Source organism: Netta rufina (assembly GCF_964035555.1).
Source record: "Netta rufina genome assembly, chromosome: 12".
In the NCBI taxonomy this organism is placed as follows: domain Eukaryota; kingdom Metazoa; phylum Chordata; class Aves; order Anseriformes; family Anatidae; genus Netta; species Netta rufina.
The window spans coordinates 13677099-13885519 of NC_140135.1; the positions used below are offsets into that span (position 1 = coordinate 13677099).

The window sequence follows — 208421 nt, forward strand, 5'->3', positions numbered from 1 at the left end:
CCACCTGTGGGTCCTCCACGTGGAAATTCAGAGTGGGACGTGCAGGGCTTGAGGGAAATGGCTCTGTGATATCCTTCCTGTTATTCTCATACATTTTTACAGAATACATTTTTCTGCATTTTTAAAAATTCCGTGTATGGATGCTTTTATTCACAACTCATTACTCCCAATAAGCACCTTTTTTTTTTTTTTTTTATATACGTAAATAAACAATGCAGCCCCATTAATTCTGCACAGCATCACATTCAGCTCTACAATTTTTAATTACAGGTGAAATACCAGCTTTTGCAGCCTTCCCACCTCCTCTCTCCACTTCCCGGAGAGGATGAACTGCTTTCAGCCCCACTCCAGACCCCCTCTTCCCTCTAACCCCATAAGCTCCCCAACAAGAAAAGATCCTGGGGCCAGCGCCATCAGCCTGAGCTGCAGAGCAGCAGAAAGGAGCTGCACAACCCCCTGCTTGAGGCATGACAAGTGATTTACAGCATTGCTGCTTGTTTCTGGCCAGACCATAGCCGCGTGTATGCCATGAGCCCATCCTGCTCCCCATCTCCAGGGAGGATGGGGGATTTTGCCAAGCAAGTGGTGCCCTGGCACTGACGCCTGTGCTGGGCAGACGGGTGCTCTGGCTGCAGCCCTGGCCCCCACAGAGCCCAAATCCAGCTGCACTCCCTCTCCCTCCCTCCTCCTGTGCAGCTCTCTGTGCGGTGCACCAGGTGGTTTCCACCACGGGGAGGTCACCGTTGCCTGTGAATCCCCCGTGTGAACAATTTTGAAATAAAACACCCTTTTCCAACTCCTCCCATTGATCTCTCCAGGGGAGAATAGATGCTTGTAAAGAGAGATCAGAGAAATTTGTTTTGTCGGTTCTCTCTTTCATCTGTACATATTCAGAAACAAAAGGAGCTGCCACTGGAGAGAGGGAGATGGTGGGTTAGATGGCGGGGAGAAAGAGCCACGTTGGAGGAGCTGCTCACTGCATTCACCTTCCCACACAAGGAATTAGCCCACCTTGATCTGGTGGGGAGGATTTGTTTAAAACACAAATACGGAAGACTTTTTTTTCTACTGAATCAAAATAAACACATGCCCATAAAATACCTCTAAGGATGACAACAAATGGGGCAATGCCAGCAGCAAAAGCACTGCCCAGAAGCAGTCGCAGCACAACTTATCCTCCCAGAGCGACTACATCCACAGTGCTGGGAACAGGGAAAAGGGGGAGTTCCTGACATTGGCCTTCAACCAAAAGCAGCAGAAATTATTACAAGTGTGGCAGGTCTCAGGAAAACACAGAAAGGCCGTAGCAATTCCTGCTGCCACAACCAGCATTGCACAACCCTGCACCAGCAAAAGTCGCATTGATTTGTGTTTGTGCAGGAGGACAGCTATTGAGGAGCTTTGGGCTCCGCAGGGCTCCAGACTCGTCCCAGTGTTGCTGGTTTCATTTTAAAAGGAGTCAAAAGGTGACACATGAACGCCAGGTCTGCAAAATCGTTACCAGAGGGACACACCGGGTCTGCTCCAAGCAGGGGGAACTTTCCCAGGGGTCCAGCTGCTCAGAGGTGCTGGGGTCCCTCCCAGCTGTGGTTCCTCTCCCAGCCACTTAACTGCTTTCTGCACCGTTTCGCTGATGCTGCTGAGGGTGCTGCAACCATTCAGATAGCCCCATTCATTAGTAATTAGGCAGGCGTTGTCTGGCATCTAGATTAATCCCGCTTTTAATTATTTTGAAACTGTGCGAGATTTCCCAGGCATTAAAGATTATGCCCGCGCTTGCTGATTCCGCAGCAATTATTCTAATGTAATGATGTCTATTAAGACGCTTCCCAGCTCGCCGTGCCCGGAGGGGAAATTCCCAATTTCTCCCGGCGGATCACGCACCTCCGGGCCACCGGCAGCCCCCTGCCCGCTTTCCGCGGAGCTGTGGCTGGGTCACACCGAGGGAGCAGCCCCCGGGGAGAAGCAGAGGCCGAGCAGCATCGGTATGGAGGGCTCCGGGGCTCCGGGGCTCGGCCCCCTCCAGCCCGCCCGGTACCGCCCGGCCCCGGCTCCGGCACCTCTCGGCTCCCTCTGGCGGCCGCCGAGCCGCAGCTTCGGCTGGGTGGCTTTTGAGAAGGTTTAAGGTCACGAAAATGGCCCTCCCGGGGCACGAGGAATTCTTTGACCTGAAAGAAAAGGGGTAAGGTCGGCTCCTGGATCAAGCTCGTTCCGGATTTTCTTCAAATTTTAAGGGAGATGTTTGAAAGAAAAACATCATCTCGAAGATGATAACAGAAATGGGACTTGAGAACCTCAAAATAGCTGTTCTGAAATCCCACCTTTTGTTTGGCCTAAACACCCCTTGAACTCATCCTTCCTTACTCTAGCTCTCATCATTCTCTAACTTCATTTACAAGAAAATTCACTGTTCACTGACAAAAGGGACATTGTGCCACCAGACATTGAATTTCTGCTGTGGGGCTCCTCATCAAGGTCAGGTAGCTGAGAACCCTTCAGCAGAACAAGGGCTCAAATGAATGCATCCTTCGAGGAGTCATTCACAGCCCTCCATCCATGAACATCCAGTAGAAAATACAGTTTGTGCAGTTTATAGTTTATACCGAGGTTTATGCCAACAACTTCTTGCAAACATCCTTGCAAGCGAAAACCTTATTTGCAGTCATACAAAGGCAAATACAAGTTCAGAGAGCTGAGAATACCAAAAAGCTGTTTTCATATTCTGAAAATGAACACAGCCCTCGCTCTAAATGTTTTGATTGCTTTGCATATATATTGTTTCAGTATTTCATTGCTCCCAACACAAAAAATGATATAACCTCACCTGGCTGGCCTAATGCGTCCTTTTAGAGCTGAACTGCTTGACAAAGCTTCTGGGTAGAGACCACAGGTAATTTCACTGAGAGATCCTCTTGAAGCTTCGAGCCAAATTTGATTTTGGGTCTAAACTCGTCACTCAAGTCTCTGGGGATAGCAGAACAGTGACATTAGCATTATGGCAACACAGTCGACTCTGAACTCAAGAAATGGATTAAATGAAATTACACTCTTCCCTGATGAGGCTGGTGGAATGGGGAGATTGCTTTAGGAAATCCAGAATTGAATTTCATAGGTAAGAGTTCAGATGTTTTGCTGTTTGCTCACGAGGGTGCCGTGCATGCCGCTCCTCCTGGCCACAGTGGAGCCACAGGTAGCGGTGTGCTGGGATGCCCAGCATGGCTCGGGAGGGCCGGATTCAGCCACAGGGGACAAATGTCCCCCTGTCCCCTTGAGGGCTGCACTCACAGGCTGTGGGTCCCAGCTCGCGGGTTGGTAGGGAACATCTCCCTTAGCGCCTCAGCACTCTTGATGGCAAAGGCATACAAGAAAACATGGAGCATGTCCTGTCTCTCATTACTGCAATTTTAAAATCATGTTGAGCCATTTTTGGATATTAACTCTGGGCAAGCCTTACCTGACATCTGGGACAGCCGATGTCTCGAAGGGGCACTAAAAGCAGAGGGACCACACTGCCAAAGGTCCCCCCCACCAGGGTCTGGCAACAACCAAAGCTTCCCCAGCTCCACTCAACTATTTTGGAGACAGGGCTGTTTTTTGTAAGTCAAAGATTTAAATCCATCACCTGCTTGGAAAACATTTTGCAGCATTCTGGGTCCACAGCTGAAGGTGTGCATTGGTTTGACAGGTTCACTCAATTACCTGATGTTTCTGGCTGAAATCTGAGAGGAGATGTATCGGTTTTTCTTCTCATCTCCTTGGTGATTTTCATGAGCTGAAACATCAATTGCATTGCATCCATTAGGCCTCATTCATGTCTCTGATCATTTTCGATGTTGTGAAATTTTTATAAGTTACATGAAATAGAAATTGAGTAAGTTCACTATTACTCAAAGATGACAGTGCAATCGAATATATTACGCTATACTAAAACATATAATTATGTTATACAAATAGGTTGCAAAGTTCATTGACAAAAATCAGCTGAGCGATTCCCTTCCAACAACCCCTATGCACTAGACACCATCTAGGTAACTTTTAGTAAATACAAAATATTTGCCCCAAATATAGCACCTTGCAAGACCACTGTAGCTATCAACTTCCCAATCTGTGGGAGGGCAAACTGAACAAAGCAGCAAAACTGCAGATCAGTTTTGTTACAGAAGTCAGGATGGCTTTTAACATTACAGATTCCTTTTAACATTACAGATCAGTGTTATCCCATCTCCATCTCCCAAGCAGTCCCCGGTTTCACGCCAGCTGCCCCTGCACTGATGCTGGGGCTCAGAAAGCAACCCCCAAACCACTTGCATTTATGCCAGACTTCACTGTTTGGTGTTTTTTTCATTGCAGGGAAGCACCTTTTGTGACCTCCACACCATTAGCAGCTCCACTGGCAGCACTTCCAGCATACAAATAAAGCCGTGTCAGTCAAATGCACGTGCGCTGGCAGATCCCTCCACATCCCCATCTAAAACACCAAGGCTTCACAAAACCTTGCAGAGAAAACGTTCCACAGGTGCTCACAACAGGAAGGGCACCTCCATTCACACAGGGAATTGGATTAAGCCAAGGCAAAGGCTTCTCCGGACACCTTTGGGTCTACCAGCCCCAGTGTGAGCCCTGCTGATCTGAGGGCACATTTTATAATCACCAAGAAAGGCCTCCATCCCAATCATAAAAAAGCCTATTTTCTAGTTGATTTTGGTCATTCTGCTCCTTTTAATCTCATCTGCTTTTGCATATATTTTAATTATTATTATTTTTGTGCTTGAAAATACCTCAGGAAGCAATAAAGCAGGGTGCACTGGAAGCTGCAAGGCAGCATCTCCTGGTGCCAGCTCTGGTGCAAAAATGGTGGGTATCATACAGAAGAAAAGAATAATCATATGTATACAAACACACATACATGTGCACACCCAGGAACAATCCCTTAATGATGCAGACCATTGACAATAATATTTAAAATCAGCAGAAACCACCACTGAGAAAAGCTGAGAAAAGCAGTTAAAACCTGTGCACTAACTACTGAACAACAGAAAGTCCAAAGTGGCTTTGCTCTTGAAGGCTGTAGTTTAAATACACTTCAGAAAAGCCATAATTTTAAATTCCTATATTTGCCTGCCAACAGCTATTTCATTTGTGTCAAAATTACTATCCATTCTGAACTGCACAACTCCCAATGCATCTTCAGATAAAGAAATAATCACATGAAAATCAGAAGTCTGTAGTTAAATTTTATTTATCAGTTCTATTGTTAAATTACACAATCAAAGTCAGTGGATCGGCTTGTAAATCTACACAATAAGACAGCATCTACAGTGGAAATCAGTAGAATTTGATATGATTATGACAAAACGGTATCCTTATATTCGTACATCCCCTATATACAATAAACAGTATACACAAAGAAAATGCAACTAGTCTCTGTAAACCATGCACACCACAGCATAAAAACAAAATGCACCTTCTGCAACAGGCCCTCCAGCTCGCTCACGGTTAAGTCCTGTTTCCAGCAGTGCCTTTCAGTTTTAAGAGCGCATTATTTTCCCCCATAAAAAAACAAAATACAACAGAGACATCATATTGGCAACTGCAGTTCTCATTAAAAAGAAAAAAAAAAAAAAAAAAAAAAAAGCTGTACATGACATTATTCTCTTTTCTGAGTTGCTAACGCAGGGTATTGGTTTGCAGCCGTGCTTTTCCTTTGCCCCAGGCAGGATTGCTGCCCACCCAGGTCGCAATACAACATCAGCTGTAACACAGCCTTCGGCTAACTTAGGCACGGAGCCTTGAGATGTTTTCAAAGCCTCCTTCTGCATTTCATGCCCCCTGCCCTCTTTGTGTATATAATATTACAGGCAAAAGGAAGTAGTGCAAGTGAGCCTTGTAAGCATCGTGTATACCGGGACGAAGAGTGCTGTTTCCAGGTGCCTCCGTCACCCAGCGCCGAGCGGGAGAGCCAAGCAGACACGCGCGCACCAAACGCGACTGAGCACGCGGACAGAGATCGCCCTTCAGTGCAAAGCTCAACAGCGCTGCAGGCTACGTACAAAATTTCTGAACTTGCTGAATTTATAACCAAAGCCTTACAGAGCTTTTTTTTTTTCTTCTTTTTTCTTTTCTTTATTTTTTTCTTTTTTTTTCTTTTTTTTTTTTTTTTGCATAGAGATTATAGGAGCCCCTCACCTACAGCCCCATCTCCTCTCCCTGTTGGTCTTGGTGAGCCTGGTCCTGCTGGGGCTGATGGGGCGACAGCTCCAGCTCCAGCAGTGCCTGCGTCCTGTTTCACCATGCAACTTTCTCATACTGTGTAACTATGGCTATGGTAATACTTGTTTCCATCAGTTTTAGTCATTGCTAGTCTGTCATCACTAAGAAGGGCTCAAGAGCGTAAAAAAACAGCCCTATTTTCATATTGTGTAGCAAAGATTTACTGGAAGTAAATCCTAATTCAAGTGTAAATCTACTTCTTCAATTGAGCAATTCTCTTTATAATATTGCTGGGATTAGAGATTTTTATGACTTTTTAAAGACACTATACAAATATCCGCAACACAATTTCATCTAGTTTATATCACCAATTATTAAGGAATAATAAGTTCAGCATTATGTATTCTAATGGGTAAGAAAGACCTAAAATTAGATACTGTCACAAGATTATAATTGGTAAAAGGCTTTATGAAACATGAAGATGTGCTGTAACTTCTCCAGAATGGTTAAAATCATATTGACCTGAAAATTTCTGGAAATAATGTCTTTAACGTAACATTGGCATTGAGTTCAGAAATGTTTTTTTTTTTCTTTTTTTTTTTTTTTTTTAGTATGAGTTAGATCAAGCTTAAAACTCTAAACAGCAGTAGGTAGAAAAAGTTTAAAATTTTAAATATTTATATAACTAGAGAAATTACTTCTATTCCTTTTAAAAGCCAATATTATACATAAAACTAGTCAATATTCTTTCTAGACCTTTACTGTTCCCTTCATTGTCCATTCATTAACTTGGTAAATATCATAAGCAGTTGGTGGCCTTTGAAAACACATAAATAAAATTAAGATAAAATCAAAAGGAAAAGGTTTTGCTCATATACTGTATTGCGAGAGTATGTTAAATGCTCATTATTAGGAAATGAGTTTGCTTCCCAGATAGGTTTCAGCAGAGCATCATAAACATTTTCCAGCATCCCATTTTGTATTCATAACTAATTTAAGGATTTTTTTTTTTAAATAAATGTCCAAACAACCATTTCCGATGAGCTTACTTAGCTCCTGTATTTCATAAATAATCCAACAAACCTAAAAAGGACAATTTAATTACGCACTAGGATTAAGTGTTCCACGTACAGTACAACATTTACTGCAAAGGCAACTGCAAAGGCAACATTTTAACCTCTTTTTGCTTCAAATATTTAAGAAGCTTAATTTGTCTGGACTACTCTGTCGGCTCCGATTTGGGTGTTGAGTTGGGTTCTGCTTTGCTTTCAGTGTCCAGCCAGTCTCCTGAGAAGCTCCCCCCACTACCGCCGCCACCGCTCCACGTTCCCTATGTAGTCAGTGCTGGAGCTGTTTTCGCCCTGCTCTTTCAGGTGCGCCTGCTTTGCCCTCAGGATCTTGCGCTGCTCCTGGCGTTTCCGCCGTGCTTCCTGGTGCTCCTTCTGCCGCATGTACTGGTACCGCTGCAAAAAAAGGTCTTTTGCATAATCGTACAATTCCATGTCTAAAAAATTGAGGGCCTCGATGCGCTGCTGAGTCTGCTCGTCTATCTCCACGCTGGAGGCCCTTGTGCTATTGTACTGCGTGAACGGCGAGATGAAGTTCATGTTAAAAGTTTTCTCAAAGAGATACTGAGTCTTCCTTTGAAATTCAGTAAGGCCGAAGAAGGCCATGCGCTTCAGGTTCTCCTTGGCACTGTCTAGCAGAACCTTGTTTCTCTGCTCCTCTGGCATGACCGACAGGTTGTAGCATCCCACCAGGCTGAGATCAGACAGCATGCGGACCTGGCGGTTGTTGGCAAGGTTGTAGGGGCAATCCATGAACTCCTGGAGGGAGCAGCCCGACCAGTCGTCCCCTGTGTAGCAGCTGGGCAGCTCCTCGGTGGTCGGGGATCGCCCATCGCAGACATGCAGGGACGCTTTCCACGTGGCTCCTCGCTGGACGTGGCGCCATTCGCTCAAGTATCGGGAGACAGGGTCACGCAGGATGGTGATATAGTAGAAATTCCTGCAAAGGGGAGAGAGAGGCAGAGCATTTAGTCTCCTGCGTCTTGAGCACACGGCATATCAACACTCAAAATCAATAGAAACTTGGAGATGCACTTAAGATGCTTTCAGAAATCCTGCTGCAGAGTGCTCCTCTGTGTGCTCACCTCTCCGAGGTGAAGGATAACTGAACAAAGACCCTGTGGGGGAACAGAAACAGTGATATCTGCACACGGATTGCTCTGCTTGACGGGTTTGCCTCTACACAGGCTGAAGGGAACCCCGAACTTCCATCTGTGGTGGGCTGCCCACGTAGTAACATGCTCACGCTGGGCACTAAGAGATGCCCTCCCATGACCCACAATGGCATTATCAAAACATCTCCTGTGGTGGAAGCCCGAGCCCAAGCAAGCACTGGTAACTCTGGCTTTTCCATGGCCACATCACTTAAATCCCCCATCCAGAGGAGCAGCACAGGCTGCTCCCCAGTCACGTGGGAGCTTCATTTGAGAGCAAAGCGTTGTTTTGTGCACAACCAAGCTGGGGTGACAACTTTCTGTTGCCTGCAAAGCGCTGCTTATACGGCTTGTCATGGTGAGCAGCTGTGGGTCTGAGCTGCACAGGCCCTACAACAGTGCTATGCCTGCAAGGAGAACATTTCCTGTGAGACATTTCCTTTCCAGATAAATGGGATGTCCCCAGAAGACCCAACCTCCTTGAACTGAAACAAAGATCACAGAAAAGCCCAGGCAAACACCATTTTATCCTCCTGCTTTCACCTGATACAAAGATGAGAGAGGACAGAGAAGTAAATAACAGGAAATTAAACGGTGCATTACAGTGCTTTGTAACAAAAGATATTCCGAGGGAAGCGGAGGCTTTTGTTCGGAGCAGCAGGATGGTGGCACACACGGGGAGGCTGCATGCACGGCTGTGACATGACAGCACGTGCCAGGGCAGCACCAGAAGCGCTATGGGCTGGGCATGGGGAATATCCCTGCCCAGTGCCCAGAGATAGCAGGATGCCCTGCCACACAGTACTGTCAGGGTAAGAGCAATCTGCTTCAGTAAACTGAACTGAAGCAGCTCAATAAGCAAATTGTCCTGCCAGGGAAGCTCACTCCTCCAGGATGAGGACACAGAGCAGTGTGTGCCCAGCAGCCCCAAGCCCCCAGGCTGGGACTGCCGTGTTCTGGGTGCTGCGTGAGGAGGAGATGGGATATTTCTTTGCTCTCCAGGAGACATCGTGGCTGGCCACCCGCAACCAAGCCTTTGTTCCCCATCGTTTCCTTCAGCAGAAAAGCCACTAGATGTCAATGTTTTACAGAAAATTGTCTCTGGGTGAACTCAAAAATGAATCACAGCCTCTGAAAGCACCCAGTAGCACTGGGGACAGGAAACAGAGAGTCACCATTCCCCTTCTCTTTTAGAGCATCCAAGCTTATAAATGATTAAATAAATGGAAAGTACAATAAACTTGCAAAACCAAATACAGCCAAGGAGCCTGATAAAGCATCAGTGGCCGACACAACGGCACCTCATGTCTGGAGAGCCAGGACGCCACGATCAGCACTGCCACGTGTTTGCAGGCTCACCCTGGCACTGCTGCAGCCACCCCGGGCTCTGAGGGCTTCGAACGCAAAAGCAAACATGTTTGGTGAGCGAAGGCCCCTGCCACAGTCCAGAGGAAGGTAACTTTTCCCGAAGTCTCATTGCAAAGCGTGGGCACAAAGAACATCTCCAAGGCAAACCCAAGCCCCTTCTTTAACAGCTGCCAGAACTCCTCGCAGTTGGATCCAGTTTACTACCGCCCTGCACTAAAATAATGACCTGATCCCTCAAGCAATAGCAAGTTAGTACCACAGTTGTGGCATGCCTATATATAACATATAGTAAGAAGCCTTGAATGACCAAAGAGGCTGAAGCAAAGCCCTGCTTACCCTCTGTACCAACTGGGCTAGCTATGTCCATAACTTTCGCACCATCAGCGGTTCGAGGAGGCTGGGAGCAGAGCAGGATGCAAGAGCGGGGTGCTGCTTGCTGAGGGATGCGGCCAGCAAACCCACAAGCTCTAAGGTCATCACAGCAATCGATGGGGAGTTAATGCAAGAAGGAAAACAAATGCTGAGCCAAGATCAATGCAGTGAGCATTTTATCATAGCTCAAATTCTTCAGCCTCTCTCCTTTCGTGCTCTTTGGTCATAGGCAGTGACAAAGTGCCTCTCTTTGCTGCTACTGTAAAAACAAAAGAATGAATAAAATGTGCATGTTGGTGGAAGAAACTGTGTTGTAATGGATCACCATCACCCCAGGTGGCCAATTGCCTCATCCAGCCAAGTATCTCCATCAGGACCTGTCACAGCAAGTTGAAGGAGACCAGGTGAAGGAGGCTGAACAAAGCCGTTTGCTCAGCTCTGCAGTGAGGATGGACGTGGCCGGGTTCCCTCCAGCACCTTGTGCTCAAGAAACCAGGCTGTGGGCAGACTTATGGGATGCCCACATCACCTGCTCTGAAGCACAGTACCCTACAAACAGGCCCAGCACTGTACTTCTTCGTTATGCCATGTCATACTTTGCTTTGTCAGCTGCTGGGCCCATCTCAGCTGCCTTGTGCATTTCTCCCCTTCCTCGGTCTCCTTGTCAAAATTCTTTTGGAAAAGGCACCATTCCTTCTGGGAACACCAGCTTTTGGGTTAGCCCCAAGCCACACTGATCAAAGTTCGAAATCATGGCAGCTCCAGAAAAGCAGCCACGCTGCTGTGCGTTTATCTAAACTGAGCTTCAAAAAGTCACAAACGCTTTAATGCACCATCGAGTAAGAGCTGTGCCAGAGACAGATTCGGCCATCAGTGCTCAGAACATCCTTCTGCTGCAATTGGGAGGCAGATTCAAAGCTTTGCAATTATTTTTAGCTCTGTACGTAACAGCTTGTTCCCTCTGCTATCTTAACAAGGGGGTGTTGAGCTCCTGCCCATTCCTTGAAGCTTGTGCTTCAGAGCCCGAGACAACATGTTTGCAGGTAGAGCTCAGACTTCACTGTGAATCATCCCTCCAGCTTAAAGAACTGCCCTCTTCAGAAATACAGGTTTCCTAATAAAGTTTAGTTGGGTGTCTATGAAGAAGAGAACAAAGGTTGCTCGCAGGCAACTTAGAAAGTAGGTTGACCCTGGGGCCACCAGGAATCTGTGATGGTACGACAGTCACTTGTTCCTGCTAGCTCCCTGCACGCAGCTATTTCCTGAGGACCGCGAGCACTGAGCAGTCTCACGATGCCGAGTTTGCTCCCTGTGCTAAATCAACTGCTCTGCTTATCACATCATTGCAAGGTTAAAGCGAGAGCATTTTGGGGAGCAATGAACTATTTGCACACGATCCATTTCTGCAGAGGAGCTCAGAAAAGGTCAGAGTCTCTCTTCAGATAAATGCCCAGCTAATGGCTCACACACCCTCCACCAGGGCGAGAAAGCTGCGCCGGGAAGGTGGTGATCTAGAAGATCCCACACCACACCCCTCTTCTGCCTGGGCTCTGATTCAGCTTTATATGCAGCCCTGGCATGGAGGGCCTCTTTACCTGCCCTAAGAGAGCAAAAAGCAAACCAGCTCCCAAAACAGCCCTGGTGCTGCCTAGAAATAGGAAATTCTTGGTGCTTTGGTACTTCTATCATGTGTGGGAAGATTTTTGCTAAAAGTGACCGAGCAGAGCACACAGTCAGTGTGCAAACCTGCTTTCAGCTGTCCAGTGCCTCAGCCCACAGCAGCCCCCTCTCCTTCCTGCACAGACCTCAGAGAAAATAAGAAGCAAACTGAAACCTCAAAGACCTCCGGTGAATCTCTCTGAGGGGTTTATTGAGATGGAGCCATCTGCTCTCTTTGAAAGATAATTCTGTGGTCATATAGTGCATCTGTGCCATGCCATTCCCCACATTCCCCACCTCTGCCTAGCACAGGGGCTGAATGAGAATCCTTTATTTTTATTTTTTTTCAACCTAATGATTTTTTTAAAAAGCATCCTCGTAGCAAGCTTCTAAAAGCAACATTAAAGAAAAAAAAAAAAGGCAAACTGAAGTCAAATTGAGGAGGTGTGAACCCCCAGGGGATGACAGCACTGAATAAAGTCAGAGACTTCAGAGCACATAGGGAGTTTGCAGCTCCCTCTCTCCTGCTTTGCCACCCCATCATGGTAAAACTACCGACAGCTGAGCAACCTAGGGTCTGAATACAGCACCCACCTAGGGGCTTTACCTATTGCACCTGCTCCCAGGGAAGGGCACCTTAACCCCGATGAAAAGGCTTCAAACCACTGCTCTGGGGTCCAAGAGAACAGTAATTCCACAAGGACTACAACTAGGGGGGGTTGGCTCCACCCAGATGAGCCCCTTTAGGTCCTGCTGGTGCTCAGGCAGAGGATTATCGATCTCCATCAGAGGACAGAGGCTGTTTAATTGCTCTTTGAGGCAGAGGAAGACTGGAGGTCGGGTGCTGGCAGCTGCCATGCCTTCAGCCTGGAAACCTGAGCCTGGCTTGATGGAGCCGTGAGCTAAGAAGCATGAGATGGAAGCTGAAAGCTAACCACCTACTCAACATTACATCCATTAGTGTACGGATAAGCAGGGGAGGGACCGAGTGACCTTCTCCCATTTCCCCTAAGAGAGGAGGCTGTAGCAAGAGGGGCTCCCAAAGGCTACAGAGGGGAAGAAACCGACAGCCCTTGCACGGGGAGCACTGCAGCCCTGACATCCCACTCAGACTGTGCCCGGGGGAAAGGTAAACCAGGACAACAGAGCTTTGGTGCACGGCTGAGGAAGCAGAGCTGTGATTAGCAGGGGGAAATGCTGGGGCAGTCCCAGTCTCCCAGCAAAACTAAGGCTACCCTTTAAACTTGCTCAAGCACATCAGTTTGCATCTAGGTCAAGCTCATCCAGGTGGCAAGCCCGGCTAAGATGGTTTGGACATGCAGATGAGCTCATACAATAAATGGGAGGCAGTTTTGCAAAAGTGTTTCCAATGCTTTGGTTGAAGAACGGGGAGAAGGGGAAATTTGGGAATGTTTCCTGTTCTAGGAGATTTATTTTTTTTTCACGGTAGGTCAGCTTACAGACTTTGTGGTATATTAACAGGGCAGTGAGAAACCCAGTTACACCACAGGTGAGGACAGACTTTTTGAAAGGAAAGTTTCCTTTGAACGGAAAAGGGCAGGGGCAGAGGGGAAGATGAGATTTGTATCATGTCCAACAGAAAAGCAAATAAAATGAAATCAAACCCTGCAGCAGGGATTCTGCATATGAAACTGAGGATTAAGTACTGAGCTACTGAAAAAAGAAAAATAATCATATGGTTGGTGACTCGGCACCAGAAACAATGTGCAATCAACCAGATTTGACTAATGGTACAAGGACGACCAACATCCTCACCACCCTCCCCATAAAACAAACTAATTTATAAGAGTATTCTTTTAATCTTTAAAAGCTGAGCTTTTTTTTTTTCTTTTTTCTTTTTGAGACAGCAACTTTTCCTCTTCTGTAGTTATCTGATGAAACGAAGATGATCCTATACATGGGTCCAGATCCTTTCTTTCCCCCACCACCACGCCAAAGCCCCGCCGCAGCAGGCTCCATGCTCTTCCCTCATCCTGCACCATGTGCAAAAGGTTTGTGCATTGCATAACCTCACAGCGTAGCTATGGAAGGTCAGAAACACCAGCGGTGCTAGTCTCACAGCACCACAGGTTAGAAATCCTCCACGTGCAGCTCCAAAGCTGCCAAACCCTGCAGTTGATGTATTTTAACTTTCAGTAGATGGGGCACGAGGCCAGTGTGGCATAGGTCTCCCTTGCCCATCCATCATCCCCACCACGTCTCCAGGAGAAGTCAAACTCAATTATATCAGGCCAGGTGCCCAGAGCGCCTGGCTCCCGGTAGGTGAGGTTAATTCCCATAAAGAGTGGCCCACTGAGAATTTGATTTGCTAATACTGCAAATTGTTCCTCAAAGAGAAATACCCCTGCTGCCTCGTTTGTTAGAGGCAGGCATCTGTTTGGAGATTGCTCAGAGAGAAGCAAAATGTTCATTTAATACTGTGACTCACTCTAATCCTTAACAAACTGTGTCACCTACAGACACAATTGAAAGGATGGGGTGAACATCCTGGTGACAGCCCTTCCTGCTCCGACCAAGCATGCTTGGGAAAACCCCTTCATTTGTAAAACCCCAAACGCGAGTACCACTTCCCGGCTGAAAGATGCCCACGCAGGACAGTTTGCAGAGGCTAGGCCAAAATATTTGGCAAGCTCTCACACACATCGCTGGGAATCAAAATGCTTGCATCTACTCCAGATTGGTCCCAGATGCTTCACATCAGTGATTTGGATGACAACAGAAGCAGCAGCTGAAAAGCATCACCCACCCACTTCCCACAGTGCTTCCCTGTGCTCCCAAGCCCAGCAGATGAGGGAAAGGGCCCTGCTGCTGACTGTGGCAGCACGGAGGGAGGCTGCTGTGCTCCCCGGGAGCTTCGGGAGGAAGCTCTCACGCCCAGCATCCCACGGTGGCAGCATGCATGGAGCAGGATCCTTGGAGCTGGTTTGCTGCCCTCGCTCTCTCTCTCCCCTCTCACCTCCCCACCCCAAATCCACTGCTCTGCCTGCTCCCCAGCAGCCTCGATGCAGTGGATGCGGAGCAGGCAGGCCAGGAGCAGGGCTGGTCCTATTGCTTTAGCTACGAAGTGAGACACCTTCATTCCGTCATTTCAAACCAAATGCCCAGATCTGCCTCGTCCGAAATTCAAAGTACAGCAAAATCGAGCTGTATAAATGACGCCCTACCAAAGAAGTACATCTTGAAGGTGCAATGCAAACTTTTTTTTTTCTCCACAAGCAGTTCCTACAGCAGTGGTTAACGCCACCACCTGTTGCAGTACCTGGCAGAGGTGCTGTCAGAACAGCAGCAGCATTCCCTTTTACAGCCCTTTATAAGGTCAAATATAAAAATTATAGGAAAGAGGAGAAGGAGGAGGAAAAAAAACCACTCTTCTCTGCAGCAGTCTGCAAAACTACACACGCACGGACTTATATTCCTTTACTCTGGTCTCAGTATGGCACAGGAGAATCATAACATGCATTAGCTCAGAACAAGGGCCTAGGAGGAAAGGAGATAAGTATTTCAGAACTGTGAATTAAAGCCTTTAGCAAATGTAAATTTACATTTCCTCTAAGTAATCATTATGTTTTCACTTCTATCAGCACCCAATGAATCACAGAGATGTTTTGTCTAGAAACACTAATGGTGGGGGTAGGAAGCCAGCAGCCTACCCACAGTAACTGCAGCAGGAGAAAAATGCCAGAGGAACCCATAAAAAGGAGCTGGATTTTGCAAGAGCGGCAATTATACCAGCCCATCATTGCCCATGAAATTATCAAATGGGAAAGATTTGCAAAAAAGCAGCACTTCAGGCACAGAGGAAGGCAGAATTTGAAGATTTTTTCAGTTCAAGGTACCTGTTCATATATGTGCAGAGCTGGTACCTGGAGCACAAGTATACTGAAAATAAGGTTTTAAAGAAATAAAAAATATGCAGCCTCACACACACACATGCTCCCAGCTACCCTCACACACAAACTAATTGTCCACAGCATTGCCTGCGCAGGGGAGAGCTGCCCTGCAGATTTGCCAGAGTGGTATTAATTTCATAATTGCCTGTATTATTAAGATCTCTGCAGGATACCCTTGCACACAACCAATTCAGCAAGAACAGTAGCCTTTTTCACTTTTTTTTTTTTTTTTTTTTTTTTTAGTGGTGGATAAAAAGAGAAGCAAGCTTCCATTTTTAGACTCAGCAAATAGAAGAGTGACTCAGCGGCTGGATCTGTCCCCAAACTCGCCGCCTCCACCCAGGAGCCTCGCACGGGAAAGGTGGCAGTGCCCAGACCCATCCACCCTGGATAGGCTGCAGGGAAAGGGGCTGAAGCGCCTGTTGGTAACCCCCATCTCCCACCACCACCTACCCAGAGCAGCAAAGCTTCCCACTACATTAATTTCATTACACGATAGAGGTGTCTGGATGGAAGGCAGCAGTGGTGCTGAGGCAGCCCGCTCTCACACTGTACTGGGACCCTGGAGCTGCACATAGGAGGTAAAACCCAAAGGAAAGAGAGGAGCTGGCAGAGGAGCCCCAGCTAAGAGCATGTCGTGCTTCCCCCCTTGCTAGGTGCTGAGCTGTAGTGATGCTGAATTTGTGGGGTGTGCCTCCAGCAGCATGCAAGGTCTTGGCTTTTTAAAGCGCCTTTCTCGCCCAAGTCAGTTATTCCTTAAAAAAAGGTTGCAGAGCACAATCCTGCCCTTAATACACGCTAGGAAAAAATACAGGTGTGGGTGATGTCTTTAGGAAAATTCACAAACTGAAATCCACATAGCATGAGGAACACCTTCCCACTTCCCGTGCAAGGAACCACACAGACACTGCAGCACCATCCGTGGCCCCAGGAGCTGTGTCACACAGCACCTCCCCGTTCTCTCTTATGGATTTATTAAAAAGCATAGCAGACCTCCCAAAATGAAAAGGGCGGCAGGCTAGGCTACGGTGAAAGAGCTGGTGAATAACCACAGGATGTTGCTATAAATCAGATATTTACTACAGTATTTACCCTATCTAAATGCTGTTGCAGGAATTGGTTTCAACTTGTAACTGATATTTCTGTGGCGTGGAAGATAGAGGTTTGCAAAGCCGACACTCCATAAGCAGCGGTTTACAGAGATGGAATAGTGGCAGTTTTTCATTTTCCAGAGTCCGCTCACCCTTCCAAAAATCTTAATGCCTCATTGATTCATAATACAGTACATAAAGATTTCATTTTTTCCTGCCCACAGTGATATATTATGGAGGCAATCTATTTTGCCACTGAAAAGTTTGCTTAGTAGAAAAATTTGGAGTTTTGACATTCAGGAAATTACAGTCATCTGTAAAGCACGATTGATATGCCAAGGCTAACATTTTCATTGCACTTATGGAGCCAGGATAACTATGCTAAGATATTTATCATATTCTAAAAAATTCCAGATTCTTGTTTATAAGAAGTATATATTTAGTATTAAAGAAGAAGGCTTCATCCTTATATTCACACACATTTTAGATATGCCTTAAATGCGCTAAGCCACATACTCTCTGACCAGATGAAAATACTTAAATAATTTAACTGAAACCAATACTTCAGAAAGTTTCTGCTTCGTGGTGACTTGTCAAGTGGCATGAAAAGCAGCACAAGGGATGGGGACTGCTGCTCGGAACCTGTCACCAACAGCCACACAAACAGGACATGTGAAACTAAAGATTAGTGAACCCATTTTACATGTAAACTCTGCTGTTAATATTGTCTAGGAACAAGATGGTGTAGAGGGCCCCAATCTCAGCTTGCCACATACATTTGTCTTTTTTGTGAACGTATGAATGCGTATTTAGAAGCTGTATCTATCCTATTTCCTCAGCACTCACTGCAATTTCCTAATCACTGCTTGAATCACAGTAACATGCCTCCCAACTGCTTCGTATATAAAAATATGTACTGCTCAATGGCCCAGCCTCAACACTTGAGAAATCTTGGAGCTTTCAAGATCATACACATTATCTTCAAGAACTTCATATATCCCACAATGGGGAATTAACTCCAGAGAGGTGTTTATAAAATCATTTGTTACTATATCAGATCTAAATCAATTCTCTTCAATAATACATAAAAGATCAAGGTTTGGCTCATGTGAGAAAACATAAGGCTGATGTTCATTCCTTCACAAGCCATTTGCAGATAATCTCTCATATGCCAGTTAATGTAGCTCATGATAGGTTACACAAGAATGCTTTTAAAATCAAAAGTGAACGTATATACTGTATAATAAAAGCACATTAATGCCACTTATATTTTGCTTGTCATAATTATTGGACACACAGAAATGCAAGGAAAAATCTTTCATGGTCTTTCTAAAATTTTGTCAAAGGAAGACATCTATTGAAAATGTATTTGAAATGTAATTAATGAACTGATACTAATATATTCTCATTCTTATTGCTGAAAGGGGCTGAGGAATGGACAACATATTTATAGCTGCAGCTTGCTACAATTTTAATTTCAGCTTTCATTGATTTCATTTAGCACCACAAGACTGTATAATGAAGAAATCTGTATCAATTGCAAATACCAAGTGTGCTCCTGCCCCACTAGGGCACTTCAGTAATATCACGTAATGAAAGGGGATTCTCATTTAATTGAATTGGAAATGAAACACATATTAGCTAAGAAAACTTAATCAGCGCAATAATATTAAAATGGGCCACTCAGACAAACTATTCTGATTAAGTCACTTGCAAACATTTCTGTAATCATCACTGAGACTTGTGGCGTTAATGATTTAAACTCACTTTTCTACTCTAGGGAACAAAACTGTAATTTCATGGTAGACAATTAGAATATTTTAAACCTTCTCTTACACATTACAATAGAGTCTCCTGGTAAAAGCACAGGACCCAATCCTGCAAGGCAATGTCCAGAGCCTCACCATCGAGGGAACCTGCGTGAATGCCAGCGTGTCATCAAACTGATTGATTTAAGCCAGGAGACAGCCCAGAAAGCACCTTGTGCTCACTTGCTGGTGAGCCCTCCTGAAGTACTCACGGCAGCTCCTTTGCTGACTTCATCTTTAATCTTGACTAGTTGCTGATAGCACACACCAATGCACCGTAAAGCTGTGAGCTTTAAGTATCTCCCAGCAGACCAGGATTTTAAAAATCTCACTCACCCATAGTTCACATAAATGGATTTAAAATGTTCACGGAATAGCAGAATGCATTTCTAATAAAACTTTGCCGATGTATTTGTTGTGCCAAAGCTCAGCTGGGAGACGTTTTTATTTCAGCTAAGCAATCAAGAATTTCCAGATATCACAAGAGGAGCAGAACATCCCGTTTCCGATGTCACAGAATCACACAGAATCACAGAATTTCTAGGTTGGAAGAGACCTCAAGGTCATCGAGTCCAACCTCCAACCTAACGCTAACAGCCCTCCACTAAACCATATCCCTAAGCTCTACATCTAAACGTCTTTTGAAGACTTCCAGGGATGGTGACTCCACCACTTCCCTGGGCAGCCTGTTCCAATGTCTAACAACCCTTTCAGTGAAGAAATTCTTCCTAACATCTAACCTAAAACTCCCCTGGCTCAACTTAAGCCCATTCCCCCTCGTCCTGTCTGCTCATTCCACCACATACATTTAGTAAAAGCATGTTTTACTTAGTCCGAATTAGTTACAACAATGCCCTTAGAGAGGCACTTTTGTGGAAAATGACACTTTTGCTTCTTACACAACCCTGAACCAATGCAGGGATATGGCCACCACGTTGTGTTGACAGGAGGACTGTCTACACAGTCCAAGCGCATGACATGCCTGGGAAGCAGAGCCTGAGCTGGCAATACCTAATCAAATGCTTTCCTGGTGGTCAGCGAAAGCACATTCAGCACAGATATCAGCTAAGACACATTGCGTTCTTATGGATTTCAGATGCCTCCTACATTGTTCATTAATCTCCAGCATTAAGATGTTCAAAATCCTATTTCAGGACAGCCAAAACCTAATTCTGGTTTTGCATCTTTTCAGTGCCATGGAGCAAACTTCAGCCAAATTGGCAGCTGCCCTGAGGTCAATGCAAAGAGGAGACACAGCAACCTGTGCCAGCTGAGGAGAGGAGCCCAGCTCCCTCCTGCATGAGCTGAAAGGGTGATGACTGGCATTGCTGGGCAAAAACCACTCGAATGCACAGCCCACAAACAACACTGCTTGCTCTGCCTCTCTCGCAGTGAGAACAACACAAAGATGGACCAAAACCTGACCTTTTCCTGAGCATCCTCTTGCTATGATTCTTAAGCCATGAGCCTGCTGTGCTCACTGTCCTCAGCTTCCCAGGCAGAGGGCTAACCAAATAGATGGTGCTTTGAGCCCTTGGCCAGACCAGCTGGAGAAGTCTTGCTTACGATAGTTGGCATATCCTTAGAAACACCCTAAAAACAAACTGATTGCAACTGAAGCCAAAGCAAACCTACCAGCCAGAACAAAGCCAGGAGAGGCACCACCAGCCCAGCCCCAGCACAACAGCCTAACACAAAATAAACATCTGGTCAAGAAGCATCCGTGTGTGGAAAAGGCTGCAAGTCACCCCGCTGGCATCTCTATCCAGGCTGCTCATGCTAAAGGAAAGCAGACAGATCTAGCTAGAGAACTATAGTTCCCCTCTTTGAGGACTTTCTAAACATCAAATGAGCCCAAGCACTGAATGAGTGCATTGAATCAGCACATACTGTACTTCATCCAATAAACCACAAAAATCCAGCGTTATTCAGTGAGGTTCACAGGTCCTTCCAAAAGAAGCTGCAATTCTTCCTATCCCTCCACCCTACTCTTCAAAATATGAAAAAATGAGAAAACACTCCTCTATAAGCAGCAGCAAATGGTTCAAAATGGCATAATTCTTATCCGTGAGCATCTTCTGAATGATTTTCAGAAGACACAGTTCTACTCCTGCATGGATTATATGCTGGCTAAAAATGTGTGTGACATTTTAATTATCAAGTACAAATGTTACTGCAAGCAAGCAATGAAACAGATGGTGTCCTGAATTTTACAGTACAGCCACATTTTCCAGTTCAAATTTACAGTTCACCAATCAGGGAGCTTCAAGTCCTGACTTTACTGCGTTTCCCCTCAGCATCTGAACCACTGCAACCAGCGATGCTGGGAGTGCAGTTTTGGGAGCAGAACCACGACACAAGTCAACTTCCTCCACGTGAACACACAATCTGTTTCCAACGAGGAACCAAAACGGACCACAAATCTATCCACCTCAAAAATACGGCATGCATGAAGTGGGAGAGTACTGTTGTCTTGGAAAAAGAATAAAGAGATGAAAGAACAATTGCCCTGCTCAAGGGAGCAAAGAAGGAGACCTTGCTACTTCCACCTCAGTGAAGGACTTCCTTTGTTTAACTCTGTGCTTCCTTCAGTGAACCCTGCCTGTATCAGCTACCGGAACCTAGAGCTCCTCCTCTTCCCCTCTGCTGTGTTCTGTGGTCCTCTTGAAGGGGAAGGGACACAAGTGGATGTGTGTCCCTGCAGGACCTGTCAACGCAGAGTCCCACAACACCACGGGATCAGAGAACAGCATGCATTTCTGTCACACATTTCTTTTCCTCTGTTGTTACCAAAACCTATCTATTTATACAAATGGAGAAACAGGAGCCGCAGGACAACATAAGTACAAGTGTCACGCAACATGGAGAAGGGAAAGGAAGGAGGACTTGGGGTCCCCTTCAGCTGATCACAGCTCCCTGGGCATGTTCAGCTCTGTCTGCATGTTATCTGTGATAGATTGCCACTGACCCTTGTCAGGTTGGTTCTGTCCTGTGGCTTTCACAGATCTTCTGTAACCCCTTACTGAAAACAACAAAGAGGGTGAGTGCTCCAGGGCTTAGAGCACCGTGGGAAACAACAGGAGCTCATAACCCAGCTCAAGCAATGCAGGAGGCAGCATGTGTCCAGTGACAGTGGGGAGGGAGCTGCAGCAGCTTCCTCAGAGTTCCAGTAAGAAATAGGATGAGTTTTTGGCTATCACTGTCCTCCTTGCAGCCAGGCTATTTCCCCTGTCAGGCTGAGGAACACGCACTGCCCTTGCTGAAGGCGCTCCTGTTTTAACAGGCTGTGGCAAAACTTAATCTCTGAGAGCTTTCCTGCTAGCCTGCTCCATTCATCTTCACTACTGCAAGCCTAAAACACAAAGGGGAGCCACTGCCTGGGTTTACAGCATCACTGCTGTAATTACCACGAGGAAACATTTTCTGGGAAGGTGTCCCAGAATATAATATGCTGAACATTTCCTCTCGCCACTCACAATACTGAGTAATAACCCCTTCTCTCAACATCAGCGCTCGGCTGCCTTCCAGCCACCTCTGGGAGGACGAGCACGCTCTCCTCGCAGTGCCCAGTCTCCAGGGATGGACACGGAGCAAAGCTGTTCCCACTGGCTGCTCACAGACGTAAAAGCAGAGCCATCCCTCACCTGACAGCTACTTCTTAAGAAGAGGGTGAACAATCCTCTTCCTTCTCTCACATTTCACCTTCTTGCAGACATTCCCTGTCAGGTGCAAGTACTTGTGCAAAGACAAGTGGCAAGGTGAGATACTGTATGGCCAAGGCACAGCCCCTTTGGGATCCCAAGCTCTTTCCATTTTGCTTAGAAATGCATCCAGGAACAGAATTTTGGAGGCGTGGGGGCTGACACCAACTCCACAGCCAGGCAGTCATCCTTGGTTCACCCTGCTAGCTGGAAAAGCATTTTCTGTGAGGGCTTTGCCTTTTGCATGCAGACATTCTTGCTGTCACTTAATCCAACAACATGCTGGCACCCAGAGCTACAGACGGCGAGGTCCGTGGTGCTCTTTCATGCCCACCCTGGGGACTTCTTCCTTAGAGGGAGGCAAACAGGGGGCTTGCAGAGCTGGAGGGAGCCAAGGGCAGAGTTTGCCTTGGAGCACAAGTGCTTTCACAAATGCTTCTCCCCTGAGTAACAGGGAAGCCCACCTGGGTCTTTGTTACCAGGGAGAGAAGCCAAAGCACCAGCTGGCATCACCGACACTGGGGTGCAGTCTGGTTTGCAGCAGATCTATGCTTTCTTGTTTGAACTCAGCAGACGGGCGCTCCAGAGGATGAAGAAGCGCATCACAACAGTGCAGGTTCTGCTCAGTCACGCCGGCAGCTGGATTGCCCAGATAAATAAACCTGAAAATCAACTGCTTCTGAGTGACAATGGCCTCTTCCTAGGTGTCCATTCCTGGAGGGGTTAATCTAAACCAATCTAATTTCTTCCTCAAATTGCACAAAATCCAATAAGCGCCAGGCAGCAGTGTCTTTTCCCATTTAGCAGATTAAGAAACTGTGTTCTACTGACTTTATCTGAACAATTCATTCCCACGAAATTACACTGGGTTTTGAACCTGAGGTTGATACACTCCATTATATCCGCAGGCTGAGCCATCCGCTGAGAGGCCAGATTAATGCACTGCCAAATGCCACCTGAGCAAGGTTCTCTGGTGAAGCGTCCAAGCAGGGACGTGGACACGAGCAGCAGGGTGCAAAAGGTCTCCCCCCTGCTCACGGCAGCTGCGATTTGTGCCAGGGCTCAGCAGCATCTTTAACTACATCTCAGCCCCACTGTCATTAAAACAGCAGCACCTGCATAACTCATTTCAACATACTGAGACTGGGCTTCTCTTCACATTATTTTAAACAAAATGACACTTTCTCTAGACACTTAAATGCGTCCCAGTCTCATCGCATCAACAGAGGAAGCATATTTTTTCTGTTTATGTGAAAGGTGATATTGGATGCATCACACATTGAATCGTTTGCTGGCTTCCTCTCTCAACATAAATAAGAGGAAAGAAAGTCAGAGAAGATTGATTTTAAAGATGTATACATATGCATGCCCATTCTCTAACCTAGAACATTATTAAATTCTTTCATATATTCATGTGAGGACTGCAAAAGATTGTGAAAGTAGAGATGTTATCATTCATACTTTCCCCAAGTAAGGATTAGGGAGCTTTTCTTCTAATAAAAGCTATACATTTGAATAATACACACCCATCCAAGCTCTGGTTAGTACCAGCCAACACACGCGGGGCACACAGCTCACATCCCAGTGCTGTGGCACAGACCTGCCTGCAGCCCAGGCGTTGGACCTGGCTGCCCAGAAGAGCAGGAGCAGGATGGAGCGGCTTTGCTGGTGCAGAGCAGGCACGGAGCACATGCTGAATGTCCGCCTGCAGTACAGGGTGCTACAGCAGCAGCCCAAAGAGTGCAAGACTGAGCAAGAGATCTCTTATGCTTGTCAAAGCGTTGACCTTTTCACAGCTATTAAATGCTTTTTAACTTGTGCAGCTTCCACAGGTCTGAGCATCCTCTGCACGTCCCATGTGCCCTATCCAACCACTTCCCAGCCCTAGCAGAGCTGAGCCCCAGCCAGGCCCTACCTAAGCTACATGACCCAAAGGCGTTGCAGAGATCTGCTGGATTGCAAGTGATGCTAAATTCATCTAAACAGCTTTATTTATGAGTGGTGTTACATCCCGCTTCCTGGGCAGACAGATCTGCCACTAGAATTGCCTTTTTCTGCCTGCAGAAACTGTAAGTCTGCATCAACATTACATGATTATTTTAAAGATGTTATTTAGATAGCTGCATGGTAATGTGTATGTACACCAACCCCAGCCTTGCAGAATTTGCATAGCAGAATTTTTATCACGCTTCTTAAAGATTAATAATTTAAAGCAAGTTGTAACTGTGCTAAGATTTAGTCTTACGTTTTCATCACTGCTTTATATTCTCATAAATATCCAACATTCCCAAGTATATAGGAACCTGAAATGGTATTCAAGAGGAAAAACTGCAACCAATATATCTTCCATTTATGGAATTGAATATAAGATCATATTCAAAGTGCTGCATTTACTGTCTGATTTTGAATACATAAAATATATAGCCATTACAAATTCACCTTTCATTGCAAAGCTTTGTTCTTGTAGTGACATAACTTATTGCCAGATTAGAGCCCTAAGTATAGCTAGACCGTTTTTCATCTTCTCCGTTCCCACAAACACGACTCGGAGAGACAGGTCATGCTCTCTATCAAAGTTGTGCTTACCACACAGCAATATTGCAACACGTCCCATTATAGTTATGTCTGCAGAGACTGTGAGCACAGACTTGGCTGCAGGCACCTCCTAATGGAATTACATAATTGGAGGCATGTCATCTAAATCTGAACAAATTGGATTCCCTTGTCATGCACTATTGAATCAAAACGGAAAGAACACTCCACGCTGTTATCTACGGTAAACCAAAGACGGCAAATCCGGCGTCACTAATATTTTGATAATGTGATGTTTATTAAAAATGGGGCGGGAGGAGGAGAAGAGAAAGGGTTCACGTAAGGCATGCCAGCATCGAGTTGCATGCAAAAATGAGCTCATCTAAGGTTGGTTTCAGACTGGGAATTACATTAATGGCTTATGACGCTTGATATGTTAGAAGAAGCAATGGCAGAACTATGCAAGATCTGTAGGAGCCAGGGGAATGGAAATGAGGACACTTCAGGCCCTTCCACCACCCGCTTTGGGAAAAGCAACAACCACCAAGCTGTTTTCTCAGCCCCTGCTCTACTGCTGTTCCCTCCCATACCTGGTAAACAGTGGTTTGGTGGCATTAACATTCACATCTGACAAACACATTCTCCAGCCCTTGTAATTCATAAGCATGCCCTGTTTTAGGTTTACAAGTATATCAACTTTAATTTGGAATTACTGAAGGAATCATAACTAGGGAACGATAACTGAGCTTACTGAACTGTGCATTCAGGGCAAATTTTCACTGAGCGCTCAGCTCGACCTCCAGCTCTGCACGTATGAAAGAACAGAGGCATTAATTACATTACCAGAATCACTAATCAGCTCACTGCATCTTTACATTTCATCAGCTAACTGCTGGTGCAAAATCAAAGGCTTTTTTTCCTTTAACTTGGCTCTCCAATCCTCACCCCAGTATTTCCATGCACACACACGCATTCATAAAGAAAAACACAACACAACAACGAATTCGGATGCCTTGCAGAATTCACAGTTCTCCCGGTTAATTACTGGAGGACTTGGGCTCCCCAGCTTGCACTGAGCCATCAAGGGCATCCCGAGGATGGAGATGGGGACCCGAGGCAGCAGCGTGCAATGAGAAGGGGAAGGCAGCATCACAACTCAGGCCCAAGGCACACAGGGGTCTGGGCGACCGGCCCGCAGTTCGGTGGTTTCTGACAGCAGGAGGGGTTATCTGCAATCCAACTCAAACAGGGCTAGCGCACTGCAGAAATTCAATTTTTAGGATTACGTCAGCACACTGCACTTTAACTACAAAGGTATCGGCTGCTTCTGCCCCCCACCTCCAGCAATACTGCATTTATGCAGTAGGTGTGCCAACACCTATTTATATTCGGTGTGAGGGAGAAACGCTGTCAACTCACCAAATTACCTCGCATTGCAAGAGCACACAGCACACAGCAGGGGGAGAAGTGTTAACTACCTACCTACCCTTTGCCTGCAGATCAACACTGAGAGGAGTCAGCTAAATATTTACTTTGCACTACCAGGGGCTGAAAATCTTCCCAGGAGCTGAAGGGCTCAGTGGCAACACCAGGCAGCCCAGCTCCTGCCAAGAATCCCTCTGGCAACAACGTGGGCAGAAGTATGCTGAGTCCTGGCTCTACAGTCCATTGCAGAAGTGACCCCTCAAAGCTGTAGCCCCCAAATTCTCTAAGCGGGTATAACTGCCAGCTATCGTAAAAAGCCATTAATCCATACAGACGAAGGAAGCACGAGAAGAACAAGTGCTGCTCCAAGTTCCCCAGCTCTCCGCCATTCAGCCACCAGGTTGCTCCAGCCCTGGCAGCGATGCTGTCTCATCCTGACTCCTTGGCTGCTTTAGCACCAAGCTCCTGGGATCACTCACAGCACACACCAGCGTGTCATGGAAAGTAATAAATGTCACAGGGCTCCCACAATGGGCAGAGAAGCATTAACAGGAGAGCTCATGCTCCCACTGGGACTGTCCCACGGCTGCTGAAAAATGGTCATGTCATCCTGCTTTGACGGCTCACACAGTCCAAAATACTGTACTAATATTTAGCGACACTTCTAGATCTAAAGCAGGGGAGAGGGGACAGGAAACATCACCAAGCAGCCTGGCATTTTGCTAGAGTTGGCAATACGTGGCACATCTTAAATCTACAGATTACTAAATTACATGGATGCTACATGATCCCTAAGCATCCTCAGGATTAACTCCAAGAAGTTTCAATATTTCCTACAGGAGCATTTGCTGTGCAGATTTGCCCACCCCAGTACTGGCCTGCAGGAACTACACCAAAATTCCCTGATTCCACAGCTCTGCACTCCCCTCACATCTTGGAAGTTGTTGCTAAATAAATTGCCAAGCATGTTTACCTGTTCCTGCCAGGCTAACAGTATCACAGTGGAGTCAACCGACCGCAGCGTAAACCCAACCAAACCGGATTACTGCCTGCAGCATCCCCAATTCTTTTATCAAGCCATCTTTCATTAATCTCCAGCTCCAGCCTCCTCTGCCACAAAGCTGCGACCTTCCTCCTGCGCCCATCTCCATGGAGACCAGCTCTCCAGCCCGATGGCACTGCTTCACTTCCATTGACCAGAGAGATCCCCTGCAGCGACTGTGGCACATGCAAAAGATCCGAAGGACAGCCTAAATTACACAATACATCCTTGTGTCTTCATGTCAAGCACCAGCCTGTTGCAAAACCTCAGCACATCTGGTTGCACAAACGACCTCGACCACGTTGCAAAGGCTGAGTCTTGCCGGGGCTGGATGCTGCTGTGCTCATGTCCTCGAGCCACACGACTTACGCCACCAGGCAACGTGTGCTCGACACCGTCATGGCACGCACAGGCTGCTGCTGTAGTTAACAAGCCAGGGACTGAACTGGGGAACCTCCAGGATGGGGAACAGCAGGACTGCATCTGCCATTGGAGAAGGGAGCTGAGGCTGCTGCAGGCTTTTTATCTGATCTGGCCTAGGCGGAGCCAGGGCAAACAGGTTACGAAGCTCATTCTTGCACTCAGCTTCCTTTATGTTAGCAATATCAGTTCATAATTAATATATTACAACTAATTAATATCACTAATTAATGAATCAAAGCAAGGGCAGGGAGATAGGAGAACATTATTTTTGATAGCTGTGAAATGCACTAACAGGAGCCAGTTGGGAAATGACTCCTCTCTATGGGGAGCTCTTGCTAGTTTGATTTTCAATCAGAAAAGCTCTAGTGAATATTTAAAGAATGAATTATTATAAGAATAGAATGAAGAAACGCTATCAAGCACTTTGCATTTCCACTCTAAGAATAATTTAGAATACTAGGAGGGGAGGGGGAACATTTCCAAACAATTATCTGCCAGAAATGTTTTAAACTGATTTTATTTTTTTTTTTTTTTGAACAACAGCTTTTAACATTAAGCAGGTCTAACAGACCAGGCCAGCTCGTAAGAGCCAGTAAACCTTCCTAAAAAATAGCCCTGCTGGAATTACCTGCCAAGAATGCAGAATTGATCCTAGGGCCTATTGATAAATAGGGCTTTTATACCCCAGCCTTGGGATGACCAAGCCACTCACAATGTCCATCGGCCTCATCACGGGTCACAGTGGGGCTGCCACCATGTTGCAGACCCTCAGCAAAGAGCCACAAATTGGTCCTGTTCCCCTCTTGTCATCCATCCTCCCCTGCCACCACGATCACAGGAGCCCAGGCTCTGTTCAGCACAATGGTCCGTGTGGCAGAGGGATGGGGAATGCTTCAATTATGCCTCAGTAAAATCTCTGCTTGGGAAGAGCCGTGCTGGAGCGGGGTCTGCACACTAGCACTTGGCTAGGGCGGGGAGAGAAACCCTGAGGAATTGCCCCAAGAGTCCTCACCCCTGGGGAGAGCTGCACCAGGGCTCTCAGGCTCCATCACGGCCAGGCTGGGTCCCCCTGCAGTGCTGCTGGGGGAAGCTGCTCACCCCCAGTGGTGGGACCCAGCTGGGTGAACGCTGGAGATAGGTAGGGTGGTGTTGGGGTTACACAGTAATAACAGCTGGTTAGGACAATAAATTAGCACCTAATTAACAGGAGCGTTGTCTGCAAAACACCGAGTTAATGGAATAGGGAAAAAAAAAAAAAAAAAAGGTGGCAAAAGGCTGCTGCTATGAAATGGAGATTGCTTTAGAAACTACTTTGTCAGGGACACACCTTGGAAGTTGTGGGTTTAAAAGCAGAAGGAAGAGAAGTGTTTTTGTGGAGGGAGACTTCCCCAGTCATTGCCCAAGGTCAGGATTTGTTTCCCAGGCAGGCAGCAGCCTGCAGCATCACTGTGTGATTAAGCACAGACTCCCCACACCAGGCAGACGAAGGGGCTGTAGCATCTTGGAAGCTGCACGTGAAAGGCTAAGGTAAGCATTTGGGATGCAGAAAATATATTCAGGACAAATATTTATTGGGTCAGTAGTTACTAGTGAGGAACAGAAGCTATAAAGTGGAGATAACAAGGAATAATGCTGCCACAATGGGAAACTGCACTAATGACTTAACAGCTCTTTGCACCTCTCTCTAAAAACCTCCTAAGGGAAATCTCTTATTCAGTGCTGAAGCAGCAGTGGTGTAAATCTGCTCGTCATTACATCTGACCCCGCTGCACTCCCTGCAGCTGCTCAACCTGCTACCTTACAGCCCCTGTGCTCACCAGACCTCGTTGCTGGCTGCTGCCTCCCGTTATGCCAGGTCCCAGCAGGGAGGGACAGGAGTCCCCTGGGCTCGGGGACTGGGCAGCGATACAGGACTGGCACAGGCAGCAAAGGTGACCTGCACCCTACCCAAAGCCCATCACTTGCCACAGGACCATGCACAGAAGGCAAACGCAGAGTAAGCACCTCTACCAGGCAGGAGAGACCAAAACCACAATTAAAAAAAAAAAAAAAAAAAAAAAAAGGCAGTTTAACTGTCTTTAATTAATATTCCAAACTACATGTAAGCCTTTAACACACAGCAGGATTGCAGTGAAAGATTTATGAGATTGGTTCACCTTTCTCGAGTGCTGCCTTGGGTCATCAGCACAAACTTATCAACCCATGTACCAGCGGAGAGCTAGAGTGAGAAGGGAAGGGTAACATCTGCAAGAATGTGATGTGACCTACTTTTACAGTAATTTGAATGCATATCTGAAAAAAAAAAAAAAAACTAAAATTTTAAGGGAGAATTATAAATCAAGGCATGACAGTAAACAAGTAATTTGTGAAGTTGTACTGTCTACTCAGTACAAACAAGAGATTCATCAAATAATAAAATACTACTTTAGAAGAAAACAAGCACAATTATTTTATAATTACGGCTGCTCTAGTCTTCTGAGGGCAAGAAACCTTCCTACCTCCATAGAATCATAATCAAGACTCATCAAAGTCCTGTAAAAGCAAATCAATATCTGCTCTTGGCAGGACGAGTTAATTAATACTGGAGTGTTCTCCTGAATGCCTCCCTGGCTGTCAGTCTGAACGGGGCGAGTACAGCTCTTTCTGAATGCTCTACACAAAAGCACACAGCACCACTGCAGCTGGGGGTGGCAAAGGTTGCCACGTCCCTGCATGCCCAGACACACAGGTACCCTGGCCCTGCATGGGCTGTGCTCCTCTCCGTAAAGGGCACGGGTGTCCAAGCATTCAGAATCAGTACAGAGCAATCAACGCCACGCTCATCTGGATCGTTATCTCCACCAAAAGCAAGGCTTGGGGGGAGATGACTCAGGCGGCGCTAGGCAGCTAATTTTCTGGTTTATCTACCACCACAGATGCTGGGAAATCAAAGCCACATCCATTTCACCATCACTGCACTAGCAGAGCTGATCGCTGGTTACGTCTGGTTATCTAACGTGCTGCCACATCACACATTAGACACAAAAGCTCATTGTTATCAGATAAATGACTCGCACTCTGCCCCTCGCCAGCGAAGGCTCAGTGGGTTAATACTCTGCGAGAGACTTTGGAGATGCCACTTCAAATATTGGCAATCAGAGCACAAGCTTTCATCATTCCAAGGTAGATCCACTGGAGCACCGTGCCATTTACTGGATGCCTGTTCAATTTTATTTTATTTTTTTTTCCTTCTTATGAGACCTTTAAAGCCGAGGTCTTGTCTGCCCTCTGTGATTAGCAAAAAATTTCACAGCCTTCCTGAAAGAGCAGGGGCTCATACAGCAGGAAAATTACAGCCAAGAACATGACAGCAGTTACATGCCCAGAGCAGGAAGAGTGAGACACACTCAGCAGATTGCTTTGAAGCAAAAGCTCAGTAAAACATTATTAAACTTATTTTTAGCCTCATTTCCCGAAGATACCAGCCTCTCATGAGCACGCTGTCTGTCCATCTCCCTCCTCACTCCCCCCCCTACCCCCCAGCCTCCTAATATTTTTTTAATCATTTGCCTTATCTGAGAATCCCTCGTTAAATTTGGATGGAGGATAAATGAGAGCCCAGAGGAGACACAGGGAAGCACCCAGCTGGCAGCAGGGAGCTGGAACCACTGGGGAGCAGCCAGCCCGCCAGCACAGCTGCCTCCCAGTTCACCTGCTGGCCCTTCCCCGCCGGCTAGAGGCAGGAGAGGGAGCCGGGACTGCTGCAGCAGAAAGGGAGGCGAACTGCAGAAATCCACAGGAAAACAGGGTTTTTCTTATTGCTTTGAAATTAAACACATGTACCCCATGGAGAGCCATCTCCAGCCTTATCTTCCATCCTTCCCCTTGTATATTACATTTCACATTCCCTACCCGATCTGCTATTCTTGGAAAACTCCAAGGTCTGAATCTGAGCTGTTCAGCAAAACACGACAGACTTGAAGTTACAGCTACCACCAAGATGCCAGCACCCCCTTGTCACCGGCAGAGCTGTAGGAAGGGTATCAGTGACCCGCACGAGCAGCATGCACTTTTTCAGTCTAAGGCAATTCCTTCTTGTCCCTGCACTATCTGCCCTTTGGCTGTAAACCTTATTGGAGCTGCGCAGTAATTTTTAGCATACAAAACTGGCAGATGCAGCTACTGCTCAACGGCATTGCTGAACAACAGCGTTTACTATGTCCCAAGAGCACCAGCGATGTTTTACAGAGATCCCACAAGGACTGTGCCCTTGCCAGCAGGAGCTGATGCATCTCCTCAAATCAGGCATAAAAATGGGACAAAGATGCAAAAAGACACATGACTAGGAAAAGCCAGCTCTGCAGAGCAACACTATTTATTTACTTGCATTGTTGCTTAATAGATTTCTTGGACCAAGCAATAGGAAACGCAGCTACACTCCAGCCTGGAACCTTCTTCAATGCTGTACCTTTTCTTTAAAGTGTGAATGTAAGTTTAACTTCTAAGTCACCTCCAGCTATTATTCCACCCTCAGAGCACGCAGAGCCTGTGCATGAATGGTAAGGGAGCAGCTGAGGCCAGGCACCGGGATTTACTGTAATTCCCACTGCCCGCTCCCAGGAAAGGAGATGCAGGTGCTCGCAGTTGGCTGGGAGGCAGAGTTTTTCTTTGCACAGTTAGCACAGACTGTCTTACTATGAGGATGGGGAGACACTTCAGGCAGCAGAGGGCTAAGTGGTAGTAATACCTGCTGCTGGAGCTCGGGTAAGCAGCTGAGCAAAGGGGCTGCTGCCCAGCCTGTCACCAACGGGTTCTGCCCTCCCGGGAAGGCAACTCACGCGGATGCTGTTCCCTGTAGCAGCAAACACCAGAGCAGGATCTCCTTTCAGTGCAACTGGCTGCTCCAGGAGGCTTCACCAACGCACTGCTTAGTGCTAAAACTCCCGGCTGGTGAGCGCCTGCCTGTCCAAGCTGGATATTGAAGGGAAGGCTCCTGGGGAAGTGGCTTTGCTTTTTATCCCCCGCCCATCCCCGACCTGCAGGCGAAGCGAGGGCCGCCAGCCACCACACGCACACCCCTGCAGCCTCTGCCCTTCACAGCGGGTTCACAACAGACGGGCCCCCTGCTACTTCTGGCTGAGGGACGCCACGGACATCACCACGCCATTTAGCATCTGTCAGGAACAGCGCTTCAAGCATTTCTTTGGCAGGTCTGGCTGAGAGGCTCTCATTATTCAAGAGAGAAAGCTAAGCAGCATGGCCACGAGCTTGGGTGCCGTCTGGTCACAAGCAGCCGAGCCCCCTGGCACAGAGCTGGCCGCCCAGGATCATTCCCTATCATGGGCTGGTTTCTGTGCTGAATTATCCTCTCGTGCTCCCCCGCCCAAAAAAAGCTATGATCACGCTGGTAGAAACGCTCTGCTGTTTTAATTAAGATGCAAGCGCTTGGTATACCGAGCCGCCTTGTTGTACACAAAGAACAGACTTTGCGTTCTTGCCACTTCAGGCAAAATATTTCTCTTCCCAGCAGTCAAGATGTTCCTCCGAGCACCTTATTTTCCCCCATACCCAGTGCTCCTACCGCTCTGCCAAATGCAGGCTCTGAGAATGGGAAATGCTGCAGACATTCATCTTCTGCAAGTCTCATCTTTCCTGTGGATTTGGCAATTATTGCAAACAACACAGGATGAGCTCAATAGTAGGTGAGTGAAAAATTGGATCTGACAGTACTAATTGAGCCTGAAGTCCCATTTACTGAAAATGATCTGGCATAATTAAAAATTCACAACTGGAGACCAGTTGTGGTGAACACTATACATTATGGTTTCTCTGAATTACTCCAGGAAACACACACTCTCCAGGCTTTGGACTTGCAGCCAAAACAGCTCGTGCCACATTGATGGAGTCATCTGAGAGCAGTAGCTCCAGATTTTGAGGGTGGGAGGAGATGTCCCCTGGCATCCAGCGCCCACCCCTGTCACAGCAGGGTGGTGGCTATGCCTGATTCACACCGAGCACTGGTTTCCAAATATTCCCTTATTTCTAAGATCTCTCCAGACGCAGTTTGTTGCCATCTCTACCTTGGGGATACTCTCTTCACTACCAGTTAAGGCTGCCATAGGACAGCTGCTGTTTTTCTATTTTATTTCAAGTCTGGGTCTAAAGCAAAGGGACAAACTCTCTTGCAAACACTGAAGGGAGCAGCTTTGCACACAGAAGCGCTCTCAAACCTTTGCCATGTGCCATGCCCACTGCTGACAAGCAACATCCCCAGTGCCCTAGCACAGATGCACATGCACCTCTGTGATCGCTTTCTCCTTATTAACGTAATTGGGATTTAATTCCAGCACATAATTTGCAAGCTTCCCTTAGCTTGTGACAACTTAGAGGGAATGCAATTGGAAACATCTTTGTTTCTGCTTTTAACAAGCCACCAAGATACCTCTGGTAAACAGAATATTTGAATAAACACATGCCAGCCTTCAGCAGGGCAGGATGTGGGAAGTGGTGCGTTAGTTGCGGCGTGTTCGTAGGGAAATAAAAGCCTCAATAAACAAAGCACATTCTGTTCAGCACACAAACATACCAATCACAGCTAAATAACAGGCCTTGGATCATTTATAATAACCCATAACTTTCCATTTATAAGTGTTTTTAAGAACAGCCCTCAACCAGGAGATTTAACTGAGCGGAGCACTGAAGGTACTAATCAAATGCTCTATCGCTATGTCTCACTCGATAGGTAGGATGCTCGCGGGAGAAAAGGAATAATTACTTAATCATTAGCATTTTTAAAAGCCAACATATCCACAGTGGTAACATCATTATATTTTTATCTAGACATGTACACTGATCCTCCCAGTCTATACCTAAGGCTGAAATGGAGATAGTACGCCACTCAGTCCTCCTTCACAGCAGGGTTTTGTTGTGTGGTCCCTCCTCCCCCAGCTCCCCTTTTCCCTGTCAGTTGCTCCGAACCAGCATGACAACCCAAACTTCCCAATAAATCATACAGGCAGCGACTCATTTAAACCCTTCACTTCAGAGAAACAGCAAGGTGTCATCTTCTCAGCGCGCCACAGCAATCGTTAGCAATGCAACGCTGCTTTTCCAAGGCATGTCACCTGCGCCACGCTCCTAAAATAGGCCATCTCAAAATAGGCCGTCAAGGCAGGAGAGCGAAGCGAGTTGCACACGCAGGCATTTCCAACAGGTTAACACAAAGCCTACTGCATGCCCAGGCTGGCAAAAAGACAGCGGTCTGGCCCTGGCTAATGCTGCAGGGCATCTGGACCTTCTCCATCCCTGCTGTGATGCTAATTTAAGCATCTAGGTGTGAGACGAGCGTTTATGCACCAATGTGCTCATCTGATGATGGCTGGAGCTTACCTAGGCTGGACCTGGGCAGCTTTCCATGTGCTGTGGTGGCAGATAGGGGCACTGAAGGGGGCTCCGCACTGTCACTGTGCTGGGGGACAGCAGAGCATCCCTGGGGCCAAAGGGGAACAACAATTGTGAGCCTTGCTGTCAATTAAATACCCTTTAACATTTCCTCTGGGTTGTTCTCACATCACCATCTAAGGGCACCCCAAGGCACAGAGGCAAGTCAAACTGAAGGGAGTGGGGCTCACACCCTCCAGAAGTCTGGGAAAGGGTTTAGGAAGCAGCAATCTGTTAAAAACATTGAACTTACAGGAATTCCACCCATTCCCTGGGCTCTGCAAAGTCAGATGAGCCAGAAGCAGTTTTGCCTTCCAAGTTTGCAAGAGCCTGACCTTAGCCCACCCTGAAACCACCTATGAGCAAGGCACGGGGAAGTCTAGAAGACTCAAAAATACAGAAATCTGGGGGAAAACAAAAAAGATACACCCAGCACACAGTGCTATTCCTTATGGGGCTTGAGACTATAGATTTTCATTACAATTGCTGCTGTCTTTATGGCACAACGTTCAGGACACTGGAAGAGACTTCTGCATGGTTTCTGCCATTATCACAAGACTGCCGCCTGTAAACTTCTGCAGTTTCTTGCCTGTATTCCTTCCCCTGGACCTTCCTCCCTCCCTTAAGTTTTATACAGAAAGCATTTGTTGCAAGCCTGCTTTCATGCTGTCTCTACAGATTGTAACTATAAAATGATCTCTAACCCTATTCACAAACAGTAGCACTTTGAATGCTTATAGATTTTAATTCAAAAAAAAAAAAAGTCCCACAGTAGAAAAAAAAGAAAAAATCTTCTCCTGACCTAGGTTACTACTGCCCTTAGCTAAGCTTTCACGTTGTCCTTTAAGGTATCTGCAGATGTTGATAGCAGAACATTCTCCCAGGATCATGCACAGCCCGTTCTCATAAATTGCTGGCAAGGATGCTTCTGAGTTTGCCCAGGAAGCCTCTTGCCTCAAACAAATCCATATTTATAGGCTCCAGATATATTTTTCAGATTGAGTATATTTATTACAATCAAGGCTAATAAAACAAGAAAATTTAGGTCTACATGCACATTGGGTTCAATGAAGAAAGCAAAATTTGCATAACTTTGAACCAGAATCTCCCACAGTAACAACTAATCTGCCAGTGATTATCTTTCTATTTGCTTATCACTGCCTGTATTGATAGGGAGATGAAAGAGGACAGCACTGCATTAGCAGAGGGAAAGTCATGCCAGAGTTCAAATAATCTGAAGCAAAGGCAGGTATCCAGGTGTTTGTTTTCAGCTAGGCTAGAAGTTATGCTATCTCATAAATACCTGGCCTTTCCCAAGCTGCTGGATCCCGGTGTGTTTTACAGCCTTGGAAGAATCTCCAGGGTGTCGGTTCAGCTGCCAAGTGATCAACTTTCTATCTATTAAACATCTGAAACGAGCTCAAATCTGGCGAGCTGCCACCTCACAAGCCCACAGAATAACAAGCTCATTGTAAGTCCTTTTAGCATGGATTAATTGGTGCACAGAGCCGGCAATGTGAAGAGGGCAAAAAAACAACCAAGCAGCTCCCCCTCAGAAAAGGCACAAAGCTCATCAAATTTCATTTGCTCCGGATACAAGACGAGTAAAGACTTCCGTACTACACAAGCAAGCACAATCTGTCGGTGAGTCTGGCATCAGACTTGCATCACCCTGCTTCTCTGCTGCTATTTTAACATTTCCTGCCATTCCAGTGGTTGTTTCGGAGAGGAAATAAATTTAAAAGCATCTGGAAACACTGCAGCTATCATCGAGGTAATTAAATGAAAGGAAAACAGCCCAAAGTGCATCCGTGAAGACAGGAAACCAGAAACCCCAAGTTTTGCTCCCAGGGGTGCTGGCGAAGCCATTGGGCTCTGAGTTCTCCATCTCACTCACATGGTGAGAAAGTGTTAGTGCCTTAATGCACCACAGAGATGCTGGGAAGACTGTTATTTAAGTATTTGTCAGTAGTCTGTTAAGAATACCACCTGTGCCGAGTCAAACCCAGGAGTTAACAGCTTTTCTGCAAATCACTGAATCCACCCTCCTTTTTCCCTCAAAATATGAAATGGAGTGGACAAATCCTCTCAATGCCACCCACCAGATCAGATTGCCCAGGGCCCATTCCCATCCAACCTGGCTTTGAACACCTCCAGGGATGGGGCATCCACAGCTTCTCTGGGCAACCTCTGCCAGTACCTCGTCACTCTCTGAGTGAAGAAATAAACTGTGTACAAACACATTGTAGATAAGAGCTCAGCTGCTCTCAGCAAAGCTCAAGCTTAAATCATATATTAGATGGTTCTTAAACAAAGACCATCAATTTGCAGGGCTTCAGAACAGCAACAATACTAAGGGGATTAAAACCTCAATATGATAACACACCACGCATGGCTTTGCTTCAAAGATTTGTTTTAACATCAACCAAAATCTATGTGCCTTCTGCCCCACCTCCCTCTTTGCATTTTCCTTCAGAGCACACCAGACAGACTTCCTCCAAAGAGCCACGGACCCCAGTTACCACTGCTGAGGCTCCTGAGCTTCTCTGTATGCCATCCACAAAGCCTTCTTCACAAGGAGACTGGTGATGATCCTGGGCTCACAAACAAACCCCCATAGGCAACTGATTTCGCTACAGCAGGTCTCTTATTTGCCTGTAATGGCACGAGAAGGACCATGGTTCATTTTTGGTTAAACCCATAATAAAACCTGAATGTCCCTTATTTACATCCAACCTGACTTGAATGCACACGCTACACTCTGCCCCTCTCCCCGCACCCTCTAAGAGGCACTTGCTATTTTTTGGCCTGGATTTGGTCGTGTGAAGAGACCGCATCTGTTCAGACAGGCAGGTGAGTGCTGCACCAGCCTGTGGTAAGGGGTTGGGTCCCCAAAGCAGAACCCACACTTCTCAGATGGGCAAAAGCCCCCGGTGAGCAAGTATGAGCACCGTACGATGTGTGTGATCCCGGAGAGCATCGGAGAGGCGAAGAGCATGATGAGGAACGGGATGAACATTCTGACATCCTGAGATGCATTTTTCCTGACAGTTCACTGGGCAAAGGACAGTCAAAGGATTGTGTTGTCTAATGAATCAATACTTTTTGGAGAGAATTTCATTAGCTGTGACACCTCTTCCCGATACAGGGGTAACTGGAAGTCATTCAAGTCACCAGACCCCATGATAGTATCTGCATACTGATGGAGTGCTAATTGTATTTGGAACATTAAAAGGTCATAAATCAAACCGGCTTCCCCCTGGGAACACAATAACTTGATTCATACACGAAGGACTTTTAAAATTTAAAGTCATGATCAAACAGGGAACTACATTTATTAACACTTCTTCCACTGTGTTTCAACCTCTCAGTCAAGCAGCTGAATTGTCCAAACGGGCTTAAAACTACAGTTAATCAATACCGAATGTGTTATTAAGCAGCATGCGGCCAAAAAACTGCCTGCTGTTTTGTGTCAGCCCATTCTTTTCCTGGAGAACAAATGATATGGTCAGTCCCTTTATTCCATGTAGATGCCTGTGAAAACTCAGCACTACACCTCAGCTGATTTTACACCTCTGCTTGTCTTACAGTTTCCATCCTGGTAACGCCTGAAAGCTGCAGCGAAGGTTGGCCTTGCTGTATACCCGGTAGGCCAAAGCAGCTCGTGCAGCTTCAGCACCTTGCTGAGGGACACAGAAGGAACTTCTGCTCTTCAGAGATTTTAAGACATTTCTTAGCATGCCAAGGATGGTGAAGGTAGACGAGAGCCTGCCTTGGAAAGGGGAATAGGACAGGAACAAACTCAGGTCTCCAGTGAGGCAGGTGAAGTTTTAAAAACAAAGAACAACCTGGGCATAAGGCAGCCTTTTAGCTTGCAAATGTCCTTACCCACATGCTTTGCAAAGACCCTCCTGCTGAAAAGCAAGTCCTGATAATTGGCTTCTGCACAGCACCAACTCTGCAGCTGCCTCCCTCCCTGGTAGGGTGTCTGCACCGTCAGCAAGCAGCACTTACCCAGGAATATTTGTAACAGCGATCAGAAAAAGATATACAAGCCTATTGCGCTCTGCATGCTCGGCTGCCCGATTAGGGCTGAATCAGCTGCCATACACTGTCTGTATCACAGATGAGTGCCCTTCCTCATCTCTTACAGCAATCTCTTCTTCACTATGCTGAGCAGCAAATACCGCCCTAAATACAGCCCCATAAAGGTCCCCTGGTCCTCTTCTTGGCTCACAAATCCAAAGGAAAATTCCCACACTCTTATGACAGCTTGTGCAATTCACCCTCCTGCAGGCAGCTAAGCAGGAGCAAATTAACTCTTCTGGGGTTACACGGAACATGGCTTTGCAAGCACAGCATGTCCAAGCCAGCTCAACCATCATCCTGCTTCAGAGCAGAGCACGAGAGCAGCCCTGGAGGCCAGGAGTGCTCCAAACGGTCCTGCAGAGCAGGAGCTTCTGCCCTGGACCTCTGGGCAGGATCCTTCCCTCCCATCCTACCACTATCACTGCTAGCAGCTCAAGTGTCATCATCCTGACTTATTCCTAGAAGATGAGGGGGAAGGAGAAAGGAATTAGCCTTTAGAGATGTCCTCTCATCCCCCCTTTTCCGCGCGGGAAAACTAGTCCACATAGGCTTTAAATTCCAAGCAACTTTTAGACATCTATCAGGTTGTGGAGATGAGCTCCCTCCTGCTGACCTGAGAATGCCTCAGGAGGGATCATGTTTTACAAGTGCTGCAGAGTGAACCTGCACGCAGACACTGTGACACCTGTGAAAACCAGCAAGCACAGAAGCAAAGATATCCATGTTCCTTCAGCTCAGCCTCATTCTGCAAGCAAGGGGAGGGCAAAGCAATAGATGCAGTCTGCTGGCACTTACAGCAAGTCGGGAAGAGGAGCTGTGACTGCAAAGGCAAATGCCCAGAGCTGCTGAGCCTAGTGAGTCCCTGAGCCTCATAAGGCTCTCCCTTTGCACACCTGGAGCATCCCTTTCAAATAAGAAATGTTGCAGCCACGACACAAGCAATAAAGTGTATAGAAAACCAACACTTCTGCCCTCATCCACAGAGGCCCCTGGTTGTCCACTAGGGACCGCATCCCTTGGGGAAGGTGGCAGTCAGTGCATGGGGACACCCCGTGGGGCACAGCACAGCCCACGAGCTGGTTTTACTTCCCCATGCCCTCAGATACATGTTCCAATCACAACGACAATTATATGAGAGGCTCTGATAAATACTTTCTGTCAGCTGTTTTATTCCAAATTCTGGGCAATTTCTCTTCCCTCTCTTTGCATGATTAATTAAATGAAACTCACACAATCGAAATGGCAGCGTAACAAACATTGTCTATAAAACGGTGCTTCTTGATGTCAGTCTGTGCTATGACAACCCCCCTACAAGAATATTGTTTGGGTAGTCCCAGGCTATCCCTCCAAATTTTAACAGCCAGGGTAGTCAGCGGAGCATGAAATTATTTTAACAATTTCTAAATGCGCAGGTGTTAATTTGAAAAGCATCATCAGACAGAGGGTGGAGAAGCTGCAGGTGCATTTACTCTGACGGCTCATTTCCAGCTTCGCACTGTTTTGGGAACTTCATCCTGCTGAAAAGGGCAGGAAGGAGCAGCCACAGTCTCTGGGCTGGGATATTCCTCCAAGCGTCCTGCATATGCTCTGGGTGCCTCTGCTGCTGCACATAAGCTAAAGCCAGGTGGGCTTGCACGAACACTGCTTCCTGCCAGGACACAGCTATTATCACACAGCACAAAAGAAATCGCTTCCAGCACGGGTCTCTCCAATTCTACGTATTGCATTTACTACTTGAAACACTGCCCACTTATTCCACTGCCTTATTCCTCCCTTTACCCCCAAGTCCTTTAAGATCAAAGCATCATCTGACATCGATAAGCTACGAGACTTTAAGCTCACATGATGCCTTCAGCATCTGTAGACTGATAACGTTAAAAAATAAATGGTTGGGGTTTTTTTGGGCAATCCATGGAGAGCCCTGCTGAGATGAGACAGTGGCTTATGAGGCTCATTACGATCATACTGCAGCAGTGACCTTCAGCATGCAGCAAAGGAAAGCAGGATTTAGTGTTCGTGTCAACAGCATAATGAAACAACTCAGGGGAAGGCCAGACTCAGCCACAACTTTCATCCTGCTAAAGAACTTGCAAAGCCATGGCAGCGAGAGGGAGTTTGCAGACAAAAATAAGAGGAAGCCTTCAGCCTTTTTATCCCAGGCTCCCGCATTACAGAAGAAGTCATAAATAAGGCAACAAAACATTTTGCCGGATAAAAAGCCATGAGAGGAAGCAATTCACAGCTTTTCATCTGGAGCTTTCCAGCTCCCTGTGGCGGGAGGCGTGTGCTGGCCAGCCCGGGCTGGCCTCTGGAGCTCAGTGGGAATCTGAGAGCAGCCAGTGTCCATGGCCCTGCATCCCCAGTGAGCTGCCACAAATAGGGTGGGCAGTCTTTGCCCAGCCACCCCCAGCCACAGCCCCTGCAGCTGCCCCGCAGTCACACTCCCAAGACACCAGCAGTTAATCTGGTTTCCTCTCTGCTCTCTTCCACCCGACACCGTACACAACTGTCTAAAAGCGCAGCGAGCCTTTTAGTTCCCTCTCATTAAACCGAAGAGATCATCAGTCCCCAGAAACGCGACGGCGAGCCATGCGCAGCCGTGCTCCCCTACAGACGAGGGACAGATCACAGCTTCAGTCTTGTTCCAAGCTCAGCAAACCTCAGCTCCCACGCCCTGACGACTTTTCATCTCGCTACGGAGTAAACACTGGGTGACAAGCCAAGAGGTATCTGACAGCCCTTCCCAGCCCTCCTGCGCCACGTGTGTGCAACCAGCTCTGCAGCACTGCCTGAAGTGCCAGACAATTTGTTTTCCATGTGATTTAGCCAGCTTGCAATTATAGATTTGATTGACTTGCTATAAATCCCCAAAGACGACCAGAACCACACAGTCACCCTCTTAGGCTTTGAATTAGTACCCAAATTAATCAATCCTAACACAGCAATTTCACTAATTTGATGAATTACAATCAACACTGCATTGTTGATTTACCCTGGCTTTGATACTTATTTGATAAGCATACTGCTTTGTTGTTATTTTAACACTGTAAACAGCACTGGGTGAGGGGGGAGGCCTTTCTCAGAAACATGTTAAAACATTTTGCAGAGACAACAATGTAATTTCCATTGATAAGCTGCACGTGATCTGTGAAGGAGCAGAGGAATGACTGCTCAAGAGAGGGATGTGGGGTCACCTCTCCTTATGTACCCCAAATAGGGACACGTGGAAGCACCCCTCAAGCAGACCTGGACCAGAGTTTTGGGTGATGGGAATGATGCTCCCATCATCCTACAGCTTCTCCAGCCAGGACAGGACAGGATGCAGCAGGACAATACAGAGCAGAGTGAGGACAGTCAAGGAACCGTCTGCTGAGAAATTATGGTATTTTCTTCATTTATTTACTCAGGTAGGTCCACTAATGACCAGATCATTCAGAGCTGAAAAGCAGAACAAGAAGAGATAGAAGACGACACCTTTTGCTCTCCTGTCAGTTTATGAATGAAAATAAGATGCAAGAAGGTGGAAACTGCTAGTTCATCTTGAAGGACTGGAAGACCAGGTATTGCTGAGTTTGACTGTAACTGTGACCAAAATATTGCCTTTCCCAGTCAATCCTGAACATAAAAGAGGCACATTTCAAAAAATTAGCCTCCACCTTTGAAATACTTCAGCCAATTAACACCAAATTCTAAAAAAAATGACTTTCTAGAATGGCAGTCTCAAACCAGATGTGACTTAAAACAGATTGGGAATAAAAAATAAAAACTAACAATTAGGTGTAAAGGCAACATCGGGAGCCCCAGTTAGCAAAAGGCACCAAACAACCAGACCAAACCTCCCATCGGGGAGATAACCAGCACATATAAAAGGGAACAAAAATAGAAAGATGAAACATTGATTATTTAAACCCTAGGTCCTGCTTGGCAATGCAAGTCACAAGTGCTATCAGGAATTTAACAACCACGTTCAATTTAAGAGCAGTTCATTGAGGTGGATGATTAATGCTTGTTTACTTGGGGGATGGCTGCACTGGGGAAATCAAGCTGCATCCCATCCCTCTGCTGCAGCTCTGAGGGAAGAGCTCCATGTGCTGGGGAGCAGGAGGTCCCTTTGCACATCAAGGCCTGATCCCTGCAACAGATTTAGTGGTCAGGAATGATCTTTGACCATCTGCCAAAGCAACAGCGGCAAAGCTACAACAGAACAATGACCCAAACAGTGCTTTTTAATTATACAGATGACACAGTTCAAGTTCTTAAGTAGTTTTAAACACTTGCCTTGGCTGTCTCTCCTTTTGTGTAATGAAAATCTGCCACTGAAATGGCAAATCATTTATTGGGGGAGGCTGGGGAGGGCTGCTATGTTTAAGCAGCTGGTGACAGCTATGTAGTCAACAGGCTTCACAGAGAATAGAGAGATGTACAAAAGAAGCCTAGTAGGCAAAGAAATATCTTTATTACCTCATCTATGGTCCTTTATAGATTACAAGAAACATTGGATTGTTAACATCTTTATCTTTACATATGTGGACATAAAACCTACCAGTGTTGTTTCAAAAAACTGCAGTACTGGCACATTGGTGAGGATGCCCACATGCTTGCCTTTGCTAGTTTTGCCTGGTGAACTTTTCTGGGAAGAGAGGAGCAGTCATCTGTGCCAGAAAAAGGCTCAGAAGAAACAGCTTTCAAAACCAGGAAAGCTGATGGAGAGGTTCCAGTTTTTCCTCTACACAAAATTTTTGTTGCACCTCATGTGTTAAGGAGCCCAAGCAACTGCTGGGTAGGTTTGAATGTACGTGTCTGGAGACTGCAGTTCCAACAAGCTGGATCGTGGGGCCTGATCCTGCATTTCACCAATCACAAAGACACATGGGCACCCTGCAGCTCTTTGCAAGCAAACACTGGTTTGATCCTTGTGTCCCCAAACACCACACTCATCTTTGCAGGAGGATGTTTTTTTTCTGTAGCAGACACAACAATCCAGTTTATGCTCCCTTTTGGTTTGATTAACGTGCTTTAATGCAATCCAATTAACAAAGTATTATGGTTTCCAACATTACAGCTTTTACATCCTTTTCTAACCAGGAAAAACCTATGAAACATGATACGACCATTAGAAAGATGCAGATAGCTTTCACTCCAAATGCTCTCTAGCACCTGATCCAGAACCAGATGGGGTCAGTGGAAAGACATTTGCTGACTCCAATGGGTCATGGATCAGGCACTAGAGAGTGAAATCTATAACTGCCCTTCCTCTGGGAAGTCACTGCACATTACTGCACTCAATGAATTGTGGAGGGAAAAAAAAATCACAGATAAGAACTGCAGTATTTACATGTGTAAATAAACAACTCTTGCTACAGCGCTGTCTCAGCTATAAAAACCTTTCCTGGGAATTGGAGGTGGGGGAGCAGGGACTGCAAATGACTTTGTGAGAATTACAATATGATGGATTAGCTGAGCATGAATAGGCCAAAGCTGTACAGAAACATTAGACACAGAGTACTTGAAAGCCAGCACAAAGTCTTTCCTGGATTAAGTCCTTCCACTGTTCTTCCTTTCAAAGTAAGTAAAAACAAGGTAAGATGAATTCCTTGTCAAGCCTGTGAAGAACAGACTCCAGCACAGAAATAAACACAAATTGAATTTACTTTGGTGGCTTTAGATAGGTCACATCGAGCCCAAACTAATGCCATATTGACCCAGTCTTACTTTAGACTACATAACAAAGCAGCAAACAACATTGCAGGCGCTGCGAATTCATTTCATTTAGTATTGTCTGGGCAGCAAAGTTAGTCTGTTACAGGCTGCATTCAATAGACACCTATCTATCAGCAGGAAGCAGGACCAATACTAAACATTAGACGCTTAGGCAATATCTGACAGAGGTGAATGCCTGCCCTATTCACCGCAACCTGCTTGGAAGAGTTCACACTCAGCCAGTGGCTGCTGGACAGCCACACAATCACATGTACTGACACAATCCGGAAGACTTGACTAGATGGCAGAGGTGAAAAGGCAGCATCCTGCCTTGTAGAAAGCCCCTGCTGCGTTACTCAGTACACATTTTGAAGCCACACGAAGCTGCCAAATTCAAGTAGTGCAGCCACCTAGAGAAAACCACATCCAGGCAGCCCCAGGTTTCCCAGTGCAGGATAAAAGCCTCCTGCACTGCATTTCCTGCAGACACCTGACAGGTTGCTGAGCTTTCGGACATCTCTGCAAACCTCAGTGGGAACCAACCGCAGCTGCAAGAGCTTTGCTGGGAACCCTTCCTCTCCTTCATGCCCTGGGAAGCTGTGGGATTCAGATCTTGATGTTTCATTTATTGATTTTTATACAAGGCAAAGAACATGCACAGAAAGATCTGTGAAAACAGAGCATTAAGTGGTGTCGAGATGGCATTGTAAGGAAGTTTTGAACAGCCTCTCATCCTCCCTGCCCTTGTACCAAAGGTGACCTTACAAAGATCACACAAAGAATCTCAGATTTTTTTTTCTCCACTCATACAGCACCATAAAATATTCATCACATTCCACATCTCCTTTAATGCAACCATGAACTGTTAATGTAAATATCACAAAAACATCAGAGCTGTCCTTTGATACCCAATGCAAAGTGGACACGCACCTTCTCTGCTCTTCAGCTGGATCAGGATGTTAGCCTTTCCTCTCTGCAATTAACAGCCACATAATGGAATGGAAACCAGTGTGAAAATCCTAACGAACCAAGAAGCACAGTTACCCCTACACCTATAATGTGCCCACATTCTCGTGTACTTCAGATTGATGGTTAAAAATTACTTTCTGCCAGCTGTAATTCCATCAGCCAGTCCCTTGGACCGTGGGTCACCCCACTCATTAATGCAGTCTCGGGTACCATCAAAGAGTCGCTCCCACGACTTGTTCACAACTGCAGTTGCTTTCAGTGGGAGCTGCAAGATACATCAAAGGGCAAAATAAATCAAGCCTGCTTGTGCAAATAAGGGAGAAGTAAGAGTAAGGATGCGTGTTACTAAGAAGTTTCCATCAGAACGCTTTTGAAGGAAAATTGTTTTTTTGACAAAACTATTTATCACAAAGGGTTCCTTTTCCTCAGGGAACTTCAGAGTATCGGGAAGGTAAACATTTGAGACAAAACAATCACAAAGCTTCCAGCCAAGAGGAGCAGTTATGCTGCACCATCTCACTGGGCAGCCCTAGAGCTGCCTTTTCCCTGCGTTTTCCTCTTTCTGGACAACTCTACCCAGTTTAATCTACATCTCTCACAACCCACAGTAGCAGATGAGCAACTGGGGACCCAGAGCACACTATGGGACAGCTGTTCTGGATCCGAACGCTGTCTGATCACAAAGGACACGCGGTGCAGTACCAACCATGCCCCTGACGCAGTGCAATGAGAATGCCAAGCCTCTCTGCAATTCTGTTATTTTCTCCTTGATAAAAGCTAGATTTCCAGCAGGAAAACCACAATCATTTCTTACCTGCCCTAGTTATTGCTATCCTGAGATGGTAGAGGTGCTCATTTCTCCACTTTGCTGAGCTGAAAACTCCCAGCTGAAAACAGGGAACACTCCAATAAGCAACTTCCATTTTGTTCTTATTCAATCTGCAACCCCTGCCACCCCTCCAGAAAGGGCATTTGTTTGGGGACCCAACCTTGCAGGAGAAAATGGCTCCTTGACAGGATAGAAAAAAGGATTAAAACATTCAGCCTTGTGAAAGAGCCCTGAGAATGCCTTCCCATTTCCCTCCAATCACTTCTGCCCAACCCCTTCCCCTCCTTGCAAGAGCACGTTACTTGTATTACCCCTTCCAAGCAGTTTTGTTGCAGCTCCAGTGATTTTTAAGTTCCCACTGAATAGAGAAACACTGATTATGGCCCATAATACCTGTTTCAACCCGCGTGCTGAGAGCAAGATCTGGTTTCAGAGGAAATGTGGTGCCAAGGTGCCAGAAAAGCACCCCACAGCCACACAGAAAACCTGCCTGGTGAATTAACTAAATGCCTTGCTGAGCTGGTTGCTTATCAGCATTGCAAATAAGTGCTGCCTTGCACAGCCTTGGCTCCAGGAATGGATGGCAGCCCCACTTGCACAGCTTTACACTTCATGCCTCTAAGCAAGCATTATTTATAGTCTCACACTCAACCTGCAATAAATGCGAATCAGATTAAAAACACGTTAATAGTTCATATTTATTAGCAGTGCATGGAAGATACTCATAAAAATAAGTAAATTATGTTGGTGCAAGCCTGCACATTCACTTCTTCAAATGAGATTTTAGGCTGATTGCATATTAAATCATTTGGCTCTTAGATTACACAGTCTCATCTTGTTCCAAGCAAGTTGTCTAACAGATTCTGTTCTGCCCTTTTAGCGAGCACACATTAGGGCCCCCATTTAGGAGCACCCTCAACCATGCACCTAAGGTCCCATGATTTACATGGCATGCATTTCAGTGCTTTCCTTAACAGCAACACTACTTTTGGTCTACAGCCTGCTGGATCTGTTTCAGAATTGCCACCAAAGGCTGGGAAGAACCTTCTCACCCAAGCACTGCTCCATAGCTACACATCATGCACACCTTCCTCTACCTCTTCACTGCATGAGCTTGACCGCAGGCTCCAGGGTCCTAACTGCTAAGAAGCAAAGCCAGCTAGGCTGCAAACAACACTCTTTAAGAGAAGTCAAGTCAGCAGACATTCAAAAATTTGAAAATTCCCATTACTGGCTAAGGATAGGCTCGCACAGACCCTAGTGTCTTACTGACAAGCAACATCGCCCAACTCAGGCTGTGTCCTCACAAAAAGTCACCGGAGAATGACATTTAAACAGCTCTCAAGATAGCCGCAACCTAATAAGCACAATCCCTCTGACTGCTCAGAGAGGTGCATTCCCCAGATCCCACCATTTCCAAGCCACACAAGTTTAAATGCAGAACTCATTTTGTACAGCACCAGTCTACTCCTTCACACGGGTGAATTTTCCAAAAGCAGGACCACATATGCAAAATTTCTCTCAGGGTACATTTAATCTCCCAGAACTTGTGAGCAGATGAACGTGCAAAGCCAGAAGGCGAAGGCAGGTCCCACCTCTCGGAAGGAACACTGCGGCAACGGGCAGTGACCCAAGGCACTACCTGTTCCCTAGGCTAAGCCTTCACTTCATGTGACAACAAGAGATACAACAATCCATTGTTTGGAAGCTGAAATGTAGCCCTGAGTACATACATTTACATACATTTCACAGCTTAGACAGAAGCTTGGGAAAAGACAAGACTATTGCAAACGATACACTGCAAACACAACAAATATAATCTGGTTACAACCAACTGCAGACCTTATGATACTGCTGGCTGTGGGGAAAAAGAAAGAGAGGCACTCTGAGAATTAATGTTCTTCCAGCCTACAGAGAAACAAATGAGTTTCTGGTGCTGAACAATTAGTACTCCTGTTAATTATGCGTGTGGGTTAGAAATAACACCAAGCTTTTGGGACTGCTTCCATTTCAATTGTTTTCTTTCTGCACTGGATAACAAAAATATATTCAGACAGCTAAATAAATCCTTCATAACACTGATGGGACTTCTTGTTCACAGCAAGCAGTTATGCAAATTGCTAATTATGAGGCAGAGATAATCATAATCTAGCACATTTATGCAACCGCATGTACAAGAGGGAAAGCTAAAGCAATAGTTGCCTTCTTGTCCTCGCTGCATTTTTTTTTTGAAGCCATGCTGATGGGCTGGCTCACTGCAAGACATCACAGCCCGATGCAGTGGGTAGTGCTGCAGCCCAGGAGCAGCCATGTGCTGGCATGCGAAAGGGCCACAAGATACCAGAAGCTTTAGCATAAAGATCACAGTCACAGGAACACAAAGGTCTACCTTTGGGTATGGAGCCCTAGGAAACAAACATGACTGTGTGTTAAAGCATCCCCACAGTTTTCAAATTGTCCTTTGAGAAGACACAGATGCACTCCAGTGTGTGCAGGTGCTCAACCAGGCTCTTACGACATGACATGGCCACCAGTCCAAGTCCCACCTGCCCCCCAGAAAACCTGAAATCCTGACCATGAGCTTTTGGGACAACAGTGCAAGAGACTGTAGGCAGTCCCAAAGGGTCCATTTTCTGGGATGAACTCCCTGGGGTGAAGGGATAAAAGGCTCAGAGCTTCCCTAAAACATGATTCTCCTAACACTAATGAAGCAGACAAACACAACCTGTGCTGCAATGCTTATCCCAAACTTCATTTAACAGAAAGTCTCAGCTTCCGAAATCTGTTGCTTCAGACTGAGGAAAGGAGACCGACGAAAATAAGTGAGGCAAAAAACAAACAAACAAGCAAACAAAAAACAAACACAAAACCATGACACTGCAACACAAACACAAATTCACTTGCTCTGAGCCAGCAGACACTTGCCTTGCTCCTTCTGTCCCGTTTCCCAGGCCAGTTATTCCAGCTCAGAAAAATCAACATTGTGTTACCCTTTTCACTTCAGGCTCCAAATCCAGAAGCTTCCACCACTTACTGCATAGAAATAGAAGTGTGAACACAAACTGCTGCTCCACTGGGAAAGTGCATGGCGATAGCCTCAAAAAAAATCCTTCAAGGCAATGGCCCAGAGGATGGTCAGCTCCTGCCCCAATCAGCTATTGCTTTGGCAAAGGCAAGGGAGATGCAGTGAGAACAACCCTGTGACTTCATGTAACCAAAACTCAGAGAGAAGCTCCTGATGGGCTCTGAACTGGAAATGATGGATGTGGCTTACTTGCGCTGTAATTAAATCTCCTTCCACAAAATAAGAACAGCAATCTGTGTCCTGACGAAAAACCTGCTGCATCATGGAAACAGAAAAGAACGATCAGGCGGACCTGGGAGGAACTGCCAAGGAATTCTCCGGCCTGTCAGTGAGATATTAAGTGTAGAGAAAAAGAAAAAAAAAAAAGCAGCTTCCCAAGGCTGGCTCTCTCTGCTAGATGAGCAACTAGCACCATGAGATGGGATCTGGGGTGCACACCCACCTTTGCTCAGCAGCAACCTGCCCATACACACGCACCTGGGTGACAAAAGCTGTGGGCTGCACAAGCAGCTGGACACTGCATCCAGCACCTCAAAGTGTCTCCTTTTACAGTTATCTGTAGTTACAGTTACAGTGGTGCTTGCAAACACTACCTCGTGCCTGCACGCACCAGACCCAGTCTTGGCTCGTTGCCTGTCACCCATCTGAGGTCATCCTGGCGCCCAGCTGACCATCTTGGTACCCAAGAGACAATCTCACTGACTTGCTCGGGGCATATGGCAATAGCAGGGAAGAGCTGTACCTAACCACAGACCGTGGCTAACTAACAGCAGCATCTTTACAAAAGTGAATACTGTGTAAGAGAGCAACTCAAGAATGGTATCCAAAGACAACCCAGGATCAAGCCTTCAAAAACTGAGAAAAGCCCCCAAGAATCCTAAAACTCTACAAAATCATCCACGGTCAGTTATTTGTATTTGACTTCTGCTCTCAGAGCACTTAAGGGTCTTGTCTTCACGCTGTCCTTACGAGCTACAGGATTAGAAACCTAGTTTGTTCCTGGCAGAAGAATGATGCAAGTAAAACCTTAATTCCTAGAGAGGAACCATCAAAAATACCTGCAACAGTTTCAAGACATGATAAAATCCCAAGTGCTAGAAATGTTTGGCAGGTTCCTGAATGCATTATGCTGTGTTTCTTTCTTTAACACGGCATGTTAAATTGAATTGTAGTCTGTCCAGTAAGCATTTTGCAGCATTGATATCTAATCCTCGGTGACAAAACCGAGTACAAAACAGGCCGATCAGTTGCAATTGCTGGCAATTTCCTCCCAAAAATATAATATAAAACCTAGGCTAGACAAAAGATACAGATCCAAGTAGTTTTAATAAAAATGGGCTTACCTGGGAGTAGGAATTTCCATAAGAAGAGTTGAGATAAAAAATGCAAAATGCCAAATATCCAGTCATTTCAAGCATTTCAGATCATCACAGGTGAAACGCATTAGGAGAGAAACAAAAAGATACTGATTAGCATAACAACTACACTGTCTGCAGCACATATTTTTAATCACTCTTAATTGCAGTCATAATTCCAGTAAGAATTGAGAGTTCTCATTCCAACTTTCTTTTACAGGACTTGTTTACACTTACGATTCGTTTCTATACTTCTCAGAAGGCTGGGCTCCATCTTGCAGTTCTTACTCAGACAAAGCTCCCACAACAGCCACAGAAATGAAGACAAGACGAGGAAAGCTTTGCCCAAAGGCCTGGGTACTCCAGCCAAGAAAAAAAAATTCCCCCCAAAATATCCATCCAGTAAGGGGGCAGCCATAATTTATGCCCTGTGGCAAGCAGAACTTCCAATTCAGAGTTTGCTCTGCTTCTAATAAGATTGCTATCTGCAGCTGGAAGGTACATTTCAAATTCATTTTTTTTCCTTGTGGAAATCAAAACAAAGCCATAAGAACCTCATTTCAGCACCAGTCTGTTTGCTGCCCATATAACTTTATGTGATCAAGCCTCACATAACTGTAATAAAAAGAACTCTGTAAACCATAGCTTTATAATACTAGAGCACACATTTAAACAGCTGAGGAGTTCCTCCAACCTGATGGAGCGTACTGCTTCCCATTATTCCTAGAGACAGCAAGTCTGAGATGGCTTCCACAGCTCCTCAGAGACCAGCACTTGTCCTCAGCGGCTGGATGGAGACCCGCAGGGCAGTTTGCTCTGACTGACCTGCCTCAGAATGGGAGCAGGTCCCATCTGAGCAGCGAGAGCCACCCACCTCTGCAGTGCAGCATTAGGAAGGAGCAGGCTGGGGGATGTTTTCCTTGGTACATAGAAGTTCTACTGGGAATTTGTTGGGATTTTGTTCATTTTTTTGGGGTCCCCCCACCAAAAAACAAAAAACAAAAAACAAAAAAAAAAAAAAAAAAAAAAATTAAGGAGAATATATGAACTGACATTTCAAGAGATAAAATATAGGACGAACAGGAAGCTCCTTAGAGTTGCTAACTCTATCATATTACGTGCTAGACAGCTCCTGGAATCACGTGAAATCAGAATCTGAACTGCCATTAAAAAAAAAATAACAATTTCTACTCCCTAATAACTAGAAAAGACTTGAAAACCTAAACGCTTGCTTGATCCCTAAACACTTGCTATAAGCAACTAAAGAAAACCCAAGTTTGGCTGTGATCCTGCAAAGCACTTAAGCACATGCTTAGCTTTGTGAAATCAATGGGACTTTGTAAGCTTCTAGAGGATTCCAAGCACATGAGAGATTTGTGGGATCAAATAAGAAAAAAAAAGATGGCCTTAAACCTTAACTTAATGGTACTTCAGATACTCTGATGCCTGGCTCATGATTTTTATTTTAAATGCTGAGGACTGAGCTTAATATGTTTGCACAAAAAACAAATATTTACTGGACAACCTTTAAAAGGTGACAGGTCTTTGTAGACATTCGGAAGGTGAGGGAATCTTAACAGGGCAGTTACTTGACCATCACAATTCTAGTTTTTCCAGGTGGGAGTCTGGAAAGACAGCAGCACCAAAAATAAATAAATAAATAAATAAACTCCCCAGTTCCCCATTGCCTCTGTGTTAATTACAACAACTATCAGTACTTTCAACATAAAAATCACTTCCATATATGTGCTACTTCAATCCCCCTAGGCTTAAAATGCGAAAAAAAACCCTACAGGATTGTTACTATACTTCACCCCAAACTGTTATAGTCTCAATTACAACATTGGAAAAAAAAAAAAAAATCGAAATAACGGCAGCTTTCCACATTTTGAAGCTTTAGAAAAGAAATAAATTAAGATTTCAGTCAAATGTCTACCAGGCACCAAATGGCCCAGGAAGTCTTCAATCAAGGTGTGCATTCTTACCAGCTAACACGAAGGAGCAACTATTAAGATCTCTGAATTAACTTAAACCACTTCCCCCCCACCAAATCCTACATTCATCACAGCTGACATGCTTCTGATGGGAATTCACTATTTTACCATCTCCCCAAGGGTCATATCAAGCAGACATTGACAACAGAAAATTCAATGACACAACACTTTCTTCTTCCATTACTTCTTGCTTTTAATGAGTCTGAACTATTCAGTCAGGGCCAATTGTCTGATGACAGCCAACTGCTTTTAAAGTCACCGTGGTCACAGGAGGTCAGCAAAGGGGAAAAGCAACACTCTTCTCCCACCCAAGATGCCCATCACACCATAATGCACTCTTCTTCCAAAGAGCTCAGAGACAAATGGAAGCTGATACAGTTTAAGGGGAAGAAAAAAAGAAAAAGAAAAAAACAGATTGCACAGAAGCTAAAGTACTTTCCGGCTGGTAATGAAGTAGACTAAACCTCTGCTATCCCCTTTTTGTAAACCTGACTATTTGCAGTCAAAAGCAGGATAGAGAAGACAGTTAAAAGCCATTAACAAACTACATTTTGAATTATTGCTTTATCATAAGCTATTAAACCATAAACATGCATTCTACTAATGCTCGTTTCTCATGTTTCCCCCCAAATGTTATTTTTACTGCTGGATTGCAATGATAAACACCAGCGACTCCGATATTCCTTCCACTTACTTTGAGAACGAAGATGCATTCCCCCAGCAATGTATTTACCAAGGCACCAATCACATTTTTTAAAATAAGTGGATTTGATGATGAGAACTGCTGAACAAATCTTCAGCAAATGGTGTTTATTGCCTATGCGAATGTTAACCATGCCACGCCAGCTGATATACAGGTCCTTAAAGCACTCGCTCCCTGTATTTATAGGTATAGCTCTCCGGCTCTGGACTGTGAATTAGCAGCTGAGCGAAGCCCTGCCATTTCCATGCTATCCCTGCACCTCCAGCGCTGCCGCAGCTCGGGGCCAGCACAATTTGCATTGCAGACTTGCATGCGCTCATCCAAGTGCGCTTTTGCTGTAAAATTCAGTCCTGCCTGAAGCTTTGTAAAGATTACAAAGTCTTACATGCTGAAGTTGGTTTTCCTAAAGTGCTTCCTGACTACTTTAGAAAGGGAGCTTCCTAAGCAGAAGAATTTACATGATTTCTGTTCTGATGGCAGGTGAAGCAGTCAGTGCATGATTTGTCCACGTGTGGTACGTTCGTGTGCCTGCACACAGCTTTTCTCCAAGAAGCAGAAACTACCTTGCATTTTCTTTGGGCCATCCGATTCAACTTTGAAGTTGGCCCTGCAAAGGGTTGGAAAGGGATGATCAGAGACCCCTTCCAGCCTAACCCAGCCCGACTCCATGCTGACCCAGATCTACCAGCAGGCAGCTCATGCCAGCATACAAAAGCCACAGCCTGGAAAGGCAGACACATAATCCTGTGCCTAGGAGCAGGACAGCATCATCCACAAGTCCTACCCAAAAGGCAGGCAGGCTTAAAAGTGCTCTGGTATTGTAGGAAGCATGCTGTTCCCATTTTGGAGACAGACAGAGTTTATTTTACCATTCACCCAACATGGAAACAGCTGAAACGGCTCTGAGCTCCTGCTGCCGCTTTTGCTGCGGGCATTGGACAGAGCCTGCACCTTCCTCATTTCCTTTGAAAAATCAGTTTCTCCAGAATCATAAAGTTTGCATGCTGCAAGGTAGGAAGAAAAAAATACTAAAAGAAAATCTGAATATTAAAAATTTTAGAGTTATTCACTGAATGCTGTCATCTAAATTAATTTTTAAAAGCCTGAATCCTTTTCAAACTGACTGTTTTTGTCTGACATGAGCCTGTGCTTGCAGCAATCAAAGAAAATGAAGAAATCTCACACACAGTAAATATAAAAAAAAGTCAAGGACAAAGCTACAAATTTCACCTTTGATGTGGATTTTGCAAGAATCCAGGAGATTTTTTTTATTTTTTTTAGTCAAGCTGATTAATGCTATTTTAATGTACAATAACTTGTGTTCAATAACCCTGGCCTTTCCTCTGAAAGGAGGAAAGCGTTTTACAGTTCAGTTTTTTACAATCAGTTTTGCAAAGGGCTACCACTAGATTGCATCCATAATTTTTTATGCTGACACTTCAGACAGCAGATGGCAAACTGCCAAGACTGAATTCAATGGCTTTCCTGAAATTGTAATGTTTTTTGGGCAGGGGAACACAAAATGTGACCACAAAAAGAAGAAATGCAAAAAAAGCAGAGAAACTTCATTTAGCCAAGGCTGCTGATGAGAATTACCCAAGTACATAACTCATACTTATTCCAGCAGTCTCCATCCCCTTTAAAGTCCTCCAACAGGACAAAAACCAAAATAACAGAAAGCCCTTCAGTCCTCCCTCAGTCATTGCCGATCCCAGCCTGAAATTATTTGCACTAATAAAAGCAGGATGGAAAGAATATTAAACACCTGGTGGCCGGCATTCACGGCGCATCTCCTGTACCATTTCTCTCCAGCAGGAGCTGAACCTGGAGGGGGTGAGACCTGTCCCAGGAGAACTGCTGCATAACGTGGCACAGGGTGGGCGGCTGTCAGGGGACAGCCCAAGGAGAGTTTGCAGGTGGTCACCGTGAATTCAAACATTGAAGCATCCAGCTGCTCGGGGATGCTCTGGCAAAGAGGAAGGAAGAGGCTCCAGGTGAAAATGGGTTGGATGTGGGGAGAGAGGAGAAGCTGCCTCAGTCGGCCGTAGGTTTTGCAAGTCATAAATTTCCCTGTTGCATCAGGAAAACCTCTCCTTCCCGTGATGTGCTCACAGGGTAGGCTCAGCCCCTGGGAAACCCCAAGTGTTTAGGTTTAAAGCACTAAGCCTGCAGGGACCATCTCTTTCAGCCACGTTCCCAGCAGGTGATGCTGGCTGCAGGCAGCCCAACCTGCTTTGCTCCACCAACATAAACCCTGTCTTTTGGGGAAGATGGAAAAAGACAAACTCCTCAGCAGCTTTCTGTGCTTCTGCTTCATTGGAAGCGGCTCACAGCACATCAGAAATGAAAATCAAGCTCAAAGCAGATAAGCTGAAGCTTCAAATCAATCTAAACATTTTTGGCTTTACCTAACATGTCTTTGCTTTTGCAAAGAGCAAAACAAAAAGCAAGGGTTTTATTAGGATAAATTCCTTCCATAGGAAGGGCTTCACTTTTAATTATACCATTTTAAGGTTACAAATTGTTTTCTGGCCCTTATTCATAATTAAATATAGATGTTCTCTGAGCTTAATGTCAGTTTAAATTCAAGGCCAGGGAGAGTAATTTGTTTGCATGTTCAATGAACAAACCATTTCTTGCAGGTTTCAAAGAACTATGCTCATGCATCATGTATAAAGGTTGCCTTTCTCCAAGCTAAAAGGTCAAGCAAAGCAGACCTGAAATTGCACTTGGTCCTCTAAGGAGGAAATGAGAGCCACTGACAAACATAAATTAAATCTTCCTACTTAAAACATAGTAGTTGCAAGTTTTCCAGGCCAGCTAACGCCCCACTTGCTAGCATGATCTCAAATATTCCTACCCTGGCACGTGTCAATGCGAGCTGCAGACAGCAGGCTAACAAGGTTCACGTGTTAGAGGCACATCTATCGGGGCAATTGTGCAAGGCCTTGGAATTACACTCCCCAGGGTCATTTAAAAATCGATGACAATGGTGATCCACAGTACAGAAGAGATTGTCAGACCAGATGTAAAAATGCCCGTAAAATAAAAATCCATGCTTCCCAACCTCTTTGCACCATAAATGTTTGCTAAATTACAGTGGATTGAAATCTGGAGCAGGGGACTTGTGACAAACAAGCTGATGAGGACAAATCTCAGCAGGGAGTTGGGGCTTCCCACCGAGCTCTGCTTGGGGCAGACGGCATCAGGATTTCTTAAATATATTTTTTAAAGTTGCTTCTGCTAGAACTGATGGAGTTGCAGTTAAGCCAGTTTGCCTCAAAACTTCAGAGGGAACCCTCCTGCTCCCTAGGGAACCTCCCTTCTCCAGCATGGGGCTGCCATCATCCACAGAGGCAGCCTTTCAAGTGGCAGGCTGGGCTGTCCCTCTCATCATGCCAAAAGGCACAAGAAATGCTTCTCCCATGAGTAACACAGAGTTACCAACCCCAGGTTTCACACATCCATTGTGCACACATCCTCTTCTAAAAGCATTGTTCAATCCGCTGAAAAGAGCACTGGAAGGACACCAAAATCACTTGCTTCTCAGTAATTGCTACTGCTTTTGCTTAACTTACAAAGTTAAGAGATTTTACCTGTTTTATTTCATTTCATTCATTCAATTATTTTTTTATTTAGTTTGGCAGATGTTCAAAACCTGGCTCATTTCCTGATGTATTTTGCATCACTCTTCAAAACGTGTTTTACCTATCAAATCCTCCACTGAGACAACGTAGGCACCTTGTCTGCACGGATACGTTTCCTGCACCTGGGTTACACTGCTCTCACTAGAAACAGCAGGGTGAAAGCACACCTTCCCAATCGCTGCAGTTTTGAGGCTTCCACAGGACTGATACAAAAAGCAGCAAAACTTTGTTGATCCCCTTAGAAATGAAGAGCACTGTACATTCACCCAGAGAAGCAGACGGGCTGTGCGAGCAGGCAGTTTTATTTCCACGTCACTGTCCCTCAAGATCAGCCCTCTTTGCTACCAACCCCTAACAAGCCTGGTCTGAAAAACAGCCTGAGTTGCAGCAAACCCCGACTTGCCTTTCACTCGCAGGGCTGCGATGCTCCTGCCATTACCTGCTGTATCCTGGCAGCTTCCTACGCTCGCCAGCCTGACAATGAGCATGCTATTTTTGCCCTTTACATAACACGGGATTCATAACTCTTTCTCCCTGTGCTCACAAGTTCACCCTTCCTTGCTACCCAGAAGATTTTGTGCCACCTCTGTGCATCTGCTGAATCACACTCTGCAAACACTGCCCTCCCCAGCTCCCTCCTCTTGCTGCCCTGGAGCCTTTGAATTTTATCTATTTCAAAGTGCTCGCAGAAAATCCTGAGGGGAAGTCAGGAGCACCCTGGCAGCCGCGATTTTGCATCAACATTTCTTCCAAACCTCAAATGAGATGGAAAAGGGAAAAGCTCACTGCATGTTGGCTGCAAATACTCTGTACCTGCTTGCTCGCTGCCTTCCTCCCTGTCTCATGCACCATGCACTCACTGCAGAAACGTCTGTAGCCTTGCTAACAAAACCTCCACTAGACGAAAGAGCTCTTTAACAGATTTTATTGTGTTCGTAGGAAGGTACCAGTGCTCTGATCACACCACGCTAGTCCCCTTTGTGGTAATTTGAAGAGAAGCTCAAAGCCCGCTGCTGGATGCTGGCACCCCCCAGCAGGGTATTACGGGTGATAGGACAGCGTGGTGCCCCACAGCCTCCCTGTTCCTCATGGACCTTGCACAGAGCTGAGCATGAGGAGAGCTCCTTGAGCCCCTCTGCGTGCTCAGGGTGAAGGGGGACACTTGCCCTGTGCAAAAACAGTTGTTTTCTCCTCAACCTATTCACCTTTATTTATTTAGGTATTTCCCAATAGGTTGCACAATAAATTATTTGCCATGTCATTAATTATGCATTATTGACTTAATAGATGGCAATTTATGTTGACGATGGCAATATCTCTCTGTGCTGAAGGTGCTAGGTGCTGACTAGTCACCGAGAGAGATGCTGTCATCTAGTCCAAACAAAATGCTTCACACACATTAAACACTGCAGGAGGTCAGACACTAACTTGGAGAAGACTTCAGGAACAGCAGAAGTGCCTAAAACATCCCAGCAAAATTCCTCATCACTGAGACATTTCAGAACCCGTTTCCTTGTAAGAGCAACAGGGTTTGCCACTACTGGATCATCTGGGGTTAAAAAGGAGAGAATGGAGAAAGGGAAGTGACAGTTGCACAGGAAGCACCATATTTTGCTATCAATAGTTAATCTACTGTGTCACATTTCTTAGAGAACTAAATGAAATGCAGCAAGTGCTGTGTAAAATTGGAGCTAGGGAGCAAAATGATTTTGTAGAGCAAATAACTATCTCATACTGGCTGTTTTATGCCCTATTGAACAACCAGCAGTTTATGAAAACAAAGTTTCATACATATCGAAGCAGGCTCCTCAGCAGAGGTTTCCTTCACGTGCAGCCACAACTCCACAGGTTTTCAGAGCCAGACTCCTTCAGCCACAGGCCCTTCATCTTCAGGAAGACTGCAGTGAAAACAAAACCTGCGCGAAGCACAGGCCTGCCCACGCTGTTGCCACTGCCCTGCAGCACAGCGGTGCTAACGAGATCAGAAGCGAAACCTCAGCCCAACAGGAACACCAGGAGAACTTCCCACCTCCAGCCCATCCATGACACGACACACCGAGGCCTTAAAATCCACACAGGAACAGCGTGATGACTACAAAGCCTGATGGTAATGGTGACATGTGGCTCTCTGTGCGTTATCAAGTGTTGGTTTCTACATTTGGCTCTCACGTTGTTACCCAGAGCTCTGAACACTGACCCATCTCTTTAGACCTTCCTTGTATAAGGCAACGTTACCCGTGGCCTCAGCATGGGGGACTTGACAGAGACACAAATAGGTAGCACATTCAGCTCCAGTAGAAACCTGTCACCTCCACGACTCACCTCAGCTGTAGCAGCAGAGCCAGTCTGCCTTTACTTACAAAATGAGGACTTTTTGCCAGATGCTATCAAAATTAGGCATTTTTAACATCTCAAGCAGAGACAATTCATTTTTTGAAGTTAAATCGTGGTGAATCTGAATTAACATCTACTAAAGTAGTCGGAACAAATGCTTAATAAAGCACTCTGACATTTCCTCCGTTCCCCTCTCTCACTCCTCACCTCCAAAAACCAGCAGCAGCAGCACAGCACACGGACTTTGTTACAAAACAACTTTCTGTGTGCATTTCCCAATGATAAGCAGAGCTTAAGAGAAACAAACAATTACTGTGAACCACTTTGGAAATGCTTCAGATAACCCACTGCCAAACCAGGGACTGAAGAATTACTCACTCTGAAAGCCATTTCACTGGAGGAAAACCACGACCTAAACGTCAGTGGGTCTGAGGAGAAGTGGTAACTACCAAAGTATCAAGGGCCCTAACAGCAACCCAATAAAATGCAGCTTTTATGAAGCTTCCTTGCAGTCTTCATCAGTTCCAGGCCCTGTGAGAAGCGGCAGATGGCCAATGGGAAGGGCCAGCTTTTTGCCATCGTGTGCTAATGCCAGCTGTATTTTATACTTCTCTGGACAAGACTGCAAAATCCCAGCCCGCTGCTCTGCAGGATGTAAGGCTGACATTAAGCATACCGTCCATTTCCAAGTCTCTCCTTGTCTAATAGAGCAAATGAATGAACCTCCTTGCATTTCTCTCCATCAGCATTATCAGAAAATCCCTGAGCCACCTGCCGCAGCCCAGCCTCAGCACGGGGCTGGCCATTTGGGCCCCATCCCCACGTCCGAAGATGCAACAAGCCCTGGTGCAGCTTGTGCTGCCGTGAAGCACCAGAAACACCAGGTCGAGAGACAGGCTGCACTCAGGAGCTGCAAAAAAGGCTTGAATACCTGTCCAAGGCTTTTGCAAACCACCTGCACTGGCTATCAGCACTGCTCTATTTTGAAGTGTGCCCTCCGAGGGTCTTTGCACTGCGGCGATAAGCAGCAAGCCCAGTACAGCCTCGTGTGCCAGGAGCTCCCAGCTCTGCTGGGCCCTAGGAGATCCTGGGAGCCTGCTCTGCCTGTGGGATGCACGTTGCTAGCACGTCTGGTGTGGAAGAGGGTGAGTGAAGGAGAAGGTTGCTGTCAGCAGCTGACTCTCCTGGGCTGACCCTTTGATGATAGCTTTTTGTTTTGTTTTGCTTAAATGATGTGATAAAAATCAGCAGTGAATTATGCGGCATCACTTGATAAGCCCAGCCCCAACTGCTCTTGAGAATCCCATTTTAAAGTTAAATTGGAGTTTGATCCTTTATCTCAAAGCTTTAATAAGCTAAGCCAGCCATCTGCTACATAGGCACCGCTCTCCTTGCCACAATTCACCCTCCAAGGGATGGGGATGCTGTCCCTCCCCTTCCCAAGCTTAGGAAAGACCCAGGAAGATCTTGTGACCACAATCCTGCCCTCCACAAAAGCACAGCACCAGCAAAACACATCCCATGGCCTCACAGTCTCGCCCTTCCCTGTGCTGCAGGCAGGTAAATCATCAGCTGGGTTTTTTTCCACACTTAGCTGGTAAGCAGCAGCCTTGCTGACAGCTCAACCACACTAGGCACCACAAAAAGGAGAAAAACAACCCTCAGCAGTGCTGCTATAGAGCACCTCCGCAAGCTGCTTGGCAGAGAAGAGCAACAGTTTTCCTCGGCCTTCACTCAGCTTCACTGGCTTTTCCAAGACATCTCTGCTGTGCTGAAGTCAGCAAGCCTCACATCTGATTCTTAGCTTCGCACAGTTCAGGTTGCTGGCCCTGGTGGTCTCCTCCTGACCCACTGCTGCTCTTCCAACCTGGGAGGGTGGTGGCTGCCTAATTGATCCCAAGGCAACTGGGCATCCTCTCCTGCATGGCATCATCAGCAAGAAAACAGCTGTAGCTATTAACAGGACAAGGATTTTGATGGATGAACTGTCACGACATTGCTTGCTGTAACATTTCATACTGCAACCAGCTCGTTTCTAGCCAAATGATGGAAGACCAAATCAGCAAAAGGTTTTTTTTTTGTTGTTTGTCCATCTGTTTTCCCCACTGCAGGCAGCATTTTTAAAATCTCCAGCCATGAATACTTGAACAGATAGGCTGAACTGACGCTTTGCTAAAGTGTTAACTACAGTTCAGGTTTCCAGACCTCTGGGGCTTACACTTTTTGGACATGATACCAAACATCCAGTGATTCAGGTGGGATAGTGTCCTGGTTTCAGTTAGAACAGAATTAATTTTCTTCCTAGTAGCTGGTGGAATGCTGTGTTTTGGCTTAGGATGAGAAGAGTGCTGATAACACCCCGATGTTTTAATTGTTGCAGAGCAGTGCTTATACCAAGCCAAGGACACCTCAGACTTTTGCTCTGTCCTGCCAACAGGCAGGCTGGGGGTGCAGTAAGAGCTGGGAGGGGACAGACCCAGGACAGGTGACCCAAACTAGCCAAAGGGGTATTCCATAGCATCTGACGTCATGCTAAACAATATATAGGGGTGGCTAGCCGGGGGGAGGGGGCCGGACTGCTCGGGGTTAAGCTGGGCATCGGTCAGCGGGTGGTGAGCAATTGCATTGTGCATCACTTGTTTGTACATATTATTAGTAGTAGTACTATTATCATCATTGTATTATTATTATTATTATTATTATTATTATTTTCCTGTCTTATTAAACTGTCTTTATCTCAACTCACGGGCTTCACTTTCCATTTCTCTCCCCCGTCCCAGAGAGGGAGGGGGGAGGGTGAGCGAACGGCTGCGTGGTGTTTAGCTGCCAGCCGGGTTAAACCACGACAGATAGTTGGGCCAGTAGGTAAGGTGATCGACACCAACACAACAGCAGAGCTACCTCCTGGTACCCTCAGCGGGGCGCAGCAGTGGGACACGGTGCACGGGGTTAAGCACGAGATCGGTGTGACTGCAAGACTCAGCAATGCAGCACAGGGGACACTGAGCTCAAATGTCATATTCTGAAAGCTGAGCAGACCACTGCTGCAGGATCGCTTTCCATTCGAGAGTCTGGAAAAAAGGACACCACGTAGCACAAACCCCAATGTGTGTGTTCGTGTGCAGAATGGGAACACTTGACCCTCCCTCGCCACAGAGCGACAGACTTAATGGAGCCACTACAGAGGGGAAAAACAGCAATCCATACCTCTAACAAAAGCCTTTCTGAAACACTAAAAGGCTGCGTGCTGCGAGCCGTGCCAGCCCGCTCGGCTACGGGTCCTGACTTCCTGTGCCTTGCTGGTGACGCAATCAAAATGGACAATTTAATTAATTAAATTAAAATGCATTAAGCAATCCAGCAGGAAGGCAGGGCTGTCTATTTCAGTTCTTCTGAAGTACCAATTATTACAGCAGGGGGAAAGAAAACAGCCATCATCATAGCCCCAGTGGCATTAAAAATAAAAAGCAGGGGAAAAACAAGCGAGAGCAGCAGTGAGGCGCGATGCACAGCAGCAGCCTGGAATGAGCCTGGACAAAGAACGGCCACTGCAGAGAAAGAAGTGTGGGGACAGGAGCAAGGCAAGCCAGGTTGCTCTGGGACAGCACCAATGTGGTGATGAGAAGGGCCTTACACATACCCAAGGGCCAAAACTGAGTCAGTTTCTCCTCAATTTGAAGCCAACAGATTGCTCTGACGTAACTGGGAACACAACCTGGCCTGGGGAAGGGATCAGTCTCCTCGCTAAGAAAATCCATCTCTATGCCAACAGCATTTTTAGGGAGGAAAATATCCTTGGAAATGCCACAGTATGAGATCCCCTGCATCCCAGTTGGAGTGCTTGAGCACCACCAGAGCCAACCCTTCTGTCTGGCCTGGTGACAGAAGTGAAAATAAAACACATCCTCGTCAACTGATGCTGCACATAGGAGGAGATTCACTGTCCCCAAAGTAAACAGCCTCCAAATTAAAGCCAATGCCTTGCACTAACTCTTTGTTCCTTCATGTAAGCAGACTTAGGTGCAGGTGCTGGGACAGACCAACAGCCAGTCTGGAGATGGATGAAACCCAACAGAAACCTGGAAGATCGTCTCTGAAGGAGAAATCCCTTCCCGAGCACATTGTGCAGTTCAGTGGAGCTCACTGACCTGCTCACAATAACCTTACATCCAAATAAACAACCCCGAAAGGAGGCTGGGTTGGAAGCTGGCCCCCAGCTTAGGCCACAGCATGTTGTGCAATTGGTCCATGTGGCACACATTGCTCCTTTCCCTTGTCCAAAGCTCCCTTTCCCAAGGCATAGGGCTGAGCAAAGGCCACCTCAATGCCACGTGCCCATGCAGGGTTTGAGCCAGTTGTCAGAGCCTGGCTGCAGTGGTCAGATCCAAGGAAGGCCCAATGCTGCACTGATGTTTGGCTATAGCCATCCTCAAATGAGAGCTGGAAGAATCACCAGGGTATAGCAGAAAAGATCTCCCACCAAAAGCATCTTCCAGTGGGATGCCTTCTGCAGCAGTCCTCCAAAGTCAATGCAATCCTTCGCTCTCCTTCCAGACCCCACAGGCTTCCCCTGTGCTCTAGAAGGGCTCAGCAGGGCCATGTTCAGGCAGAGGACTGCACTGCTTTTATTAAACTAACGCACAGCATCCGTTATTAGAACATTTATCTTCTGGTACAAGGTGTCTCATACGTATCTCCTCAAGAGCCACAGGCAAGAGATGCAGTCACGGGGACAGAACAGCTTGCTGATATTTTACTTTTGCAAATAAAACAAGAGAAGGGACTGCAGATGCAGGATGCCAAGCAGGTAACTGAAAGGACTGATTTGGATCTGCAGCTATGGGTTCCTGCAGATGCAGGAGAGAGGTTAAGACAGAAAAATGTTTCCATAAAATAACAGTTTATAATAGCCACCTACACCAGTCCTGCCCCATCCCCCATCTTTTTGCAAGAATAAACGGTTTCTCCATTATTTTCCTATTTCCCATCCTGCACAGAGCAAGTACCACCACCAAGATCAAAAAGTTATTGCAACAGATCTCAAAAATGATTCTTCCCCCATGTCCTGCAGACTTCTGAGGGAACCTGCAGAGCCATTATCAGTGCCGGCTCCCATCAATGAGCCTTTCATGTGCTAAAGCCTTGTATTGACACTCGCTTATTTATAGCAACTGCACTGCACCATTCATTTAAACACATCAGCATTTGTGAATAAAAGATAAAGTGGACTTTGAAGCATCAGCCTCAGAACACACCAGCCAAAAACGGGATACAAAGCTCTCTAAATGTAAAGCTGTAACGAGTTATTGGCCCCCAGCTCCCTGTGACCTGACCTATATCTGCAGAGGATGGATCTTCGTTCTCCAAGCCTTCCTGTACAGCAGCAAAGGGCTGCAAGGACTCCAGTATTTCTTGGCTTCAGCTAGTTCACCTTTAAATGACAACTGCTCTTAATTATTTCTTTTGATTTAGTATATTCCAGGTGTAAAACACCTGCCATAGAACTCCTCTGCCATCATGTTCAGTGTTGCCTGTCAACTTTTCCCTTATTATAATAATAGTTTTATTTAATTATCACCTCTCACCAAGGCTTACTAGCAGAAAAAAAATATATTCACTCAATGGGGAAAACAACTCTACTGCAGAGAGCAAACCAACCCAAGAGAGAAGGAAGAGTTCTAACACTTTTCAGTTGCAGCAAACATAGCTAAGTTACAAGAGTGCAAGAATAAACCAAAAATTTGAGAAAATCCAGGGACAATATGAAAGTAAGATTTAGAGACCACTGCCTAAAGTGCTGGTGCTTTTTGTTGCAGTTCGTGCATTGGTGAGGTCAATTTTTAACAAAGCAGAAAAGTGATGGAACTGGATGTCTGAGTCTACAACTGATGCCAAAGAAATCAGGATGCAGAGGCTGAACAATGGTCAGATGAGAGCATCCAAGAGTGTGGCCTTTTCAAAACCCCTCTGCAAACATGAGAACCTGCTCAGTGCTGAAATAGCCAAAGTCGGGGCTGGTCTCCTGCCAGCTTAGAGCAGCTGAACTTGGGTTAATTTGGATTTAAGCGAATGTAAAGGAAAAGAAAATCAAGCCTCTAGGGAATCAGCATTGACGTTCACATGACTGTATGAAACACCTCACAATATTTTATATTCCTATAGATTCAGCTTTTGGCATCTGAGCTTTCAGTTAAAAAACATTTAGGTCTTAGTCACTCTGGAAGTGAATAATAAGAAAATAGCCAAAACTCCAGTGTGACCCAAATGCAACCACAAAGTTCACAACCCAAGAAAAAAAAAGTCCAGAAGTTGCTGCTGCCTCAGTCCTGGGATTTTAATGTTTCAGTCAAACACAGTTCGTGGGCAGAAGTTGCTACGTGAGCTTGAGTCATGGTAGCTGCTTCATGGAGCACCACACACATCGTTAGTCATGCAAACTGTGATGCAACTTGAGCTTAAATGCTCACCAAACTCAAATCTCTTTGAGAATTGTCCAAGAACTTAATTAAGAGGCTGAATACCAGTTTGGCCAAGCCCATTAATAGATGATCATCAGGCACCTCTGCCATGCCCCTGAAGTCCCAGCACAGGGTAGATCTCAGCTCTGAACAGGGGGAAAACTCCCAAGCAGCCACCTACATTGTGGCAAACACTCCAGATCCAGATGTGCACAGGTTGGTATGTTTTATTTTGGTCGCATTTTTCTGGTCAACTTCTGCGTCACAACCAAAGGGTGGAGAAGCATATTGTATGGCAAAGAAACTCTTTTTTTTTTTTTGATAACTTTTTTCTTGTTATTTTGCTTCTGAAAAATAAGTAAATCAGAAGAGCAATCACGGGAAAAATAGAGGCAATGTGCATGAAACACGGGAGACATCTCTCATCTCCAGGGCACACAGCCCCCAGCCTCATGCTCTGTCTGGCTCTATCTCCAAATCTGGGACAGTATCACTGATGCACCATACAAGGAGCAGTTGATTAGGATAAATCTTTACACATAAATCAGCATAATGGCAATGTTTATAGCCACTGCTCAGCACCGCCAGCTGCTGCCTGAATCACATCAAGAGCCAGCATGGGTCAGGGAAGTGCTTCCTTCCACCGTCTCCTCTAACCCCTTTAAAATCTTCATATTCTTCTCTGTCACTGGCACCTTCCTTTAGGTGGATACCTGACCCATTTTAACAAATAACACATTCCTTCAATTAGTTAGTTAATTAGGAGGAAAGTATTTTTTGTTTTGATTTTTTTCCTGCAGCATCACAATATGTTTTTTTTTCCTGCAGCATCACAAAATGCTACGCTTTAGAAAGAAGGACATATTTGAAGCAGCTCATTACCTAGAGCACCTTCTTCAGCACAGATACCACTGGTAAACACTGGCTTTCACTGGAGAGGGCTTTCCAAAGGAGCAGAGCAGGTCTGAGTTAAGCTGCTTTGCTCTGAGCTGAGCAGCACTCTGGCAGCTAGCACGAGGGGCAGCAACATTGTGAGCTGCTCAGATGGTCTCACCTGGCACACAGAAATACAAACCTCACCTTTAAATGTTTTCTGAAAGTGAATTAACGGTCTGCAGGCAACAAACTCGTTTGCTCAACAGCAAGTGCACTATGCTGTGCTAATGCACAACTCTGGGTCTAAAGGAGTACCACAATCCTGCGGCCAAGCACAGCAGGCAACCACTGCTGAAATCAATATTGCTTATCAATGAAGGGGAAAATACATCCAAGCCTTTGAAGACATCTAAGCCTATTGTAATGAAGCTTCCTGCTCTAATCTAGCTTGTGCACACAACAGAAACAGTCAGGCTTCTGTTTGCAATTCCTGCATTTTAAATAATTCACAAAGAAATCAAGAGAGCTTATCGCAGTGCACCGGGAATCGCAGCAGACACGATTTCACTGCAGCATTCCTCCCTGGGATGCCTGTTGCTCTTGGTTCTTAGGTCCCACACTTAGCTGCCCTGCACAGATCCCAGGCTTTGGGGCTGACAGCTCACCTGCAGGCTCAGAAGTCCCGTAGCACAGTGCCTCCTCAGCCACCCAGGACACACCGATGGGTGGAAGGTCCCCACGTGCGGGTACATGTGCAGCAATGGGAGGGAATGTGACCCCCCCCCCCCCAGTTAGACACAGCCTAACTCCACAGCGAAAATGCATCTTCAGTGCAACATTTTCCCTTGTTCTCTTGCGATTTAGCATTTCCACTCAACCATGTCCAGCCAAGCTGTTGTTATTGGCCATAGCACTGCTGCCCTGAGGGCTGAATTAGTGCTTCTTCTCCAGCCAGCTCGCTCTTGCCTGAAGGGCTGCCAGAGAGGGGGTGGGAGAAGGCTCCCTCCAGCAGCCACCCTCCTGGCGTGGATGTGCAATACTCGTATAATTCACTTTGAAGTTCCCAGCCTCCGGGTAGGAAGAAGCAACCAACATACAGTTGCTCTTGCTCTGTAAACACCCAGTCAACAGACCGTGTTTCTCAGCACCGGCATCTTCCCTGCTAGGTTTGTGCACATCAGAATTGCTTTGCCCTCCTCAAAGAGAGGCTTTTTGGGAGGCGAGGAGGCCACAACCCTTTCCCTGATTAGGCACCTGCAGAGCCGGTGGCCCAGCATGTCACAGAGGGGGCTGTCTGAAGCTCTAGGAGGCCTGGCCCACATCTGCTGCAGCTTCTTTGCACCTTTACTTTTTGCTTTCCAATCACATGCGCTCACTGCCAGCAGCTGTCTTCATTCTCCTTCCAGTTTTACTTTGGAAAAAAAAAAAAAAAAAAAAAAGGAAAAAATGGGCTTGCCTTCCTGGTAAAAATAGGGAAGTCTGAGAGGTAACTTAGCCTAAAGGACCTACTATTTTCAATGGGCAAAGAATCAAGGAGAATTGTTCCCATCAGAGCATTTCACCTGGCCTAGAAGCAAATCTGGTTCCTTCATCTGCAGAACCCCAAGGACGTTCATCCTTTAAGCCCCACTGGCTGGGACAGGCCGGTGTCACAGGCACACAGCGCCAGCCCCACGGCCTCTCCTCCCAATCCTCCGATGGAGGGACAGCAAACCGCCAGAGCAAGCTGCTAGCACTCTGCAGCCCGTTTCCGTAAATCTCACGTGCTTTCCCCTCTCCTGAGAGCTGCAACACTTCTCGGCCCCAGCCTTTTAATCTGCTGTTTGCATTTAAGCCTTCTGCTAATTAAACAATCTGTTATAAAGTTGCTGCTGCAATGCCTTCCCCTCGTGTCCCCCTTGCCGAAGCAGGGCAGCACTATTAAGCAACGTGAGCAGCCTGGCAGTGCTGACAGCTTTGGGAATATGATGGCGTTGGTCCCTGAGAGAGCCCCCACAGCTCAAGGATTATGCTACACTTCAACTTGTTGTCCATCAAAACCCAGAAAGTGATCTCACCCAGTAGAAGAAAAATCAATAGCTTCCTCTTCCAGCACCAGGGGATGCATTTCATCTCCTCTCCCAGGGGCTTAATCAAGGGGCATGATCAAAGACAACGCATCGGGGATGGTTTTGCAGCAGCTATGGACACCTGGCACATCACAGTGGGCTTTATCCATGGGCTGCTTCTCTGGGTCAAAATTCACTCCTGCTAAGAGGCTGAGGTTTGACCATCAGAGCACTGGAAGTACCAACACAGGTGAAGCCATACGGGGTACTGCCAGAAGGACAACAGAGCTGAGCTGCAGGCAGCACCAGCACCAGCTTTGGTTCTCACTGAGCAGCACCCAGCAGCATTCCTCCCCTGGCAGGACAAAAAACCTTGCACAAACATAGCCACACGCCTGTCATGTCTGCGAGACCAAGTGCTAGGAGTGCTACAGCACCCAGGAGCACGAAGAAGGGAGGCTGGAGATGCAGAGTACTTCTTGGCAGGAAGAAAGCACTTGTAACCTATCACTGAACACCCTGCCGAGGCTAATTGCTGCATTAGACATCTGAACAAACAACACTAATCACCACATTAAACAACTACAATTAATGCTGTGCTGACAAGCTAAGTGCCACGCTGCACACAACGCCTTCATCCCCAGTGCCCCGCGCAGCAACCCCTGCTGCAGGTCAGCCCCAGGGTCCGAGCCAGCGTGGGGGCCGCTTCCCCTCTTACTGTCCGTCAGCTCCAGCACTTTTGGCCCGCTGCTGGTCCCACAGCCGCCTGCAGGGCTGGATCCTGCTTGACACCATGCAGGGCTGGAGGCAGCCCACCACAGCTCCTTAACTCCGCTGGGAGCGATGCAGCGCAGTCGAGCCTTCCACTGATGGGGAGCCAGGGAGAGCTGGGCTGGTTTCAGAGCCCGGGGCTTGGCAAAGAATTTCATTTCATTTATTAAAAACAACAACGACGAAAAGCCACAGCGTTTTTACAGTGAGGCCTGATTAAAAGCATAAATAAAACATTTTATGTCACATTGGATTTTCACACAAGGAATCAATAGAGTTTTGATTTAGTAATAATGAAGCGGTGAGCCCTGTTTATTACCTGTCAGGAGGGCAACAAAGAAGCACCAAAGGGTCTCACTCACTCTCAGCTCTTTTAAGCGGCCATTTCACACTGGTCGTATGCCTGCTACACCCTTGCATAACTGGGAGAACACCCCAAACCAGGCAAGCAGACATGTAACTCAAACTTTTTTCTCCTTTAACATTCACCCATGCCCTAGCTGGTTGGAGGTCCCTTTTATGTCATGGTTTCCACACGCACAGATTAGAAGGGAACAAAGATGCTCCACGTGCAGGACCTACAGTCAGGGACAGCAGGGACAGTCCAGCTGACCCCACCATAGCGTGCCCTGAGTCCCACAGCTACAACCTGGGTGCGCTGCCCTCTCCTGCACCTCCCCATCACCTGCAGAACCCATGTCTGGGGCTGGCACCGTGCTGCCAGCAAGAAGGGGCCAGAGACACGAGTCAGACAGGCCAGAGAGATGTTAACTTTTTCCCCCTTTTCTTCACTCTTTCCCCAAAATGTGCAAGTTATCCAATGAACCCAATGGAGAGACAAGGCAATAGCTTTCCAGGAACTGTTTATGGGGAGCCCAGGGTGCTGTAAGACCAGAGGACAAGGCATCACTGGACTCCTTGTCTCTGAGCATCCGTGTTCACCCTCACGCTGCTACTGCTGGATCGAGGCAGGAACATAGGAAAAATGAATGAAATCTGTGATGTGACCACAGAGCCAGGGCTGTGCAGAGAGAGGGGCCCAGGAGCTGGAGGGGTCTATGGCTGGCTGAGCAGCACACAGGGCCTGCAGCCACCACCAGGGGAGGCCTCACTGCTAATTACACACAAAACATAGCTCTGCTGGGCTCTGCACTGCTGCTCCGGCAGACATCACCGAGTGAGATTCAGGCACAGGGGAGCACGCACAGAGGCAGGCACCACTGCATTAGTGCGGAACAAGTCTGAGCACCGTGCATCCTCCACTCAGGTTTTGTTTTCAGTTCCCACAGGATTCTCGTCACTGGGAAGGGAAAACATGGAAGCACTTATTGCTGATTTGTTCATCCACATGTTTCCAAGTGAGGCTGATGAGGGTCGAACGTGAAGATGGAAGAATGGCACCAAGACCTTGCTTGGGGCTATTCCCACATCAGCCAAGGAAGAGGTGCCCAAAAGAGAAGAAAACACCCCAGACCTCTCCACAACTTCCAGAGTGATTTGCACATCAAGTCTGCTCACGTAGTCAGCATCAGGTACACGGGACTTCCAGTTAATTAGTTTCTAATGTTATTAATTACCTGTCTTGCAAGCATTCTACATCAGACGTACAACGTTTAATTTCATACATAAGAACCCAGAGCACTCAACTTCCAATATTAATCGGGAGGACTTTTTTTAATGCTTGTCTCATTTTCACAGCACAATACTGGTACTTACATAAGAAAAGCTCTGCTACACCCTATCATCTGGCACTCCGTTATCATCAAGAAGCACAAGAACCACATGCTGTTGCTTAATTAAGTCCCTGTAGCACAGGGGTATGTGGGGAGGTTGTTTTGTTTTTCGTTAAGAGAGAGACCCCGGGGGGTTCGGCTCCCTGCAGCACTGCTCCTGCGGTGCCCCGAGCCCCTCCACAAAGCACAGACCTCAGCACTCAACAGGCAGCTTCATCACCACCACCATCCCTTATTTCTCTTGGATGTTTGGAGTCAGGGTTGTACTCACAGCCTACCCTGATCAGGCTGCTTCATGGTTTATTTTGGGAGCCAGAATATTGCACATGGAGCGCAGTTCACAAAATGCTTTCATTCCCTCTTGTCAAGGGTCTGCGTGCTGCTTCCTTCATCGATCGCTCACCCAGAGCCTGAAGGGAAGCAAGAAACATAGCAAGGGTGTGGGGAAAACAACACCTTTCGGCATGCTTTGTAAGTAAAACAAAAGGGCGCATCTCTCTGCGGGTGCATATGGACACAGAAAATGCCCAGCTTTATTTGCACAGGTGATAATGCCCACGGCCCGAGTAACAGACACAGGCACTGCGTTGGGCTGGTCAGCAGCCCGTGCTGATGCTGAAAACGGAGGAGCCGTGTTCCTCACCCAGAGCAGTCCCGTGGACACCTGGGGGGCTCAGCCCTTGCCAGCACCAGCACTGCAGAGCACAAGAATGCAGCGCTTCCCTGTGCTGGATGCTAACGTCAGGCCAGCTGGGTTTCAGCATTGTTAACTTCAATGGAAAATCCCCGGGATACTCCAAGCCAAGGGCTCTCAGCTGTTTAGAACAGCTCTACAGCCGGGTGAAGAACGACAGAGTATTGGCACAACTCTGATTACAAGGTGCTGTAGAAACTATGTTTCCATGGCAACGCCATATTACAAGCTATTTGGATGTTCATTAGGGTTTTTTAATTCTTCTAAATCTGCTTGGTCCATAATTCTCATTTTTCCCAAGATCATCTATGTGATTTGGGCTACCTGTGCAGCAGACCCTTGCTTTGCAAGACAGCTCCACTTGCCTGCCCCATCAGGGAGGGAACCTTCACTCCAGGTGTGGCAGGGGCTGCAGTCCAAGATTTTGCTCTTTATCTCAGCTAAGGCAGTCAAGAAAATAATGGCATTCTGCAATGCTCTGAGAAACTCCAGTTGTGGCACATAGAACAATTCAGCCTTAAAACAGATTGAGAACAAAAGGCTAAGATCATTAACAAAAAAAAAAATAAAAAATAAAAAATAAAAAGACAGTAGAAAGGTTCACAAGTTTCAAATCAAGAGAAGAAAAATGCTTGCCAAATCACCACCACCATATTGCCAGAAGATAGAGCACTGCAATCTGCTAGAGCAGGGGTCCCACGAAGCAACAGGGCAAACACAGCGCTGCTTATGCAAGGTAAGCCTTTGTTTCAAGAAAAAAAAAATGCACACATTGTTATCAAAGTCCTGCCCCTTACACCACATCACCCCAGAGACACAGCTGTCTGAACAGGGGCTCCTCATGAACCCCAGATCCCCAGAGGAGCAGTCCTACCACATACACAGTGCCTTTCAGAGGCATAGGAGCTACTGAAAGTTTCAAAATTAAACCCAACACAGGTTTTAAGAGACAAAGAAGTCTTTGCAAAGGCACCCTAGGTAGCCAACAGCTCTTGATTTTAATGCTAGCAAATGCAAATTAGTTCATTTGCACAATTCAATACAAATAGGAACCGGGCACCCAAAGGTTTTTGTTTAAGCTGCAACATGAGGCAGGAAGTCAGCTGAATGTATGGTTTTAAGTAATGCTTTTTAATGCCTCCTGCACTTAAAAAATGGTGTTCCAAGTCCTGGACCAGCTTGCCTGAGCCTGCAGGGCATCTTCCTTCTGCCATCAGCAGTGAGTGCAAAGCGCCTACACCAGCCTCCCTCCCTCGCTCCACTCGAGGGGTAGGCCAACTGGGAGGACACTGAACAGGAACAGACACATCCTTCCCCAGCACAGCTGGGAAAGGGGCTGCACAACACTGAGTTCACCAGAAGAGCAACTAAGAATGAACTTGCTGCTCTCTGAGCCTCAAAGTCCCTTCTCCAGTCCCTCTTCTTTCACCTCCCCCTTGCAAAAAGGCCTGACAAGCAGCACCCTGGGGGTACTTTCACAGGCATCCCACTCCATCCTCAGCAGCCTTGGGTGATGGCAGCAATGAGGTTAGCTGGGAGCAGCTGTAGCCCTGATAGAGCAACGCTGCTTCTGCTCACACAGGCAAACCTCAACGGAGTTGAGAAGGCAAAAGGTACTGGATGCAAGCACTTCCTGACAGGTTTGGAGAGAGAAAATGTGAAAGCAAATCTGACATGTCGATAAGCTGGAGAGATCATCACCTGCCACTGGTATACCTGATCCGGAATGGTCCTGGGAGCCCTTCTGGTTTTGGATTACAGAAGAAAATAAAACACAGGTAGTGGAGAGGGGAGGGAGTTTTTGGAACAGGACCTGGGACTTCACCGTCTTGTATCATCTTCCTGTCTTGGGGCTGTCACTGAAAATCCATGCTGCAATCTAACACCCACCTTATTTCACAGTCAGAAGTAATGCTGGGCACACATGGGTGTAAAGAGTGAAGTCCGTAGAGGCAGGAAGGGCTGGAAGCGTGAGCGATGGGGTTGGCAGGGCATGGCCACGAGACAGCCACTGCACCAGAGCTCAGCTGCCAGCGCAGCCCTCACCCGTGGGAGCAGAGTGCAGCACAGGGCGGAAGAGAAGCCAGCCCTGTTCCCAAGAAGCTTTCTTGCTCCCACATCAGGACCCTGGGAACAGCCTCAGAGCTGAGTTTTGGAGCACATGATGCACCGGCGATGCTGAGTGCCAGGCCTCTGCAGGGCCGAGCTCCTCCAGAACAGCTTGCATTGACGTGCAGCCGTATCAACAAGAGAAAACACAATCTGACTGCTCAAAAACAACAAATATTAACAGGGAAATCAAATCCGCAGGTTTTTGTTTTTCTAATTTCCATACACAAGGACATCAGATACCCGCTTTTAAAATGGCAGGGGAAAAAATTAAAAAAAAAAAAAAAGTTTTAATATAAAAAATATAAAATAATTATAAAATAAAAAATAAATATAAAAATAAAATTAAAAAATGCTGCAGGGCACAGGGGAGGAGGTCTGCCATCTGTGGGGATCACCAGGATCCCTGAACTTGCCACAGAATCCAGTATTCTTAGGACCAAAGAACAGTTTTAGACCTTGGGTATAACTTGTCCTCCTTGGTTTAGGTTATGGTCTATCTGCGCTTTTTTTCTGAAAAGCCTGGAGCTGAAAGACTGTGGTCTGATCCCATTTAGCAATTTTTCCGTTTTCTGCTGGGTGAGCATGGGGACTGTCCCATTTACAACCTGAAAACATGTTATAAAACAACAGAAAGATTCAGATTAAACTATACAGGACTTTAGAAAACAATCACGATGTTATGCCAGAAACCCCACAGACAAGACTTAAGAACACTTCGCTGGTTTATTTAGGGTATACAAGACTTCATCCCCAGTGCTTGCTGGTTGCAGTAAGACCCATGGCCATATCAGCAGCACCATCTGCGACTCCATCTGAGCTTATAAGCTAAGCAATGCTGGGCATGGTACTTTCGGCCAGAGAAGCTATTCTCCGCTTCCCCTGTTGTGCAGTGCCAGTGACAACAAATTGTGGCTGTATATTCCGTCCCAGAAATGGCTCCACTGCCATAGCAGAGGTTACTTAAAGTTAAATCTAATGCAACATACACTTAAATATGCACGCACTTAAAAATAAAAATCAATATAGCACTTTAAGCACAAGTATTACTGAATCTAGAGGTCCATTACCTGCTCAAGGTATTGGTTTAAGAACAGCTATAAAAATGACCTCTGCAAACAAACTGTCCATTGCTAATAATCTTGCCAAATCCAGAAAAAATTACAGCACACCATAGTTTGATTTCCATAGTTAGAGGAATCACTGTGTGATGGGAGAGCTCACTAGATACCATAGAAATGTGTCACCACAGGAAAACATTTCTGCAGGAACGGAAAATGATGGAAAGATGTTTGCTTATTTTTAGCCTCTAGAGGTCACAGCCTCACAGTTAAACCCCTGAAGTCAGACAGGCAGTCTCTAGTTGTGCTCCAATGCATCATTTATAAGACATTGCAATCTTTTAAACAACCCAATTTAAGGTCTCAATTTTGGGGACATCAAAAGAAACTTTGTTTTGCCTTTACAGCTCTGTATCACCCACTGAGCTGAGCGCAGAAGGGCCGCTGTAATGCTTCAGCTTCAGCAAGTTGCATGGGTCCTATTCGCGACCCGCGGTGCTGAGATGACAGAAGTGGGTAGAACTGCCGAAGCATGAAATTGGTTTAAAATGATGAAGTGAAGATCTGTTTTCCTTTGAGATCGAATCACATATGAGAACACTGACAGCAGTCCATTTTGTTCCCCTGAAACCTGATCCACACCATTGTTTTTCCATCCTCCTCTTTCCTGTTTGGAAGCCAACAGGGACCTACGCTATACTATTACCTGCAAAGTTTTTCACTTGACCAAACGTCACCAGGCAGTTTGACAATAGGTTCTCGAATTGGCGAGGAAGAAACACCTCCCTCCGAGCTCCTCTGGATGGCAAGAGATGAAGCACAGTGACCTACGCTGCGTCGCTTTGGAGGTGTAACACAGGGCCACCCAACAGCAGCAGGACTGACCGGGTAGAGCAACGTTTCTGGCAGTGCTGACCCACAACTATAGACAACCTCATCCAACCACATCCAACAGCTTGTTCTGCCCAAGCCTGGCAACTGCTTGGAGACATCCTAACATAGCATTTGAACGTAGGAAGAAATGGCCAAAAGCTGCCCATGCTCCTGGGGAGGGAGGAGGATGCTCAGGAGGTGAGGGATGCTGGCCTCCGCTGGTGCTGGGTGCTTTATTCAGACTCTCGGGTACCAGGCTCACGGTGCCATCCCAGAAAGACTTTGAACATATACCGTAGGAACGTTCTCCAAGGCCTTAAAAGGGCCTTCCTCCAGAGACAAACAAGCCCTCGCTTTTCACACTGCTCCTTGTTTATAAATAGTTCAAACTCATTAATTACTAAAGAGCAGGTGATGCTTGGTGCAGTTCAATTACAGCTGCAGCATTTAGTGTATTACCACTCTTTAGCATGCCTCAGCCATGTATTATCTTGTAACTGGATAACAGGCATTCCCGTAGGGACTAAAACCTCAACTTCCAAGTAGGCAAACTGCTTTTTTTTTTTTTGGATTTAAAACAGAAGTTTCAATGTGAAAGCAGTGTTGCTGGTCTGCTTTCTGGACACAGAAAAAGCAGAAGCCCAGCCCAGATGTAAGCCAAACATACAAAACGAGGTCCCTATTTTGCAAATAATGCTGGTTGGGCAGCCAACCACAAACCCCTCTCTTTCCTTTCTGCCTCTCTGCACCAACCAAAAGCCATTGATACAGAAGCCAGCCTTCAAATAGCATATTAAAGGATCACTCTAAGCACTAGCAGCCACGTCCCGCTACATTCTAGTTTCTCTGGGACCTCAAACAAACTTTGGAAACTCAAGTCATAAAAAAAAACACAACAGCAGTAGCTGCATAAATTTAATTCTGCAGGCATAGCTGGATATAAGGCATCTTCATTTAAAGGGTACCTTTCCTGAAATCCTTCTGCCTGTCCTCATTCCTACAGCAGATTGAGCTCATTTGGGCAAGACAGTCCTGACAAACCTAGACAGCACCAGTTCTTGTGAGCAACAGCCAAAAAAACATCCTGAAGGAATAAAATAATATAAAAAATTCAGCCCCCTCCTTCCAGCCTACTCCAAACATTACGTTTTATTGCTTGGCTGTTAAAAAACAAACACCAAACACACAAGCATCTGTTAAGCACTTCTGTTTGACTTGTAAATGCACCACTGGCAAGGAGTGGTGTGCTCCCCTCTACTGCAGAGGGCAGCTTGGATTCCCCAGGCTGCCAGACAGCATGTCCTGTCCTCACCTCCACCAGCGACACTGGGGCCGCATGCTCGGCTCTCGCAGGAGGCCCACAGACACACATCGTTAATAAATCCTCATCCTGTAGCAAACTTCATCTGGAGCAAGAAGAGGTATCAGTTGCAATTAGCTGAAAACCATGTCCTTGCCACAATGAGACCACAGGCAAAAAAGGAAAAAAAAAAAAAAAACACCTCACAGCTTAACTCTACCTATGACACCCCACAGAAACCATGGGGGCGATGGCTTGAACTGGGGAAACTTAATACCAGAGGATAGATTCTGGATCCTTTAGGGCAGCTTAAGCAGGTAAAAACCAAGTGGCATCATTTTTAACAACACACCTGCACTTCAAGCTGCTTTAATGAAAGGTGGGTAAATTCAGGTAAGGCAAAACTGACAGGTTCATCCCCAGTTACAACGGCCTAGATCTCCAGGATTTAGCTCAGCATATCTAAATGCAGTCAGAGAAATGTTTCCTACTGAGATTGATTGCAGTTCAATATATGATTTGATTAGGTGCTCACTACAACTGCTCCAGAAGTTTGTCCATCTTCCCACACTAGAAGGGGAACCTGTTCTTCCTGGCTCTCAGCCTGGGGTCACATCTGCTGCTCGTTTCCATTATTCCAAGGTTTTCAGAAAGGGCTGGAGGAATAGGTATCACCAGTACCAATTCCCTCTTCTTTTCCAGCTTCCAATTTTTCAACCTCAAACAGGAATCCAAGCTAGAAAATATTCCCTCTGTACCTGTTAGCTAAGCTGACAAAGGTAATTAAAGCAATTGGCTTCCCGGTACAAAAGGAACAGAGCATACCCTGCCCCCACCATCTCCATAACCATGGAGATGCAAAACATCTCCATCATATTAGTATGGAGATACTAAGCAGAGCTGGGTCTGTATCTACCTAGAAGAAGTGCTGCTGGTACCCAACTACCAATTCAAAACACAACCTTTAACAACTATCATTTGCACCTGATGGTCCAGCCACTTTCTCATCCAGCTGACAGCCCACCCATTCAGTCCATATCTCCCCAGTTTCACTATGTGGACACCACAGAAGACTACAGTCCTGCAGTTATCAGGGTGGTAAAAATCCCCACCAAGAGCCCACATTGCAACTAGGAGTCTTCCTTGTACTGGAATAGGCTTTGTCATCCTCCTCCTCTTCATCCTCTGCCTACTGCGACATGCTCCTTGTTGGCCCAGATTCTGATCCTGCCCCATCAGCTCTCAGCAAGCATTTATGCTGGCATTTATGCTTTTAGAAACCATAGTGGAAACCGAAAATAACAGATGCATCTGCACATGACATTCACATTTATATGGTTTGAGTTGGTCTATAAATATATATACATCTATTTTCTCCCTGAATCAGTGTTTAACTGAAAAGTAGTACCCCATATCTCAACAACATGAAAAGGGCACAACAAAGTTGTGATTTATATCATTTTGAAAGATTACATTCAGTTCAAGCCTGGCAGCTTCAAACTGAGCTGGGCCGTTGTGGTGTTCTGGAGGGAGGCTGTTAGTGTGGTTTTGGTTGTTGTTTCTTCTAAACTATACATATACACATACACATTAAAACCCCTATTAATATCCACAAACAGAAATTAGTAATAACTATTATGGGTTTTCTTTTAAAGAAAAGAAATTATATACCCAACTGAAATAACCTTTAAAAACATGAATCATCTGTCTGCTGTCATTTTAAACCAGATTGATGTTATTTTTAAACACACAGGTGAATCAGTGTTCATACATTTACTTAAGAAGGTGGGATCTGGAAGAACGGCATCAGGACAGACTTCTGGGAAGATTGTAACTGCAGATTCATCAAAATGTGCCTCAAAACCAAAACATCGTTCTGCTAAAAATTCCTCAATTGTACTCTTCTGTTCACTTGGAAAGACGATGCTATTGTTAGGAAAATGCACTAATTAGAATTCCTGAGCTAGTTTCAGGCTGAGTTTCTCTTCAAAAACTGCCTCTAGCAAATGCTGAATCCATTGCTTTTGTTTAACTAGAACAAGGCTTATCATTTTTTCCCCTTTGGTATATTTTACAGCTCAGATTTTAGTAAGAATTCCAGTTTAGAAACGAAAGAGTTCTTGCCAAGAATACATTCCTGTAACATTGCAATTTGATGGTATATTTTACTATTTTTCCCCACTTGGATGTTTATTTGCAAGTGATTAACCATGCTGTATACGCACACAATGCAAGTTATCAGTTTTCACCTACTCTTTGTCTGCAAGGGCTTAGCTACTATGAGCCAACCTGCATATTTAATGTATTTTAAACCAGTTGTATTTGCTGCATTACTGCTGCGGAGTTTTGGACGACATCCAAGCGTACTAAGTTTAGCTCCAAAATTGGCTCTTTTAAAACAATTCCCTTGTTAAAGAGCTGACTGCAGAGCCTCCGGCCTCTGCTTGGCATCACAAGCACTCCAGCCCCAGCAGCGCTTGTGGCTGCCTGGAGGGGAGCTGGAGAGGTTTGGGGATGCTGCAGCAGCACAGGGACCAGCCGTGTCCCCACAGCACTCCTGCTGCCTGCATCCCAGCCAATTTGGAGGAGAAAAGCCCCGCTCCCTGCTCCCAGCCCTGCTGTTCTGATGAAAGAGCCAGCTCGGCAGTCTCAGCCACACTGACACAGTGATTTACTGTTGGGCAAAATCAAGTGAACCCAAATCCGCCTCCCTTGCGGCTGGAAAGCCATTTTAGTCACATAACAAATGGTAAAGGTGAAGAAGAGCTCCCTGAAAATACTCTCTTGTCCCTCCCCACACACCGGTACGGGTACTGGAACAAGTGTGCATGGCACACTGGCATCTGCCAGTTCAAGTGAGCAACATCCAAGGAATCCATCTGGGCTGGGATGCTGGGCCCCATCCCTCCAGAGCATCCCCAGGGCTCGGTGCAAACAATGAAAAAGCAGGTCAGCAGGCAGCCACCTGACAGCTCTAGTGGACCCTCATTTTCTGGAAAGCTGTAAGCCAGTCCTATCAAAAAGGCAAGTGTGACCAAACCTGACATTTCCCTTTGGTAGGCCTCTTTGATAGACCTCTATACATCACAGAGATGCTTCAGGAAACATGTCCGCACCACACAGACACCCTAGGATGCTCCATACGATTTAACTGCATTCAGAGGAACCTATAACTTATAAGACAGTATGCAGCTGCATTAAGAAAAATACAGATTTTTCTTGATGAGTGATACAGTAAATATTGCCTTTATTCAATACTTCTTTTAAAGCTTCTAATTTAAATCAGTAATGTTTGAAATATGCCCCTCCTACCCTTTTTCAAATGCAACTCTGGCAAAAATGGAAGAGCTTGACAAAGGCTTATTCTTAGGGTCTTCAAACAAAGATCCTAGCACCTTGGTACCACCCCAAAGCTGTAACATGATGCCAGATTAGATGGCCTCCAGGCCTTAGAACATGAGATGCAGTTCTTTGCACTCGGTGCAGCGCACCACACAGTTGCTTCCCTGGCTTCCGTATGAAAGCAGGTTTCTGTTGCTGACTGACTTAAACCAGCTTTTACAAACACATTTATAACTCCGTTTAACTTTTATACAGATCATCTTCTACCAGAAAAACTGAACATTATACTAATCCCAATTAGATTTGAGACCCAGAAGAGTCTATCTATCTCTTTATAATTATTATGAGAATGTATTCAATTTGCTACTTTCATCTAACAGCAATTACAACTGTTTACCAGTTCTAAAGCACATCCTTTAGGAAACCATGAGTCATATTTCATGCTAATCACTGTTTATTTGGTATTCTCTTCTGAAAATAAAGGGATCAGATCACAAACCCTTAAACAGAAATGATAAGAAAGAGAAAAATCAAATGAAGTGGTGCATTAGAAAGAGATAAAAAATTAAGATCTTCCACACGCTGAATAGTTTTACAAAGCACCCATTGTAAAAATCTATCCCTAGGACAAATGCTGACTGTAAATAAGAATGTTCAAGGCAGTTCTTTGAAGCCACTTAGAAAAAATTAGCAGCTGAGCAGTACTACAAAAAACCTCCCTTCAAGGAGATTTAAGCGAAGTTTTACAAGAGAAAAGACTCTAGCAAAAATAGATGAGATACCCACTAGCAGACCACTATGGAGCCTCCTGTATCTTTTTTGGGCTACAAGAACAGGCCTGCCTGCTTCTGCGTGGCACCCAAGTGGCAAAGTTTGGGGGCGATGGCTACTCAAACGCAGAACAGAAATCCCCTTCTGTTTCCCATGCCTTGGGGCATGGCAGGCTGATGCCACTGCCACACAGCCAGCATTTCTCCTGCTCTTCTTGCAGCCCCTCCATTAGCAGAGTTTCTGACAGCATGCTAAACGCCATAAACATACACGGCACTTCACCCTCCCTGCTAAGGAGTTTGCAGTTTAAATTTGCAGGCATGAAAATATCACAGAACTTAAGTCTAAAACAAACATATGTTACCACCAATGAGTGACACGAAGAGAGAGCCCCTAGAGGCTCTAAGTCTCAAGGAACAGGATGGTAGTCAACTCTAGCCTCCTACAGTTTATATCTGCAAATGAGAGAACCAGTGGTTTATCTTACTTTCTTGCCGTGTTGTTCCCCTGAGCAGCAGGGTATGGCAGCCCCCGAAACACAGGTCTATGCAGCACCCTGCACACATAGAACAGGACAGAGTCGAGCTGTGCCTATGTCCATTGGCTGATCTAAAACTAACAGGAAAGCAAATTCCAGCTTAATCCAATTATTTGTGCTAAATTAAAAACTCTCACTAATCCTTTATCAATGCCTGGTTATTTTACCAAGGAGAGAAGCCTGGGGCTTCTGCAACCGATAGGAAGCTGCAGGAGGTAAGGCGAGCAGGTGAGCCCTATCAGCCCACCACACAGACCCCTAAGCCTGCAAACCCGTGAGAAACCTCAGGCTTGATCCCAGCCCTGGTGTCCAAGCCAGGTGGAGGGGTGTGGAACCGCAGGGCTAGCTGCATCTCGGAGCCAGTATCTGAAGAAACAGATGTGGAACTGGGAGCCTGCAGGGCAGCACGGCTTCCCACCCGCAGCAGGGGGAGGCAGATGGCACACAGGAATCAACACAGAGCCTGCATCGTGAGCGAGACAACGCGGTACCTCAGCACACCACAGACATAAAAGTTCTGGTCATGTACCTCCTGCAGGAGCAGGGAAGACTGCTCCCACGAGAGAGCTCACAACAGACCCGACACAAGCGGCTCCAGCAGGAAACGTGTGTCCAGATGGGAATCCGGGGCCACATCCTCACGGCCGCAGCAGGCCGCTCACCCCGCTCTTCCCTTAGGCCACTGTCACACCGTCACCAACTCCTGACCAGCCGGCGCACCCAGCCTGTGGCGACCTGGTAGGGAAGCACTTCGGCAGCCGCAGCACACTTGCTGCCTGTGCACAGCCTTGTAGTTTCCGTGCTGCCATCTCAACAGGCTTCACAAGACTCCCATTCACACCATGCACACCCCCCTACAACAGCCACCGCCCACGCCTTTCCAAAGCACAAAAATAAACTCATTCATTAGAACATTTAGCAGCATGTTCCCCACGGAGGAGGAAGACGCGTGGAGACTTCTTCTGAAAGCAGCATTATTCAATGCTCAAGTTGCTATTTACTTGTTAAACGATGAAAAAGAGGAGACATCATGTACAACAACCCTCTTGAGCAAAGCATGAGTTTACTCTGAATGCTCACAACTGCAGGGTAAAGCCAAGAGGTACGTCTCAAGCACCGCAATGCAGAAAACCTTCCAGTTCTCCAGGACCCAGCAACTTTCCAAGACACCATCAGGAGACTCTTGCTTGGTAGCAGCAGTCTATAAGCACTTTCCTCACCTACTGATACCACTGAGCAACCAAGCCCAGCAAGACAACGCAAACACCAGAGTGACCCAAGGGCACTCTTACTGGAATAAAGCAAAGATCAAGCTTTGCTAAACTGAACCCTTCTGAAAGAAAGAAAAAAGTGTGTGCATGCGCATGTGTGCTCTTCTGGTTTAGGAGACATCACCAAGAACACGACCTTTCATGCTGTGGGCTAGAACAGGGGTGGATTCAGTGTCAAAAGGTTTATCTGCTGTGGAAGGAAGCAGCTACAACAGAAAGCCACCTCATGGGGATTTTTGACCATGGAAAAGTTTCAAAAAATAAACCAGCAGGTGCTGCCAATGACTATGAGTCCTATAAAACATGCAGAGATTTTGTTCTGATCACCATAGGTGCGTTAAGAATTAAGAAATAGTCTTATAGTTAATAAAAACAACTGCCAAAAAAACTGCCTGCAGTAAAAGCAGCTCATTAAACAGTTTTTAATCAAGCTGGGAAGAAAAAAAATACTTATTTCCTAGTTGTGAATAAAGGGAGGTTGTGAAAAGTCATGGGGTAAAATCTGAAAGTTAAAATGAGATTTAAAAAAAAAAAAAAAACACCAAGGAAAAACATTAGAAGAAATCTCTGCATTCATCCCTCTCTGAAAACATGTTTTTAGCAGACTTACAGACTTCTGAAGTCAAAGCATTGGCTCCAATAGCTCATCTCTCCCTTCCATATATCTCAGGGCAGAAATCAAATATTTGGGACATTCATAATTCAAGCTCCTTAAAATTCAAAATTAAATCAAGTTTTCTTAATAAGCTACACACCATGCACTTCTTCTAAAGGGCTTTTTTTTTTTTTTTAAGGTTTAATAAACCCTAAATAAATAAATAAAACATTGCACATCAAGAAGTCATAAAGTTCAAATAAGATAACCTTGAATTTAGTTTCCCGCACATGGTAATGAAGCTCCAGAGTATTGGAAATTCCTGCTGCTGTGGAGAAAAATAAATTGGGCAGACGCAGTGAGTGCTATCCCTTAGTACAAATGAACATAAACAAGATGCAAGAATGCAAAGCCAGCATGTGCGGCCAGCTATAATTTTCTGTGATTAGAGACTAAAACGAAATGTAAAACAACCTCCCAGAGTGTCAAATTAGCGAAAAAAGTCATGAACAACATAAAAAGAGGATTCTTTAAAGTCTTACAACTCCCTGTAAAAACGATGAAAATCAAAAGCAGATTCATCTGGGTATTCAAATGAGTCTTCTGCTTAGCTTCCCCTTGTACCCACGCCCGCAGCCAACCAGCGTTTGCTCCCATGCAAGGATGCTGGGTGCTCGGCGGGGGCTGCCAGGCAGACGGGTGCCCCCAGCAGCCCCCCTCTACCCACCCCTGCAGCACCCTCAGCCACTGCTGCCCACCAAGCCAGCCCTGGGCAGCAGCAAAAACCAAGCCTCGTTACACAGCCAAAGGCTTTCAAGACAGGAAGTGCTGCGAGATGAGCACTCATCCAAGAAAAAAAAAAAACAAAAAACAAAAAACAAACAAACAAAAAAACTACAAAATATTATGATATTAAATCCCCAGGATTAAGTTTTTCTTCAAGCTCAGATGTCCTAACGGGCATTACTGCTGTGCTCTGGGTAAAGTAACCAGGAACCACACCATAGTTGTGACACAGCATCTGGCCAGCACATGTAAACTGCATGTTTTCTGTCGAGGACAAGCCATGTCCAAGGACAGAAGGACTTGATGAATTCAGAAAAGGAGCCTGGCTCGCCTATGGGAAGTGATCAGTCCAAAAGTAATTGTCCTCTAGAAATACAACAATCGAGAAATCGTCAGACTGTGTACAGAGTTGTACTGATGTGTACATACTACACATGCAAATCCGTGCACGTACTACACATGCAAAACACACAAGCACAGGGTAACAGGAGAGATGTCATCCACTGGCTTTACATCTGTACCACAACATAATCGAAAGTCACCTAGCGGACAATTCTACCTCACTTGAAGAGAAGCCTGACTTGAAGGAAGAGTGTCCCACCACTGGGATGAACAATTTCTACTCTATCCTTTAAGAACCACTTGTTGCTGAATATCACTCTGCCCCAGGGCACTTCAGCCAGACTGGGACACCAGCCTGGAAACATTTCCACATCCTGAGCTCTGTCCCAGGCAGCGGCGTTGTTTCACCCCCACTCCTAAGACTAGGCAAGCCCTATCCTGGAAATAATCAGAATTTGTTTTCCCGAAGAGGCTGCAAATAACTTCTGGTTCTAATGAACATTTCAACCTCCTCAATTTCCAGCCAAAATGTATTTCTGACCAGCTCATTGCCACAGTAATACATTGCCCATAAGAATTCAACTTCAGGTTTGGAGCTTTACTAGCCTATGAAGATGCATCTGCTTCCCTACAGATAAACAGCTCTGCTGAGGAGGCTCCAGACAACATATTAATCCTTCTAAAGTCAGTAGTAATTTAAGATCATTAAACAAGCTTAAATTTAACAAACTCCAAGCAGAAAGCTGGGGGTTGAGGGGGAGCGGGGGGCTATGAACTGTCACATCTATCAGCACATCTGTGCACAGGACTGCTTCCCAATCTGGTTCTTCACTACTCCAAGACCAAGAGAAAGAAGCCATCGGGCTCTGGATTTGGAATCAAGGGGAGATGGTACAAAAAGACATACTCTCCCTCTTCCCTTCCATCCTGCTCACCCGTTTTTGTAGGGAGACCAGTAGGGTATCCATGCGGTAGGACCTTACACTGCTGATTTCCAAAGCTTTAGCAAACTATTTACCCGTAAGACACTGGGCAAGAGTCTAAATGCAAGCTACAAGCACAAAGATGAAAGCTCACTGTCACAGTAAACAAAGCTACTTTTTCCATTTAATGCAGAGAGGGGAAGCGTTAGACTACAGCTGGACAGCAGATGGCTGGGGCAACGGGTCCCACTGCTGAGGAGAGGCATCCCTCTGCCTCAGCTCAGATGGCTCAAGACTCAGGAGCTCAAAGGGAAGCAGCACAGAGCACATGACTCCGTCAACAAGGGTTGCTAGGAAGAACGAAACAATATAATACCAGGGGCCAAATCCATCTTTCTACAGAAAAAAATAATCAACAAAAAGGATTTTGATAGTCTGTCTCATTTCAAAAAGAGGCTCCAGGACCAGCAATGTGAGCACCCATTTCCTTATATTTGCACCTGTCCTTACAGCAGTGTCCTCCCGTGCCTATCCCCTAATGACACCAAAGAGCTCCAAAAACTTTTCCATGCTCTCATCTACAGCTAGCCCCAGTGACGGCATAGCTACATTTATAGTCCATAGCTCTTCACGCACCAAGAATGTACTCAAGTGAATGTGAAGCAGCTTCTTATTTGCACAGGTTGACCTGGTATCAGATTGGAGATCTAAGAGCACAGGGAGCTTGAAAAAAGAATGTCTGAAGCCTCCTAGGATCCCATCTCTCTTCATTCCTTTCATCTTTAGTTCTGGCTGCCAAGGGTCTTGACAGATGACTTTTGCTGGTTTATCACCTTCAGAGGGCAACAGCACACAGCATAAAGATGAATCTAGAACTGAGATCACTCCTTACCCCGGGAGCAAAGCCTGGCATTAAAGGCAGAAACAATCTCCAGTAGAAAATCAGAGAAGACAGGGCTGAAGCATCTCATGAGGACATTTGACTTGCCGACCTGTTGATGCTTAAGCCTAGGGCAATTCTTAGCCTTTCCTACCCAAGAGTACCTCTGAATTCCTAACACTATCAGTTTTAGCCAACAGTCTCTCCTTATTTCTTAACCTTTCACCCAGCAGCAATATCAGTAATTATAGATTTTTTTGTAAGACATTTAGCTCCAGTGCACTCAAGGGGGAATCAAAGTTGGAGGGTATGAAAGTCTGGTTCTGTCATCAAACCCAGTTCAAGCCACAGCAGGACTGTGAACTCACCTTCCTGCACAAGACTTTGATCTGAAATTTTCTGGAAAAGGATTACCAAAACCCCAAACACAAAGCACTTCACTTGCTCTCAAATCTGGCATGAGCATGCTTACTGAATTCTTTGGGATGGCATCGCAGGGACAGACCAAGCTTTGAGGAGACCCCGAGTATGACTGCAGAGCATCATGAACACCACGAATACACGGTCACCTGTTGGCATACCTGGGTTTGCCTACAGAGCCCTGTGTCATTGAAGTCACAGCTTGCTTGTACTGAAGCAGGATTCAGAAGAAGAACAGGACTGGTGTCAGCAGTGACACAGTAAGGCCTCTTTAAGACATAAGCACTGTGATGCCTCCTTAGGACAAAGATCTTTCTAGCTTCAAGTCCTAAGGTGAATTCATCCAGTCTTTGAGCTCACACAAACTTTGTGTACCTACAGTGACGAGAAGTCATCACAAACCACCTCCTACAGGTTGTTTGAAGTCAATGCCTGCTGGCCCTTGCAATGTAAGAAACAGCAAGCAGTCATCCCCTGTTCAGTCCTCAAAGCCACACATGGTTTTACAGGTTTTGATCACAGGCTTGCCCCCCATCATTTGTTTTCCAGGCAGCATGAGCTCTCCTCTGTGCGCACACCTAGCGCTCACCCTGCCGCTGGCAGCACAGCCCTCGCACATCTCACTGACAGGGCGAGTACCCTGCCCTGCTGCTGTCCTGGGAGGGACAGGAGACCAGGGTGTCAAGGGAAGTCTCATTAACTCAATGAGGGTTAATAGATGAAAAAAAAAACACACAAAAAAAAAAAATTTTTTTTTGAGCAAATTATTCATCTTTTTTGTATTTTAGCTGTACAACAGAAGCTCACAGACAAGGCTTTATGAGATGCTCAGATGCTCAGCAACACTATCTGGGAAGGGTGGAAACAGCACGCTTGTTATCCTGTCTTTTGGTTTATTTACCACAAATTTCCTCTCCCCTCAGACATGAAATCCACAGATTGTGATCTAAAAAAAAAAAAAAAGGAGGAAGTTAGGTCTGAGTTAGAGACAGAAAAGCCCACCAGGATGTGGGCAGATAATGGATGGTCTGACTCTCTGTCGGAAGAGAAAGTACTTTGCACACTGATGCTCCAGCATCAAACCCCAGTCTATATAAAAGCAAGAAAGGCAGGACAGACTAACATCAGACTGTCTGATAATGCCAGGCAGTAAAGCTGGACTCAGAAAAGTTGCTCACTTGCAGTTCAGTTTTTTCATAAAATGGAAAGACTATTTTTTGCTCTGAAAGGAGATCATGAGTAAATACAGTTGTGGGAACAAAAGTTTTAAATAGGATATTCCATTAATGACTTGATCTTTCCCATTTCCAATTTCCGCCTGTACAGGAACAACATCCCAAAGCAAGAAGCAGCAAGGGGCAGCCCGCAACCTCTTCCAAGAAATATCCTGTGACGGTATTCACAACGGTGCCTGGCAGGGTAAAATGTCAGATTCCAATTGAACTCTCAGCACATTAGTCTTTAACAAACTTGGTTTGGTACTATAAATAGCCCTAATTTACAATGTTTAAAAAAAATCTTGAAAGACTTTCACTTTAGTTTTTTCCAGCAATTTGAAAATCTTCAAAGTTGCTTATTCTTTCTATCCTCCTTACAATAGAAAGTTTTCCTCAGCCCCCAGGAAATCCCTCTACATAGAATGGCAAGAAAAAAGGAAAATGCTTCATGTGCAAAAAAGCAGAACTCTACACAAGCGTTTTTATCTTTTCTTAATCAAGAAGAATTTAAGTATTAACAAACTACAAATGTTTGAGAACTAATTTCATACACTTCTCTTTCTCCCAAATTAGGCTCCGTTAATCTCTGAAATAGAAAAAATAGCATTTTGCATTGTAAATTACTTCCACTGCTGTGCCTTGAAGCCTCAATGAGCTACACTCAAATCTCCAAGCCAGCCAGACTGCAGAAACATCCTTAACACAAAAATCTGTACTTTGCTGTGAGCCTGACCACACCGTTCTTCTTTCAAGCCCAAGTTACATCCCTAGTAATTTGGTAGGACTTCTCAAATGACATTTTCAGCATAAAAAAAAAAAAAAAATCCAGCAGCTTATTCCTGGCAGAAGGGCAACAAAGGAAAAGATGTGCGTGCACCAACTTTCTGAATTAATTGGGGTCCGATGCCACATGGAGCTATCGTGGCCAATGCAACACGCAAGAGGAGCTGTGTGCTTGACCAATTAGCACTTCCTCTTGTCCCCCAAGCAAGGGAAATGTTACCGAGCTTCCCCGACAGCGAGGGAGGCAGTGAGCGCGTTGCGGAGCCATCCACACCACACGCTCGACTGATGGGCTGCTTAATTAAGCATAACACCCAGCAGTGGCAGGAATTTCATGGAGATATTTTGACAGGCAAAGGAGATAGGAACCCAGAGTACTGCCCTATTTCGGGTTTAATTTCAATGCAGCCTATATGAAACACGTCCCTAGTGTCACTGGTTGTTTTCTAAAAGCAGATATAAGGAAACTCTACATGGAGCAGTTGTAGTAGATGAAAATAGGTCGAAACTCGGGTACAATCCCCTCCCAAGACAACTAGATAAAAGCGGGCAGCAGTCGCTTTTGCAAGTAATGCCTCTGGATTTACTCTCCTCTTATGGGGTGAAGTGCTTAAAGCAGGCCAAAACTGAGGATTTAGAGCATTTAAGGAGAGAAATACATTCTTGCATCTTATGTGAAAGCCTTACATATTCAGCAAAATGCCCATTTTGTTGACCACAAAACACCCTATGATCACCTGATTTAGCACAGCAGATACAAAATGCACATCCCAGGAACAATTCCAGTTCAGAAAGTATTTTCTTCAATGTTAAAGATGCACCTTTACCACAGACACCTCTACCAGCAGCACTGTACAATGGCAATGAAAATCAGTGTTGACATCTGTACTTTAAATTTAAAAGAAAATGCAATTTACAACTAATGTACTTCCAGATGAAAGAAATCTAGTTATCTTTTATGAAAGCAATTATTTAAGCTATCAGAAATAAAACAAAGCAACAACATATTTGACAAGTGACATGCCCCCAAAACTGACAAAACAGAAAGCAGATAATACCTTTTCCACCAGCCTACGTTAAACAGGAGCAAGAGGAAGGGAGAGAGAAAAGCACCCGCCTATTCAGGTATAAATTAAATCAACAACGTTCAATATCATCTGCATTAGGAGTACGACACTTTCACTGACAAACAACTCAAGCTACTAAAAAGTCCTTCCCACTGTCTCGGTGCTCAGAGACGAGAGTTAACACTGGGACCGCAACAAAAAGATGCCGTGTTCCCTATCCTGTAGCTTAGCAACTGTTTTTATTTCTTAAGGCTTGCCTGAGAAAGAGGAGAGAAAAAAAAAAACAGCATGGAGGAAGCAAATGTCATGTCTGGTTTCTTTCGGACTTGATGACAAGAGGGGCTGATGGTACGCGGTCGCTGCAGCCAGGAAGGACCGGGTGTGCGGTCGTCCCCCCCATCCCACCCAGCTCCAGCTGCTCCGCCACCTCCCGTCCTTGGAGGCAGAGAGAATTCTCGCCACGTCTCGAGCACAGCCAAAGTAGAGTGAATGCATTATTTATCACCAGAAGCCTGGAGGTAAAAAAAAAAAAAAAAAAAAGAGGAAAAAAAAAAGGAAAGGAAAAAAGAAAAAAAAAAAAGATGCTCAGAGACTCCTTCCTCCCTGTAGGTCTCTGATTCTTTGGCCACATCAAAATTCTTCCTGCTTAATCTCTGCTGCCTGCTTGAGAGCGGAAGAAAAGCCTTCCTCACAAAAGGGAGAGCTTGCCCAAGCCCAGCAAGGCTTTGCTTCCTCGGAGCAGAGGAAAGCAGGCTTACAGCCAGCACGGCAGCCTGTGACCGCCCCGTGTCACTTCCAAAGATATACATATTATTACCAGAATACTTCACCTGAACAGCTTTAATAAAATACGAGGGGATATTAACTAAGCTGTAAAAATCTATAAAAAATCTGCTTTACAAGAGATATTTACCTATGAATCAGCAGTTGGGTTAATTCATTATTCAGTAGGCTTATATTTACAGTGTATTACAGCTTTGTAAATTATTTATATGTGCTTGTCTCTGTCTGTGCATGATTTTCCCTTAAGAGAAGGGAAATGTTTATAATCTCCCACACAGGGAGGTTGTTTCAGTCAGAGGTAGGATATTAAAGCATCTGATGCTCCACTCTAGTTTTCTTATCTAGATCCTGTTGCGCTTTTGTGTAGAGAAACAAACACACTGAGCTCTGCCCCAATGCAGGGATCCCAGGGAAATCCACCCCAGCATCTGGGAGCCTTCAACTTGAAGAACATCGCTTTTTGCATGATTTAGGTGAGCATCAGCTTAGACAACAGCTACCCTGGGGCCACTGCCAGTCACAGTACCAGGAGAAAAAGAAAGTTTACATTTTGCTTAATGTGGGTTACAAAAACCCACCATCAAACCAGATTCCTAATGGGAAGCTTCTTAGCTGCTAATGGTAAATCAGGTTATAAAAATCTGCTGTTTGATCAGCAAGCACATGCACTTTGTGTAGCAGATCCCACGGAAACCATCAGAGGGACCTGGTATCTGGTCTTCAGGTGAAGACCCCAAAGTAGTAAGACGCTACCAAACCAAGAGCTCAGTAGCACCTCCACCCAGGTCCAGCCGACATGAGCCATGGACACAGTAAAGTTAGATAATATCTTAGACCCAAACAGTGTCAACAGGAATTCATTGGACTTTTATATGCATCCTAAAATCTGTCAACCACCCTGTTCTCAATGGTGTCAACTACAGATGAGTACTTCACAGTACTCACATAACCATAATAAATAAGGGCTGGCACCCACGTCGCTTGAGAGTGACTCAGGTGGTTGATCTGATCCAAGCTTTCCTTTGCTTAGTAAATCAGCAAATAATGTTAAACATGTTTTTATAATGCATCAAGCCCACTTAAGACTTTTCATCAATAAAAAACAAAACTCAGACCACGTTTCTGTACTAAACTTCAACCCTATGCAAATGCAACTTGGTACAAGTCCAAGATAAGCAATTTGTAGTAAACATGAGCCATGGCATTTGCTGTTCCTAACATAAAAACACGTGCAGATGGACGTGTGCTAAGCCACATCATTAGCTCAGAGCGTGCCTGCCTGTTTAGCAAGAGTAACAACAAATTTAGAGCAGGAATACTAGCAACTGTAAACAGCATGTGTTAATATTCCTATCCACTCATAAAAACAAATTACTTAAAAAATATCTTTAAAATTTTAAGAATACTGATTCAAAGCATCTCATCTGGTGATTTGAGTGATGACAACAGACCTTGAATATGGAGTAAATGGGCAGAAAAGAGGACAGATAAGCTTCAGTGCAGCCAAAGGCACTGTAAAAGTGCCAGTGCCACGGAGGTACGAAGCATCCAGGGACGAGGAGTTAAAAGGACTAACAGGATAGAGCTGAGACTCAAAAAGGGCAGACCACTATTGTGATCCTATGGGGCAACCCTAATGTTGGTAACCAGTGTGTGGTGGTGTGCTGGGAGCAGCAGCACTGCCCTGCCACACACTGAACTGGCTTTGAAAGGTCTCATAACCCCTACCCACAAAGTGCCCACATAAGAAGGGAAAATTAAGTCACGAAAGAAAATGACTGGAGTTGTGTTTAACTTGATTAAATATTAAGAACACTTCTATGTAAAGCCAGCATTAAATCACTCTAATCGCATTACCCATTTTTTTTTAATACTACTGGCAACGTCAGGCTTAATTTATGTCAATCCATGCCAGCAAAGAACTCCAGTCTTTTTATACCCACAAAAAATACAAAATTTCTGACCTCGAAGAAGTCTGCCACACAGTTATTGTTTCTTTTTCACAATCTACTGATCATGAAAAGTTAATGAAATTGCTCATAGGTAGGATGAAGAAAAATCATTTCTCCCTTTTGAATAAAGTTAATGCATTTTCCTGCTCTATCAGAAACCATGGTGGATCAGACATATCCAATTCTTCACTCTTATGATCAGAGCTCTTATCTTTAGGTCTTAAAGAACATTAGCTTGTTTTCTTGCAATCTTTTCCTTTCTAAATGCTCAAAATGGGATATTTATTTATTAATTCTTGTTTATTTATTTTTACACATTTTGATGATGCTACAGTTTCTCAATTCATAACTGATTTTCCTAGATAATGACTCATTAACAGAAGCACATTTTCTCCTCAGCTGACAGAAAAGTGAGTTTATTTGAAATATTTGCAGTGACTCAAAACCTCCGCTTACACCTAAGCCATCAGTTTACCTTTGGGGTTCCCACGTGAAAGCAATACAGCTGATAGACCAAGACAAGAATACGTAGCAATAATTTTTGTTGGAAATCCACAACACTTTAAGAAATAGTACTCTCAAACCACATTATAAATACATTTTCTTACCCTCTCACTACTGAACGAAGATTCCAAGCACATCTATTCATTATTTGTTACCCAGAAATGGGATATTAGCCCCCGTTTTAAAGAGATTCAAGTTTTACAGGCAATCAAGCCACCGAACTGGACTAAGAACAAGGGGTTGACCCTGCTGTGCCGCTGACCTGACTTCAGAGCACAGAAGGCACCACTCCAGCTCCAGGCTTCTTCAAACAGCTTCCTTCTCACAGACTTGGAAAAGTAGCTAGAAGTAGATAAAGCAGGGACCTTCTGTGGCTCTTCCTGCTTAACGAAGGAACAATGCACCCTACTAATCCTTACATTTTTGGTAGCATGGTAGGAACTGGCAATCACTCCAAACTTTTCACATTCTGGACTTCCTTGTTAGAAAAGCAGTCCTAACGCAAAGGGCACTGTGTGTGTGTGTGTTTGTGCTTTAGATAATTAGAATTCAGTAGAGCTTGCAAGTGCTATTTTGGTGCACAGTAATTGAATCCCAGTTTCTTTCCAAAGAGAGCCTGATACAAAGTCACAAATAAAACAACGGTAATTAATATATCAAGAACGATACAGATCCTAACACAACAAATCCATACAACTTACTAAAAATGTATGCATGGACACTGGAGTTCTTTCCCTGGCTAAGGAGGAACACCAAATCCAATGCAACGCTGCCACTCTTAGCATACTTTATGGCTACAAGCCCGTGAGAATCGCTTTAATAAACAGAAATAGAAAAAACAAGACTTGAGTCAATTATTCAGATGAAGATAGTTTCCATCAGCAAGCAACAATGTCTAAAGTTGGCGGTTTAAATCAATCAAGTCTTAATGCATTTAAGAGGTCTGATGCAAGCGTGCCCGTCACTAGAGCCCATCCCTGCTGAGCTTTCCTGCCTTTATTGTTTTTAAGGGAAAGGGGTGAAACCCTGACTCTGGAAAACTCAGATTTTGGTGCACCTGGACTGTGCCCATTGCTGAAGGAGCACCTGGGAACATAAAGGACAGTAATTCAGCCCTCTTGGCAAGGAGAGGGCTTAGCTGAATACACCACATCATCGGCACCTTGTGCTGGTAAAGGGGAGCCAGAGCCTAGGCAAAACCATGACCACAGCAGATGAGGGGAAAGTGCCCACAGCTCCCAAGGACACGAACGAAAGGATTTCTCCAAATGCAAAACAAGCCATAGGGGACTTAGCACATAGCACAGACCTATGCTCTCCCTCCCCCCACCCACCCCCAGGTGTAACATCCCCTGTCCCTGTCACTCCTTTATTGGGACCAGTTGGGGCATTTCAGCCCTGGGTCGGCTTTGGCTCATCACTGGTAAAAGGAATCGTTCAAATGTTCTTGGAGAAAACCTGGCTTCCCAGCTGTGTGTATCAAATGCGTATCTGCAGTGCAGAAGACTGTAAGCAAACGGAGAACGATGCCAACTCTTCCCCCTACAATCTGGTGCCTATTAATTTAAAATTATTTGAAAACTCCAATGAAATATTGAATTAAAATGTAATTGCAGGGGTTGGGAGAGGTTGTGGCACTAAAGCTCTTACGAAGCTGCTTCATCTACATGACATTTTGGCAGCATTTACTGCCAGCTATGCAATTTAAGCATGGAAGCTCATAGACAAAAAGAGAAAGATTCCAAACCTGCACATTTTGGAGCATCACTCTAGGCTCTAATAGAGCCATGCAGAGCACCATGCTGAGCCAGGACACCTCAACAGACCAGTCTTAAGCCTCCTCCTCAGCCTAAGACACTTCATTTAAAGGAAGAAGCATTCTGATAACAGCAAAAAAAAAAACAGCATAAAGCCAGAAAAAACTGCTCTTGATTCATTTCTCTCTTCCATGCATGCCATCTAAGATTCAAAGCATGCAATGTTCTTGCCCACCCCTGTGGGCACATTTTGGCAAGCACTTCCTTCAGAGGCATGGCATGCTGTAGTCATGCTCTCTTGTTCAGCTTGGTTATTTTTACCCCGTATGGACTCCCCAGCCCAGTTTACCACAGAGGCAGCTTCAGCTGATGGAAAAAAACGCTATGTAAGCCATGGTCTGAAACAGCGTGGGCAGACACTGAGTTAGATTCACGTTCTTCTGCTCCTATTTCATATTCATCATGATCCAGCAGCTGGTGGGTGCAGCCCTGCCTCACAGGCCGGTACGTGGCGTTAAAGAGGGGTGCTCCACCCCCTAAACCTGAGTTACAAACAGAAGAGCAGAAATCTCAAATACGGTTCCTCCTCCTCGGTTTGCCCTGTCCACAGCCCCAGGCTGGGAATGCTGTACGTTTCTTTGACCTTCCGCCATCCATCTGGCTGTTTCAACACCAACAATAGCTCATGCTCGAGCACGAGAGTTTTCGCACACCCACCATCGGCTGCGCATATAAATAGAGATTTGCCTGCTCAACAGACACTGAATCCTACAGCAGCCCAACGAAACTCAATATCCTCCTACCACGCCACCAGCCTCTCCCTCAGATACCCATATGAAGACGCCTTTGCAGCACTAACCCTTTCAAGAGCAAAAAAAATAAAATAAATTCCTACAACTCCAGCAGAGCAGGAGCAAGTTTGTAAATCAGCAAATCCCACACACCAGCCTCACGTTTCAGCCAGGACATTTTGCCCACAGCTCTCTCCCAGCATCTCAGCTGCTAAACTGGGACACAGGGAACCAGCCAGACTCCTGTGCCACTTACCCAATGTCTCAAAATAACCCTCAGCACTAACCAGCACCTCCTGCCAGGCAGCAGGGTGCTGCCGTGACACGTGGTCACATCAAGGAGATGATGAGTTGGTGGCAGTTGTCTGCTCCCAAACCCATCGCTACGCACAGGGGCACGTTCTGCAGAATCTGTTGCTCCACCACATGTGAGATGGGTTGGCCACAACACGTCTTTCCAGCATAGTTGCCAGAAACACTGTGTCTTTTACTTCATTCAGCTACAAGGAATGCGAAGACATTTATGCTCCTGGGACACAGCAAACACACCCTTAGTCTAGCTAAATATATTAAGTCTTGTCTCTTTTCAGGAAAAATCAGACCCAGAATCCAAATTAACCAGAAGTCCACCAAGCCCCTAAACAACAAGTGCTCCCCTTCTCAGTCCCCAGCTCTCCACCAGCCCAAGAAGGATGTAGCAGTCTCAGCTGGGATGGATTTTTATTTATAGGTGCAGATTAGCATAGAGGACTCACTGTACAGTAAGTCCCCGTGAGACAGAGCCCGAGCCGACACCAGCCACAGACAGTTATTGATTACTCGTCAGAATGAAGAACGGTATGTTTTGAAACTGAACAATTTTATTACAGTCTTTGCTACCAAGACACAGTGGCTCCTGAAGACAGGCTTCAGTAAGCAAATCGCCAGGCTATCTGTCAAAGGCAATGCCAACATATTATCCGATGGGGTTATTCAAGTGACCTTTAAGCAACTGTACAGACCTCTGATATTTGTGCAGGTCAAAGACTGTCTTCATACATTCTGAAGACATACAGTAGATATACAGCACTGTGTCAAAAGATGATTTTTTTTCTTTTTATAACTGAAGTCTTTTAGATCATCAGCCATCAGGAACATTGGAAATCTCTAGCTGAGAAGTACTGAGACCCCAGGAACCTCATGTAAATGGATGTGCTTTCTACAGCCCCAAAGTCACCCAGCTTCACAGCGAGCACCTTCCAGAGCTCAATATCCTCCTCTCAGGTTCCAGAGGGGATTATTTCACCAGGCTGGGCACTAATACCAGTTTCATCAGATGCTATAGTGTCATCTTGCAAAATTACAAACTTCATTGCCAACATGACATGGAAAGAATACCATAAATCAACTGCCATACATCAGTACTGCTGCTGGTACATAACTACAGGCTTAATAACATGCTCCTGTGCAGCATTAGCATGACAATAGCTCAGTTCCAGCTCTTCATTCTCCCGTCTAGAGCACTTCTTATTTAATGACTTTCTTATCTGCTTGGCTTGGTCCACATCCACCTTTTCTAACAGATCTCCACACAACAAACCCAAAGTAGTGGTTTTCTGCTAACTCGTCAGCCTTCCAAGCAGCAGTTATACCTAGGTAAGCAAGAAAGCAATGAGTCTGCTCACCAAGAACTCTTTCCACCTGGCAATTGATTCTTAGAGTAACATGACGAATATCAAACAACAAACTTGTGCACCAACATTCAGCTACACAACTGCTTCTTGCCTTGTTGAAAAAGCCAACAAAAAAGCAGTTTATGCCTTTCTGGATCTGCTGGCAAATAACAGAGAGTACTCCAAACACACAGCTTTCTACATGATACACCCACTCTGTCAGCGTAATACTTCAGCAGAAAAAAAAATAATCGCTTTCATTGAAAGTTTTGTCATTCAGGCCTAATCCCAAGCAGTTGTCCCATGCAGGTGAGGGAAATGCACACATAAGCGAAGGTTAAGGTCTGTGTCACAGCCGAGATCACAGCAAGCACATCCTCACTGCTGGGACAAACAACATTCTGGGAACATTTCCCATAGCAGACGCACAGGTGAGCAGCCTTTAGCCTCTCAAGGAACAGAAAAGGAAAGGTTCAAAGAAATTTGTGCAACTAACCATTTTTGGAAAAGCACACAAATAACCACCTCTTTCTTGCTATGATAATCTGGCAATTTGGTATTGATAAGAAACCATCACTGCAATTAGAGCTCATAGCTCTGCAGGGCTCTGAATGAATTCTGCATAAATGATGTAGAAGGATGCACAGCTCTCTTGTTTAAACAGCACATTCGCTTTTCAAGTTCGTTCTTCACTTGTGAACCTTAGCCAAACTAATTTGATAATTCAATTTTCTTGTTTATTTCACCCTAACATTGATTTTTTTTTTGCTTTCTCACTCATGACTGAACATGTTAAAAAAAAAAAAAAAAAGACGAAATAAAATCAGCAATAAGAAATATACTACTGTTTTGTTTCTGCAGTTCCCAACTGGTATATTCTCCTTCTCCAGCTACCTGCCATATTCAGAAAAGCAGATGGCATCACTCAAACAAAATTGAAATGGATGAGTGCGTGCTAACTTTTTTATGCCTTATGACGACCATCTTTATGATTTTGATTTTAAAGTGCAAAAACTACACCAGGATCCAAGGCAGTATAAAGTATGTCATGGGAAATGGATTAACAAATGTCCTTCCACTCCTACAGTAAACGCAGATCCCACTGAGGTTTCACAAACCTACAGTGTTAATATTAATGGCACTGAGGTTGGCCACTGTTTGGGAAAAGAGAATTTCCTTTTGCAGCAAGAAGCAAGAGCCATATGCATTTATATATGATTATGCACACACCACAGGGAAAAGCATGCAACAAAAACGCACGCCAGTCTGCATCACAAAATCCTAGAGCGAAGGTGCCTTGGAAAAATTCACAGGCACTTGGGGGTGAGGCAGTGTTGAATGCGTATGGAAGAAAAATATTTTCCTATAACTGTTTTGTTGTGGTTTTGTTTTGTTTTTATACCAACACAGAAGTCAACATTGCACACAACAAATGGACAGACTGCGGCACTTCACCCTTACAATATCAAAGGAATAAAAAAAAGAAAAAGAAGCAAACGTGGGCGGGAGCGGTAAGTATCAAGAGACAAATTTCTCCAGTTCAGACAAGAAATTCATCCCTTTCTGAAGTCTCCTCATCTCTAACAAAAATGTCACCAAAAGCATATTTGCATGGCTGGGTATGCCCAGACCTCTGACTGCAAGTGTCAGTCCCACACCAGCAGCCACCATAAGGGGTGCTTATGGCCCCACGGTCTTGCCCCCAGCCTGTCTACAACTCGCCTAACAGGCAATTACTGTTTTTCCAGTGACTTTGCAAAGTCATTGCAAAGACATCTGAGAATGCAGCTTGCTCACAGATGTTACTATATGTGGAGAGCAGCCAGACTGATTTTTTTGTATTTAAGTATTTTTCCTTCTTCTAACAGCTCTGGTGCCTTTCTGGCAAAGTGTATCCTTGTCAGTCCATGGCTAACCTTGTCAGGGGGAAGAAAAGGCTAGGAAGTGACAGGTTTGACAACCTGTCGGATGCCTGGTGCTCAGCTCTCCTACTGATCTGATCACTATCAAACATTAAACCACTGTTCTTCCACACAGGAGTGCAACTTGATGCTTGCAAACATCAGCCAAGAAAGATAGCAAGGCAGGTTAGCTGCCAATATCCTTGCTTCGTCCCTTCCTTGCATGTTCTAGACTCCCCTTTTATGAGCTGATATTTGAATATGTCACGCGGAGAACGGTCCCTGGAGTCCCAGATAGGTCACCAAAACTGCGATTGGTTTTCAGGAAAATGAGAACTAGAGATGGGTGGAGGAGCTGTAAAGATCTGAAAGGAGATACAAGGGTGACAACTGCCTGATTTCCAGGCTGCAGAACTTAACTTGCAAACTGAACTCCAAACTCAGAGAAACCCCAGATGGACCAAGATCTCCTCATCCCCTCAGAAAAGCAAGCAGCCCCCTTCTATGCCACTTGTACTGAAAAACCCAGCACACTGCACATCATTCACTCAGTCTTTACACACCCACTGAATGAGCTCATCTAAACATAAGGACTCTTTCTGTGTGTTCAGGAGGGGATAGAATATTTTAATTCATCTCTTCCCTCCACACACAAAACCTCTGCCGTTCCCAAGCAGCTTTCTTTCAGGATTCATGAGCTAAAGCAGCAGCACTGGCTGTAAAACCCTGCTCTATATGCTCTTGAATTCCACTGACACTGCAAGTCAATGGCTGAATAGTCAGGAGGAAAAAGCATCTTGCAATCAGGAGCTTAGCTGCAACTAAGTGAAGCTGGAGCGGTAGTGTATGTCTGAAGAGGCCATTTAGCCAACAGATGCCAAGGACAGACTACAAATAGCAATTACATTGTTCTTTCAGTGTTCATATTAAACTTATGGCAAGATGTCTTGCTGTCTTCCCGGTTCCCAGTGGGCTTAAGTCAACCCTTGCATTTGTTTAACATCAATTTGCTTTATGAAGACCTTCTCAGTGGCAGAAGATGCCTGCTGCAAAGCCCAGCTGCTTCAACTTGGCATCTAACAAGCAAGTTGGCTTAAGCAAAAGGCATCCTGGGGGGCTTCTTCAAGTCTGCGGAGACTTGTGAACTCCTCACAACATTTTCTGTTAAAGTGCAATCACAGATGCAAAGCGGAGAGGTGAACAACATACACACACAAAGTCCTCAATGCACTATACAAGCAAAATGAAGCCTAACTCAACTTCTACAGTGCCTTGAAAGCATAGTCTTACCCAACCCACTTTAAAAGATCTGTCATCCTTTAGATGCGACCAATCTAACTCAAAACACCAGACAAGCTGCCAAGAACATATAAAGCCTTCCTCCTCAGGTTTTCATAGCTTCTTTGCCTGAGAGCTTGTCTGTGTTTTTTTTGTTTTGTTTTGTTTATTTTTTTTTAATTTATTTATTTATTTTTGTTCAGCCTAGGGGGGAGAGAAGTAGGTTTCCAAGCCCGTTCACTGCTAAGTGCAGTTTTACCACTTCAGGTCCTGCAGCCCAGGTTGTCGCCACAGAGGGAGGGCAGAAGCCCCCCAGCAGCCCCTTCCCTGTGCTCCCCCCGACTGTTCACCTCTGCTTCCCGCAGCCAACATTGGATGGATGCAGATGCGTGGACCCCACACCACAACGCCTGCCCACCCACCAGCTGTGCCTCGCTGTTCTGAATAGACAAAAGCAAGCTGGTGCTAAGCTTGAAATTCAGCTAAAGATCTGGGGGAGAAAGTAGAACAGTGAGAATATCCTCTTTAAAAAGCAAGATTTTACATCTCACATCGCTTGTGGACTTCCAGGCTCACTCCCTTGCAACAGACACAGCTCAATGCTCACTTCGCTTTAAAGATCCTCCCTCTCTTTTCACACTCCAAGAAAAGGTTTCCTTTTAAACAAATAAAAACTAGGCTTTTTAAGACTGATTTCCCTTTTCAAAGCAGTAAAGAAATAGATTCCTTTTAGCATGCTTCATGCTTGAAAAGGTTACAGTGGCCTTTCAAAATACCACATGCTGTACATTCTGTATAGCATTAATGACTTGGAGGATGCACTGATACTTCCTAGTACATCTTAACCTTTTAAAATTGGGCCTTCATTGTCTTACCTTAATAAGCAGTTTGTTCACCTTATGTCATTTGTGTCTCACAAAGGCCACCCTGGCTGAAAATATACATTAGATGTAAAACCACTTGTCTTGCGTGCATAGTTCAGCACATGTAACAGCAAAGCGACTGCATCAAGTAAAACTTGTTTGTCCTCTCCTTCCATTATTTCTCGTTGCTGTGGCTAAAGCTACAGTTCCCAGGTGAGCAGGTCCCTGGCTCTTCACTGCATTCCTTCGAACCACAGGGCAAGAGGGCACTGACAAAGGTGCAAGATTTTATTCACTGCGCAGCAGTTCAGTGGCCGGTGCAAGTACACTGGCTCTCTGGGAGAAGGGGAGGGTAGAAATCAATGAGAAATCAACAGTGATTAATGCTGTTTGACAATCTTCTACATTAATCATGCTTCCATGCTCTTGAGAATGTGAAGTGGAAAAATCTATAGTCATAAAAGTATAATTGGGAACACTCTTCCAACTTGCACTGATATAAGGGATGGAAAATCTTAAAAAAAAAAAAAAAAAAAATGTTTAATTATGAAATGTCGAATTTAAGTGATACACACAATAGCACCTGCTTATTGAAAGAAAACCTGAAGAGCAAACAGAGAACCAAGTATCCTTCCTGCCTGCTACAAGCAAGTCCTGCTCGTTTTGACAACGATCTCTTCGTCTGATCCTTCCACTCCACCATTAACAACCTGATAAAAAATTCATAAACGCACACACCTAGCACAAGTTAAAATACAGCCACAACAAGGATTCAATCACTCTTTCTGGAAAACAAGCTATGAGATGCCATGGAAAGCAATGATGTCTTCATTAGCTTTTACAGTAAACATCCCTCTTGGAAAGCAGTCTTTATGATCCACCAAAGGCAATAAAGATGTCTTTGCAAATTGATGAAACAAATACTTCAGAGTCATAGTTTTCTCCACAGCTGGTGGGAAACAGAACACCATTCATTAAAGTCATATTGAAGAAAAAAATATCTTTATTGTTACTCTGACAACTTCACACCTGTACAAAATTAGGGTCATGCACTAAAATGGCTTTAAGCATACTAGCAAAGAATGAGGAAAGCTGCTGCCCACAGAACGGACATCAGAGATGCTGAGGATCAGGGATCAGGCAGGGATCGGTCCAGCTAGCGCAGTATGAGCTGGATACCCCCACTGCAGCTGTGCTCTGAAGTTTCACTTGTAACGGTGAGGACCATTCTCTGTGACAGCTTTTCACCATTAATTTTAAGGAGTTCCTGAGCTATAAAACAAGTAAGAGGAAAGGAAAATAGAAAGAAAACAAGAAGCATCTGATATACAACAGAGCTGATCTGAAATTCTTCTTGCACTAATAAGACATGATGCTGACCAACCACATTATACAGAAAAGCCATTTTTCAGCAAGGACTGAGTTACCAGAAGCTAAAGAAATTTAATTTCCAGGCCTAAACCTGCAGTCTTAAAATTGAGTTTTATCCAAGGCAAGAGACCTCTGCTAGCATGGAAATACAAAATGTCTCTAAAGAAAAAGTACACAGGCATAAGGAGCACAAGAAGTATCCTACTTATATGAAAAATACAGCTTCTTACTACAACAACAACAAAAACCACTGGGAGCAACTGGAAACCAGCAACACAGGTAGAACTGGGGACAGACATGCAAAACAAAATTCAAATTCCTTCCTTGCTGCAACAACTGCTGTCAGGGATGCATTCACATAGCATTCTGGTGCAGATGGACTGAGCCCCAGGGCCTGACAACCCTCGCAGCAGCAATGCCTATTGCAAAGCCAGCACACAGCAGCACTGCTCTGACAGCATTTGTTGAGCAGTGAGCCCAAGCAAAAGGACTAGCTGAAGAAGTTGTCACTGCTCCTGTCACAGTTTTGCTGCCAAAGCAAGTACGCTGCACCCTAAACCGTAACATTTCTCATAAAATCAACTCCTTTGAGTATAACCTTCACAGAGAGGAACAGTTCACCTTAACAGCTCTCTTGCTGAGATCCAGAAGGCTCATATGCTCTCACATACCCTTCCTCTACCATACTCCACAAGCACTGGATGAGCCAATCCAGTTTTACAAGATTTATTGCTTAATTAATAACTTTGATGTTGGCAATTAAGGTGTGTTTGAAAGAAGATAATGAATATTTTTTCACATGAAAGCACCACCTTTTTAGTCTAGCAAACCTCTATGCAAACTATAATTGATAGTTTGGTTTAACGCGGAATATTCCTGCAGCAATTATGGGTTTTATTGCTCTATGTTACTGCACTTTGCACAAAAAATATTTTTGTTATCATGAATTCCTTTGCTAGCAGACTGCTTAGGCTGGGAGCAAGAACGAGCATCAGCTTCTTCAGCATCAGAAATCTTGTCTTATTCCTTTCAATACAGCAGTAGAGGAGCACTCATTCAGGACCACCTGTGCCTGCATCATTACAAACCTGTGAAGGACCTGGAACACCTGCAAGGGCAGCACACAACTCTCTGCTGTGAGGCATTGCATACCTATTTGTAGCTTACATAGGGAAAACAAGCAGGAGGACACCTAGACCCTAGAAATGTCACCCCCATTTCTAGGGGGAAGAGGAGGAAATTGAGGCAAGGAGTGTGTACACAATCTACCAGGAGTCACAAGAGCTTCGCTGAGGAGCTGAGGTTCAAATCCTCCCAAAAGTGCCTTCAAACCACCCTTTGTCCCAGCAACCCTCAAAGAGAAACAGTTCAGCACACGGGTGCTGACATCCTGAATGCAAAGCAGGAACAAGAGGAACAAAAAGGCATCAGGCAAGAGACAGTCAACTGAGGAGGTGGCCAGTGCAGAAGCATGGGATACCAGGGTTAGCAGCGCTTGCTCCCGAGCTGCCCATCAGCTGGAGGCCACCTGGAGAGAAGACTGCTGCCCCACGATGTCCCTGCACTTCCCTGGCCCTGTGAAGGTAAGCACAGGCGGTGCCCACCGGGATGCAGCTCAGCCTGTCTCGACACCACGCCGCAGGCAAAACGACAAGATTTCAGCTCCAGGGTATCAAGGGCTGTTCTTCAGCCCGGAAACACTAACTGAAGCAGGCATCTCTGCTCGCTGCCAGATCAGCTTCTACCTTAGCTCGAGGGACTAGCCTGAAAGGAGTCTTGCAGTCCAGAGTTCCTGACCCTACTCCCTAGGCCAGCTTCCAAGGGACAGTCCTATAATGACAGGCCACGCGTTCCCATTGAGTCACTGGATGGGGATGCTGGGATCCGCTCACACCAACACAGCCACTCAGCAACACCGCTTCCAAGACCGCTAACAAATCCCTCTGTGTCCTCTGCCACGATCAAACCACTGCTAACTGGAAAACGTCTTGCCCGGATCCAGTAAAAGCTATACATCTGCTCCCCAGAGAGAAGACACCTACTTAACCTAGAGAAGATACATGAGTTCAGAGAGTCTCAGGCCTTAGACGTGACATCAAACATTCTTCCAGAGCTCATTCTGTGCCACCTGCAAGCTCAATTCTTGATCTGAACCTCTTAAATGCACCCCACGTGTGCCCACGTGTTTTACATTCACCACCTCGCAGGCTTAGAAAGAGGATTTACTGAGTGAGAGCTGCAGCATGCACTCTAATCCAGAAAGCAAAACCACAGGAACCAGAGTTTGTCAGCATAAGATTTACACCAAATTGCTTCACCACCAGAGATGGCTCCCTAGGGAAGAAGAGCTCCACACTCCAGCCGTGCTTTGCCACCTAACCCGGCCCAGGACCAAATGCTGGCAGGGACCATCCCCAGCCACTCAGCCCAGCGCTGATCGATCCCCCCACTACTTGCCCAACCTAAAGCGTGTGAACACGAGGCTCACAAAGCTGCTGAACAACTCTGATAGACTTACTCTAAAATAAGTCTTGGAGGAAATGCCAAATTTCACTTTATTAGCGCTTGAATTTAATGCTATCTATAGTTGCAGCTCTAACTATAGCTACAGCTGAAGAAGCCAGCAGAGTTGTATTTTAAGACGTTCCTTAACTAGAAACAATTTGCATCAAGCTGTGTAAGGTGCTGCTTCTTACCACGAACGGAAAGGTAATTTGTGCTCGTCCCCTCCTCGTACTGTTTAATTTCCTAGGAGGTTAGCAGGCTCACCTGGCCATTAATATAACAATATTACTAGGCTCACAGAATTGCTGTAGACCACAATCATTAGAGCAGCTGTGGCAGAAGTACAAGTCTCTACAGTTCTGTCCCAAGCCTCTGCTGTTGCTCTGCACACCTAGAAAAGGTGTGTACACTTCATTTCATAGTATAGCCGAGCAAATAATAAGCCAGAGCAAACCATACCACATCTATAATCCAAAATTTTGTAACCTGCCCTGAAAAGGGACTACATTACAGAGAAGCAATGGTCCACACATGCACATCTTGGGAAGGACATCTTTTTCCCCAAAATGCTCCTTTCCACTGCAGCAGCCCAACCACAAATTTTCCACAGTGAATTGGGCCCTAATTACTGAACAGTTTGTGAACAACTGCCCTTAAAATGTTAACAGCTGAAATGATGATAACAATAATTCTGTTTGCAGTTATAATGGCCTCTCATTAGAGCCGCTTAATTAAATATTTTCCAAAACTACCCCAGAAAAAAAAAAAAGTCTGCTCTCTCAACTGTAAAAGCAGAATCCAAAGCAGCCGCGAGGAAATGGTGGCTTTTTCCAGTTGAAATATTTCCTACAGCCAACCACGAGGAGTGACCTCACACACGTCCCTAACACGGCAGAATTTGCCATCATTAATCCGTTCATTCAGTAGGAAAAGATGTTGCAGGTCTTGGTGAGCACATTTGCCTGTGAGCACTGTGCCATAAATTAGAAATGCTTAAATCTTTTACACTTATTTAGCCTTTGTGCTATCTCTCCACCCTGTTCACCCAGTGCCTTTGCTGGAAGAAGCAATAATTTAACATTCAAAAAGAACAAATGCGCTTCCTTCAACATAAGCACAGCAGGACAAAGTTGTCTTTTATATAAATGCATCCAGCATACGTGATGCCATGGCACACACAGTCCCACCTTCCCAGCTCCCCGCACCTTTGCCTAAGCACATCTAATCCTCTTAGCCACACAACAACGAAGAGTTTCTCATGCTCCCAGTCCAGCAGCTATCTTCCACGCCATGCAAATGAGACTAAACAGATATCATGTAAATACATTACCATTTGTTACCTAATTAAGATTTAATGGCAAGCCCTGATTGGTTTACTGCAACACAAACAGCAGTTTACAAACAACTGCAGAGAGCTGGTCTAGGAGAACACACACAAGCTCAGTCTTACCATTCATTGCTAAAATATCTGGAGTCCCACTGATGAAAGTCAGACAATTCTTGTCATTAAAAACATATATATATATATATATTAAAAAAAAAAAGACACTAGCATGCCTTACAGCTTACACGGGGTTGTCAAATTCAATAAAGTATACAGGAGAATAGATTTGGATTATTTTTCATACTTATCCCTAAGCATCTGCTGCTGGAGACAGACTATGGGCTGGACAGGTCTTTGGTCTGACCTGGCAGATGTAAAGACATTACAAGGATTTGACATTGCTGTATCAATGCACTTGGCAATTACTGGGGCCACAACTGAACAGCTGTGCCTCCCAGCCCAGAGCATCCCTGGCACATGCTCCCAGCACATGGCAACAGGGTAGGCACTTCACCTCAGCACTCCTCTAGTATAAACTGTGTGCAAGCAGTCGGCAGATTAAAAGATCCCACACGCCTTTTTCTCTCCCCCAAACCTTTTTTTTTTTTGGAGGGGGTAGTATGGAGGGCTGAGATTCACGTCAGTAAGCTGAGATGACTTAACAGTAGGACACAGCAGGAGTCTGTGGAGAACAAGTACTGCTTGGGCTCCCAGGAGAGGGTTGTACACTTTGGGGGGCAGGGTAAAGAAATATACATTACCTCACTCAATTGTAGGATGAAAATATTGGACATTTTTATTCTAAACCCTACTCCCAAGCCTGTAGAATATAAGGTGACAAACAAGTGAAAACTGCGTGACATGGCTCCAGTAGCAGTATATTTTCAGTGGCCCTCAGTTCATGGATTAATTCGTACTGCTCTTCCTTTTTGGGGTGAGCTCAGCCTCACATGAGTTAGAGTACTGCTGACACGTAAGGTAGGCATTTGTTTTCATCACTGCACTTGCCAGAATCGTGATGTCTTTCTGGGCAATCAGTGGCGTTCCTTGTTCTTCCAGGCACCTCTGCTTTCCATCCTGCCTTTGCAAAGATGTTAAAATACATTTTTATGAATGAATGTTTTCCAAAGTGCTACAGATACCAGCAGGGCTAAAGCATCCATTGAATCTTCAGATAGGCACTTGGAGGCAATATGCAAAACGCAGTATAATCCCTGAAGGAGATTATACCTTTGCAGTGTGACTCAAAACATTATTTTCCAACTTGATTATGCATCACAAAAAGGTAGGTACATCACAAAAAGGTCCATCCTGTTCTACTAATCTGAGAAGAAAAAAATGGGCTTGCTTGGACAGATCTGAATTCAGATTTATTTCTCCTCCAAATAAAACTTCAAAATAGTTAGGGCCTTTCTGCCACCTTCATAGGAAGAAGAAATGATCAGCTGTGACTTTTCAAAAGCCACAGTTGTATTAACTTGAATTCAGACTTCAAATTAAAGCTATTTTAATACTCAAAAATTGTCAAAGCCCCAACAAATTGCTTCTAAAGCAGAAAAATAGCTGGTTTAGTATTTAAATGGAACAACATTCAGGTTGGCCAAAACTGGTCAAAAATCAAAAAAGCTTTGATTTTACTTTGATAAGATCTACATTAAAAGACTTTGCTAAAAGCAGTAATAACTTCCTGAAATACATATAAGAAACACAAATACACAACCAAGAGCCAGAAAGCCAAAAGCAGAGATGCTAAGAAAGAAAAAGGAAGTCTCTAGAAAAGGAAAAGGGGAGAGGTGCGGGAAAAGATTTTGCAGGTAACCCAGGATGCAGACCAGAAGTCAGTGCACTCCTTACTCAGGGTGCCGAAAACACACACCACAACGTCCACAGAACTGGGAAGGGGCCCTAGAAACCTGCATTAGTTAGCTGGCAGCACCTCCCACCAAATTTGGGGCACAAGCACCAACCAGATCCAAACAGCACTTCTCTTCCCGCGAACTCTGTCAGGCAAACATCTGTCAGAATGTCTCAGTTGTTTAATCACATAAGATGTTTCTTTTTTCTTTTTTTTTTTTTGGCACCTTATACCGAAATAGTCTATTGCAAGATGTCTCTATCACGCTCTATCAGTGTAATGCAAAAGAAAAGCTGTTTATAAATAAAGAAGGCACATTTTGAGTCTATTAGATTTTCATGTGCTTGCTAGCAGCCAAACATACATAACAGCAGAGTAATTGCAAATAAAGCACGAACATATGCATGGACCAGGGAAAGAACCCCAAGCAGTTCTGCACTGCACTTTAATTTCCTCAAACATTATCTTTCTAATGAACTGGGAGAGTGATGAATGATCACCTTCCTCTGCTCGGCCATATTACAACCATTTCAACTGCTATCTGTTGTTTACTGTTCCTGGCCACCTGAATGTTAATATTCTTTTCAAAACAGAGCTTACTGAATATTGATCCTAACACCAGCAAAAAAAAAAAAAAAAAAGATTCAACAAAAGGGGGAAATGCATCCCCCCCTAAAATTACTATGGCAGCTCCTTACCTGCAATTAAAGAGTTGTTTTGTGTTTTTTGCTTTTTTTTCTTTTTTTTTTTTTTTTATAAGACTATATACTGAACATCCTGCCAAGTGCCAATTTCATGGATATGTTACGGGTAAACTAACAGGAAAGCAGTGAAACTCCACCGCTCCTACAATTCCTGGGCAGAGTTTGAGATGGGAAACCACAGAAAAGCTCCATCTCAATATCAGTGGTAAAAGAAACATCAGAAACACCCAACATTAAGTGATTTCACTAATACAAACAAGTTCTAGAAGCCACCTCGTCTTTAAAAAGAACAAAGCTTAATCAGAGCTTGAAAGCAGGACGGGGAGGAAAAGCTGCTATTAATTTGGGGAAGCTCATTTGGTACCTGCATCCTCAATGGCAGATTTTTTTTTTCATTATTTCTTTAGGCCCCAGAGCACGTTAGTTCTGTGCACTGAAAAGCAGCACTGTGCAGAGGGATGAACCCAGGCATGTGCCACCCCCAGCCCTCCCCACCCCTCCCTCCTGCAGCCCCTGGGCTCGATGCCCCCCACAGCACACACAGGCTCTTCTCTCCTGGGCTCAGATGCACTTGTCTCTCCAGCTGTCTGTCTCCCCATCCTCCCTTCATCTTTACACTCATCGAACATGCTTTTAACAAACCACTTGAGATCCTCGCAGGCAGGCTGTATCTAGGGTTTGCTGATTCTTTCTGCATACCATTTAAAGAACAACCTTTCCTACCCAGCCACACACAGCAGCTCCCTCCCAGGGACCGCTCATCTCACACCTCAATTACAGCAAATTCCTTTCTCCAACCCTGACAAATGCATCTTTCCCTGCTGATACCCGCTCAGAAAACTGAGGAGAAAGGTGTTTCTCCTAGCCACCAACCCCTATACCTCCATCCACATATTTCTCCATTCCTGCTTCTCTACCAAACCAGCAACTTGGCTGCAGGTTCGGGGCCCTTCCCACCCTGACCACCACCTCCTGGTCCTGCAAGGAAGATCTGACCCCCACCTTCGAGCAGCCCGCGCCATCCATAAGCCAAGCAAAGCAACCAGCCTCTGGGCTTTCTCCCATAGCAAGCCCCTCGGCAAAGTTGAAGCAAAGCATCAGGAAAGCAGCTCCCCTCCTCACATGGAAACACTTTAAATAAATAAAAAAAAATAAAATGCTTTGAGGTTTCTATAAGATCCTTCAGTTTCTTCAGGTCTCTGCCCAGAGAGGCAACCAGAGATACGGTTCTGTGCTCTCCTGTGCTGACTGCAGTCTCTTTGGGACTGCCCTGCATCTTAGAGCACAACAGGGTACCTCTCCATGGCACATGCTTCCAAAAGCCAGAACAAGAACAGATGGATCCCAAGACTGCACTGATTTTAACAGTATATATATTAAAAAAAAAAAAAAAAAAAAAAAAAAAAAAAAAAAAAAAAGAAAGAAGACAGCAAAAAACACTTCAGAGAATGCAGAAGGTAGAGGGACCCTGCCATACAAATTTTAGAGATGAGCACTACTTTTACACATCACGCTTCTTTTTTTAAAACACAAAGCTGGACTGTTACGCATTTTCCTCTGCAAAGCATTGCTGGAAAAGGTGGGAGGACACCTTGTGCTGCCCAAGAACAACCCAAACCAAAGTTTTGCTGTTGCATTAGGCCTCTAGAAGTACATTTGAGCAACTCATAGTCATCCAGCCTTTTTCATCCATGGATCGTAGAGTAACGTGCAGGTAATGCAGGGTTTTAAGTCTGCAAATATTACTAGACGTGAACCCACCTAAGTCAATGACACTACAAGAGGGCTTGTAAGCGCTCCGTCTCTCCAAGTACTTCCTTCCAAAAGCCAGCCTGTTTCTTCCTCTCTCACAAGTCCACCTGCCACATCCACGCACTGCCAGAAATCTGGAAGCCCCTGCCCTGGTAGCTTACTTAAGATGCGACCAGGCAATCCCATTCAATAGCTGTGATTAAACACAACAAGTTGCAGACTGAACAGTAGTGTCTGAATCAGCCCACAGTCTGTTTAATCAGTCTGCATAATTACAGCAGAAAGGCTCATTTATTATTCCCTTTTCAGATTCAAGTTTTCCACTGTTTCAGTTTTTTTTTTCTTTAAACACTTAAAATATTAGTATAACTGGGTTAACATCCATGAAGAATAGGCAGTTAGTTTTATGGATGAGATTAGCTAACAAGCTCGAACAGGTTTTATGTTTGACTTTCAGCTGATCTGGACTTGTTCAGTCATTTACCTGGTCTCTGCTGCAAGACATTCATTAACTCACTGTTCACAATTTTTTTTTTTTTTTAAAGTCATACTTAAAGCACTCCCTTAATTATTTGTGGTCTGGCAGAAGCTGTAATACTAACCTATTAATGTTAATGAGAGAAATATAGCACACACAATAATTATATCTGCCACTTCGTGCGCAATGAAATGAAAGTGAGCAGGTTAACTTAAGCCTGAAAGACTGTTTTAACTCTAAATTTGAAAATAGAATTTGATGGCGCATGATTAAACCTCAAATTCTGTAATTGGGTAGGTATTATTGGAGCAAGATGTTAACTTTTTAACAGTAGGAAGTTCTATGAAATCTTCCCCAAAAAGGAAAAAAAAAAAAATCAAAGCTTAAAAAAAGCATTCACTGTAAAACACTGTTTTGCTCTCCTTCTACAAATCTTTGATTTACTTTTGACTCAATAACTCACTAAAATTAACAAGATGAAATTATGTTTTGACAAGTTCCAGTGCTGATGAACAGATTTTCAAATCACGAATCCAGCTTCACCTCATTTCTCCACCACGGCTGACAGTTGAGAAGTGAATCATTCATTCCTTCTGGCCTTTGTGTATTTTATCAAATGCTACAGAGAACAACTAACTTCAGATCCCTCGAGTAATTTCATAAAACACCAAGCTTACCAATTTTTCACACTTCAATAAAATTAAGATCCACAGAAAAGAAAACATCCGTCTAGCCAAGCTCAACCATTCTGGTCATATGCTGCCACCAGAGGAACCTAACCAAAACTGAGCAAAAGAGATTACTGTACGCAATCCTGTCACTCAGAACACATACAAAATATACCACTGGTAAGCTTTCCACCACTCCTTGGCAGCATAAAAGGTTGTCTTCTGCATATGGTTTGGGTTACACCTCACTGAACAGATGGGTATGATGGTTACACTTCACTGACGATAAATAAAGAAGATTATTTGTCCCTAGAGCCAAAGAGCTGAACTCACAGCATTTTCTACACAGAAGACAGGCACACGCAAGCAGCACATGTCCAAAATTGAGTTGAATACACACAGAGGAGCTTCACAGCTTTGCAAAGCTTCTGAAAGAGGCTGAACAACCAGAAGAGCTGCAAGAGCAGCCCCAGAAGCTGAAGACTTGAGACACTGAGGGGAGAAAGTCAAGGATCATTCCTAGGATGAACGCTAGTTATTAAAAGTGAAGCAAGGAATCTGCTCCCCCATTTGATTCTCTCTTATGTTGAGAGAAACAGGACTCAAACGCCCTGCATTTTTTTCAAAAGGACACACACACACCTTGTTTCACTGTCCATCTTTTCTCCTCAACCAAAGGATGCTGGATTTTGTGTAAGTGGCCAAAAAGGAAGCAACCCCACTTGGACAGAAGTCAGATGCATGCAGGCTTCTGGTTTCTCCCAGTGTATCAGAGCTGCTAGGATGCAGGTAAGCTCCTTCAGCCTAACAAACCACCAGAGAAGCACAAACACCAAATTTTCATCATAGCTACTGACAGGTGCAAATTGTAAGGAACTCTACCAAGGTCCACAGGCCTGTAGTAAACAGAGAACATGATCCCTGTGGCAATATACTAAATCCATAAAACCTCAGGTTTTGTGTACAGATGGGATGTTTTTAAAGTGTTTAAACACAGCACCTGGGGTAGCGTCCTAAGCTCTGCTGCAGTCAGCAATGACAGCAGTCTCTACCGGCTCTTCGTCCCACAAGGACATCACTCAAGGTCAGGCAGCGTGCTAGCTCGAAGGACACCTCCTCCTCGTCCTCCCTGAGAGCACAGAAATTGAGCTTCTCCTCCCCTTGCAGCTCTCCCAGGAGCAGCACCTACTGGAGACAGCGGAGTCACAGAGGCTGCATCTAAACGCAGCTGCAAATGTTTTATGTATTCTGAAAATTCAACCAACACAGCTGTGTGATCTGAAATATGACTCGGCGGAGTTAGTGTCTTACTGCAGGCAATCACATTTATTATAATAAATAACTATAAATAAATAATGAGGTTGCTTAACAGGGACACGGGTAACCTGTCTAGACAATCATGGAGGTGACGTACTCTGTACTGGAATGTCCTCCAGATTTCAACAATACGTCCTGATTAAAATTAGCGTGTTTTTTTGTTGTTGTTATGTTTAAAAAGAAAAAAAAAAAAAAAGCAACAATTGCTTATGTAAAAATACTGAAGCCTGCTTCTCAGCAGGTGCCCAGCAAGTTTAGCTAGTAACACCACACTCCCTAGCACGCCTTCACCACAGCAGACCCTTTGGAAAATCAGGAAAACATTCTAGCATGCAGATTTTCCCACCATACACTGCCACATAGAATAAATTCCATCTGTAGCAGCAAACAATACTGCTGCATCAACAGGCTGGCCTACCTGTGGCTCAACAGCACCCCACAACCATCGCCCAGGTCTTTTAGTGGTGCTCTGCTGAGGGAAGAATGCTCCTGCTCCTGCCCTGCCATTTCACTGCCTGCCTAATGGAGAAAAGCAATGGCCAAACTAATAGCTAGAACATGTGACCTTAATTAATTAGCAGACCTAGTGGAAAATGCCAGCTCTGCATTGTCACTGCCTGCTTTCAAGGACCCTCTGCCTGTGTCAGCAGCACAGAGACACTGGGTCTATTAGCATTTGCTCTGGGATAAGGACAGGAGATGCAAGACTAGCTTTAGCAACCTACTATGAGAGACAGACAAACTCTAATATAAAAGAACCAGCACCCGTGATTCAGTTCATGGAGGAGTTCTTCCCCCTCCAACAGCTCTAACAGGCTCTAGGAGAAAGCCATGGAGAACAAATCTAATGTCAATCAGAAAGGACCAGGTAGTGAGCAGATGGCCACCTGCCACCTCACCACTCAGCGATATCATTCGCTTCAGGTGCATCCTGAAACATTTCCTCACTTCTTCCTTTCCCCCTCCAGCCACTTTCTTTCATCCATTGCTGTGTTCCCTTAGGTTACAGGGCCCATTTAGCATGTAGTGGGGAACAGCTGGGAAAGCAAACAAAAAGAAATCAAGCCAGTACCTTCCACAATTGCTCTGAAATCCTACAGACAGCTGCAACAAGCAATGCTCTTCCAGTAGTAACACAGAAGAAAAACACATTTCTTATTCTATAAAAACAGCTCTGGCTTCGAGCAGGCCTGCAGTCACAATCAATTTCAATAACAAATTTTATCAATACTGGGCACCAGCCTTCAGGAAAAGAGCTCCCTTTCTCCCCTAAGCCATGCATCTTCCTTTGGATGAAAAAAACAGTACTCAGAACTTTTTAGAAGCAAATACTGCAAACAGCAACTCTGCTAATGTCTGCAGAATAGCCACTGGGAGCTTGATCAAGGCTGAGATGAAAAACTAACTTCCAGGCCAGATGCATGTTCACATGGGTACTGTTTCAGCAGTCAGGTCCTAATGTTTGCTGAAGATCTTGTGCATCACAGATGAAAAACTGCAATCATAGCTACTCAGGGGGATTTCCATTATTATTTCCACAGGTCATATTAGGGAATGAAATACCTTGTAGTTCAGCAACTAAATTTATGTGGGTTTTGTGTGCACATATTTTTTTAAAAATACTGTTATTGCTACCACCTCTAAACCATTAAGATGTGCAGATGCTGTCAAGAATGTTTTGAATACCAGTATAAATAACAAAATAAGTCCAAAATGGGCAAATAGGCTAGGTTCATCTCATCCCACCTTCCCAGGGGAAATGACCTTACAAAACTTCATACCATCCCAGACCACAGCCAGTCTTGCAATTTAGTCCAGAATTCTCTCTCAAATTTCCCAGTGTTTTCTGTTTTTTGGTATGTTGTTGTTGTTTTTTGTTTTGTTTTGTTTTGTTTCATTTTGATTAAGTTTCTTCAACATCCACTGCACGTTGGACTTATAATGCTAATCAAACTTCTCTGGGTAGAGACAGAGTTTATAAATTAATCCTAGTAAAATAAATACATCAGCCAATCTTGGTATAAACATTCCTGCCTCTGATTAAGTTGAATTCCAAGACTGTGCAGCATGCATTTCAAAAGGGTAAAGGAAAGATGCACACATACAGTGCACCACATTGCCAGCAATGTGACCTTAAAGTGACAATGCCTGAGCAGGTGTCAGGATGAGACCGAGTTATTATGCAGAAGTGCAACTTGCTTTGCTTTCCTGCTCAGTTTTGGCTGTGCCCTCCCTATGCCAGGCACTGGGGCAACCTGAGGACGCAGCCCCATGCTGAGGGTCCTCGCCTGTGCCTTCCCAGGTTCCTCAGAAACTCTGAGATATTTATAAGTGCCCACAATATAAGTTGTACTTTCCTGTTGTACGTTAACTACAGGCACCTATAAGAAGCAATCAATAGTAGTCTGTGCCATACCCTAAGATCCCTAAAATACTAAGTGCAGGAACCATCACAGACAAGACATTACAGCATTTATACAGGCTGGACTCCTATATCAACAGCTATTTATAAATTGTAACTGGGCAGAGCTTTAGAGTTCATCTACTAACAAAAATGGGTGTTTTAAACAGGACTCTGGATAAGACCTTGGCAAAAGTGTAAGCAACAATTCTGTCCGGTTTCATGAGTTTCCCAGTACAACCAGTGCAAACATCACTAGGGAAGCTGTATGTAACCTTTCATACGTGGGGAGTAAAGGCAGGAAGTGAATCCCTATCTACTGCAAAGAAGGAATTTCTAACCTTTAAATCAATCTTGCTTATATCCACGTTACTGCAGGGCTAGTGCCAGGTTAACTTGCCATGCAAAGCCCAGGGGCACAGAAGAGGGCACCAGCCTCCCTCCAGCCAAGGCAATCCCTTCCCAACCACTTTCCTCATGAAATAAAAGCCGCAATGGACCAAATCTCTGCCTCCAAATCCACAGTGAAATCCCCTCTCTTCCACCATGATACAATTGCCTGTTAAAAAGTGAAAGCAGAATGCAATGCAATGCTATAAAGCAATTAAACCAGAAAAATGTCACGAGAGCAGAATGAACACAGTCTACTGGAGGAAAAAAAAAAAAAAAAAAGGCAGAAATTGGTCCTTTAAAAGCAACAATAAAAGAACCGTAGGTACCAGATTTGATGTTAAGAAAATGTTAGCAATGATACATATGTTCAGTTAAGTTGCCAAAAGGAATTAGTTTAAAAGAAAAGTTTTAAAAACACACTTAGAAAGCATTTATGTACTGCCACGCCATTGCTGCATTACACAATGCTTCAGAGATCACAAAACGATCTCCCATCACCGAAATGAAACCCAGCAAATTGCTAATGATAATATTTAAAGAAAGACATGGGAATCTGGTTCTAAAAATGAAGAATGTGAAAAGCTGTGTGCTTGTTTAACTGACCCAAGCCAGGTACTGTTTGGAGGCTTGCTGTCCCAGCACAGCACTCTGCAGAGCCAGCACAGAGCAGGAATTACTAATTATGAGCGTTTAAGGAGGATGCAGCAACGCTTCTTCCTAAGACTGGAGCACTCTGTAATGTATCACTCTGGCTTTTAACCTCTCATCCCATCACACTGCTCTCATGAGTTTTGTGGTCCCAGCATTAACTGCATAGAAAACAGCTGATGTTGCAAAACCTCAGCTCTTATCGTTAAAGCTAGCTGGATCCTGCTCTTCAAGATGAAGCCGGCGTGGGGCACAAATTATTTCCTTCCCTGGAAGGCCGCCTCTCCAGGGAGCTGGACTTCTCGCTCCTGCACTGCAGGATGAGCACCTTTGTCTCTGGGAGGCATGAGCTGGCCATGAAAGCATCATGTATCTGATAGGGAGAGTAGATTTCTGCTGTGCTGCCACTGGAGAACAGTGCCAGAGGCCAGCCAAGATGAAACCCCACAGTCTCCCAGAGCACAGAGGACAGGCAACCTATTGCTTCCTCTCCTGCCCCTACCCCGGCCAGCACCAGGCTCGAAAACATCAGCAAAGCAGACAGGTGAAGACCTGTTCTGCTCAGACTGGAGGCAATGAGGCTTTTCAGATCAGTGCCAGATCCACAGCAGAGCTGCAGGATTTGCTTCCAGTGTAGGCAAGTCATAGCATCCCCTTAGACCTTGTCAGTGTACTTCGACATCTCCAGGAGCAAGCCCAAGAACGTGCTGCTGAATGCACAAACTCCTTCCCCAGGTAGTTCAGATTCCTGGCAACCTTGTTACCATGCTACAGGTCCCAGAAACCTTAAATTTCAATGCAAAAGCAAGGGCCTCTAATGTTACCTCCTTCTAAGAACTTACCCTGTGCTCCCGAATGAAAAGAGCCCTCAGAGCAACTTTCGAAACCAAAGAAAATGGAAGAGTTGGACAACGTGTGTTACACAGTTTTGTTTATCAACTCTTCACATTTCTAGGCAGCTGGTAAGAAGAAGGGGGATCTGATCTCAATTAGCTAAGAAATCCCAGATGCTTTACAAAGCTTTACCGGTAAATTCAGCTATTGATCAGGGCACTGACCCTTTCAAGTCTCTACAAACCCAGAACTTCAATAGCTCCTCCAGATATCAAGAAGGAATTCCAGACCAAGGCCAAGTCTTAACAATCCCAACTAAAGTTCTTTTTAAAGCATATTAAGTCATTGCTAATAAAATATTTACAGCAAAACGTGTTCAAGTATCCCGCAGGCATCTCTAGCACCAATTGCTGCAGAAACATATGTGCCCTGAAAATGAAGCTGACTGATGAGCTTTGGGATGCCTAACTGCATGAGCTTGCCCGTTAATCCAAATTTTGTTCAGAGACTCTAAGACACACAAGTTTAATGGGATTTACTTGCTCATCCCCTAAATCTCAGGTTTAGGTATTTCATTTCGACAGCCTTCACCCTGGGTTTAAATCACGTGATGCTACAAAAGTCTGCAGACGAACTCACTTTTAACTCGCAGACTGAGAGCAAGGGAACACACACCCCTGCAGGTCACAAAGCCTCCAGTAAGGAGCAGGTCACTCCATTCAGAGAAAATTTCCACGCCGGGACAAGGACAGAGAAGACTCAGCTCAAGCTCCCACACATTTCTGCTCACACTTCTTGCTGGGAAGCCAACTGCAACAAGCAGGCAGTAATCTGGGGGAAAACGTGGCATTTTGAAAGCTAAACTGAGGCAACAACTTCCTCTTGCAGGCTGTGGTTAAAGCAGGTGTCTATATATAGCTACGGTGAATGAAAATGTCTGGTGTTACTTCTCTTATACAAAAGTTGCTCCTTACTCTGCTTCATTTTTTTTTTTAAAGCCAAATCAAGGTCTTTCCGATTGCAGACTATCACCTAGAAATCTTATGGATTTTAATTAAGAAGAAAGAAAAAGGCTAAACTGGAAAAACTGCCTGCTGGTTTGTCTTTGACAGAGTCAGTTCTCCAGCATCCCCCTGTCCCCTCCAAATTGCTTTGGTATCACGCTGTACAAAATGCTGAACGGCAAAAGGTCTTTATCTCCGCTGGGACACTGGAGGAGCATCTCGCAGGAAGGATGACCGGCTTTCACAATACGTGGCTTTGAAGGTTGGTGTTAAATTTGACACTGTAGCTCCCAAGTAATTGTGACTAACCACTAAATCACCATGTGTAATAGATTCCTCTGAACATTTATAGCTAACAGTTCCATTATGCTCTAATCTGGAAAACATCTAAACGACTCTCCACAAAAATTAGAGGGGAACATAAACGTCTTGATAAAAACGGGATTCCAGAGGTACTCCACTTAACCACGGTGACTTCTGTAATATAATGCCTAGTGCAATAACATCCATTTAGTCATTTGCTATTTGATTTTTAAACTCATGCTTCAAGACATCAATCCAGAGACCATCAAGTCTACACGAAAGGTGAAACGATCAAGAACAAACCTCTAGGACAGTGCTGGGAACCATGCAGGAGAGTGACTGGTAGTCTCTCAAAGCTGCTTGGCTCACTTGCTATCTGACTGCTGTGGATGAGTGCTGCCTGTCACCAAATGGGAAATAGGAAGATGCCATTGGATTTTTATCCCTGCCCTCCTTTGAGCCAAACGCCTTTGCCCCATGTTATGACGCTGCACTCACCGTACAGAGTTTGTTGCCTTTTCTGGCACTCTGTAAGGAAGGGATGCACAAGGCCAGGCACTGAGGGGAAACCCTAAGCTCTGAGAAATGCAGAAAGCCTCAACCCCAGGTAACATCAGTCGCAGCAAGCCCGCAGCACCAAACACCCTCGTACATTCGGCAGGACACTGGAAGAGGTGTGGGCAGATGCACACCACAAGTGCTGCAGCACAGCCAGACCTGCACCCATCTGGAGATCCACCTACCCCTCAGCCGTGCTCCCAGGATGGGAAAGAGTAATCCCCCAGCACCCAGAGCCCTCGTTCAGCTTCGTCCTCCTCCTAACTCTATGATTTCCCAGCTCTAAAGTTTTAGGGGAATACAGCCATGAAGGGAGAGGCACGACCTGTGGAAGGTTTGGAGAAGGTGCTGTGCCATCTGTGAGTGATCCTGGCTATCCTTTGTTGTCAAGAGAACAATGCCACTTTGGCAGGGACAGAAGAAAGGCTTTAGACAATCAGAACCTGCAGACAATACAATCAGCTAAGCACATAAGAAGCAAAGGAGGGAAGTGTTACTGATTCATTCAGTTTTCCAGGAAAAGCCTGAACTGTGGTTAAGTGGAAGACAAGCTGAAATTTTCCATTAAGGAAAAAAAAAAAAATTGTTTACAGAGAGAAGGGGAAAAAGTCCCTCAGGTTAGCATTCAAGTACAGCAGCAACAAAATTTACCACAAAATCTCTATGAGGCAGATACTCACCCTGCTCTCAGCCCAAAGAGCAGTGGAGCTTGCAAACAGGCTGCACTTGTTTAACAGAAAAACCATGCTGAACATAAACACCAGTAAGAGAATCCCAACCTTCAAAAAAAAAAAAAAAAAAGTAAAGGAATAGACAGCCTTTTAACATTCATTCCAGCATTTTTTCCTTCCATCTCCCTGCCTGTGGGGCATGCATGGTGGGAAAGGTGTGCTCAACAGGGGACGTGGCTGCTGTAGGTGTTCCAAGAGCTCACTGGCCGCCTGCAGCCTGCAATGATCTTTGCTTACCCTGGGCCAGGGACACAGGCGTCAGTCTAAGCCAAGCACTTGAAACCACCACCACACCTTCCTGAGCTGTGTTGTGCACTCCTACACCGCAGCCAAGGATCAAAGCCAAGAGATGCAATAAGTGGCTGCAGCACAGCCCAGCCCTGGTACCTGCGTTAAGCAAAAGCTTTTACTTTTGTTCTTAACAGAAAGGAATGTTTCATCTCAGCTACTCAAAGATGAAAAACACCTTGTAAAGTAGAAGGATGTTGTCCACGTGAGCTAAGCAGCCTTTGTTCCGTTCCCCCTTCTACGAACACTGCAAACTCACTCCCACCAGCTAGCGCACAGTACGGTTCAGAACCACTTGCTCTAGCACAGGTCATGCCCTTGGACCACAACGTGCTATTCAGCATCTATAATCCTACCAGGATCTGCTTCCAAAAGAAAGTGCATCTCTCAAGTCCCACAACACGGAGCAAAGCAAACTCCCACAAACACCAAAAGGCAATGACTTCCAGCAGCCCCGAACTGCAATTGCTGCCTTTATTTCACATCCCAGATGCCCACTTTCCTTTTTCACTGTAAATTAAGTCAGTCCCCTGCCAAAACTGAAACAATTAGCTGCATTGTAAAAGATGTGGTCCTAGTTAGGCAAGCCATCTGCAAGTGCTCGTGAGAGCAATGACTTCTACCTGCCCTGTGTTTGGAGGGACACCGCTTACTTGATGCCTAACACCACATAGCTTGCTAGGGACAAAGAACAATTATAAAAAGCACCTGATGAAATACAAAGTCTGTTTTTAACAACCTGCCGCACAAGATGTCACGCACAAAGATACAAATGGACCACCTCGTGCACTGGTGAAAGCCCAGAGACATGTTGGCCCAAAGCCTGGGCTCCTAACATCAGGGAACATCTCTGCACTGCTCACTATCCCGTGTGCCCTCTCTGTCCCTACACACATGCCTCAGCAAGGTCTGCAGTGAGATGAGGTGCCCACCCCAAGGCTGCCCTCGATAAGAAAACATGATCTAAGTAAGCTGAACCTGTGGGGGTAAAACTTACAGGAAAGCAGCTTTGTAATGCTTGCTGCTCACAGAGCTCCTTGTTCCACAAACTGTTTTAGTTTCTTTTGATGATCAGATTTCAGCTGGAGTATCAATCATCACAAGATGTCAGATCCCAGGTTTTAATCAACCTGACTTCCATTATAAGCAATGAGCACAAGTACTAGAATTCTAACATGTATCAAAAGATATATAAATATCCTTAAAAAGATCTTTTAATCACAAGAGTAAAGAGATCTGAATTTCACTTATCCTGATGTAACTTTATATAGGACATTAAATATTTTTACTGTAAGGGAGAAAGTGAAGGATGATACTGTACTTCATACCCATTACTCTTTCCTGAATACACAGGTTTATTGCAGGAATCAATTCACCCTAAGGAAACCATGACTTCAGGTGACAGATGGGAAAAGCAGAAGCAAAACTGTCCTGCTCTTTCCAAGAAAGTAACATAGCATGACAGAAAAAGCAAATGTAAACCTTCGGACAAGAAACAAGAGAACCTTAGATTCCTTAAATACAGTGGCAGTTTCCAAAGTGCAGTTAATGTGCAGCATTTAATACAGAAGCTGTTGTCAGCCTGAAACCTCGATGCCCAGACTGCAGCCCTGCCTGTGGCAGCAGCAGCAGCAGGAAGGGCCAAACAGGCAGCAGGCGCTGCCTCCAAATCCTCCAGAACCGCTGCTGAGCCGCTGGGGCTGAGACACAGAATCTGCTTATATATTTTACAAATAACTGGATCTTTCCATAATCCGGGCTCTGAGAAATTTTTATCTCTCCATGAGCTCAGCTATTCTCAAGTCCTTTCTAGCTTTTTACCTCTGTGCTGCCTGATACACTGACTGATTTTATAGAAGGGATTGGCTGACACAAGGTCTGGATTCAGCTCAGATGGAGCTGGCCTTTTGGATCTGCTCTCCCACATGCTGGTGGAAAATCATAGAATGGATGAATCATAGAAGTCGGAAGTCATCTAAAACTCACATCCTCCTGAAAATCCAAATCAAGCCCACCCAGGAAAGGCATCTGCTACCACAGCCTTTGCCTGCAGGGGCTTGGACGTTATGCAGAGCCTGGAGCAGCTGCTGCTTCTGGATTTCCAGGTCCCCAGCCCAAACGTGACATGCTAGTCAGGACAGACACCATCACATGGATGCATCGGCTTACCCAAGCTGCTCTCTACATCTTTGGGCCTTGTAACAGGGAACCTCAATTTTCACTTGTCTCAGCAAATCTAGACCCTACACACACTGCTCCTCCTGGTAAGCACGCAGCTGAAGTTATAGGAAAAGGAGAATTACAGCAGGGAAAGCTAGCATCTCAAAGGAGAACCAGAACAAAGACATCCACAACACAGGGAAATCTTAACTCTCCAGAGCAGGAAACTTCAGCACCCCATGGCAGCAAGAGGTGCTCATGCCATTATACTGACCCCTATTCCGCAAAGCCTTTAGCAGTACATTTAAGCTAAGTATCTGCTTAAGCAATATATTTAAGCACTTTTGTTCGCACCGTAGTGTTCAGGCTTGACAAGATATGGTTTGTGGGCATCTTAAACCTACTGATGCGCAACCTCCTTCCAAAATCCTTCTCCAGAAATATCAGCACTATTCTCGGTTATGTGCATGAGTTAAACGTCCCAATAAACAAATAAATAAAAAAGATTAAGGGTGAATTTTTCCGAAAGCTGTACTGTACCAAACTCGGGTCCAACAAACACGGTAAGCCAAGCTCACAGACAAGAGTAGTTATTCACACTCTTTTGTCCTTGCAAGTTACAAAGGAACTCAGTAATCCAAACAGAAGAGCGCTCAAGCATTTGCTGTACAACATTTTGTGATGACTGTACTTCTAGAAAAACTGCTATTCCTTCTTGCATGTGGTAGCACGTTGAATATCTTGGAAAACACTGGGTAGTAAGACAGCCTGCAGAACTATTCCCCAGTTTAAATTCATCCCTAGTCATAGCCCTGTTCTTCAGCCGTCCTACGTCACTGCTAACAAGCTGCAGCCTCCAAAATCCAGCAGGTATTACTAGCTGAATCTCAGCACTACCCCATAAATCTAAAGCAGGAAGGAAGTTGCCTCTATCCATAAAATTCTGAGAGTGATCATATTCCAGCCCACAACACTGCTGACATCCAAAATGCAGCTAGCAGAATGGAAAGCAAGCCAACTTCTCAGGAGAAGCAGCTGCAGGTGCAGCTACTCTTTTCATTTGTTCTCTCTGCCTTTCCTCTCCTCTGGAAATGAGAATAAGGAAAAAAAGGCATTTATAACTATACTTGGCAAAATGCATGTTATACTCAGGAAGATGGACTCACCTAGGGTCTGTCATCTGTTCCAGAAGTAGGACTGGTTTAAATGGCTCTATAGGATATATTTGCAAATGAACACTGTTCAAGAGAGAAGAAAATGGAATACCTGCTCTGAGGGGCTGTGGCCCACGCTGTGAGCAGACAACGTAAGCTTAAAGCAGAGCACCAACGCTGCAGTCCTGATGGCTTTGGTCAGGACATCTGGTGTTACATACCCAGTGTCTCCTATTTAGCAACGGGTCCTAGCTCTTCTCACTACACTCTTCTGTGAGCCAGAGCACTGGCCTCACAGACACACCTTTAGGACATACTTAGGGCAAGTCTACTGGGCTTCTGATTTTTCCAAGTTGTTCTTTCCAAAGAGTACAGTCTGAAACTGCTTCATCCATGAACATGAATGAAAAATTACAGAAGATGCAAGAGTTCTGGCATGACCACATGCCAGCAGCTATGTGGTCAGCAAGCTTTCCTCTTTCTTTCACTGGGGGTAAACCAGGCCATGAAATCAAAGATCCTTCATGCTACATACACACAGAAATCCTGATTCAAAGAGCTGAATTAAGCTGACAAGCCAGAGGCTGAGAGGAGGAGGACAGGTCTGGCGATGGAGGCAGGATTCACCCCAGCTCAGGAACAGAGCCAGCTGTACAGTCCTGGCTTCTTCCATCCCAGTGACTTGTTTATCCTCCACTTTTCTGCCACACAGACCAGAGCCAAGTAGACAGACCCCAGCAGTACCTCCCTCCAAAAAGCCAAACAACTGCCCTTTAAGACAGTTTTATTTGAAAGCCAAAACTATACTCCACATTTTATCAACCTAAAGTTATTTGAAGTCACCAAAATTCAAAAAACTAATGAAGTTTCAGCTAAAGATGCTTGACTAGGAAAACAGAAAACATAATGAGTAGGCCATGCAAACAAATACTCCTTGCTGTACCGGCAACTGACTTGCAGCATACTAGAAATGACAGAGTTAAAGCCTAATTTATGCCATTTATGTTTTTGCAAGTCACTCAGCTACCATCAGGCAGACGCATCCTGTTGCGTCTGACATTTCCTTGAGCACTTTTGTCTTACTTCTCTGTGCTACCACTACACTGATTAGATCCAACACCCCCACAGAAAAACAAACAGCTCTGTGAAACGCAGAAGCCGTGCAGACATCTTCCTCCCTACCCGCAGTTGGCGACACTGGCTGAAGGAGGAACGACGCCTGCTGCTTTTTGGGAGCGCTGCACAGGCAGGCACCTCCGCCCACAGCCACCCCACTGAAGTCCTCAGCACCAGCCCCGTAGCATCTTCCACGTCAGAATGAGGTAGCTGCTTGCCGAAGGAAATTAGAGACGTATTACCCGGTAATTTTTGCTCAAGTGGGACACAAGCACATTCCCAGTAACTTTTTCTCAACTCAAAAGAAAGAAAACAAACCCAGATTAGTTGAGGATTGCTCCAGAGAGTAGCTTTCCATGGGCGAACAGAGAGTGTGAGGAAGCAAACAGAAGGCAATGTTTTAAGCACTTCCACCTAAGTCTTAGTTTCTTACGCAGAGGAGTTTTAGGTATCACACAGATTAGATTAACCTCACCTAGACCTGCTTAAGGATTCTCTCCCCTCAGTTAACCTGAAAAAGGAACTCTCAGAAGCAACTTCTCTGCATTTAACCAGAGAAACTTTGCTTTCCTTCTCAGAGGGTTAAAACAGCTGCTTCACTCTGAAGACAAGGAAGCTTGGAGAAAATAGTCCCAAAGAGTGCTTTACTCGCTTTATTTGGGTGTTTGCTGAAGGATCCCACAGTTCAAATTACAGTTTCAAAGAGCAGATTCCCACTGCTAGGAGCAGCAGTGTTTTAACTTATCCGGCACAAAATGGAATAAAGGAAGAATTGATCTTCCGGCTAGTTGGACCTCTAAGAACATCAAAACTTCACAGCCCTTTTGATTATGGAAAATTAGGAGCATTTGCTACAAGGATCTCATGAAAGGCATTGCTATCTTCATGCTTTTATGGAAATGCGCAAAATCGTTTAATGCTGCAAGATTCTCTCTCTCATAGCTGCATATGTTTAGTTATATGACATCAAAGTTTGGCTCCTCCACAGTTGCAGAAGCAGCTGAGAACCAAGAAGCAATGTGATGAGTCTCACCCCTAATGGATCTTAGGACTTACAGGTTCTCTAAATACTAATGATTTATTCAGTCTTGGAAAAAAAAAAAAAAGAGATTTCACTCAAAGCTGTATACAAGCAATATCTTAAACGGATTCTGTCTTTAAAAGCATGAATGGCTGAGGAAGAAGGCTGGAGTCAGGGAAGAAAAGAAAGCTAATCCTAATCATCACTCATTCAAAAACATCATCTTGTTACAGGCTTATACACACTACCCACCCAGAAACACGTAAGTGTATGGAAACAGCAAGCAAGTTAAGTGTTTACCAGACTTTTTATTTTGAAACAAACAAAAACCATACACTGGATGTTAAACACAGGTCCTACCCAGTGCGAATGTATTGAAAGAAAATTATACTTTTAATGTTTACATCTGCAGTATGAACTTAAATGCAAAAATATATATATACTGCTTTGGCTTCTTAGTCTCACATTAGCAAACGCAATTATCTTCCATTAATTTTACAGAGTGTTCACAGTAGAAATTAAATCATTTCTTCATGGCTGTTTAAGAAAAACTTTACTGTGTTAATTATTCATAAATACAAAAGTCTGCTACTTATTACTCATCTCAACTGTGATTCATTTCAATAATGCCTGAATAATTCGGTGCTACCCTATTAATCCCAGAACACACTGTACAGTGGCCAGCATCAGCAAATCAATCACGAACAGCAAACCACGCTTGCTCGCAGGTCGAGGAGGAGGAGGAAGAGGGCAGGAGCGGCGCGGGCCTTGCTGGTGACCCTCCTCCTTCCACTCCGAAGCCCACCCGTCCGAGCGCCATCCCGCACCTCTGTCCTCGCCAGCTTCGCAGACGCAGCCAGAGAGCGAAGAAGGGAGGGAGCAGGCGACAGCCCCGTGATGAGAAGCGGGAGGAAATTAATCCTCTCCAGTACAGAGCGTGCATGGGCAGTTCCAAAAAAGGCTGAGCCGGGAGGGCTCCTCAGCCCCAGCGGTCCCCGCAGCGCAGACAAAGCAGCCGCCATTTCTGCGGCTATGGGTGGAAATGAGGAGCTGCCCGCAGGTCTGCAGCCAGGCCCCGGGCTGTTCAGGGAGGACAAGGCTGTCACCGCACATATCCGATGCTGCAGGGAGGGGGAAGGGGACAGAGAAGTGACTACAGAAAGAAAATGCACTCAGACCTAGTGGAGCCACAGCTTTTTGTACCACTTCCACAGTTATCTAAAACAAAACCAAACAAGAGAACAACAAAGCCACAGACCTGACCACACATACACACAAAAAATTACAATTGCACCAAATTACTGCTAGTTTGTTCCCTATAAGAAGGTTAGAAAATCATCAGTGCTTTGCAAAGACCTCTTTCTCATCACTATGCTGGATCAGCACTTGCAGGGGGCACACATGCAGCCGGCCGCTCCAGAGCTGGGACAGCACTGCTGAATACCCACGCGATCTCAGAAAGACCCTTTCCTGCAGTTAGTATTCAACTACATATTATTATTTTGCTTTCTAGCAAGTTATGCAAGCTAATTTGGGCTGATACCGTACAGAAATGCTACCTTTATTATTATGGTTGTGGAGAAAGTAAATTAATGCAAAGGATTGCACACAGAGGCCTAATCCATTTGAGGTAAATCAATGCATTGCACATTTAAATTGCTCTGCTTTCCTTCAGAAAAGTACATTGAAGTGATTCATTAGGCACTGAACTGTTCACAAGAAACAGACCAATTCTCTTAGGCATGCCAGTGCATCTCTGCTAGTTAAATTTAAAAAGCAATCAAGTCTACTAATAAGTCCTTTTTGCCGACATTTACATCAGTAGAGAACATGATTCCTGACAATTCAGATTAAATAAATGAGGGACAAATTAATTTCAGTTAATATACCTCAGAACCAATGTTCAACTTGTTAAACTTTAAAATCTGTCTTTTAATAAAAATAAATAACCTATTGGTGATGCTCGACTTCAAAGTGCCTTTGATAACCTTTATTAAAGGTTATCAAGTTATGAAGAGGAATCACATGGCACAATCCATGTCTATTTTAATACAGTTGAAGCATGTATTTATAGTTTCCTTTTAATATTTATAAATTCCCAGAAAAATTAGCAGAAAGGCACCTTTTCAACGAGAAGCGTTCGTGTGTCTTAGTACAACAGCACCGCGCCATGGTGTTCACATTCCCACTCTGCTCTTTAGGGAGGACTGACCTGGATAACAAACGGAACAAACAATGCAGGGAAGAGCATCTCTGCCTTGCCTCTTGTTCTGCTGCAATCACTGGCATTTATTTGTGTATTAAATAACATCAACTCTCTACCCACACACACATTTTCTAAAGTTAAAAGACAGTAGGAAACATACTTTTAAATAACAAAAAGTCAATTTGCACTTTAATAAAGATTTACAGCAGTAATGAAGAGACCTAATAGGGAAAATGATTTTTTTTTTAATCCTTTTAAGATGGCCTTTAAGAAGTACACTATCTGCAAAACCAGCAGTATCAATGTAGAGAGCTAGGTCCTACCATCCAAACTTAAAAAAACTGAGTTTAAGTTCACGATCAGGACCTTCAAGACAGCGCCCTGCAAGAGGATTAGGCTAAGAAATGACTTACTTATAGAAGCAATCTCCTGACCTTCCCTCCAGGCCCCTTTTTGGCCAGGCTGCTGATCCCAACACCACAAAACCAGACCCAGCTCATCTCTGCCCAGGTGACAAAAGGGAAAGCAGCAGCCACAGCAGCACGTTAGCAGGTCACCAGGTGATGCCCGCTGCGCCTTCAGCATCTCTCTCGTGGCTCCAAAGCAAAGCAAGCCAGGTCATTCAGGATCCCCACTGATAAACCAAGTCAAGGCATCACCCAGGCCTCACGGCACTGCCATGACTGCGTGGTTATTTCTGTGCTGTTACAACTGCTGCAGAGGTTTCCTGCAAGTCTCACCCAGGAGTGTTTCAAGGGCAGGCGTGCTCCCCTGCACGCTGTTTTCTGCAGGACCCTCGCACCTCGCATCCAGCCCATCTCCTTTTCTTTATTTCCAGCCTTTCAACCGCCAATTCTGTGGATAGGCGATAACCACCAAATCGTCTAATTCACAAATAACCAGACAGAGGAGTGCCACCGGGCAGGAGGAAAGCTCAGCTGGCCCCACAAGAAAAGCAGCGGTAAGAAGCCAGCCCTGGCACAGAGCAAGCACCAGCAAGCAGGGGTTTTACTGCTCTCTGGCTGGAAGGCGCATCCTTGGAAAGAGTTTCTGCTCCATCAGCATCCAGAGGTTTTAGATTGTCTACCTCCTGCCAAAGCTGGAAGGAAGCTGGTCATTATCATCAGCCCCATGCGTCAGAGCACCTTGGGACTTTACTAAACCCCTCATAGGATGAGGAGATATCGCACCAATTTGCGAGGCTTAACTATTTCCCAGATCCTACGTGGGTTAGCACCAGTACAGGTGAGCTGGTGGGGCTCACTGTGGAGCTCAATCCCTCGCGCAGCTGTCCAGCAGCCGCTGTTGAGCGAGCCTCTCCCTAAACTGCAAAACCCCCAGAACAATTTCTGCTAATGCAAATCCCACCGCATTCCCAAGAACACGGGGATTAATCTGCTCAGCCAAAGGAGGCAGACACAGTAAACGCTTCCCGTGTGCTGGAAAATGTTTGAATGCATCTTTTCTTTAGATTTTCATAAGATATAATTTGGAAGAGTTTAACTAACATCAGGGGACAGGGCAAGAACATCCACACGCTGCCAGGGGTTTTTGCCATGCATCACAACGACACGGTGCAAGTGTCAGGCTTCCCAAAAAACAAAAACCAGTGACTTGCATCCCTGCTCCTGGTCCAACAGGCTTCTACCAGCAGTGTAGCATTTCTTCCAGTCACAGACTTCCTGGCTCCAGGCTTCTGCAAGTTTGCTCCCCTCCTAACAGAAAGAATCTCTTTCCTTCAACACCAGCCAGGAGGGACACTGAGTTAGCCTGACCTTCGCCCACAGCCACATCTCTCACCCGATGAGGGTATGAAGCCACGACACCACTTAAGAGTGCAGGTATCGGTATTTGCCCCTATGTCTCGTTACATTTGCCAGCCTAACCCCAAGCCCTTTTGTTTCTTACAACGGTGCCATTGGATTTATTGCTTTAGACAAGTTTGGTAGATACCTCCCATAATAATTAGCCAGAGCTGAGTGAAATCTGTTGTGTGATGCTCTCACGCACAGTTACTTTGGATGCTGCTTCAGCTTGGCGTGCCAAAAGCTTTGAGGCTTCCACAATCAATCAAGTGACCCAAGTCAGTCACTCCTGACTAGGAAAAGGCACATTTCTCCTTTCTCACCACTGATGCCAAGCGGCTGAGACAACCCACTCCTTTCTGCCACCACCATCAGCCCACTCCACCAACCTCCCAGGCAGCAAATTCAGAGAGCCCAAAGCATCAGCCCCGCCTGTACCTTCCCCCTTCCCAAGATTTCCGGAGGTTGCAGTGCTTCTGCTCCATTACCACCCCCATCAGCTAGAGGCAAAGCCAGCTGCAAGGAGAGGCAGCCAGGAGGACGAGGAAGAGGTGAACAGCCTTCAGCACTGATGGAACAGGCAACGAGCAGGAAGGAGGCAGCCAGAATATGCACCCTGATGGGATAGGGGAGGGAAAAAAAAAAATCCCTCTCCCCACACACACACAGACTTATGTTCCTCTACGGCAAGGGAGGCCTGAAGGAAAAAAAGGGAGCTCTGTTTACCTACTTACTTCATATTAAACAGCACAGGCACCACTAAAAAGAAAAGCAAATCTGTGGAATCTACATGCTTAGAGACAGGAAAGTACCATTGTGTTAAATCCAGAAGAAAAAAAATATCACGAACAACCACCCTGAGTACTTCTACCCCAGAGCAGCAATGTACCCTTCAACCCTGCAGTTCCTAAACAAAACACAAGCAGACTACTGTTGAGCTTAAGAGCAGAGGCTGAAGAAGGAATGCCCCAGGCAACTAGATTCCTCACAGGCACAGCCCCAAGGCTGATCCCATCACATCATATCATGGTGATGCTTGGGTACCTGGTGCTGAGCCTCAGAGATCCCAGACTGGGCATCTTCTGGACTTCCTAAACAAAGGCTCAACTTTTAAACAAATGCAGAGGCTCTTAGGGAATGGTCCAGCTAATCACCAATATAACCAGCCCTGAGACCAATAGACTCCCCATGCTCCTCAACACAAACCTCCATGCAAAGTAATCACACAGAGACACAAGCTAAGAAGTTTGCTGGAACAATCACCTCTCACTTGGCTATTCCCAAACAAGGCTAGGCAGCCCAAATGTGCTAACTACAGACTGCATTATCAAGCTACCAAGTCATTCAAATCACCCTTAGAGCACGTGCCTATTTTTTAATCACCTTGACTATAAACATAGGAATTCCCATCCTTGCCTAGTCAAGCTTCATGTGAGGAAGCTGTGGTCCTCTGCTCCTGACTGAACCCTGTTCCCTGCCCTGACGATGGACCAGGCCTTGCACCCCTCCTTCCTCCTCTTCCTTCACTCAGGATTCAAGCAGAGAGGGGTTTTTCCCTTCCCTCCCTGCCAGTACCATTCAGGCTTCCCCCAATGACCACAGCACAGGAACAGCCAGGCTGGCCCTGCTCAGAGCCCCAGCCAGCCAGCACGGCTCCTCTGCCCAGACACCCTCATCCCACACCTACCACTACTCTGAAAGAAGTCATTATCTGCCCAGAAAGTGCTTAGATGGCCGTCTGTTACTGGCACTAGGAATAGGTGCTACTTAACTAGTTGTCAACTGAATGTTGCTAAATCGAGAACGCAAAATAAAATTAAGCACGAGACGTTACAATGTGTAGGAAGACTTGAAGGGACTATTGTTCATTTCAGAACGTCTCCTGCTGTATTTTTAAACATTTAGAAGTTGCAGTCCAAATAATCGCTTGTCAAAACATTATTTGGGAGAACAACTGTAGCTACTAAGCAACCTGTGTAATTAGGTTATTAAAAATGCAACATGATTTCAAAGCAGGCTTTTATAGAGTAGACCTATACCTAACACAAAACCATCACAGCTTCTTTTTCATCCTTTGCAGCTTCCATCTCAAGCCATGACGCCTCATGACCTCTCTAAGTCGGTAGTGATGACACACATGGCATTGCTGGACAAGGAACCATCGCTGTGAGCTCCTGGGAAGGTACATGCATCAGTTCTGTTTTGACTCAGAAAAGCATGTTTGGTAATCCAAAAGGGGTGAGGGGGAAATCAGCCAAAAGCCACAGACAAAAACTCAGCTCTCCAAGCCTGGCATTTCCTTCTGCCGAAGGCGGCTGGCCCAGGACAAGGACTCTCCCATTTTTCCAGAGGGCAAAACTAACCCTGAGCACAGAGGGGACCCTGCGTCTCTGGGGAGCGAAAGGAATCTGTGCCCCACAGCTACAATTCTGCAGACCAGGCCCATCTCTAAGGGGAGAGAAAGAAAGATCACTTGAAGATGTTTAGCAAAAGAGACGTCACGCTACGCGTTTCCGTTTCTGCTGGCAAACAATGCATTTACAAGACAGGTAAAATAAACTACGCAGCCTGGGAAACCGGGAAGATAATGTGCCCAGAGGGCAAAGAATTAGTTCCTGATGTTTGCAAATGGAGTGCCACAAAAACGAGACAATTAAATTTTAAAGCAGTAGGGAAAACAAAAGAGCGAGAATCACAATAGCTAAGCCTCATGAAGAGCTTCATCTAGGCTACAGGAAGATAATGACGCTAACCATTTTTCTACTAGATGGCAGTGTGGTGTCACGCTATATAAAAGGAATTCTATAAAGAAATCGCACTCTATTTCAACTGAATCTGTGCTTAGACTTGACTTCAGACAGCATGATATATAACAGTACCCTCATTGTAAGGGGACCTGCCATTAATCTAACAGCGCGAGAGGCGCGATACCCTAGTTTCTAATTTCCCAGCAAAGCAATGTGAAAAGACGCTGAAACCCCGAGCTGTCCTGCTGCAGGGTGCAGCTGCACGCACAGCCGCGGACAAGCTCCGAGGTGTGTTCCAGCCCAAGGTGTGCTGTCACCGCAGCGCTCCAGGAGCACGGGCTCCTCGCTGAGCTCCTCGCTGCTCGGAGAACCAGCCGGCTGGGCTCTGGAAACGCAGGGGCTGCCTCTAGGCAAGCAGACAGCTACGGTCAGGTTAGGTCAGCAACTTCTACGGGAAGCGCAGGGATGAAGAAAAGCAGTGCCACTAATATCCAGAAAGGCAAGCCCGAAATAACCGAGGTTAGGGCTGGAGGACAACGGCAGTATTCGCGGGTGATATTCAGTCCTAAGCACAACCTTTAATTCACAAGGCTGACACCCGCACAACCTAAACTTCAGCCCTAACAGCACACAGAGGCTCCCAGTTCCTCCTAACACCCGCATTTCTCTCTGCAAACTGAGGCTGAAAAGCCCCGGGGCAGCCCAGGGCCCCCGGCTGCTGCCCGAGGCGTGCAGGGGGGCTGCTCAAAGGACTCGGGGAGCCCCGGGACAGCCGGGACGGGGCCGGGCAGCACCGTGCGAGGTGCTCGCAGCTCCGGCCGGCCACCGGCAGCCCGCAGAGCCCTTTAGGACGGCGGCAGGCTTTGTTCGCCCCCCCGGGGGGGGTGGGCTCGGCTCACCTGGAGGGCCGGAGCCGCACCTCCTTCTTGCTGTCCACCACGGAGGGCACGCAGTTGGTGAGCTCGGTCCAGTCGGCGTGCAGCCCGCAGCTCCAGCCGGTGGAGAAGCGGGAGAAGAGCCAGGTCTCCCGTTTACCGGGCCGGTGGCAGGTGCACTTCTTCTGCCCGGCGCGGCACTCGCAGGGCTGCTCCAGCTGGATGTTGCGGACCAGGTGGCGGCCGAAGGTGGTGCCGCCGGTCTTCTGGATGTGCAGGAAGACGATCAGGTCGTCCCCTTTGATGTTGAAGTCCACCCTTCGCAGCAGGTCGCCGGCGGAGAAATTGAAGCGCGGCACGAAGCGAGCCGGCGTCTCGTCCTCCGCCCGGTACGGGTCGGCGGCGGCGGCGGGGCTGAGCGCCCGGAGCCGCAGCAGCTGGCACTCGGTGCCGGGGCACACGTACTGCAGCACGATCACCGCGAACAGGAAGAGCATCACCAGCGCCAGCAGCACCTTGTGCGACCGGTCCTCCATCGTCGCCGGACGCGCCGCACATCGCCGCTGCCGCTCGCTCACAGCCGCCGCCACCGCGGGGGGCAGCCCCGGCCGCGCTCCGCCGCCATCGCCCCTCCGCCTCCTCCTCCTCCTCCTCCTCCTCCTCCTCCTCCGCCACCACCGGCCCTTCCCGGCACTCCTCGCGCTGCCTCCGACCCCCCCCCTACTCCCGGCACGGCTCCGCCCCGGGCTCGGCTCCGCCCCGGGCCCGGCCACGCGGTGCCGCCGCCGCCGCCGCACCGGGGGTCGGGCAGCGCCGCCGCGCAGCGCGGTTCCCCCCCCCCGTGGGACCCCAGCGCTGCCCCGGCCCCCGCCAGCTTGTGCCCAGCTCCCCCTCTCCTGTTGCTTCAGCCGCCTCCGTCCCTATCAGCTGAATTTCCTAACGCACGGCAGCAGCCAGCACGGAGAATAATGGGATGCCACTCTCCCAGACCTTCATCCATCATAAAAAGAAAAAAAAATAATAATAATAAATAAACGGCCTGCCTCCTTTCTCCTCCTCTCAAAGGGCTCCCGCAGTCCACTTTCAGTAATGTCAGCAGCTACATGTGTTTGGAGGGGATGTCTTTATGGTTTTTATCCTTGAGCAACCTATCCTGGCTTTCCTATTTTTTTTTTTCCCAGTTGTCTCAACTGTTTTTGAAAACATTTACACTCACAATAATAGGCAATTTTATCACAAAGATTCTAGGCATGAGAACTACTGAGTTAATTTGCTTCTGTTTATATCTGTCTCTCCAAAATGAATGGATTGCACCATTTAATGAAAATGCTGTGTTCTGAAATTCGAGCTTTAAAATTATAAAGATGTTTCTGTGCTTTATATCCATCAGCCTCTCACAGTCATTTATTTAAAAAAAAAAAATACATTTGCCTCCAGCTTTATTTATTTTACATTACAAAATAACAAAGATGTGTGCTGGGTTAAAACTGCTCCTGAATGCTAATACATGAGAATTAAAAGGAGGGAATAATGATGGCCTAATGTCTACACTAAATTAATATATACTATAAAAGATATGATGCATACTGGGTTGGTGTTCCCAGCAGAGCCATTATTCTGGAATGGGCTAAACAAACAATGATCATCCTTTCACTGATGAGTGATGGTCTCCAGTCTGCTGCCTCCTCACCCACGGTATGCAAATGATGCTCCCTAGCTTTGATCCAGGGACACAAAACATTAGCTTAGGCACTACAGAAGTGAAATTCACCCCGAATGAGATAAAAGTCTGCGGCCCCCCATGGATAATGCACTCCTTGGTCAGGCAGGGGCATGCTTCTGCTGGTACAAAGCAAGGAGCTGCTTTAAAAAAGGAGTTAAAGGAACAAAGCCGATATGAAAGCAGGGTCAAGCCCAGCTGGTGCAGGATCTCATCTTGAGCTGACCCCTGTTTACCTGCAGAAACTTTTTGAAAGGCAGTGGCTTGTATGTAGAGGCACCAGGTATTTGCCCAGATAGATGAGCACAAAGCCTTGTGCCTCAAGCCCTAGACTGACGTTTGCAGCTTTTGGAAACTCTTGTTAGCTTTTCATGTGGGACAGATTATCACATTCCTGTCGCTTTTTTAAAGACCTTCACAGCATCCGAATTTCACTTCCGCTTTTGGTTGACAAATGGTGACTGCTTAGCCCTAGCAAAGAGAAAAGACCCATCAGCTCTGTGGTAAGCAGGCTCCCAGCATGCAAACCAGAGCTTTATTAGGCATTAACACCTCTAGGTCATAGGAAGGATCATGGTTTCCCGTCCCCCAGCATCAGCCGCACTGCAGAGGCCCGGGCAGGGCCTGCAGGCAGCTGTGAGCCCTGCAGGCAGAGGGACAGGACTGGGTTGGGGACACCCTGCTGGGGAAACCGCAGCTGCCTCCCGTGTTATGAAAGTAGCACATGTATTCCAGTCACAAACCCATCTGCCACCACCCCAATGGCTACTGCTTTCTCTCGTGGAATGGTCTCTCTCAGCTGAGGCAGCTGATGGCTAAATGGGTTTGTGGTGAGCGCGTTAAAACCTCTCTTTCCACAGTGGGTCCTCAAAGCGATGAAGAACACGCTCCAGCCTTGTCCTCCACTAACCCAGAAAGAGCTGTCCCCATCCTGCTTCCACAAGATCTGTAGAAACGGGAAGATTTTCTTGGCTGTCAAGGCTGGGTGAAATTGGATACCAGAGTCAAAAGATGTCAGTGGGGTCAGCTAGGCAGCCTGAACACACCACCCTGTTTCCTGGGGAAACAAGGTTTAGAAAGACTAGAAAAGCACAGAGCAACGAGATCTTCTGCAGGCAGGGCCCTAGCATCACATGGGAGGAGAAGCAGAGCCGAGAGCAAGGAAATGCCCAGCAAAGAACCAAATAAATGCAATCATGGGAGCCGGATAGAAGCGTTGCCAGTGCCTCACAGAATAAGGCCCTTATCTAGAAAAAAGGTATGCAAATGAGTAAAGGCATGGAGCAGCAGGGTGATGAGTAAAACTAATTAGAAAATGAGGCTTGATTATTCATGGACTTGACATATCAGAGAGCAGCTAATCAAAGGAATAATACAAGTTTGCATATTCTTTGTAACATGGGCATCAAAGCCCTCAAAGCCTCTCTTCTTGTCACTATGGCATCACCACTGCTTTTTCCTAAAACCAAGCACACTCGATGAGAGCGTAACGTCTCACTCTGGATCACGCAATGCATCTAGGAGAGCTTGGAGTGTCCATAAGCATGTCTTTTTTTTTTTTTTTTTTTTTTCCAGCTATTGAACTCATCTAGCAGTTACCTCTCCCTATAGATCTTACCTTCACAAATACAAACATTGCTCTAAGCTCTTTGGATATATGGGGAACTGGACAGCCTTAAATTAATTATTTTTTAAAATTTAACTTATATTTTATTTATTAATTAATAATTAAATAAACTTTGTAGAAATCACGCTTGGGACAATGGGCTTGGTAGGAGGTACATGCATAGCATTTGCTGCATGCATGAAGCTTTTAGAGGTATCTTTTTCCCAACACATGGCCTCAGAAACCATCCATCTAGGCTGCTCATTTCCACGAACCATCAATTGGAGCAGGCCAAAAGGCAGGCTGCCTTTCAAGTTTTGAGGTATAAATAGATTTTCCATTTTACACACAGGACTTAGTCCTGTGAAAGATTTCATAGGAGGACCTGATGAGGGGCTGGACATGTACCAAGCTTCCGGGCAGCAGTCAGACGCTGAAATAATCATACCACCTCATCACCACTGATTCTTATCCCAGCATGAAATTGGCTGAGAAACTGCTGAAACATCTAGTTCCCTTTTGATGAGGACAGCCTGGGACAACTCCAGGGAACGGGATCCATGGGGATGAAAGGATTCTTTCAAGTATGCCTCTGAATCAGTGGGAAAAGTGAGAAGTTGGGACGGCTGCACTACTACTCCTGCCACTGTTTACTTGTCTGAATAATTACAGTGATGGGTATATTAATTCCATCTGGCATCAGAGCCAAAGAGCAACCAGGCATTGAAAGAGATTACTGGTAGAGGTGTGTGAAGCACCCTCTTCAGAGGTGCTTATGAGCAGATTAGCAGGCATTAGAAAGGGTGTGAGCCAGCAAAGCACAGGGCTGCAGACCATATGGCCCAAGCAACATTTTGTGCCCTCTCCCAGGAACATATAGGGGCTGCTCTGCAATAGCAGTTTTGCCAAACACCCCTCCTTTCAAATATCCCCCCGCCCCTTCATTCATTCTTTAGCATGGACTTGTGTGCGGGCACAGGGCTGCGAAGGGAAGGACTGAAAATTGCACACACAAACCATGAGGTCCCCACCACCTACTGTATAATACAAACCTGGTAGCTCTGACCTACTTCAGATCAAAACCTGCAGCATTTGCCCAGTTGAGGTAGCTAAGAGTCTAACTCAGATAATGTAGAGTGGTCTTCAGCAGCAGTTTCACACCGGAGAGAAAAGCTATAAAGCACTCACAATATTTGTTGCATCTTTCTAAAACCAAGAGGGAAATCATTTCATGTGGCTCTGAAAGGAGCAGTGGGAAAAGGGACAATATTACCGAATGTTATTTCAATAGACAGTCCTGTGTGGAGTAAATACAGTGGGATTTAGTCCAAAGGCATTCAAGAAATCTGAACAGTGTATGAAATCTGTCCTTCACAGTGAAAAATATACCAATTAATTACATTGGCTTTGAAAACGTTAGTTAAAGCAGTACCACCCTTTTGCCTGGACACTCTTCAATCTAAGAGTAGTTAATATCGATTTAACTTAATTTGGAGTCATTCTGTGTACAGATTGCACCTAGGATGCAGGATAAATATTTGCTTCTTAAAACTGATGCTGCATTCAGGCACCACAGTCTTGGGGGATTAACTTGCGTGAGAGGGAATCACATGAAGAAGCAAAAAATCACAGGAAGGTCTTAAATTTCCACAGATGGGTTCTTGCAGTTACCTAATTTGCAAAATGAATGAAAAAAAAAAAAATAAATGAATGCAAAGTAAAAAGAATCCTGAGCATAATCAAATTAAAAAAAAAAAAAAAAAAAGGAAGCTTTGGAACCAGCTTCCTACATGGAGCCTTCCAAGCAGCAGCACTGACGCATCTTCAGGGAGCAATCTCATAGTCCAGTGAAACAAAGAAATGCTCCTTTCACAGTGAGGTTTTGCAAAAGCAGGTTTACCAGGGATAGCAAATAAATAATTTACAATTTATGAAGATGTGAAGATAAATTTTCTTTCTTTTATTTCAAAGCTAGTTTTGCAAGTTTCAAGAGTGTGTACAGCAAACATTCCCCCCTAAATAAAAATGAGGGACAAGGCAAGACTTTCATTTTCCGGATACGTAAAAGTATTCCTAAAAAAAAAAAGTCACCTTTCTCTGTCTTCCTCCTCTGCCATCACAAATCCACAAGGAAACAGAATATCCATGCCATATTACAATGAAACTTCTGGAATAAAATAAAAATCAATATTTAAAATCTGGATGTTACCGCACAGATTTCAGCAGACAAACCCCAGCTGGGCTGTATGCAAATACAGAACATTGAGCACAACACTGTCTTGTTGCCTCCTGAGAATGTTTAGGGTTCACAGTATCACAACACTTTGCAATAACTAAAAGGAAAAAATAAAGAAAAAAAACAGGAAGCTTGAATTTATTCCTCCTGATCCCAGATTCTAGCCAGTTGGGTCAGATGGTCCCAGGGCCATGTTTTACCAGGGCTGGTCTTCTGGCTACAGCCTGTGGTTGCATTACCAGAGGCACGAGACACTCTTTGAATCCCGGCTTTGTGGGAGACATGCTTGCTGCCAGTCCTGCATGTGCGGTAGCTGCCACTTCTCCAGATTAAAATAGTAGCAGCTATTTTAATCTGCTGTTGGAATACAGCTGAAGAAATTCCTTGCAATGACTTTCTTCTCTTCCTAGCTGACTGAGCAGCATGGCAGGGAGGGCACGTGCAGTTAGCAACCCCTGTCCAGGTCCATCCTTGCCCTGAACAAGAGTTGTATTTTGAGGAGCTGCTACAGATGGTACCCACTCTGTGCTGCAGTCACCCCTCGGGCCAGTGAGCAGTGCAGACTGCCTCCTTCTCTGTCTGAGCCTCCTGCTCAGCATTTTGAGGTAGGTTTGGGATGCTGCAGGCCCCCAGAAGGGGTGGCTGGGAACCAGCAGCAGCCCCACCACAGCTCTAGCTTTCCCTCTTCCCCCTGGTGCCAACCTGAGCAATTTGTCCTCCAGGCTGAGGGGTTGCACAACCGAGCACTTGCCATGTGGTTTGTAAAATCTCACCCAAGAAGGCTTAAATATAAGGAGCTAACAGATGACCTCTTCCTTGTCTTGGGCCTTTGTTAACTGCTAATTGATCTAATCGGGAAATAACTGGACAGAGGAGAGAGGGTTAATGCTTTTGCTCCTGCTCAGCTGTGGGTGGCAGGGTCTGCTGATGTTGCGTATGCACCATGCTGTACACAGATGCTGCATTACAGTACATTACAGTAACATGAATTACCTGTGCAAGGAAATGGTGAAGACAGCAATTATTTTATTGCATAGGACTGATTCCATTCCTTCTCCTACCTATCTTCCCCTGTTAAGGATAAGTGACATGTAACAGTACAATGGTGTGCACTAAGGGGTGTGTGACAGCACCTCTCAGCATCAAAATTCAGCACATCTCCTACAAGGAAATGCATCCTCCAGCTTCACAGAACTTTTATGAACCTGACTAGGTCCCAGACTATATTTTTATATAGCAGTGGTAAATTCTTGTAGTTGTTTGTGTCTGAAAATACTTGCGAACAAATTGATACACTTCTGTACACTCTTCCAGACTACCTGATTGATGACTGTTCATATTCTTAGCAGACTGATCTTGGACAGCTTCAGACTTGGGGTCTCAGTCCATATCTAGCAAAAATCTCTTGGCTGAGGAGACTTGCCGCTGACTGTTGGACCAGCTCCATGCGCTTACGTGAGCCGAGGAGTTCCAGGAGCTCCCTCAAACTCTGAATTTTCAAAAGCTGAGGATATGACCCTGGATAAATTAATCTGCCAAAGAGCTGGGACTGCCAATTGGAGGCTGTGACACTAAACAGAACACTGTAACAAACAGAAGAAAAATAACTTATTGAAAATAGTATTTTCTTTCATGCAAAGAATCAAACTTTAAATGATCCCATCTGTCACTTTCATCTACACCCTGTTCCATTGGCTGGATTTTGCTCATTAAGATAAATTTCAAGCCAGTAGATCATTTTTACCTTCAGGGCTTTGTTGAAATGTAGTGTTTGGGACTTCCTCCCCTCCTCCATTTTTGACAGACAGGACAGAGGAATACGCGTATTTCTCTTATGCTGCTTTGCAGTTGCATGAAATGGCTTTGACCTTCCAAAAGCAAAAACACCACGTTCAAATTCCTCCTCCTTTCCCCCATGGGATGAGGAGCTGGCCAAGCCCCTCCAATAAAAGTTTCCCATTCGACCTTGCATCATAAAACCCTCTTTTCTTTATTACTCCCTCTCCTCAAAGCTTCCCCAGCAAGCCTCCAGCCCTTTAAAAACTTGCGCTGGAGAGCTTCTATGTTGTGCAAATGGTTCAAATGCCTTTGTTTCTTCCCTGAAAAGACATAAAAGAGATTTGTTGGATTCCTTACCTCATAACCAAACACAACTATATACCGTGCACTTTGCATGTTACAGCTCCCCATGCTTTCCGCCCAAATGACTTATTTTACTGTAAGTGTAATTAAGCATTGGAATGGTTTCATGAGGGATGGAATAAATCATCTGCCACTTAAAGTCTTTAAATCAAGACTGGGTGTTTTCAGTGGGGTCCTGCTCCATGTCTGGAGCACACAGAGGCTCTCGCAGTGCATTTTCCTAACTGTATTTAATCACACGGTCATGGTCAGCCCGGGTATTGAGGAATTAGGGGATGGGCGGGATGGCCTTTGTCATGCAGGATGTAGGATTAGTTGGACTTAATGGTCTGTTTTGGCCTTTAAATCTATGAATAGAGAAAAAGGAAAAAGAAAAACAAAAAAAGAACAAAAGTCTCTATTATAGCCAGCATGTTTCTCCCTTCTGAACGCAGAGCCAGAGGGACTGCAGGCAGCTGGGGTTACAAATAAGCACAGGAGAAAACTAAAGCACCCCCGTGCCCAGACGTCTGCACCGACCCCCCTAAAGCCCAGGCAGCCTCATGCAGCCATACCCAGCAGCCCAAACCTGCTGGGATTTGCCGAGGTCTTACAGAAAACATGAGGCACGAGGCCATGCACAAAGCTTAACCGACTTTCACTTCTTTCCCCTCCCCCTTGATATCATTTATGTGTTTCAGAACTGTAAGTCTAATGCTTTTTCTATTCCTAAATTAAGCTAATTAAAATTTTAATCTGGTAGACATTATCTTATAGCATAATTAGAAGAGAGCTTATAGTGCAGTAGTTTGGTTGGTACCAATCCTTTTTGCTTCAAATTGTGTTTCATTAATTGAACGGAGCTTAGATAGGTGCTTGTAAGGCAATAAGCTAACTATCTGTTTTCAACGAAATACTTCATTTTCACAAGCAACTGTACCTGCTCTGACCCCGCGTGCTTTACACCAGAACAGTTTTCCCTTAGCAAAGCATAGATGACTGCACGCATTACAACCTGGGTATTTTGGGGGCTGAGGGCACCCCCTGCATGCACCACTGTTGACTGAGTCTGTAGCAAACACTAATGATCCTCTTTGGTAAATGACAAACACAAATTCTGCCCACTGATTGGATGATAATATCTTCTTAACCATGGGTTATTGTATAATTAATTACTCCCAGAGCTTTATTAAGTCCCCAAGAATCTTTCTATAGATGAGACTGGTATTACTCTGCCATACATTTTAAAGAGATTACTGTTAATTAATTAAACTCTTCTGCATACCTAAAACTCAGCTAAACCCTCTATTGTGCCATCTGCTGTCATTTCAGACATGTAGGACTTTCAAACTCCCATAGAAATATTAACAGATTAATGATCTCTACTCAGATATAAAACAATTTCAAAAATAAAATGCCTTCCTACACTTGCAGCAGTGCCCTGCATGGAGAGGGTGTCAGGAGCTGCCCAGGGCATGGCAAGGGCCCTTCCCATGGGCTGTCATCCCACTGGGAGAGAATTTCCCTCTGGGGCTAACGATCTGGTGCTTTCCAAAGACACTAAATTCCCTGAAAGTGTAAATAAAACATTAAACCACAATTTATCTACTCCTGGGACTAAGGCACCCAAAACGGTTAGCATAAATCACTTGGAACATTTATGATCTACTGACAGATTTCCCTCCTAAAATCGGAGCCCGACACGTGTAAATCTTCACAAACGCTCCTCCAGAGTGGAGCCACACAGCAGCAGAGCCAACACGGAGTGCTGGGCTGACATCCTTCCCATAGCCCACACTGTGTAGGTGGGGCACAAGCGATGCTTGTTGAAAGCAGAGTGCCACCCCTAGCCTTTTCACCCTGCGTGGTGTCACCATCCCTGGACACAGCCACCAGATCTGCACAGGAACCTGCACAAGGTCTGAGACCAGCAGGGCCAACAGATGAGCTAAGGGCTCTTGTGGCTACCAGAACACAGTGAAGAAAAAATGCTAGTAATGAGTCCAGCCTTCCAGTTGGCCAAGACACACTAGCTGGAGAACTTTTTGTCAGTAAACAATTCACAGGAAAAAAAGAGAAAAAAAAATAGCTTTTTGTCAAGAACATTTCCATGCAGCAAGAATCCCTTGGATAAGAAGTGCCATTCCTCTCCCCCCCCCCCCCCCCCCCCCAATGAAAACAAACTAATTCAAGCATAAACATTCTTGGTTTTCTACAAAAACATACATAAAAACTTACAGGAGTATATGAAAGCGCTATTTGTTCATTTCTCAGGTAGCAGCTGCTTCTGAAAATATGAATATTTTTAGCAGAAGGTCGCAATGAATGTTAAAAAAAAGGAAAAAAAAAAAAAAAGAAAAAAAAAGAAAAAGAGCAGTTTCCACCCAGCTCCCCTTCAGGAGATTGTTTGGGATGAACAGTACAACACCAGCTGGTTCACACCCTGCACATTTTCAGCAGGGTCTCCTGTGCAGCAGCCACCTGTGCAGGGATGCTCAGCTGCATTTGAGATTGCAGGGATATGCTCACAGCATGGAAGCAAGCTGTAAGGCACAGCATGCCCAGAGAAAGCTTGCAGCATTGTTGGAAGCTGGGCAAGATCCAAGGAGCTCCCATCTCACCAAGCTGAGCTTGGGTGCTCACCTGCTCATTCAGATCTTGTTTGGAAATAGGCACATTATTGCTCCACAGCTCCAAACAGATAGTGCTGAAGCAGGATCACTTTCTTAACCAATAACTCACTTCCAGAGTACTCAGTAACTCTGCACAAGGTGAGTCCCAGCAGCCCTCCCTGTTTGATTTGCACACTGGTTTTGTTCAGGATGCGGTCCCTGCATTGCCACCTCTCCAACACTGGCATTTTCCAGGCTGGCAGCCAAAGGGATGCTTAGGCAGACATTCATGCAGACAGAAAGCTAAATCTGGTTTGTGTTACACTTGCTCCAAGAGAGGCTGGATGGAGAGCAGTGGCTCAGACCTCTTGCCTACATGCAAGCCAACACATCACTCAGACATGGAGAGTTTGTTTGCACTTTCTGGTAAATGCCATTTTTTTGCAATGAGTGTACCACCATGCTTGTGGAAGGGAATGGTCTCAGCTGACACCAAACCCACCACCTTCCTGCCAGCATTGCCTCTATAGGTGCGCCTCTCAGTAAGGTGCTGATGGATGTCTGTACATTCTTGACAGTCAATACACAACATGCATCTGTTATGAAGCAAAAGGTTCACACCCCATTGTATCACCCTTCTTGAATACCCTTTCAGGGCCACTGAAGCATGGGATCACAGCACTGTTGGTGGGGAGGGACCTCCAGAGCCTCTAATCCACCCCTCCACACCCCAAGCAGGACTACAGCCAGCACTAAATGAGCTTGGCCACAGCTTTGTCTTGCCAGGGTGTGAAAACATCCCAAGATGCAGATGCCACAACCTCAGCAGATAACCAAGGATACACCTCTATCAAAGGGAAAAAAGCCTTTCCTAACACCCAGACTCAGCCTCCTGAGCTGCTGTTGCCCCTTATAACATCGTTTACCATTACCAAGAAGAGTCCAGCTCCATTTTTTCTGCGTCTTCCCCGTAGGTAGCTGTAGGCTGCTACTAACTCACCCTTCACCTGTCTAATTGAGCCCAGCCCATCAGCCAGACCCTTGCAGGCCAGCCATCTAAGCCCCTGAACATGTCCACAGCCCTCCTCTCCAGTTAAACTGGGATCAGATAGATATGGCAGTACAGGTCTAGATCTTGTTCAGTGCTTCACAGCACAAAACCCACTCCCTTACAGGCAGCCAAGCAAAACTATCCAAGACCACCACCAAGCATGGCACAGGGACCTCCCACATCTTCCCTGACAGCAGCTCTGAGGCATCCAAGTGAGGCAGGCATAAAATAGAAACCACTCAGTTATGATTTTCCCATTCACTGAGCTGTCTGAAAGCTGCAGCTTGGGTAGACATTAAAGTAGCTACAGCGTCCGGGGCTCAGCAGATGCTCGCTATGTGGTGGCATCCCACCATGTCCTAAAGCATTCACAGCCTCCAGCCTGAGTAAAGTCCTCCCTACCCATTTAACTGCTTAGTTTACATGGCGAAACAGCTCTGCCAAATGTCTTTGCATCACACCGAACAAGCTTGCCTCAGATTTCAGTGTGATTTGTAATCAGTGCATCAGCCATCAGAAGTGGGTTATTAAAATATCTGTCATGATGAACAATGTAAAATAAATGCAGATAAATTGTATTACTCTGGGTCATTTAGCTTTAAGTGCAACAGTCTCTGTATTTTTTTTGCCACTTAAGCGATATGCAGCATGAAACAGCACAAATAAATACAGATGTAGAGAACATTAGATACACTTTGTAAGAGCAAATTATGCACGTTCACATTTCATTCTAGTTAGATCAAAATTAGATGGTTTTCCTCCATTATCTCAGTGGATACACTAAAAGCCAGTGATTTATGAAAGAAACCGGTGTGAATGCCATTATAATTGATTAACCTAAGAGACTGGTGACCTACTTATAGGTATACAAATATGATTATAATTGTGCAGTAAGTAATTGAATGTTCTGCAGGACTTCTTTATAATGTGACTGTAATGCATAAAAACAAGAGGGAGACAAAGGGCTTCAACCCTGTGCAGTGAGCTGCAATCCTAGGAGAGGTGCTGAGAGCTTTCTGCTCCTGTCGAGGTGGATAGGTGTTGAGGCCTTGCAGAATCAACCCCCTCCTGAACAGCAGCGTTTCCCATCAATAGACTATCACTTGGACAAGAGTCTCCAGCACACTTCACAGCTGGGATAGCTTCTGACATATTAGGCAGATCTCATCATCTGGGAGATGCTGTGCACAGACCCCTCCCAATTCACCGGTGCTGGAGCACTTTATCAAGTATTTCCTTTAGGTCAAGAAAGGGGGAGAGACAACTCCTGAAAACACGCAGCTACTAAATGAAGCTGTGGGTCTGTATTTCTAAACCATTCCTTTGCAATGAAAGTCAGCACTGCTGCAGTGGGTTTGGGAATCTGCCAAACTTCGGGTCTCTACCAGCTGTGACTGAGAGCCCACTGCAGCTGCCACGTCTGCTAATGGGTACGAGCATCCGTGCTGCCTGTTTTACAGTCACAGACAGAACACAGAAAAGCACAAGAGCATCTCCATGCCCCCCATGGTTTGCCATCCACAAACAAGACAAGGGGCAACAGATGGGGACAGTCCCCATAGGCTGGCAGCTCATGGGTTGAAGCCTAAAGACCTCACCTAAACCATGCTTACGGTCTCCCAGTACCTCAGCAACACACATACCACTAGACCATGTACCAGTATCACCCGTTGCACTGCTGCGGAGGCTCTCACGGCATTGCGTGTCACACATTTCCCTGCATCTTCTACTGCCAGTCACTTCCTCTGACTTAATTTCTCTGAACTCTTCTGCATGGAGACAGACAGCAGAGCTAACCTCTGACAATGACACACACACTAGCTCTCCACAGAGCAAAATTCCTGATTCCTAATTTGAGTGACTAAATATACTGAAGCCCAGTGATGAATTATTTAAAATCTATACAAATTTTGATGCTACGCACAGAATTAGACTCGAACACACCCCTGCAATCATGAGTCTCTCTGCCTAAAGCTCCACCATGGAAAAGCATCCATTTAAGCCCCCTGGGATAAATGATCTGTTACAGCTCCCTGGACTAGAAACCCTGGAGATGATGTGGAAGCCAGGACTTGGTAGGATGGGATTGAGTTAATTAGCACTGTGTCTGATGAGAGCCATAACAGCATAATGAAACAAATGAATATAAGCAGTCTAAAATGACTCCAGTGGATTGATGGGTGCTTGCTGCTGGCTGTGGCATGGGTCAGGACCATGACAGTGTGTGCAGGGCAATGCATTGCTCACTCTGAAGGAGACAGGTGCGGAAGAGGGTGCTAGTAGGGCCACAGGGGGCCTGCAAGACCTTTGTGTGACAAGCTGGGGACAGACAGGTGAGAAGCATTGCTAGCAGCCCCTTGCCACCAGCGCATACCCTGCTCAGCATCAGCCCTGCTTGTGGAGAGTCAGAGCCACCAAGCCCTAAGTATCTGTGTAGGGCCAGGTCACGTCCAGCATGCAGCTCCTGCAAAAGCAACAATCAGGGATGCACTGTAGCACCAGGAGCACCTGGCTCCCCACAGATAACCACTGCATTGGCTGAAGGTGCCCCATTGCTGCTGAGGAGCCCTGGTAGGGTTCATAGGACCCCCACCTCCAATGCATCCTGCCCCAGCCTCTTGTTAAGCTAACACTGGCTATGACCGTGCTCTGCCCTGCAGAAAAGTAGTACATTGACTCCACTGCAAAGCACAGATTTAAGACACGTCCCAGAGAAGAGCATGCACCCCACCTCTTGAGGAGTTACCTCTAAATTGTGCACACGAGTGACTCGATGAAGATGGCTGCGCTTGAATTCTGCATCCATCCTTTCAGATGTCAACAGCCGCCGAGGGGTGACTGGCAGGTTCTGCTTTTTCTGTGCGTTTTGCATTCCTTTCCATATTCAGGTGTCTGGAAGATGAATACATCGACCAAAGCAATGCTGTATTTGGGAGAGGTGTTGGCTTCTCAAGAGTAAATAGTTCAGGAGATTTTTGTCATTGGCATGAAAATACTGACACTGCCTGCATGGATAGCTCTGTTATCATGCCTCAGGCTGGTAAAGAAAGCATAAGGAAACAGAGAAAGCCACAAGTCAGACCTGTACTTTACAGCAATCAGGCTCATCCTTTTAATTTTCAACCTTCTCAAAGCCTAACTTTGACCAAAATGAATTAGTAAAGGACAGATAGAGCTGCCAAGTTGCAGTATTTTTTTGAAGCAGAGAGATGTCTCCTAGCTTGACCAACTATTTCAGCCACCAAACATAACATGCATTAAAGTAACAAAGGATTACAATGCAGAAGAGCATGCACTATTTTTAGCCCATATACAGTCCTATATCTATGTCCACCACAGGGAACTGGAGCTGTGTGCAGCTGATGTATCTAGCCCTGAGCACAGCCTATCTACCAAAAACTAGAAAGAACTGCTGGGGACAGATAGTGACTATCAGCTGAGCTAGTAAAATGATACCTGCAATTTTGCTTAAACAAGAGAAGTAGCTATAAAAAAAGAACACCCTGACTCTCTTTATCCTCTCTGTTTCAGACCTCTGCTCCTTCCAATTGCAACTCTGCAAATATAAGTGTAGTGACCAGCCTGATAATATGGACTGTGGGGCCAAATGAATCTCTACAGGGAGCACCTGTGCCCCTCTCATTTCCTCCACAGACAACAGCTGCTCCTCCTTCCTAAGTGCTGCTTTGAGCAACTGACCTGCAGTGAAATAATCCCAGCTTCAAGTCTGTTGCAGAAATTAAAAATGACTTGCTTTTAGTTGGATGCAAGGCTTACTAATTACCCAGCAGTATTCGGGTGGCAAGTTTGCCACATGAATAATTGCATGTCCACAAAAGTGTTCCACTGGTAGGATTATTAGCAGGAAAACAGGAATTCAGTTGGAAAGCATTAATAAACCTTGAAGACAACAGCAATTATGGTGATTGATCCACTATCCAAGTGTACACAACTCCTGCAGGATAGAGGAGCAGAAGATGTTGCACAAGAAAGCGTGTTCTGAGAGCTGGGAAGGAAGGCAGGGTTGTTGTAGAGGTCAGGGATAAAAATTGGCACTGTCACATTCAAAGGGTTTAAAAAAAAACCCCACACGTTTCTTTTCCGAAGCGGACTCAAAATTAGATCATTTTACTAGTCTGCAGCATTTGTTACTTAGGCTGTTTCTTGCTTTCTTATACTTAACATGGGCAGTGGAAGCAGAAGAGGTTTGTGTGCATCACAGGGCAATTGCTGTGTCCTGTGGTTTCCCAGGACCAGCAGAAGCTGCAACGCAGAGACTGCAGATGCCCCAAGGAATAGGCTCAAATATGCCCAGTGCACTGCTGCTTCTGTCCCAGGAGAGAGATAACTACACCAAATTGCTTCCAGGGCTGAAGGAAGAAATGCCAAGAATTTCTGCCCCAGGGAGAAGAGTGAGAACCAGCCCTGCAGACCCCAAGGTCAGTGCAGGAGGTGCTCCAGGCATGGAGCAGAAGTTCCCCTGCAGCCCATGGGGTCCCACGTGGAGCAGATCTCCATGCTGCAGCCTGTGGGTACTACAGCAGAACAGATCTCTGCACTGCAGCCCCTGCTTTGAGGAGCAGGAGTAAGGGAGCACTTGTGGTGGAGTTTAGCTTCATCAGGGTGAAGTTTAGTTTCATCAGAGTTTAGTTTCATCAGGGTGAAACCACCACATCAGGTCCCACTCCCAGATCTTGGATTTCCTCCAGTGCTACACAACAGGAGGGTCTCTCTCTGCTGCTGGTGGGGGCAGCTCATGGTGCTCATCTGCCCATGCTGATGCCTCTGCCACACTCCTCCACCCAGGCCCACCACTGTGGCTGGGTGCAGCCTGTGATCCGCCCCAAACTGATCTCATCACAGCATTACAGTTCATGCCAAGCTACGCTATAGGGTGTTGAGCTCATTGCAGTATTTTTCCTTCTGAAAGGAAACAAAAACAAACTCTCACCAGTTTATTATTTCAGCTAATTATATGAACCAACAGTATTTCATCTAAACCATTTTAGGAAAATAATTGGAGAACGTTCGCAAAACCCAAGCAACCATTTTTCTCCTGCCAGGGTGGCAGATGCAAACATAAAGAGTAACATGTCCATACATCTCCAATCTCAACTTCTTATGAAACAAAATAAAAGCAATCTGGTTGTGAACTGATCCAAAGCAAATACAATATTTCAGAACACTCCACATTTAGTTGGTAGGGTTGATTTATATAATGCAATCTAAGGACCAGTGTGCAAATATGAGGGGAAGACTATTTCCCCTTCACACTTTCTTACCTCACAGACATTGTTTTTGTTCTGCATGCAAGTGAGAAGCCCTTGGCCTGCACAGCAGAATCCTTTGAAGGATGAACACTTGACAGGTTTCTATGGTACTCCCAAAAAGGGTTGTTTTACGAGCCAGAGGTTCTCATTGTCATATATAATACTCTGACATTTATTGTGGGATCCATGAGATAATCACACAGCAGTCTTCGAAATGAGTGTTGCTGAAAGCATTCCCTGCCTGACTTCAATTAACAGGTGCTATCTCTAGTCCCAGTTTACAGATGGAGAGAGAAGGAATGAAAGGGCAGCATCTTCCTCAGCGCAGCTCTACGTGCAGGCTGACCCTCAGTGCTGGCAGCCTGTGGGCCACCACCGAGCCCAGGACACTGAGACCCCATGCAGCAGCCTTGCCTTCATCACCCGCTCTCTTATGTGCAAAGAGCTCATTTGTGTCTGAGGTTTCTGCCTCCCCTGTTTTGAGGAAGTGTTGCTCCAGCCATTGTTGCTGTCCCATTACTAGATTTCATGGTTGGTTTCCAAGATTTAGCGGCTTTTCAGCAGACAGAACTCCTTGGGTTCATGGCACTACAGTCCTACTTAAAGATAATTGCCAAAGTAAATCAGAAACAAGGGGCAACCTAATAAAAACTGGAAATCATATGCTTTAAAAGTGAAATAAAAAAAAAAAAAAAAAAAGCGAGGGGGGGGGGAGAAGAAATGCTAAAAGGATAATTGCATTTTTCAGTAAGGAGGCCATTGGAGGATTTCCAAAAACAGTTCAGTCCCAGTCCTCAGTTTGCTCTGTTAAACCTTGATCCGTCATTTTGGAATGAGTCTAAGCATCCATTCTGTGGGGACCTGCAAGCTTTCTGAATGCAATCCTCCAGCCCTCCATCGTGGACTGCTGGCAGGAGGGATGCCAACACCTTCTCCAGAGGCTGCTGCTGCTGCCTTGGGCAGGAGCCACTCCAGGCCCTTTCCCAGCTTAACCCCACTCATGCCCCCTTCCCTGGGAGAACCAAAGCTGCATGTTGCTCCAAGGCCATGCACAGCTGCGTTGCTGCATTATATCCAGGCTCTCTCAATGTCTGGGCTGCAGTAGCCTCACAGTATTGCAGGCAAGCGTGAGACATCACCAGGCTGGGCTTGCTCTAACTTACGCCTCCCAGGAGTGAGGGAGGTCAACAAGAATAAACATAAATGCGATGTTTTCTTTGCTGCTTTCACCTTGTTCCCAACAGTTACATATGGCTGTGTCTGCACACAAGGGTTGTGAGGAGTGCACTCAAGGGTCTGCATCCCAGGGTACCTGCATTTCATGAGCAAGTCATAACAGCCACACCAAGAATTAATGGCAGATCTTATGGCAATGCCAATAAACAGAGACTCTAATTAATACCCGCTCATAATTCAATTCATTTAGGACTCAGATTGCTAACCAAAGCTCTTCTTCCCCCGCATCCGGCTGTTGCAGACCTTCGAGCAGGGCTGGATGTTTTCTGGCTGCTCCCTGGGCAGCGAGCTGCAATGTGAGCTGATTTACTGTCGCTCTGCCAGCAGCTGGGCTGGGATTCACGCAACGTTCAAGGCCTTTTCTGCAATGAAATACGCCTGACGTGGAGGTCAAGCAAACTGTGCTGTGTTGCATTCATAAGCATTCTTCAATTAGCACTGAAGACTGTCTGCGGTCTCATAGTTCAAATATTGAAAGTCTGAGGGTTGTTCGAGGTCGAGCATGGCTTCAGCTAGGGCCTAGCCCTCCATTTATTTTTTAAACACTGACTTGTCTGCCATCTTTATTTACCATAATTAATACTCCCGTAATGCAGACTCTCCCTGGACCTGTTCTGGGATTTGCTGTACTCCTTGTTCTTGTGCTGAGTAGTGTTTGCCCACCAAAACACAGACATGTCTTGATGACTTGCATTTGCAAAGGCCCATTCTTTTTCTTATAGAATTAATATTATCAGCGCAGAAATTCCCCTTCTTGTTCATGGCAGAGTGGCCCACTCCACTCCAGATGAAAATGTGGATCATTCCATAATTACACACTGGTCTGTGTTGAATAAGCCTGCTCAAATGCTATTTTAGTTCTGTGTGGCCAGACTTTATCAGATGTATTCTATCTAGAGGAAGTCGCATCACAAATAAATAACTTCAGTGGTACATGGGAGTGTTTTAAAAGCAAATTATTTGACGACTATTCCCCTTTCTTCTTCTCCTTATTCAGCCAGTTTATAGGGCCATTAACGAACGCAGCCTGAGCTAAAAGAGCGGATTTAGAAATGAATAGACAACCTTACTGCTCTTCCACTTCATGAAGTTTTATTTTGAGCCCCTTCCTTCTTGTGCCCTCTAGAGACTTCATGTGCTGCAACATCTTGCGAGTCTGCTGCCAGCCCAGGAGGGTGGACAGGCAATGAGCTCCTCACAAGACAGGGGGCTTTCCTGGTGCCTGCTCCTTGCTGTAAGCACAGTGTTGCCAGCCTCCTTGTGCACCACTTACACCTCACTTCCTCGCACACACCCGTCGATGCCCCCAGTGCTCCCCCGTGGTGAGGCCAGCCAACACTAGATCCAGCCATAGGTGGGAAGGACCATGCCACACTCTCAGGCTGATCAGCAAAGATGCATTTCCCTCCCCAGTGACACCAGTTGTGCAGACCACAGGCACCGGTTCTCCCCACAAGGTTGCATTTTTCGTTGCCCGCGGTCCCTTCCTGATGCAAGTATGACAAATGCCAGAACTCTTCAGCTATTTTCCTCTAGGAGAATTAAAGTTTTAACGATTAACCTTTATAAATTATAACAGCAATGCTCTAAATAATAAATAGTTTCTGGCCAGGTCTAGCCCTCTGAGCTATTATTCTCCAGCATGATATGCTGAGCCCCCATCTGCATTTATTTTCCATACTGTATTCAAGTCCTCTTATGTCATTGAGATAAGCAGTCAGGAGATATGTGTTTTCCAAAATGATGTCCTCATTCATCATTTCTTCCTCGCTGCTCAGCCTGATTACATTTAATTCAAGAAGAAAGAAGCCTCGCCTGGGCCCACTGAGCATATAAGGTTAAAAAAGCAATGCAAATGAAGCAATGGCTTCCTGGAGAAATGGCTACAGAAAACAAAATAACAGCATCCCTTATCAGCACCGGGACTGTGTACTCTCTTCCTCATTTCAGAGAAAACTCAGAGCACAAATGACCCATTCATCAAGATCAGCAGGTACAATTCTGCTTTAAACACGTATGCACAGCAGCAACCACCCTCTCGATTAATGGGGAAAGAGCTTTGAGCCTTAATTTCATCTGATATTAATGCAAAGCTTAATTACAAATACAGATAGGGGAGTAAAAGCTTACTGCAGCCTGAACCCTTTCCAGAGACACTTGGCTCAGGGAGAAATATCCTTTGTTTCTACAAGTTCTTTGTCGCAGTATTTGGCCGCTCCAGGATACATCAAGGAAAAATAATGCCAAAATGTGCCTAGGCACAATGTGGCACTGAGCAGTGGCTTTGTACAGTTTGAGGAAGGATTCCAGGTCACATTGCACACACACACACCTTTGCTGGGAATGCCCAGGCTACAGCCTCTGGCACAGCTGCTGCTTGTCCCCACGCTGCTCAATGGCAAAGACGATACTGTTGGGAAGCATGCATGGCACAGAGAGGGACTCAGCTCAGCATGGGGTATCCACATATGATGCCGACAGAAATGGGTGTTGTGGATGCTGGCGGATGCACAATTCTGTGGGGCAGCAGCAATGGCCCCCTCAGGTTCACTCAATGAGCTGGGCTGACTTCTGCAGAGCCAGGCTGGCACCCACACGGTTACAGAAGGAATTTCCCACTAGGCAAGACAGCTAGCATATTTGCTCTCATCAGACTTCAAAGAAATGCCAAAGGAGCCGGGGAAATGAAACACATACTGAGCCAGCCAAATGGGCAAATAAACACAGGCAAAAAAAGCTAGAGCCTCTGATCAAATGAACTCAGACCAAAACTCCGGATTTAAAATGGGAATTAAAAGGGTCTTAAAGAGCTGGGCAGCTTCCCAGAACATCCAGAGGGCAGCAGATCTGCAGTTCCAAGAAGGTCAGACAGCAAACCCAGGAACTGAGCTGTGTCCCTGGCATGGCCACGACCTGGGATTGAGCCCATGGACACATTAAAAGTGCATTTTCTTACTGAAGAAAACTGTTTCACAGAAAAACCCTATTTTAGGATAAAGGCGACAGGGGTTATTAATAGAACAACTGCATAACTCAGCTTGCATTAAATGCAAATGATCAGAGACAGTTTTTAGAACTGGGACCATTTTTCCAAATGTGCATTTGAAATAGCTCGCCAAGATGTTCTGAGTTTCCTAAAGCTCCCCCAAGACTGTGACATAGCCATCAAACAGGGTGCCAGCTGCATTACCTATTTTCCTGATGTTTTGCTCACAGTGCCCCATGAATGCTTTTGAAACACAGCCTCAAAGAGACTGAGATGCCTAGTTCCCATTGTAGCAGCTTTGAAGAATAATTCATCCCAATTTGTTTCCTGTCCTTCAGCATGGTTCAAACTCACGCTGTCATTCATAGGCTTAGAGTTTTGCCCAACAGCTATGGCAGTGAAATTCTTTCCAAGTGGATGATGGGTCCTGACCCATAATTTGCATTTAAAAGTACACCTCTCTGTTCTCCTGGGACATCTCCTAAAGGCTCCTGTGACCAGACAGGCACTGGATAGGTACAGGTCCAAGAGAAAAACGCGAAAGATTGGGAAAAATTTATGCTTCTGCACCTGAAGCAGATGGGCACCTTATTTGGGTTGACTGCATGTCTGTAAAAACTCAAAACACAACAAAAATAAATGTGCAATAATAGGAAGACACCTCTTATTCAATCCCACATAATACAAGTAGTCACGAGCTGAATGGAAAACCAAGCAGAAGATTGTTATAGCGGAGACATGTCTGGGAGTAAGAAACCACCATGAGATGCCACTGCATCATCCAAGAGATCTTTTCAAATAAGCAGCAGAGTTACTGGGGACACACCCAGTGCACAGGCAGGGGTCTTATGCTATGGAGACACGAGGCACCTCTAGGGACCCAAAAAAGAAAATGGAGCTGGGAGAGAAGCAACCCATGACCTGTCGCTGCTGGAACCTGCCTGGGTGAATCAACACCGGATTCAGGCTGCCCTCTCAGAGGCACCAGTGATACACGCACCTAGGGGAGCAGGGCAGCTGACCACTCTGCCCTGTACAACAAGCTCGGACAGCAAGGGAGGGAGGTCATGTTATCCGTTTGAAGCTACAGAAGCAGGCAAAATGTAATTATAATCACCCAAGCTGGAGTTCTGCCAGGACATCAGGGCTAATGGTCTTGCTCTTGCAAAAGTGCCATGGGATTTTTCAAATGATCACAAGTGGTCAGGACCTCGGTTTCACATCTCATTTGGAAGATAATGAAGAAGTCTCCCATTTATTTTTTGGTCCTAAGGGAGGTAAGGACAAATTGACTATGTCAAAGGGTGTGAGGATTTAGAAATGCAGATTCTTTTGTTGGAGAGGTGACTGGTAGCTCTGAAAGCCAGGAGGGGTGGCGGAGGGAAAACAAGGAGCAAGGAGGAAGCACGTGTGATTTCCTATGACTCCTGCTAGTGCCTCTGCTTTTTCTGAATGTGCCATGACTCCAGTGACATTGCTGAAAGGAAGGTGAATCTTTTTTCATATGAGTTATTCCTGCTGTAAAATATATTTGGAGGGAATGAGTTTTATAAAGCTATCTCTGAGATAATTGGCAAGGATACTCCACTCTCCCGTGAAGGTTATGAGTGGGTTACAAGAGGGTCTTCACTTTAAACTTGGAGCAATGAGAAATTAATAGATCTTACAGTGTCAGTCCCAAGGCAGAGGATCATGATAAACTGGAAACAGGCAGAGAGGCTCTCTAAGTTACAGAGGGGGGAAGAGAGATGTATCAGACCCCTGGGAGTTACACAAATTCAAACCGACACCTCTGCTGAACACAAACATGGTGATTGCCAATAAAAGGTCAGTGTGATTGGAGAGGCAACAGATATTACCTTGCCCTCTGAGGAGAAGCAAGCGCAGTGTCTCTAGAGGCTCTGCGTGTTGCTGGGCTGGAGTATGGAGCTCTGCCCTGGGAAGCTACTCCATCAGCAGCATTGGCAAGTGCTGTCTTTTAAAGTGAAAGCTGCTGTGCACATGGAGGATGATTTCATTCTTTCCAGAGATAATTATTTTCATATCTAAATCCTTTGCAAGGCATACATTGCATACATTGTCTCTCTTTTTTTTTTTTTTTCTTCCTACCAGGAGCATAAGAAAAAGTGATCACACTCTGGAAAACTGTAGAGAAGGGTTTGGACAAAAGGAAGAATTGGCAAGGGCTGTTCTGGAAGGTCATTACGTGGATATTGGCTGGTGTATAGATGGAGCTGCCTGAGCGGAGAAAGAACTGGCTGCGTTATCGATGAGAACGAGTAGTTAAATGAAAGCAGTTTGGGTTGCAAAGCATAGACTGCCATTGAGATCAATATTGGAATCAGTTTAATTAATTTGTATGATCAATAACCTGGAAAGAGGAAGGCACAGACCAGCAATGCAATTTGTTCACAATACAAAACAATCATGGCAGAGCTGTCAACATGCAGGGCAATGCCTCCAGCTCAGACCAGGAGAAGCAACGTGCATGCAAAGAGCACGTGAAATGTCAGTAGGGACAGACAACAAAGACAGGATTTATCCCAGGATTCATCTCAGTGATCTCGCAGCGAAACAGGGACTAAAAAGAAGGAAAGCTTAGCCCTCAGGTGCAGCACTCAACCACAAGAGCAAGAGAGACGTCACATGGGTGTGCCACGAGGGCAGCAGTAGGGAGGGTACATTGGTGTCAGCAGGGAACTGGGCAAATCCAGCAGAGCTGGGGGCTCTGATTTCTCTGTATGGGGAAGAGCATAAATTACATGCTGAAGGTGCAGAGAGCTCACGAATGTAGAGACATCTTCATAGAGCAGAAACCAAGCGGAGGGGTTTAGCTGCCCGAGGACCAGCACAGCAGCAAGCAGACCCCATAAGGCAGCAGGTCTCTGACACGGGAAGGCACTGTCAGAGGGGAGGCGAGCAGAACCGGGCTTAATGTTTCTCCTTTGGGTCTAAGAACATCCTTTGTTTCATCCTGCAGGTGAGTGGGGAACACAATACAAGCTAAAAGCACTGACTGTGTATTGGCTGTGACTGCACTACTCTGTACAGGAGCTGTAGGAGACCTCTTTCAGAGTTGATGCTAGTTAAATCAATTTCACACAAGACTTTGGGCAAAATTCTGATAAATGAATTCTCTCTTTTTTTTTTCTCTCTCTCCCTCTCTTTTTTTTTTTTTTTTTTTTTTTCCCTTTTTCTCACTTACACTGAGGGAAAGCATGGCTACCCCTGAGTCCTGGGGAGCCATGTACACCTCCCTGCTGCCAGCACTTGTATATGGGTGACGCTGTCAGGGTGCCAGCTGAGCCTTTGGTGATGGAGAAGGGGCTCTCGCAAACACTGTCCCCATTGGTGCCAGGTCCAGCAGCAACGGGGAATGTGCTTCAGCTGTGAGCAGAGAAAACTGGTGCCACTCCTATTTCTGGAGCAAAGAAAGTGGGGAGAATATACGGGAAGGTGAGAACATAAATATCAGTCCTTGGGGAGAGAAGCTGATCATTCCCTTGTGTCTTCTGATCTGCAAACTCTGTCAGAGGCTTTTGATTCTCTCAGAGCAGAGAAAGGAAGAGACAGATGCTGAGATAATTACTATCCTGGCAAAGAACTTTTTCTTGTATCCAGAAGGAGAGTTATGGCCTCACAGCTGTCTTCAGGATAGAGTTAAAGCATTTTTTCCATGGTACATTGCAATGGCAATTAATTCTCTCGATGAGCTTAAACTAACCTTTATTTTAAAGAGGAAGATAACTAGTTGTATGAAGCATCTTCTAACCTGACATTTACCAAGGACAATGGGATAATCATTTGAAAAGCAATTAAAGGTACTTTTTGTTGGTGGTGGTATTTTTTTTTTCCAATTTTTTATTTTTAAGCTTCCCAGTGCCTCTTTAAGATGCTGTAGAGACTATGGACCCCTTGCTCTGGATGACTCAGTGTTTATCCTTCCATAGCACATTTCCAAACGCTCAGGGCTTCTCAGTCCCCAGTGCTTGGGGCCAAACTTTGTCACAGTCTCTCTAAAATAGGAAATGCTTCCTCCTGGAGGTCTGATCATAGGATTGGACCATTCTCCCACATACAAGGCATGTGAAATTGCTTTGGTTCTTCTCTACTGCACAGAATGAGTTTGGTGAGCTTCAGCCCCTCAGCAGAAAATGTTGAAGTGTTTTAAATTCTGAGATCTGTCCCCTTGACCTCAGTACACTCTTCCAGTTTTTATAGAAGATTTTTTTCACCTAGACAAACATTGCTAAAGTGCTTTGAAGAGGAAAAAATGCCATATAAGTGCTCAACACCATTCTATTATACTAAATAATCCCTTTATCTTAATGGAAACAATATTTGGACTGTTTTAAATAATGCATTCTACTTTTTTAATCAACAAAACCTTTATAATAATGCATGTGTAATTACTGCCAAGAACACGACAATATCTCATTCTAAATTACAATAGAGGAGGCAGCAATGAACCAAAAGGCGCAGTTCATGGAAAAATTAACAGCTTGGTCTTGCTGGTACTTTTCTTATGGAGCATTTAGTCAGGAGTTAGCATAAAGTATGACTAGCTCCAAAATAAAAGAAGACATATCTGCAAGGGCTTTGTCCAGCAGCACCCTTGAACGAAACATTGCTATAAAGGTGGAAATGCAACCTTTTACTTACATTGCAAGTGAGCACAGGGTGTGCTAGCAGGGAGAGAACCAGTGCCACTTTAGTGAGGCTTGAGCACAGCAACATACCAAAGGAAGACATCAAGGCAAATTCAATCAAATATTTCAGAAAAGTCATTTGCCGTATTTTGCAGCCCCAGATGCCAGATGCACTTGGTTCAAATCCTCCTGTCATTAAAATGAATTTCCTAAACAATTTGCCATAGTGAAAAGCAGGCAGATAAAGTTAAGAGCCACAACCTCAGCTGGTGCCAGTCAGCCTCCTTCCACGGAGTGGGATGAGGAATGGAAAGGAACTGGACATGCTACCAAGCAGCAACCACTAGCTCTGAAAGCACTGTTTATTTTAAAGTTTTCCTGCCTTCATGTTTTTGACATGTAGCACAAGCAGCAGCAAGATAAAATACCTCCAGTCCCATCTAATTGTTTTGTGGGATGACCTGTCAAAGCACAATTAGATCATTCCATGCATTGTTGTTGTGGGGATGCTTTGTGATCCTTGAATGTCAAGCTGTCAAGGAGATAACCCAACCTTTGAAATAACAGTATGTTAAATCCAGGGGTTATTTATTATTGACAATGATGCTTACATGGCTTTAGTGCAGAATCACTGTGAGGGAATGGCAAACTAAAAATCCAAGACACAATAAAGACAGCAAAAATGAACAAAACAAACATGCAGCAAATGGGATCTGATTTAAAAAAAAAAAAAAAAAAAAAAAAAAAAAAAAAAAGTCACTGCAGAAGTCAGCAGAAGAGCTTCAGAAGTCCTCATGGAGCACTGTACCTTACCCTGACCCGTCTGCTTTAATATTTGATCTCCTGTGCTGGCTTCAGCTGCCCCAGCATGATATCTTGGGGCCTCAGATCTCTAAAAAACTATTCTGCTGGATTCTAGATGAACACAAAGTCTGGATAAGATTGCTTACCAGAGGGAATTAGGTTACAGTATTACTTTAGGCAGAGAGACCTATGGGAAAAGGACGTGCATTATATAAATAACTCTTGCAAAAGTGTAAGGGGGGCCTGGGACAAGTTGATAAGAGAAAACAAATTGCATACAAACAGATGTTTTAACAGACAATATCCAGCCACCAAATCAGCTAACGAAGCAACCAAAGGGGTTTCAAACACTGCAAGACACAAAGTGGTGCGGGCAAACGTGCACTTACAGGAGTGTAACATCAAGCACTGATGCTGGCTGCAGCACCCCCTGCACAGATGAGCAGCTTGTGCCCCTCTGCCTGCCTCCACAGCCCCGCTCTGTCCTGTGTGGGAGTACAGCACCCTACCTTTGTTGCAGATATTAGGAGCAGGCCTGGGAGGGCAATATACATACGTGTCTTCAAGAAGATCAATTCGGTTATATAGATCTCCAGTGGTGGAGAATCTGCAGCCTGGAGCAGGTCTTTGCCCTGGCTGTTAATTGTTTTGCAATGTAGTTTCCATCTGAATTTAGCTCAGAGAGGGAAGAGCTTGGCTGCACCACCTAGCTGCCTTTCCCTCAACACACTCACCACTCAAAGTACTACTTAACCTCCACTTTGACAAATGAAAAGAGGCAACTCTCACAAACTCTGCGAGGCAGTTTCTCGACACTTAGATCATTCTTCTGTCTCTCCTCTGACATTTTGCAATTTATCTCCATGCTTTCAGAAATGTGGACCCCAGAAACAAGCACAGTACCCAACAGCTATGTGCACCAGTGCCAAACCCGGAGGTAATACAACTCCCTACTCCTACGGCCTACTATACTTAGCCATACGCCTGGGAAACTTACTGGTCTTTCAGCTGCAACCACAAGTGGGAAGTCACATGCATTTAGTTTTCCACCATTCCCTTACTGAGCTACTGCTTCCTGAGACAGCCTCCTCCTCCTCAGCCTGACCTACATTCTTTCTTTCTAAATGCTTGACCTTGCATTTGCATGTCTTGAAATGCATATTTGTCTGCTTGCACTTGGCTTAGCTAGCTGTCCAGGTTGTATACCAGTGAACATCTCCTTGTGTACCAGATTTCCAATCTTGAAATCACTTGGCAAGCTTATCAGTACTTTCAAAATATTTTCTTCCACTCTCTAGATAAAAATGTAACAAAAAGCATATGAAGAAGAACTGATCCTTAGGAACAACAACAACAAAAAGAAATTTCATTCTGAACATAGGCTGGCCACTGTTTAAACTATTTAGTGATTAAATATCATTTTTGATCGATAGTAAGAATTTACAAAATCATAAATGCTTACAGACATCTACATATATTAGGTCAATACTATTGCTTTTATTGACCCTGGGTGTAATCTAATGAGAAAACATCATGTTAATGTGACAAGGTCTAGTTCTTGTAGCCTTGCATTCACTGACATGAATTATCTCACTTTCCTTCATCACTTTATTCACTAAAATCTGCCCTTTTATTACTTGACCCAGCATCACCACCCAGCCCCTGTGCCTCGCTTTCCTGGATGTCTTTTCTCCAGGATCTCTGAACTGTCCCTGCTTTCTCATATCAAACATTTCTGTCTGGTCTAATGAATCAGGACAGTCTTTGAACAAGTTGATTGAACTTGGTTGCAAAATACAGTTCATTTTAGGTCTTCCTTGGGTGCATCAGAGATGGACGTAGCTTCCACACATCCCAGCTTCTTTGGCCCATGCTCACTCTGCAGTATTGAGGAGTGCCATACTGGAACCTGTTAGTGTGGAAGCATCTCTGGTTTAGAACTGCACAGTCATACCACAACAACCTCTGGTGGCCTTTCCTTTACTGCAAAATTAATTGCAGACAGTTGTGCAAAGCTTTCATGAAACTTGTCGTTGTAGAGACCCTGCAGCACCTTGCCTGTTTCTCACAGAACACCCTTTACCCAATTCCTAGTAGAAAATTCCTTTAACACTTTATCAGTGATGGTTATTTGCTAGGAAATTGGTTCAACATAACTGGATGAATATAACATATAGGATTGTTATAATGATTCTGCTAATGGACAGCAAATTTATGACAAAGTTGTATTTCCCCTCCTACCATGTGAATCCCCAGAAGTTATCCAAACTAAGGAGGACAGGTTATTGTCACACCATCCCAAACCTTCCTTTTTATAAAAGAAGGCCTCATCTATAGAAGGGAAATTAAATACCCTTCGCTGTGGTGAATTCTCTAATGCTTGGAGCTTCTACTTCAAAAGATGTCAAGTGAAAGGTGTGTCCTCAATCAAGCACAAGAAATTTGGCTTAATGCAAGACCCAGCAGAAGAACCCACTCCCCCCATGATTTCTAAGTCAGAAAAAAACTGTCAGAGCAGTCCCATCAAATGCAAAACCCAGGCTTTGCTCAGCCTTACCCACCATCTGAACGTGGTTTCCAGATAGTTCACATCAAGTCTCACTATCCTTACATCCTTTATTTATTAAATTTCTTTGCAACTTCTGCTTTCACAAGGTAGGTGGTTTTGTTTGCCTTTTTATGACAGCAGCAGGGGAAAAAAAAACAAAACTGTGGGACCCATGTTCACTGGGCAGGGATAGCTGCCTGGAACACCCTCCTGCCCCATATCTGTGCTGGGTTTACTGTATCTACAGAAGGGGCACCAGCGTCTTCCAACTGCAACCTTTCCAGCAAGACACATGCTAAGTGTTATCTGTCACACCAGCCCTTGGACAATCCTACATGGGAAGAAAGGGGCAAGCAACCGCCTCAGTCCCTCATGGAGACAAAAAGCACAAAGAGCACAAGCCTGACATCAAGGAGAGAAGGCTTCTGAGATGATCAGCAGCTGGTGTTTCTCTTGCCCTTTGCACACGCTGCAAAAAGGCGACGACTGTGCCAGGTTTTTCAGCGAGGAGGTTATTGATATTTATAGCAGTGATATAGCAGATCATTTGGACACGGAAAAGAGACAGGAAATCAATTATCATCAACACATGTCTCCATACTGTTAACTTACTCATACAAATCCAAATAACCTTCCCTCTCCACACTCTGTGGTGCTCAGGACAGGCACAGGACCTGATCGTTCTTCAAAGGGCCTCTGAGAACAGGAGGAAACGCAAACAGGAACTTCTGGAAGCAAAAGCAATTGCTTTGCTTTGCATGCAATAAGGACTGCAATGGACTGCAATAAGTACTAAATGGAACTAACAAAGCACTAGCAGAATAACAACAGAGCAAAAGACATTAACACTGAGCTGTAAAAGAGGCATTACCAATTCACGTGGCAAGTACAGCTTTTTGCCACCATTTCTCTGCTCTGTCAGGGATGCATGCAGCTGGCAGAATGCAACACCCTGCCTGGCTCTCCCAAGCCCACTGCAAACAGACATTCTGTAACCTCTGTCCTTCTCCGAGCCTCATGCTATTCCTGCCACGAGAACCACAAGTAAAGTTCTTGTATGATCAAGGGGAGAAGGGGTAGAATTGGAAGAAAGGGGTAGGATATATGCTGCACAGGCATGGGAGATGCTGAAGTTCCCTAGATGCCCATTGCCATTGTACATCACTGTATGCGCTGCAGTAGCATGGCAGTACTTGGTGCTCAGATACTACAGCAGAATTTTTATTAGAAAATATCCCAATCTGAGGGAGTAGGAGGGCAAGATATACTGGCCGTCTTGTAGATACATCTGGGCTTTCTAGAAGCTGTAGCACTCTTCAGCTAAACTCAGGGAGCTGCAAAAAGCAAACCACCAAGGAACTGTGCAATATGATACAAAACCAACTCTGTTTGAATATCATCTAAGGGTGAAAGCATTCCCACTGGGACTACACACAGATGAAGGAACTGGCCTATATGGGATGGAGAAAAAGAGTGCAGGCCAGAGCAAGCAAACATGTCCATGTCATAACACCTGCAGACATCATTGGGATGGGCCAGCACCCAAGCCTCCTGCTGGGCACTGCAGCACCCCGAGCTGGAAGGAGGATGGACAGCCTGAGCATTACATTGCCAAGTCTGTCATCTCCATGGGGGGACACAGCACATGTTGAGAGTAACACACACCAATGACAATGTGGGTGTTACCTTGCAGCCCAGACTTCTTGCATTAGTGAATCCATTCCTGCTTCCCAAATACTCTTCCCTTTGTGTACACAATCCCTCTCAATAGGAGAGGTGCCTCACAGCCCCCACGGGAAAGCCCATGTTTGCACATCCAGACTAAATCTCACTTTGTTTGGGATCCAAGGAGAAGCTCAGCAGGAGCCTGTCTCTCGGCAAGGCTCAGGCATATGTTGCTGTGCTCTGGGCTTCCCCGGGGGAGAGATGCATCCCACAGAGCCTGAGTCACACCGGAGACTTGTTCATGTCTGCCAGCTCTTGCTCTCCAAGGCTAAAACAAGACCACATGCATACCCTGAGACATCACTAGAGGTGCAGAGCCAAGCCCTTTGGTAGGAGCTGGTACAGAAGAAGGGCAGAGTCACAGCAGGAATATTGCTGTGCAACGATAGGCAGCTGCTGGGTACACAGGGGCGCTGGTGGCTCTGCACACCCCAAGGAGCTCAGGGAGGGATGGGATGTCCCCTTCATTCAAGCTTCTTCATTGCTCCTTGTGTCCCCCACCAAGCACTGGAGTCAGTACCCACCACACTCTGTCTCTCTTCCCCGTGGGTGTTGTGTACCTGGCATGAGCTGTCCTCCAAAGTCCTTTAAAAATGCAGATCACTGTCTCAAGCTGGCTATCCCCAAAAATAACCAAAAAAAAATGTTAAAAAGATCTTCCTGCAAGCATCTGAAGAACACTGTGGTGCAGGACAAAGATACTCCTCCTCCAGCTACCTTCCTACACCAAATCCCTTCAGGGCTGTGCAGCCTTGGTTCAAACCAAGCATCTCATCATCCCGAGCATTCAGTGATTCACCAGCCTAAGCATACACGAGGCAATTCTGCATATGTCTGCTGTTCCTGTCAATCTGTCTCCCTGTGTACAGACAGAGAGAGAGAGAGCAGAGATCTCTGACAGTGGACAGATTAATAATACATTTATTTTCTCCATACATCATGAGGAAGAGGAAGAGCCATAATTCAAGAGCCTCCCTGAGAGTTTTGCAAGTTTTTCACAATAGGAGACAAGAGCAGGAAGGGAGCTTTTGTGCTTCAACTCTTTAAAGCTGGTGCCACTCTGTATTTTAATGTAACATTTATAGGTGCACAAAGAACTGTGCACACCACAAAATACAAAGTGTGGTTATTAAACCAGTCGATACAACCAGGACATAATTTTCTCAAGCTCTCAGGATCAAGAGACAGAGGCTTTACGTAGTTCTTTGTGGCACTGATGGCTCCTCAATATCTTTAAGGAAAAGCTTTTTGGGCACCCATAAAGACTTCAAAGTGAAGTTCTCTGTGGGGAAACCAGAGTGGAGCTGGTCTGAGGCACCAGGAAAGGTCTGGTTCCCCTGTGCTGCTCGCTCCCACTGAACACTTTTTTTCCAGAGTCCCTAGAAAGTTGGTTATGAGGGTGACCTCCCTCCAGGTACACATTTTGTTCATGAAATGGCTGTGGTTATATAAGCAAAATATCAAACCCCTCCAAATTGCCCAGCCGTACAGCCCCAGATTCACTGGTGCTGTGCTGAGCACTGCTCTTGGGGCACCCCTGAGCTCTCAGCCACCCAGAGCCAAAACAGGCGGCTCTGCTGGGGCCCATTTAAAAGCTGGTGCCCTCGAGTCAGACAGGCAATTGAAGCAACATCTGCTTGGCAAGTGAAACATGCACTTTAAGAAGAAATGCAAAGCCTAAATAGCTGAGGCAGAAATCTGACCTGGCTGGTGTTCCTGCAGGGCTGGGAGGCAGCAGTTCCAGCCCCGCTGCCCATGTCCTCCTTTGCTGGCCAGGAGCTCTGTCCCTATGCCCTTTTCCCTGCTCATCCTTATGAAGTTTCCCCAATGCCTGGATGAAAAAGATGATACAGAGAGAGCACACACTGCATTTCTTGTCCACTTAAACATTTGCATTCCAGTTTAGGGAAGGAAATTGTTATTTTAAAAAAAGCCAAAGCTATTTCTCACAGTCTTTATTATTTCTTCCCTCCTAGCTCATTTGCACATTCACCTACTTTCAAACAAAGGGAAGCAGAAGATGAGATTTTCTGATATCAGCGTTGCTTTACATATCTGACGGGTAGGTACAAAACAGGGCAATAATGAAGGCATGTTGGCGTGTATTAATCAGAAACACACACAGAAAGGCACAGGCTGAGACTAGTAATTTATATGTCTTGCTTTCTTCACAGTTTTTTTGAAATCTTAAGAAGAGGAAAACGCAGAGAAATCTGAATAAAAATTACCATCAGATGTCTGCATTTCAGAGAGCAGATCTGAGCAGGTCTCCCCGAGCGTGCCAGCCCTGCGAGGTCATAGTATCCTTAGGGCTGCACAAAATAGAGCAAAAACAGTGAACTAGAGCAAAAACCCAAAATAAGATATGCAGACAAGGATGTGCTGGGAAAAGCTAAGCTTTTGGCTTAGCCAAGAGACCCATAAGCTAACCTGGCCAAGAAACTGTCTTTCAAATGCACGGTTTGCCTGAGAGTTTGGGGGTAAGGAACGGTATGCAGAAGACCCGTTTCTTAATGGCCAGCTACTGTTTTGAGACCACAGACCCTGTCAGTACAAGCATACTAATCACTTTTGTTTTTTAAAACTCCTAATAAAAATGACAGCACAGGGAAATGCTATTTTACCAATAGGTAGTGCAATCCATACCAATAACCCGCCAAAGACAGCCAGCATGCCCCAATAACCTACCAAAGAAAAGCAGTATATGTGACCTTGAGGGACAGTCTGAGTCCCTACAATATCACGCAGACACTAGGTGCCATAAGGATGAGGGGAAAAAAAAAAAAAACAACTTAAAAGGAACTAAATTCAGCTAAGAGTGTAAGTCATATTTTTCAATATGCCTGCATTATTGGTAACTCTTATGATCATGACATAGCATTATGCAACCTCATATATGCCTATGCTAGATACTGTTAGGCCATCATTTGAGCCAGTAGAGCTGCTGTTCCATAGGCATTTCAATTATAAAACTCCTTTGCAGAGATTAATAACATAGCTCATGCTTTAAGCCAAGAAGCAATTTTTTCCCCCTTCAAAATTTCATTAAAGTCTGCTGATAGAGCAAAAAAGCACAGTGACTTTTTTTGTACTTTCAGATGCTACTTCCATACTCTCACTATAGAGAAATTATGCTCCAGGCAATTAGTTCTTAGCTGGGACTAGTTGTTCCTGACCTCTAACATTTCAAAAGAAAACCCAGAATCTACACAACTCAAATACCACTGCAAGAAGTCTGTACAACAACAGTGATTCCCCTGCTATAACAATAGCTATAATCTATATAGCAGAACTTATACTAGAACAGAAGTATCAGTCTCAATATATTGACCATATTTTATGCTGTATACAGCCAATTCCCAGTGATATAACATATTTAGACTTAATTCTGCAAATGACTACACACATATTATAGACTTGGGCTGCACTGTGGAGCTTGATGGGTCTAAGATACTACCCCTAAGCACATTGGACTGCTGCATTCCCTGCCTGTTTTCCATCATAGTAATGGCTACAGACTGAGCAAAACACGTTGCTACACCACCTCACATCAGTCCATGATTCCTAACGAATGTCATTGTGATTTACTACCCGCAGTGTGTTCAAGATGGTGGAAATAAAACATCATTTGCAAGAAAGATCCTTCTAGCAAGTCATTGAGCAGTGACTGAAGCTATATCTGGGAATTACCTCCAAACCTCTGTCCCCACTGCATCTTCTTCCCAAAGCCTCCACCTATGTGAGCCCTTCTGGGATACAGCCAGCTCCATGCAGGATGCCCTTGGTCCTGCAAATGGGCTGCAGCAAGTAGGTTGTTAGTAGCCCAGTCCCATCTAATGTGTTCCCAGCACCAGTTTAAGTCCTCACTCTAAACAGCATATTGTCTTACAAGGTGCCCTTTACAAAAGCCACCAACCTCATGGAGCCACCTCAAGCATTATTTCTGATCTCCACTGTCCTGCACTAAAGGGCTGCTGTCCCTTAAACACATATCTATGCCTTTTCCACGCTCAATTAATCTGGTGGATTTGGAATATTCTCCCAATTTTCTTTATTTTTTTTGCCAGATCTTAGCCTTCCCTCTGAGTTGTTTTTTTCCTGGGTTTCAGTGAGCCAAACAGCTAGATTGCAGAAACAATCATCTTTAGCTGAAGTGAAATTGAATCATAACATTACAGGATTCCTATCCATAAACATTCAATTCTCAATTTCAGCTTGTTTTGTCTTGCTTTGCCTTAATGGTCAATAGAAAGATTCTCTAAGACCTTGACAGGATAAGAGAAAACTTGTTAACATAATAACATCATCTCGGGGAATTCATTGCAAAGCTGCTGAGGGCTTTCGGCTCCTTACAAGCTGCCTCAGCGGCTTGCTCCTGAGTGATGCTGGCAAAGATCTCATCTCCTTCTCCCAACAGAGTTTTGTAGGATGGGTCCAGAGCCATTTGTAAATCGGAGATTCACATTATTAGGTGTAAAGATGGCTGAATGCACACAAAAATACACCTGCTTCTGTTACTAAAAAAAAAAATGTGCACAACACAGCGTAGAGTCAGAGAGATAAAATGCCCCATCTTTTATAACATACATCAGGGCTGGGGACATTTGTGTGGCTCACCTATATAGTACGGTCTTTCAGACAACACCTCATGCTGACATATCTTGAAATAGTGTTCCAGAAAGCAGCAAAATTATAATTCTTTCTTCCTTTTTTCCCCCCTCTCATTTCCCATCTCCAGGGTGAGAACTCTGCAGGAAGTGAAACATTTTGCTTCAGTAAGATCAGGAGTCAAACAAGTCTTTGTGCCAGGAGGGGAGAGCTGAGGTTTGTGATGTTCTTTGGGTACCGGGAAGTTCCTGCCCTTACTTTGGAGATGCTCTCCAGAAAGCTGGGCTGCCAGGACAGACAGCCTTTAGGACAACTGCACCAGGTGCTGTGCAGTGGCTGTCAGTGCTCTCCAGTGTGCAGGTCCCAGGGTTCACTCTGGTGAAGATGTAAGTTCTAGGAAAGGGAAATTAAACCTGGCTTTGTCTGGACTGCTGGCAATAAACCATAGACCTCCAGAGGGTGGTCTGAACCACAGCTTGAAAATCTTTTCATCCACAGCCCTTGCTGCTGACATTTGCATTATCTTTTAAACTATACAGCCACAAGCAAAGGATGCTAAAGGTGAAGACTATGGATTTTTGTTTGTTTGATAAGAAATTTACAGTGGGGAACAAGCAGACCTGTTATCTTTGCAACAGTCCAGCATGGCTCAGCATCGTGTGAGGCTGATGGGGGCACAGCCAGCTGGGAAGTCCTACTCGCAGCTGGACCAGCTCCGTATCCCACATAACACAATCCAGCCTAGCAAAGGCAAAAACACAGCTGTCCCCAAGTTATTAAATCACAACCTGAATATACTTTCACAAGTACAGTAGCTAGTTGTTTGGCTAATTAAACCATTAAATTATGCTGGAAAATAAACATTTGGAAGTTCCAAGAAAGACAAAGCCATGAATACTAAGAACTCCCCAACTTAGTGTGATTGATTATACAAACAAACCCTATGTATTGAAGAAGTGTTACGAAAAAGCATCGTTTTCATCAAGTTTTAAGCGAACAGTTGGGGGGGGGGGATTAATTAATTACACCCTGAAACATTTTACTGATTGAATCCATGACCCCTGCTCTTGTAAGGTCATCTAATGATAGATTAGTGCTGCACAGAGTATCACAAATGGCATTTGCGCTGGGAAGCTCATTGTATGAGACGTCAGGTCATGTAAATCATAGGAAACAAATACAAACATCCATCAGAAAAATGCAGAAAGTCATTACAGGCAGCAGAGAGGAGTTGAATTATTATGCAAAATTTATTTTGACTATTAAAATACAAAGAGGTGACACAAAATTGTCCTTTAAACAAACATAAACTACAAGCAGTCTGACAGGAGGTTTTGTTTATAAATGTTTCATCTTTTCAGTGTACCATGGCTGTAAACAGTACCTGAAAAACAAAGGAGGAGAAAAAATCCACACCACCAACAAAACAATGTTTCAGTATTTGGGTCTCCAGATTTTTTATTTTATTCAAGATAGAGCTAGTCTTCCCACATCTGAATAATCAATGCAGGATAGGAAGGAATAGAGTGTAATTACTGCACGTGAGTCATTTGTTACGGATCCTGTCTGCTCAGAGAGAGCAAAGGCAAGCACTGCTTCTAGAGAAGCAATTATCTTTTTTTTTAGGGGGATGCAGTAAACACTTTGACAGAAATATGTGGATGCTCAAGAACAGAAAACCAAGAAGCAAGAGACACTAAAACAGAAAGGTTACTACCACCCTCCAAATGTCCACACAGGAATCCACTCACCGGTTCTCAGTACCATGAATGAATCCGAACAGTGAAACAACTTCTTCTGGAGTTCATTTCCTTGCTCAATAAAATAACCCCTCAGGTGTTCTTCCTATTTCTTTTTCATTTGCTCAAAGAAGTCAAACTCATGCCTGTTAACAGAACAGATGAATGTATTTTTGGTTTGTAGACCAGGGAAGCAAGTTCTTTAAGTCCCAAGCACAACAAGAGCTAGACTCTCTAGCCATAACTAATACTGATAATTCTGAAGCACTATAAATTACGACCAAAGTATAATTCTTCCATATTTAATTCAAATAAAAGTATCGTGTGTTTTTTGTTTGTTTGTTTGTTTTTTCTTTTTAAAATTTCACACATTTTCAAGATAACCTTTTTAGAGCAATATCATAAAGTAGACTTAGATGGTCAGGAATGAGTTTGGGGAGCCTTTGTTCTGAATTGCTTGGCTGTTTCACAAAAGATAAAATCAGGGATGGTAGGTCATGTTTTCGGGTGGAACACAGATGCTTTGGTACTGAAACACCTCAAGGGTAGGTCTAAATCCCCCAGACTGCCCTGGAAAATCACAGCGTACCCTCCTGAGTGATGCAGGTTCCTTCCAACAGTCACAGGATGATGTCTAATGAGTCACATCTCCTCTGAGTCTTGTTCCATCTTTCACTATTGTAAATCACTCTAATCTCATTTTATGAACACCACACAAGAAGGCAAGCACTGAAAATTACAAATAATAGGTCAAACTGTGATTTGTGAATATGGAATGCAATATCCCTTCCATTACCTGGAAGTTGTTTGTATGATGGAAAGGAGGAACTGGACCTTACAATGAAACAGAATAAAATAGATTTATTGGATCTTTTACCATCTGAAAAAAATGTTTACAGTGTTACTAATGTAAGACTGATTGATATCAATTGCACATTTCTTCTACTGCTGCTCCGTGGTGGGATAAATTAGTATGCTCTGAACTTTCCTTGGGTAACAAGCCGTGAGTGCCCGACCACTGCCAGTCGCAGTACATTCAGTACTGCCAATATAAATTGCCTAGTCCCTTTGCAACCAGATAAATGGAGTACAATTCCAGTAAAATAAACACAATTCCAGCACTGAAAGAAATTGCATCTGCTGGTGATCCCTTTTCTATCAAAGCACAGAAGGGGGTTGTGACAAGAAGCTAAACATTGTTGTTGAAGGTGCAGTGAGCAGTCGAGTTCACCCAAAGACAGAGAAGAAAAATACTGTGATATCCAGTTCCTCCTGGCCATGTTTTTGGAAAGCATTGAGAGTACAGCATTTGAAGGAACCTGGTCAGTACTTGGGAAATCCCCTGACCTGGCGAGCAGTGAGCCTGGCAAACCTGCACTGGCAGGTATAAGCACTGTGGAAATGCGAAAACAGGGCAATAGGAATAGGAAGGTTGGGGTGGGGTAGTGGGAGTTTGCAAAAAATGTTTATAAAGTCGATGCAATCAGCTGCTGTGCCATTTCATATCAGGAAAGGTTCCTGACAATATTAGAAACAGTGACCTTGAACAACCATGTACTTGGCAGGCATGGCTGAGTGGGGCAAAGTGTTTCCAAGCTGAGAACAAAGGCAGGTTTGCAGAGGTCTGGTTACAACCTTTGGTGCCGTGACTGCCAGAGCTCCATCTGAATCACCTGGTGCAGAGGCACCCCAGGGAGAGCTTGTATCTTAGGGCAATATGTAGGGGTAAACCTCTACAGAGGCTCTTGGAAAAGGGTGCATGGTGTGATCCATATCTTCCTGCCGCAGCCCTGGCTCACCTCAGTGCTCCACACACTGCAAGTGCTGGCACGGACATCCCCACACACCTTCAATGCTCAGCTTAACAGAGGGCACCACACCATGGGGGGCTATATGTGTCATGGTGCTACATCGTGGTGTGGCTTAACATATAATCCAAGAGGAGCTCACCTGGTGACATCTTTATCTTGAAAGCAGCAGCAACTGAGGTGTGCTATTTTCAGCTTCACAGGCTTGTTTTGAGCATCTCCCCTGCTGTTTCTTGAGTCGAAGCCCCAGATGAGTTCATCCCAAAGGATAAAGCAGTGATACTGGAGGTGAACACACAGGAAAGTAGAGTAGAGAAGGAGCTTGCTGGTCTGCCCCGACCTCTCCCAACACCAACTCCACACCCCATTCAGCAGCCCTCCCTCCTTTGTCCCTGTTTGAAATGGGGACAATGCCAGGCATACGCTTGCTACCAGAGCACCCAGCCCCACTACTGCTCTTCCAGCTTCAGACAACACTACAATAAACTACTGCCGTATTATTTTAAATGCGAGAGGCTTATTAGACTCTCCTGTAAATCAGGCCTGAAATTGCCACTGTGGTTTCACGATAAGCCTGAGTCCTGCTGAACAGCTCATGCAGCTTCTGTTTGAAATTCCTATTTTAAAACCACTTTTGTGGCTCCCCCATGAAAGCAGTTCGATTTGCAGCCATACAGCATGGTACGGTGTGGCCCGCCAAGCTGGGAGAGGCTCTTTCCCTTTAATGACAGCCATCTGCAGGTTCCTATAACTTAGCAATGTTCCCAGCTATGATTTATGGAGGGTGCTTAGCTTTACGGTATAATCTTTACTATTTTACAGGGTTCCCTTTTTCTCAGTTAAATGTTGTTTTCTGAATAATTCCAAGCTGCCAGTAGGTTTACAGAGAAGAAAACCAGAATGAATCTCTCCTTGCTTTTATTTACTTCTATTTGAGTACTGTGTTTCTGCATCCATTTTGGAGATTTACAATGGTATTAAGTTTGCTTCCCTCATCCTCATTTTATAGATTTCTGCTGCAATCATTTTGAAAGCCAGAAAGCTGACAGGAAAATTAGGAAATTAGATAGCATGTTCCTATTTCCTCCAGTGCCCTGATGAAGAAGTGAGGAAGAAAAAGAAAATGAAAGTGTAATAAATAACAGTATATACCCTGGAGTCCCCTTGCTGGTGCTGGCACCTCCTCTGGGCATCCCCACTACATCCCAGCCTGCCAGCACTGCTCTGACCCTGGGAATGGTGGGCAGCTGAGCCCTACAGCAGCTTCAGGTGGCTCCTGCGGAGGCTGTTGAGGCAGCAGTGATTTGAGTGCCAAGTTCACAGGCTAATTGTTTATCTAATTTTAATTGCTAATGGTGGCCTGTGGTGCAGCAGTTCCCTGTGCTGAAGTTATCTCAGCCGAGTTTTCAAAATTATTGAAAATAATCACCCCAGAAAGAGAGAAGTGATGGCAGTAAACCCTTTAGATTTAGGGGTGATGTTGGGGAGTGATTCCTTTGTGACTTATCATGCATGACTTGCAACTCCAATTCCTTCACTGGCTCCACACGAACACCCTGAGAGCACAGAGGAGCCTCATAGATGTTATGTGCTGGACTCATCCTGCACCACTCCAGGCATCAGAGGGATTTCAGAAACTGCTGAAGAAAATATTTTTCTTTCACTTGAGCTTTACTTTTTGTCTGAGTTGGCCATGATGGCAAAGTGATGCCCTGTAGAGACCCTCCCGCAGCTCATCATGCACTGGGAATTGCGCTAATTTGCTCCTGCACCACCAGCTTGCTAGGAAAACAACCTTCAAATCAGCCCTTCAAATCATCCACATGACTGCATGGACCCGACTTTAAAACCTTTCAAATCAAAATAGGCATGCTGTGAATTGCAAAGGGTTGCTTATCTAGTGACGAGCAAGGGCTGGTTATCTCACAGGAACTGGTACCACCTGCAGCCAGTGACAACCTCATCCATAGCATGAGCAATATTCATCTAGTTGTAGGTTTCTGTTCTGTTTTAGGTGCTAGTTGTTGCAGGCAAAACAAAAATACTGGAAATCATCCCAGCAGGTCACAAAGCTATCTATTTTTTCTGATTTCTTCCCACATCAGATTACAAAGATGGGTTTTTAACATAGTTAGGTGCTGTTTCCAGTGTTGTGTCAACTACAGAAGTGGTTTGCTTGCTCATTTTACCCCCAATACTGTTGATTTTCCACCTACCTTTAAAACCTGACTCATCCATGTTGCACAATACATTGGCCTTGGTTCAGGTTAAGAATAGTTATTTTCATTTAAACAGAGAGAACATTCAATCCAACTTTTCTGCTCTTTATGGAAACATCTGCAAAATGAAGCAACAAAACACATCAAAACACTGAAATTGCCCATCGAATGAAATTCTGAAATTGCATTCTGCCATTGTCATTTAGCCCAATAAGTTAGAAAGAGATTCAAGTATAGTTTTTATTTTGTCTTCACAGACTCAAGCTTTATACAACATAAAACATAACTTTATATTAATGGTTGATATGATATGCAAATAAAAATGTACCTACTTCTTACTGCACATACTTTTTACATTTGTTTATTTTTATATCTTAAAATGCAGGTTTAAAAACTCGTTTAAATTATAATATAAATTATACTCATTGGCTTACTGTTACTTTGATTTGACACTTGATATTGTGATAGGTAATGGAGTATTTTCTAGTGCTGCAAGTATATTGAATATAAAATATAAAGGTTAAAATGAAGGAAAAATGTAATACAAGTAGACTAACAACAAAGTAAAGAAAAATCAAACAGGCTGCTGGCTGCAGCATGGTAGCCCAGCTGTCCCAGCAAGACAGCCAGCTGGGCAGCAGGCAAGGAGGCTGGGCAGATGTCTGGCTTCTGCTGATGGCTTTGATGGCATTGACGTGTTCCCACAGAGCATCTTGATACCATTGAATCAACATTTTCCAACAGAAAGGGGCTCAGAAAACTATTCTGCTGGAAAATTGTTGACCTGCTCTATTGGCGGCTGATCATTCAGCAATACAGCTGAACATTGTGCTTTAAAATAAATAAATCAAGCAACAAACCCTATTCTTCCCAAATTAGGAGTTTAGTGCTTTTCCTCCTACATTACAAACATAACTTGTCCCTATTCACCTTCACATCACTCATGATGGCCCAGACATCTACCTTTTTCCCCTTCAGTCTTGTTCTTTGCAGGCAAAAGCCCTAAACTTATTTGTCTTTTTCTTCCTCAAAGGCCAGTCCTTACGTCTAACAATCTCTTTTGCCTTCTCCACACCCTCTGTTGTTCTCCTATGGTATTTCTGCAAGGGGCAATCAGACCTGCAGGCAGGATTTGAGGTGTGGGGATTTAGCGCTGGCATAGCAATGCTTCTTGTTCTCAGAGCCTTTCTTCACTCTCCCCATGGCTATGAGAATGGTGCCAACACTTGGAGCAGCTGCAAAGGTGCCAGAACATCTTTCTGTCAAAGGTAAGTGCTAATTTAAAGCCCATCATTCTGTATATGTAGGTAGACCTGTTTTAACAGGGGCATTAATTTGCACTTATCAGTACTGAATTTCACCTGCCAGTTTATATCATACAGCCACTTATTTCTGTAAATCATTCTGCAAACCACTGCTGTAGGTCTGGCTACCCTGCACAGATCTGTGTCACCTGCAAACTTTGCCACCTCACCACTCACTCATCCCTTTTTCTGGTTCCTTTCTTTTTTGGGCAGTGTTCAGCCCAGATGCATGCAAAATTTCTACTGAAATTTCTATCCATTGTAAAAATAGATCGAGGACTTGATTCCTAGTCCTTGTCTCATACCTTTTACTAGTCCAGGAGAAGGTCAGTCTTGTGAGAGCCTAGTCCTGTCAAGTCCACTTTGTGATTCTCTATTTTAGAAACTCTTTGGACACATAAAATAGGTCTCTAGTTCTAATATACATCATCCACCGTCATCCTGCTGGCCTGCTTTCTGGTGCATTTGCATGATTTTGGTAAGCATCAAATGAGCAATAGCTGTTTGCAGATAACATTGAGGCAATATACATTTTTTAATTTAATATTTCTTCCGATTTCTTCTTACCCTCTTTCCTCATTCTTCCATATCATTTCATTCTTTTAATGTGAAATACAGCTTTTCCAGGATGTTTTTCCATAAGGACGCTGAATTTGATAAGAATAGTCACTGCTAAGGAATAGCTCATTTCTGGTTACATCTTCTGTGAGATCCTCAGGTATAAATCAAGAGTTGCTTCTCATCACCTGGGCTTTCTAATTGATTCAAATAGAAAAGGTGTCTTAAGGTATTTTCAAACCTGGCCTGTGTCTCATGACCGCTCGTGCTGTGGACAGCTCTTTATGGGGAACACTGCAGTCCCCCCTTGTTACCAAAGAAGGTGCTACCCTCTTTGCACTATTTCTGAAGGTTTATAGGGTTTTGGAGATACTCAGAAAAGCCTAGGCCTAACAGAACTGGGAAGGAGACTTCAAAGCTACCTTGTGGTTGTGTCAGCTTCAGCAAACCACCACCCACAGCACACTGGGGAGGGCGGGCAGCACAGTCCCGTGGGCAAGAATGCAACATTCATCTCCCGTCTGGTGAAGCGGGGCCGCTCTGTATTGACTGGGTTAGAATTAGAATTGATTTTCATAGAACGATGTTGTTGATCCTCTTGGATTCCGTTACTTCCTTCTCTGGTTTCTTGTTTACTTTTCAACAAAGCTGGAGCTTTCTCCACCACACGTTCAGCTGTGTCCAGAGCTCCTGCTAAAGGTGGGAGAGATGGGGAAGGGGCTACTGGCTCTGGGAAGCACATAATGAAATACTGTACAAATCCTTTCTAGTAAATCAGATTTAATACTTTTATGCTATTACAAGCTCCATTGAAAACAGTGCAAAAACTCTTCGTAAATCTGTCCCCTAGGTGCCTTATGTCTGTATTTATTCTGTCTTTTGAAATTCATTCATTTACCCAGTTCAGTTTTAGCTTCTGGGTGTTAGTTTTTATCCAACATGATTTAATTTTATACTCAGGATTGGGTTTAAAGCTTGCACCATGAACTAAATAAGTTCATTAAATGCTCTAAGTTTCTCTGGTTACAAGCATAAATTCATCAGCATGGAAATAATGACATCTTAAACCTATTAAATTTAAAATATCTTTATGCTCAACCCCAGAGCTCAGATATGCCAACCAATGATAATCAAATGCCACCCGACCACTCAGAAATTCCAGGGAAGAGAAAATGAGCTGGCTTGAGTATGCCTGCGAGGCAAATCAGACTGTCAAAATCCTATCATTCTTGGGAGAAATTTACATAGCTCATATTAAACACACCAGAGAGACTGGGAATCCAGAGTAATTAAATGCTGGAAGGAGGCGTGATGCTGGACGTGACACAGCCAGGAGGCATGGCCCCAGGGATGGCAGTGCTGGAGAGATGCCCAGGGGGACCTGAGTGGCACAGGGAAAGGGGAAGCACTGGGCTGTGCACCCACAAACTCCTTTCTCTGTAGCAGATACCTCTGGTTGCATACTGCACAGGAGGGGGTGAACCCAGGGTGCTGCAGATTAGGAGCAGCCACCAGTTTGCACCATCATTCTTGGCTGTAATACATTAAAGCATTAATAGCTGTCTTACACTGAATCCCCGCCAGTCCCCAGTCCCAGAACACAACTGGACTGCAGGTTTTTTTTTTGTGTGTGTGTGTGTGCATTTGTTTTTTTTTGTGTGTGTGTGTTTTTGTTTTATTTCAAAAAGGCAATTGCTTTTGTTTAACACTGGTTTACAGCAGATAGACCCTGTCACTGTACAAAACATAAGGGACTTTAATCCTCCTCTTATTGACATGACATACCGTAATGGCTTCTTTGGTTACCTATCAAGTTACTGTGTACTTAGAAAGCTTTAATCTGTAGATTATTTACTCAATAGACTGTAACGGCTTCGCATAATAGCCCATAACGGCTTCCAGCAGTTATGGTCTATTGTGTCACAGGGAGTTTGTGTTGATTTTTCCCCCCTAAATCTAACACAAAGCATCTAAGGTAATATATGGTATTGTGCCAGCCTAATAAGAAGTGCCTACACTCTCATTTTGTTCAATTCTTTTGCTTTTAAAAAGTCAATATCAAGAATAGCATTTGTTTTCTGAAAAGAGCAAGAAAAATAGAAAGCAGCCCCTGCATGGAGGCTGGAAAGACACCCTCTCCTCCACCGACCAGAGAAGAGAATTGTCCCATCACCTCCATCCCTGATCTTGTCTTGCACCATCTTGCACAGGCAATCATTCAGGCTGGTCTCCCTTCCCTCTCCAGCTGTGGACTTTCACAATACCTCTAAGAATTTTGTAACTCTTGAAGCTTCTGTCCCATGGCCAAACGTAGGCAGAAAACTCAGCGATAATTGGGGTTGAACATAAGTTACATCCCCTTGTGCTCAGAAATTACATTAATGACGTGCAAACTAACCTATTTCCACAACTTTCCTATTTACTTGTTAGTGTGAACAGTGACAACAAGGGCAATAATGCCCCTTGAGAAGTTGTAATAAAAAAGGAAAAATGCATATTCAAGACTCCATTATCCAGGCTTGGCATGGGTCTGGGTGCTGCACATCTAGAAGATGTCAAGTAAATGCTGACTGCAATGTACACAGACTAAAAGGCTTAATTTTGATGTACTGTCATTATGACAATTACTGTAACATTAGATCATCAGCCTACTGTCCATTCTCTGCACAAATAGGAAAGGGAAAGGAAAATACATGGATGAAATTTCTTAAAGGCATTTTTAATTCTCATTGTCTGTAAGATGTTCAGAATTTGAAGGACATTTCCCACCAGGTGAAAACAACTTTAATTTTGAGCCTAACTGCTCCAAATTGATTTGATTTCATTTAAAGCCGAGCTAATTAATTAAAGCCACTTGACAATGCCCCTTTAATGTTTAACCAAAGAGCACACTGTACTCCAGCTGAGCTGCTAAATGTTTATGTCTTATTAGCAGGGATCCCAAAGCTTAGAGAAAAGGATTTCCATGCAAGTTCTCACCACATCTTTTAATTACACCTAAACAACTCATCTCATTACAGTTCTACTATGAGCTTTGCTCATGAGAACACCCTGCCACATGCATTTACCAGGTAAAAACAATGTACACATACTTATGCTCACACATTTCTCTGTTTTTAAGTGGAAATTCCCCAGCTGAAGACCTCAGAAAATCACTCTGCTCCTTTTTTTTTGGCACAGTGAATACCAACACTTGTTTCTACATTAATTGAAAATATGAAATAAATGCATCATTAAGACTTGCATTAAAACCAAGTTAGTATCAAGCAATACATAGATTTGCTCCTGGTAATCAATAAACTCAGGGAAACTGCAAGTAATGGGGGCCATGGGCGGTGTGGGGAAGGGTGCAAACAGCTTTCCCTGCAGGATCTTTCACCATATGCTTCTCCCCATTTTCCCCCAGAAGAGCTGTGCTGCACTGGAGAGCTGCACGGGCTGAGCGCTTCAGGTACGCTGCTGAGCTCACCCTTTCCAGCCCCTCTCCCTGAGCTCAGGTCTCCATCCCCACTCCAGCACTCTCTGCCCATCCCACTCTAGCATCACCCCGTGTTCATACCCCCCTGCAGCTCCTGCCCAGGGATTTCAAAGGGGAGAGCCAGGCCCTTCAAGCCGAATTTTTGTGTCCCCCCAGCTGCAGGGGCAAGGTGCCAGTGCTGGTGTGTTAGACAGGGATGAGATGGACTTTCAGCAGCTTTGGTGGTGTTTTTCTGCAGTGACGGACTGATTCCTCCCCGTCTGCAGATGGTTAGTCACACAGAGCAGAAATAACTCCAAATGCAGCTTTCAGGTGCCATCAGATCAGGACTCCCTTCTTACCTCAACCTGGGGGCTGAGATGATAATTTGCTTGCACTTGAGTAATTTTTGAAAACATAAACAACATCTTGCCACATGCTGGCCTTTCTCTATTTACTGGGTTTGATTTCACTTCTGAAGAAAGCCCATTGAGACAACAGAGGGATTCTGCAAAAAAGTATTGGCTGAACGAGTGAAATCATTAATGCCAGCTCAGGAGTCCTAATTGCCCCAAATGAGTTACAAGCTAAAATAGCCTGGCCCACTTATTAGCAGCCAGCGTACCCTTAAGGGCCAGGCATTGCAGCACAGAGAGGAGGCTGCATGTGAGGCACCATTCTCAGCCCTTTCCCTCTCTCCATTGCTTTTCTAAACAATTCCGCTAGGATTTATACTGTCAATATGGGATTATTCCCTATACTTCTATTTCTTGTTCAAATGTATAGAAATTAATTTTCTGGTCATAATTTCAGTACCTCTGGGACATTAGCAGGATGGAAGTAAAAATAGAACATCATTACAGTGTCAGGTAATGCGGATGAGTGTGACTAATAACCTGAGTGTCATTGATTTAATAATCTAATAATGTCTCTGCACACTCAGCGCTCAGACTCACCGATTGCAGATCAAGATTTAAACCCAGCTGCAGCTGCAGATTAGAATCAGCACCTCAGTTTTAGGGATCAGGACCGATGATAAGCAACCCATGGCTGGTATCCAAAAATGAAAGCAAGGGAAAGAGGCGGATGGCATCTGCAGCTCATGCCGCAAGGGAGGCAGGTTTTCTATTCCCCAGGGTGATAGCACCAGCAGGTCACAGCTCCCCAGCAGAGACATTTTCCTGTCTCAAAAAGGCATGTTCAACAAGTAGGAAAGGTCTGGTAGCTTTCAAACAGCCACCAGCCAACAAAAACTTGGTCTATGGTGATCTAAAATGCAAAGGAGAAGTGCATTAAGGTGGAAAAGGTCTGATCCATAGGCTTGAAATGAGAGGGAAAGGAGGGGGCTTTGAATTTGTACTCAAACCTTCTAATTTAGGATAACCTGGATTATTCATTTGGAGAAACTGTACCATGACAGCCCTCAAGCTCCACATAAGGGAGGATTTCCTAGACCTTAGAGCATCCCTGCCATTCAGCCAGGCACACCCCTCACCATCCTTCCACACCCTGCAGGGTGTACCGGGGGTAAGGGACATTTACACAGGCTGGGTGGCTGCAGGCAGCCTGGGGGACGAGGCTTTGCCCTTCCAGCACAGCCCCTGCTGAGCACCACCACTGGGTCTGGTGCCCCTGGACAGGTGGTAATAGTGTTGCTTCCCCAGCATTCCCAAGGACAAGATGACAAATGGCTGTCACCCACACTGTCATCCCCCCCCCCTTGCCACAGTGCATGAAACTGTGCAGAGGTGCCAGCTAATGAGACATGACATCAGGTTTATTATAATTTGGATTCAAACAGGGACTATTGATCTTCTCAAACTGTGTGTGAAAATCCCATTCCCTGGCTAGGAACCTCTAGGCTTAGTGTGTTTGGGCTCTTTGTTTTTAAATAATGTGGGTTTTTTTGTTTGTTTGTTTTTAAGAGTACAGCAAAATTTGACTCTACCTGGGACTGCTCTGGCACCATGGAGGACAAATGCGGTTTATGCAAAACCTTTGAACACAGTAGCTTTAGGCCCCCTCCAGCCATCCAGGTGATTCTTTTTTGTTGTTGTTGTTTGTTGTTTTTTTTTTTTCCAGACCACCACATCAGTCTTCTCCAACACCCCTTCATCTCAAACATATTTATTTTTTTCCACTTAACTTCACTGAGATAACAGGAAAACTCCCCAGGGAATTGCCATAGAAACACCTGATGGAGACCAGGCAAGATTAGGGCAGTGGAGCCCGAAGATACTGTTAAGATTAAGAGAGATTTAGCCACAACTCTTCAAGTATCATCCTACTGGAAGAGGAGCAAAAACAAGACTTAAGATGGAAAATGTCTTGCATGGTTAGAGATGGAGCAGCAGCTGACAGCTCCTCTCTCTGGGGATACTCAGCACCACAACGCAGCAGAAAAGCTGGTGCTGCCTCACTAGGGATCAAGCAGGACCAGTGCATACTTTGCAAAAGCACTTGGGAAGAGACATTTTGTCTCTTCCAGATGCCTCATTGCAGGCAAACCCTGCAGCAGCAGCACTTTGCCCCCACGATGGGAAACCCTGCTCCACAACTAGGGTCCATTTCTAATTCAGAAATTAATATCTGTGGTAATTAGCTCTTCAGTTGCGCAGCAAGTGACTCTTACACAGGGTCCCTATCACTGGGATTTTCCCAGATGTCAGCCTTTGGAAAGGCTCTCTGACAGCTTTCCAGCCTCAGAAAAGCTCTGCTGAATCTCAATAGTACATGCGACTCCCTTCTGCAAAAGTGTTAAAAACGTACCCAGATCTTTTTCTGTGCTTGGTGACATTGATAACCCTTTAAGCAAAGTAGTGTCCTTCTGCATAACAGGCTGAGAAGGATGGGATTAAATCCAAGAAGGAAATATAACAAGAAGTGAAGGAGCTGCCTACCATTAGCAGCGATTTGAGTGTCAGGCAGTCTTTTTTCAGGCAATTTACCAGTGCTTTTGTCCAAGCTGTTCATTCAGCAAAACACTATTATGAAAATAGATGTCATTGGAAGCACTTTTTAATACAGAAAATATTCTTTTTTATTTTTGCTATTCAAAAGTGTACTTAATTCCATTTTTCTATTAAACGCCGTTAATTTTCCTAGAGTTCAAACAGAAGGCCCTGACTGTAAGAAATTGGGGTCGTGGTTTTCCTTATAAGGAAAATGTTGGGCAGTGTTCCTGTGCTTCCTGCTATTTGATGCTCATACACACAAATACTGAGAACCATTAGAAATTAAATATCCTTAACTGCAAAATAGAAGGGAATTCATCAACAATATTGATTTTTTTTTCATGCATGTGTAGCTCCTTTGGCAATTAGCTGTGGAACTGCTGTTTCTTTTCTGTGAACCAAATTTTACTTGCAGTGTTTTCTGTATTCTAATAATAAGCTTTTGTTCGCTTTATTTTTTCTCATGCAAATTGTCAGCCTGGATTTGCAGGCATATTTCTCCTACAGCCAATGAGGTGGTTAATTAAAATGTACTCAGTGAGTCAAAGGTGGAGCTGATGAGGGAGCCTAAATAAAACAGGATCTTCATCAGGCAATGGATACACATGTGCTTGGGAGCTCAGGGACAGACAGCCCTAGGAAACAGATAAAAACATGCAAAACCAGAAAACTTCCAAACTAATGAAAAAAACAATTGGTTAGGACCAAATACCTAAAAGACTTTTTTTTTTTTTGGGGGGGGGGGGAGGATAATAATAATAATAATAATAATAATGAAATAAATAATAATTTTAAAGGAAAAGAAACAATTTTATAGGAAATGCATATACTATCAACAAATATGTACCTCTCACTCTAATTGTAAGCTGGAAGGTTGGCAGGGCTAGGTGGAATCTTACTGTTAATGTGTGTGTATGAACATTTATCTTAATTGCATTTGCGTGGTTGTGGGGTGATTTGATGTGATCTTGAGATAACTGATGTCTGATTTTTATGTGCATTTCTGACAGGTGTGAAGTATGCACAGAGCAGGGAACGTATTGAATGTATGTACAAAGATGTGGAAAAGGTTCACGATGCCATAACCATCAAGTATTAAATCTCAAAAAGAAACAGGCAAATTCTGCTTCTAACTAATTCTCATGTAAACTTGTAGTGTTAGTAGATGATACTCATTTCTTGGTTTATGAGCACCAGAGAGACATGTCATAAAAGGGAGAATGATATGATTAAAATTAATGTAAAATATCATAGGAAGCATAGCTTTCAAGTTTCTTTTGTCCAATACTGTGACTTCTAGAACCAGCCAGAATAACAACCTCAGAGCTTATTGATTTCCACTGTAATGACACACAGAAATTAATGCTCACGGACTTTTCAAGAAAACTAGATCTTTCTTGAATAACAGAACTGTAATTGATCACTAACTGGCTTCAGCATCAGAACAAACACTTAGCTGAATCACTCAGCTGCTCCAGGTTCATTTCTTGGTGTGCTAACATCTTATGCAATAAACACAATAAACGAAATATGGAATTACTCTAATAACAAAATCATTCCTAAATGTTAATCCCTGGCATAGCAAGTTTCAGGAAAGAAATCACACTTCAAATAGCTTCCTGCAAAGTTACTCTGAGACAGCCTGCACTGAGCCCTCACTGCCACGAAGGAGCAGGAGCCCAGAATTGCCTGGGAAGTTCATTTACTCCTATGTAATGCTCACTCACTGAGGTCACTTGGGTTGCCACAGACTGCTCTTCCAATTCATCACATCTCGTAATTTCTGAGTTTTATCATTTCATGTTAAATTTATTCATTTAAGTTTTGCGAACTTATTTTCAAAACTCTATTTAGATTCTGTTCCCTCATGGAATATTTATCCTTAAGTTCCATGCTGATCCTGTCTAAAACAAGATCTTTTCAAATTTTCAACTCTAAATTGGCCGAACCATATAGATTCTTATGGAAAGCATAGCTGCAAAAAAAACTTAAGTCACTGTAATTAACCTATTTACACCTTAATTTTCATATAAGATGCTAAGGAGCTTGAAAAATTAATAAGGTAGTCTGTGTTGTTTCCATCTTTGTGTTGGAGTTCAGACTGTGCCACCTCTCCTCTGCACAACTCCTGCCATATATTGTTTAATCATTTTGAAGATGAGACGATTGCATTTCTGACCCATGAGGGCTCGTCAAGCAGCTCATCACATTTGCAAACCCCTGTAGCTTATACAGAGTCCCCAGACATTCTCTTACATATTCTGAAAAGAACTGCTGCTGTTTGTGCCTCCCATCAGAGCTGCTGTTTAATTTCCAACTGGACGTAAATTAACACATTTTATTAATCAGACAGCATTGAAGTCTGAACAAGAAATTTCAGCCATGGCAGAGCCTCCTCTCAAATTCATAGCATGGCCTGTGTGAAAATCCCCTGGCTTTGCTCATGACCAGGAGCAGATCTTTCTCCTGTCAGAGACATGCTTGGAGGCTAATGAAGACAAAGCCCAACAGGAGCACATGCAAAAGGACAAAAAAAATCTTCCATATACTAGCTATAAAAATGCAGCTTACACAGTTCATTGTTCTAGGTGCCAATGAAGTCAAATTACCAGTAGAGTTAACCTTGATGTAAAGCACCTTAAAGTTAACAATATAAAAAGACAAATTAGCCACACAGGTGAGTTAGACAGGATATAGGAGTCTGGCTCTGTAGGGCAGTATATAATTCTCCCATTCTCACTGAAATGTAAAAGCCTTACCTTTGGGCTCATTCAGAAATTTCTGACAAAACTTTCTCTCTCCTTCCTGCTCTCCTTATTCCTCACATGGGGAAAAAAAAAAAAAAAAGAAAAAAAAAAAAAGGTTGAAATGAAACTTTTTACAGTGATGTGCGAGACCTGGGTGACTTCCAGTGTGGAGGGAACTGGCTCTGCAGGCTGCAACGCTGCCAGCACAACCCAGGGAAGGAGCACAGGATATCTGCTCTGGACCCAAGCAAATGCCTGAGTTCAACATCTATGGCTTCCTTTCTCCTTTTAAACATACATCTCCTTATGGTTTTGTTTGGCTTGTTGGTTTTCTGTTACTCCATTTGACTGTGTTCCTCACAGGAACACTGATAGTCACTCCCTTTAGTTTTTAGATATAAAATTTAAGAGGCTGCAGGCTCAGCACTGGAAATTCAGCATCACGATGTTTTTCTTAAGGAAACATCAACACTCCAGGTACGAAATAATGCTTAGAAATGCACAGCCTTTGATAAAGCTTTTCCTTGGCAGACCACAGGCAGGACCCCTGCCAGCCTTGCAGCTGCACACCAGCGCTCTTAGGCCAGGGTATAAACGTGGCCCAGCACATCTGAGCTGGAGGGATCAGCACAAGTCTGGTCCCCCCCATCCCAAAGAAACTGATATCCCAAGAGCTGAGACATCTTGTGGGAACTGATATTACCTTTTAGTTTACCAAAGCAGCTGGTCCGTCACCACGTGGTAACTTGCTTCCTTGGGGCTCTGCCAGAATCAGGATCCCCAGATCAGTGGTGACCCCAGAAGTGACCACAATGGCTGATGAACTTATACCCACCAAGGCTTTCATGTAGTGAAGTGACAAGGGTTGCACACACCTCTATTCCCTGCTGCCAGCACCACTTATTGCTGGTTCTGGAAACAAAGTGAAAATCTGTGGTTAATGCCAGGAGATCACGCCTACACACCTTGTGAATTACAATAACATCAAATTGTAAAGTGTTTGGGTTTTGCATGCACCTAGATTTCCAAATGCCCATCAACTCTAACTCCAGACACAGGACCTCATGTCTAACAGATTTTAGCTGTAGTCTGCCTGAAGTGTTTTGGAGGGTCATCAGAATCCCAAGATGTTTATCCTCATAAGCTTTCTGGATTTAACAGTGACAGCTTCTGCTGGGCAAATTAGGCAAGTCAGTTTTAAAGCCAAGGCAAGACATATATGGTATAATTAATTCAAATTTACACACCCACAAGCTTCTGAAGCCTATCATCAGTCAGGTGGGTATGCCTGCAGAAATGTCCAAGTAGAAGTAATTAGCAAGAGCCTTAAGACTAAACATTTCAGAGGAAAACAGAAATAAGCCATGCAAAAGCAGTCTGGATTGCAGAAAAACAAATTCTATCTTCCTACAGAACTTTGTTATTAACAGTAGCCAACAAAGCAAAACACATCCTGTAAATCTGATTCTTTAACATTACATGTAACTGTTCAGTATTCAGCCTCTGTGAAGAATTACTGGAGCGTATCCCATGCTACATATGGTCTATGATAGGAAACAATACCTCTGAAACACCAAATAGCACAATGCCATTCAGGAAATTGGAGAATACTGTGCTTCGCAGTTACAGCCTTAAAACATCACCTGCTGATTTTTTTTTTTCATTTACAAAAGCAAAGTGTCCACCACAGATATTTAATATGATCAGGTGATATGAGGGAAAATATCAAGGCCAAAAAAGCTTATCCTGAGACAACAAAGTTATTATTTGGGTGCAGAAGTAATCAATTTTGATGTATTCTAACACGTGGTCTCATAACTTCAGCTTGTTATTTCACGCATTGGACAAGGCTGTTGGAAATAGAGGCCAGGAAGCAATTTCGGACCATTAGGTTGTGGGTGGCTCGTAGGCCATCTCTGGAGCACAGTCAAGCTTTTCTGAGCTGTCAAATGTTAAATAGTTAATTGTACAAAGAGGAACAATAGCCAAAGAAATGTTGCTAAGCACAAAGGGCGGCACTGCTGGTGTACTGACAGCCTAAATATCGTGCATGCTGCCCTGATGCAAACAGGGACCAAACTGGGGTAGGTCTTGCCAGCAGTGCAGCGTGGATGCACTGCACCAAGTCACTGTTAGGAGAATATTGCTTTGTTTTTGGTATTTGTGTGTGAAGTTCATCTCCAATACAACAATAATGGCCACATTTGCTTCTATCCAAAAAAGCTTTCCTTGGTGACAAAGTCCCACCTCCAGACCATGGAGGCACAAAAACAGAAATGGAGCTGGATGCTGAGCTCCCAGAGAATGCAGGGCTCCACAGCCCCCAGCAGCTTGCAAGAAACACCAAAACTTTGCCAGCAGAAAAAGCACAGCAGCCTCACACCACCATTACCGCTACACTTACCTTTAGTTCTCCAAAAGAAAGAGGCTATCTGAGCAGAGATCCACATGAGAAGAAATATGCTGGGGGGGGGGGACAGGGAGGAGAGGGAGAGAAGGGCTGGACATGCAGTTCTACCCTGTGCTAACCCCTGCAGCCACTGCTTCTCCACCCCACTCCTGGGGCAGGATCTAGTGGTTCCACAAAAAGCCCAGTAAGCCCTTCTTCTTCACCAACAGCCCAGACAGCAGAGGAGGCAGGTCTCCCTGTGCCAGCTGCACCCCTGCTGCGTTAGATGACTCTGCAAGCACAGAAACCCACCTGGCACCCCAGGAGCGAGCAGGTGGAAACTTGTGTTAGAGGAGGCAGGCTCAGCAAAGAGGGGCAAATTTTCTCCTGGCTCTTCTCAGATGTAAACGGCACTTCCCTAAGCGACGCTGAATGACACCACCCTCCTCCACCCAACACTCCCAGTTGCCTACTTACATTAGCATTTGCCAGCTGTCAAGCTCTTGCTCAGTTCCAGTGAAATCTCCTGGATTTTCTCTGCTTTCAGTGATTACGTTGAACTGCTGGGATCAGCTCCTGCTGACACTGAAATTGTCAAATCACCCTCTGCTTTTTTAAAAAATCTTTATTATTTTTTTTTTTCCCTCTTCCTTACTAACCTGAACAATGCAAACCCCAGCACATGTTCTTCAGCAGGATGCACAAATGACAGCCACCCTCCTGGGGAATGTCTCCTCAAGGTGATCTGAGGCTCTTTGTAACAGAAACAGCTCTCGGAGACACCGAGAGCACACATCACTTAACAATGAGATCATACAAACTTAACATCTTTTAGCGCTGCCTGAAACAGAAATGAAAACAAGTCACCTCCTGTCTCACATGAATGGCCAAGTTGTCTCAGAGCAGAAGTCCCTCTAACCCAGTGTCTTGTCTCCGACACCAATGAGTTGTGGATGTCCACAGAAGAAGGTTAAGAACAGGATAGGCACACAATGATAAGTGCCTGGGGTGCTCTGACAGTCTCCAGTGAGCTGGGCTTAGCAACTTTCTGAGCTGGAGGCAGTCTCTGGGTGTGTAATAGCCCTTGCTGTATCATTCTTCCATGAACTCGCCTAATTGTTTTTTGCACCATTTAAGCTTTTGGCAACCACAGTCTCCTGTGGCAATGAGTGCCACATTTGAACAGCAGGTTGTGATAGGAAATGGTGTTGTTTGCACCGACAAAGTCCCAAGGGACATCTAGGTATGTTTTTTCACCCTGGGTGACACAATTGGTGTTCACACATCCATGTTTGAAGCCCCCACAGCCAGCCAAGGCACCACCTGCCTCCTAGCCTTCCAGCCTCCAGGCTACAAAGCAAGCCCAGCCCTGGGGTCTCACCTGTGTCTTCCAGCCCCAGGGCTGCTTTCTAATGGGCAGAAATAATCATTAGAGGCAGAATGAGACCAGGAACACAGGGTGACCAGCAAATATAAAAGACTAAAAAACTTGGCACAGTCAAAGTTTTACTTTCTCACAGACCCCACAGCTCAGCAGCTGCATTTGGAGAAGCCTTTAAACATTTGGTTTACCTGAACGTCTTAGATCCACTCTGGGCTGTAGACCAGAAAATTTTGCCAAAAGGCAGGCATGGAGATGCAAGATGTATGCAGGCATGTAAAGATCCCTCCGTTCCACCCCTTTTTTCTTTAATCATTTTTTCCTAAAGCCCAATTTAGCAATCACAGTAGAGACTTAGTGTTTTTATGCAAATTCTTAAATTTACAGAAGTGCTGAGCTGAGCTGGGATTTGAAGTGAAGGCTTACTTGCTATTCCTCCTGCCATTTAAACACCATGCAGGGGTACACTGGTAGAGGCAGCCAGAAATAGCTTTGAGACTTCAAAAGTGTCAAAATCGAATTCTGAGAAAGTAAGGATGAGAGAGAACCAGCACAGTAGAGCCCAGGTCTGAACACTCACACAGGGCTTCCAAAAACAAGGTTTAGCTAACAAAGTCATCACTGGTGAGTGCCATAATCCTTGTGCTTTGCTATAACTAGTATTTTCTGCCAGGCTGTATAAACTAATATTTTCTGATGAGAAATTGTTTTGCTGAAAGTTTTTGACTGGCTCTCTGAATCACACAGCACCCTGATGCGGGTTCACAGCTTTGCCAGATAACACATTTCTGCCCCGTGACACCGAGCGTCTTTGCCTCCATCCTAGCACAGGCCAGGCTGCAAGAGTTAATTTACTGTAAGTTGCTGATAGTGTCACTGACAGTTTATCATTCCTGGACTGGTATGTCTTTAGCCTGATTTAAACTGGTAGCAGCTTGGATCTCATTTTTTATTACAGTTTGAGCATAGCTGTCTGGTTATTAGTATAGGCAAAATATTGGCATGCCAATCCGGTCATAAACCATCAGCCGGATCGCATAGAGGAACAGCTAAAATGCCATGTATGCTACTGTCATAAGAATCATTCCTAATAATGATGCACTCTATGACATATAATTTTTAGCAAGTTGTATTTAAAAAACAGATTGCTTTTCTGATATACCCTGCCAACAAGGTATTTAACAGAGCTGCGCTGGCTCTAATGTCCCCTTTTTGCATCCTTTCAGAGACAAGAATAGATACATCACCATCATGACGTTAGCAAACTTGGAGACTGCAGACACTTCATGAAATAAATTGGGAATGGCAGGCTAAGTACTTGAATTGACGATGCAGGAACCACTGGGCCTGTCTTCATCTGACACACTATTGCTGGGAGAATCAACAATGAACCCTGCTGCCTGCAGCATTAATGACTGCAGCTTTGCTGGCTTTGCAGGCTGGGAGTACAGCTGCAATCATCACCTTCACAAGGCCCAGGTGAGTCAAAATTAAGAAGTGACAGCCATGCTTTGGTGGGTGACTTGTTGCTATCCTGCTACTGAGCCTGCCATGTGCTTCACTTGCTACTTTAAATGTGTTTTTTGCTTTGTTCTCTTTTTTGTTTTCCTCTCTAAATGCCTCAAATACACTGCAGCATCAACTTGTCAGAGTACCTTCTTGAACAAAATGACCTGCCAGTCATAAAGGTCTTGACCTGATCCTAGACTTGATAAAAGTCTGGTGAAAAACAACCAAACCAACCAACCTAACAAAAACAAAACAAACAACAGAAATAGCTTACATTAAGGACCAAAAATAAAATAAGTAAAAAGAATGACTTAATTTAAATGATGAACTGAATAGGTAATCAATCTATCAATGTATTTCTAATTAGTCAGGAAAAGAATGGCATTTCCAGATATTGTATGAAAGCTGTGAAATGGAGTGAATCTGAAGGAAGCACAACCCCCACATTTGGCAGACAAAGACTGCCGATCTAGGGCATAGTCCTGCCCCCAGTTCTGACCCACTAGCATGGTGCGCTGTTGCCGTACCTACCTTTTCTGCTGCTAGAAGTGCAGGCTCTGAATTTAACCCAGAAGCACCAGCTCTCCTCTGGAGATCCACAGAGGATGGTGTCTCATGGCTGTGCAGGAGGCACCTCAAGAGGTACAGACCCACTGGACAAACTATCTCCTGTGAAAACAAGAGAAAACAACTGAGTACTACACGTGTAGTCCAACTCTAAGAAGGTGGGAAATGACCAATGGATTTCACAAGCAAATCACATCAAACCAATCTGGCTTCCTCCTCTGACAAGATAATTAGTATGGAGGCAAAGGGGAGCAGTGGATGTGATATATCTTGGCTCAGGAAGGCTCTTGACACCATCCCATTTAATTTTCACATAAGCAAAGTGAGGAAATGGGAACTAAATGAAAATTCACTGCAAATCTACACTTTCAAAGTGCCTATCTGCAGCTCTCCATCACACACAGCCTTGTCCTGTAACCCATGTTTCTGCTAGCATGATGGACAGTTCATCTACAAAACTGTAAGCACATAGCTGCTAGAGGGCATATCATGCCGGACAACGGGATCATGGTTCAAGATGACCTCTCCAAATGGGAGATACAGCCCAACATCACCGTGGTGGAAGTTCAGTGAGGTTATTTGTGGAATACAACACCACAACAGGTAGTTTGAGACTCTGTAAAGCTGTCCCTTTTCCTTTCAGAGGATTAGGCAGCCCCATTCATTGTGAAAACTTCTGCTGAGTCTGCCTTGAGAGCTTCACCTTGCACTTAAAACTGAGACTATTTCCAGTAACATCTGGGTTTCATTGGTTCTTCATTTTCAGGCAGGTGGCAGTGTGCCTCACTTCTGACCTGTGCTCCTGGTTTCTGAGGGACCTGTGTACTTGCCTTCCTCCCTGAGCTTGGGCCAAAAGCTTTTAAGTGATTTCTGCAAGTGAGACCAACTCCTAAAAAATTACGTTCTTTCCCAAATCTAAACTGTACCTTTATATTTTTCCATTTTCAGGGGTGTATTTTTACTCTTCAGCATGATCTTGCCTCTAAAATACCACAAACAACATTTGTGGTATAGATAAATAATGTAAAGAAAATAAAATGGATGCTCTATCAGAGTACCCAGCTGTTCAGCCATCCGGTGGGGCATGCTAGACTGGGATAGTCAAGGGCTGCATGTAAACCTGATTACCCATTAAAGAGACACACATTTCACAATGCTGCAATCAAGGCTCTCTGGAGAATTAAGCATTGTGCCCATGTGTAATATGTCAGTTATTTGCCAGCAGGGGAAACACTGCAAGAAGTGAATGAGTTTTACTCTGTTCAGTGACATTACTAATGATTCATGCAGGATTACGGGTAACAAACCTTTGAAATGAGAGGTTGAGTTGTACACTACATTATACATCTGAATTTCATGGTATATTAGTGACAGTGATTGGTAATACAATATGATGGGAAATTGCTAACATCAGAGAGAAGTTAATATGATGCACTGCAATTTCTCAAAGAGTTCCATACTTTTTCTAGCACCACCCATAATCTGCTCATTACTGTTTGGCAAAGAGCAATCCCTCTCGTGGAGTGAGGGGCACCAGTGCTCTGACAGCTGGCCATAAATTTGAATAGAAGATATGCAATCTGAAACATTCATGTTTCCATGGATCGTTACCCAATTGTATCTCCTCTAAGAAGCAGGTGATTTTTTAACATCCTGCGACAGTTTGTTTCTGCCGATATTTTCTCTCTCCAGATGAATCTGATGCCAGCTCATGTCTTATAGCTTTTTTTCCCATTCTCATTCTATTAAAATGGCTGATACAGTCTATACACACGTTAACTAAACACCAGTTAATGGAGTGTAACTAAGAAGAATGAATATATTTACAAAAAGGGTATTTCTAGGCCATTAAAATAAGCGTAAAACATCTCACATAATGCATTAAATTTACAAATGTAACCACAAATTTATGTTTATAGACTCTGGCAAACCCCGTGACCACATGTGCCCCCTTGGTTATTCCTGATTCAGTCTAAGAAAATTTTAAAATTCTTTACTTGCTGTTATAACCTGGAATGTTTTGTGAGTGATTTACAAGGCCAGTAAATATCCACCCGGCCTTCTCCATTTCTAGATTTAGTGTTTTATGAGGTAAGAGCCCATGAATAAGAGAGTGCCCTAGAGTGATGACCCTGAAGGTCAAACCCAACATACCTGTATAGGAAGATGGACCAAGAGCATCACCCTTCCAAAGGATTCATTTGGAATGGTGATTCATCCCCAGGACAAAGTAGGAACGGCAGTCTCTGTGCCTTGTCCACACTCACCCCAAGCCCACTGTTGCTTACTTTCATTTCTTCACTTGTGTCTACATTGGTAGAGGTGACCATTTGAAATTTTTCTAGCTATTTCAAGGTTCTCTCTGTGTCCAGCCGTGAGTGTATGGAAATACTCCAGGTTTAACAGTGGGAACAGTTCATTTTTATGGGTCATTCATCACTGACACCTAGCACTGACCTGCTGACCCGTGGCAAAAATAATCTCTGCTGTTACATTGCCCTCGGGAGCTGAAGGCATCAACAAAGGGTCATTAATAAGCTTTAGTACCATGAAGTGTCTCAGTGCTTGAAAGCATCAGACCTGCCTAGGAGCATAGGGTTGATCCAGTAAGATCATAAAATCACAGAATAGTTTGGGTTGGAAGGGACCTTAAAGAACATCTAATTCCAACTCCTCTGCCACAGCCAAGGATACCTCTCACCAGACCAGGTTGCCCAAAGCTCCATCCAGCCTGGATTTGACCACTTCCATGAATGGAGCATCCACAGCTTCTCTGGGCAAGATCTTGAAGTTAATGGCTGAGGCCGAAGTGAAGTCACCCTATCGTAGTCACCCACTCCTCTGTGTATCTGTTTCTCTTCTTCCACTGGTCTGTTCTGTGCATCAACACCTCAGCCAACCAAGCACCCCCCAGAGCTGTTCACATAGAACGTCCCCCACAAAGGAGTATTCATACATCCTGGAGACTCCTGGTGTTACCTTGAGATAGGTAGAAAACAGAATTACACATTCTGCCACCGACACAGCTCAGCTCCCATAACAAAGCAATGGATTTAAAGACTAATATTTGATTTAATTCTGCTTTTGCTGGAGAAGATCTTGGATGGATGCCCAAAACACTTTGTTGGCAAGTCCATTGAAAGCCATAGCTGAGATTCCATCAGCAGGTAGGGACAGGAACTGGATGGTAATTATGACGAGTGAATGGAAGACAATATCTCCCTCCAGCATTAAATTCAAGCCCTGACCTTTTCCAACATAATGACTAACTCAACCTTTACATAATAATGTGTGTGATATTTGGAGAGTATAACATATGTGTCATTTTAATTAATTGAACAGAAATAGATTTACAGAAGTAAAATGAATTAACCAATCAGCAATCACCTTTTTATCTATTTGATGTCAGAATAATTAGTTTATTCTCCTAATCTCTTGACTCCTCTAGAAATCATAACCTCACTGACCTCTATGAGAATAGGAGCTCATTTGAATAGTGTCATAATTGTGCTCTGGGTGCATTATCATCTAGTTTCATTTTTATTAAGGTAATCTTATCCCTTCATATTATGTCTCTCTCTCTGAAAGGCTGACCCAAACCCCAGGAAAGATTTCATTTCTTTGCTTAGTAACATCAGTGTACTTTGGATCAAGACCATAGCCAGCTCAGAATCCTTCCTCCAAAAAGGCTGGTCTTGTTGGATGGTGGATCAGCAATGTCTTTACTGTCATTCTGTCTGTCTATTCAGACATGTGTCCTGACATTGGCAGCTGCAGACTGTTGCCAACTAGCAAATGCTTAAACAAGATCACAATTTGTTCCAGAATGATAAAATGACCCTACCAAGTGAATTACACTATGAAAAATAAATGTAAAATACTGTGTAGATGCACAAATGATTATTTCATTATCTGGCCAATGTATGAGCGACAGATACAAATTGTTCCAATCATAGTGTGATGAAAGAGTAATGAACAATGGGTTCTTGAATGAGCACAGGAAGAAAATAATGAATTGCAGTTTAAATGAAATCAGGAGTCAATGGACTGGATCACAGACTGTCCTTCAGACATAGGAATTCTACATTAGTTAAACATTGTCATTTGGAGAAACGTCCTTTAAGAGAAAGAAATCTAAATGGGTCGAGAAAAGAGACAAATAAGATAACCCTGGCCACTGATTTGCCTTTACAGCCTGGATTGGAGCATTTCTATTCCTGCTGCTTTGCTAATTCAGATGGTGATCTACTGCATATTAGTGTCTTGCAGTCTAAAGTTAATAGACCGTTTGCACTAATGCTGTTTCCCTATTTTAACCTTACTCCACCTCTGCTACTCGATTACTTTTAGGTGACATCTGGTGAGATCCCTTGCTCATCACATAACTTCCACACAGAATGAGGACCAAGAAACCAAAAACTTCTGGGGAAGAAAGGGTTAGTGATGTTGAAATAACATGTGACAAAGGCTCCTTTTTTATGTTTGCTGGATATCTTTCTGCAATAGCCAATTTTCTCTTCTTCAGTTTTGTTTCGTACCAATAAACCAAGAATTAGGATTTTTAACATTATTTTCACAGATACATGTCACATTTCATGTATCACATCTATCCATCACATTGCACAACATCTTGTTAGATCTATACAGAAGCTGCATTTCACTTGCAAGTGTGGGACATCTGACCATTTTAGCTCACTGTACAGAATTTCTTTACACTCTAATAAGACATCTTCCTCTGGAAATAGCCCGCAGAAACAAGCTGGTTTCACAGACAGGGCTGGAGGAGTGACATAAACCAGCTCTGTCAGTTTGCCTACTGATGCTCTGCTCCTGCCACATCCAGAGCCCACGCTGCTCCCCAGCACCTGCCCTCCTGTTCCTCACACAAAAGCAAACACAAGAACAAGAGAGACAGCGCTCCAAGTCTCGCACACCTCTGTAAAGGACACGGCACTCAGGGCTGGGCATCCCCAAGGGAAAGGTTGTCTTTTGTTGCCTGCTGCTCAATAACCTCAAGATATTTTAAAACAAGAAAGTCCCTTATCAAACAGCCCTGAGGCCTGTCAGAAGCCAGACAGTGATGGCAAGAAAAATTAAAATAAAAATAAAGAAAAATATAAAGTAGGAGAAAGCAGATATTTTAGTGCCTTGCAGACAGAATTAAGTACGTGTTTGGAGGAAAAACTGCAGAAGGGTGGCATCTCTGTTGTGTAAGTGACTGAAAGGCCACCTGCTTCTGCCTGATTCAATGGCATCCTCTGCAAACGGTCTCTCCCCTGAAAGGTCCAGGTAAACTTCATGTGCATGCTTTGTACATGTGTGATAATGTCCTTCAAGCACTATATACATCCCTAAAGTAGGCAAACTGTCCATGCAGAATCAGGCAAAAGCCAACCACACCACTTAAAGCGTTTTGAGATCTTCAGTTAAAAGAGACCTTACCTTACAGTAACCTTAACCTTACAGAACGAGGTACCTCGTTCTTCAGCTTAACAGATCTGCACTTCAACAGCCCCCAATGTTAAGCATGTGAGCTCCTCCATGGACTTTCCTGCAACTCCATGAGGATCTCCAGAGATGATGAAACACAGGCCAGGATATCAAGCCTGCCACACCACAGGCAGCATACGGATCTATACAGCATTGTTAATGCATAGAGAGCAGAGGTAAAACAACTTCCTAGGGCAGTGCCGAAAACCAAGGAGAAAGCTTTCCTTATAGAAAAAAGGAGACATAATTCTCTGGCTTGCTGATGGATCTCCTAGTTTATTTTAGGTCTTAGATCATCTGTGGCATAGCACAATGTGATTCTTTGTGGTCTCCTCCAAACCTACCAGGTGCCAGATGTTCATTCAGATGTTCATTCAGTCAAGTGACATGGAAGTTCAAACACCATGAAGAGCCACTCATCCACCACCTTGGATTTGAAATCCAACTGAAAATATTTGCTGGGGCGTACTATGGAGAGGTCTGCTCCTGTCTAACTGTCAGATCACTTGCAGTGCAAATAATATGGCACTCTTCCTCAGTGATCAGATAGGCCTGGAAAAAACACTGGAACATGGGAGGACAGGAGGATGCTCCCCACTGCCCTAGCCAAGGCTCCAGTCCCTTGTCCTGTTTGATAATGAGCAACAGCACTGTGGTCTCGAAGAGGTGTTGGCTTTGAAAGGCATCAGTCAGCAGGAGCATTTCTCCTGGATGAATAGTTGAGCAACAGTGACAGCACTGGGTTTTAAAAGGTGGAAAAAAAATGCATTAGGTTATTTTGCATTAGGTTATTTTGGGTAGTTAGTCTAGAGATATGATCTGGCATGTGCACGAGGACAACCAGGATGATCCAGAAACTTGGCATTACAGTTCAAAGCCCTGATACAAGGCAATGCTCCAGCTCCCTTGCTTGCAGCTTCCCTGCTGCTGCCTGCAGCAGTGCCTGCAGGAAGCCCTGCGCTGCAGTGCAGAGGAGCCAGCTCTGCCTTGCTGGCATTCCCACGCAGCAGTGACCTAGCCCTGCAGAGCATGACAGCCCTGAGGTGCTGCAAAGGCTCTCTGCAAAGAAAACAAAGTGTAATTTACAGAGAAGATGCACCCTGTGCTGAGCACTCCAACTTGGGTGGCAGATCCCTGCCTACCCCAGGAACTCTGTCACCTGCAGATGACAGCACAGTTTGGTCAGCACCAACAAAAACAGCAGCAGATGCTTGGCTAGCTGCTAGCACCCACATTACTCAGAGTCCTGACTCATATCAAGGCCCATGCTCTCTCTGCTTCACCACTTTCATTATCCCACTACTCAGACTACCACTGGCACCATCACCTGTGTGGCAGAACTGTGAGCTGCACACATGCTGTGTGAGAAGGAAGGCCCTGCCCTGCTGTGCCCAGCTGCATCCATCACGCCTCCCTGGCTCAGGGTTCAGCCATCACCACACTTCAATCAGGACAGTCACAGCCAGCTGGACAGACAGACAAGTCCTGGAGCTGAGCAGTGCCATCCCGCTGTAGCACTGGACTCTGCTGGCTGCACAAACTCACCTGAGACTGCAGGCGGGGCAGAGCATCCCTGCGGGCATTTCTCCATCCAGGTGCTGCTGCTCACACCACACAGGTAGCAGCCACCAAATGCGACACTGCAACATCTCAGCCTGGCATCCAGCAGGACCACTGCCAGGAAAGTTTTGCCCACTGTTGTGGTTTTCCTCAGGTGGGCATCCAAACTCCACCTCAGCCACTATCTCACTCCCCCTTCTCAAAGGGAAAGGGGGAGAAAATATGACTCAAAGGGCTCAGGGATTGAGATAAGGATGGGGACATCGCTCAACAATTATCGTGACAGGCAAAACCAACTCAGAGTAGGGAGATAGTAAGATTTATTGCCTATTACTAACAAGCTAGAGAAGTGAGAAACAAAGGAAAGAAACAAAAAATGCCTTCCCCCCATCCACCTTCTTCCACCTCCTCCCCCTGAGTGGCACAGGGGAATGGGGGAGTGGGGGCTGTGGTCTGTCTACAGCACTTTGTCTCCGCCACTCCTCCTTGATTACTCTTGTCCCCTGTGCTGTGGGATCCCTCCCACTGGGTGCAGTCCTTGCCGAACTGATCCAGCGTGGGCTGCCCACAGGCAGCAGCTCTTCCAGAGCTGCTCCAGATATGGGTCCATACCACGGGGTCCATCCCTCAGGAGAAAACTGCTCCAACCTGGCTCCCCTATGGGCAGCAGCTCCTGCCAGGTCACCTGCTCCTGCATGGTCTCCTCTCCACGGGCTACAGGTCTGGCCTGGGATCTGTTCTGGCAGGGGTCTTCCACAGGCGGCAGCCTCCATCGGTGCAGGGCCACCTGCTCCACCGTGGTCTCCTCCACGGGCTGCAGCGTGGAACCCTGCTCCACCGTGGTACTCCATGGGCTGCAGGGGGGACATCCTGCTTCACCATGGGCCTCACCACAGGCCACAGGGGACTTCTGCTCTGGCACCTGGAGCACCTCCTGCCCTCCTTCTTCGCTGACCTTGGCACCTGCGAGGCTGTTTCTCACTCCTCTCTCTCTCCCAGCTGCTGTATAGCAGCAATTTTTTTTTGTTTTCTTAAATATGCTCTCAGAGAGGCACAAACAACATCACTTATTGGCTCAGCTCTGGCCAGCAGCAGGGACATGGGGTAGCTTCTAGATTCTTCTCACAGAAGCCATCCCTATGGCCCCCTGTTACCAAAACCTTGCCATGTAAACCCACTACAGCCACTGAGCCCAGCACTCATCTCTTTTGCTGCTCACGCCTGAAAGCTGGAAGAAAACTCCACTCCATCTGTGCCACCAGCCCACCTGGCTGGCCATGGCCCCTGCATACAGCACCTGCCAGCTTGAGAAACACCTCAACAGGCAGGAGCTGCCTGCCAAAGGATTGGCCATACCTCCTCACCCCCATTGTTTGCAGATTTTGGAAATAACCACAAATGCCTCCTTGCTTTCCTTGCAGAAGACTGGGGCCAGGCTATGCAGGAGGGAGGGGGTAAACACCAGGAGCCAGCCTTTTCATTAAGAAGCAGTCCACAGCAGGAAAATGCCTGGAAAACAGTGCACTGTGCATCACCCAGAAGAAAGCCAAAAAAGCTGGCATGGGGAGCAGTAAGCATTTACGGTGGGAGAGGTGGGGGGGTTGCAGGCTGCATGTTATGAATGCGCCCGGGTACGTTATTCACCTTCCATGTGAGCATGCGTCAATGCAGGGCTTTCTGTGGGTGTGCATTTGTTTGGTTGGATTTACTCTGTCCTTGTTTCTGTGTGCATAGCTGCACAAGTAATGAATGCGCCTATTAAAATCCAGCCAGAACATTTGTCTCTGTAGCTGGTAGAGAAGATTCCTCACTCCAGCGACGTGCTGCATTTCTTTTTATTTGTTCTGAATGCTCTACGCGCTTGGTTCAGTGTTTTTAGACTCCAAGACAGGTGCACTGGATTGATTTTTAATGTAACTCATAATTACATATATCTGGTAATGGTGTCTCTACAAACACCTGAAGCAGACTTGAAGACAGATTTTGCTGCTTTAGACCGTGGCTTCCCACGTCCTTTATGTGGTTACAGAGCACAAGGACTCATTCTGGATTAATATTCGATAAACAGGAGCTTCAGTTGCCCAAATGTACATCAAAGGATAAATGCATTGTCAGCAAGTGAGCACAGCTTCACTGAAATCATTACTGGTTACAGAGCAATTACCTGGTCTTCAGTGTTACATTTGATTGCTTATGTCAGTCAGACTTGGTTGGTTATGCAAAACTTGCGTGAGATTTCGAAAGCTCATCAAAAAAATAGTAAATAATAATAAAAGTTCATTAGTCACAGCTCTCAGTAAGGAGCCCGGTGTTGCCTTTATCACCTGCAGAGCTGTTAATGCAGAAGTTAGAGAAGTTCAGAATGGGCTTTCAGCACCGGGCATTTCCTGACTCCCGGACCTTTGGTTTTCTTTTCTTATCGTTACATTAACACTTGTGTTATGGAATATTTATGATGCACACCACACGCTTAATGGATTTCCTCCTTTATTTGCAGCAAGGCTGCATTAATACAATACTCACAGTATTCAATCTGAAATCCATCAAGGATTCATGGGCTTAATATCACCATCATTTTTAATGAGAAAGGAAATCTGTAAATCAAATGAGCAAAAGCAAAAGCAAAGGCTGAGTGGGAGCAGCAAAAGCAGTTCAACAGCATCCCTCATATTAAAAGCACCTGGAAATGAACTCTGATAATTTAGCCAGTTCTAAAGCTGTGAGTTACAATGCAACTCTCTGCCCCAAATTATGGCCATAGTTCCCAGAATAGGTGTCAGCACACCATCACACATTCTTCTCCCTATTTACCTGTACTGCAACATACAGGTAGGTATATGAGCACAGTGATAGGTTAGAAGTATTAGAGCTGGCCTTGGGACTCCAGTAGTATCACCAACCACTCCTATTTATTTTTTCTCATGGGAGGAAAAAATCAGCTCAAAACCAGGCATATATTGTGGTATATTTGTTAAGATCTCATTTTCTGGACACGAGCTACTTGGCCTGGTGCTGTTGGCACAATTAGATACAGATGAACACTCACCTTTCCTCAACCTTGTCATCTCTTAGTGCAACAGCAAACTTTCTCTAAGCACATGTACCACCAAGTGGTCATGTCACTGGGGGCAATGTGGACCATCTGCAACAAGGGAATACTTTGCCCAACGTGACTGATCAGCTGTTGTTGCTGACTGACATGATTTCATAGAATTTTCTGATACGTTTTTCATAACAACATGAAAATGTTGATAGGGAAGAATGACTTATCTTCTACATTCACACACACACACACAAGTTAACCCTGACTACTAACAGAAGCAACAGATCTTGCTCCTAGTGAGACCACTATAACACCATATAAATCAGTCCAACTGCTTGAAGTAACAGTACAACACTGAGTGTCATCTAGCCACAAGAGGTGCACAGAAAATGAATATGAAAGTGCAAAGACAAGCTGATACAAAAAAAAAAAATCTCAGTGGATGATACTTTCATGAAAGGTCTCTAGAAGCCATAAGGGTGGACCTCCTTCTTGGATACACATTAGTACACTTGAACTTTCTGTATTAGTAAATTTGAGTTCCTTGCTTCTGTTGTCAGACTCTGTTTCAGCAAGAGACCTCAGGATATGACCAACTTCCAGCTACTGCTCACTCCCCCTTTGAGGGCAGCAGGGCAATCACACATTTAAAGTTAGATGTCTTTTCCTTTCTTGGTCAAAGATGCCCTTAATATCACCAACTTTAAAGGAAGATCTTACAATGTTTCTATTCATCATCGTGCAAAGGGCAGAAGTTACAGATTTAAGAGTGAAAGGTAATTTCCCCTTCTGCACTCAGCAACAAGGAATAGTGCCATAGGCTTTCAAACAGACAATCCATTTTGTTACTTCACTGACAAGGTTAAAACAGTCAGAAATATATTGTGAACATATTGGAACGGATCATTTTTTTGCTCATATGTATCTAATTTCCACCAAGATGTTAGGTAAGGAAAAAAGTAATTAATAATGTGAGTTCATAACCAGTAGCAGAGTCACCAGATAGGAAGCAGAAGGCAAGGGCTAATTTACTATTTGCAGAACATTTGATTTCCAATGAAATGAACGCATTCAATGAAACAAAGCAAACCTGACAGTGCAGGAACTGAGCTGGGGGATGGCACATCACTCCCTGGGTGCACTGAGGAGAGAAACAGAAACTGTGGAGATGTCACAGGCTGGAGAGAAAATCCTCTAAGACAGTTCTACTCGCTTCTGTAAAACCCTGGCACACACCTGGTCAGAAACAGGATGCAGACATATCCAGGAGCACATCCCAGACAAGACTTGCTCTGCGGCATTTCAGACCATCTCTCTGCCCAGCCGTGGCTTTGTCAGGGTACTTCTTAGGTGCCTGCAAGCCCCCTCTGCTGAGCTAACACTGCTTGAAGCTCACCGCTGTTCTGCAGCATGACACTGAAGGCAATGGTACCCAGCCTCTGACTGAACACAGACAGGAGGCTGAGATAAACTACAAAGAAAAAACAGTGTCTAAATCAGCACATGAAAAGCAGCAATCAGAAACAAGCAGATTAGTCTGCATTACAGTGTTTCTACTCAAAAATGGGTAAGGCTGCTACAAATTCAGACCCATGGCAATAAAAAAGCCCTTAGGAAAGCAGAGGGGCTCAGAAGCATCTCCTGGAACAGGCTCTGCAGCTCCATAAAAAGCCTGTTGAGCAGCTTGCACATCTGGGCCCATTGTGCCCAACTGTTTTCACTGCATTATTTAATCTTTCAAAAAATATAACATTTTGAAGCAAGGTAAATTATTTTTTTCTCTCCCTCCAAAGATTACAAAATGGTGTCAGTGGAAACAGATGATCTCAAAGCTGAAAACATGGTCACTTGGTGCAACTTTGTTTTTTCAAAAACAAAAATCACATTGTAAGAAATAGCAACCTGGGTAGAGTTTGAACTGCCTGTTCCCTTTTTGGCTGCTTGTAGTAATTAGTTCATATAGAGAGTGTGCCCTTGCAAAGCGCTAGCCCCACATGTAATTCACATAAGAAAAATAAGCCATGGTGCAGAGAAGGGAAGGAAGGTGTGATAGAGCACAGTGGATGAATATTGATCCTGCAAACAGTGTTTAAACTCCACCAGTCAGCACAGAGCAGGTGGTTACCCCTTGCTGTGAGCATACCACATGTGTACTGACATCCAGAGGTGCTGAAATATCCAGGGGAGTGAGCTCAGTCTCTGCAGAGGCCAAAAGAGGGAAATCCAGCCTCGGAAAGGCTCCAGACCAGCACAGATCCTGAGGCAGAGTGGAGAGGGCTGGTGCTACCACTTTCCCATGCAAAGTGATTCAGGGGAGGGAAGAATCACATCAGATAGGGACATACTCTTGAATGACCCATTAAATTCCCCTGGAGGGGATGAGGCCATAATCCACCCCACACTATCCATTTGGGCTCACCATAGCCCAGGCAGTGCTGCTGTATCCCAAATAGCTTCTGTCCACACTGCTGCTAGCTCTGCTGTAACATCTCCAGTGTGCTGTGCTGAGACACACACATCTGGGATGCCAAGTCTTGGCTCCAAGACTGGTGTTGCATCTGGAGGCATAAGTTACATGTGGGTCAGTAAACAACATGCAGAAGCAGCAATTGCAGTGTTGGCTGATCTTGGTTGAAATCCAGCAGGTTCACACCATCAGATTTTGCTGCTAGCTGAAGACAGACCTCCCCCCTGGCATTTTTAGATGACTTTGTGATACTTATCTTCCCTTTCTACTATTTGCCTTACACTTGAAAAAATGTTATCTCAGGAGTCCTTTGAACATTAAAATTTATGCCATTCATGCTACTTTCTGCAAATATCTTAAAATATTCCAAATATAAGGACCTTGGCACAGTGCCTGGGATCCTGTCTTTTCGGATAAAAGTTTCAGATAACCGACACTTCCAATTACCATTTCTCCCTGAAGAGGTCATCTCCGATTTGGCTCCATAGCAGAGCAGGGAAGGTACCAGGGCTCCCTGAATTTCACAAAAGGTTAAAAAAAAAAAACTGCACAGTTGCTAATTAAAGCCAACGCACACTGTGTCTGACCTAGTTCTGCCTTGCGTTCAGGAGGTTTTACCTGAGTATCTTCAAACCACTTAAAAATTAAAATGGTTAATAATGCATCAGAGCCAAATGTTACCCAGGGGCTTGCTACACGGGGAATCTCAGTTTTGCATGTGGATGGCATATTTCTTACTTACTGTGGGAAGGGAAAACTACAAGTCTAAATCCTTGCCTTTATTCAACAGTGCACATGCTTATGTCAATTGATTGATGCCCCATACCTATTTAGGCTGATTTTTAAAAAGTGATAAATAACACACCAGGAAAATCAGGGGGCAGGAGTAGGCCAAGCTATTCATCCAGTCCCCAGCACACCCATATGCACACTCCACAATTACCAAGAAAAATATTTGTGTATTTCCACAGATCCCTGTTATTGCCAGCTCCTCCTTAGGTTTAATTTCTAGGGGAAAAGAGCAGGCCATCTTAGGGCTCAGGAACCAGGGCTTAGAAATGTTGTTTATGCTGCCGTGCCTTGTGCTGACATTAGATGAAATATATATTCAGTAAAGTTTCATTTTACTATAATTTTTACTTGACTGCCACTTAGTGGCAATTTAAAGTAATAGCTTGGGGAGGTTTGTTGGCAAGCCCTACAAATCAATCTAGTATTTCAGTGACTCTTCCCAAAGGTGTGTGGCGGGTTACTCTTTCAAGGATTTGGTTTTCACTCCACACATTTTCCACGGGTTATGAACAAGGTTACAGAATCTTGTCTTCTGTAAAAAAGCACTAAAACTATCAAGGCAATTACAAAGGTAACCTCCATCTCTGCAGTGCTCTTCTTTCTTAAAAACGTTGCTATTTTCCACCAGCATATACCTGTAAAGGACTTTCAGAGGTCAGGATCAGAAGTACTAAAAGGTTCATCAGCCCACTGGTAAGGCGGTCACCACACTGCAGTTGTGGGGTGAAGCAGCAACAACCCAAGACGGATCTGTCTACTGCAGGGGGGGAAAAAAAAAAAAAAAAAAAAAAAAAAGGAAAAAAATTTCTGGCCAAAAAAAAGCAGACTTCTGGTAACCCATGCGCACCATTTCTGACATCCCAACACAACACCTCATGGGAATTCACAGTGCAAGGGGAGGACACCTCCCAGCTCCTACCTTGCCCACAGTGTCGGGACTGCATTTCTGAAGAAAAAAAAAAAATATTTTTTCTGCTGAAATGTCAATATTTGCTATGAAAACAGTGAAAATAAATCATGTCATTGTGATTTTATAGGGGGCAATTACAGCAACAGGAATTATCATGACAGAGTAAAATAAGAAAAGTCAAGTGAAATTTTCAAGAGAAGGACCTTACACATTCCCAGGAGAAGTTCTGTCCTCAAAGTCTGGTATCATATCCACACCATGCAACAACTTTTATTACTATAAGTTTAATTTCTATCTCCATAATTGCACTGGCGATGTCAAAAAAGATATAAATATATATATATATATATATTTTTTTTTTGGCATTCTACATGCAAGTGGAAGAGAAGGTGCTGAAATTACTGTTTGATGGAGCCTTCATATTACAAAGGCTCTGAGTTTGTTTGTTGTTTTTTTTTTTTTTTTTTTTCCTAAAACACACACACACAAAAAAAATGCATTGATTAATGTTGAGACAAATTTCTTGGTGTGAAATAGAGGTAAGTCCTTGTAACCAGACCCTGAACTCAAACTGCCATTCACATTGCATTTAAAAAACAAGAACAAAAAAGTGCCAAGATAATAATCATATTCAAACCTTAGAGAAGCCCTCAATTTCACCTCCTGCTCTTATCACGGCTCTTGCAGAGGTACAGCTTTGCAAAGTCATCTGAAGGGCTCTCCAGCACCTCTTCTTGTCCCCATCCCTCACACACACCGCAGCACACCCAGCACTGCATGGGGTGGCTTTTGCTGGAGGGGGTGGCAATGCATGACATATAAGGGATACCCTAACTTCATTTCCTTGCTGTTCCCAAACTCGTTTGAAGAAATCACACTAGGCTGCTGTGTTTTGCCCTGTGTGGCTTAAAATGCCACCCTGGAGAGCAGAGGAGTGCCTCAGGCCATCCACACAGGTGCTCAGGACCTCCAGGTCCTGTTCTCAACCTGCATGGGGACCCTTCACCTTGCCCGTGGAGACCACGGCAGTACCCCGAGACAGCAAATTCAGAAATAGGTCAAAAGAAGCCATTTCTTGCACCATGGATTTCTTTGTTATGAATTTTAATGGTACTGCAGATTAGTTCAGCTGCTGAGAGCGTTTTGCATCCCATTTGAACATCTCTACCTGCTCCAGCATTAAGATGAAATGTTTACTTTTCATATGGCTGCACTTTAAGCTGTGCTGCGGGAATCCAGCTTTTCAGAGCTTGAGCCTGACTAGGAATTTAGATCCCTTTTCATCCTCTTTATCAATTGTCTCCTTGTGGAAACATTTTGCCAACGCTGTGGATGATTAAAAGCTCAGGAGCACATGCCAGGAGGCAGCCCCTGTGTTCTGCCATGGGCATGTCCCCCAGCAAACACAACAAAACCTCAAGCAGGGTGACTTTGTGCTGCTGCCATTTCTGTCTAGTGGCAAATGGCACTGCAGACACAGGGAGAGCCTCGCGTTAACCCATAGCAGCAACAGAGGCAGGGTCAGCTCTGCTGCAGCTGCCATCATGGTTGGAAGCTGATGTCCCTTCTTTGGCAGGCAATGTTTTGCTCAGTGCACCCCAGAAAGCTCCCATCTCACCTGGCACTCCTCTCTCGTCAGCCCTTAACCATGCCACCAAACCCAGTCCAGTGCCAGGTCTGGGGCTGCTCACAGCATGAGGAAGCTGGAAAGAGAGCTGGACACCAGGCTGGGCATTGCATCCCTGAATTAGCACAGAGCAATGCCTAGCAGAGTGATCTGCTGAAGAAGTTAGCCAAAAAAATACAAATCTTCACAGCTTCCATGACTCTGATTTTGCTTGCCTAAATTCCATTGCATTTTATTCCCTTAGAGCCGTAAGAAACATTCAGATGGAGATGCCTTGGCGAGTG

At 45.0% G+C, this 208421-nt stretch overlaps 1 protein-coding gene across 1 annotated transcript; it reads right to left on the minus strand.

Annotated features, from left to right (window-relative positions):
* Window positions 1-5287: 5287 nt before the first annotated feature.
* HS6ST2 (heparan sulfate 6-O-sulfotransferase 2) lies at window positions 5288-134980 on the minus strand (the record flags this gene model as incomplete). The annotated part of the gene is made up of 2 exons (XM_084294357.1): window positions 5288-8217; window positions 134469-134980. The coding sequence occupies 2 exons, from the start codon at window positions 134978-134980 to the stop codon at window positions 7515-7517; spliced, it is 1215 nt and encodes a 404-aa protein (XP_084150483.1). The 3' UTR covers window positions 5288-7514.
* Between the last annotated feature and the right edge of the window lie 73441 nt (window positions 134981-208421).